At 43.3% G+C, this 288,358-nt stretch overlaps 2 protein-coding genes across 3 annotated transcripts; both read left to right on the top strand.

Annotated features, from left to right (window-relative positions):
* Window positions 1-27,890: 27,890 nt before the first annotated feature.
* LOC147464864 (NADP-dependent malic enzyme-like) lies at window positions 27,891-162,803 on the top strand. Of its 2 annotated transcripts, XM_086516928.1 has the most exons (19): window positions 27,891-28,299; window positions 66,682-66,802; window positions 67,686-67,760; window positions 67,850-68,001; window positions 126,758-126,863; window positions 126,956-127,021; window positions 127,773-127,868; window positions 127,955-128,026; window positions 129,376-129,459; window positions 129,540-129,638; window positions 146,014-146,061; window positions 146,165-146,218; window positions 160,689-160,787; window positions 161,213-161,302; window positions 161,408-161,485; window positions 161,597-161,671; window positions 161,806-161,896; window positions 162,105-162,233; window positions 162,341-162,803. In XM_086516928.1, the coding sequence occupies exons 1-19, from the start codon at window positions 28,034-28,036 to the stop codon at window positions 162,427-162,429; spliced, it is 1,890 nt and encodes a 629-aa protein (XP_086373054.1). In that variant the 5' UTR covers window positions 27,891-28,033; the 3' UTR covers window positions 162,430-162,803. The 2 variants fall into 2 exon arrangements, with proteins under 2 accessions (XP_086373054.1, XP_086373059.1); XM_086516933.1 differs by lacking the exons at window positions 146,014-146,061; window positions 146,165-146,218.
* A 90,708-nt stretch (window positions 162,804-253,511) lies between these two features.
* LOC147464865 (glucan endo-1,3-beta-glucosidase-like) lies at window positions 253,512-254,955 on the top strand. Its single transcript, XM_086510296.1, has 2 exons — window positions 253,512-253,858; window positions 253,941-254,955. The coding sequence occupies exons 1-2, from the start codon at window positions 253,777-253,779 to the stop codon at window positions 254,891-254,893; spliced, it is 1,035 nt and encodes a 344-aa protein (XP_086366422.1). The 5' UTR covers window positions 253,512-253,776; the 3' UTR covers window positions 254,894-254,955.
* Window positions 254,956-288,358: the final 33,403 nt, after the last annotated feature.

The raw sequence follows: 288,358 nt of genomic DNA on the forward strand, positions 1-288,358 counted from the left end.
GAAGCCTCTCGGAGCTTGCCTTTGGATTAACCATTATTGTTCTACAAGCAAGCTCAACAGGAACCATAATCAGTCGAGAAATGTTAGACCCTCTCCACTAGTTTTACCAATCAACAGTGTCTAAACCACGGGTGTGGCTACTTTGTTACCATATACATGTGGTAGTGATGTGTGTGAACACATTAGGACCGTCGGGGCATTTTTTTCTCTCTTTAGGAGGTTTTATCCCCCGTGCATTGTATATACGCCCATCACTCTAGGGCTATCTATCTTTCCATTGCACACTAAGTAACACACTCTCTATTGTGTGCCTTGAGCTTCCTTCCTCTTCTCCAAGCTGTGTGTTTCTCTACAACCCTAATTCCAACAATTGGTATCAGAGCAGGTCACGTCCTCCCGGGCTTAGTCGCCAGCTGCTCATTAGGAAAAGTTTGGACTCAAAAATGGGCCTTGTAAGAATTGTTGATGTGGCATAGCTTTCAAAAAGTGGGGATCGGTAAATTTTTTGCAAATAAGATCCAAACTTGTCGGAGGTTGGATATTTAGGATCTACTCTTCAAATGCTATCTATTGATATATAACATGCATGTATCAAACATTGCCTTCATGTAGATCTAGAAAAAGGTGATTTTAGATTACCATAACGGTAACAAAACCTGGCTGATTGAAACAAAATGGCATAACTTTCAAAGAAGTCACCCAAACTTTTTGGACCTTGGCTCTTTAGAATCCATTTTTCAAGAACTTTCCAATGATAGGTCATATCATGGGGTTCTAAGCAATATTTAGAGGGGTCTACCGGGTTGCTTTCTTTTGTACAACTTTGATGATGTGGCACTCTTAAAAGGCCCAAAAATGAGTTCAAAATTTTCCTAATGCCAGCACACGCCTGCTCACTTTCTCCTATTTCAGTGAGCTTTGGCGAGCATTCGCAGGTCGACAAATATTTTGGGAGATCTGGAAGAGCTTGGTCTGCTCAAAATTTTGATTTAAGCTCATTTCGGCCTTCGTTTCCATCGGAATATTCCTTTTTACCAGAATATTATGGCCAAACAACGGCTAGAAAGTGGTCGAAAAACGACCGGTTGGTTGGCCGGTTGGCCAGTGGTCGAAAGTCAATGGCCAGTGGCCGGTGACAAATTTCAATGGCCAGTGGCTGAATTCAAAAGGGGACTTGTCTTCTCAAGGGCGGCCACACATGGGTGGATTGGAGGGTCCGATTTGGCCTCTGTCTACACAAGGGCAGCTACACATGGATGCCTCTCATGAGAGAGGGTAGCCCTTTTGGCCTATAAAAGGAGACCATTTCTACACACATTTCAGAGTGTGAAGTTGATGCAACAAGGTGGGTGGGATATGATGAGATACAAGCAAGGTGGGAGCTCCAAAATGGTATAATCCCTTTGTAACATACTTCTTGTTTTGAAGTACTAAAGCCATTGAGTGGCTACTTTTCCGTGGACGTAGCCCACATTGGGTGAACCACGTATATCGTGTGTACTCTCTCTCTCTCTCTCTACTCTATAATATCTTGTGTGTGAAAATTATCTCTCTCCATTAGATAATCTACTCAATTATCTACTTAGCTACGTCTTATTTCCTAACAAAGTATGCATACAACAATACAGAAGGCAAAAATCTGTTGCTAACAAGCATAGAAGGGCTGCATTAGCATAAGAAAATGTACATGTTTCTTTTAAATGATCAATGTTTTTGTCTTATAAGACTAATTCTCTTTTTATTGTGCACAAATTTAAGTAGTAAGCATGCTTAGAATCATGCTTGTGATGATGTCTCTCAACACCAAGTAGAATTTGTCACTCTACTTGGGAAAATGAAATGGACTAAAGCAGGCATGCTTCGAGCAACTACGTCTCCCAAGCACCAAATGGATTATTCATCCTTCTTGGAATGATGTCATAGGGTAAAAAGGGATCCTCTACCCACTAAGAAATATTGACTAATGACTAATGCTTTTCTCTTCTACCTCATAAGTCGAGGATGACTATGATTTCAAGTTAGAGGTAATGTCATAAAATCTAATATCTAACCAACGCAAATAAATTTATCATATTAAACTAATAATTTAATGTGAGAGAATAAACAAGAACAAGGGTTAGAATATAGACATGTGCTTATGGATCTACCTCAACACGGGGCCAAGGTTAAAAGGGTCCAAATGAGAGAGGGTTTGTCAAAGAACAAGGCTAACTAATGGATCTTAAAGACCTTAGGGTTAGCTTCATTCAACACCTCCAAAGATTAGTGTTAAAAGTCCTTTGACCTTAGGCAAGCTAGGGCTATGCTTGAGGTGGGAACCCGGCCCAAGCTTGAGGTGCTTATCGTGCTTTTGCTGACTAAGGTGCTTGAGGTGCATGATTAATGACTAAGGTGCTAAGGTGCTCCATGACTAAGGTGCTTGAGGGACTTGAGGTGTTCCACAAAGTCAAAGCACATCCCTACACAACGGGAGGTGAGACCTCATTGTAGGAGCTAGAGAGAGAACAAAGACACCCTCAAATAAGTCGCCTTGCCTAATGAAGCAACAAGGACACATGTCAAGTTTCTCTCCATGTTGACCTCATAAGGTGCCTAAAGACTATTGGTTGGCCTCTCAAGGCGTCCAATGATACTTTAGTTAATCTAATTAATTGTGTATATATTTATCAAGTCTTGTCTCTGAAAGGGGAAAGGGAGACACTTGTCCCAAGGTTGTTTATGCTTGCTTGATCTGCACTCTACATGTGATTGGCCAATCTTGAAGGGGTCCAATGAGCTTCCATCATGAGCTAGAAGTGGGGGTCGACCAAGGAAGTTAGGGGCTTGCTTGCAGGGTATACTCTCCCTCATACACACCCACACTCTCTCTCTCATAATTGTGTGAGGTGCAAAGTGAAAGATCTCCATCTACTTCTCCAAGCTTGTAGAGAAGTTGATAGCCTACACCAACACTCTTGGATATGGAATGCAAATCCAACCAAGATCCATGCTCCAATGCTTAAGCTTTCCATCTTGTCCATCTTCAATACTATGCTATTATGTATGCTAATCAAGAAGAGTGATGATAAGTGAGGAACTATTTCTTTCTCCTATGAATGTTTCTTCTTTCTCTTTCCTACCCTCATTCCTTGCTAGCTTTCTCCACCTTTTAAGTTGTTTGAGGGCTTAGGACTGAGCCAGGGGATGGTTAACTCTTTTTCAAAGAGTATGCTATGCTCACGACTCATGAAGCTTTCCTTCTTCAATGCATCACCTAGGTCACAAAGAACACAAAGATTGTATTGTACCAAGTCTCCCTTGATGGGAGAATCTACAATACAAAATCCTATTGGAGGGGTGACCGGCTCCACATACATCCGGTCCTCAACTATTTTCAAGTTCTCTAACTCTCTCTCTTGCAAAATTATTGTTCATGCCAAGTTAATCAAGTATTATGGTTATGTTGCTATCACTAATTAATTTTACCCTCTATGTTCTAAAAGTAGTCTCATAAATATGCTCACTCTAAGTCTCTTGATTCCGCTATTCTCAAAGTTCAATGGCCATTTCCATTACACAGATGAGCATGTGCCGGTGAAGGTAAATATGCCTTATTATGTGTCTAATGATATGATGATTTCCAATGTTCAAGGAGAGGAGGTTGAAGTACCAGAGAAAATGGATGAGGATATGGTGTCAAAGAGGGCATTCAATGCTATGTTGGTGTCCATGCTGATGGGAGTTACAATGACAAGAGTTGTTGCAGTGCACATGGTTTCGAGCTATGCAAAAAAGGGCAAGGTTTCACTTATGGATAGCCAAGTTGGTCTACCAAGTCGACAAGAGGATGATGAAGAAGTAAAACCAAAGGGGTTGGGCATATTTATGATACTCATGATATGATGTACTAACTTGTGGTTCAAGACAATTGGAGAAATCAGGTTGATGATTGGGAGAAGCACTATGGTTAGCTATTGTAGGTGAAAGGGTTGAACCAGATTGCTCTATTCGACCCAGGAGGTGTTGGTGATTATTTGTGTGGTGCAGCCAAACGTTGGGCATTTGATCTAGGCGGTCATGATATGTAGGTGTGGGGCAACCCACTTGAGGTTTGGTAGTAGAAAGTAGATGATGTAGGGCATTGTATTGATGGTAGTGTCTTTTGTTTTGCTAATAGTATCTTTGGGCAATGGTGGTGCAGCCAAAGTGTCTACCCTAGCCGAGGGTACAAGCAAAGATGTGTATGCTGACAGGTGCATGGCGGAGGGCTGGAACATACATAAAGGCCTAGGCACACAAGTGGCAGCAAAGATGTATGCTTTATGTAGTTTTCTGGACTAGATGCGCTCCGTAAAGGCTCTGACAATATGACAGGTGAAGGATGTCCAAAGTGTTGTGTTTTGACATAGATACATAGAGGTTGAAGTACTGAATGAGTTGCTCAAGACGGCTCATCAATTGGAGCTACAAAGTGCAAGATATTTGAGTTTGAATGTGAAGTGCATTGCAAACCTAAGATGAACATGTCAGATAATTATAGGTGGTCAAGGTCGGTTAAAGCATATACATGTATAGAGCTCTTTATGTGGAGCAAGTTGATCTTTTAAGATCGTCCTTTGGAGTCCCGGATGTTGAGGTATTGCCATTAAAGTTTCACCACAACGGAGTCCAATTCTATGCCAGTTCAGTGTGCCATTTGAGGTTTTGGGAGCCTTGCTAGGGTTTTCATGTGAGGAATGCTGCACATGAAGGCCACAGGAAGGGATAGTGTGTCAAATGGATTTCAAATCAGAGAGATATTGCAGGATAAATTTGGTAGGTGGTGACGACTATGAGGAATATGACATTTTTTTGCAGTTTTAGTGTGCATCATTTGTGGCAGTTTTGGAGTCAAATTCCAGAGTGAGAAGGAGAAATTGTAGCCAAAGAATTCGCATTTGAGCCTTTCCTGATAGATTGAGAAATGGAGTCATGACCACCGAGTGGAAAAGGGTCAAAGTTGGGATTAAAAAGAGGCTTTTTGAAATTGCTTAAAGTGTTTTGGGGAGCTTGAAGTCCAATTGCCTCTCACTGTGCCACATGTGAGCGAGTAAGATCCCATATATGGGTTCAAGGCCTCGAGGTGTGGGGTATATAGGCTGTATATGTGCACCTTCATGGGCATTAAAAGGGGAGTGTGAAGCTCCAAAGCTATGGCACTGGCTCATGGTGGCCTTTTGGGCTCTGCTTCATTAGGAAAAGTTTGGACTAAAAAATGGGCCTTGTAAGAATTGTTGATGTGGCATAGCTTTCAAAAAGTGGGGATCGGTAAATTTTTTGCAAATAAGATCCAAACTTGTCGAAGGTTGGATATTTAGAATCTACTCTTCAAATGCTACCTATTGATATATAGCATGCATGTATCGGACATTGCCTTCATGTAGATCTAGAAAAAGGTGATTTTAGATTACCGTAACGGTAACAAAACCTGGCTGATTGAAAAAAATGGCATAACTTTCATAGAAGTCATCCAAACTTTTCAGACCTTGGCTCTTTAGAATCCATTTTTCAAGAACTTTCCAATGATAGTTCATATCATGGGGTTCTAAGCAATATTTAGAGGGGTCTACCGGGTTGCTTTCTTTTGTACAACTTTGATGATGTGGCACTCTTAAAAGGTCCAAAAATGAGTTCACAATTTTCCTAATGCTACCAAATGGGGCTGAGTTGGGTGTCACTTGAGGTGGCACTGGGCATACAAGGGCACTATGCGTGGTGGTTTTCATCATCGTCATGCCATCGTCTGCTAGTGACTACACACTACAATGATGGTGTGGTGGGCTATATGGTGCTTGTCTCATGCGGCCTCTCAAGCCCACCTTTTATTGAGGGAAAGTAGAAAAGGGATGTTATCACTCTGTCGTTGTGAGTGGGATGGAAACACACACAATGCCTCTATAATCACCCGACACAGACTCTTGGGATAACACACACACACAATGGGGAGACCACTCGGCTTACACAACCCACCTGGCCGAGATAGGGAACACACAGATGGAGTGAGAGAAGAGAGACTATCCATTTTCCCACTTAACAAAGAGACACACACACACACACCCAAAAAAATTATCTCAAAAGAGAGAGATTTATTATGTTTAGATACAATTGAGCTTGGACCAACACCAATGGGGCAAATAGCTCACACAATATGGATGAAACATGCCAGATACAATCACAAATTAGAGCAGAGGCTTCGCTCACAGGATAAACTTACACATCCAAAACAATAGGAAGAATTTGGAAAAATGGACAGCACCATTGCATCCAAAATGGCCAAAAACCCCAGTCTACAATATCAAAGTGCTCAAATCCGACCTTGGAAGAGCAACTAATGGCCAAAATAGGCTCCAAAAACAGCAAAAATTGAGTTGCGGCTGTTCCTCCTCTTCTCTCCACGTTTTTTTTTGTTTTTTCTTAGGTTTTTTAGTTTCCACACTTCACTATATCCATTGGGCACTTTTGGACTTTTGATTGACCTCAAACGGACCCCGAACGGGCCAAAAAAAGGCTAGGCATTGCATTTTTGTCACCCTTCTACATCCATCCGTACACCTGGAACTCAACTTTTTCCAATAATGCATCCCGCAATCACGTGAAGTGGCCCCCAAAGACACTTCTTATTTGATGACCATTTTGTATAATCATCACAAGAAAACATTTTCGTTGTGTCCTCACTTATCCACCTGAAAGTATTGACCCCATTTGACCTCCTGACGCCACTGAATGCCACTTGACACAACTGCTTACCTCATGTCGTCGGCCCGCTGATAGCTTCTTGGAGAAGTTTTACGCTCTACCAAATCCTCCTTATTATAGAAAAACACATTGATATTGGTGACGATGAAAATCGATGTACTATGTATACGCTGTCCTACCTATACACATGTGGGTCCCACGTGACCACCTTGCTCTAGAAAATGGGCAATCCTTTATTCGATGCACCATGCATGTCTATGTACATAATAGCAATCACTTATTCCAAAAAACTCCTAACATAATTTTCCCATATTCAAGCCTGCTAGATCATTCATGATCAGCAACAGTAAAAAGAGATATGAGACGGGCCGCGTCACAGGTCTTCTCATCCCTCACATACATTACTTGTTCTGCAGACAGCTCATCTTGCTCCACCATCATTAATCTAGCATGATATAATTTGAGATGTAATCCATTTACCCTTGACTTATGTAGAATCCCATCCAGGTTAGCCAGCTAATATGTACCATTCGGAAAACAATCCACTACCTTGAAAGGGCCTTCCCACTTAATTTGAAACTTCTTTTGGAATGTCTTGTTCAACATACTGTTGTAGCGCAAAACCAGGTCATGTTTCTTGATACCTTTACTTTTGATCTTTTCATTTATCTTTTCTAAAGCCGTATCTTGCATCTGCCCATAATTTTCCAATGCGCTCATCCTATCCAGTTGAGCCTCTTGTGATTGTAAGAGGGTGAAAGCATGAAATGGTGATCAATTTTAAGGGATTTTCTAGGTGGTTTTTGAAGTAGTTCTCAAGTTTTATTTGTTCCCTTCAGATAATTTATCGGGATGGAAAATTGCAAATGGAAAATGTTGCCACTTCAAGAATGCCATCATTTTTTGAACTTTACTGGTAGAGGGTGACTGTGACTTTTGTTGCATGCCATTATACACAGCAGGAAGCTACCCATGTGCTACTCCATCTTCATGCACCCTGCATGAATAGAGCGAGGAAGAACTGTGGATGCCTACCCTCTTTGTGCGACTTCAATCTTCACCGGGTACTGTAATCCCCCCTCCCACTCTCTCTCTCTCTCTCTCTCTCTCTCTCTCTCTCTCTCTCTCTCTCTCTCTTGTAGTTGAGCAATGTGTTTGTTTGAGGTCATTGTGAATCATAGATTGTGTTTTTTTGTTATTACAGTGATATGAAGACTCCACCGCGAAAGTGCACCATGGCAGCAACTGATGGTGGTTCAGCTAGCATGCTTTCATCCAGTAAGCAAGCCTAGGAGCTCCACAACATTGGGCATAAAGTCTGAAAACTATAGGTGACAAAACCATTGGTACATATCAACTCTATCTCTTCAATTGTAGAAATATTCTTTTCAATGTTTGTTTATGTTTGTTTATTATGTCAAATGTAGTTTGCAGCAAGATCTTTTTGGAGGATTCAATACCCCAAGCAAACTCGATTCTGCTACACACTAGAGGAGTTGCATGAGGAGTATGGCTTAAGCATGGAGGGCAAGCTCTGCCAGCACCTTGGTGAGTCTGATGTCACACATCAGGATTGGTTGTGGGTCTTCATGAAGAAAAGAGAGAAGGGCTCTAACATCTTTCTGCATATGATGCAACCTGAGTTTGTAGACGAATGTAGGTTACTATTTCACAAAGTCTACCAAATCATGCCAACCAACAAAGAGATTACACACAAGTTTGAGTGATGCCCAGCTACTCGGCAAGATCCTGCAGGTCAAAAGGTTGCATGGGCTACTTTTGGTGAGCAGGTTCAGGACCATTGCAAGAAGCTTCCGGGTGGCATTGACAAGAAAGTAAAGATCTGGCTGGAGAATAATGAGGGGACATTTCTTTGGCCCCTTCATCTTGACAATGTCGGAGCAAGTCAAAAAAGTGGGCAAAGTGCTCTCTTATCTGGAAGCACTTCTCTAGTTAGTGCCTCCTTTATAAGCCAGCAAGTAAAATCACAGGTGGAGCAGATTCTGGATGCAAAAAGGGATGCATTAAAGGTTTTGAACATAACATTGGATAATGTGAGAGTAGAGCTATAAGATAGGAACCAAAATATGTGGAAGATACAAGGGACATCTTCAGCCGCGGTAGTGCTTCAGGGGCAATTGCAAGAGCTCCAGATATTGCGGTCAGCATGAAGGGAGTTGTCAATAATGACCCTGATTTTTTGGTGATTGAAGGCAAGATGGCTGCTCTAACTAGTGCACTCACAGGTCTTGGGGCCGATGCAAGAAACTCGAACATAAGAGATGAGGTGGATCGTCTCCAGGTATGCGTCGACCAAGTCAAGGTAGGATTTTTGTTTATGTGCTAGTGCCCTAGGTACTTGACATGGTACTCTCTTCTATTTAGGTGGTTTTTTTTGCCAGGCCAGTTATTTTTGTTTATGTGGTAATGCCCTAGGTACTTGACATGGTACTCTTTTTTATTTAGATGGTTGTTTTTGTCATGCCAGTTATTTCTGTTATGGTGCTAAGTGCCCAACCTACCTGACATGGTAGTTTTTTCTATTGTGGGGTTCTATCATGGTAATAGTGCCTAAGGTACTTGGCATGGTAGTTTCTTTTTATATGGCTTTCTTTTTGTTATGGTGACATTGATCAAGTACTTTTCCATGGTGGTTTTTTTTGCTATGAGTGTTTGTTTTTGCATGGAAATTTTTCTATTATTGTGGTACTTGTCATGGTGGTTTTTTCTACCATGAAAGGTGCAGGGGTCATGGCTATTTTTCCAAGTATCATGTAATGGCCAAAATGCCTGTCATGGTGCTTCTTTTGATCATGGTGGTGTTTTTTTCATGGCAGTATTTCCTGCTATGGTACTTTTCTTTTGCTATTGTTATAGTGCTCAAGATACTTTTCTTCTATCCATGGTATATGTCATTACCTTAAAGGTTTTTTGGAAAGCCATCTCTGTTATGGTGGCAGTGCCCAAGGTACTTTTTCATGGTTTTTTCTGCTATGGTTGATTGTTTCTTTAAGGAAGTTTGTTTGCTATGGTGGTTGTGCGCAAGATACTAGTAAAGGTAGTTTTTTCTATTAAGGTGCTTGTACCGTCATTGCTAATTAGTGTCTAGTGTCCAAGAAACCTGTCATTGTACTTTTTTTTTTGTCATGGTGGCTTTTTTATCATGACAATCTTTCTTGTTATGGTAATAGCTTTTGCCTTGATGTTTTTAATGGAATGGCAATTTTTTGTTATGGTGGTAGTGTCCAAGGTACTTTTCTACTTGCCATGGTATTTTTAATTGCCTTGGTGGTTTTTTGGAGTGTCCAAAGCACTTTTTATGGTAGTTTTTTCTGTTAAAGGTACTTGTCATGGTACTTTGGGTTGTAATGGTGCTTCTTATATCTAATCCATGTGGGCCTTTTGTTCTTTATTTGTCATGCAGAAGGAAGTGACTGACTTGGAAGCATCAACGAGTACGTGTGTGCAACAGATCAACTTTTGTGAGAGCATGTTGAAGCAGGTGAGACTGGTGACACAATGTTACTGCTTCCGACAGCTAGCCAGCACTTGAGCCACTTGCAGGCTAAATTCTTTGTTCCAGGACTATGTGTTGCATGTGTTCTTGCATTTATGTCTTCCCATGTGGTTTATGTATACACGCTAGCATGTGTTCATGCATACCATGCTCTGTGTTTTGCTGCCTATCTTGGATCAGAGACGGTATGTGGTGACGCCTCTTGCAAGAGTAGTATTCCAGATTCACTTAAATCAATGCTCCTACATACAGGTTGGTTGCTGTTCCTCCCAATCTCATATAAATCCAAGAATAGTTTAGGTTGCCTTCAAGTATCTGCTAATTGCACAAGCCTGAACTTCACTGATGTGCTTGCAGGTTCTGGCCATATTCCTTGTGTGGCGTCGATACAGAATGACGTTGTGAGCAGGATGGAAACACACACAACGCTTCTATAATGACCCGACACACACTCTTCAGATGATACACACACACACACACACACACACACACACACACACACACACACTATGCGGCACCACTCGACTTACATAACCCACCTGGCCGAGACAGGGAACACACCGATGGAGTGACAGGAGCCCGGGGGATTCACTCTATATATAAAACAGGACGCCACCTGCGAGCAGACAACTTTGTTAAAACCCCTATATACGACTCATATTAGGGAATATGACCCCCCTTTCTACGCTTATACAACAATCAATGTAGAAAACTATCATACCCCTATCTTACATATAAAATTTAGGTCTCACATAATCTAATTGAGTATAACTATTCAAAGAGTGTGTAGCATAGTGACTGGCAGCATACTAAGGAACCACTTCTATTGATAACTAGATGTACCCTCAATGTTCTTAGTTTGACTTTCAAACTATGTGCTCGATCAGCCTGCACTCTGGCTACTCGTCCAATTTTGACCCATCCAAAGCTGGTGTAAATCAACCCTTGACCTGCTCCAAATCAACCCTTATTCTATGAACGACTTGATGAAAAATTTGATGTGTGACCTGATAAAAAACTTCCCCAAAATTCATCCGAGTTCTAGTGCACACCGGTGACCAATCATTGCAAGTTATCAACTTGGGCAAGTTCTCCCCCCCATCTCCCCCCCCCCCCCCCCTCTCCCTTATTTTTAAGCTTGGGAGATAAATTATTGGGGGTTTTCCCCTAACTTATACGCTTATGTAACTTGTAAAAAAAAAACCCTCCCCTGTACTTACGTGGTGCGATAAGTAGGCATGGTAAAATATAGTTGCTGCACCAATCAAATGATGGCAAGATGTGTGCCCGCAATTGGTGCCATAGTGGAAAGTTAGCCGATGACACGGGGTTAGCCACACCGCACTCTAGCTCACCCGGAGACTGCTGATCATGCCCAGCTTTTGGAGCTTGGCTGCGGAAACGGACCCCATTCGGGAAGCATAAAATAAACAAAATAAAATAAATGCCGCCACCCCCACCTTCCCCTTGACCTTCTGCCCACAGTGCCCCCCCCCCCCCCCCCCCCCCCCCCCCCCCCCCCCCACCTGGCACCACTCCCTCTCTCCCCTCCATTATCGCCACCACACTAGTTCCCTCTGCCACCCCCTCTCTCTCTCTCCCTCTCATCCATTATACACACCCCATGAGCACACTCTCTCTCTTTCCCCCCGTTGACTCTCCCTCTCTATGTGTCCGCACCAGCCCATCAAGGCGCAGAAATCTCTCTCTCTCTCTCTCTCTCTCTCTCTCTCTCTCTCTCTCTCTCTCTCTCTCTCTCTCTCTCTCTCTCATTACCCACTCCACCCCCCCCTCGTACCCTCAGCCTCCCACTCTCTCTCCATCTCTCGCTCACACCCTCTGTCTCCCGCCTGTCTTGTGTCGGCAGCCATCAGTGCGCTCTCTCTCTCTCTCTCTCTCTCTCTCTCTCTCTCTCTCTCTCTCTCTCTCTCTCTCTCTCTCTCTCTCTCTCTCTCTCATGTCACCCACCCACATACACACACACACACACACACACACACACACTCACACTTCCCCTCCCTCTTCCCCCATCTCCTGCTCACTATCGCCCTCCCTCGTTCAGACTCTCTCTCTCTCTCTCTCTCTCTCTCTCTCTCTCTCTCTCTCTCTCTCTCTCTCTCTCTCTCTCTCTCTCTCTCTCTCTCTCGTTACACACACATTCACCCTCTCTCACCCTCACCCTCTCCCTCCCTCTCTCCCCTCACCTGTTTCACTCACACTCTCTCTCCGTCTCCCGTTCTGTGTAGTTGGCAAGCCAGCAAAAATAAAAATAAATCTCTCATTCACTCTCATTCCCACACACATACTTGCCGACACACTCACCCACATACACACACACACACACACACACACACACACACACACACAACCCACCCCATAAACATACCCACACACACTCCCTTGGTCTCTCTCACCCATAGACTATAAACACACACACTTACCCGCTAAATGCACCTACTAATTATACGCTCACACACATGCAACCCATACACGTACACACGCATAAGCACATATGCACATACATCTAAAGCAAAGAAGAAAATGAGCGCCACACCATCAACAAAAGGAGAAAGACGATCAAAATCACGAAAAAGCGACATCAAATCAAAAATTGACGCCGAAGGCATGCCTCGGCTGGTCCCGAAAGTGACGAACACATAGGGAGAGAGAGAGAGGAGAACGCGAGTGCTAAGAAGCACAAAATCACCATATCCGTGACATTATGCACACACTACACAAGCATTATGCACACACTACACAAGCATGATAGACAAGTGGTAGTTTTGGGAAGGTTGACACTCTAAGCACATGGAACTAGGAGCACTTGATGCTAGCACCATGGAATGTGGGTTTAGACAAACATTTATCTCATAAGAAATCTTTTTGGTGAGCCTAAGCCCCATCTTGGAGCTCAAAATAGCTTATAACCTTGCCGTCGAACTACATCAATAGAAGGACCTCTTTGCCACCAAGACCTACATACTTTGGTTGTAACATGTGATAGAAGTCAATTTGAGCATCCACCCTCTGGATGGTAGTTTCTTCTCTATGGAAGATATTGGGCCGGTCTGTGTATCCCTTTGGGATTTCTCATAGTATAGAGTGATAAGAAAAGGGTTCTCTCTCTCTCTCTCTCTCTCTCTCTCTCTCTCTCTCTCTCTCTCTCTCTCTCTCTCTCTCTCTCTCTCTCTCTCTCTCTCTCTCTCTCTCTCTCTCTCTCTCTCTCTCTCTCTCGTGCTAGAGTGACAAGTCCGAGGCTATGATACGCGTCCTAGCCGTGCTTATGCCAGGTGGTGCCCCTTTAGAGTTATCGGATAGCATACCTTGGGTGTTACCCCCCTGAGATGATGCTTTGGGATTGCAAGCTATGTGTGGTGTAGTGGCCACCCCACCTGGCACGTCTTTCCAACAATCATTTTCTTGGTGCCCCACCTGAGGATCCTTTCATTAAACCCTTCAGTTTACAAGACAGAAAACCCTTACCTTCTCTGGATGCATGAGTGGTTAGCAGGGTTTGCTAACTGGACGACAGAAGATGAAGAGCTCCAAGCACAACTGGACGAACTTCGCATCTCCATCAAGGCTCGAGTGCCAGGCGTAACGGTGATAGATTTGCAGTGGGAAAGACAACCAGCACGTCAGACTCGGTGGATATACATAGCTCGTGTGCCAAGGAGAAGAAGGAGGAGGTGGAGGTCATGTCCGCAGCCTACGACCAACCCGCAACAAGAAGATGGAGGGAGCTCTGCATAGTAGAGAGTCAACACTATTCTACTTTGAGAATTGGGTAACTCAAGTCACCAAGGTAATTATCACAGTCAGTTTCCATGTTGCACCTGATGCTACAGTATAGATAACGAAAGCATATGCTCACGCTCTCACTAGAGAAACTAGGGATCTACTAAGTCTACTTCAGGAAAGGACACCACTGTCTCCAACAAGTTCTGATAACGACTAAGTACCTTAAGCTTCACATGAGTAAGTACAACCTACCTCAAGGAAGATCACACATTTTGATAATACGAGTACGATCAATCAAGGTAATATTGGATTGGAAGACTCACTATCAGCACATCATCAACACTATGCTGGGAGGGGAGCGCTTCTTTGAGGTTTTGGCATCAGATCAGCAATTTTTCCTACCTTTGGTATAAGGCAATGTACCATTTGATATTTTAATCTATGTTCTAGTATAGAAAGGGTATACATGCCTTCTTGTAAAGAAAAAAAATATTTTGGTTGTAAGCTAAGCAGTGTATCTTTCTAGCTCTCTCTCTCTCTCTCAGTAATCATGGCAAGTGTAGCATTTCCAACATTTAAGGGTAAGAAGGGGAAGGACTAGCAGATTTCTTAGATGAATTTGAAGTAGCATGTGTACTAAGCAACAAAGACACAGAAAAGTCCCGGGTTAGAATCTTTAAGCATCTCATGAAGCTAGAAGCTAGGTTGTGGTACAACGCACTCCCACAAGCAACTAAGGATAACTGGGAGCTCCTAAAAACTGCTTTTAAGAGGCGTTTCGAGGGAGGTACCACTTCAGAGAAGCTGTGGGACAAGTTGAGAGATTTGAATCAGGAGGGTCTTTTAGAGTATGCCCCCTATGAGTCCAAGTTCGTGGATTTGTGGTCGGTGGGTTGAGTCACTGGCAAGAGGAGAAGCTACACCTGATTTCCTCAAAAAGGACCAGTTCATGCATGGCTTATGGCCGCCGCTCAAGGAGAAGGTGAAGGGTAGGTTCCTGGCTACGTATGAGCTATCCGTGGAGATTGCTCGCCTCAAGGACAAGAAGCTGCAGATGAAAGCCAAAGAAACCAAATCAACAGAAGCAAGAACATCGCGTCAACCGCCAGCCATGACAACCACCACTCCACCTCCACCACCACTGGCTCTTGGGGTAAAAAATGACCAACAAGATATGTTGGCCCACATTACTGATCAACTATAAAATTTGTATGTCCACTTGATATAGCAAGGAAGGAATCAGGAGAGAGATCAGGACCCGAGAAGGGCACGACGACAAAACAGGGAGTATTACTTCTACAACTGTGGAGAAGATGGTCACGGTATGTACTACTGTCCTCAACCGCGACAACCCTATAATAGAGGAGGTAGGAGACACCAATTTTCACCCCCTAGAGACAGAGCACCTCCACCCCAAGCACCAGCCCAACCAATATAAATTCTACGTCCACCCCAGGCACCACCAGAAGCACCCATTCCACCTCTTCCACCACCACCACCTGATCGCACTGTAAGCATCATAAGCTTATAGGAGAAAGGAAAGGCTGTAGTAGTGGATCCACCCAGAGTGAAGGAGAAAGGCAAGGGTAAGGTGGAGGCAACCTTTGTAGAACCATTTGAAACCATGACTGTAAAGAGATCTAGGAGGGAGAAAACTACACAAGCTGATGATGAGAGAAGCATGAAGGAAGAGACTAGCAAAAGGCCGTAAAGGCCACAATGAAAAATAGGCATCACTGACTTTCAGTTAGGAGAGAGTTTTAGGCCCTATAATCTAACATTGGATGTGGCAGAGCAAGGACCAAAGATTACATGGCCACAACTCTACATCTCACACCAAAGGTAAGGCAGCAATGATCTAAAATGGTAAGTACAAGGCGCTCCAAAGCAAAGGTAGCCCGAGCAATTTTGGGTTGCAACATGGCTGACATCCTTCCAGTCGTCAGCGTTAACATAAAGGGTAAGAGGGTTGGAAATAAACACCTACATTGATAGTGGCGCACAAATCTATGTGATGAGTGAAGCTATGATGCTTTGGCTAGGGCTCGAGGTTGACTGGCCTTCTCCATGCAAGGCAAAGATGGCAAACAATGCAAAGGTGAAATGTGTGGGCATAGTAAGTGCCGTGAAGGTGAAAGCCTTCAACACTGAAGTAGAAGTAGATATCTTTGTGATGCCAACTAAGAGGGAGGGCTATCCATTGATCTTGGGAAGGCCATGGTTGATGGCCATGAAGGCAAACCAGGATTGCGGCACTAGTCTTCTACACATGATTGGTAAGAAGGGGGAAACAATCTACTACGACATGAGAACCGACAAGCAGAAACAAATGGACCTAGAGACATCAGCAAATGAAACCACTAGTGAGTCTTCCACTTCTGAGGAGGAGACCACTTCCACGATGAGAGCGACAGTTCCATCAATGTGATGGGCATTATCATGAAGGATCTACAAAGGGCAAGCACGATTGGGGATGACCCATCACCAGAAGGTCAAGCAACGGGGAGGAAAATAAATCACCTGGCCTAGGAGAGGGTAGGTTGAAAATTATATTGTCTATGGAATTGACAAGTGAAGAAAATGATAAATTTTTGCAAATATTGATGGGATTCCCTGAATTTTTCATTGAAAACTATGAAAGAATCACACGTATTACAGCGATGGAGCATCATATTAAGTTTAAGGAAGGGGTAAAGCCAGTTGAGCAGAAACTACGATGGCTGGGGGTCATACAAGAAAAGGCACTCCTTACCGAGGTAAGGAATCTATTGGAAGCAGGATTCATTTACCCTGTGGAAAACTCAGAGTGGGTGTCACCCGTAGTGGTGACACCTAGAGGGTCTGCGTCGACTACAAACCACTAAATGGAGCCACAAAGAGGGACCATTTCCCTCTCCCTTTCTTGGATGAAATTCTGAATGAAGCTGTTTTTGAATGCTACACAGTGTGTGACGAGTATTCCGACTATTTTCAAATACGCATAGCCTTTGAAGATCAACTAAAAACCACTTTCATTACACCATGGGATTGTTTTGCTTATAGAGTTATGCCATTTAGTTTCACAAATGCACTTGCCACATTTCAGAGATATGTCACATATGTCTTTCAACCGTTCTTTGGAACATCCATAAGAGTGTCCATTGATGATTTTTGTTTATATAGCCCTCGTATCTCACACTTAGAAAAAGTGACCAAGGGTCTAGCAAGGCTGCAAAGCCCTAGGAGGGCAGTTAAATGTAGAAAAGTGACACATTGGGGAAAGTAGAGTCATTCTCTTAGGCCATGAAATTTCAGCTAAAGGTATCAATGCTCCAAGTAAGGTGTCCACACTCATCGCACTACCCTCACCATCAACCACACGTCAAATAGTCTCTTTTCTACAAAAGGTGAGGTACTTGAGTAGATTCATACATCTACTATCACAACTTGTTCTACCACTACAATAACTCACACCATGATCGACTTTCACATGGGAAGAGGAGAGCGAGCATCACTACAACAAGGTAAAGGAAGTCTTAGCCACCTTACCAACTATCTCATCGCCTAAGTGGGACGAAAAGTTCTATGTCACCTCAAGTGTGGCTAATGACTTTTTGGGGACAATGCTACTCCAAAAGGACACAATGACATCTTTCATGAGGCCAGTCTACTTCTCCAGTCGCATGATGACAGTGGCAGATAAAGGTTTTACCCATGCGGAACACCTAGTCCTAGCTCTTAGATTTGAAACTATAAAGTTTTGATCATATTTGTTTCTTAGGCAATTTTTAATCTTAACCATGGATGAAATGTTTCCCTCTGTGGTACAACACATGGATGTTTCTGCTAGGATTACTAAATGGCTAGTTCGTATGCAAGAGTTTGACTACAGGGTACATGTGGAAAGTACGACAAGGGCAAGCTTGGGGGGACTCATGACCTATAAACACTTTGAGAAAAAGGTAAAGAAATCTAGAGGGGAGGGAATTCAACCACTTCCAGAGCTGCTGGTGATAGAAAGAGCACACTCTCTCTACTTTGATGGGGCCTACAAGCGAGACATTCAACAAAGTAGCTTGCAGGCATAGTGGTCTTTGATGACAAAGGTATCAAGGTATTTTCGCTTGGCCATTTTTTAGAATCACATTCTAACAATGAAGCTGAGTATGTAGCACTGACAAAGGGGTTGCAATGGTGCATCTCACAAGGGGTAAAGTGCCTTAATGTATTTGGGGATGCTCTACTTTTGGTAAGGCAAGTAAATGGAGCATGGACATGTAAGAATCCTAGCTTGAGGACTCACTTAAGTTTTGTAAAAACTTTGTTGGGTAAGTTTGAAGCAGTTCAACTACACCATATCCCAAGGGCTCAAAACCATGAAGCCGCCACCTTAGCAAGCGAAAGACTGCAGGAAATGGTAGTTGGGGCTATAAAGCTAAAGCTCCCTCTATTTCAAGGTAGTCATGCCTTACACGACATAATGCATTTCTTGGAAACAGGGGAATGTCCACCAGATCTGACAAAAGGGCAAAAGCAATGGCTCACGAGGAAGGCCACAAGGTATCGACTTATCAATGACAGTCTGTATTGTAAGGGTAAGCACCAAGTACTCAGGAAGGTCCCTCTCTCTAATGAAATTACTGGGATAATTACCAGTTGTCATGATGGTGTTTTTGGCGGTCACTTTGCCCTAGATATAACAAGCAGGAAAATATTGTAGGCTAGTTTTGTATGGCTTAGCCTCAATCGTGATGTACACCATTGGTGTAAGACATGTAAGTTGTGTCAAAGGGTCGACACCAGATCACTCATGCCTAAACCACAAACACCTATGTTTTCATATGGGCAATTTGAAAAATGGGGTATAGATGCCATAGGACCATTGCCTAGGGCCAACTCAGGGAAGTTCTACATCATTATGGAAGTCGACTATATGACTAGATAGGCGGAAGCTATAGCCACAACTAGGATCACAACTGTAGAGGTAGCCAAGTTCGTCTATGAGCACATCTATTGGTTTGGCACACCATTAGAAATCATCTCTGATAGAGGGCCAGGTTTCAGAGCAGACTTGGTAGGAGAATTAATGCAGAAACTAGGCATTACAAGGAGGCACTCCACACCATATTACCCTCAATGTAATGGCCTAGTTGAAAAAGTGAATGGAATAATTTTTAAAAACATCACCAAGCAGGTTAACAATCATCCTCGGGATTGGGATAAGTATGTACTCCTAGATTTGTGGGCCTCATTTCGAACATCTTTGGGGTTCACCCCATATCATTTGGTATTTGGTAAGGAGGCAATCTTACCTATTGAGGTGCAACTAGCAAGTCTCAGAATAATGGCAAGCCAGTTTCAACGACCCAACATGTATCTGAAAGATCACATCCTTGACTTGGAACAACTACAGCTGGGCAGAGAAGAAGCAATCAATCATTATGCGGCATAGGCAGAACACAAACGGATTAGTTTCAATCAACATCTTCGGCACAAAGCTTTAAAAAAGGGCATCTTGGTGCTCCGCTATGACAATCGCTTCGACACACGCAAGCATAAGAAGTTCCTACTCCAGTGGGAAGGTCATTTCATCATCAGGAAGAAATATACCAATGGGAGTTACCAACTCATGGAAGCGGATGGTAAGCTTCATAAGACGAGAGTGAATGGGTGGAGGCTTAAACCCTATTTTCTACGACTCGATCAAGCTCCACCTATCGACATTTCAGATGAGGATACACCATTAACCTCCACCTCCGATGACATCGACTAAACAAATGAGTTAGAGGCATAAATGCCCTGACCTTTAGGGGGAGGGCTAATGACACGGGGTTAGCCACACCGCACTCTAGCTCACCCGGAGACTGCTGATCATGCCCGGCTTTCGGAGCTTGGCCGCGAGAACTGACCCCATTCGGGGAGCATAAAATAAACAAAACAAAAAAAATGTTATTTTTCTTTTCTTGCATGTTGCTGCCGCCACCCCACCTTCCCCTTGACTTTGCGTCCACAGTGGGACGCCTTGACACCCATGATCACTCTCTCTCTCTTTCCCCCCATTGACTCTCCCTCTCTCTATGTCGGCACTAGCACATCAAGGCGTAGAAATATATCTCTCTCTCTCTCTCTCTCTCTCTCTCTCTCTCTCTCTCTCTCTCTCTCTCTCTCTCTCTCTCTCTCTCTCTCTCTAGTTACCCACCCTTGCCACCTCATTCCCCCTCGTACCCTCAACCTCCCGCTCTCTCTCCATCTCTCGCTCACACCGCTATCTCCCACCTGTCCTGTGTCGACAACCATCAGGGATCTCTCTCTCTCTCTCTCTCTCTCTCTCTCTCTCTCTCTCTCTCTCTCTCATGTCACCCACCCACACACACACACACACATGCACTCTCACACTTCCCCTCCCTCTTCCCCCATCTCCCACTCACTGTCGCCCTCCCCTCGTTCAGACTCCTACTCTCTCTCTCTCTCTTACGTTATAAACACACACACACACACACACACACACTCACTCACTCACTCACACTCTCACTAGTAAGAGAGGTCACCACTCCCAAAATCCTATATAAGGAGGGTGAGCTCTCCACTTAGGGGAGAGATAGAGAGGAGAACGCCAGTGCTGAGAAGCACAACATCACCATAGCCATGACATTATGCACACACTACACAAGCATGATAGACAAGTGGTATTTTTGGGAAGGTTGACACTCTAAGCACATGGAATTGGGAGCACTTGATGCTAGCACCATGGAATATGGGTTTAGACACACATCTAGCTCATAAGAAATCTTTTTGGTCAGCCTAAGCCCCATCTTGAAGCTTGAAATAGCTTGTAACCTTGCCACAGAACTACATCAATAGAAGGACCTCTTCGCCACCAAGAACTGCGTACTTGGGTTGTAACATGTGATAGAAGTCAAGTTGATCATCCACCCTCTGGATGGTAGTTTCTTCTCTATGGAAGCTATTGGGCCGGTCTGTGTATCCCTTTGGGATTTCTCATAGTATGGAGTGATAAGAAAAGGGTAGTCTCTCTCTCTCTCTCTCTCTCTCTCTCTCTCTCTCTCTCTCTCTCTCTCTCTCTCTCTCTCTCTCTCTCTCTCTCTCCCCACACACACACACACACACTCTCTCTCTCAGTCAGGATTTAGAAGAATGTGGTTTGGGTGTGTTGTGCTAGAGTGACAAGTCCGAGGATATGATAAGCGTCCTAGCCGCGCTTATGCTAGGTGGTGCCCTTTTAGAGTTATAGGATAGCAAACCTTAGGTGCTACCCCCCTGAGATGATGCTTGGGGATTTCAGGCTATGTGTGGTGTAGAGGCCACCCCACATGGTCATTTTCGACAATCACCAGCACTACAGATTCGAAGCACATTGAGAGCTCTTACATCCTTTTAGGCAAATAAGGTGGACAAAATTTTGAGTGTTGTTTGTCACAGATAACTCCTAATATCAAATTTTATCGGCCCAAGTAGCTGTTGCCCATCAATCATCCTCCTCTATGCATGCTCAGACTACTCTATTACTAAAATCAATCTCTAATTTAGCCTCACCACTCATACAATCTCATTTGTTCCATTTGCTCTTGGCTCTCAAAACATTACACGAAGCCTATACCATGGCACTCAGGTATATAGTCAGGCTCTCTCAGTGAAATGCAAAGAAAGAAGGGTAGCCCACCAAACCCTGAGCATGACATGCCAATTAACTTGATGGTTATTTCAAAGTGCTCAAGCCATCTATAGGCTTCATGTTATTGGATGAGACGATGCCAAGGGCCATTCTTTGATGTCGGCCCCAAGTGGGTTTGTGGCAGTAAAGCAAGAATATAATAACGATATTGCTCTACATTATGTTTTAAAATTTGTGGTGTTCTTTTACTAGAAAATGTATGTCATGACTCATGATGTTCCCATTTGACTAGCCGATGGACAAAACCTTGACACCAAACTTGAATTGAAAATGCTAGAACGATGGCTACTGCATATTAAAATCACCATCAAGACCCTCTCATCATCAACACCAAAATTGATTAGCATCAAGTAGAATTAAACATACATTTATATTATGGCAGTACTTAAGAGGGCAAGTTTTATGATCGAGCCATGGTGCTCAATTACCAAACCGCTTGCATTAGTCTCACCTTTTACGCTTCTAGGTTGGTCTTCCTACCTTCAATTCTCTTGGTGATTTTCTTTGGTGATCCTAGCATGTTATTGTAGCAAGATTCTCTCTCTCTCCTTCACCCTCACAATATAGATTGTGGTTGTATGATATCACTGTAGGAAAAATTATATATGAGTGAAGTGTGGCGTCTTTGGGGATGGAAATTTGGTGGGTATTTGGTCAAAGAGGATACAAGGTAGATGCAACGGATAGGGTTGGCACATGCACTCCTTTTGTGTCTCTGTCAGCTAAAAAGAAGTTGGGGTCCACCACAGTTTTGTCTGCACACTCACCCATTCTCCATCAACCCGGACATGATGGCATTTTGGGTGTCGAGGTTGGCACATGCACTCCTTTTGTGTCTCTGTCAGCTAAAAAGAAGTAGGGGTCCACCATAGTTTTGTCTGCACACTCACCCATTCTCCATCAACCCGGACATGATGGCATTTTGGGTGTCGAGGTTGCAGACTTCAAATTCTACAACCAACTTGAAGCAATATAGAGTTTAAAGACCACATTTATTCAAAAAAGTAACTGAAAACTATGCATCTCGTGCTGTCTAACCTTTTTTTGTAATCATTTTTTATAATCTTTTGGTGGTGTTCGCTAGCTCTCTCTGGCTCTACATTCTCCTTAGCTTATGGCCTTCACTTTAGTCTTGTGGTACTTTATATCATGCTACAAACGGGAGCGCAAAAAGCCCTGCAAAACACTAAAAACAATATACTGAAGCCATAAAATCGACAAATCTACATACTTGATGAATCTTGTAGTACATAACTAAATCATCCCCTCGTGCAAGAGTGAGCATTTCCCTCTTGTATGTATTTATTTATAGATTCTTCAATGCTAAAAAATGAATTCACATTGGCCGGCCGGGCATAAATGGCCATAGCCCATAATGAGCACCATATGATACAAGTGGTTGTATCTTCATAAGAGCACGACTGTTTTCCACAGTGGAATCCTTCATGCATCCTATTGTTCGTTTGACGATAACACGGTTCAGAAGGAGGTTCAATGAAACCAAGACTAACATCTTGATTTTTCACATTATTGTCCCTTTGCAACCGTCTTTTGTAACCGGTCCATAAACAACATAGTGTGTAAACTGCATTTGGAACCCACATGAGCATGCTAAACGAGTTATCACAACAAAGATGTACTCCAACGAGTACCTCTTTTCACTTTCGATCAAAGTAATTGGCTAACATCACTCATCAGCAAAGTATAAGTCCTTGAATTGTTGTCGTATTGTATCAGTAAACAACCCGACCACAACAAGTGTACAAGGTTGAGAACTTGGCTTTATCATGAAGAGACTAAACCTAGTTGAAAACATGCTTTACCTTATGGTTAGCAAACTCTAACTACAGCAAAACATGCTTTCTAATTGGATTGCTTGGTGCTAATATATGTGCTTCGCATATCCTTTAGCACAAGATTACACTTGTAATATGTCTATCCTCTTTGGATAATTGATAGTAATGAGGTGTGTTTTTGCACGGTTTACAAAAAATCTTCCAAAATGACTGGTAAACAGGGATCACAATGGCGTATAAAATTGCCGAGAAGTCAACAATGTTAAGGATAACCATCTTGGTTTACTGGAAATATCCACAAGTACCCAAACCAAGCCATGACCTCTATTAGTGATTGGTAGATCCAAAAGTAATCTCTTACGGATACTGCACATAGAATGCAAAATGCTTTAAAAGAAACTAATTTCATGAATATGCATGCCGCTCCAAATCAGCCTTTGCTAAACACTAGGGCCCATAACACCTAGTGTGCATGAATTTAGCAAAAACATATTTAAACCTGCATAAACATTTCCATCCTAGCCCTTGGCTTGACATTGGACCACAATGGAATGTGAAAATCAATCACACCTAGGTACCAATGAAACATGTTCATAAAGAGAACAAAGCCTTGCTACATGTATAAATAACCATTCGTTACAATTTTTTAACAATACTTGTACCTTAACAAGTATGACTAGGTATTCGACAATTTCTGGCCACTGAAATTGTTCCTGACACAACGTGCGTAAATGGTATCATAAAAAAATTTGACCAGCACCTAGGGACTTTATCACGACACATAATTTAAATAACGGGTGCCAGTGTTAGCCCTAGAGACTCATATTCTCCACATGTTGAATAAGAATGTCTCCAAGAAGAACATCCTTCAAGTACGAGATGCATATAGAGGTAATTGCAAACACTCTGCGACGTGAGTGAGAGGGACCCTCATTAAAATTGCTCCCCACAGGCTAAACCAAACTCTTTGAGTTCCTAGACCATGTTGTATCCCATGTGCCAAGTCAAACCCTACAAGTGGGTCCATAATTGCATAATGCAGAAATGTATTTTGGACACTATGGTCGAGAATTCTTCGCTCTTACCTGACCTTGTCATCTCTCTGAAGAGAAAAAATGGATGAAAGCATTCAAGCTTATTCATCCGTCTTGAAAAAAATCAAGCAAAGCATATATCAAAAATGGAAATAAACCAAATTATATGCATACCTCAAGGTTTAACATAAGTGATCTTATTCGTAGTTACATGCACTTTGCAAACCTAAAACATACAAATAAAGGTGCCTTACCATAAAACCACCCTTGAAGATGTAGTTATATTAGAGACTCGTTAAACAGTAAAAGAAAGACTAGTGAAAAACAAGCAGTAGGATTCGATAACCTTGGGTGTTGGCTTTGCAATCCAAACCCTTGGTTAGCTTCTGCAGGGTCAAACCGCTTGGTTAGACTTTGCATGACAACTGCTCAAACTAGCACCCAACGGTAATGAACATAGTTCACCGTGGTCAAAAGTGTTTGGAATCAATTAAGAAAGTTGAAATTTTCCACTACTCCTTGGTAGATTGCACTTGAAAGTACAACTATGTTGAGCTCAAATCATGACTCTCAACACCGTGATCGTGTATTAGCAGAGTCATACCCCTTTAAATACCACTCCTTAGAAACATAATCTATCCTGCAACTAAGCAATATATCTTTTGTATTTGGAATCTTATTCACAACTAACATAATATTCTCCCTCTAAGAACCGAAAAGAAAGATTTAAGTACCCACAAAGAAAAATAGTCATACTAGATTTTTTAAGGTGTTTACAGAACCTGCGTGTAGACTCTCTTAATGTATTCATGTCTTCCCATGAATCACTTTTTTGATAGCTAGGTCATGCCTTGCTACCCATAAAAACCGTCAGTGGGATTGATTGCACCTTGTGCATATAGCCAATAATGTAAAGTGCTCACTGCTATATACATATACAACGATCAGAAGCCCATCCATCAGTCTCAAATATTTGTAGACAAAGTAGCTGATGGTATTGTGTAAGCGTATACAAGGGTGGGATGGCTATATTGCCATCATATTCACATTCTATGAATGGATATAAAAAAAATGGATTGGTAAGCCCTTGGCTTCAATAACAGTCTCAACCTTGTGAGCTACTGCAAAACATTCCTTGCATGAATGCAGTTGCATGGATATATCATAGTGCATTGTTGTCAAACTCCAACTGTGAACTTATATCCACGTAGTGCCATTATCTTTGATCTAAAGTCAATTGATAATACCTTGGCACATAAGAGAATCCTTGCTTCACATGAAGTCTAGCAAAGCACTTTGCGTTGCATAGTAAAGAAATATTTTCAAATCAAAGGTTAATGTACTAACCTTGTTGGCTCTTAGAGAGCGGTTGTCGTCGCTTGTAGCTGGCTCGTAGCCGTATATGATGAGAAATGAAGAGCTATAGAATGTACCCCACATGCCATCATGGCTGGATCATACCAAAATCCAAGAGAAAATCAAATAGACAATGTGCTAAGTTTTTGAAGTCCTTATGCTAGTAGCATATTCCAAACTTTGGAAACTTCTATGCAAGATGCCCTGAAGTGAAGCCTTGCTTCGCATAAGTTTATCAGAAAGATGAGATAGAACGCATTGTGAGTGTTCATAGCTAACAGGTGCTCCTGTTGACATACCTATGTCAAAGCAGAAAAGAATCGACCTTGTCAAAATCTTATAGAGAATCGGCCTTGCCGGATTGTGTAGCTTATTGAGAATCATGAGATTACTCAATATTGGTATAGATAACATCTACAACTTAGCTATCAAGTGTCATCAATTGTCAAATACTGCTTGATCGAAGCAACATTTGCTTGACAAGTTGGCATCGTGAAAATTCTTGTAAAAGTGAATAAGTTCAAAAGTGAAAGTTAAAGTTAAGATACTTATCGACTACCCTTGGCATTGTGTGTAGTGGTTGACATTAGATTAAGCTCATAGCTGTGTATGTTAATGTTTTTTCCAATGTGCTTCGTGTACTTATGTGGCCTGCTCCTTGGCAAGCTACAACACCTTTGAAGTGATTATGCATCCAATGCATGGAGCCGTGCTCCTGAAAACCTTGCTTTTCCCACTCCTCTAGGTAGCACAAGGTGGAAATATAAAAAATATAATGGCCGACCTAATACACAAGTCAGTTTTTGAGTGTCGGTATATGGAGTCTTGCTCCAGTAATGTATCTTATGGTAGTGGCAGATTAAACAAAGGTAAAAGAAAAGTAACCTCATCAATGATCGACCTTCTCTCTCAGCTTCCCGACAGAGGCATCTGAATCTCTCTTTCGCTCTCTGGAGTTGTTTTATGGTGGTGGTGTGGTGGATTTCCAGGGCCGTGGCGAAGAGTCTCTCTCTCTCTCTCTCTCTCTCTCTCTCACACACACACACACACACACACACACACACACACACACACACACACACACACACACACACACACACACACACACACACACACATACACACACACGTTGCCGGAGTCTTGCAGACAGAGGCAAGTACCGCCTAGCTTGCTGTAGTGCAAAGGAATGAGCAGTGGTGCACAAAGTTGTCTCGTGAGCATGCCTAGCTTACTGCGATGGCCAGCCTCATCCCCCCCCCCCCCCCTTCTCTCTCGGGGGTTGGATGAGGGCGACTGGGAGAGAGAAAGGAGCCAAAATCCAGCTAGCCGACAGGACGAGCAGCGGAGCTTGTAGAAGAGCGAGGCGAAGGTTGAGGATTGCACCGTGGAGGGTTGGCAGGGAAGGAGGGTAGGCACATAGAGCCAAATATGAGGGTGACGAAGTGGAGCCAATTGGGTGCACACGTGGAATTTGAGGTTTTTTTTTTTTTGGGGGGGGGGGGGGGAGGTAATTCCGTAGAATGTAACGTCTTTTATAAAAAGTGTGCCAATTCATTTTAAATCCCTAATTAAAGGAAGTCTACGTAGATTCCCTGTTGCCACATGTGACTCTCTCTCTCTCTCTCTCTCTCTCTCTCTCTCTCTCTCTCTCTCTCGTTGGGGTTGAATATGCAACCTTTTTCCACCACATGTCTTCCGAGGGAGATGGCAAAAGGCACCGAGGGAGAGACAATGAGGGCAGAGGGGGACCAATTGAGATCGGAGTATGTTGGTTTGAATGTCTTCGGGGGGAGATGGCAAGAGGCGACGAGGGAGAGACAATGAGGGCAAAGGGCACCAATTGAGATCGGAGTATGTAATTGAAAGATTCGAAGGAATTTTTCAAGTAATGGATTTTAGCAGTACCTTGGAATTAATGGATTCCAGCAGTGGGAGTCGAGCCTCAAGGCACTTGGCTTGTTTTGACACTTGGCTTCTCTCTTGAGCTCTCCATCTCCTTTGTTTCTCTAAGACACCGTTACTAGTTAAAATCTGACACTTGGCGTTGAGTCATACACACTCTATTGATGTCGAACTAAAGAGCACGTGGCAAGGATCACTTCAGCACGCGTGTCACCTTGCCAACGTGCATGCAAGCAAGAAAGAGGCACAGAGTCCAGAGTTCTGAAAAGCTCGAAAAGACGGGTTTCTGTTGCGTTTGTACATGTTGTGGAAACCAGGCGGGGTGTATAGTAGCGTTGTGAAAGCAGCCTCTTATCGAGCTACGCCCACAAGGAGAAGAGCGAGGCTCAACAACTTATTGTACAATAACAGCGTCCACCCCATTATGGGTTCCTCTGTCTTGGACAAAGAATACTCCTCTGAGCAAAAGGAGGGTGTTTCTGTTGGCGGTGGCGTGCAGGACACTTTCGGCGAGGACTCTGCCACTGAGGATCAGTTATTCACTCCATGGAACCGCTCTATTGCCAGGTTAATATGCCTTCTCAGTTGTGTATCACCCACACATGCTCTTATTTTGTACTTGGTAACACATTCATAAGCAACTGTAAATGCATCCCAGCTTTCAAACCACTTGCTTCTCGGTCGATGTGAAGGGTTTTGTTGCATCTTAACCATGTACTCCACTATTCTCTTCATACCCATAACCTCAGCGGGAAGTGATTGGGGACTCAAGAAGTAAGAGCATGTATGGTGTTTGTGCTTTGACTTGGACAAAGTTTGTTCGAAAATGCTTTTGGACATTATACGCTCACGCTCATCGAAATAGCATTGTATAGTGGTGTTTGAGTGTGCATACCAGCATATTCATAGTTGAAGATTGGGCTGGGAATGTTCATTTGTCTCCTGCTATGAAAGAGGTAGTGAAACCAGTATGTTTGCGTGCTGTGCTTGGGGTTTGCACCCATTTTTCGGGCCAGTTTTCTCATTTAAGTTAAGCTTCATTGTGTCTTATCAATTTGGTTTCCAAGTCCATCGATGATGGAGGTCATACTTCTCATAACTTTGGTCATTGTTCTTAAAAGATATGTATCTTTTGGCAATGGCATTGATAATTAGCATCAACACATATTTGAGACCTAGACAATAAAGTCAACCATTTACAAAAATTGTTTTCTATGGATGAATGCATTTGTGAAAGATGAGTGGCGTAAAACGTCCTTTATGTTTATCTCAACACTATATTGGACTTTTCTTTTAGTGCATTAGATCATCAAAAGTGTCATTTGTTAGGACATTCATTGGACTTCCTTGAAAGGTATAGCATTGTCTTTATAGTGCTTGCATTTAAGTGTGAAGGCCATACTCTATCTCATTAATTACCTCACAATTATACAATTATGCTTGCGTTTTTAAATTGGCTTGCCATTGAGAAGAAAGAGGGGTCCTAGAGCGCACATCAAAGACACTTTAGATCCCTCTTTTTTTAGAAAAACAGATCCCTCTATTCTTCATCAAATGTCCAAAGGGCTATATAGATGTTTATATGTAAGTTCAGGGGCATTAAGGGACTCTCCCAAGATACAACAAAATCTCATGGGGCATGTCAGTGGTCCTCAAGGCAACCTATCTTCGAGAGGAAGTAGAAAACGGAGGTTATAGTATGAATGCTCTTTACACATCACAATGACATATAGGAAGAATGTAGTATAAACCACCAACAAGGTGTGTAATGACAAGTGATTGGGCCCTTCTCTAGAGTGAAAAATGGTGAAGATATTGCCAATAGTGGAAGAGAGGAGTATCTACACCACCTTGCTTCCCTAGAGAAGCATGTTGAGGTATCCCAATGGATGCGAAGAGGATTGAGCAACTCTGTCCAGACCGCTGTCAAGGTGGTCTATATTAGTGAAGGTTGTGACCCCAAGATGTGAACACAATGAGCCTTAGCAAATAATCCAAAATGCAATGCAATAAATCGTGGTAAAAATTGTATTATATCTAGGAAGATTGAACTAATGGACAATGTGTGGTAACATCTCAAGAGTGTCTCGTCTGCAAGCCAAGTTGTAAGCAAAACGACTTGATTTGTTGGAGAATCCTCAGAGAGAGTGTGCGGCCCTAGAAATCACAAAAGCCATGTAATTGCCCCCCACATCACGAACCCATCATGCATGCCAATTTATCAAACAAACAACATACTTGTTGAAATTAGGGTTGCAAGAAAAAACACAGCTTGGAGAAGACGAAGGAAGTTCTAGGCACACAACAGAGTGTATTACTTAGTGTGCAATTGAAAGATAAGATAGCCCTAGAGTGATGGACGTATATACAATGCACAGGGGAAAAAAATCTGCTAGTGAGGGAAAAAATGCCATGATGATCCTAAGTATGTTTACACACATCACTATCACATGTATATGGTAACAAATTCCCGAAGGATTGATGCGGTGAACGAGAGCTGGCACATAGAGTATAGGGAAGTGCCATGCCTTGAGGACAAGATCAGTCCACAAAGGGGAGTAAGCCCAAATCTTTCCGGAAAGCTTCGAACTTCTCACGAGATAATGCCTTTGTGAAAAGATCTGCAACACAAAAAAGATCTGCAAGGTTGTCATGTGTTAGCACATAAGCCAAGCTGATTTCTATTACTGAGAGCCTCTTCCTAACATAGTCGTAATGCACCTCAATGTGCTTTGTGTGAGCATGAAAAACTGGGTTCCTCGCAACTGCCAATGCGCTCTGAGTGTCAGTGTAGATAGTGTTGGTAGTGTCCTGTCCAACACCCAAATGAGCCATGAGGCGTCTTGAGCCATACACACTCAACCATAGCTGTGAAGACTGCCCTGTACTCAGTCTCACAACTGGAAGTGGCCACAGTAGGTTGCTTCTTGCTTAACCATGAGATACATGAATTGTTGAGCATGAAACAAAAACCACTTGTGGGACACTCGCTGTCAGAACAACCAACCTAATCTGAGTCCGAAAAAGCATGCAAATCGGGGGGCAATGATTTCCCCTTGGGATAAAACAAGCCCAGATGTAAAGTCATGAATCTGCTGACCTATGAGACTGCATACTGAATATCTGGCTTCATGTTGCATACATAAATGAGGCATTCAACAACAGTTTGGTAAAGAGTGACATCGGCAGGATCACTAGCATCATGAAGACTCAATATCAAACCTGTTTCCATGGGAGTGGCAATAGGTTTGGAATCCTGAAGTCCAAACCTACATAGCATTGTCTCTATGTAACTTATCCGACACAGAACAATACCACCATCACACTGCTTAAACTGTATACCCAAGTAATGATGCAACAATCCCAAATATTTCATCTTGAAACTAGCATTCAAATCAGCCTTCAATTCAGCAATATGTCTCTCATTTGGTCCAGTGATTAGCAAACCATCCACATAGAGAACCACAATGAGAAGTACATCACCCTCACGTTTTACATACAATGTGCTTTTTGTTTAACTGTTACGGAAGCCTCGTTTGACCAAATGAGTATCACCTTTTTGATATTAAGCACGAGGAGATTGCTTCAACCCATACAAAGCTTTCTTACATCTGCACACTTTATCCTCTTGTCCTTTCTTGATAAAACCGCGAGGCTATGCTACATAAACATCCTCAAATATGTCACCATTCAAGAAAGCATAACAATGTTTGGCTGATGTACATTCCAACCAAAATGACTTGCCAATACACATAGAAAACGCACAGTAGTCATACGACAAGTAGGAGCAAAAGTCCTTCCTAATCTTGCTGTGCATAACCCTTTGCAACAAGTCGAGCCTTATAGCGATCAATCTCACCATCCAACTTGCGTTTCAACTTGTAAACCCTCTTCGTACCAATGGATTTTTTGCGAGGAGGCAAATCACATAAAGTCCATGTGTCATTTTCTATAAGTGCATCATATTCTGATTACATAGCAGCTATCCAAATTTTTTGGGTTCTTTGCTTCATCAAAAGATAGAGATTCCTCAACCTCACATAAACTAGACATAGCCAAAGCATAACAATCTGATGCATAAGATGCAGGGCGAGAACCTGAACGAGTACGACTAGACAAAGGTGCATCCAATTTACTGTCACACAAAGTATGCACCAGCCATTTAGGCATACCTCTAGTCTGCTCATTCTCAGCCCTTTTCTCATCAAGTACATCATGTACATATGTATCAGTAATAGGCTGATCCGTAACATTTTTTGAAACCCCCATAGGCTGTATATTTGCCTCATTGGAATTTACATTTGAACTTCCACCACTGAAAGAAGGCAACAAAGTGTCCAATGTTTTGTGTGAGCTTACATTACTATCTCTAGTACATGACAGCAAGGGCTGAATACAATCTTCTTCAAACACATCATCTCGTGAAACCAAGGTATGCTTTGTTTGCGGATGATACAACCTTTAACCTTTGCTTTCAGCACTATAACCAACAAAAATACATTTGACAGCCTTATCATCCAATTTTCTGCGTTGCGTTTGTGACACCAAAGCATATGTCAAACAACCAAAAACACGCATGTGCTCATTAAAAGGCTTTCTATCATGTCATGCTTCATAAGGAGTCATAGACTGCAAAGCTTTCATAGGACACCTGATAAGTACATAAGTGGCACACATGATGGACTCAAGCCAAAACGAATGCGGCAAAGCTTGACTTTTGACCATACATCATGCCATTTCCTAAGAGCTTGTTTTTCTCTCAGCAACACCATTTTGCTAAGGTGTATACCGAACTATACATTGGTGTTTTATTTCACGACTAGCCAGAAATGCATTAAGTTCATGAGACGTATACTTTGCCCCTCGAGGTACGGAGGGTGTCCATAGTACATTTCGAAACATTTACAACCATAGCCAGAAATTGTTTGAAGGTCATAAACACTTCGGACTTCGCTTGAAGCGGATACACCCATGCATGCCTGGAGTAATCATCAATGAAATTCACGAAGTAAAGGTAATTTTGCCCAAGGATGGAGTTTGCATGGGCCCACAAACATCGCTATGCACAAGCTGCAACATGCATGTAGCCCTAATTGAACCTTCCTTTAGAAACTTCGAACGTTGCATCTTATCCAAAAGACAGTCTTCAAAAACATGTTTGACAGGTGCTTCAAGAGGCGGCAAAGAAGCAACCATAGCAGATTTCTGCAAACGTAGCAAATTGACAAAATTCAGATGCCTAAACGTGTATGCCAAATTTTTGCATCTGGAATAGCCTTAGAATCCACAATTGTATTTGCAAATTTCTACCCACATACAAAGTGAGCTTATACAGCCCACGGCATAAAATGCCAAATGCAACAATTTCATCACCAAAACTGAGATCATGTACTATACGTTTGTCATCCACAGATTTGACTACAAGACAAAGTATAGCAAGTGCAGATACAGACAAAAGATTGTTCTTGATCCCAGGTACATACAATGCATCAACAAGTGTGAAAGAATTGCCATTTGCAACAATAAGCACAATCTTTCCAACTCGTTGAACCGGATAAGAGGCATTGTTGGCACAAGTGACTAAATTCCTATGAGGAACAGAGTCAAGAGAGGTAAACAAATCACGATGCGAGGTAATGTGGTTTGTAGCACCACTATCAAAAAACCACACATGTGAATCTGCAGCAATTGACATGAATGCATCATGGTCAGTAGGATCATAAGTGCACTTTGCACTAAAAGCCCATTCTGTATTAACATCAGCATCACAATCTCCTTTCGCAAAAGACTCAACAATGGCTGCATTTGTAGTGGAACCAACATTTGTAATGGAGTAACCTCTTTCTTCTCAGCCTCTTTTGGCTTCAACTTAGGACACCGCTTGATCAAGTGATCATTAGCTTTACAATCGGCAACGCATCTTTTTTTTTCCCTTTTCACTAGAATTTGCAGATGAATTACTGCCAACAAAAGCATTAAAAACAAGTGATTTACGAGTCGCAGAAGAACCATGAGAAGTGGCTACATTGCTGTTACTGCCTTTTCCTTGAGCAACAATAAAGGCATGTTTGACTGCTCGCTGTCTAAACCTGTTTTTTCTGGAAAGCGACACTTGCAATAACAATGTGTATAATGCATTAAGCTTGACAACTTCTGGATTTCCTTGGGTCATAAGTCTTGAAGGACTAGAAAAAGTTTGGTAAGAATATGGCAAAGCATCAAGAATAGTTTGCACAAGGGAACTGTCAGAAATGACTTCGACATCAGCAAGGAAAGTGTTCATATTATCTTCCTCATGCATAATCTTCGACTCCAGCTCTTTACGCAGCAAAGCAATTTCTACCTCATTGCGACTTGCATAAAGACCAGCCAGAATATCCCAAGCCTGTTTCGCAGATTTCACTGAATGAATGTGAGGGGTAATAGTGTGCTCCACAGACAACGCAATCAATGCTTGAGCCTTCACATCTTTTACATCCCAACGAGCTTGCTCAGCAATCCTGCCACCAAAACTGTAACATCCTCAACATCGTCTACATCCTCAGAACCAGGACGTACATCAATGCCCTGCACAATATTTTAGACACCCTTTGATACAAGGACATGTTGCATCATATAAGCCCACAGAGGGTAATTGTCCCCATCTATCCTCAGCAACAAAAATCTTGAACACATCTGTGTTGTTGTCAGCCATGGTAAATGCTGCACCTGATGTGAAAACTGCGCGAAAAGAGGAGAAACAAAGCGGGAATAACACGTGCTATATAGCACAAACCGAAGAAGACTGTAAGAGACCTGTTATGCAGAAAACGATACTGACAGAAATTCTGCACAAAATGAGGAAATAGCTTGCGCAATACTTCCTGGAGTGAAAACGCATGCCGAAATGAGCCCGAATAAAAAATATGAGCAGATTGATGCTCTATGAGCTGTCCTAGAATGCCAAAGCTGACAGAAATCGGAGAAAGTGAGCAGGCGTGTGCTGGAGCTGTTGACGACTAAGCTCGAGAGGATGCAACCTGCTCTGATACTAATTGTTGGAATTAGGGTTGCAAGAAAACACACACAGCTTGGAGAAGATGAAGGAAGCTGAAGGCACATAACAGAGTGTATTACTTAGTGTGCAATGAAAAGATAAGATAGTCCTAGAGTGATCGGTGTATTTATAATGCACGGGGAAAAAACCTCCTAGTGAGGGAAAATTCAAAAAATGCCTCAGCAGTCCAAGTGTGTTCACAAACATCACTACCACATGTATATGGTGACAATACCGCTCTCCAAACCGGCTGTCCAAGGGTGCAAGGACTCTTGTTATATGATGGTACATTGTTAACATGTCCGATCATGGGCATGGCTAGTGCGTCCACATGAAAAACCATATCTGGTGTTTGACTTTAAGGCTCCAAATGCATGACCAAGATTGTAGTTGAAAGCAGGGAAGGTGTGCTTGTTAGACCAAATCTTTGATTGACGAAGTCCATTTAAGCACTCAGTTCGCATCGAGCAGCGGATTTTGAAGCAATAGCACTGCCTTGAGCGTCCTCGCTAGTTGAGGCTCTAGTCACAACTTGCATGCTTTTATATTGTAGTTGTAGCCTCAGAATTAGTAGACGGATATCTTTTTATGTGTAGATGATTGCACATGCTGGGCGAGGGCAGCGCGTGCCAACTAAAAGAAGAGATTGAAACACACGTTTTTCACTTTAAACACAACTGGAGAGAGAGAGAGAGAGAGAGAGAGAGAGAGAGAGAGAGAGAGAGAGAGAGAGAGAGAGAGGTGGAGCTTCACCTCAGAGCACTGGCCCTTAAATCTTGGTGTCCCTTCCGGTATTTCTTTTATATTTCTTCACGAAGGTACAATTGCTCGGGCTTTTCTCCGTTTCCACCAACTTGGTATATCAGAAAAAGCCCCCATGTTACATATTTAAAGGTCCCTAGCCTTGAAAATCAACTTCAGTGAAAAGCTTCAGTTTCCAAAAGGTCTCCTCTCCAAAAGTTGGTGCTAATCCTTTGTTGTCGTAAAACACGGCCGTTCGTACAGCCAAGCCACACCAACTATTTTTCTATTATTTATGGGATGGTGCATATAGTTTGTCCATGTCAGCACGACGACTTGTATGATCTCAGTCAATTGTCCACACTTAGGTTTTGAAGGCCCTAAACTCCTAGGGGTGTTGGCACGTCACCAACTTATGACATACCCCCCTCTTGAAAGAAGAGAGATTGTCCGCAATTGAACCTGAAAAAACTCAATCTGATTCTTCAGCCCACGGGGCCTTTATGGATACATGCCAATGGCCATTAGTACCAAACAACACATTCTTTAGCCTGCATAACTAGGAAATCTCATCCAATCTGGAACTATTGATGCATTGGATTCATATGATTCACAAAATACTTTACAAATGACACAGAGTCCCGAGCACATGACATAAAAAAATCAGATTCAACCAAATGCTCCCTTTACCCGAAGTCTAAGTCGTTCAAAGGGTTCCAAATACAACCAAACGCTCCCCAGACCGCAGCTTGTGTTGCTCGGAGGATTCTAGTTACAAGCCTGCGTTGTATAGAGGTTTTCAAACAACATTTAAACATAATCAAATAAACTCAATCGACACCAAGACAAGTTTTAGACAGATAAATTTTACTTCAACAATTTGCAAAAATATTTTCAAACAGTATTTCAAAAAATCTAAATACAAAGCAAAACTAAAATCATTCAAGGTTGGTTTTTGTTAGTCGAACTCGTAAAACGATTGGCTTGCCATCCTGAATCAAAGTGATGATTTTGTTCCGGATCTAGATGCAGTATCATTCTTGTCGTGCCAAGACATGCCCAATAGAGCGTCGCAATGCCCTAAATTCATGATGTGGAAGTCTACCTTGTAGTGATACCCTTGAATGGTGACAAGAAGAGCACCAATAAGTGGTACAACTTGGTATCCCCTATAGCTAACTTGGCCTCAATAGCTTCGGCAAACTGGTCGTACTCAAAAGTCCATCTACTTGAGAAACTCGTGGTGGATGAAATTTCGGTGGCTCTTGGATCGAAGAAGATAAGGTCTTTGTGGCCATAAGTCTTTCCATAGGCTTTGCATAATTCCTTGGAAGCATCAGGTACAAAGATGTTGTGAATATGGAACAAGTCCGATTGTGGTTCCTTCTTTCTTGGCAAAAGGTTGCTTTGTAGTTCTATCACCTTTAGGGGGACAGACGTAGGAGGTGTGTCTTCTGAAAACATTCAAAGCGTTTGTCTTCTTGTTGTAGAGTTCCTCGTTGATGGGTGTCGAACGAGGTCGTGCAGATTGAGTCAAGGTGTCGCAAGAATCGCGAGAATTTGTTACAAATCAGGGTAATTGTACTTGCTCAAATCCTATTACAAAAAGAAATACCGAAAGGGGCGCCAATCTTTGGGGCCAATCTCTCTAGGCACAGAAGTATGCCACGCCGTGTGGACTCAATTGAACTGTGATTAAATCTTGTGAAGTGTTTGAAGTAAATCTCTCTCATGTCGCGATAGCTTCCAGACTTGGGGTGTCCAAGTTTGTTACATAGACACAGACTTCCTCGCGGGAAAGGGTCTGCTTTCTCGGAAAGCACTCAAAAACATCGTATTTTCTATTCAAAGCTTCTGAAAACCCATCTTTATTCATGTGCTTGAATCTTTACGCGTAAGAGTTCGGATTTCATTCTCATACCAAAGAAATATTTCCTATTTGATGCTCCTTGTCACCCATCTTGAGATGCATCAGGAATATCCGTTACCCCATCATATGACACATCGGAGATGTCCGTTCCTGATGACTTTTATCAGTTCTTATAGATCTACAATTCCCAACTTAACAATTGAAGTGCACATATTCAAATATCCTAATTTCATATTAGATAGAAATAACTCGAAAAATAAGAATATAGTCAATCTAGTAACATCCCTCTGGCTTTTAAATAGTTGTCCTCAATTGAAGTGCTTGGTACATATCTTTCTGCAATCTCGGGATAAGGTGCTTTTTCGTTCTTGGTCATCCAGTAAGTGTCACGTGACACATCCAACCCTATGTGTCCGTGGACAAGCTACAGCACGACAAGGGTTTAGTCAGTCCAGTCAGTCTAGATTTAGAAGTGATATGGCACTTTTGTGAGTCTATTTGTAGACCGTGTATTCCTAGTCACTTAGTGTAGATGCATATCCTCTGGTTGCACACAGCATGATCATCAATATTCCCACCAGAATCCATCAGGGGAATTTTCTAGTGCATTTAGCCTATTTTATCTATTTTTGGCATTTTCACTTATTATTTTTAAGTGACTTTCCAACAAAAGTAGGTAGGGCAATTTGAGTAAGTTTGTATATAAGCAAACTAGAGCTAGCACTATTTGGTTGAAGAGGCAACAGGAGCCAAGCTCAGCAGGCAACTTCTCACAAGAACCTTGGTGGACTTTCCCCTCCGAGCAGCAGATTCCCTCACCTAGCGCTTTTGCACAACATGACCAGCCTGGCGTTTTGCCATCAGACCTGCATCGCCAACAGTAACCAGCACCTAGCGTTTTTGCAAGGACCAACAATTGCTAGCGTTTTTGATCATCAGCTACACTAGCGTTTTTGGATTTCAGCAGTAGATAAAGAACCGCAAGAGCAGCCCAAAGAAGTAGCAGATGCAGCCCCGGTAAGACCATCAGTTTTCAGCCTAGAAATACCTCAGTTTTCAGCCATTAAACTACACAGATTTCAGCCGATAGCATTTTTGGACAGCAGATAAAAGATTGCAGATTTCAGCCCTAGTGTCGGCCTCGTCATCCCCGTAGTCGTCGGCAACATAGCCTAGACTTGCATCAGTCTCATGCATACCGTTTGTACCAGTTTGTGCAATCAATAGTAGACCACTCTCGCCAACGAGAGTGGGGCCTTCGGAGGAGGGTTTTACAACCTCTCTGGTGTCGTCTCTCTCTCTCTCTCTCTCTCTCTCTCTCTATCCCTCAGTCTCATTCACTTGCACGCACAGTGTCCATTCATTTTGTTTGTGATCATAGCATTCTCTCATTAAGAACGTAAGGCTCTCCCTTCCATAAGAACAAAAGGAACCTTGAGCACAGTTCGGAGCACTCATCTTGAGCAAAGCGCAAACATTCATTCCGCTGCACCTAACGGTAAGCATCCAAAGTAAATTAGTTCTTGAACTTCACCGAATACTTTTGTGTAATCTTTTCGGACTTTAGTGGCCGCCCTTGATAATGAATGATCTGCTCCAGTTGGAGTATCTTTCAATTTCCTGAACCTTAGGTGGTTCTCAGCAATAGACCGACTTGGAGGGCATCGCACATATTACCGGATTAAAGTTACATGGAAAGCATTACGGATCCTCCAATTAGGCGGTAGCTTTAATCGGAATGTCTCATCGTTCACTTAGTCAATTATCCTAATGGGCCCATAGTAACGGTTAGAAAGTTTTACCACCTTCCCCTTATGAGTTGCTTGTTTCTTTTAGTCTCACCTTCTCAAACTTGAGTAAGTCCAATTGACTGACCATAAAATTTAAATTCCTTTTATGCTTGTCCGCAGCTTTCTTGTGTTTTGCTTGAGAGCCTAGTATTACTCTCTTGACGTGCTCATATGTAGTGTCCATATCTCAGAAAAACTCATTTGCTGCAAATATCTTATCCTTAATTAAAAGCAGTGTTATCGGGGAACGCCACCCCATGGGATGGGAACGTCGGAATGGCATTCCGGAGGGGTTTCATGGCCCGGAACATTCCGGAGAGGCATCTGATATCGGAACGGCCGGCCCAAAACGGTTGGGAATGGGCAGATTTTCAGATTTAGGTGTTTTATCTTATGAGACTCCCCCTTATTAAATGCGCCTCTCTCCACCCCTTACCTTCACAATGCACACAAAATTTCAAGGGCTAATCTACCCTCTCGAGTCTCGAGTCTCTCTTGAGCTTTGAAGTCTAGACTCTAGAGTCTACAAGGCTAAAAGCTCTCTCTCTCTCTCTCTCTCTCTCTCTCTCTCTCTCTCAAGCTCTCAAGTCTGTACGACACACATTTGCCGTAGTAAGGTTGAATGGTCTTCAAATCAAGTTTTTTGTGAGTATTAGAGTCGTGAAAGGACTCTGATACTACTTCTATTCAATCACATAGATCTTAAAATTGCATTATTTTGGTGTTTTTATGCCTCCCGTTCCGTGCCGTTCCAGTTCCGGACCCCTCGCCGGTCCCCCGTTCCACTGGGGACCCAGTTCCGTTCCCATTCTCGTTCCGCGTTCCGGGTCACACTGGTTAAAAAGGATTGATGGAAGCAAAGGCTTTCCATAAAGAATCTCTAAAAGAGCTTTTCCTGTAGACGAATGCACGATATTGTTATACGCGTACTCGACAAGAGACAAGTACTTTTCTAGTCAGATACTCTATCCGACTGTAGCAGGGCTACAATGTCATTGGCACGAGACAGACAATTAGTTATAGTTGTACACACTGGACGGACTCTCGCATGGACGATGACATGTGGCGGAGATACGGGTGGTAGTCTAATACGGGGCCAAATCCCCACCACCACAGTTTGAAGATAGACTTAGCTCGATTGGATATTTTGTGAGCCGTTGGTGGCTCTTTATGGTTGTATATATCCGTAGTTGTTTGGAGTCATTAGGATCATCATCTAATTTGTATGGTCGGGCTTCTTGTGTCTGGAGTCTCGAGTTTATGCACAACACATCTGCACCATCCCTGCACATTTGAGCCTCGACACCCTATTGTACTCGTGAGTTACCCGTGAGTTCTGGGGCATGGAGCTATGTGTGCTGCCATGCCAGAGTCTGTAGTGGTTCATTTGAGTTAGTCGAGTCCCATGCTGTTCAGGTTCTATTGTTGAGTCATTGTGTTTGCTCTGTTATTTATCGTTTTCAGTGTTTTCATTCTGTTGGAGTGAGATTTCACGCACATTGTGCTGAGGAGCACCTATTATAGAGAGCAGGACACATTATCTCCGCTATAGGTGCTCTCCTTTTTGGCACGCCCGGTGGGACCTCAACTGAACTCTCACTCCGTTGTGCCCATAGGTCAAGGAGCTATCTGGTTTAAGCCCTCACTTGTGCTAGTCTAATGGTCTCGGCTAGCGTCGTCAGCTTCAGCTTGGTCTCGTCCAGCTTTCCCTCGAGTAGCTAGTCCTCGACTGACTTGTCTTGTTCCTCGTCCTTGTCTAGTGGAGTCTGGACCAGTGTTGAGTAAGTTGAAGGTCTTCGTGCCCAAAGCTTGGGTGGGCTCCTCCTTACTGCGTGCCACATACACGGCAGTCAAAAGAGCGACAAAGTCCACTACTGAGTCCTTTGAAGTACTACCATTAGAATCGCCAACCCTTTGTGCCTAGTAGAAGTCCATCAGCCCCGTTACCCTTATCTTCCTACGTGGCCACCTTCACTCCTCAACCATTTCCTCCCCTCCCAAGTCATTCTTCCCAGTACAGTTCTCACCCACTCGGTTACCACAACCTCTTGAGCAACAGGCTCAGGAACAAATAACCATGGAGGAGCTGACAAGCGTTCTGGCTAAGGTGAACATCAAGGTTCCGACTTTCAAAGGTCTCTCCACAGAGGATGCAGATGACCATGCTAGGAGATTTGTACCACTTTGCAGGGATAGTGGTCTCAATCGAGAAGACTCCTACCTAGTACTCTTCCCATCAACCTTGGATGCTTAGCAGATAAATAGTACAATCAATTTGCAGAGAACCACTTTACGACTTGGGCCACATTACAAAAGCAGTTCTGTGATGCTTTCAGACCAAGGGACTTCCAAGAGAAGGTTCTGGATGAGTTGGCCAACTTGATGCTCAAGATGAATGAGACCTTTGCAGAACTCATGACCAGAACCAAGTCTCTGGTCGCTAAGATTCCTCAACAATGAGGTGAATTTATGTTGAAGTGGGTGGAGAAGGCTCTTCCCAAAACTTCTCTCTGACCTGACGCCACTCTCGAGGAGTTTGTCGTGGCTCCTACTAGGATAGAAGGGGCTAGGAAGCTGTTCACCAACTCCCCTTAGGTAGAGACCACCTCAATCTTTTGGGAAAGTCCTTCTGATCCTTTGACTTCTTTACGTAGGGAACTCGAAGCCCGGAAGTTACAACGAGCTTAGAGATCATTCTTTCTTCGACAGAAGAAACCCCCACATCAAGAAGCTTTGGACCAGATCAAGCGGGAGTTGGAGGAGCTCAAGGCTCATCAAGAGTCTTAAGGCTATGGTCTGCTGTAGCTCATGCCGTTCTCCCGGGCATCCTCTACAGGGATGCCCGCTTCAAACTTACTGTCTCTTCTGTAAGAGTCTGGCCATGATGACAAGGAGTGCTACTATCTGAAGGGAATGCGGCAATTACAATAGAGCCTTGCCCCTACGCTTCAACAAGGCTTGCCTCGTGCATCCAATATGGTTTCTCCCTATGACCATCCAAACCACATGCCACCTTTGTTGACAACCCCTCCTATGCCTGCTATGCAAGGTATGGAAAGCACCTCTTCATCTCATGTTTTTAAAATAATGCTAGTGCCCCCTCAAGTCCTCAGAGCTTCTACATCTCAGCTTCCAACCCCATGTAGCAAGAGCAGAGACCACCTCGTCCCTTGCCTCGCCCATCCCATTTTATGCTACAGGTGTGGGGAATATGAGCATTACCAAAGCAAGTGTCCCTTGCCCGAAAAGGGTCTCCGCCTTGCCCTCGTTGCCCCGAGGCTAAGGGTCACTATAGTAAATATTGTCGCAAACAACGGGCATCCATGTCTTCAACCCTCAGTCCTAACCAACAAGAGTTCACATTTTTGAAGATCAACGTGATTGCGGTAAGCACTATTCCTCAACCGTCATCTGCTACACATGTGGTTACCCCTAAGCATAGGGTACTACCAAGTGGAGGAACCCACTGGTGTCCTCACTAGGTCACAACAAGCAGCCTTAGGCTTCAGTCTTTCTGAAGGTTCAACTTTTCCATTTCCTCCTCAACAACCTAGTCCATCTGCAACATCTGACAAGCCACCCGCCGGTGCCAATAGCCAACCGACCTTTATGCTATCTGTGATTGATGGGGCCTTCTTGGAAGTAGTACTTGACTTGTAGCAGCTCAAAGTCCCAGGAAGCCTACAACAGAGACTATCATGAAGAACACCTTTCAACAAGTATCCCTTTACGACATGCTAAAGCTGGATGCAAATCTTCAAAGTGACACTCTTACAGTCATTCATTCGCTGTACCCTGGTGCAGGGTCCAATGGCGGGCACCTCCCAGTGCAACCCTCTCAGTCTTACATGATTTCATATCCCTCTACTCTCCTATTGATTACAAGAGTGCTCGTCTAACTATGTCTATTTGGGGGCAAAATGTTTTGTGTGTCATTGTTGATGGGGGATCTGGCATCAACCTCATGCCTGAATTCACTATGTTGGCATTAGGTCTCCAGCCTACTAGGCCCGCCCCATTCACAGTGACTTTGACCGACCAAAGAACCATTTATCCCCTGGGTAGAGTCGACAAGATATGTCATAGGACTTGGGTATCTCAAGCCGAGAATCGGGCACGACACATGAGAGAATTCCTTAAAATACTTCACAAATTTAAAATCACAATTCAATTTGGTCGACACGTTCCGGCCTAGTTCCGTGCCTAGGGAGATTGACCCCAAAGACTGGTGCCCCTTTCGGTATTTCTTTTATATTAATGCTTGATCAAAGTACAACTCCCGCGGGTCTTCGGCTCTGAGACTCTGCGTCCAGATGCTCTGAAGAGTGAGGCCCTTGGGCCCTTTTTATTCTTACAAGGGATGCCAAGAGCAGAGCCCCAAAAGTAGTTAAATTCAAAAGAAATTTTCTCAAAAGCCTCTAACTCAAAAGCAAAGAGTCCCAAAACGCAACTTGCCCTCAAAACATTGCCAAAAAAGAACCAGCACAGTTGATGGAATTGGGTATTGTCCTGTCACGTCAGCAGCCAGTGTGAAAAGAGAGAATTCGTACAATCTTCTACGTCAGCTTGTGATCGCGTTTTACGGGATTCCGTACTGTTGCCACATGGCATTTTGTCGCAGGGTCATTGTGTGTGTGTGTGCAAGCATTGTTGCCACGTCATCATTTTGTGACATTTTATGACATACCCCCCTCTTGAAAGAATTGTAATTGCCCACGATTATGCCTACAAAATCAGACATAAGCCATAAATTAGTTCAGTAGACACTAACTCTAAGTACCGACGCACTAGACAACGAGAGGACAGTCACGTCACACCACATCACATAACAGATTAAATCAATCATAGAAAAATTCATTCCAAATTTCAGATCATGACTGCCAACAATGTATTTAGTTATCCCATCTAGATCCATCCCGGACCTCACTGATGTCGAATTAATTAATCCTGAGATTTTCCACTCAAGCATTATCGTGTGCGAGTAATCATTCGTCTCAAGCACGTGTATGAGTAATCATTTTTGGGGATCCCAATCCATCACTAAGTTCGTACTGAACAGAGTGGTTCAATCATTCAGTTCTAGCTGTGTGGCCATCTCATCTCGTAGGAACTCTTGATGCCCTCACGACAATTGGATTGAATTAGTCGTGATTCAATATTCATGATTCTTTATCGGGTTCATTCAGGAGCTGTCACTTTGCTCCAAAATCATCATCATCTCATTCTTAATCCTATTATTTGTTGTCAGGTTCATCCGGAGCATTCATTGCTCCGATTTCGTCATCCATCGGTTTCACCTATTATCTGCACACAACCAGCAAGTTCTTCTAGAGAACATTAATCTCATACATAAATCATCTTCGGAAATTTCTATTTCAAAGTTCTTCATTCACACACTTAAGTCATACTGAACACAATGTTTCAATCATCTAGTCATCTCCTCTGTCCATAAGTCTTGATGCATCTAGATCCCTGTGTAGCCATCTCATCCTGTAGGAACTCTTGATGCGCTCACCACAATATCCAATCATCTCATTCATATGGGAATCTTGATGCAATAGAATCATTCAACATGCGTCATCATCCATTCATTCAAATTCATCATTCTTGCTAGCCATGGGGTTCCAAACAAGGGGCTGTCTCAGGCGCTCCTTCGTCCGTAGCCGCCCTTAGGAGCGGAGCAGACACAGAGAAATGGTCCTCTAGTCTCTTGCTCCGGCCAACTTTGTGCATCTCTATGAAAATCCATCCGATCGCAGGTCTCCAAGGGCTTCTGGCCTGAGGCACTCTAGCACTAAGCCGCTGAAGAAAAAACTCCTTCCAAGGCTCCTTCCTTGGAAGCAATCCTCTGACAACAAACTTCCCAAGAAGGGCTCTGCTCTGCTATGCTGGGTCTATGATCCCCAACCCCCCCTGAGAACAAGGTAGAGTGGTGACCTGCCAGGCCACTTTTGCCCAGGCTATCTGAGTGTCTCGCAGTGACCAAAGGAAATTCCTGATCAACCTCTCTACCTGGCTGATGCAGGAACTGCAAATGTGATGTACCACAGAGTAGCCAACAACACCTGGTTGGCCACTACCAACTTTGTTTGCCAAAGAAACTCGTGCGGAGCTCCGGTGTAACCAATTCCTCTTGATGGACAAGAGGGGGCAATCTGCTGCTCAAGAGACAAGTCGAAACCAACTTGACAGCCCAAGTATCGAACTGCAGTCCCTGGGGAAATCCATTTGAAACCCTCACACCTGGCAGCCAATCAGGCGTAGGAGCACTACCAACCGAGAAAGCCACTATCTTTCTCCAGTTGATTAGTGCGCCTGATGCACAACAAAAAGTCTCAAGAGCATACTCACACTTGTGAAGGTTGGCCTCCTGGCCCTCCAAGTACAAAGCTTAGTCGTCTGCAATCTCAGCATCCAGTAGCTTGTCGCCCCGAATAGGGAGCGCTAAGCCACGAAGACCAACTTGCTATGAAACCAAAAATCTGCTCATCGCCTCAGTATAGAAGAGAAAGAGGAAGGGGGGAAGAGGGAAGCCGTGTCTGACCGAACGTGTGAACATGAAACGATCACCTCTACCACCTGCCAAGAGTACCTGACTGTGCACCCGTCTGTAAAGAGCTGGCACACCTTTGATCCAGGCATTTGAGAAGCCCATCTTGCGTAGATTGCCCTCCAAAAAGTCCCAATCAACTCTTATTGTAGGCCTTCTCAAAATCGAGAAGTATCACCAGATCCTCACCACGGAGGCGTGTGAGGGCAGATGACTCCCAAAAAGTAAAGATGTTGTCAAGGATACTACGCTCCTTGACAAAACTTGTCTGTGTCCCATGATTGGTCTCTTACTTTTCATGGCATACGGAGATTCAGTCTGTTTGAGTGAGATTGTCATGCACATTGCACTAAGGACCACCCACTGTAGAGAGCACGACACGTTATCCGTGCTACAGGTGCTCTCATTTTGGCGATCACGGTGGGACCTCAAAGGAAGTCTCACTCTTGTGGGGATAGAATAGTGAAGCTAATCGGTTGTTACCTGGATCTGCACACTTGCTTACATTGTGTAGATAGTCTGCAAGTCTGGTCTGGTCCTCTCTCGCCCTGGTCCAGGTCCTGGTCCTCGTCCTGGTTGTCTGTGTCCTATGATTGGTCTCTTACTTTTCATGGCATACGGAAATTCAGTCTGTTTGAGTGAGATTGTCATGCACATTGCACTGAGGAGCACCCACTGTAGAGAGCACGACACGTTATCCGTGCTACAGGTGCTCTCATTTTGGCGATCACGGTGGGACCTCAAAGGAAGTCTCACTCTTGTGGGGATAGAATAGTGAAGCTAATCGGTTGTTACCTGGATCTGCACACTTGCTTACACTGTGTAGATAGTCTGCAAGTCTGGTCTGGTCCTCTCTCGCCCTGGTCCAGGTCCTGGTCCTGGTCCTGGTCCTGGTCCTTGGTCTTGGATCCAGGTCTAGTCCTCGCCCTGGTCCAGCCCTCCTCGTCCTGCTAGGTGGTCTAGTCACTGGTCCTTGACCAGGTGGTCTAGTCATATCCTCACCTGTTCTGTGTTAGACCTGTGCTCTTCACTGTTCACTGCATGACACATACAAGGTGGTCAGCTGAGCGTCAAAGCGCACTACTGAGTCCTCTAAAGCACTATAACAGAAGACGCCCGGTGGTATCTAGTAGAAGTCCATTAACCTCATCAACCTTACCTCCACATACGCCATCCCCCAGTCCTTCATCTCCCATTCCTTCATTCTCCATTCCTTCATCAGGTTCCACATCTTCCAGATCACCTTCTCCAGTAAAGCTCTCTCCTATTCTACTACAACAAGGGGCCATGGAGGCGTTGGCTAGCGTGTTGGCCAAGGTAAACATCAAGTTCCCCACCTTCAAAGGACTCTCCTCGGAAGATGCGGACGACCATGCACGGAGGTTCGTATCTCTTTGTAGAGGACGTGGTCTTAATAGGGAAGAATCTTATCTGGTACTTTTTCCTTCCACCTTGGACGGCTTAGCAGACAAATGGTACGGCCAGTTTGCAGAGAATCATTTTGCAACTTGGGCAGACTTAAGACAACAGTTTTGTGCAGCTTTCAGGCCGGGCGACTACCAAGAGAAAGTGTTGGATGAGTTGGCCAACATGGTGCTCCAACCAAAGGAGACTTTTGCGGAGCTTATGACCAAAACCAAGTCTCTGGTTGCCAAGCTTCCCCAGCAACCTGGTGAATTCATGGTTAAGAAGTGGGTGGAGAAGGCCCTTCCAAAAACCTCTTAGCAAAAACTCCGGGAGAGCCTCCGACCTGACGGCACTATGGAGGAATTCATCGCAGCTGCTACTAGAATAGAGGGGACTAGGAAGCTGTTCAACAACTCTCCTCACATAGATACTCCCTCTGTGTTCTCCGAAGGAAGTCGTGTTGATCCTTTGACTTCCTTGCGCAGGGAACTCGAAGCCCTCAAACTACAACGAGCCCTCCAAGAAGAGAAATCAATCTCTCTAAGACAAGAGAAACCATCGCACCTGGAGGCTTTCGATCAAATCAAAAGAGAACTAGAAGAGCTTCGGTCTCAGCAGGAGACCAAAGCTATGGTATGGTGCAGCTCTTGTCGCTCTCCTGGACATCCTCCACAGGACTGTCCCCTTCGGGCTTATTGCCACTTCTGCGAAAAATCTGGGCACGAAGATAAGGATTGGTACTATATCAAAGGATTGCGGCAAATACAACAAAATCTAGGTCCTTCTCTCCAACAAGGGCTAGCACCTGCATCCAACATGGTCTCACCCTACGGCCATCAAAACCCGTTGCCTCCTCTGCTGACAACACCCCCTATGCAACAAGGTATGCACAACAACTTTGCATCCCACAGTTTTTATCATGCCAGTACTCCCTCAGTTCCCCAAAGTTTCTACACCTCAGTCTCCAGCACCGTGCAACCACAAGAGCAGCGACCACCTCGTCCCCCGTTTCGTCCGTCAAATCGGCCAATCCTATGCTACAGATGTGGTGAATATGGGCATTACCAAAGTAAGTGTCCTTTACCTGAAGGGTCTCCTTCGTGCAGACATTGTCCGGAGTCTAAGGACCACTACAGTAAAGGTTTTCCCAAACAAAGGGCATCCTCATCTTCAGGCCCAAATCAAAATCAACAAGAGTTTACATTCTCGAAAATCAATCTAATCACAGTGAACACCACCCCTCAGCCAACACCTGCTACACATACAGTTCAGCCACAACAAGCAGCAGAGCATACTGGGGTGCTCACTCGAGCACAAAGAGCAGCCCTGGGTTTAAGTTTGCCAACTGGACCATCAGGTCCAACACTTCAGCAACCTGTTCAAAATGTCGCACCCGTAAGAATAGGCCAATCTCTATGCTTTCGGACATTGATGGAGCCTTCCTGGCAGCAGTAGCTGACTTGCAACAGGTCAAAGTTTTCGAGGAGGCCCAGGTTGTAGAAGCTAGGCCTACTGCGGAAGCAATCTTGAAGAACACCTTTCAGCAAGTATCTCTTTATGAGATGCTTCGGCTAGATGCAACTCTTAGAAGTGACACCCTCTCAATAATTCAATCTTTGTACCCTGGTACAGGGCCTAGTGGCGGGCACCTACCTGTGCAGCCCTTGGAGTCCTACATGATTTCATATCCAGCTGCTCCCCTCACCGACTATAAAAGTCCACGTCTTACTGTATCTATTCTTGGGCAGTCATTCTCAGGCGTCATAGTGGATGGTGGGTCTGGAATCAATCTGATGCCTGAATTTACCATGTCAGCCTTAGGTCTGCAGCCTACTCGCCCTGTTCCGTTAACTGTTACATTGGCAGACCAGAGGAGAGTCTATCCTGTGGGCATAGTAGAGAAGGTGCCTTTGAAGGTACAAGACTTCACATTTAGCTTGGATTTTGTGGTGGTCAATCTTCCTCAGGTGGAGGGAGGATTTCCCTTGCTGATTGGTAGACTATGGTTGTGGCATACTAAGGCACTTCATGATTGGGGAAACGACGCCATGTGGATACACACTCCCGGATCCCAAATGCAACCAAGCCGGCTTGAAGGAGGGATGGATCGAGTGGCTCAGCACAGCTCATTGACAGTACAGTCCAACCCCGACCCTAAGCAGCCCATCCCACTTGACGCGTCTGACGAGGACCTGCTACAGTGGTTGGAAGCTACCACTTCGATGCCATGCTACCTGGTGTCTACTCAAAACTTACCTGTGCCGCCAGTAACACTCTCTCTCTTCAAAATCCTCAATAGGACACTGTCCAAAGTTCTACAGCAAACAGTACAACAGTCGAAGAAGTAAGTGTGTCAACCCCAAATTCTCATGCGTCGAATGACCCGTCGATGGAAGCCCTCGGCCTTGGGGAACCTATAAAACATCACCGTAGGGGGAAAAAATCTCCTCTGCATGCACTCACCAAAGATATCCCCCTTCCTGGAGCATCTCCCAAGTCGGACCCCCTTCAAAAGCACTCTCTTCAAAAGCACTCTGTCATGTCGTCTGCATCTGAAGATTTACCCTTCGAGGAGCTCCCACAGGGATGGTTACAAGAAGAGGATGCAGAGTTTCCAATCGATCAAACACCTACACATGATGTCTTGAAGCTCCAAGAGGCAGCTCACCTCTCATCTTTAGAAGCACCCTCTCCAGCTACACCCCCAGACCCGGTCAGAGAAGTTAACCTGGGAGATCCTGACAACCCTCAGCACGTACAGTTAGCAGCTTGGTTATGGGAGCATCCCGCATTACTCAATCAGGTAGTCTCTTTCATCCACTCTTTTAAAGATGTTTTTGCTTGGTCCTACAAGGATTTAGAGGGGATTCCACCAGAATTGGGTGTCCACACTATACCTCTGGTTGAAGGGGCTAAGCCTGTAAGAGGCCGAGCTTACAAGCTCAACCCGAAGTATGCTGAGGCGGTCAAGGCAGAGTTAGAAAAAATGCAAGAGGCAGGGATCATAGTACCTGTGGAGCACTCTGAGTGGTTATCAGCCATGGTGATAACGCCTAAGAAGCAATCCAACAAAATCCGGGTGTGCGTCGATTACCGTGCTATGAATAAGGTAACTATCCCATATGGTTTCCCAACACCTTTCACTGAGCGTGTACTCGAAGATGTAGCAAGGCATGTATTGTACAGTTTCATGGATGGGTTTAGTGGATACAATCAGTTGGGCATCCATCCAGGTGATCAGCTGAAAACGGCATTTGTGACTCCTTGGGGTATTTTTATATACACTCGAATGTCTTTTGGGTTGAAAAATGCTCCACCTTCTTTCAATAGGGCGGTATATCTCATCTTTTGTCCTCTGCTTACGGATCATCTTCGCATCTTCATGGACGATTTTTCGACCTTCTTAGGTGCTCAATGTTCAACCCCAGTGGAAAACCTAGAGGAACACCTCGCTCAGCTCTCTGCTGTCTTCCTCGGGTACAGAGAGGCACGCCTAAAGCTAAATCCTAACAAATGTCATTTTTTGGTTACTGAAGGCACACTTCTAGGCCATGTGGTGTCTGCTAAAGGTTTAGCGCCTGACCCAGAGAAGATTGTGGCAATCTTAAAGTTACCACCTCCCATCAAGCCAAAAGGGGTACAAAGCTTTGTAGGCCACACAGGGTATCATCGTAGGTTTATACGCATGTATGCACAGGTGGCTCAACCCCTGACCCGCCTAACCAGTGCTGCTGTTCCCTTTCAATGGTCAAAGGTAGAGGCTCAAGCTTTTGCATACCTTAAAAAACGACTCACTGAAGCGCCTATCTTAGTAGCTCCCGATTGGTCTCTCACCTTTCATGTGCATACAGATGCCCGTCAACTGGCTATGGGTGCGGTGGTGACTCAACCTAGTAAGGAGTATAACCTGGATCGCCCTGTTCACTATGCAAGTCGCTTACTCACCAAGGCAGAGAGCAACTATAGCACCACAGAAAGGGAAGGTTTAGCTATTGTGTATGCTCTGCAAAAATTTCGGCACTACTTATTAGGGGTCCACTTCACAGTTATGACTGATCACCATGCCCTGCGATATCTGCTCAACAAGCCGCAGGTTGCAGGTAGAGTATGGCGATGGTTACTCTTATTTCAAGAGTTCGATTTCGAAGTGGTACTCAGGCTCGGCAAACATCATGTCCTTGCCGACCACCTTTCTCGCATTCACACTGGTGAAGAAGCAACAGGGCTTGCTAATGACTTTCCTGATAGCAGTCTCTTTAAGGTGGATACCACACCGGAATGGTACGGCGATGTTTTGCATCTGCTTTCTAGTGGCCTCTACCCAGAGAATGCTTCTCCCCTGTAGAAGAGACGCCTGTTGTTGAAGTCTAGGCCTTTCACTCTCATTGAGGGCCAGCTATACAAATCAGGGCAGGATGGTGTTCTGTGGCGGTGTGTCTCCCCTCATGAAGTCGAGTATATTTTAGAGGATGCCCATAGTGGTCCCACTGGTGGCCATTACCCTAGCCATATTATTGCACAAAAGATTCTCCAGTGTGGCTTATGGTGGCCCTATTCTCCAGTGTGGCTTATGGTGGCCCTATATTTTCCGCGATGCAATTGCCTATGTAAAGGTATGTGATGTATGGCAGCGCTGTGGCCCTAAACCAAGCAAACAGTCAAACCGTCCTCTGCAGGTCTCTATGGCATGGAAACCCTTTGAGAGATGGGGCATAGATTTTGTAGGCCCAATTACTCCCTCTGTCCAACCAGGCAATCGGAAGTATCTCTTGGTGGCTGACTACGCAACAAAGTGGGCAGAGGTACTTGCAACAACGGACTGCACTGGTACTACGGTAGCCAAGTTTCTCTACGAAAATATTTTGTGCAGGTTTGGATGTCCCTTGGAAATCACCAGTGACAGGGGTAGTCACTTTGTGAATGAAACAATTTCTACCTTGCTGGCCAACTACAAGATTTTTCACAAAAAATCTTGTTCCTATTACCCTAGAGGAAACGGGCAGGCAGAGAGCACTAATAAGGTTCTGATAGCACTCCTGCGGAAAGCATGTCATCTTAATCCCTCGACTTGGGCTCAAGCTATCCACGGTACACTTTGGACTTATTGAACTTCTTTCAAAGCCACAACCAATCACACCCCATTTCAATTGGCTTTCGGGTTGGAAGCGATAGCACCTTTTGAATTCAACTCAGGATCCCCGCAAGTGGGGAGTCTTCGTGCCAATGGAAATTTGGGGTCGGCATCAGTCTCTCGTCTTTTCCTTTTGGAGGAAAGCCGAGGTTTGGCTTCACTGGCTCTAGAAGCAGAGCAGCTTCGTCGTAAAGCCTGGCATGATCGCCATCTCAGGAAGCCGCAAATAACGCAAGGAGCACTGGTGCTACTTTATCAGGCCAAGTTTCTGAAAAAAGCAAAGAAGTTGGTCCCAGCATGGCAAGGACCATATAAGGTGATGGAGATTCTACCCCACGGCGCTGTACAATTAGCCACTCTCGAAGGAGTTTCTCTGCCTTTAGTCAATGGATCTCGGATCAAATGCTATCATGCTTAAGAAGCCGCTCAAGGGTCTAACTGCGCGCCAATCAAGTGTTGAGCTTCGCTGACTCTGAACCTTTAAATAGCCTCAGAATCACTATCCTCGGAATCACTATCTTCGGCATCTTGCTGTTCCGTTTTATCTTATCTCTTAGACCCTCTCCTTAGACAGCTCTCCTTCTGCACACTCTGTTAAGCTCATAGGTTTGATTCTGGACTTGGATCAACTCTATCCTTCACTCTCTCTGTCTTCAATCCCTGTTAGTCTTGGGCATAAGCAAATCCCCTCAGTCCTCAATCTCGACTCAGTACCTTTTCTCATCTTTTGCCTCTCAAGTGAATCACAGTTCTTTGATATGGATCAATGCCTTTGTATCATTGAGTGGGGTGTTTATGAAAGTACTTCGCGTTCTATCCACTGCTCATTCTTTCTCAGTACCTCGAAATTATCCATGCTTTCTATTAATCAAGTCTGTGTATTGGTTGTCGCTAAATCTTTAAGATCTCTGGGATAGTTCCTACGTGTTAAAACTCCCTCTTTATTTTTCTACCCTCGACTTTGTCTATCCTCTCAACCCTCAGCCCTAATCCTAGCCCTAGTGCTTTCCCTGCCCTAGGCCCTAGGCCCTAGCCTTGACCTTACTCCCGCCCTCGCCCTCGCCCTAGCCTTGGCCTGCTTCGCCCTTGACCTAACTTATCCCTAGCCCCTCGTCCTCACCCCCTATTTGCTCGCCCCTAGCCCCTCACCCCCTATTCCTCGCCCTAGCCTCTCGACCCTGGATCCGCACCCTCTCGCCCTCGTCCCCTAGCCCCTCTTCTCTCGCCCTAGCCCGCCCCTAGCCCCTCGCCCTCGCCTCCTTATCCCTCGCCCCCTAGCCCTCGCCCTCAACCCCTATTCCCTGGCCCCTAGCCCCTCGCCCTCGCCCCTAGACCCTCACCCTCTCGCCCTCGCCCTCGCCCTCGCCCCCTAGCCCCTCGTCCTCAACCACTCCCTCGGCCTTAGCCCCTCGCCTCTCGCCCTAAACCCCCTCACCCTCTCGCCTTGTCCATCCCCTCGTCCCTAGCCCTAGCCCTAGCCCTAGCCCTCCCCTTCACCCTCTCGACCTCTCTCGACCTCGCCCCTAGCCTCTAGTCCTGGTCCTAGACCTAGCCCTTCCTCCCCTCACCCCTCGCCCTCGCCCTCGCCCTCGCCCTCACCCTCACCCTCGCCCTCGCCCTCGCCCTCGCCCTCGCCCTCGCCCCAAAAAAAAAAAAAAAAAAGAAAAAAAAACGCGGATCTGCGAAACGCAATTTGGGCGGTTTCTCACTTCTCACCAAGGGCATATTTTACCTGCGAAAAGCATGCAAAATGCCAACCCCAAAAGCAGAGAGCCTTTATAGCCTTGGTACTCTGTTCAGTCTTCATCCAGTACCGAAGTGGGTCTCGCTCTTTTGCTCCTGCTACAGTGGGACTCATCAATCAGTATAGATTCTTAGGCACACTTGATAAAGATGGTTAGAACTCGCAATAAAGAAAAGCATCTCCAATCTGAGGAAGAGTCCTCGGCCTCTGGGGATAGCTCTGACAGTAAATCAGATTACACTCCTAGTTCAGAGCAGCTTTCAGAGGAAGAGTCGCCCCAGTCAGTCACTGCTGACAGGGTCACCACTCTCCAGGTGCCTCGCCCGTCTGGTGCCCTCTCCAAGGTACCTCTAATAATGATATATCATTTACAGGCTCCGAATCCAGCAGTCAAGGATGTGTTCTCTCAGCAGCAACTGATAGACTTGGGTCTTCAAAATTTGGCTCAGACCGACTTGTCTGCCAATATCTCTACTGCCAAGCTATGTTCCCTCTTGCTAAATTTTCCAAAGCTGAATGATACTGCACTTACAGTGGAGGATATAGGACAGGCTATGGGAATACTCACTGTGCTGGCACCTGTGCCCGCAACAAAAACCTTCTCGAATCTCTCACCAGAAGAAACTGCGAATGCTTGTCAGGAACTTTTGCTGGACTCACATCCAGACTATCACAGGAGTCAGCAACTGTATTCAGTGTTACAGTATTATTTTTTACTGCGAGCACCTGAAAGAACAGGGGTTCCATCTTCTCCAGGTTCTCCAGCAATATGCGATGCTCTTTTTTGTCTCTATCACTGCCTGCCATACCCATTTCACAATTTGCTGTTTAAAGCGCTACAGGACAGGGCAAAGCGTTTTTGGACTCAGCATAAAGGCAAAGCGGAAAGGTTCAATTGCTATGCAGCGCCTATTATGTATTGGGTAGTACAGATTATGCAGCAAAAGATAGGTGCAAAAGCAGTTCTCACCCGTCAAGATGATCCAAAAGAGCAAGAACGTTCCAAAATGGCCAAAGGGAAAGGCATCTTGCGCAAGAGGGCAAAGGTGCAAAAAGATTCATCTGAGCAACTGGCAACACTACCTTTCTCAGAATCACAGGTCAAAATCTCGGACGTCCATACTACAACACCATCAGTGCGTATGTCTACTTCTGTGGCCGCCACCACTTTCACACCACCTCTTGTGAGTAGTGTTGCAGTCACTAAAACACAACCTCCAGTTGTGTCACCAGCACCACGTACTACTCTTACTGCAGGGGCATCTAGCTCTGGGGCGCCTACATCTGACAAGCATGATCTGTATGATACTTTTGCGCCTAAGGCCGACAAACTTTTAGAGGCAGACAGAAGAGCCATTTCGACGATTATCAATGCAACCCTCTCATTGCAAGGTACCAACGGTATGCATCGTGCTTGCTATGACGGTATGACAAGGGAAGTGCAAAACATCTTCAACGAGCGATGGATAGGGACAATTTCATTGCTACAGCTCAAGATCGCATAAGAATCTTAACTCAGCAGGTAGTGGACCTCAAACATATTGTCCACACTCAGCAAAAACAGTTAAAAGAGGCAAATGATATGACCGCAGCAGTTCAGGACCTCTCTCCGGTGGTACATACACTATGTCCTTCTTGCGCAAAATACCAAGCTGTAGCCATTTCACAGGCAGTAACAGCTACAGTTACAACTACAACCCCGGTTTTTTCAGCAAGTTCCTGCTATGGCAACACAGGTACCGACACAGACGGACGTTGCCAAAGCACATTCAGGCGACCCAACAGCAGAGAAAGCAAATCCTACCAAAATGGAGTCTAAACCAATAGGATCGGTCTCATCACACTTTCAGGGTCCCTCTATGGCCTCCCCTCTCCATGTCTCCATCCTTTCCTCAACACTTCTACGCTTCCCGGGATTCCAACAACATGTTCCACCCTCGCAGCCTGCGCAGTCTTTTCCTGGGTTTCCACCAGCTCCACCTACTCACAGTCAACCGTCTCACATGACGCAGCCTGCTGCTCATGGGGTGGCTACTCCATACCCGATTTACCCTCCTCATGGCCACTACCCCTCACCATACACTTGGCCTCCATCTCCTTACCCACCTTACTATCAGCCTCCTCCACCTCCTCCTCCATCATCCGACCACCAACAGTAGATCGTCGATATTTCAGTTCTTCAGTTCCGCTCTCCGGGACGGGCAGCGGTCTTGTGGCGGGCAACCTGTAGCCTGCTACAGTGTCACTTTCACTTTCATATGATAGTAGTTTACAGTTGGGCTTTGGTCAGTTGATCTTTAGTCTGGTCTGTTCACACTTGGGCAGAGACACGTGGCAGGGTGGTCTAGTGGACATCGTGGCCAGGTCACCACCGCCACCCAGTGGGGATAGACTTAGATGTTCTTTATGAGCCGTTGGTGGCTCTTGATGATTGTGCATATGAGTAGTCGTTTTGGGCCAGTGGCATTATCTTTGTACGTAGTAGTCGTCTAGAGTGGGTCTTTACACAGAGCACGTCTGCACCATCCCGGCACATCTGAGCCTCGACACCCCCATTGTACCTGAGAGTCCTGGGCTGGAGCTGAGTGTGCTGCCACGCTAGAGTCTATATCAGTCTTTGAGATAGTCGAGTCATATGTTCTGGTCTGCTGTTGTGTCTTTGAGAGCTCTGTTGACGTCTATTGTTTCCTTTCTGTTCATCTGTTTGAGGGAGATTCAGTCTGCTTGAGTGAGATTGTCATGCACATTGCACTGAGGACCACCCACTGTAGAGAGTACGACACGTTATCCGCGCTACAGTATGAAAATATATTGTGCAGGTTTCGGTGCACTGTGGAGATCACCTGATTGGGGTGAATCACTTCCAGGTTTTTATTCGAACGACCCAAACTTCTCCTCCATTTGGAGCAAGTTACAGAACAGAGAGAATGAATATCCCTATTCCATTCCGGATGGTTACCTCTACCACCCCCAAACAAAGGGAATGTTTGGTTTGGCAAGAAGTGAAGTATAATTGGATTACTCCAACCTTTTCCTATGCCTGGTCAACCCTTGGAGAGTATGGACATGAATTTATTATGGATCTTCCAAAAACTCAGATTGGAAATGATGCGATCTGGATCATTGTGGACAGATTTAGCAAGCAAGCTCACTTCATTCCAGTCAAGAAAATGGTCAAAGTGGATCATATGGCTAGGATTTTTCTAGCACAGATCTTTAAGGATATGGGATGTCCAAGTCTATTGTGAGTGACCAAGATCCTTGCATGACAAGAAATTTTAGGTGTGCCTTTTTTGGTAATCTTCACGTGAAGTTGAATTTTTCTTCTGCATATCATCCTCAATTAGATGGGCAGAGTGCGATCGCCAATTTCACTGTTGGATGAAATCCTGTGTGTTGGACAGGCAGTATGACTGGGAGAAGTATTTGCCCCTTGTTGAGTACGTGTATAATAATACCGTACATTCGTCTATGGCGCCAAGGTTTCGGGCCAGTGCTATCACAAATTGCTGACGTGTCAAGTCACCGAAGAACGGAGCCAACTTGCAGATCCCGGCCGAGGGGCTTAAACCCTAAGAAGCAGCAGCAGAAGAAGTTTTACAAACTTACAAAGTCTTGCCCAATGGCCTATTTCTAACGAAGAGTTCCCACCAACTTATGGGACCCCGTTCGATGGGGCCCAAGTGACCTAGAGAGATCCTTCTTGGTGATACACAAAAGTACTTGCATTCACCCTAGGCTGTCTAGACAATGCGTTTGTAGCCACATTTTACTCCCAATTGTATGAAGGATCTAGAAGTGAAACATGGACAAAAAGTTGGCCCATCTCATTTGCTTCTTAGAAATTTCCGTTGAATGAGAAAATACCGCAAACTTTGATGATCGGTTTTGATCACAAAATCCGCTCCTAGAAGATAATGCTTCCAGGTAGACAAGGCGTGAATCACAGCCATAAGTTCGTTCTCATAAATCAAGGCATTCAATTTTGCATCCTTAGCCTTTTTCTTTCATAAGGCACTGCATGGGATTCTTTGTTAAGCACTGCGCCAATGCAATCACCTGAAGCATCGTAGTGAACTTCGAATGGTTTCCTCAAGTCTGGCACTATCAAAATAGGTCCATGACTTAATCCATACTTTAGCATGTTAAAGGCACCTTGTTGTCTCGGTCCCCTTCTTCCTCATTAGGTCATGGCCAATCCCTTGCATTAGCAAAGATTTTAATGTTCTTGCCCGCATGCTCAAAAGCGAGGGTCTTTTCTACATAATCTGGGACTAGTTGCATATGGTAGTGCCATGGCATACCCAAGATGATATCACATCCCTCGATTGGTGCCATCAAAAATGATTTGTGGTCGTTGTACTCGCCAATCCGAAGATTGAGTTTTCCTTGCACAGAAGTTGCATTGATATTCAACCCCTCGACTACCGATCTTGAAGTGACCAGAGTGCCAAGTTGAGCCGGTGTGAGGCCCAGGTGTTCTTCCATTTCCCATAAGATAAAGTTGTCCATTGATCCGGGATCATAGAGAATCAATACCGGCTGGTTATTCACAGATCCCCAGCCTTTTAGGAGCTGACGCTTCCCTTTTTTTGTTTCCATATTCCCTTGCACATCAACAATTAAATTGGAGCTTGGTGGAGCGGGTTCCTTCTTCAATTGTTTCTCTTCGAAGATGTCGTTGCTACCGAACAGGATAGTCCGTCTTCGTGTGTCTCACCACAATAGAAACACCTTCCTTGCTTGTCGAAGGTTTGTATTTGATTTTGCATCATGAGATACTCGAGCCATTTTCCGGTACCCCCTGTCTTCTTAGGTTGATTTGGGTCCTCAAAACGCTTTTTGCCTTGCTTTTCATGGTCATCCGAAACCGCTCTTTGCCTTGCACGGTATGTGCTACATTCCATCTGTTTGGGGCTACCAGTGGAATCTAGATCCTCGGTAATGATTGCGGACTCCATCATTTGCTGAAGGGTATTGTAGGGATACACCTTCATGCTTTTTCGAAGTGGAGGTTGAAGGCCTGCTTCGAATTTCCGCATCTTTTCTTTGTCGGAGATCTTCATGAAAGGCGTAACTTTCAGAAGAACCGACGAATACTTGTCAATGTAGGTTGTGACTTTTTCATGTTTCTTTTGGGTGAGCCACTCCATTCTTTCCGAATGTTCTTCTCAAAGTTAGGTGGAAGAAATTTTTCTCATCAAATTTAGTTGAATTGGATCCACGTTTTGGCTTGTGTACCTTCCAGAATCTTGGCTAACCACCAGTTGCTTGCGGTCTGTTTGAGATAGATGCCAACATGATGCAACTTGGATTTTTGGGTGAAATTTCCATTGGCATAAGCAACTTCAAACCTTCTGATGAAAGACAGTGCCTTGGAGATGTCTCTCCGTCCCATGTAATTGTCAAACTTGACATCCTTGTCATCGGGTTTGAAAAACCGCATCTTGCGCGGTGAGGCTTGTGGTTATCCTTTTTGAACTTGGGCTTCTCTTTAGTATTGCGTAGGGAAGTGGTAGGAGTCTTCTTCTTGGAAGAAGGTCTAGAGCTCCAGAGACCGTTCTTGATTTTGCTCCTTCTTTGTGACGGAGTACTTGTAAAAGCACAAGCACGGAACAACTTGTAGAGCGTATTAACATTCGGTACCTGTCGCTCCAAGTGCGGAAAAGTGACCTTCACATGCTGGCTTTGCATGCTCGCTTGCAGATTCCCGACAACAGATTCTCCAACAGCCAGCACTGGATAAAGTAGATGTCTGAGAGAGAGGGCTGGCTGAATTCATATGTTAGGTGCAGCAGAATGAATGTTGTTTTTTCTCAAGATTAGTTATCTTTATTGCTCAAGGTTCCTTTTTAGTTCTTAGGGAAAGAGAGAGCTTTCCGTCTGATGGAGAGTGCTATGACCACGAACAAAGTGAGTGGATGTTGTGCGTGCAAGTGAATGAGACTGAGAGGAGGAGAGAGAAGAGATACGACACCGAGAGGTTGTAAAACCCTCCTCCCAAGGCCCCACTCTCGTCGGCGAGAGTGGTCTACTTTGATTGCACAAAGTGTACAATGAGTATGCAATGGACTGATGCAAGTTGGACTATGCCGATGACGACGACGACTTGATGGCTGAAATCTGTAGGCTTCTAATAGCTGAATTCAGGGACTGTTTCGGTGGCTGAAAATGACTGTTTTGGCTGCGTTTTTCGAGGCTAAACTTGGGGAAACATCTGCAACTGTCTAAGGCTGATCTGCTACTGCGTCTATGGCTGAATTCCTGCATTTTGTCACTGCTGAATTTGCAGGTTTCCTAGCGTTAGTAGTTGGGGCTGAAAAGGCTGGAATCTGATGTAGTCGAAGGCTGAAGACAAAAACGCTGGCTGGTTCTGCCTATTGCCAAAAACGTTGGGCTGTTGGAGGTAAAAACGCTAGTGGGCTGAATTAGCAAAACGCTACTGTTGATGAATTCTAGCGATGGATTCACAATTTGCTAACGCTAGGGTGTTGAGGGTGATGGCGAGGGCTGCCAGTGAGGAAAACGCTAGAGATGGGGGTTTTACTGCTGGGAACAGAAAATGCTAGAGGTCTTTGGGGGGTACTGCTGAGAAGTTGCTTGTTGAGTGGGAAGCTCTTGTTGCCTCTTCTGCCAGAAAGTGCTAACTTGGGTTTGCTTATATATTAACTGAGCAAAATTGCCCTACCTACTTTTGTTGGAAAGTCACTTAAAAATAATAAGTGAAAATAACCAATAATAGGAAAATAAACTAAATGCACTCGAAAATTCCCCTAATTGATGCTAATGGATTTGGATGGGAATTCCAATGATCATGTTGTGTGCAACCGGAGGATATGCATCTATGCTAAGTGACTGGGCATGCATGGTCTACGAATAGACTCACAAAAGTGCTAGATCATTGCTAACCTAATTGATTGAACTGACGGGAACCCTGCTATGGTGTAGCTTGTCCACGGACACATAGGGTTGGGATGTGTCACGTGACATCCCCTCCTTTTCAAAGTGAGGTACTGGTACCGAACTGTATGGCGTCGAGGGAGATCGCCAACAGCATCCGGAATCCTGGAAGGAACTCTTCGCCGGCCTACTCTGCTGTGTGGGTCGAGCGGTACTTGAACTTCATAAAGGTCTGCAACGCTTGCTTCTTTGGGCCGCGCCGAAAGCGACACAAAGTCTTCTGAATCTCCTTTCTTGCGTCAACTTCGTTTAGAGAACTTCTTCTTTCGTCTTCAATAATCTCCATGGCTGAAAATTCCTGAAACCATCTCCAACACAAAACCATGAACATAACCATGCCATGTAAAGTGAAGGAAAAAAATCGTGTTTTCTCTAAAGACTGTGTATGCAATGTAGATGAACATAGAGACAGAATGACAACCCGTTCATCAAACACATGCAAACAATGCGATCGAATCTTTTCTGTTTGATCAAAATCAATCAACTGTGGCAAATAACAATGGAAATGCCCATGCTTGGTGCTCATACAATCATGTGCTCTTTCGGAAACTGTGTCATGCCAAGGAAGAGACATGGACTGTGACTTCCTGACATACAAACTTTTTAACTTTTCCTGAACAATCCGCATACATGCGTGCCCATCCATGAGAGAAACGTGCTCAACATACATTATGTCATGCCTAGGAAAAGGGATCACATAACGATGCTGACTAAAATACAGGAAACCTTCACGAATGAAACCGTGGAACAATACGTACGTTTCAATCATGCGAACACATAATACTTCCTGTGAGGGTTCTTTCGACCAAGGCTCGAGAGCCAAGATCGCTTCTTCGGGATCTAGCGAATCTTCTTGTGGGGGATCTGTGGACCTCGACGCGAAAGCCAAGATCGATTCTTGGTGATTGATCGAATCTACAACGAGGTTAGCTTCGCTAGGAACAGCATCAACTAACACATCATCAATCACATCATCTTCGTGCAAGTCATCATGCTTGTCTTTGCCATCCAAATCATCATGCAAATCATTATCATTCAAATCATCATGCTTCTCATAATCATGCAAATCCTGTGTGTCATGCTGTGGAGAAAAAGAGACTGAGAGAGTCTCCTTCTCCTGAATCTTGTCAATCTTGTCCTGCATATTAGCAATGAGAGATGGAGAATGAGCAATGTCCTCTCCATGAATGACAATAGGAGAATCACTTTTGTCATTCAGAGTTATAGTGTTACTCGAAAATCCATGAGAGTGTCATTATCACGAAACCATCGAATGCCCAAAATCATATCACATCCTGAGAGAGGAGAAACAACAAATCTTCTAGTGAAGGCAGTCTGTTTAATTGCAAATAACACATCAAGGAATTCCTCGGTGATGAGAGCGTCCATACCTGGACGAAAGCCAGAGACCTCGATAGGAGATCTCGGACTAACTTCGAGGCAAGAGAGGAATTGATCACATCATGCATACTACCTGGGTCAAACAATATGACAAAACGGTGCCCTGACGTACGACCATAACATTTAATGAGAGAATCATCAATGGGAGGGTCCTGAGAAACTTTGGGCACAAGCGTGTTATCATTCATTGCATTGACAGATGTAGTGGGTACTGTGGGTTCTTTAGATTCATTCGATTCAAGCTTAGGACATGTTCTTTTTATGTGACCCTTAATGTGACAATGAAAACAACGACCTTCTTTAGAATAAGTGCTTTGTTCTTCCGACGTGATGTATCCTCCTACAATTCCTTGTGCTACCTTTTCATCTGCAGTAAGCTTAGGTTTAGCAGTTGTGTTAGCCTTACCCTTAGATTCATTGGAGAATTCTTTGATGAGATACTGTTGGAAGATTGGTTAGAAGAGTTATCATTCTTACCATTCTTACCGTTCTTACCATTCTGCGGGTTCAGAGAAGTCTGCGAGGTACTTGTAGAAGTCTTGTTCTCCTTAGGCTTTCCCTTGTTGTGCTTCATCTCCTGTGCGAGAGCAATCGCTACCGCCTTGTTGAGATCGATTGGATCGAATACCTCGACATCGTACTTGATATACTCGTCCAATCCAAAGAGAAAAGCCTCTTTGCGTTCATCATCCGACATGCGTAATTGGGTACCTAGCTGCAAAACATGATTAGAAAAAGACATAATCGGCATACCATTTTTCTTGAGAGCGCGCCAATCGTCTTTCAACCGTGCGAGGTACTGAGGTTGCATAAACTGCGCCTTGAGCTTGTCTTGGAAATCAGCCCCACTAAAAGAGAGGGACGTGAAATCGTCGGCTGCCTCTAGGTGCGCGGCTAGCTATGCCTCTTGCCATGCGTGGTACCAATTGATGGCATCACCGGCAAGGTACATAGCTGCCGTCAAAACTTTGCTATTTCCCGTCTTCTTAGTTGTCGCAAAATAAGCATTAAATTGATGCAACCAAGAATGAATAATTGTAGCATCCATCTTACCGTCATACTTACTGAAAGTCACTTTTTTGGTGACGGGGTTGTTGGAATCTGCATCGTGGCGCGCACCACGAGAGGAACTCCCATGATCTTTGGGTGGTTCGGTCTTCGAAGCTAGGATGTGGGAAATGAATTCTTGATGATGAATCTCGCTTTGAGCTTCTCGTTCATCGTGCTCACATTCGAAAGCAAGTCAATTTTCTTCTTGTTTTGCGGCAAGAGCAAGGCGATTTGCTTCTTGTCTATCCATCATGGCCATCATCTGCTTGACCACTGCCTCCAGAGGGTTTGGCGTAGATGGCGAAGGGGGAGGGTTAAAGAAATCATCTCCCAGTGGGGACGAGTCTCCATCGCCTCTCTCATGCTCATCACCTGTATGCGAAGTATCCATTCCGCTTCGGGTGACGACCATGCACTATAATCTTGGGGTCTTAAGCTCGCGAGGAACTTGGGTTCTTGAGGGTCTTGAGGTTCTTGAGGTCCTTGATTCGTGAGAATCTTTGATTCTTGAGGTTCTTGAGTCTTGAGGGTCTTGGGTTCTTGGGGTTCTTGAGGTTTTCTTTCGCTTGCAAATCGCGTTGAGAAGGATCTTCTCTTCACCTGAGTTTTACTCTTTTCTGCGGGCGCACCCCTTGGCGGCCTTGCGCTCACACCAAGGTTTCTTTTTCCCACCTCACGTCGATTGACCGGCCGCTAAGTGCACGGTCCGCTCTCAATGAGTGAAAAGAGACACAAGGGGAGGCTGGACAAGCCCTTCTTTCTTGGGATTCCTGTCACTCTTCAACAAAACACGATTAGGAATCGCCACGCCCAAGTAAACTTGGGTTCGTGCGATTGCAACAAGCAAAAAAAAATTCTTGTGGTTCTTTCCTTGAGTAATGCAGAACACTTCCAAAGCTCTGATACCAATGTTAGGTGCAACGGAATGAATGTTGTTTTTTCTCAAGATTAGTGATCTTTATTGCTCAAGGTTCCTTTTTAGTTCTTAGGGAAAGAGAGAGCTTCGAACAAAGTGAGTGGATGTTGTGCGTGCAAGTGAATGAGATTGAGAGAAGGAGAGAGAAGAGATACGACACTGAGAGGTTGTAAAACCCTCCTCCAAAGGCCCCACTCTCGTCGGTGAGAGTGGTCTACTTTGATTGCACAAAGTGTACAATGCGTATCAATGGACTGATGCAAGTTGGACTATGCCGACGACGACGACGGTGATGACGACGACGACTTGATGGCTGAAATCTGTAGGCTTCTAATTGCTGAATTCGGGGACTGTTTCGGTGGCTGAAAATGACTGTTTTGGCTGCGTTTTTTGAGGCTAAACTTGGGGAAACATCTGCAACCGTCTAAGGCTGAGCTGCTACTGCGTCTATGGCTGAATTCCTGCGTTTTTTCACTGCTGAATTTGCAGGTTTCCTAGCGTTAGTAGTTGGGGCTGAAAACGCTGGAATCTGATGTAGTCGAAGGCTGAAGACAAAAATGCTAGCTGGTTCTGCCTATTGGCAAAAACGCTGGGCTGCTGGAGGTAAAAATGCTAATGGGCTGAATTAGCAAAACGCTACTGCTGATGAATTCTGGCGATGGATCCACAATCTTCTAACTCTAGGGTGTTGAGGGTGATGGCGAGGACTGCCAGTGAGGAAAACGCCAGAGATGGGGGTTTTACTGCTGGGAACAAAAAACGCTAAAGATCTTTGGGGGGTACTGCTGAGAAGTTGCCTGTTGAGCGGGGAGCTCCTGCTGCCTCTTCTGCAGAAAGTGCTAACTTGGGTTTTCTTATATATTAACTTAGCAAAATTGCCCTACCTACTTTTGTTGGAAAGTCACTTAAAAATAATAAGTGAAAATAACCAATAAATAGGAAAATATGCTAAATGCACTCGAAAATTTTCCTAACTGATGCTAATGGATTCGGATGGGAATTCGGATGATCATGCTGTGTGCAACCGGAGGATATGCATCTATGCTAAGTAACTGGGCATGCACGGTCTACGAATAGACTCACAAAAGTGTCAGATCATTGCTAATCTAACTGACTGAATTGACGGGAACCTTGCTATGGTGTAGCTTGTCCACGGACACATAGGGTTGGGATGTGTGACGTGACATCATAGGCACCTGGAACCGGCCCGAATAGCCGGTGCGGTGCCGGCAAAGATAGGCAAGGCTAGGGGATAGAGGAGGTTGCTGGCAGATTTCGCTACACAAGGGACAGAGAGATCGTAAGTCATTTTCAGCTGAAAAGACCAGCGCTGGTTTTTTCCTAATAGAAGCGTTGCTTTTATTTTATTCATCGGCTACCCACTTATTAAAACTCGAGGTGAGAACTGATGCCACACAACTCTTTTTAGGCACAGATGCAATGCAAATATGGATTCCTCATGGAAAAAGATTTGCTTTTCCCGGAAATCACCTAAAAATATTCCGCTTTTTAGAAAAAGCTTCTCAAAACCCATCTTTATTCTTGTGTTTGTATCTTTACGCACGTTCCTTTTTCCAGTTCGGATTTCTTGCCAGACCAATGGAATATTCCCTTTCCGATGCTCCCGTCACCCAGCACGTGACGCATCAAGAATATCCCCTTCCCGGTCTCTCCCACCGAACTAACGGTATAACCCCTTCGTGATGCTTAATGTGACCCATCATATGACACATCAAAGTTGTCCGTTCCTGATGGATTTTAATAATTCCAGTAAATCTACAGTACTAAACCTTTACAATTCAAGTGCACACATTTAAATATTCTTATTTCAATAAATAGATATTACGTAAGAAAAATAAGAAAATAGTCCATATAGCAGCATAATGGCCAAGTCTTATCAAACTTCACCAAAATATTATGGCCCTTCTTGAATCCTTGAGGATACTAAGAGGGTGGCCTACAAACTTGAGTTGCCAAAACGATTTAAGTAGTTCATTTCAGCAAGCTGAAAAAGACCACAGATCCTAGAGGATTTGATTGAACAACCAAAGATTCCACATGAACCGAGAAAATTGAAAATTGAAGCGTTAAAATCTTTTAATTTTGAAAAGATGAGATTCAGCCTCCTGACCTCCTTAGTCTCACTGATCAGAAGTTACTTTCACTTGTTTGTTTTGTCATGTATAAAAGAAGCTCAAGTGTAGTTAACCGCGTCAATGAAAAATTTCATTTGCATTTTTCTCCCCGAGAATCTATACATTAGCATAGAGTTCAATCCTTTGAAAGGACTCAAAATTTTCCTAGTATGGCTGCAGTTGTATCTCTAATCATGTCTTTATTTTTCTGTTGGCAGTGGTTTGGAGCTTTTGCGCAATCCGCAATACAACAAAGGATTGGCTTTTTCACAAAGAGAGAGAGAGAATCACTATTTGTTAGGCTTGCTACCTCCGGCGCAACTGACTCAAGAACTTCAGGTAGTTTAAAGATCAAATCCTTTCTGGATAGTGTTCTTGATCATGTGCTTGCATCATGATTGAACCCTTTTGAGTCTTAGGTTTCTGCTTTTATTTTAAAAAGGTTTCTTACCACTATCTTAAGTAGATTAGTTGAAGGGCTTTAGCTGTCTGTGGTAGGTATGATCCACACGTCGGATGTTAGCTGTGAATGCTACCTTCCAAATACATATAGGATAATTTTTTCCCTTCGTTTTCTAAGTTGGATTTTATGAAATGGTTTTTGGCCATACCAGAGAACTCTATGAGAATTCTATGGCAAAGACAATAGCCCAAGTACTTTAGAATTGTTTTGAAGAACTCCTCTTTTTAATTCTGAGGGCCACTTGTATGCAGATGCCTTGGGATCTTCTGTACTTATTTAGTGGTGTTTGTTAGTATTGATGCAAGGAAGGTTAGGAACTTGTAAAGTATATGGTTCTGATCAGTACTAGGTGAAGTTCATTTTTCCTTCTGTTAGTATATTGGAGATCTTTTTTTTTTTTTCCGGGAAAGATTTTGTCCTGAGTGAAACATCCGACTGAGAAGGGGTTTGATTTAATTGAGATATTTTATTCTCATAAGGTTTAAATATATGAGTGGAAGGTATTTCCTGTCTTGTTGTATTGGGTTTAGCTTCACAGTTGATTGTGGGCGTGTGTAAGTTCATGTATCTGTCAAACACGTTATGAGCCCAAATTTTTTCAGACTTTCCAAATTTCTTTGTATTTTAAAAGCTGTTTAACACATTATTTTTACAAAAATTGAGCTTTCAATGCAAACTAGATATGAAGCGCATCCAGGGTAGATCCTTTTAGGGAGTGCTATTGATGACTCAATGTGTGGATACATGGCTGTGATACAGGTTGAGAAAATAATGAATAATATTCGCAGCTATTCGGATGCCATACAGAAGTACATAGCTATAATGGGCTTGCAGGTATTGTCACCCTGGTCTTATGCTTGAAAATGTGATGCTCAAGTTGTCGTGGGTTTTAAGGAAAATGATATTTCTCTATGATCTTTCAGGAACGCAATACAAGATTATTTTTCAGAGTATTGATCGAGAATGTGGAGGAGATGCTTCCAATAGTTTACACACCGACGGTGGGTGAAGCATGCCAAAAATATGGTTCTATTTTCCAGCACCCACATGGCCTCTATATCAGCTTGAAGGAAAGGTGAATGCAATATGTGTTACTTGTTTTAGGCATGCTCTTGCTTCCCATATTCACCTACTGGCTCGATTCTACTTATTTGTTGGCTAGAATCTTCACAGATTCCCAATGAAGATTCCATTCTGCCTTGAAGCTTTGGTAAAAGCCTTTTCTCATTTGCCTGCACCAGCCTGTCCTCGATCTCACCACCTTGGGTTCAGAGGAATAGTTTCATGTGAGCCAGTTAACTACATGTGCTCTCCTGCCGACTGCGGGACGTAAAAAAAAAAACCTTTGCTCCTCCCTTCCCCGTTGCGTGCCGGATCCTCTCCCTCCCTCGGTGCCACATGGCGTGTCTGCCTATCTTGCACGCCTCATGGCTCTTTGCCTCCTTGTGCCACCTGCCGCCGACACCTTGCCCCCCCCCCCCCCCCCCCCCCCCCACCCAAAAAAAAAAAAAAAAAAAACACATACCTATATCACTTGTTTGATGGATGTAACTTGTTGGTCTCATAGGTCATTTTGGCCTTTTGCAGATGTTAAAAGTGTTCTCTCTCTCGCTTACACAAGCCAGAGCCCGAGAGAGAGAGCTACATTACATATGTCATTGCACAATGTACTATGAGATATGGGCCGTTTCCATTGCTTATTCATAGAGGGTTTCGGTCCTTTCTCTAGGGTCATGAGTTATGAGGATCAAAGATGTCTTGGGCTATATCTACTTGAGTTACACAGACATAGAGACACTTTACTGGGGAGAGATAGAGAGAGAGAGTCCCCGAGACAGATTACATATTATTTTCACTAGATATGGGACAGCTAGAGAAGTAGCCATACTGCAGAGCTCGGCCCACACTCATTCTACCACTACCAGTACTCTCATCGACCGAGCACTGGAGCTAAGGAGATCCATACGGCCACGATTGAGGAGAGGGGATACAGAGCATCAACGGAGACTACAACAGAAGATTCGAGCCATACTCTCGACATCTAGAGTGCAGATGAGCATGGATGAAACCGGCCTGTTCAATCCAAAAGGGCGGTAGACTTTACTTCAAACCTTGATTTAGCTTTCACCCATTATTAGTCGTCTATTCTACCTGTACTTTCAAGACACAACACGGGGGAAAGGGATACAGGTTGCTAGAATGCACCTGTATGAGAAGACTGACACCAGATTGGCCCCTAACTTAGGCGCCCCTTTCGGTATTTCTTTATTGTTTAAAAGAGGGAATAAATGTTGTGGTTCCCTACAAGATGCCCTGCACAAACTTGGCTGAATTTCAACTGTTCCGGCTCGATTTCGGCATCATAACTATACTAGGACCCTTCACAGTTAGTATTCCCACGCATTGAAGGACTTTCCCGACGCATACGGGCACTTTGCAAAACCTGGCGAGAATCTGCAGCACGCTGAATTCTCTGTTTTCAGCCCTGAAAATGCGCCAAATCACCTGTACAACAGTCCCCTCGCGTCCCCGAACCTCCTGGGGGTATTAGGGACCGTTTAGGGCCAAAACCCTAAACCTGCAAAAATACACAGCAGGCTGTAATTTACTGTTTCGGGCTCCGTTTTGCGAGCCGTTTGCATACGTAGCAAGTCCTCGAGCTCCCGCACCTGCAGGGCTACTTGCCTTTTGAATCCGACGAGATTTCTGGCGTGAAACCTCTCCGAACTCACCTGTACTTGCGGGGGATTAGCCGCTAGCTAATCCAGTACCTGTGCAAGAGGCTCTTGCCTCGGCAATCGCGCATGAACCCACACAACTGTACATTGGTCAATTGAAAAGCCCACTAGAGGGGCATAACATACTGCCATAGGGGAGAGAGAGGGCAATGCGTAGCGTGCAGGGCATCACTCCTGGCACCGCACTGTACATAGGAGGGAAAGCAAGCACTCCATAGCTCGTAACCTGTGACAAAACTGAAAAATGAGCCTTCTTCCTCCTAAATTCAGCGCCACTTCTTGTTGCATGAGGAAAGTGCACCAGAAGGTGCCACTTGGCACATTTACAAGCATTTTCCCGTTTCGGGGTTGCCGCCTAAAAATCTCCCAACCGGTTGCCTAGTTGACTTCACGGCAGAGTAAGAAAATGTTCCCCTTGTCATTCTGGAGGTAATGACGCAAACACATTTTGAGGTCGCAAAATAGCAGTTCGCTAAATTTTAGGAGATGTTGCCATTGTATCTTTCTAGGTCATCTGACCCCCTTTGTACATTATAGCCACACCCAAAATTGAAATGTAGCCTCTGTAGCAAAGGATTCCACTTTGGCTAGTCAATGACCCCACTTTGGCTAACCATAGTCTTTGTCCAACATTAGTGCTCTCTTGCCCTCAGGCCTGGACTCCCTCTGGACAGTTCCACACTAGCTATGCAATGCAGGGCAGTTAGATTTCCCGAGGGGTGTTTCCAAAAAGTGAAAGTAAATAGATAATAAGAAAGAAATCAACAAAAAGGATAGATAGTAGTCACACGTTGGTGACATACCCCCCTCTTGAAATCTCAAACGTCCTCGTTTGCATCTATCACAGTCAACACTGATGTATTCAACACCGGTCGACACATGTACGACACATACATGCTCATTGTCAACCCTGGTGTATTCAACACCTCGTCGACACATGTATTGCCTGCGTGTGAACCCTGTCCCAATGACATAGTGGTAGCTTCGCACTCTGCCATTGTTTTGAGTCACTAACTTTCCAATGACAAATGATAGCCACACATTTTGCCACTGTCTTATAGTACACGTTGGATCCCGTAACACTTTCGAGCATACACATGTACTCTTTTATAGAAGCAATTACTGTATTCTTGACAAACTGACAAGAAATACTCACTTCTATAGCACTAAGCACACTTTTGGACATTCCATAAGAGCAACTGCCAAACTGACAATCTGTACAACTCTAACATTCATGTAACAGGTATTTCATTTGAGCTCACTTTAAATACCATGTACATCATTTGTTTCAAAAGCCATTGTCACACTGACAATCCATGTAGCTTTCAAACTCAAGGGGCCCAAGGTAGGTTGCACATCGAAGGCTTCAAGGTAAAGTGATAACACAGTTGGTGACTCTGCAAGTTCACCTTCTTCCATCCACTTAGCATCCATTGGTGGATAGTTTCTGAACTTTACCAAGTAACGCCTATTGAACGTAGCAAGAGCATTTGTGAGACCAAAGGGCATCACTAAAAATTCGTAAAGGCCAACCGTTGTTCTAAAAGCAGTCTTGTGCACATCCTCTGATCTAATGCGGATCTGATGGTACCCACTCTTTAGATCTATCTTGCTAAACATAGCTGCTCCTTCTAATTTGTCCAGAATATCATCAATTCTAGGTATAGGGAACCTATTCTTGATGGTATTCTTGTTCAGTGCACGGTAGTCGATGCACATATGCCATGGGCCATCCTTTTTCTGCACCAACAACACTGGAGAATAGAATAGGGATGAACTGGGCTGAATCAGCCCCTTTTCTAACAGCTCCTGTACGTGGCCCATTATCTCTTTTTGCTGAGCCGCACTAACCCTGTACGGAGGCTTATTTGGTGGGCTACTGCCTGGCACTAAATCTATCGCATGGTCCTCGGGTCTCTTTGGCGGTAATTGAGACGGTAATGAATCGGAAAAATAGTCACTATACTGTTGTAAAAACATTGACCTTTCTTTATGTAGCACAGATAAATTTGATTCATCACAATCTGACACTTCACGTGCAAAAACCAAGTACGCAGAAAGATGCTTTTTCATTACAGAAGTAATAGCAGAAGCTGATACAGTGGGAATAGACTCCCCTTTAAGCTTTACATCCAGAATGTGAGTCTTTCCCCTGCTCTGTACAATGATCTTTTTGTTGTAGGCATCCATGATTCCCTGTACACGAAATAACCAAGGAATACCTAACAACACATCACATCCGTCCAGTGGCATGATGTAAAATTCTTCAGGATCTACATAGGACTAGATATGTAGGCGTAACATTCGAATGATGGGTGTCATAGCTTCTTTCCTTTCCTGTCCTCTCTGTCTTCAGAATCAGCTGGCCTTTTCTTTGTAGGACAGTTGTAAGCAATGTGGCGAGGCTGCTCACAGATAAAGCATTTGTTCTCTGACCTCAGGACCTTCTTTTGCTCTTCTGACTTGCGAGGAAAACGTCTTTTCCATTTCTTCGCTGGTCCCTTTTCTGATTCATCCGTAGCGTTTTCTTTCCTTGCGTTGGCTCGCTCTTGAGTCACTTTCAGAGCCTCCTTGGGAACATATTTCTTCGCTGAATTTTTCTTGGCTGATCCTTCCTTGACTCTAGTATTGAATTCACAATCTTCTCCCTTGAGCAAACCATTGCCAGTGTTTGCTACCTCGATGAGTTGCGTCAAAGTAGTGACTTTTGTCTTCGTACAATACTTTCTCAATCCTTTGGGTAGGCCACAACAGTATTTTTCAATCTGTTCTGTCAATGGCACAAACCTATAGGAAGTTACTGGAAGTAGAGCTTTCCAAAACTTCCGATTGTAGTCATCCAGATTCTTGCAAGTAGCAGCATTATGCTGGTGCCATTCTGTCATGACATCTACTTCAAAGTCATCAGATAACCATGTTGCTACAAAAATCTGCTTGAAGTAAATCCATGTGGATGGAGCTTGCCCTTGAAGCAATAAAGTTGTCCACCATTGTCCCGCATTCCCTGTCAAGAAAGTGGCTGCCTTGCGGACCTTTGAAGCCTCTGTAAAGTTTCCCCCTGCATAGGCCTTGTCAAACTGTTGGAGAAATGAGAGAGCCTTCTTCCTGTCATCAAACCCTGTAAAGGTTGTGAATGACACACCTTTGCTACCTTCTTTCTACGGAGTTGGCCTCTCCAGCGGCGTTAAATTGTCATATGGAAGTGACTGAAACATGGGAACACTATTAGGGTTCATCTGTGTTCCTTGGCCGCTATTAACTTGACCTGGAAATGCCATATTTGGCTGCTGATTTGTAATTCCAGCCATACCAAAATTTTCCTGTGGCATCCCAAATTGGCCGTGAGTGCTCTGAAACCCTGGTAGCATGCCCGTGACACCATACATGGGGTTAGGCATCATCGTTTGAGCACCCCCGAACACTGTTCCTGGCGTGTAAAACTGATTTCCAGGTGCATGACCAGCCATGCTCTGGAATACCGATCCACCTCCAAAATAGCCAGGGTGTACTGAAGGTGGTGGGAAGACCTGTTGCATAGCCTGTAGGTTGCTACCCTCCCCATTAGAACCAGCTATAGACTGCTGAAAAGTGGCTGGCTGAACTGGTACAGCTTGAAAGACTGGCATCTCAGCCACCTGTTCTTGCACCTTAGGCACAGGTTGTGGAGACTGCATATTCTCCGTTAAGTGTACATGTGTTTCCATTCACTTTGCAGTATGAATCACCTGTGTTCGAGCCTTAACAGGCTTTTGAATATGATCCAGTGACCCAACTTGCAGAGACGGAACAGGAGGTTGCAAAAAGGGTAAAAACCTCGGGTTCTGTATTACTTGTGTGAACATAGCCACAGCAGTAGCCAACTGGGTCCTGAATATATCATCATCCGTCTGTGGTGGTCTTGAAGACTCACCCACTTCATGTATCTGTTGACCCTGTGAAGAGGAAACCTCTTCAGTCACATCATCTGGTCTGTTAGCCATAATTGCAAATCCCTGTGTTTGGTCTATGATCCCCTGTGTCTTCAAGCCCAACCTGACCAAGGCTCACTTCTATGGGAAAAATTGATTTGATCCCGGGGATGGAACCATGAGACTGGCCTGTTCAATCCAAAAGGGCAGTAGACTTTACTTCAAACCTTGATTTAGCTTTCACCCATTATTAGTCGTCTATTCTACCTGTACTTTCAAGACACAACACGGGGGAAAGGGATACAGGTTGCTAGAATGCACCTGTATGAGAAGACTGACACCAGATTGGCCCATAAGTTAGGTGCCCCTTTCGGTATTTCTTTATTGTTTAAAAGAGGGAATAAATGTTGTGGTTCCTTCATGCTGCCCCGCACAAACTTGGCTGAATTTCAACTGTTCCGGCCCGATTTCGGTAGCATAACTGTACTAGGACCCTTCACAGTCAGTATTCCCACGCATTGAATGACTTTCCCGACGTATACGGGCACTTTGCAAAACCTGGTGAGAATCTGCAGCACGCTGAATCCTCTGTTTTCAGCCCCGAAAATGCGCCAGATCACCTGTACAGCAGTCCCCTCGCATCCCCGAACCTCTTGGGGGTATTAGGGACCGTTTAGGGCCAAAGCCCTAAACCTGCAAAAATACACAGCAGACTGTAATTTACTGTTTCGGGCTCCGTTTCGCGTGCCGGTCGCATACATAGCAAGTCCTCGAGCTCCCGCACCTGCAGGGCTACTTGCCCTTTGAATCGAACGAGATTTTTGGTGTGAAACCTCTCCGAATTCACTTGTACCTGCAGGGGATTAGCCGCTAGCTAATCTAGTACCTGTGCAAGAGGCTCTTTCCTTGGTAATCGCGCATGAACCCACACAACTGTACATTGGTCAATTGAAAATCCCACTAGAGGGGCATAACATACTGCCATAGGGGAGAGAGAGGGCAATGCGTAGCGTGCAGGGCATCACTCTTGGCACCGCACTGTACATAGGAGGGAAAGCAAGCACTCCATAGCTCGTAACCTGTGACAAAACTGAAAAATGAGCCTTCTTCCTCCTAAATTCAGCGCCACTTCTTGTTGAGGAAAGTGCACCAGAAGGTGCCACTTGGCACATTTACAAGCATTTTCCCGTTTCGGGGTTGCCGCCTAAAAATCTCCCAGCCGGTTGCCCAGTTGACTTCACGGTAGAGTAAGAGAATGTTCCCCTTGTCATTCCGGAGGTAATGACGCAAACACATTTTGAGGTCGCAAAATAGCAGTTCCCTAAATTTTAGGAGATGTTGCCATTGTACCTTTCTAGGTCATCTGACCCCCTTTGTACACTGCAGTCACACCCAAAACTGAAATGTAGCCTCTGTAGCAAAGGATTCCACTTTGGCTAGTCAATGACCCCACTTTGGCTAACCATAGCCTTTGTCCAACCTTAGTGCTCTCTTGCCCTTATGTTTGGACTCCCTCTGGACAGTTCCATACTAGCTATGCAATGTAGGGCAGTTAGATTTCCGAGGGGTGTTTCCAAAAAGTGAAAGTAAATAGATAATAAGAAAGAAATCAACAAAAAGGATAGATAGTAGTCACACGTTGGTACTAGTATGAGTGTTTTAGTTTTAGTGTTAGTTCTTTGTAATTTTCGTACTCAAACATGATATCAGATTCACCGATTGTAACTTTTTGGTCTCATATGTCATTTTGGCCTTTCGAAGACGTTAAAAATAACATTTCATGTCATTTCATTCCTCTCTCTCTCTCTCTCTCTCTCTCTCTCTCTCTCATAGGAGCCGTCCCGACAGAGTGCCTACCTTGGAGGATATTGGATCTCTATAGCCTTTTGGATATTGATGTATGTGCACATGATGCCTCTACTGTTAAAGATCTCCATTGTATCAGCTCACCCTTTGTATTCCCTTTGTATCAGCTTTCACCCCACCCCTACCCACTATTTTCTTTGTAGTTCTTTGTTCTTTTTGTACCCAGACGTGGTATTAGATTCATCAGATGTAACCTTTTGGTCTCATAGGTCATTTTGGCCTTTTGAAGACGTTAATATTACATTTCATTTCATTTTTCTCTCATACATTGCAAGATACAGCAACAGTGGCATACCCACACATTGAGCCTGCGCAGAGACGAGGTTCTCGGATCATACCCCAAAATAGTTGGTATGATGAGGAGTGTAGAGAGACGAGAGATTGGCTTCAGAGGGTGGTGCCTTTGGGAGTCATCATTGCTTCTTGGCGCTTAGTGCGACGGAAGATGTGGGCATTTCTAGCTTGAATAAAGCAAAATTTATACGAGTTATTTTTGAGCTAGGACTTAGGCGAGGCATGGCGACTCTTCTATGGGCACTCTCCCCCTCCAGCCATCACCTCTACAGAGGTCTGGGGTCAGTATGCATCGTCCCTATGCACAGTTTTGGGGCAGCCACCTCTACCGCATCCTCCATAGCCATGCCCACACACACGCGTTGTCTTTACTGCCGAGATGGTAAAGAAGGCCATTGATAGGATGAGGACCAGTAGAGCATATGATCATGATGGCCTAGTAGTAGAGCATTTTATACATGCTAGAGATCTCCTTGCAGAGCTTCTAGGAGTGATGTTCAACTGGGCCATGTGTGAGGGCCTACCTGATACTTTGTGTCTGTCTACTATCGTACCCATCTTCAAGTCAAGGGACCGTATGGAGCCGGGGAACTACTGCACTATCATGATTGGACACACATTGGCACGGCTGTACGCATCCATCCTTGAGCAGGAGTTGAATAGCTGGGTAGAGAAACAGGATGTACGAGCAGCAACAGGGAGGTTTTAGTAGGGGTTTCTCTTCTCTTGATCACATTATGACACTCAAGAGCCATTATTGAGGAGGGAAGATCACATGGGAGACTGCTCTGTTGTAGCTTTGTGGGTTTCGGTAAACCTTTTGACACAATGCCCAGAGCTAGAGTGATGCGTAGACCCATGAGATGGGGGTACCCAGTGCCCACACAGTTGATTTGGGGGATCATGGCTCTATACAAGTCAATAGTGGGGCATGTATGCACTCTAGAGGGAATATTTGATTTGGTTCACTCCACTATCAGGGTGAAGCAGGGTTGTTATGTATGTAGATGAGGTATCTAATCACATTGAGAGGGATGGTGATAGAGGAGCACAATTGGTAGGGACATGGATGCCACTTTTGTTATATGATGATGATATGTGTTGATTTCTAGGTCTTCGGAGGGGATGCAATGGCACTTAGATGCTTTACATACATTTGCCCATGATAGTGGATTGTTTGTTAACCTTGGCAAAACCAAGGTTATGGTATTTAACTCCACACCGTAGTGGGTCAAGAGGTCAACACCCACATTCACATATGGTCAGGAGACATTGGAGTATACAGATGCATACACCTATCTTAGGGTAGTCTTCAGTGGACCTGTGTTTTCATTGAGGAGAGTAGTAGAGACTAGACTGACCCGAGCTTATTTAGATTTGGGGGGATTGGAGGAGATGTGTTCGCATGTTCAATTTCAGGAACCTCGAACAAAGATGTCACTTTCTGACACTCTATTGGGTTCAGCTATGCTTTACGTAGTTCGGATATGGGGACCCTCAATGGATCACCATGGTAGATCTGGTAGCACTGTTCGATGGAGATGTATGGAGAATCCTTAAGTCACTATGATTTCTCTGATGATTCGAGGCTTCAGTGCCACATGTATTAGAGCCGAGCTAGCTGCCCTTCCCCTCGTCCTCAAGGCACTTACTAGATCAGTCTCCTTTATGCACAGTTTATGGGATCTCCCCAGAGATGGATATGCTCGGCTAGCCCTGGAGTCCTCCTAATAGCTAGTGCTGCAGGGTGATACAACATATTGGTATGGGCAAATGACATCATGGTTTTAGTTACATGGTCTCAGCATGGACAGATTGCCTCCGTTCCAGTACTCCTTGGATGCACCTCCTCCAAAACACCCCCTTTTTAGTCCCTTTGTACTTGGTTATTGTATCAAATTCACCACTTGTTAATATATCATTTCATTTCTCTCTCTAGCTAATGCTCAAGCTCTCATGCTCACTCTACTTTATTTTTCTAGCTCACTCTCATGCTCATATTGCCCTCACGCTGTCTCTCTTGCACATGGCACACACGAAGGATGGGTGGAACCTTTTCCACAACAAAATTTAGCCGACATTAGATGGCTGGCTTTAATCGCTGCTGCTAAAACATCAAGCAACGGGTGTGCTTGCAATAAGCACAGGGCCTACTTGATTAGCGGAGGGTCTGCGTGTGTGCGTGTGCGTGTGTGTGTGTGGCCAACAAATTGGCTATCACTTGCAACATGCAGCACACGAGCAGTGTGCCAGGTCAAATAAGAGTAGCGCAAGCAATGTGCCAGTCGCAAGTGGGGGTTGACACAAAGCAAAAAAGCTACCATTGCAAGTAGCGTGTGTGTAGAGTAGGCTCAACGGGTGACAATGGCAGGTTCTCGCGACACAATTCATGATGGACCAATCTAACTTACCTGAGATCCAGATGCGTATCAAACCCCGCCTAAAGCAGAGGTTACATTTAGGCATAAAATTCAGGACAACACATTGTCACCCGGTTCTCTCAGAGGAGGGAAACTACTCAAGGTAACGAGACCTAATATTTGAGGAGGTACAGTTGATGATTAAGACTAAGACGGAGTTGAACCTTATGAGGGGAGACATTGAGAAAGAGATTTATGCAAATGTGGAGAATTATAGAAATGCTATGTGTCCATATATGAGGAAAGAGCTGGACAGAGATGCTTGGTAAGGGTGATGAGATGTACATGGCGTAAATCAGGAGAAGCAAGCTATTGCGAGGGCAGAGGTGCAGTTGTTGGAAGGTGTGATGCAAAAAAGGTTAGATGATGAGTCGTGGAAATCAGATATGGAAAGATGCATAAGCGCATAAGATACATTGTTTGAAGAACTTAAGGTAAAACTGACCGCTTGTAAAAGTATTCTTGGAAAGGAGGGAGAAATGCAGCCCTCAGTTATTAAGGAGCTCAAGAAGATCAAAGAACAAGACAAAATTCTTAAAAAAGAGGAAGAGCAGAAGTCGAGAACAACCTCTTCATGGGCAGATGTCACCAAAACACAAAAGAAGGTTGTTGAAGCTGAAGAGTGGATTGAGATTGCAAAGAAGGGAAAGCCAAGAAGGATGAAGCTACACCGACAATCACCGTTATCAATATGACCATTGAGGAAGAGCAAAAAAGGAAGACTAGAGCCCTTCATGTTCGTGTTACAGGCCTCAAGGACATTGGGAATGTGGAAGAAGAAGTGAAACTCTTGAAACGCATGGGCATTACACATAGGTGCATGGAGAGTGGGAGGGAAAGAGCACTCATTTTACGCTTCCCTATTGTGGAAACTAGGAGAGAGTTCTTGAAGAAGAAACCAACTTTTAAACAAATTGGGATTTTTTGGGTGATGACCTCATTTTAGCGCAAATTGCACACATGCAAGAGCCAATGCTAGGAATCAAGGCTACGAGGGAGAAGGGAAAAATTGCTTTTTATTAAGAGTGGGGTGGAGGTGATCTTGGAAAGATGCACTACATGACAGTGCAAGACCTATGGAACCAGCCTTAAAATGGAAGTATGGAATTGTAATGGATCAATGAAGCTAATTGTGGGTGCATTTGAGGATAGCTTCAAGGGAAGAGACATTATTTTCTGCTTTGAGACATCAAACTCCCGGTGTATCACTTTCTAGAGCGATGGGATGACATCGAGAGACCACTTGTAGATAGGAGGTGAGATCAGAGCATGAAGGGCGTGGGTCAAGAGGTGTGACAATTTTATTCAAGGAAGAGTTGCACCCTCTCATTTGTAGAGATGAGCATGCTAGATATATGTGGGTTGGGGTGAGAGCAGAGACGCGGAGGCTATTTTATATTGCAATATGCTATTCCCCCCGAGCATATCTCTCTATGCATTGCCCAAGGGGAAGCCACCATACATGATTTTAGATGAAGACATTTGGGAGTTCTCTAGGGATGAGGATGTTATCCTCCTAGGGGACATCAATGTCAAGGCGGGCCACTCTCAAACAACCTTCTATGATACCTCAGAGAGATGTTAAGAGAGCTGGATGTCAGTGATCTGGGATTGGCCATGTGCTCATTGGATGTGGTGCATAATGAATATGCGAGATATTTAACAGACATGGGGATTGCACATGGACTGGCCATCCTAAGTGGCCTATAGAGATTTTTAGTAGAGGAATGAGCACAGTGGATTGTGTTATGGCTCAACCCAGTTTTATACCATGTATTCGAAATTTCACACTCGACCCCGGGTGAGGTATGTCACGCGTGACGATAGCTGGGTGTGGGTATTGAATGGTGAACCCCCCGAGCCCTCTACGTTGGTGGAAGTTTTTCTTGAGAAGAGGAAACATGTGTGAGCGTATATTGATGGCAGGAGACCCTTCTGGCACGGGGCATTTACACACACACACACACACACACATGAGCATACATCAACACATAGAGCAACGTACTAGGTGGGTAGCAATAGATCACGCCTTCCTCACATTTATAGTTTCATTCCAGTTTAGTACATCGGAGACTGACTTTGTCTAAATGGATAGCATTTACAGGCGCTTCACCACAGAGGAGCCGAGATGCCCATTACATGAGCTTACCCAGATATTGACAAAGACTCTACATGATGCAGTAGTAGAGGCATACCCACACCCCCAACCTGGGCACAAACGACATTCTAGGAGTATGCCCCAGAACATTTGGTTTGTAGAGAGACAAGTGCCACACTCCAGAGAGAGGTGCCATTACTCATACTCAGTCACAGATAGCCTTCCGGCTCCTAGTGCGATGGAAGAAAGCCATTGGCAGGATGAGGACCAATTGAGCATATAATTATGATGGATTGATGGTGAAGCACTTTGCACATGCTAGAGTTATGCTTGCAGGCTTCTTGTAGTAATGTTAAACCGAGCCATGTATGAGGGTTTTCCAGATACTTGGAGCATGTCTACTATTGTGCCTATCGTCAAGGTAGGAAACCCCATGGGAATACCGTACTATCATGATTGGGCACACACTAGATAGGTTGTATGCATCCATTCTTGAGCAGCAACAGAGTAGATGGGCAGAGAGAGCAGGCATTCGGGCATTAGGCTAGACAGTTTTCAAGTTTTCTACTCTTGATCATATATTGACACTCGGAGCTATTATTGAGGAAAGCAAATCACATGGTTGGAGGATTTATTGTACCTTCGTGGGTTTTCACAAAGCATTTGATATGGTTCCCAGAGCTTGACTGATGCAAAGACTACAGGGGATGGGAGTACCCACAGAGCTGATATGATGAGTCATGGCTTTATACAGGGGTGTCGTACGGTAGGTTTGTACTCCCGAGGGGTTATCTGAGCATTCCACTGTTAGAGTGAAACATAGATGCCCACTCTCCCCTACAGTATTTGATTTGCTTGTAGATGAGATTCAAATTACATTGAGAAAGAAGCTGACAGAGGAGCACATCTAGCAGGGGCTTGCATTTCAGTACTATTGTGATATTGTGTTGATCTCAGATCTGCCCGAGGGGATGCAGCGACACTTGTATGCATTGCCCACATTTGCTGGCAATAGTGGCTTGTCAGTGAACCTTGACAAGACCAAAGTTATGGTGTTCAACACCATAGCTCAATGGGTCAGGAGATCTGCACTGACCTTCAGATATGGTCAGCAGATGGTTGAGTAAATATATGCATACGCTTACCTGGGAGTGGTCTTCAAAGGTCCAAGTGTTCTCTTTGAGGAGAGCAATAGAGACCAGACTGAGGAGAGCAATTGCAGCTTTGGGGAAGATGGAGAGGATGTGTTCACAAATTCAGTTTCAGGAACTTCGAACAAAGCTCTGGCTATTTGACTCATATGTTACTTCAGCTGTGCTTCATTGGGTGCAGATATGGAGACCATCAGTAGACCATTATAGGCGAGTTGGCTGTATTGATGGATGGAGATGTATGGAGAGGCCTCTGGTTTCTATGATTTCCCGGATGATTAGGGCCAAGGATTTTGTACCACATGAGTTTTTTCGTGCAGAGCTTGTTGCTTCCCCGCTTGCCATAGAGACACTGACCAGGTCCATCTCTTTCATATACACTATATTGAGATCCTCCTCAAAGATAGTCTTCTCGATAGCTTGCCTCACAGGGAGACGCACCTTGTTGATATGCACAGATGACATCCTAGTTTCAACGACATGGATTTAGTATGGACAGACTACACCCCTTCCAGTACTCGTTGGATGCACCCTCCTTGTCCCTTACATGGACCGAGATTACTTGCCTCATTCGAGAGGATTTGATTCAACTAGAAGGGATATATGATCAGACTTGCCTATATGGACACTCATTTATCCCATGGGATATGCTCTGCTATTGGTCAAATGCGCACATCATCGCAGCAGCTAGAGATTGAGACCGACAGATTTAGGAGAGTACAAGCAAAGGCCAGGATTTTCCAATTGTGTCATGTAGAGCCAAAGAACATTACACACGGCTTATGGAATCAGATTGGCCCTTGAGTCCTCCAGACAGTTGGCTTTATACGGGGAGACAACATGCTGATATTGAAACCGGCCCGTAGGGCGGTAGACGTTAGCTTTCACCTGATCTTGAACACTTGACTTTACAACACAAAGCAATGACTTGAAAGGAACCTGTAATTGTGATTGGAAATTACACTTCTATTGCACTGAATCCATAGATACATGAGAAGTGCTAGCTTCTGGATCCCCCCCCCCCCCCCCCCCCCCCCCCAGCGCAGGTCTCTTTCCTTTTGACCTTTGCTCTTCTTGAGTTGGAGAATAGGTAGGTGGTAAACCAAAGGCTTCAAGGTATAGCTGCAATACATTTGGTGACTCTTAACAGTTCACTCTCTTCCATCCACTTTGCATCCATAGGTGGATAGTTCTTGAACTTCACCAAACATCGCCTTGTAACCTTGCCTTTGACTTTTCTTTCCTTGTGTGCCATGATCTATTCTCAAATATGCCTCTCCAGAATAGACTTGTCATCCGTGGGTCACGGTCATTGACAATCGACTGTGGCATATCATGGTACTTAAAGATATTGTACATAAAGAGACGTGCCATCTGATTTGGTTCTATCTTCTTCCTAATAGGAATGAGTTTGCTTCTAAATCTGCAAATAATGGTCCAGATTCCATCATTCCCTGTTTGTGTTCTTGGAAGATCAAAGATAAAATCCATTGCTATGCTTTCCCATGGTTTATCTGGAATCGGCAATGGCTGTAACAGCCTTGGTGCCTTTTGCCTGTCAAACTTGACCTTTTGGCAAATCACGCATGCTCGCACAAAGGCATCCACATCTCTCCTCAAGGTAGGCCAATAAAAGAATGTCTCAACCGCTTTCACTGTAGCATCTATACCACAATTGCCTGCATACGGTGGGACGTAACTCTCTACCATGACCTTATGTCGCAATGGCCTAATGACACAGAGTCTGCCATGCATCATCATAAAACCATCTCTGAGGAGGTAGTGCTCATGACATTGTCCTTCTTGTAATTGTTCGACGATCCTTGCAAAATCTTCGACACTCGCTGTCACCAGCGTGTGACTACTATCTATCCTTTTTGTTGATTTCTTTCTTATTATTGATTCATTTTCACTTTTTGGAAGCACCCCTCGGGAAATCTAACTGCCCTGCACTGCATAGCTAGTGTGGAACTGTTCAGAGGGAGTCCAGGCCTGAGGGCAAGAGAGCACTATGGTTGGACAAGGACTATGGTTAGCCAAAGTGGGGTCATTGACTAGCCAAAGTGGAATCCTTCGCTACAGAGGCTACATTTCAGTTCTGGGTGTGCTTGCAGTGTACAAAGGGGGTCAGATGACCTAGAAAGATACAATGGCAGCATCTCCTAAAATTTAGGGAACTGCTATTTTGGGACCTGAAAATGTGTCCGCGTCATTACCTCCGCTATGACTAGGGGAACATTTTATTACTCTGTCGCGAAGTCAAATGGCCAACCGGTCAGGATATTTTTAAGCGGCGAACCCGAAACGGGAAAATGCTTGTAAATGCGCCAAGTGGCACATTTTTGTGCACTTGCCTCCTCAAGGAAGAAGTGGCGCTGAATTTGAAGCTGGGAGAGGCTCATTTGCAGATTTTGTCACAGGTTAAGAGCTATGGAGTGCTTCCTTTCCCTGCTATGTACAGAGCGGTGCCAGGAGTGATGCCCTGCACGCTACGCACTGCCCTCTCTCTCCCCTATGGCAGTATGTTATGCCCCTTTAGTGGGCTTTTCAATTGACCAATGTACAGTTGTGTGGGTTCATGCGCGATTGCCGAGGCAAGAGCCTCTTGCACAGGTACTGGATTAGCTAGCGGCTAATCCCCCGCAGGTACAGGTGAATTCGGAGAGGTTTCACGCCAGAAATCTCGTCCGATTCAAAGGGCAAGTAGCCCTACAGGTGCGGGAGCTCGAGGACTTGCTACGGATACGACCGGCACGCGAAACGGGGCCCGAAACAGTAAATTACAGCCTGCTGTGTATTTTTGCAAGTTTAGGGTTTTGGCCCTAAACGGTCCCTAATACCCCGAGGAGGTTTGGGGATGCGAGGCGACCGTTGTACACGTGATCTGGCGCATTTTCGGGGCTGAAAACAGAGAATTCAGCGTGCTGCAGATTCTCGCCAGGTTTTGCAAAGTGCCCGCATGCGTTGGGAAAGTCAGTCAATGCGTGGGAATATTGACTGTGAAGTGTCCTAGTACAGTTATGCTGCGGAAATCGGGCCGGAACAGTTCAAACTCAGCCAAGCTTGTGTGGGGCAGCTTGAAGGGAACCACAACGTTTATTCCCTCTTTTAAACAATAAAGAAATTCCGAAAGGGACGCCTAAGTTAGGGGCCAATCTGTTGTCGGTCTTCTCATACAGGTGCATTCTAGAAGCCTGTATCCCTTTCCCCTTTGTTGTGATTTGAAAGTACAGGTAAAGTGGGCGACAAATTAAATGGGTGAAAGTAAATAAGGTTTAAGTTTAAACTCTACTGCTCTTTTTGAAATTACAGGCCGGTTTCATGGTTCCATCGCCGGGATTAAATTACTTTTTCCTATAGAAGTGAGCCTTGGTCAGTTTGGGCTTGAAGACACAGGGGCATCATAGACAAGAGACAGGGAATATTGCAATTATGGCTGATAGACCAGATAATGTGACTAAAGAGGTTTCCTCTTCACAGGGTCAACAGACACATGAAGTGGGTGAGTCTTCAAGACCACCACAGACGGATGATGATATATTCAGGACCCAGTTGGCTATTGCTGTGGCTATGTTCACACAAGTAATGCAGAACATGAGGTTTTTAGCTTTTCTGCAACCTCCTCTTCCGTCTCAGCAAGTTGGGTCACTGGATCATATTCAAAAGCCTGTTAAGGCTCGAGCACAGGTGATTCATACTGCACAGTCAATGGAAACACTTGTACACTTGACGGAGAACATGCAGTCTCCACAACCTGTGACTAAGGTGCAAGAACAGGTGGCTGAGATGCCAGTCTTTCAAGCTGTACCAGTTCAGCCAGCCACTTTTCAGCAGCCTATAGCAAGTTCTAATGGGGAGGGAAGCAACCTACAGGCTATGCAACAGGTCTTCCCACCACCTTAAGTACACCCTGGCAATTTTGGAGGTGGATCGATATTCCAGAGCATGGCTGGTCATGCACCTGGAAATCAATTTTACACGCCAGGAACAGTGTTCGGGGGTGCTCAAACGATGATGCGTAACCCCATGTATGGTGTCACGGGCATGCTACCAGGGTTTCAAAGCACTCAAGGCCAATTTGGGATGCCATCGGCAAATTTTGGTATGGCTGGAATTACAAATCAGCAGCCAAATATGGCATTTGCAGGTCAACTTAATTGCGGTCAGGGAACACAATTGAACCCTAACAGTGTTCCCACGTTTCAGTCACTTCCATATGCCAACTTAACGCCATTGGAGAGGCCAACTCCATACAAAGAAGGTGGCAAAGGTGTGACATTCACGACCTTTACAGGGTTTGATGACACGAAGAAGGCTCTCTCATTCCTCTAGCAGTTTGACAAGGCCTATGCTATGCTGGGGGAAACTTTACAGAGGCTTCAAAGGTCCGCAAGGCAGCCACTTTCATGACAGGGAATGCGGGACAATGGTGGACAACTTTATTGCTTCAAGGGCAAGCTCCGTCCACATGGATTTACTTCAAGCAGATTTTTGCAGCAACATGGTTATTTGATGACTTTGAAGCAGATGTCATGACAGAATGGCACCAGCTTAATGCTGCCACTTGCAAGAATCTCGATGACTACAATCGGAAGTTTTGGAAAGCTCTACTTCCAGTAACTTCCTATAGGTTTGTGCCATTGACAGAACAGATTGAAAACTACTGTTGTGGCCTACCCAAAGGATTGAGAAAGTATTGTACAAAGACCGAAGTCACTACTTTGACGCAGCTCATCGAGATAGCAAACACTGACAATGGTTTGCTCAAGGGAGAAGGTTGTGAATTTAATACTGGCGTCAAGGAAGGATCAGCCAAGAAAAATTCAGCGAAGAAGTATGTTCCCAAGGAGGTTCCTAAAGTGACTCAGGAGTCAGCCAACACAGGGAAAGACAAAGCTACGGCTGAATCAGAACAGGGACCAGCGAAGAAATGGAAAAGATGTTTTCCTCGCAAGTTGGAAGAGAAAAAGAAGGTCCTGAGGTCAGAGAACAAATGCTTCATCTGTGAGCAGCCTTGCCACATTGCTTACAATTTCCTACAAAGAAAAGGCCAGCTGATTTTGAAGACAAGGAGGACAGGAAAGGAAAGAAGCCCAAGGCTGGTCTAGTGCCAGATATGGTGGGCGATAAGCCAAATTCAGATGCAACTGAGCTTTGCAGAGCATGGGGAAAGGTCAGGGATCAAACAGTTCTTATCTTCTTTGATCGAGGTGCCAAAGCCAACTTCATTTCCCCAGAATTGGCTTCAAAGTTGGGAATCAGACCTGAAGAGATGGGGTATACAACTGAGGCAGCTTTGGCATGTCCTGGCCATACAGAGGCTATGACACCCATCATCGGAAAGTTGCGCCTACATATCCAGTCCTATGTAGATGCTGAGGAATTTTACATCATGCCACTGGACGGATGTGATGTGTTGTTAGTATTCCTTGGTTATTTCGTGTACAGGGAATCATGGATACCTATAACAAAAAGATCACTGTGCACAGCAGGGGAAAGACTCACATTCTGGATGTAAAGCTTAAAGGGGAGTCCATTCCCACTGTATCAGCTTCTGCTATTACTTCTGTAATGAAAAAGCATCTTTCTGCGTACTTGGTTTTTGCACGTGAAGTGTCAGATTGTGATGAATCAAATTTATTTGTGCTAGATAAAGAAAGGTCAATGTTTTTACAACAGTATAGTGACTGTTTTTCCGATTCATTACCGTCTCAATTACCGCCAGAGAGACCCGAGGACCATGCGATAGATTTGGTGCTAGGCAGTAGCCCACCAAATAAGCCTCCGTACAGGTTTAGTGCGGCTCAGCAGAAAGAGATAATGGGCCAAGTACAGGAGCTGTTAGAAAACGGGCTGATTCAGCCCAGTTCATGCCCATTCTGTTCTCCAGTGTTGTTGGTGCAGAAAAAGGATGACTCATGGTGTATGTGCATCGACTACCGTGCACTGAACAAGAATACCATCAAGAATAAGTTCTCTATACCTAGAATTTATAATATTCTGGACAAATTAGAAGGAGCATCTATGTTTAGCAGGATAGATCTTAAGAGTGGGTACCATCAGATTCGCATTAGATCAGAGGATGTGCACAAGACTGCTTTTAGAACGACGTTTGGCCTTTACGAATTTTTAGTGATGCCCTTTGGTCTCACAAATGCTCCTGCTACATTCAATAGGATGATGGACAGAATTTTCCGTCCACACCAGCAGTTTGTTGGTACATTCTTTGATGACATGATAGTCTACTCAAAGAATGAAGAGGAGTATACGCATCACTTGGCCATTGTGTTCGAAGAGCTACGCAGTCATAGGTTGCTCATCAATGCAAAGAAAAGTGAATTTTTTCAAGAAGAGATCCACTTTCTGGGACACATTGTCTCAAAGGATGGGGTCAGAATGGATCCCGCAAAAGTTGAAGCGATCAAGTCATGCCCAGATTTGAAGACGGTGCACGATGTTCGAAGTTTCTTAGGACTATGCTCCTATTACAGAAGGTTTCTCCGAAATTTCGCTGAGATTGCTTCACCTTTACATGCTCTTCAAAAGAAGGCAGTCACCTTTAGATAGACACAGAAAGAGATTTCAGCTTTTGATCTCTTAGAGAAAAAGATGACTTCAGATCTTGTCATTGTGTTGCCAGATCTTAGGAAGTCATTTGTGGTCCAGTGTGACGCCTGTGGTAGTAGCATTGGTGCATTGCTAATGCAAGATGGTAGGGTAGTAGCCTATGAGAGTAGAATTTTGCAAGGGCTAGAGATGACCATGCAGGTCTATGAGAAAGAGTTACTGGCTGTGACTCATGCGCTCTTAAGTTGGAAACACTACCTGCTAGGTGTAAATTTCATTGTCCAAACTGACCATCAGACCTTGCGATACTTCTTGACACAGACAAAGTTATCTGAGAAGCATATGCGATGGGCGAATATCTTGTCCATGTTCCATTTTCAGATTGTGCATGTAGAAGGCAAGAAGAACGTTGTGGCTGATGCGTTGTCAAGGAAGCCACAAATTTCAGCTGTGTCAATTCATTATCATCATGAACTTGATGATATGAGAGAATAGTATGCGAATGATGAAGATTTTGCAAGGGTCTTCGAGCAGCTAATGGATGGACAACGTCATGAACACTATCTTCTCAAAGATGGGTTCATGATGATGCATGGCAGATTGTGTCACAAAGCCATTGCGACGCAAAGTTATGGAAGAGAGTCATGTCCCACTGTATGCAGGGCATCGTGGAATCGATGCTACAGTTAAAGCGGTTGAGACATTCTTCTATTGGCCTACATTGAGAAGAGATGTGGATGCCTTTGTGCGAGAATGCCTAATTTGCCAGAAGGTCAAATTTGACAGGCAAAAGGCACAAGGGTTATTGCAACCACTACCTATTCCAGATAAACCATGGGAAAGTATTGCTATGGATTGAATGTTGAAGGGATCAGAGAGCGCTCGCAATTGCTGCTCGCCCCTGCCCCCCCCCCCCTTGCTGCCTCCCGTCCCCCGCCTGCCGTTGCGCGCTTCTGCCCGGCCCAGTCCGCCCGCCCGCGTGCATCAGCCCTGCCCGCTTAGCCTGCCCTTGCGCGCAGCAGCCCACTGCCCTCACCTCACGTTTGCCCCGTAGCCAGTCCGCTGCCCCCTTCTCAGGCCGCCATCTCCCCCCCCCCCCCTGCGCACTGCCCCTTGACTTCTCGCTCACTTGCGTATCCTACCTCCCCTCCCCGTCTTCGTCATTCACGAAGGTTCCTGCAATTGGTTCTGCAACACTGTTTCTTCGGACAGTGCTCGGCGTGCTCGGTTGCAGAGTCTCTTCACCGTCCGCTTCTTCGCCACAGCAGTAGACACAGATGGAGGCTCGAGCTCCGCCACAGAGGGACTCATCGGAAACCCCCTCGCCCGATCCTGCTGAGCCCACCATTCGACTTGCTCTATCGCCGACAGAGCAAGCGAGCCTAGCCGCTGAGGTTGAGCGTTTGCAGGCGACTTCGGTCATCTGCAAAATTCTCGGCACCCGTCCTAGCAGAGGAGGGCTGCGAGACCTTCTCCGGTCCCGCCTTCTCGTAGAGGTGGGCAAGATCTTGGATGTCCAGATTCTCGGATGGGGGTACTACCAGATCGAGTTCGAGACCTCCGAGATGGCTTCCAAGGTCATAGCTATGAGTCCATTGGCCATCCGAGCATCACGCGCCCACTTTCGGCAGTGGCGACATGGTTTTGACCCGACTTCGGATGTGCTAGTAGAGGAGGCAGACATCCCCATCTCAGTCTGCTTTCCGGGTTTACGGAGGGAGTACCTACCACTTCTCTCCAGGATTGGCTCCGCCATCGGGACTATCGTGGAGTCACCTCGTACGGCAGCATCAGTAGCTGCCAAGGCGGCTGGCATCCCCTCAGTTCGAGTTTTGGTCAGAGATACCACACGCTCCCGAAGGTCATCCTTCAGCCTCGGGTGAGTGGGGTTGGTTTAGACAGAGTGTGGAGTACTCGGGTCTCCCGAACCAGTGCTTCATTTGCAGGCAGATGGGCCACCTAGCGAAGGCTTGTCCACGGAGGAGGCCACGACTTGCACCTCAGCCTCAGCCTCAGCCCTAGCTTGCCAAGGCTGGGCCGCAGCCACAGCTACAGCCAGCGGCACAGCGCATAGATTCAGAGCCACCCTCTGAGCCTTGGGCTCCAGCGGAGGAGGGGTGGCAGCAGTCCCGTGGCCGTCGACACTAGGGGCCACAGCGCCAGCCTGGCACTCAGAGTGGCCCTCGCGTGCCTACTCAGCAGCAGTGGGTTCCCAAGGGGAACCGCTTTGGTCCTCTTGAGCAGGAGGAGCCCCCTTTGCCAGCCTCCACCTCCGCTTCACCCTCGCCAATTGCCCCCCGTTCAGAGTTCCCCTCCTCCTTCTCATCCTCCCCCCCGCCCTCTGCTCCCGTCCACTCCCCACCTCGCCCCTTTACCTCTGTCGCCCCTCTCCACTTTTCCTCCCCTCCGCCCCCCCCCCCCCCCCCCCCCCCCCCCCCCCCCCCCCCCCTCCCCCCCAGCTCCTTCTCCCCCCCCTCCTGCTCCAGTTCCATAGTCGACTCAGGAGACTGGTCCCTCGCCGGGGGCTAGGAGATCTCTTGGCAGCATCTTTGCCACGAGTCGCCTAGCGAGAGAGGGTCAGCCCTTCTTGCGCTCCCCTCTCCAGATTTAGACATCTTCCCTTGCAGCTATCCCTCGTGGTTTGACGAGCATTGACCTCCGACGCCGCTGGGATTTCTTCGACTATGGGTTCACTCGCTTTCTCGACGATTCCGCAGCAGACCACGAGGCAGCGTGCTTCAGGGTCCATGCTTTGTTCCTCGCCGGTAGGGGGACAGAGGCCTTGGACTCAGCAGTTGGTTTCTACTTCCCCCTCTGTGGTAGGACCGAGACAGAGTGGTCCCTCGACTTAGTGGTGGGATGGTTGCATACATAGGTTCTCGAGTTCTCTCACCACATGGGAGAACTTGGAGTTACAGATTAGCTGCAGACTTTGTGGCCGCTGGCGAAGTTTGCGGTGACACCCCCAGACTCAGCGGGATGTAGGCACATTGTGGTGTACTTTTTTGCTAATACGCAATCTTTGCCTTGCTATGTATACATTCATGAGGACTCCTGGACAGAGGAGGTTGCTTTACACACGGCTCGCTCTGCTTGGGCTTGGGCTAGGCACTCATTGTAGTCTCGCCTATCTAGAGGACGCTCGGATGCGAATTACTCCCCATCCAAGCCAGCCTCGAAGATAGCCCGTCTTGCTGCTGTGGCAGCATCTGTTCTCTCTCGCTCCCCATGAGGATCGTCTCGTGGAACGTGCAGGGACTAGGTGGGCCCCAGTTTCAGCGACAGCGGGGCCGATTGCGTCAGGAGCTTCAGCGTTGCGTTGTGGGAGGAGAGATTGATCTCCTTATGCTTCAGGAGCACCATCTGTTTGAGAGCCGCATTCGGTGATGTGGTCAGATTTTGCGTGGACGATATGATACCTTTTGGTCAGCTGCTTTTGGACCTGGAGGCATCCAGGGTGGGGTATGTATGACTATTGCGGACTCATTGCAGCAGGCCATTGTGGGCAGAGGGATTATTGTGCGAGGCAGGGCTCAGTGGACTACTATGCAGGTTCAGGGTGGCCTTGTGGGCTTCCTGAACATCTATGCGCCCAATGTGGCGAGTGCTCGTGCAGAGTTTTGGTCACAAATTGTTGAGTCTTTGCCACATGCTAACCATTGGTGTGTAGGAGGGGACTTCAACATGTTGGAGGACCCTTCTGACAGGATTGGAGGCAGCCATGCTACTGTGCATGGAGTCGAGTTAACAGCTTGGGAGAGGTTGTGTTTGACTGAGGGTCTCGGATACATGGCAGCACTCTGGCTTTGTGAGGCCTCCAGAGAGTCTTGCCTTCTCTAGATCGGACCGCAGAGTGGGAGGAGTGACTCTATCGCGGATAGATCGCTTCTACACTAGTGACCACTTCAGTGACTTGGGGGGATCAGTGGGCATCGTGGCAGGGACATCCTTCTCGGACCATGCACCAGTGATCCTCACAGTGGCAGACAGGCAGAGGAGTGGGAGCACGATGCTTCGCATCTCAGAGCGGGTCTTGTTGGACTCAGCACTCAGAGAGAGGGTAGAGGCTCTCTGGACAGAGGACATGGACAGCCAGGCTCCACCTGCAGATAGAGTGGCCTTAGGCCTAGCTCAGCTTAGCCACTTTTTTCTCCAGGAGTCTCTGGCTCGACGGGCTGCAGCGATAAAGGAGGAGCAGCGTCTCAGACGAGGCATTGCTTCACTACAGAGGATGCAGGAGCAGCATCCAGACAGGCCATGGTTGGAGGAGCAGTTACAGCAGGCTCGACAGGAGCTTGCTTGCACAGAGGAGAGGCGTCATGAGTTTGCATTTCACCGACAGGCATCTCAGTGGACTCAGGTGGGTGACAGAGTCACTGGTGCTTTTTTTGAGACAGTGGGACCTCGGCACTCTCATGCCAAGGTCAATCAGTTGAGGAGACCCGATGGATCAGCTGTTTCTGAGCCCGAGGATATGCGTGCAGTTGCTACTGACTTTTACCATGAGTTACTGTCGGCTGAGCCCTAGTCAGAGTGGCACGATGCATTGTCTTGTGACTGAGGAGATGCGCCAGAGGCTAGAGATGCCTCTTCATCTTGAGGAGTTGCACACGGCTCTTAGGGCCCTCCCTCGTGGTAGTTGTCCAGGTGAGGATGGACTGACTCCCAGCTTCTTCTTGGAGTACTGGGACCTGCTTGGCCCATATCTTTGTAGTGCCTTTCAGTACATTCTGCACACAGGAGTGTGCCGGATAGCATGAGTGAGGGCCTGATTTACCTCATCCCAAAGGAGGGTGGCTCCTTGGATGAGATTCGACAGTGGCGCCCCATCACCATCCTCAACTCAGCCTACAAAATTCTTGCCAAGGCTCTGAGTTTGAGGATTCAGCCACTTTTGGAGAGCCTTATACATGGGACTCAGACAGGTTTTGTCAAGGAACACAGTATCCTTCACAACATCTTCACTTTCTGGGAGGCTTCTGCCCTGGCACGGCTCCATGGGGAGGACCTTGTGATTCTTCTTCTCGATTTTGAGAAGGCATACGACAGAGTTGATTGGGACTTTCTAGAGGGAACTCTACGCAGGATGGGCTTCTCAGATGCTTGGATTAGAGGGATGTCAGCTTTGTACAGACAGGCTCATAGTCGGGTGCTTTTGGCAGGAGGTAGAGGTGAGCGCTTCATGCTCACACGATCAGTTAGGCAGGGTTGTCCTCTTGCCCCCTTTCTCTTTCTGTTCTATGCGGAGGCGATGAGCAGATTTTTGGTGTCAGAGCAGGTTGGTCTGAGGGGCTTAGCACTCCCTATACGGGGAGATGAGCTTCTGGACGTTGAGTTTGCCGACGACTCAGCCTTGTAGTTAGAGGGCCAGGAGGCCAATCTACACAGATGTGAGCAGGCTTTGGAGACCTTCTGCTGTGCATCGGGCGCACTGATCAACTGGAGAAAGATAGTGGCTTTCTCGGTTGGCAGTGCTCCTGTGCCAGATTGGATGCCAAGAGAGGGTTTTAGGTGGATTCCCCCAGGGACTGCAGTTCGGTACTTGGGTTGTCAGGTTGGTTTGGACTTGTCCCCCTAGCAGCAGATTGCTCCTCTTCTCCTTTCCATCAGGAGAAAGCTGTTACATTGGAGCTCAGCACGACTTTCGCTGGCTGGTAGAGTAGTAGTTGCCAACCAGGTGTTGTTGGCGACTATGTGGTACATCACTTCTTGCTGGGTCTTCTCGAGTTCTTGTATCAGCCAGGTAGAGAGGTTGATCAGGAACTTCCTTTGGTCAGGCCGTGACTTTTAGATTGCCCGAGCCAAGGTCGCTTGGTCGGTCATCACACTTCCTTGTTCTCAGGGAGGGCTTGGGATCATTGATCCAGCACAGCAGAGGAGAGCCCTTCTTGGGAAGTTGGTCGTCAGATGACTTCTTCCAGGCGAGGAGCCCTGGAAGGAGTTCTTGCTGCAGAGGCTTCGTGCCAGGGTGCCTTAGTCAGGAGGCCCTGGGCAACCTTCGACCAGATGGATCTTTACAGAGTTGCGCCGAGTTGGTTTGAGTAGGAGACTGGAGGACCGCTTGTCTCTGAGTTTGCTTCGATCTTGGGATCTCTTATGGCGTGGCCTAGAGCAGAGACAGCCGACGTGCACGGAGGGGCGCCTACGGCAGCCCCTCGTCTAGAACCCCATGGTTAGCACGCAGAGAGGCCACTTGGTTGGGAGTCGGCTTCATGTTTCTTGGGGTCGCATGGCAGCAGGTCCAACGCGCTCTCTAGGTGGCTGGCTAGAGTTCACAGGTTTGTCAGAGGAGGTGCAGGTTTCTATCTACAGGGCATGAGAGGGGTGCAGGGCATGAGAGGGGTGCAGAGCATGTGTCAGGACATCTCAGAGTCAGTTCCAGCTGAGTGCCTCACGCCTCTTGAGCCAGTAGCACCTCGGTGGATGGGAGCCTTCATACGACTGGAGGTTCTCATTTCAGTTAGGGCCTGCTCAGAGACTGTCCCAGCCTTGTTCTTCGAGCTTTAGGGTGGGGGACGATTACAGCGAGTTGCAGTAGAGGCCCCGCAGGTAGCAGAGTGCTGTTTCCAGAGGAATCGAGTTGTGGGCATCTGTGGGAGGACTTGCGTCATAGACCCTGACCCAGCAGCTCTTGAGACTGGACACTGGAGGCTATGGGCTTGGGAGTGTTGTCCACTGGCACAAGTACAGTGGGTTCCTAGTCAGTGGCTATGGAGGGACCCCTTCTCTTTTGCAGACTGCCCAGGAGTCCCCTTCTTTCAGTACACTGTTCGGCTTGGACGTCATATACTTGCAGCACAGAGAGAGGCCCGCCCCGCTGCAGCACGTCATTGGCAGGAGGAGGGCCTCACAATCGAGTTCTTGGCAGCCTTTTGGCAGAGGCTGTGGGACTCCAGACAGCCGAGGCTCGTCACTTTGTTTCAGTGGTTGGTTGCACACAGAGCCACAGCAGTAGGGAGCTGGCTTGTGCATAGTGGTCTCTCGGCCGCATGTGCAGCCTGTGACCAGTTGGTGGAGAGTCAGCGTCATTGTCTTTGGGACTGTCCTTCGGCCCAGCCGGTGTGGCTACGAGTTCTTTGGCTGATGCCTGCCTTCTCCACGGCTCGACAGTACACTTGGGGGGCAGCGGCTTGGTCCACCCTCACGGGCCCGACACTTCAGTTTGAGCTATCTTCCACCAGCAGGATGATAGTGATGCAGGGAGGGCGACCTACACTCCAGCCTGCTACAGAGCTTACTCCATAGGAGTGGTGCAGTGAGAGAGGAGTGTTGGGCGCTCATCAGTGGCTTGACACTTTGGTTCATCTGGCGGGCCCGCTGTTTCCACATCTTTGAGGCTCGTCCTGTGCCACCAGCAGAGATGGTTCGTGACTTTTGGCTAGAGCTGATCCGTACTCTGAGAGGACAGCTTGAGGGACTACAGGGTAGCTCCGACCGCATGCGGGAGCGCCACGAGGCTTTCCTTCGACTCTGGCGCCCTGGGCCTTTCTACACCATAGTCCAGGGGGTGCTCAGATGGCACTACTGTCCACCTGTGTGGCTCTTCCCTTCTCCCATCTCTTGATTTAGCCTCATTGTATAGATGCTGTTTTTTGATTGGGAGAGTCTCCCAATCATGCTTGTTGTAGCCCTCTCTTGCAGAGGTGGATGTAGCCCTATGGGCAGTTTTCATTAACTAATAGAAGGATCTTTTTTTTGGAAAAAAAAAAAAGTATTGCTATGGATTTTATCTTTGATCTTTCGAGAACGCAGACAGCAAAAGATGGTATTTGGACCATTATTTGCAGATTCAGCAAACAGGCTCATTTTATTCCTGTCAGGAAGAAGATAAAGCCAGATCAGATGGCACGCTTGTTTATGAGCAATATTTTCAAGTATCATGGCATGCCACAGTCGATTGTTAGCGACCGTGATCCACTCATGACAAGTTTGTTCTGGAGAGGTTTGTTTGAGAATATGGGCACAACGCTCAAATTCTCTTCGATTTCATCCTCAAACAGATGGGCAGTCAGAACAGGAAAATTCTACTGTCCTAAATCTATTGAAGTGCTATGTGTCAGAGCATAAAGGAAAGTGGGAGCAATATTTGCCATTGGTGGAGTATGCATACAATAATACAATGCATTCATCAACTGGCAAGGCACCTTTTGAGATAGTTGAAGGTGGCAAGAAAGTTCCTCCCATACTGCAAACGAAGGACAAGATATTTGAAGCAGATAAGTATGTTCAGGACATGGATGAAATGTACAAGAAGGTCAAAGTGGCCTTGGAAAAGACTCAGGCAAAGCAAAAGAAAGCAGCTGATCGTCACCGTCGTGAAGTGGTATTTTCACTTGGTGATTGGGTGCTTCTACGCTTTGAAAAGGCAAGGTTAAAGAAGATGAAGGGCAAGGAAAGACTGTTTCCAAAGCTCAACATGCGTTACTATGGGCCTTTTCAAGTATGCGACATAATCAGTGATGTTGCATATAGGCTGAAATTGCCTGACAGCTGGAAGATTCACAATGCGTTTCATGCGAGTCTTCTCAGACCCTATGTGGGTGATGTGCGAGAGGATATCCCAGCTGAAGATCAGCCGGAAGTCGAGGAACTTGACGAGATCTTGGTCCCGGAACAGATTTTGGCACATAAAGAAAGAAAAGTGACAGGCAAGGTTGCTAGGCGTTACTTGGTAAAGTTCAGAAACTATCCACCAATGGATGCTAAGTGGATGGAAGAAGGTGAACTTGCAGAGTCACCAACTGTGTTATCACTTTACCTTGAAGCCTTTGATTTGCAACCTACCTTGACCCCTTGAGTTTCAAAGCTGCATGGATTGTCAGTGTGACAATGGCTTTTGAAACAAATGATGTACATGGTATTTAAAGTGAGCTCAAATGAAATACCTGTTACATGAATGTTAGAGCTGTACGGATTGTCAGTTTGGCAATTGCTCTTATGGAATGTCCAAAAGTTTGGTTAGTGCTATAGAAGTGAGTATTTCTTGTCAGTTTGTCAAGGATACAGTAATTGCTTCTTTTAAAGGGTACATCTGGAACTGCATTCTTAAACTGTCGGTTTGGGTATGCTCGAAAGTGTTACTGGGCCCAACGTGTACTATAAGACAGTGGCAAAATGGGTAGCTACTATTTTGTCATTGGAAAGTTAGTGACTCAAAGCAATGGCAAAGTGCGAAGCTACAATTATGTCATTGGGACAGGGTTCACACGTAGGCAATACATGTGTCGACGAGGTGTTGAATACACCGGGGTTGACAATGAGCATGTATGTGTCGTATATGTGTCGACGGGTGTTGAATACATCAGTGTTGACTATGAGCATGTACGACATAGATGCAAACGAGGACGTTTGAGATTTCAAGAGGGGGGTATGTCACCAGCATGTGACTACTATCTATCCTTTTTGTTGATTTCTTTCTTATTATTGATTCATTTTCACTTTTTCGAAGCACCCCTCGGGAAATCTAACTGCCTTGCATTGCATAGCTAGTGTGGAACTGTTCAGAGGGAGTCCAAGCCTGAGGGCAATAGAGCACTAAGGTTGGACAAGGACTATGGTTAGGCAAAGTGGGGTCATTGACTAGCCAAAGTGGATTCCTTTGCTACAGAGGCTACATTTCAGTTTTGGGTGTGGCTGCAGTGTACAAAGGGGGTCAGATGACGTAGAAAGATACAATGGCAGCATCTCCTAAAATTTAGGGAACTGCTATTTTGGGACCTGAAAATGTGTCCGCGTCATTACCTCCGGTATGACTAGGGGAACATTTTATTACTCTACCGCGAAGTCAAATGGCCAACCGGTTAGGATATTTTTAAGCGGCGAACCCGAAACGGGAAAATGCTTGTAAATGCGCTAAGTGGCACATTTCTGTGCACTTGCCTCCTTAAGGAAGAAGTGGCGCTGAATTTGAAGCTGGGAGAGGATCATTTGCAGATTTTGTCACAGGTTAAGAGCTATGGAGTGCTTCCTTTCCCTTCTATGTACAGTGCGGTGCTAGGAGTGATGCCCTGCACGCTACGCACTGCCCTCTCTCTCCCCTATGGTAGTATGTTATGCCCGTCTAGTGGGCCTTTCAATTGACCAATGCATAGTTGTGTGGGTTCATGCGCGATTGCCGAGGCAAGAGCCTCTTGCATAGGTACTGGATTAGCTAGCAGCTAATCCCCCACAGGTACAGGTGAATTCGGAGAGGTTTCACACCAGAAATCTCGTCCGATTCAAAGGGCAAGTAGCCCTACAGGTGCGGGAGCTCGAGGACTTGCTACGGATGCGACCGGCACGCGAAACGGAGCCCGAAACAGTAAATTACAGCCTGCTGTGTATTTTTGCAGGTTTAGGGTTTTGGCCCTAAACGGTCCCTAATACCCCCAGGACGTTCGGGGACACGAGGGGACTGCTGTACAGGTGATCTGGCGCATTTTCGGGGCTGAAAACAGAGATTCAGCGTGCTGCAGATTCTCGCCAGGTTTTGCAATGTGCCCATATGCGTCGGGAAAGTGAGTCAATGTGTGGGAATACTGACTGTGAAGTGTCCTAGTACAGTTATGCTGCCGAAATCGGGCCGGAACAGTTGAAATTCAGCGAAGCTTGTGTGGGGCAGCTTGTAGGGAACCACAACGTTTATTCCCTCTTTTAAACAATAAAGAAATACCGAAAGGGGCGCCTAAGTTAGGGGCCAATCTGGTGTCGGTCTTCTCATACAGGTGCATTCTAGCAGCCTGTATCCCTTTCCCCTTTGTTGTGACTTGAAAGTACAGGTAAAGTGCACGACAAATGAAATGGGTGAAAGCAAATAAGGTTTAAGTTTAAAGTCTACCGCCCTTTTTGAAATTAGAGGCCGGTTTCACTCGCATATTGTTCCTTCATGTCATCAAGCTCATGATGATAGGGAATTGACACAGCTGAAATTTGTGGCTTTCGTGATAACGCATCAGCCACAACATTCTTTTTTCCTTCCACATGCACAATCTGGAAGTGCAACATGGAGAGAATGTTTGCCCATCGTATATGATTTTTGGATAGCTTTGACTGTGTCAGAAAGTATCGCAATGTCTGATGTTCCGTTTGGACAACAAAATCAGCACCTAGCCGGTAGTGTTTCGAACTTAAGAGCGCATGAATCACAGGCAGTAACTCTTTTTCATAGACCTGCATGGTCATTTCTGGCCCTTGCAAGATTCTTCTCTCATAGGCTACTACCCTGCCATCTTGCATTAGCATTGCACCATGCTATTGCCACAAGTTTTACACTGGACTACAAATGACTTCCTAAGATATGGCAAAACAATGATTGGATCTGAATTCATTTTTTCCTTTAAGAGATTTAAAGCTGGGTCCATTTGAAAGTCACCGTTTTCTTTTGCAAAGCATGTAAAGGTGAAGCAATCTCTGCAAAGTTGCGAATGAATCTATTGTAGTAAGAACATAGCCCTAAGAAGCTACGGACATTGTGCACAGTCCTTAAAGCTGGCCATGTCTTGATTGCTTATACCTTCGCAGGATCCATTCAGACACCATCCTTTGACACAATGTGTCCGAGAAAGTGGATCTCTTCCAAAAAGAACTCGCTTTTCTTGCCACCGATCAGCAATCTGTTCCTGTGCAACTCTTTTTTTCGAACACAATGGTCAAGTGATGTCTATGCTTCTCTGCATTCTTTGAGTAGACTATCATGTCATCAAAGAATGTGCCAACAAAGTTTTGATATGGACGGAAGATCCTCACCATCATCCTATTGAACGTAGCAGGAGCATTCGTAAGACCAAATGGAATCACTAAGAACTCGTAGAGACCAAATGTCGTTCTAAACGTAGTCTTGTGCACATCCTCAGGCCTAAATCTGATGGTACCCACTTTTAAGGTCGATCCTGCTGAAAATCGCCGCACCCTCTAGGCGGTCAAGAATATCATCAATCCTTGTAATAGGAAACCTATTCTTGATGGTATTCTTATTCAACACACGGTAGTCAACACACATGCTCCACGAGCCATCCTTTTTCTGTACTAAGAGCACTAGAGAGCAATAGGGTGATGAGCTAGGCTGAATCAGCCCTTTCTCTAAGAGCTCCTCCACTTGGCTCATAATCTCTTTCCGTTGTGCCTCACTAACCCTATACGGTGGCCTATTTGGTGGGCTACAACCTGGCACCAAATCAATCGCATGATCCTCGGGCCTCTCCGGTGGTAGTTGGGACGGTAATGAATCAGAAAAACAGCCATTGAACTTTTGCAAAAATGCTAACTTGTCTTTATCTAACACAGATTAATTTGACTGCCAACTTTCTGAAACATCATGTGCAAAAACCAAGTACGCAGAGAGATGATTCTTTATTACTGAAGTGATAGCAGAAGCACATACAATAGGGACTGACTCTCCTTTTAGCTTTACATCCAAGATGCGAGTTTTGCCCCTATGCTGTACAATGATCTTTTTGTTGTAGGTATCCAAGACTCCATGCACTCGGAACATCCACGGGATCCCCAACAAGACATCACATCCTTCTAGCGGCATGATGTAGAACTCTTTTGTGTCCACATATGACTGAATATGCAGACGCAGCTTTCCAATGATGGGAGTAACACACTCTGAGTGGCCAGGACATGCCAATCTTGCCTCTGCGGTGTACCCCATCTCTTCAGCTCTGATGCCCAGCTTCATAGCTAATTTTTTTTATTTTTTTATTTTTTCCGAGAAAAAGATCCTTCTATTAGTTAATGAAAGTTGCCCATAGGGCTACATCGACCTCTGCAAGAGAGGGCTACAACAAACATGATGGGGAGACTCTCCCAATGAAAAAACAGCATATATACAATGGGGCTAAATCAAGAGATGGGAGAAGGGAAAAGCCACACAGGTGGACAGTAGTGCCATCTGAGCACCCCCTGGACCATGGAGTAAAACGGCCAAGGGCGCCAGAGAGGAAGGAAAGCCTCGCGGCCAAAAGTCACGAACAGTCTCTGCTGGTGGTACAAGGCAAGCCTCAAAGATGCGGAAACAACGGGCCCGCCAGATGAACCAGAGAGCTAGGCCGCTGATGAGCTCCCAACACTCCGCTCTCTCACTGCTCCACTCCTGTGGAGTAAGGTCTGTAGCAGGCTGGAGTGTAGGTCGACCTCCCTGTATCACTATCATCCTGCTGTTGGAAGATAGCTCAAACTGAAGTGCCGGGCCCGTGAGGGTGGACAAAGCCGCCGTCCCCCAAGTGTACTGTCGAGCCGTGGAGAGGGCAGGCATCAGCCGAAGAACTCGTAGCCACACCTGCTGGGCCGAGGGACAGTCCCAAAGACAGTGTCACTGACTCTCCACCAACTGGTCACAGGCTGTACATGCGGCCGAGAGACCACTATGTACAAGCCAGCTCCCTACTGTTGTGGCTCTGTGTGCAACCAACCACTGGAACAAGGTGACGCGCCTGGGCTGTCTGGAGTCCCACAGTCTCTGCCAAAAAGCTGCCAAGAACTCAACTGTGAGACCCTCCTCCTGCCAATGACGTGTTGCAGCGGGGCGGGCCTCTCTCTGTGCTGCAAGTATATGACGTCCAAGCCGAACAGTGTACTGAAAGAAAGGGACTCCTGGGCGGTCTGCAGAAGAGAATGGGTCCCTCCACAGCCACTCACCAGGATCCCACTGTACTCGTGCCAGTGGACAGCACTCCCAAGCCCATAGCCTCCAGTGTCCTGTCTCAAGAGCTGCTGGGTCAGGGTCTATGACGCAAGTCCTCCCACAGATGCCCACAACTCGGATCCTCTGGAAACAACACTCTGCTACCTGCGGGGCCTCTACTGCAACTCTCTGTAATCGTCCCCCACCCTGAAGCTCGAAGAACAGGGCTGGGACAGTCTCTGAGCAAGCCCTGACTGAAATGAGAACCTCCAGTCGTGTGAAGGCTCCCATCCACCGTGGTGCTACTGGCTTGAGAGGCGTGAGCCAATCAGCTGGAACTGACTCTGAGATGTCCTGACACATGCTCTGAACCCCTCTCATGCCCTGTAGCTGGACAACCTGCACCTCCTCTGACAAACCTGTGAACTCTAGCAAGTCACCTAGAGAGCGCGATAGACCTGCTGCCATGGGACCCCAAGAAACATGAGGCCTACTCCCAACCAAGTGGCCTCTCTGAGTGCTAACCATGGGGTTCCAGACGAGGGGCTGCCGTAGGCGCTCCTCCGTGCACGTCGGCTGTCGCTGCTCTAGGCCACGCCGCAATAGCTCCCAAGACCGAAGCAAACTCACAACGAATCGGTCCTCCAGTCTCCTGCTCAAACCAGCTCGGCGCAACTCTGTAAAGATCCATCTGCTCGAAGGTTGCCAAGGGCCTCCTGCCTGAGGCACCCTGGCACGAAGCCTCTGCAACAAGAACTCCTTCTAGGGCTCCTCGCCTGGAAGAAGTCCTCTGACGACGAACTTCCCAAGAAGGGCTCTGCTCTGCAGTGCTGGATCAATTATCCCAAGCCCTCCCTGAGAACAAGGAAGTGTGATGACCGACCAAGCCACCTTGGCTCGGGCAATCTGAGTGTCGCGACCAGACCAAAGGAAGTTCCTGATCAGTCTCTCTACCTGGCTGATGCAAGAACTCGAGAAGATCCAGCAAGAAGTGATGTACCACATAGTCGCCAACAACACCTGGTTGGCAACTACTACTCTACCAGCCAGCGAAAGTCGTGCTGAGCTCCAATGTAACGGCTTTCTCCTGATGGACAGGAGAAGAGGAGCAATCTGCTGCTCGGGGGACAAATCCAAACCAACCTGACAACCCAAGTACCGAACTGCAGTCCCTGGAGGAATCCACCTGAAACCCTCTCCTGGCATCCAATCTGGCACAGGAGCACTACCAACTGAGAAAGCCACTGTCTTTCTCCAGTTGATCAGTGCGCCCGATGCACAGCAGAAGGTCTCCAAAGCCTACCCACATCTGTGTAAATTGGCCTCCTGGCCCTCTAAGTACAAGGCTGAGTCGTCGGCAAACTCAGCGTCCAGAAGCTCATCTCCCCGTATAGGGAGTGCTAAGCCCCTCAAACCAACCTGCTGTGACACCAAAAATCTGCTCATCGCCTCCGCATAGAACAGAAAGGGAAAGGGGGCAAGAGGACAACCCTCTCTGACCGATCGTGTGAGCATGAAGCGCTCACCTCTACCTCCTGCCAAAAGCACCTGACTATGGGCCTGTCTGTACAAAGCTGACACCCCTCTGATCCAAGCCTTTGAGAATCCCATCATGCGTAGCGTGCCCTCTAGAAAGTCCCAGTCAACTCTGTCGTATGCCTTCTCAAATCGAGAAGAAGAATCACAAGGTTCTCCCCACGGAGCCGTGCAAGGGCAGAAGCCTCCCAAAAAGTGAAGATGTTGTCAAGGATACTGCGTTCCTTGACAAAACCTGTCTGAGTCCCATGTATAAGGCTCTCCAAAAGTGGCTGAATCCTCAAACTCAGAGCCTTGGCAAGAATTTTGTAGGCTGAGTTGAGAATGGTGATGGGACGCCACTGTCGAATCTCATCCAAGGAGCCACCCTCCTTTGGAATGAGGTAAATCAGGCCCTCACTCATGCTATCCGGCATCACTCCTGTGTGCAGAATGTACTGAAAGGCACTACAAAGATCTGGGCCAAGCAGGTCCCACTACTCCAAGAAGAAGCTGAAAGTCAGCCCATCCTCACCTGGACAGCTACCACGAGGGAGGGCCCTAAGAGCCGTGTGCAACTCCTCAAGCTGAAGAGGTAACTCAAGCCTCTGCCGCATCTCCTCAGTCACAAGACAAGGCATCTGTGCCCAAACCTGCTCCCTGCATGCATCCTGTCTCTCTGACTCGGGCTCAGCCGACAGTAGCTCACGGTAAAAGTCAGTAGCAACTGCACGCATATCCTCTGGCTCACAAACAACTGACCCATCGGGTCTCCTCAACTGATTGACCTTGGCATGCGAGTGCCGAGGTCCCACTATCTCAAAATAAACACCTGTCACTCTATCACCCACCTGAGTCCACTGAGATGCCTGTCGGTGGAAGGCAAACTCATGGCGCCTCTCCTCTGTGCAAGCAAGCTCCTGTCGAGCCTGTTGTAGCTGCTCCTCCAACCATGGACTGTCTGGATGCTGCTCCTGCATCCTCTGTAGTGAAGCAATGCCTCGTCTGAGACGCTGCTCCTCCTCTCTCGCTGCAGCCTGTCGAGCCAAAGACTCCTGGAGAAAGAAGTGGCTAAGCTGAGCTAGGCCTGAGGCCACTCTGTCTGCAGGTGGAGCCTGGCTGTCCATGCCCTCTGTCCATAGAGCCTCGACCCTCTCTCTGAGTGCTGAGTCCAACAAGACCCGCTCTGGGATGCGAAGCATCGTGCTCCCACTCCTATGCCTGTCTGCCACTGTGAGGATCACTGGTGCATGGTCCGAGAAGGATGTCCCTGCCAGGATGCCCACTGATCCCCCCAAGTCACTGAAGTGGTCACTAGTGTAGAAGCGATCTATGTGCGATAGATTCACTCCTCCCACTTTGCGGTCCGATCTAGAGAAGGCAAGACTCTCTGGAGGCCTCACAAAGCCAGAATGCTGCCATGTATCCGAGACCCTCAACGTCATACAAAACCTCTCCCAAGCTGCTAACTCGACTCCATGCAAAGTAGCATGGCTGCCTCCGATCCTGTCATAAGGGTCCTCCAACATGTTGAAGTCCCCTCCTCCTACACACCACTGGTCAACCTGTGGCAAAGACTCAACAATCTGTGACCAAAACTCTGCACGAGCACTCGCCACATTGGGCGCATAGATGTTCAGGAAACCCACAAGGCTACCCTGAACCTGCATAGTAATCCACTGAGCCCTGCCTGGCACAATAATCCCTCTGCCCACAATGGCCTGCTGTAATGAGTCCGCAATAGTCATACATACCCCACCCTGGATGCCTCCAGGTCCAAAAGCAGCTGACCAAAAGGTATCATAGCGTCCACGCAAAATCTGACCACATCGCAGAATGCGGCTCTCAGACAAATGGTGCTCCTGAAGCATAAGGAGATCAATCTCTCCTCCCACAAGGCAACGCTGAAGCTCTTGACGCAACCGGCCCCGCTGTCGCTGAAACTGGGGCCCACCTAGTCCCTGCACGTTCCACGAGACGATCCTCATGGGGAGCGAGAGAGAACAGATGCTGCCGCAGCAGCAAGACGAGCTATCTTCGAAGCAGGCTTGGATGGGGAGTAATCCGCATCCGAGCGTCCTCTAGATAGGCGAGACTGCAGTGAGTGCCTGGTCCAAGCCCAAGTAGAGCGAGCCGTGCATAAAGCAACCTCCTCTGTCCAGCAGTCCTCATGAATGAATACATAGCAAGGCAAACACTGCGTATCAGAAAAAAAGTACACCACAATGTGTGTACATCCTGCTGAATCTGGGGGTGTCACCGCAAACTTGGCCAGTGGCCACAAAGTCTGCAGCAAATCTGTAACGCCAAGTTCTCCCATGTGGTGAGAGAACTCGAGAACCTGTGTATGCAACCATCCCACCACTGAGTCGAGGGACCACTTTGTCTCAGTCCTGCCACAGAGGGGGAAGGAGAAACCAACTGCTGAGTCCAAGGCCTCTGTCCCCCTAGCGGCGAGGAACAAAGCGTGGACTCTGAAGCAGGCTGCCGCGTGGTCTACTGCGGAATCGCCAAGAAAACGAGTAAACCCGTAATCGAAGAAATCCCAGCGGCGTCGGAGGTCAAAGCTCGTCAAACCACGAGGGATAGCTGCAAGAGGAGATGTCTGAATCTGCAGTGGGGGCCGCATGAAGGGCTGACTCTCGCTAGGCGACTCGTGGCGAAGGCGCTGCCAAGAGATCTCCTGGCCGCCGGCAAGGGTCCAGTCTCCTGAGCCGAATGTGGTACTGAAGCAGGAGGAGGGGGAGAAGGGGCCGGGGGGGGCGGGGGAGAGGAGAAGCGGGGTGGGGCGGCAGAGACATGGGGGGGGGGGCGAGGTGGGGAGTGAGCGGTAGCAGAGGGCGGGGGAGGGCATGAAGAGGAGGAGGGGAGATCGGAAGGCGGAGCGGCTGGAGAGGGTGAAGCGGAGGTGGAGGCTGGCGTAGGGGGCTCCTCCTGCTCAAGAGGACCAAAGCGGTTCCCCGTGGGAACCCACTGCTGCTGAGTAGGCACCTGGAGGCCATTCTGAGTGCCAGGCTGTCGCTGTGGCCCCTGGCGTCGACGGCCACGGGCCTGCTGCCACCCCTCCTCTGCTGGAGCCCCAGGCTCGGAGGGTGGCGCTGAATCTGTGCTCTGTGTCGCTGGCTGTGGCTGCGGCCCAGCCTTGGCAGGCTGGGGCTGAGGCTGGGGTGCGGGTCGTGGTCTCCTCCGTGGACAGGCCTTCGCTAGGTGGCCCATCTGTCTGCAAATGAAGCACTGGTTCGAGAGACCCGAGTACTCCACACTCTGTCTAAACCAACCCCCACTCACCCGAGGCAGAAGGATGACCTTCGGGAGCGTGTGGGTATCTCTGACCAAAACTCGAACTGAAGGGATGCCAGCCGCCTTGGCAGCTACTGATGCTGCCGTACGAGGTGTCTCCAGGACAGTTCCGATGGCGGAGCCAATCCTGGAGAGAAGTGGAAGGTACTCCCTCCGTAAACCCGGAAAGCAGATTGAGATGGGGATGTCCGCCTCCTCTACTAGCACATCCGAAGACGGGTCAAAACCATGTCGCCACTGTCGAAAGTGGGCGCGTGATGCTCGGATGGCCAATGGACTCATAGCTATGACCTTGGAGGCCATCTCGGAAGTCTCGAACTCAATCTGGTAGTACCCCCGTCCGAGAATCTGGACATCCAAGATCTTGCCCACCTCTGCGAGGAGGCGGGCCTGGAGAAGGTCTCGCAGCTCTCCTCTGCTGGGACGAGTGCTGAGAACCTTGCAGATGACAGAAGTCGCCTGCAAGCGATCTACCTCTGTGGCAAGGCTCGCTTGCTCTGCCGGCGTAAGAGCAAGTCGAATGGTGGGCTCAGCGGGGTCGGGCGAGGGGGCTTCAGGCGAGTCCCTCTGAGGTGAAGCTGGAGCCTCCATCTGTGTCTAGTGCTCAGTCGAAGAAGCGGGCGGCGAAGAAGAAACCTGCAAACAAGTCAGCCAGGCACTTTTCCGAAGAGAAAGTGCTGCCGAGCCAGGTGCAGAGGGCCTTCGGGAGCGAAGAGGATGGGGGGGGGGGGGGTGATGAGGAGACAGCGAGGGCGAAGAGGGCAGCTGTGCAATGTGCGGGTGCACAAGCAGCAACGAGCGGGGGGGATGGAGCGGGGAAGGCAGAGCGAGAGGAGGGCAGCAGGCTGCGGCAGCCAAAGGGCAGCGCGCAAAAGGGGGGGGGGCCAGCGGGCTGCGGCAGCTAATGGGGCAGCGCGCGCAGATAGGGGGGGGCAGCGGGTGGGTTGAGAGGCAGTGGGGTTGAGAGGCAGTGCGTAGGGGCTGAAGGGGGTGGGGTGGCAGCGAAGGGGTAGCGGGGGGAGGGAGGGGGGGGGAGGAGAGCGATGGCGCAACAGCGAAGGGGGGGGGGGGGGGGGGGGCGAGCAGCAGTAACGAGCAGTCCCGAGGTACGCTTCATAGCTAATTTTGGCGTGATAAAGTTCGCTTTGGCACTGGATCAAAGAAGATAAGTGTCGTCTAGTCTCTTACTTTACCCCACGCTCTGCATAACTCACTGGCATCTGTATTAGGCTCGTCGCCCAACATGTCTGGCACTAAACCTGCTGAGGGCATAGGCTTCTTTCCTTTCCTGTCCTCTTTGTCATCTGAGTCAGCTGGCCTTTTCTTTTGTGGACAGTTCACTGCAATATGACCAGTCTGCTTGCATATAAAGCACTTGTTTGCAGCCATTAAGACCTTCTTTTCCTCGGGCGTCTTACGCATAAAAGGCTTCCTTTTCTGCTTCTTTGCCTGCGCTCTAGAAGTCTCGGCTGAACCCTTGCCTTTATTGAACTTCGTTGGCCCCTGGGACGCTTCAGGAGCCGCTTTCGTAAAGGGCTGCTTTGCTGAATTTTTCTTTTGCTACCCTCCTTTCTCATTGCTCGAAAAACCCATTGTCTTCTCCTTTTAACAAGGCAAGACCAGGGTTAGCAACTTCCATAAGCTGAGTGAGGGTAGCCACTCTGTTCTTAGTACAGTAATCACGAAGCCCTTTCGGCAGCCCACAACAATACTTCTCTATTTGCTCTGTCAATGGCACAAATATGTAGGAGGTCACTGAGAGTAACGCTTTACAAAACCTCCTATTGTACTCCAGCAAGCTCTTGCATGTAGCCGAAGTAAGCTGGTGCCAATTTGTCATGACGTCGCCTTCAAATTCATTTGACAGCCAAGCAGATGCAAACATTTGCTTGAAGAAAACCCAAGTGGCGGGTGCCCGTCCTTGCGTTAACAATGTCGTCGACCATGTGAGCGCATTGTTCTTCAAGAAAGTGGCAGCTTTCCTTACTTTAGAGACCTTTGTAAGATTCCCTCGTGCATAAGCTGTATCAAACTGTTGGAGGAAAGTGAGTGCCTCTCCTTTATCCTTGAAACCACTAAAGGTGCTGAACTTCACAGTTGCACCACCTTCTTTGTATGGTTTTGGCTTCTCTATTGGCCCCAAATTGTCATAGAGAAGTTTCTGCAGCATGGGCACTGTAGTAGGGACCATTTGTGCCCCTTGGTCATTGAGATTCTACATCAAAGGTGCCATATCTGGCTGCTGTCCAGAAAAACCAGCCATGCCAAAATTGACCTGTGGCACCCCAAACTGGCCCTGATTGCTCTGAAAGCCTTGCTTCATGCCAGTGTTACCATACATGGGGTTTGGCGTCATGCCATGCATACCCCCAAACACTGTTCCAGGCATGTACTACTACTGGTTTCCAGGGGCATAACAGCCATACTTTGGAACATTGATTCACCCCCGAAATACCCAGGATGTACCGTGGGTGGTGGAAAAACCTGCTGCATTGCCTGGAGACTGGTTCCCTGTCCATTCAATGCAACATTTTGACCCTGAAAGGTGGCGGGCTGAGCTGGCAAAACCTGTGGTGTAGGGATCCTCGCCACCCTTCATGGACAGAAGAGACCTGTTTAGGAGCTTGACGTGACTCCACAACATGTGAATGCTCCCCGTCCTCCTGAGACGCATGGGGAACCTGGGCTTGAGTCTCAACGGGCTAACGCTGAGGGCGTTCCCTTGCCTGCTGTGACTTCAATGGTGCTTGCAAATAATCCATAAACCTGGGATTCTACACCAACTGAGTGAAGACATTCACAGCAGCAACTAATTGTGTCCTAAACGCATCCTCTTCAAAGTGCCCAGTCATGAACCCTTGAATCTGTTCTCGCTGTGCATTCACATGAACAAAAGGCGTAGACAATGGCGGTCGTGAACTCTTGCCAACTTCATGCTTTAAAGGAATAGCCTATCTACCTTGGGAAGAGGAACCCTCTTCTCTAGCATCGTCTGTCTTGTCAGCCATAGTGTATTTCTAGGTTCCTGTGCTTTGTTTCTTCATCACAAACCAACCAAGGCACACTTCTTGAGGAAAAGTGATCTTGTCCCGGCGACGGAACCATGAAACCCGCCCATAGGGCGGTAGACGTTAGCTTTCACCCGATCTTTAACACTTGACTTACGACACAAAGCAATGACTTAAAAGGAACCTGTAACTGTGACTGGAAATTACACTTTAAAACAAAAGCACGGCGAGGAAGCTAGAATGCTCCCAAGCAGACAATGACACCTGTAGGCCCCAAAGGCTGGCGCCCCTTTCGGTATTTCTTTATTCTTTTAACATAGGGAATAAAACCTGTGATTCCCTACAAGCTGCCCCGCATAATCCGGGCTGAATTCCATCTGTTCTGGACTGATTTTGGCAGCATAAATGTACTAGGACACTTCACAGTCAGTATCCCCACGCAATAGATGACTTTCATGGTGCATACGGACACTTCGCAAAACCTGGCGAGAATCTGCGGCACGCTGAATTCTCTGTTTTCTGCCCCGAAAATGCACCAGATCACCTCTACAGTGGTCCCCTTGCGTTCCCGAACCTCCTGGGGGTATTAGGGACTGTTTAGGGCCGAAACCCTAAACCTGAAAAAATACACAGCAGGCTGTAATTCCCTGTTTTGGGCTCTGTTTCATGTGTCGGTCGCATCCGTAGCAAGTACTCAAGCTCCCGCACCTGTAGGGCTACTTGCCCTATGAATCGGAGGAGATTTCTCACCTGAAACCTCTTCGAATTCACGTGTACCTGCGGGGGATTAGCCGCTAGCTAATCCAGTACCTGTGCAAGAGGCTCTTGCCTCGGCAATCCCGCATGAACCCACATAGCTGTACATTGGTCAAATGAAAATCCCACTTGAGGGGCATAACATAACTGCTCGTAGGGGAGAGAGAGAGCAGTGCGTAGCGTGCAGGGCATCACTCCTAGCACCGCACTGTACATAAGAGGGAAAGGAAGCACTCCATAGCTCTTAACCTGTGATAGGAAACTTGCAAATGAGCCTCCCAGATATAAATTCAGCGCCACTTCTTCTTGCATGAGGAAAGTGCACAGAAATGTGGCTCTTGGCACGTTTACAAGCCATTTCCGGTTTCGGGGTTGCCGCCTAAAAATCTCCCGACCGGTTGCCCAGTTGACTTCGCGGCAGAGTAATAAAATGTTCCCCTTGTCATACCGGAGGTAATGACGCGAACACATTTTCAGGTCCAAAATAGGAGTTTCCTAAATTTTAGGAGATGCTCCCATGGCACTCACTCTGGTCATCTGACCATCAATCATCACTGGAACCACATCGAAAAATGCAATGTCGGCCAGCTATCAAGTGATTTACACTCATAGCCCCACCGTGGCTAACCTTAGTCCATTTGCCCGACTTCAGTGCTCACTGGCCGTCCAGCCTAGACTCTCATTGTCCGCCTCACACCATGTAGCTCGGGCATTGGCATTTCCAGGGGTGCTTTAAAACAAGTCAAATAAATTTCCCCCAAAAAGAAATCAACAAGTAAAATTGCCACAGACTCATGACAGATATGCTCAGATGTCATCATGGTTGTAGATACATGGCTCCAGCATGGACAGCTTGCCTCCCTTCCAATCCGTGCATGTATACTCTTCCGCCGTCTTATATTGCGAAAGAAGAGAGCTTTCTTAGCTCAGCTTGAGAGAGAGATTTATCAGATACGCTTGAGCCAAGACTCTAGGGAAGCTTGGTGACTCTTTAGAGAGAACTCACCCTCTCTAGTCATTACTTCTACAAAGACATGGACATAATATTTATCCTCTCTATACACAGTAGTAGAGCAATTACCATTGCTAGACCTGTCAGAGCCGATGTCCTCCCACTTGTAGTTTTTTCATAGCAGAGATAATGAGGCGAGCCATCGACAAATTGCACACAGGGAGGGCATAGAATCATGATAGTATAGTGGCAGAGCATTTCATACATGCTAGAGGTCATATTGATGGTTTGTTGGCCTTCATGTTCAACAATGCCATGTGTGAGGGTTTCCGGACACTTGGAGTACATCTACAATTGTGCCACTACTCAAGTCTTGAGGTCCAACTTTGCAAACTAACTATCACACTATCATGATTGGCCACTCGTTGGCCAAGCTATATTCATCTATACTTGAGCATGAGTTGAGCAGATGGGTAGAGAGAGAGGTGTACGAGCTTCAGGGAAGGAGGGGATTCTTTACACTTGATCATATCTTCATGCTTAGAGCGATCATTGAGGAGGGCAAAGCACATGAGAGAAGGATTTATTATAGCTTTGTGGATTTCCGCAAAGCCTTTGACAAAGTCCCGAGAGCTAGTTTGGTACAACGACCATGACTTGGGAGTCCCACTGGAGCTTATATGGGGTATCATGGCAGTGCATGTGACAGTTATAGGGAGAGTACGGGCAACAGAGGGTCTTCCAAATGGTGTTCACTCTACTATTGGGGTGAAGGAAGGATCCCCAATTTTTCCGACTTTGTTTGGATTTTATATTGATGAGATTTTTGACTATATTGAGATTTAGGAGCACAACTGTCAGGTACATAGATACCTCTGTTGCTTTATGCCGATGATATTGTGCTTATTTTAGACTCTCCAGAGGGTATGCAGAGACATCTAGATGCATTAAATTCTTATGTACATGACAGTGGGCTCTCTATCAACTTTGGCAAAACCAAGGTGATGGTATAATACTGGTATTTAATACTACAACGCAATGGGTCAAGAGATCAACACCTATTTTTACATATGGACAGGAGATAATGGAGTATTTAAGCTCTTATACATATCTTGGTGTTGTATTCAATCTAACCACTTTCTCTATGAGAGATGTTGCTGAGGCGAGATTGAATAGGGGATACGCAACATTAGGAGGACTAGAGAGGATATTTTCACAGGTGCAATTATAAGAGCCACTCACTAAGCTATGGGTATTTGACACATCGGTCACTTCCACCATGCTTTAGGAGTGTAGATATGGGGGCCTAGCCATCATAGTAGAGCAGGGTGCACATATGATGGATGGAGATCCATGGAGAGACCACTTGTATCCATGATCTCGAGGCTGATCCGGGTGAAAGCCTCAATGCCACATGAGATTATCAGAGCTGAGATGAGTGCACCACCAATTTAGTGGAGGCTCTTCCTAGATCAGTGTCTTTCATTCATAGCACATGGGAGCTACCACGCGACAACTGGCCAGTGAGAGTGATACTTCATGTTGGTGTGCATAGTACATGGATCTAGTATGGACAGACTGCCCCCTTTTCAGTATAACTTAGATGCACCATCCCTCACCCTCACACATTAAGAAATTAACAGGATTATCAGATATGATCCTAGGACTTGGCTGTCTCCATCACATGAGTTGGGGACAAAGGTGGGTTTTAATTGAGACCATCTTCTCCTCACGAGAGACGATGGGTTTATCTCACGCTCAATGTATATGGGCACCTACCTATATCATGGCATTAGATGTGTTATTGGTCAGCTATGCATCTCATCTCACCAGTTGAAGATAGAGTGGCTGATACAGAGGTATACCCTAGAGGAGAGATGTCACCAGCGTGTGACTACTATCTATCCTTTTTGTTGATTTCTTTCTTATTATCTATTTACTTTCACTTTTTGGAAACACCCCTCGGGAAATCTAACTGCCTTGCATTGCATAGCTAGTGTGGAACTGCTAAGAGGGAGTCCAGGCCTGAGGGCAAGAGAGCACTAAGGTTGGACAAGGACTATGGTTAGCCAAGTGGGGTCATTGACTAGCCAAAGTGGAATCCTTTGCTACAGAGGCTACATTTTAGTTCTGGATGTGGCCGTAGTGTACAAAGAGGGTCGGATGACCTAGAAAGATACAATGGCAGCATCTCCTAAAATTTAGGGCACTGCTATTTTTGGGACCTGAAAATGTGTTGGCGTCATTACCTCCGGAATGACAAGGGGAACATTTTCTTACTCTGCCGTGAAGTCAACTAGGCAACCGGTTGGGAGATTTTTAGGCGGCAACCCCGAAACGGGAAAATGCTTGTAAATGTGCCAAGTGGCACATTCTGGTGCAGTTTCTAATGCAAGAGAGTTGGCGCTGAATTTGAAGAGAGGAGGGGCTGTTTTGCAGAAATTGTCAGAGGTTAAGAGCTATGGAGTGCTTGCTTTCCCTCTTATGCACATTGCGGTGCCAAGAGTGATGCCCTACACGCTACGCACTGCCCTCTCTCTCCCCTTTGGCAGTATGTTATGCCCCTCTAGTGGGCTCTTCATTTGACCAATGTACAGTTGTGTGGGTTCATGCGCGATTGCCGAGGCAAGAGCCTCTTGCACAGGTACTGGATTAGCTAGTGGCTAATCCCCCCGCAGGTACAGGTGAATTCGGAGAGGTTTCACGCCAGAAATCTCGTCCGATTCAAAGGGCAAGTAGCCCTACAGGTGCGGGAGCTCGAGGACTTGCTACGGATGCGACCGGCATGCGAAACGGAGCCCAAAACAGTAAATTACAGCCTGCTGTGTATTTTTGCAGGTTTAGGGTTTTGGCCCTAAACGGACCCTAATACCCCCAGGAGGTTCGGGGACGCAAGGGGACCGCTGTACAGGTGATCTGGCGCATTTTCGGGGCTGAAAACAGAGAATTCAGCGTGCTGCAGATTCTCGCCAGGTTTTGCAAAGTGCCCGTATACGTCGGGAAAGTCATTCAATGCGTGGGAATACTGACTGTGAAGGGTCCTAGTACAGTTATGCTACCGAAATCGGGCCGGAACAGTTGAAATTCAGCCAAGTTTGTGCGGGGCAGCTTGGAAAGAACCACAGCGTATATTCCCTCTTTTAAACAATAAAGAAATACTTAAAGGGGCGCCTAAATTAGGGGCCAATCTGGTGTCGGTCTTCTCATACAGGTGCATTCTAGCATCTATATCCCATTCCCCTCTCTTGTGTCACTATAGCGCAGGTATAATAGACAACTAATAATGGGTGAAAGCTAAATCAAGGTTTGAAGTAAAGTCTACCGCCCTTTTTGGGTTGAACAGGCTGGTTACATGGTTCCATCGACGGGATTAAATCACTTTTTCCCATACAAGTGAGCCTTGGTCAATTTTGGACTTGAAGACACAGGGGATCATAGACCAGACACAGGGAATTGCAATTATGGCTGACAGACCAGATGATGTGACTGAAGAGGTTTCCTCTTCACAGGGTCAACAGACACATGAAGTGGGTGAGTCCTCAAGACCACCACAGATGGATGATGATATATTCAGGACCCAGTTGGCTACTGCTGTGGCTATGTTCACACAAGTAATGCAGAACCCGAGGTTTTTATCCTTTCTGCAACCTCCTGTTCCGTCTCAGCAAGTTGGGTCACTGGATCATATTCAAAAGCCTGTTAAGGCTCGAGCACATGTGATTCATACCGCACAGTCAATGGAAACACCTGTACACTTGACATAGAACATGCAGTCTCCACAACCTGTGCCTAAGGTGCAAGAACAGGTGGCTGAGATGCCAGTCTTTCAAGCTGTACCAGTTCAGCCCGCCACCTTTCAGCAGCCTATAGTTGGTTCTAATGGGGTGGGAAGCAACCTACAGGCTATGCAACAGGTCTTCCCACCACCTTCAGTACACCCTGGCTATTTTGGAGGTGGATCGGTATTCCAGAGCATGGCTGGTCATGCACCTGGAAATCAGTTTTACACGCCAGGAACAGTGTTCGGGGGTGCTCAAACGATGATGCCTAACCCCATGTATGGTTTCACGGGCATGCTACCAGGGTTTCAGAGCACTCACGGCCAATTTGGGATGCCACAGGAAAATTTTGGTATGGCTGGAATTACAAATCAGCAGCCAAATATGGCATTTCCAGGTCAAGTTAATAGCGGCCAAGGAACACAGATGAACCCTAATAGTGTTCCCATGTTTCAGTCACTTCCATATGACAATTTAACGCCGCTGGAGAGGCCAACTCCGTAGAAAGAAGGTGGCAAAGGTGTGTCATTCACGACCTTTACAGGGTTTGATGACAGGAAGAAGGCTCTCTCATTCCTCCAACAGTTTGACAAGGCCTATGCAGGGGGAAACTTTACAGAGGCTTCAAAGGTCCGCAAGGCAGCCACTTTCTTGACAGGGAATGCGGGACAATGGTGGACAACTTTATTGCTTCAAGGGCAAGCTCCGTCTACATGGATTTACTTCAAGCAAATTTTTGTAGCAACATGGTTATCTGATGACTTTGAAGCAGATGTCATGACAGAATGGCACCAGCTTAATGCTGCTACTTGCAAGAATCTGGATGATTACAATCGGAAGTTTTGGAAAGCTCTACTTCCAGTAACTTCCTATAGGTTTGTGCCATTGACAGAACAGATTGAAAAATACTGTTGTGGCCTACCTAAAGGATTGAGAAAGTACTGTACGAAGACAAAAGTCACTACTTTGACGCAACTCATCGAGGTAGCAAACACTGGCAATGGTTTGCTCAAGGGAGAAGATTGTGAATTCAATACTAGAGTCAAGGAAGGATCAGCCAAGAAAAATTCAGCGAAGAAGTATGTTCCCAAGGGGGCTCCGAAAGTGACTCAAGAGCGAGCCAACGCAAGGAAAGAAAACGCTACGGCTGAATCAGAAAAGGGACCAGCGAAGAAATGGAAAAGACGTTTTCCTCGCAAGTCAGAAGAGCAAAAGAAGGTCCTGAGGTCAGAGAACAAATGCTTTATCTGTGAGCAGCCTCGCCACATTGCTTACAACTGTCCTACAAAGAAAAGACCCCAGCTGATTCTGATGACAAGGAAGACAAGAAAGGAAAGAAGCCCATGGCTGGTCTAGTGCCAGATATGGTGGGCGACCAGCCAAATTCAGATGCAAGTGAGCTTTGCAGAGCATGGGGAAAGGTCAGGGATCAAACAATGCTTATCTTCTTTGATCCAGGTGCCAAAGCCAACTTCATTTCCTCAGAATTGGCTTCAAAGTTGGGAATCAGACTTGAAGAGATGGGGTATACAGTAGAGGCAGGTTTGGCATGTCCTGGCCATACAGAGGCTGTGACACCCATCATTGGAAAGTTGCGTCTACATATCCAGTCCTCTGTAGATGCTGAAGAATTTTACATCATGCCACTGGACGGTTGTGATGTGTTGTTAGGTATTCCTTGGTTGTTTCGTGTACAGGGAAAATCCTGGATCCCTACAACAAAAAGATCACTGTACAGAGCAGGGGAAAGACTCACATTCTGGATGTAAAGCTTAAAGGGGAGTCTATTCCCATTGTATCAGCTTCTGCTATTACTTCTGTAATGAAAAAGCATCTTTCTGCGTACTTGGTTTTTGCACCTGAAGTGTCAGATTGTGATGAATCAAATTTATCTATGTTAGATAAAGAAAGGTCAATGTTTTTACAACAGTATAGTGACTGTTTCTCTGATTCATTACCGTCTCAATTACCGCCAGAGAGACGCGAGGACCATGCGATAGATTTGGTGCCAGGCAGTAGCCCACCAAATAAGCCTCCGTACAGGGTTAGTGCGGCTCAGCAGAAAGAGATAATGGGCCAAGTACAGGAGTTGTTAGAAAAGGGGTTGATTCAGCCCTGTTCATCTCCATTCTGTTCTCCAGTGTTGTTGGTGCAGAAAAAGGATGGCTCATGGCGTATGTGCATCGACTACCGTGCACTGAACAAGAATATCATCAAGAAGAGGTTCCCTATACCTAGAATTGATGATATTATGGACAAATTAGAAGGAGCAACTATGTTTAGCAGGATAGATCTAAAGAGTGGGTACCATCAGATCCGCATTAGATCAGAGGATGTGCACAAGACTGCTTTTAGAACGACGTTTGGCCTTTGGTCTCACAAATGCTCCTACTACGTTCAATAGGATGATGGACATAATTTTCCGTCCACACCAGCAGTTTGTTGGTACATTCTTTGATGACATGATAGTCTACTCAAAGAATGAAGAGGAGCATAGGCATCACTTGGCCATTGTGTTCAAAGAGCTACGCAGTCATAGGTTGCTCATCAATGCAAAGAAAAGTGAGTTTTTTTTGGAAGAGATCCACTTTCTGGGACACATTGTCTCAAAGGATGGTGTCAGAATGGATCCTGCAAAAGTTGAAGCGATTAAGTCATGGCCAGATTTGAAGACGGTGCATGATGTCCGAAGTTTCTTGGGACTATGCTCCTATTACAGAAGGTTTATCCGAAATTTCGCTGAGATTGCTTCACCTTTACACGCTCTTCAAAAGAAGGTAGCCACCTTTAGACGGACACAGAAAGAGATTTCAGCTTTTAATCTCTTAAAGGAAAAGATGACTTCAGATCCAGTCATTGTGTTGCCAGATCTTAGGAAGTCATTTGTGGTCTAGTGTGACGCCTGCGGTAGTAGCATTGGTGCAGTGCTAATGCAAGATGGCAGGGTAGTAGCCTATGAGAGCAGAATTTTGCATGGGCCAGAGATGACCATGCAGGTCTATGAGAAAGAGTTAGTGGCTGTGATTCATGCGCTCTTAAGTTGGAAACACTACCTGCTAGGTGCAGACTTTGTTGTCCAAAAGGACCATCAGACCTTGCGGTACTTCTTGACACAAACAAAGTTATCTGAGAAGCATATGCGATGGGCAAATATCTTGTCCATGTTCCATTTTCAGATTGTGCATGTGGAAGGCAAGAAGAACGTTTTGGCTGATGCCTTGTCTAGGAAGCCACAAATTTGAGCTGTGTCAATTCCCTATCATCATGAACTTGATGATATGAGAGAACAGTATGAAAATGATGAAGATTTTGCAAGGGTCTTCGAGCAGCTAATGCAAGGACAACGTCATGAACACTATCTTCTCAAAGATGGGTTCATGATGATGCATGGCAGATTGTGTGTCACAAAGCCATTGCGACGCAAAGTGATGGAAGAGAGTCATGTCCCACCGTATGCAGGGCATCGTGGTATCGATGCTACAGTTAAAGCGGTTGAGACATTCTTCTATTGGCCTACATTGAGAAGAGATGTGGATGCGTTTGTGCGAGAATGCCTAATATGCCAAAAGGTCAAGTTTGAGAGGCAAAAGGCACCAGGGTTATTGCAACCACTACCTATTCCAGATAAACCATGGGAAAGTATTGCTATGGATTTTATCTTTGATCTTCCGAGAACGCAGACAGGAAACGATGGTATTTGGACCATCATTTGCAGATTCAGCAAACAGGCTCATTTTATTCCTGTCACGAAGAAGATAAAGCCAGATCAGATGGCACGCTTGTTTATGAGCAATATTTTCAAGTATCATGGCATGCCACAGTCGATTGTTAGCGACCGTGATCCACGCATGACAAGTTTGTTCTGGAGAGGCTTGTTTGAGAATATGGGCACCACGCTCAAATTCTCTTCGTCATTTCATCCTCAAACAGATGGGCAGTCAGAAGAGGCAAATTCTACTGTCCTAGATCTGTTGAAGTGCTATGTGTCAGAGCATAAAGGAAAGTGCGAGGAGTATTTGCCATTCGTGGAGTATGCATACAATAATACAGTGCATTTATCAACTGGCAAGGCACCTTTTGAGATAGTTGAAGGTGGCAAGAAAGTTCCTCCCATACTGCATACAAAGGACAAGATATTTGAAGCAGATAAGTATGTTCAGGACATGGATTAAATGTACAAGAAGGTCAAAGTGGCCTTAGAAAAGACTCAGGCAAAGCAAAAGAAAGCAGCTGATCGTCACCGTCGTGAAGTGGTATATTCACTTGGTGATTGGGTGCTTTTACGCTTTGAAAAGGCAAGGTTAAAGAAGATGAAGGGCAAGGAAAGATTGTTTCCAAAGCTCAGCATGCGTTAGTATGGGCCTTTTCAAGTGTGCGACATAATCAGTGATGTTGCATATAGGCTGAAATTTCCTGACAGTTGGAAGATTCACAATGCGTTTCATGTGAGTCTTCTTAGACCCTATGTGGGTGATGTGCCAGAAGATATGCCAGCTGAAGATCAGTCGGAAGTCGAGGAACTTGACGAGATCTTGGTCCCGGAACAGATTTTGGCACACAAAGAAAGGAAAGTGAAAGGCAAGGTTGCTAGGCGATACTTGGTAAAGTTCAGAAACTCTCCACCAATGGATGCTAAGTGGATGGAAGAAGGTGAACTTGCAGAGTCACCAACTGTGTTATCACTTTACCTTGAAGCCTTCGATTTGCAACCTACCTTGACCCCTTGAGTTTCAAAGCTACATGGATTGTCAGTGTGACAATGGCTTCTGAAACAAATGATGTACATGGTATTTAAAGTGAGCTCAAATGAAATACCTGTTACATGAATGTTAGAGCTGTACAGATTGTCAGTTTGGCAATTGCTCTTATGGAATGTCCAAAAGTTTGGTTAGTGCTATAGAAGTGAGTATTTCTTGTCAGTTTGTCAAGGATACAGTAGTTGCTTCTATTAAAGAGTACATGTGTAACTGCATTCTTAAACTGTCGGTTTGGGTATGCTCGAAAGTGTTACGGGATCCAACGTGTACTATAAGACAGTGGCAAAATGTGCAGCTACCATTTTGTCATTGGAAAGTTAGTGACTCAAAGCAATGGCACAGTGCGCAGCTACCACTATGTCATTGGGACAGGGTTCACACGCAGACAATACATGTGTCGACGAGGTGTTGAATACACCAGGGTTGACAATGAGCATGTATGTGTCGTACATGTGTCGAAAGGTGTTGAATACATCAGTGTTGACTGTGAGCATGTACGACATAGATGCAAACGAGGACGTTTGAGATTTCAAGAGGGGGGTATGTCACCAGCGTGTGACTACTATCTATCCTTTTTGTTGATTTCTTTCTTATTATCTATTTACTTTCACTTTTTGGAAACACCCCTCGGGAAATCTAACTGCCCTGCATTGCATAGCTAGTGTGGAACTGTTCAGAGGGAGTCCATGCTTGAGGGCAATAGAGCACTAAGGTTGGACAAGGACTATGGTTAGCCAAGTGGGGTCATTGACTAGCCAAAGTGGAATCCTTTGCTACAGAGGCTACATTTCAGTTCTGGATGTGGCCGTAGTGTACAAAGAGGGTCGAATGACCTAGAAAGATACAATGGCAGTATCTCCTAAAATTTAGGGAACTGCTATTTTGGGACCTGAAAATGTGTTGGCGTCATTACCTCCGGAATGACAAGGGGAACATTTTCTTACTCTGTCGTGAAGTCAACTGGGCAACCGGTTGGGAGATTTTTAGGCGGCAACCCCGAAACGGGAAAATGCTTGTAAATGTGCCAAGTGGCACATTCTAGTGCAGTTTCTAATGCAAGAGAGAGTTGGCGCTGAATTTGAAGAGAGGAGGGGCTGTTTTGCAGAAATTGTCACAGGTTAAGAGCTATGGAGTGCTTGGTTTCCCTCTTATGCACAGTGCGGTGCCAGGAGTGATGCCCTGCACGCTACGCACTGCCCTCTCTCTCCCCTTTGGCAGTATGTTATGCCCCTCTAGTGGGCTCTTCATTTGACCAATGTACAGTTGTGTGGGTTCATGCGCGATTGCCGAGGCAAGAGCCTCTTGCACAGGTACTGGATTAGCTAGCGGCTAACCCCCCCGCAAGTACAGGTGAATTCGGAGAGGTTTCACGCCAGAAATTTCGTCCGATTCAAAGGGCAAGTAGCCCTATAGGTGCGGGAGCTCGAGGACTTGCTACGGATGCGACCGGCACGCGAAACGGAGCCCAAAACAGTAAATTACAGCCTGCTGTGTATTTTTGCAGGTTTAGGGTTTTGGCCCTAAACGGACCCTAATACCCCCAGGAGGTTCGGGGACGCAAGGGGACCGCTGTACAGGTGATCTGGCGCATTTTCGGGGCTGAAAACAGAGAATTCAGCGTGCTGCAGATTCTCGCCAGGTTTTGCAAAGTGCATGTATGCGTCGGGAAAGTCGGCCAATGCGTGGGAATACTGATTGTGAAGGGTTCTAGTACAGTTATGCTACCGAAATCAAGCCAGAGCAGTCAAAATTCAGCCAAGGTTGTGCGGGGCAGCTTGGAAAGAACCACAGCGTATATTCCCTCTTTTAAACAATAAAGACATACTTAAAGGGGCGCCTAAATTAGGGGCCAATCTGGTGTCGGTTTTCTCATACAGGTGCATTCTAGCATCTGTATCCCATTCCCCTCTCTTGTGTCACTATAGCGCAGGTATAATAGACGACTAATAATGGGTGAAAGCTAAATCAAGGTTTGAAGTAAAGTCTACCGCCCTTTTTGGATTGAACAGGCCGGTTACAAGAGATTATGCCAGGTTTATGAGAGAGAGCCAGAGATAGAGGAGCACTATATTTGCCAATGCATAGCATACTATGAGATCTGTGCGCGTTCTCATTGCTCCTTCAGAGAAGGCTTTGGACCTTTATCCCGCATCATGGATTACTATGATCAAAGGTGCCTAGGTCTCTCACCTCTAGGTCTCTTCTTGATGAAGATCCATAAACTCAAAGAGACTATTGTTAGGAGCAAAGGACCTACACATACAGGTAGATCACTACTTTTTACAGAGGGACTTCTCAAGATGGCCCACCACAGGTCACCCAATCACACCCTCATTGCCACTCACGGCCCCCAAGGATGCGAGGATCTTCACACCATAGACGAGGTCTACATTAGAGGTTATGGAGCATCATTGAGCAACATCCCCCCCCAAAAAAAAGGGAAAAAAAAAAGAACTGACCATGGAGGACATTGAGGCCTTAGTGTAGAGAGTCATGAGAGAGATCACCATTGCCTACTTTCCCTATCGTGCACCTCATTAGCCCTCATGTGATGTGATTGTACCCCTTCCCATATGTTTTGAGCTAATGTAATATGTGATGAGGATGTCGACGATGATGAGGATGTAAGTTAAGCTTACATACCTACCCTCTCTAGGTACCCTCAATTATTCTTTTTTTAATCTTTATGTTCTCTTGACATTGTAATAGAGTGACGCATGGATGTAACGTTTTGGTCTCATAGGTCACAACCGTCCTGCCAGAGTTCTCACTATGGAAGAGATTGATGTTATCCGCCGTCTTCCGATGAGAGATGTCTTTGGATACTAATTTATATGATGCCTACCTCTACTGTGAGAGCCCCCCCCCCCCCCCCAAAAAAAAAAAAAAAAAAGAAACCCTTATTGCCCTTCCATTTTAGGTAGATGTGTAGTTGTGTTTCAGCTTACACAAACATTGTATTGGATTCACCAAACATTGTAAACTTTTGGTCGCATGGGTCATTGTGGCCTTTTTGAAGACGTTAATACATCATTTCAGTTCATTTTCAGGTCAGATTGAGGTTGCCAAGAAAGGGAAAAGTAAGGAAACAACATCCACACCCACCATTATCAACCTGACACTAGAAGAGGAGCAAAGAAGACGTGTACACTCTCTACATGTGAGAATTTGCGGCCTTAAAGACAAAGATAATGTAGACAAAAAGGTAAAAGAACTCATGGATTCAATCGGAGTTCATGAGCCGATGCACTCAAGAGCTTGGAGAATGGGCAACAAGAAAAGTGGGAGCAAGGAGGAAACCTCAAAAGAAAGGGCACTTATCCTTCGTTTCCCCCATGGAAGCGAAGAAGGACTTTTTGAAGAAGAGACCAACTCTCAAGAAGACCGGCATCTTTCTTGGGAATGACCTCTCTCTGACAGGTCGCCCATATGCAAGAGATAATGCCAGAGATTAGAGTGGCAAGGGAAAAAGGTAAGATTGCGTTTTACCAAGATGGAAGAGTGGTGATATTGGAGCCACGCTCCACATGACACTGTGAGACCTATGGGACCACACTCAAAGTTGCTACCTCGAATTGTAATGGATCTACGCATCTTGATGTAGGTGCTTTTGAGGAGAGTTTTAGTGGGAGAGACATCATCTTTTACTCTGAGACACATCAGGCCCCTAGGCAGTCTATGCGTCACATTATTGGATGGGAGACGGCTTGTAGACAGGAGGAACGATCAGAGCACAGAGGGCGGGGCTCAGGAGGAGTGAGTGTGTTTTTTCAAGGAAAAGTTGCAGCCATTGATACATATAGCTCGTAGGGGTGAGTAAAGCTAGGTAGATGTGGGTGAGATTGAGAGTAGAGATTGGTAGATATCTTTACATTGCTATTTGCTACTTCCCCCCGAGTACATCAGTATATGCACCTCTAGAGGACAGTCCCCCTTCTCTATTTTGGACGATGACATATGGGAATTCTCTAGAGATGGCGACATTATCATTCTAGGGGACTTCAATGCTAGGACTGCCCATCTTAGACAGTATTTTATGATACTTCAGAGGAGATGCTGAGAGAGCTGGATGTTGTAGAGACGGGCCTATCTAGACTATCACAGGATGGGGAACATACTGAGTATGGACGACACTTGATAGACATGGGGACTACACATGGATTGGCCATCTTGAATCGCCTACACAGATTTCCCGCTGCGGGAGGTTTCACATGCTTTCCACACAGACATGGAGCCAGCACGTTATAATCCATGGCACAACCAAGCCTCATCTCTAGTATCCAGGATCTCATAGTTGGGCCAGACCTATTGGGGTGGTAGTGGATTATGCTATTGTGTCGTTGACCATCTCTTTCCAATTCAGTGTAGCACACAGTCCACGGGTAGCAGCCCCTACTCGCTACACCTTCACGCGGGAGATGGATTCTCTATACATAAACGGGTTTTATAGATGCCTATGCACTGAGGAGCCAGGACGACCTCTGGAGGAGCTTACTACTATACTGACACAAACATTACATGATGCAGCAGCAGAGGCATACCCACACACCCAGCTTGAGCATAGACGCCGTTGTGGGAGCAAGCCTCAGAACAGTTGGTATGATGAGAAATGCCGCCATACTAGAGCTAGACTTCAGAGGGAAGTGCTTTTGGGGGACATCACTCACAGACACCTAGTGCGGCGGAAGAATAGGGCATTTTTGGCTCGACTAGAGCAGGATCTCTACCAACTATTCTCGAGTCACGACTCGTGTGAGGCATGGCGGCTCTTTCATGAGCTGTCCCCCCTCCTTTCCATTACCTCTACAGAGACTTGGGATCAGTTCGCATCATCTTTGTACACAGTTTCTGGACAGCCGTCCCTTCTCCACCCCCCGATCCATGCCCCCACACGTTTTTTCAACCCGCTGAGATGGTGAAGAAGGCCATTGACAGGATGAGGACTGAGAGAGCATATGATCATGATGGCGTGGTGGCTAAGCATTTCATGCATGCTAGAGATCTATTAGCAGAGCTTCTAGTAGTCATGTTTAACCGTGCCATGTGTGAGGGCTTGTCTGATGCTTCGAGCCTATGTACGATTGTACCTATCTTCAAATTAGGAGACCCTATGGAGCTTGGGAGTTATCGCACATCTTCACACCAGCTGCAGATTGAGACTTGGAGATACATCGGAGTACCAACAGAGGCCAAGACATGTCCCCTGTGTGACATGGAGCCTGAGGTAGAGTTACACTACACATGCCACTGCCCCGTCTACGACGAGATACGAGTCCGTTTGCACTGCTTGTTCAGAGAGGGCTTTGGACCACTCTCCAAAGTCATGAGGTATGAGGATCGAAGATGTCTAGGTTTGTTTCTGCTCGAGTGCACAGACCGAGAGAGAGCCTGATGAGAGGAGAGGCCAGCCAGTCTTAGAGATACATCACAGACTACTTTAGAGTAGACATTGGACACCCTGAGGAGCTACTCCCACAGCAGATCTTGTCGCCTCACACCAGAGGCACACTGATCGACCGAGCGACTGAGTTGGGGAGAACCAGACGCTCACGACTCCGGAGGACTACACAACATCGACGGAGGTTACATCAGAGGATTCGGATCACTTTGGCCTGACATGCACGACGCCCGGTCAGACTGCTTACCATGGAGGAGATTGATGAGATCCGCCTGCGACCAATGTTGGATCTCTTGTGACTTGTGATTTGGCTATCCCGGCTAGCTGCCTAGTTCACACCTACCAGTTTAGAATTTCATAGTATTTATATTTTATCATTTTGTCTTTTCATTTTGTTACTCTGACTTTGTATCAGATCCACCGCATTGTAACACTCTGGTCTCATAGGTCCTTTTGGCCTTTTGAAGACTGTGCACGGATGGTGCAGACGTGCTGTGTATAACTGAAGATAATGGACCTATTGCTGCATTCTGCATTGGTGTACCTGATCTAGTCCACCCACACTCCATACCCATCATCGTAGGCTGGGTAGCCCTATTTTCATGTAGAAGTATTTCCCTAAGTCCTTGTATATGAGCTTGAAGGTCATTAATCATTTGGGACTTTAACTTCAAGGCTTGCTGTAATACGAATATTGTAGCATCTCGATCGGCGATGGCGCTCTCAGCTACTCATAGTCTGTGCATGGATTGTGCAGACGTGCTGTGTATAACTGAAGATAATGGACCCTAGACGACGAACCACACAAAAGGAGATAATCCATAAACCTAAAAAACTACGGATATATACAACATAAAGAGCCACCAACGGCTCACCAATATCTAATCCAACTAAGCATATCTCTGAACTGTGGTGGTGGTGTGCTAGCCACGGTGTCGACTGGACCACCACTCGTATCCCTGCCACGTGTCATTGACCCGGTAAGAGAGTCCGTCTAGTGTGGAACAAGCCAACTGTGACTAACTGCCTATCCGACGGCCAGTGACACTGTAGCCCTGCTACACAGACCCCTCATGCTATGTCCAATCCAATGGCAATAACCGACATATAGCCCTCGTAGACTATGTTATTGCTAGTGCTTTCTATTTGTGGAAAGTGTACCATATCACATGAGTGAACTGCAGGGTTTTACCATATCACATGAGTTTACCACGGGATTAATTTACACTCCAAAAATAAAGATTTATTAAAGTATACATTAGGAAACGTTTGATGAAGATTGCCGGGTATTTGGGTCAGCATGATGTACCAATGATTTGAGTCATGAAGATTAAAAAGAGAAAAAAGTGCGGATGGAACAAAGTAAGGGAAAATAATAGGCTGTTTCCGAATGCTTCTTAGGATAATGAGTGTAAGCGGTTGAATTTTGATTTTTGCTAATTCTATAGCTCTCTACAGCTGAATCAACCTTGAAGAAAATCCAAACTCAATATAGTAATGAAGCTTGTTTCTATCCACATCTGGCCCTTTGTTCTGATATCTTTGTCATGTTTCCATCATTGTAGACTTGCCCTCATCTCATTTACAAACAACTGTTTAAGTAAATTATCCATCTGAAGTGATTGTTGCTCAAACTTCAGCTCATGATGGGTGTAAAAAAGCACTTTACAATCAAGTTGAATTTCTCTTTGTATGTGTCTGACCCAAGAATTGTTCATCAGGAGCAAAGTTTTGGATGTTCTGAAAAATTGGCCAGAAAAGCTTGTAAGTGTGATTGTAGTCACGGATGGTGAACGAATTTTAGGGCTGGGAGACCTTGGATGTCAGGTATGCTTCCTAACTTCACCTTGGTACCATCTGCTGGTTTAAGTGAATTTTCAATTTGGTCCTAATCTGATATTTTTGGCTATTGGTGGCAGGGAATGGGCATACCGGTTGGGAAACTTGCTCTTTACACTGCAATTGGTGGGGTCAGAGATTCAGCGGTACAAATTTATCTCATTCGAGTTATTTACAAATTTCTTGTTGTAATAGACCTTTTCAATCAACTCCTACCCTTAGGGGGAGCAGATCTCTGTGTCGATCCTATATATAGAATTTTGGTTCTGACATGCTCAGGTGGTAAAACTTGTCCAATACTACGTGTCATTCATGGTTTTCTAAATATGTGCAAGAAATTGATTGAGATTGGTGTATGGAGAACTTGCACAGGCTGATCTTTCCAAGTTTGATGTCAAGTTAAGAGGGTCTGTTCTGACTATGTCAATGACATACAAAGATTTGTCATTATCTCCACTGCTCATAGAAAAGTACACATCGGCTCTATGCTATTTGTGGTGCTGAATGTGCAAGCTTGTGTACAGCTCTAGCTCTAAATTCAACCATGATCATTATCTAGACATCAATCCCTGATTCAAATCTGCTTTTGTCTTGCTTGAATACATCAGGAGCAATCTTGTCCTTTCCTAGTGACTGCAGGCAATGGAGTTAACGCTGAAATCTCACGTTCTACTGACCTTTTCTCTTTTTGTACAGATTTTGATCTGCTTTATTTTGCTTAGTTTCCATACACATGCACAGAAATGGAGAGTGACTGAATGCTCCTATGAGCTTCTTTGTGTGGACTTCTCCATGAAATCATGCACAGATCCCACAAAACATACGAGTTCGAGTTCTTTAGTGAAAAAAAATAGCTTGTCCATGATTCCCCTAATAGGAATTCTTTTATTGTTGCAGTGTTTACCCATAACTCTTGATGTGGGAACAAATAATGAGGACTTACTGAAAGATAAGTTCTATACTGGCCTTCGACAGAAGCGAGCAACTGGAAAGGTTTGCACCTCTTCATGTTGATGGCTTGTTTGAAGTGCACTTGCTGGGATATCATCATTTATTAATTTTTTATGATTTGGATGTAGGAGTACGATGATTTTCTCAATGAGTTCATGTGGGCAGTCAAACAAGCATATGGAGAGAAAGTTCTTGTGCAGGTCAGGAAAAAGCATTTTTGCAACAGCAGGTCCTCCCAGCAGTTTGCTGCGGGTGTCTCCCCATTTATTTTTGTTATTTCTTTTCATCATTACATACAAATGTACATGTAAAATCACACTTATCCAAAGAAAAGAGATCAACATACAACTCATGAAAAATGGAAGTGGAGATGGAAAGTTGGTCGAGCCCCCTTTCACAGATCAGGATTCCCGGTCCTCGTCCCTCAAAAGATTGGATTGTGAATCAGTATCAATAAAGTACTCCACAGACTAAGAATCATTTTCCATCATTGGCATTAAGCTTTCCGCACAGAATTGTTACAACTTAGAATGTGGTCTCGCAGGCGCCAATTATCAGTATAATGTAACTGGTTCAACCACACCGAAATTGTCTTAGTTGCAAAAGACTTTCTTAGTTAGTTATGACAAATAGCTGATCCACATATGACCGTGCAAGAGGTCAAAGTAACTGATAATTGTGCTTCGCATGACCACTGTGTACATGGTCTTACACCATTTCATGTCCATACAGAATGATAGCATTGGATACAATTTTGTTCCAATGCCAGTTAGCCTTCAGTACACATGATTGCAGTCCTTCTATCCCCTCCTTTTTTCCTTCTGGTCGTAAGCAAGAACTTCTCATTAAACCGGTTGCTTGTCAGCATGGTTTGCACTCATTAAATAAAAAGGAATGGGAACGAATCTGTTTATTACAATTAAAACAATAGCATTTAGGGGTGACATTAAGTGTGTGCTTGTGCCTTGTTTACTCTGTTTTCACAAGGTTTGATACCTGACGAAAGACGAGTTCAAGAAGTCTTCATTATCTAGCGCTTTCATCAGAGCCTTTGCAGGTTAACATATTATACCAGACCAAACATCTTTTGGCATGTAACGTCAACCTCTTCCTTGTAGTAGCATCGTCATAACTTCTCTATTGCAAAGTAATCTACCAAAAGGACCATGATTCAAACGTTAATTGGCATAAAGATACATTATCTGAAGTTTAAAACAACTCTTCATGGTTTGGTGGTAGTACTCGGAGCCTACACGACACTTTTGTGTCCTTTAAGTGCCTTTCAGAATCTTCAATAGATGTTTGTGAGAGAAAAAAAAGATTGCAAGATGTAAAGGAAATAAGGGATCCTGAGACACTTTTTATCAATTTTTCTTCCAATGCTCCAGTTGTAAGGTTGTTATCTTTGAAGAGTTATGCTCCAGTATCCTATGTCCAGATTTTACATATTGTCAAAAGTATCTTAAGGTTGTTCATTGAAGGTACAAATTTCTTTCTTGCCTCTGCTGTTATAACTATTTGGCTAACTAAGCTTTTTTCTGAACTTCAGTTTGAGGATTTTGCAAACCATAATGCATTCAAGCTTCTTGAAAGATATCAAAAGACTCATCTTGTTTTCAATGATGATATCCAAGTAAGTTAATCACTGTGCATGTGCTTGTGTGGGTGTGTATTGTTACCTTGCTAAACTGCTGGACAATATACAAAAAGCAGGGCACTTCTGTTGTGATACTTGGAGGCATTCTTGCTGCTTTGAAGTCAACGGGAGAAAACATTAGAGATCAGACGTTCCTTTTCTTCGGTGCAGGCGAGGTATGCTATGTATCTTTCCAATAAAATCTTCAACGCATTAAACATGATTGCTCTCTGTCACATCGTCAAGTTAAACTTGAGCAGAATGGCTAGCTCAATAAGACCAGCTTGAGCTGGGTTTGCCAAGTGAATATTTCTGAGCTTAGCAGCTATATGTAACAATGATATGGGTACCAGTAAGACCGTCCCATGGAGGAATCATGCCAGGCGTCTAACTTATCAAATGAATTGCTGTTGCAAGGTGCTCGATGGGGCTGTAATGAGCCCAGCATCCTCAGCATGTGGGTAATGAATACGATCAAATTGAAACTCTTGACAAGGTTTCATGCTGGCTCCTCAGCCCATGAGTCTGAATGAGCACAGTACTACCTCTTTGAGTAGTGTTAATCACTGCACATGCCCTTTGTGGCATATCACTGCCTATTATGTCCAAATATATGTCACAAGATTTTCTCTTGGAATCCAATTTATATGCGACCTCCTTGTAAGTGTGGCCTGTAGCACAATATTTAGGTGCTTTGCGACAACCATGAAGCAGAAGAAATCCTTTTCCCTTGTGCTAGCCTCTCTTTAGTGCACCTTCAGAGGGCAAGTATATGGTGCACATAAAAAGAAAGATATATTTGTGTCCCCCAAAGACCAAAATAGCCCATGAAACCCAACAAGGTACAACTAATTATGATATCTTTCAGTATAAATAGGCACAAGAGTGAAGCATCATCCTAACCAAATCCTTGCTAGAATAGAGAAGAATCTTCTCAATAGCTCTAAGGATGAGTGCTATCATCCTTAGACATCAGGCTCAGTTTCTTAATGCCGATGTGTCCACCAATGAGTGTGAACCTTTAAGTTAGGGCAGTTAAAGGAGTTCAATAAATACACCCTTAGGTTAGGGAAGTTAAGAAGTTATATAACGAGGACCCTTAGCTTATTTTTTTTCTACCTTGCGTGATCACCACATTTTGACTGCAACATTTGGTAGTGCCAGGACACTCTAACTACGGCTAGGGTCTGAACTCGTGGTGTGGGATGCCAGTGTTTGAAGGGGCTCTAGGCCAGAATAGCTGGAGGATTCCATTCTTAGGGGTGAGAAAGTGAGGTTGTAGGGGAGGGCAGGAGGTGTGGATGGCTACTAACTCCTTATTTGTATGTCTGAATGGTTCTTTTGTCCTGGCATGTGCGCAAGAGGTGCAAAAAGGATTCTATGGGAGCACTTACAGAATCTTCTTACTCTTTTGTACATGGCATGGATAATTAAGCCCATGCAGGAGAATTGGATATGGGGGCCAGCATGCAAGCTAGTGGTGGGAGTCTTTTGTGTGTCGTTTTCTTTTTCTTGTTTTAATGAATTCTAGTGGGTTGTGGTTAATGTTGAAAGAGTAAATGGAGAATGGAGCCTGGTTGTAGGCGCCATGACGTAGTTTGTTTTCTTGTTTGGTGGGTCCTTAGTGTTTGGCTCTATGGGTGTGGGTATGATGGGTGGTCTATTAGCCTCGTCATAAGCTCTGCGCCCCTCCTTGGTGATGTTTCACTGGTTGAAGTGCTACATAGCCTTGTTGATTGCCGCCATGGATCCGTGGAGTTTTGATGCAGAGTGGATGTGCGGTGGTGATGCCTCTTCTGTTGGTGTCACCCTTCGGCCTTGGAGATTTGGAGTCTTATTGACTCTTAGGTGGAGTTTTCGGCGTTCGTCCTAAGTCTGGGTGGCATGTTTCTTTGTTACAGCCGTCTTTCACTCCTTTGGCCCTAGCCTTTGATGTATCACCCACCTTTTTTTGTAACTCTATATGGCTGGTGGTTTTTCTCCTTCGGTTTGTTGTCATTGTTATGTTTCACTACTAGTTCCACATATCATGTGAGACCTTTAAGCTCATGTAATGCCTACGGGCCTTGGAACTTGTTTACGTGATACAAAAGGGTATAAGCCCTCCTTTGAAATGAAATGAAATGTTATATTAACGTCTTCAAAAGGACAAAATAACCTATGAGACCAAAGTGATACAATCTTGGTGGATCTAAAATCCAATGTCTTGGTACAAAAATAAAATGAAGTAAAGTGAAAAACTAAAATCTTAACTGCTAGATGTGAACTAATCATTAGTTGGAATTGTGTAGGATATGAGTAGGGGGGTGAAAGTAGTGACTGGGGGCTAATACAGCATAATGTGGGTGTGCGTGTGGGAATATAATGGGTGAGAGCTGATACAAAGGCTGATACAAGATGAGCAGGGTGTACAATCCTCAAAAGAGCTATATCGTAGGAGATCCATCATCAGTCGTTGGCGGATCTCCTCAAATCTTCTCCATGGTCAATAGTCTGACTGGGCGTCGTGCATGTTGGGCCAAAGTGATCCAAATCCTCTGATGCAGGCTTCGTCGATGCTGTGTAGTCCTCTGTAGTCGTGGGCGTCTAGATCTCCCTAGCTCTGTTGCTTGATCGATCAACGTGCCTCTGGTGTGAGGAGAATGTGAGCTATGCTGTGGTAGCTGCTCCTCGGGCTGCCAAGTGTTCACTCTAAAGAAGTCTGTGATCCGTCTCTTTCTCTGTGTCTGCGCAGCTCGAGCAAAAATAGACCCAGACATCTTTGGTCCTCATACCCATCACTCTAGAGAGTGGTCCAAAGTCCTCTTTGAACAGGAAGTGAAAGCAGCCTCGTATTTATAGTAAGGTTAGTGGCATGTGTAGTGCAACTCAGTATCAGTCTCCATGTGACATAGGGGACATGTCCTGGCCTTTGCTAGTACTCCGTTGTATCTACTAGTCTCGATCCGAAGCTGGTGTGAAGATGTGCGTATTTGCCAATAGCACAGCGTATTCCATGAGATAAGTGGGTGTCCATGTATCTGGGCCTCGTCACAAAACCATCCTCAGTAAATTGGAGAAGATGCTTTGTATAGAAAGCCATCTTCGTGCCCAACTCGTGTGCCGGTTGTATCCAATTCGTCCTAGTATTTAGGTGAGTCGGGTCTTGGTGGATGAGCCTGGTGATCTTGGACTGTGTAAGAGTCAGAGTTGGTGCATCCAATGATTACTGGAAGGGGGGCAATTTGTCCATGCTGAACCTATGTACATGAAACCATGATGTCATCTCCCCATACCAGCATGTTGTGTCTCCCTGCAAAGCTAACTGTAGAAAGGTCTCAAGTGCTAGACAGGCATATCTATCTTTGGGGAGGTCCCACAAGTGGTGTAAAAAGGAGATTGACCTAGTAAGCGCCTCAACCACTAGTGGGGGGGTAGCTAGCTCTACTCAAATAATGTCATGTGGTACCGAAGCCTTGGCTCTAATAAGCCACAAGATCATAGAGACTAGAGGCTTCTCCATATCTCCCCATCCATCAGTGCGATCCAACCTCCCGTGATGGTCCAACAAAGGCCCCCATATTTAAACTCCATAGATCACACATGTGAAGAAGCAACAGGGGTTGCAGATGACTTTCCAGATAGCAGTCTCTTAGAGGTGGATATCACTCCGGAATGGTACGGTGATGTATTGCATTTGCTATCTACTAGCACGTAACCTGATAATGCATCTCCATTGCAAAAGAGAAGATTTCTTTTGAAGTCGAGGCCATTCACTCTAATTGGGGGCTAGCTCTACAAATCCAGACTAGATGGTGCTCTGAGACGGTGTGTCTCCCCTCATGAAGTTGAGAATATTCTGGAGGATGCCCACAGTGGTCTCACTGGTGGCCATTACCCTGGTCACATAACCGCCCAAAAGATTCGACAGAGTGGTCTATGGTGGCTCTACGTTTTCAGGGATGCAATTGCCTATGTGAAAGTATGTGATGTGTGTTAGCGCTGTGGACCTAAACCAAGCAAGCAGTCCAACTATCCTCTGCATGTCTCTATGGCATGGCTACCCTTTGAGAGATGGGGCATAGATTTTGTGGGTCCAATTACTCCCCCGGCCCAACGAGGTATCCGGAAGTATCTGCTAGTGGCTACATATTATACAATCAATTGGGCGAAGGTACTGGCAACAACTGATTGCATTGGCAATACTGTAGCTAAGTTTCCATATGAAAATATTTTGTGCAGGTTTGGATGTCCCCTGGAGATCACCTGTGGTAGGGGCAGTCACTTTGTTAATAAAATGATTTCAACCTTGCTCGCTAACTACAAGATTTTTCACCGTAAGTCTTGTTCCTATTACCCTAGAGAAAATGGGCAGGCCAAGAGCACCAATAAGGTTCTAATAGCCCTTCTGCGGAAAGCATGTCATTTACATCCGGCGTATTGGACTCCAGCTATCCACGGTACTCTTTGGGCTTACCGCACTTCTTCCAAAGCCACGACCAACCACACCCCATTTCTGTTAGCCTTCGGTTTGGAAGCAATAGCACCCTTTGAATTCAACTCTGGATCTCCACGGGTAGGCTGTCTGTGCGCCAATGGGAGTTTGGGGTCTGCCTCTGTTTCTCGTCTCGCCCTATTGGAAGAAAGCCGCCGTTTGGCTTCTCAGGCTCTTGAATTCGAGCAGCTTCGTCGCAAGGCATGGCATGATCGCCATCTCAGAAAGCCAAAAGTTATGCAAGGATCATTGGTGCTACTGCATCAAGCTAGATATCAGAAAAAAGCAAAGAAGTTGGTCCCAGCTTGGCAAGGTCCATTCATGGCACACGAAATTTTGCCACAAGGACCGATCCAGCTTGTAACTTTGGAGGGTGTTCCCTTGCCGCTGGTAAATGGCTCTAGAATCAAGTGTTATTATCCCTTTGGTAAACACCCTGCAGCCGTTTCGCCACCTGTAATTGTTATGCCTATAAGTATAGGGTCCTGAATCTCCCATCTCTTTTCTTTCCATTACCTTTCCACTACAGCCGATGTTATGTTAATGTCTCTGCACACTCTTAGTCTCTCCTATGCGTGTAGGAGTCTCCACATTTCCTCCTAAGGTATACTTTCTCTACACATTGTGTAAGTGGGGTACTTGTTTCGTCTTGAACTTCTTGTAATCCAATCATTCTTTCCATAATGCTTTCTATGGGTCTCTCTAGTTGAACTCCTTGGCTAGATCTGTATTGTCTCCTGTGATAGTTTCCTATGAAGTAAAACTCTCTTCATCTTTCTCTTCTTCTAGTGTAACACACTTGGGGCATTGGGAGACTTTTCTAAGTTCCCATTCTTCTTTTAAGTTCCCATTCTTCTTTTAGTAGCACAAATTGTCTGTCTCCAGTCTCCTAATTGCCTTGCAGTTCTTACATAAACCTTCACTGCCCCAAACCTCCCTACTTCCTCCTAGGCCTAATTGCCCTCGCCCCCTCTCTATCTCCCTCTCGCTCCTATCCTCATCCCCTCGCCCCTATCTTCCCTCCTTTCGTCCCTGGAGCATTGAGGGTTGCACACGACTCCATATATACACTGTGAAATTATCCAAGCACCACAATAGGAAGTGAAGGACTCTAGGATAAATAAAAACGCGTTGGCCATACTCATATGGAACCTCCATCATCCTCTCTGTGTGTGGCAAGATCGCCTCACTTGCCCTGAAATGTAACACTAGCACTCCATTCAAGTCAAGATTAAGAACCCTTGGATCCTTTTCTATGGGAGGGGGTGCTTGATTTAAGTCTGGCTCATTAACTGACAAGGGTGGTGGCATACAATCAATGATTATTTCCTCTACTGGGAGGACTACTCGCTTTTGATGCAGCATTTTCTTTTTCTTTGGTGATGGTGGCCATGCAAACATACCAATCCCCCGACAAACTTTCATTTAGCCATAACTAGCCCATTCCAACTCTGATTCCTAGCTGGTTGCTGCGAGTTCTCTCCGTCGTTCCCAGCATGTGGTGCATCAATTAGGTGGCCATGGTGATGCCTACGTGTGGCTCTTGCCCGATGGTACGCATGGTGTGTCGAAAAAAAAAAACTTTCATTTAGCCATAACTTGCCCATTCCAACTCTGATTGGAAATCCGAGAAGACCGGCATGCTCCACAACATGAGCACTTCAATCCTATTCACTGACACTAGCTCTAACCATTTTTCCCCACTTGCCCTATTCATCGGGAATCTGCAATGCATTCCAAATTTGGACCGCTATATCTTTCACACCGTGGCTCCGTTTGAGAAGCAGTCTATACCGGCTCCTAGAGAATCTCGGACACTAACTTCTAGGGCACATTCCCACACTTTAACACTAGTCTTGTAATTCGACACTCAAGTGTCCTAAGACACTAGAGCGTCCTGTTTTCCTATCAAGTTTTGGGCAATTTATTTTTCCACATAGAAAGAAGTTTTTACACCTTGCTTCTACCATAGGTTGATTATGAGAGAAAGAAAAGATTAGATCTTTTCTATGTCAAAATACAAGCCCTATGAAGAGAACTGTTGTAGTAAAATTTCAAGCTGTTTTACGAGAAAATATCAATAAAATTCTTATATCTTTTTATAGAGATGACCTTTTTTATGTTTGTAAAATCCAAGTGTTGGTACTCGGTGTTATAAAATTTTTCCACATAGAAAGAATTTTTTACACCTTTCTTCTATCATAGGTTGATTATGAGAGAAAGAAAAGATTAGATTTTTTCTATGTCAAAATACAAAATCTATGAAGAGAATTGTTGTAGTAAAATTTCAAGCTGTTTTGCCAAAAAATATCATAAAATTCTTATGTCTTTTTATAGAGATGACCTTTTTTATGTTTGTAAATGCCAAGTGTTAGTACTCAGTGTTAGAAACAATGGAATGACCTTCAAATAATAGTTTCCAAGTCACTTGCAAGTTATAGACAGAATTTTATACTCGAGTACAAACTGACTAAGAGCATAATTTTGGTCTCTCAAATGTCCCTCATGGAATTGGGGCTATTCTAGTGCAATTGCAGTCTTACAATCTTTTAACAGTTTCAATTGTTTCTCTCACCGAGACGGTGAGCGGTCGTGTGGCGGGCAACTTGTAGCAGGCTACAGTGTCACTTTCAGGACACACAGTTAGTACAGTTAATCTAGCCTGCTTCACACTGGACGGACTCTCTAGGCTGGGCAATGACACTTGGCATGGATACGGACGGTGGTCTAGTGGATATTGTGGCCAGGCCACCACCACCACCACCACCAATTTGGGGATAGACTTAGATGGCTAGCATTTATGAGCCGTTGGTGGCTCTTTATGATTGTACATGTGAGTAGTAGTTGATGGGTCAGGATTATCATCTTCTTCATATATGGTCCAGCGTCGTGTAGAGTAGCGAGTCTATACACACAGCACGTCTGCACCATCCCCTGCACATCTGAGCCTCGACACCCCCATTGTACCCGTGAGTTCTGGGCTCGTGCTGAGTGTGCTGCTACGCTAGAGTCTGTATCGGTTCTTTGAGATAGTCAAGTCCATATGTTCTGGTCTGCTATTGTGTCTCTGCGTTGATCATCTGTTAGTTATTGTTTCCTTTGTTTTCATTCTGTTTTGAGTGAGATGTTACGCACGTTGCACTGAGGAGCACCCACTGTAGAGAGCACGACACACTATCCGCTCTACACCAGAAAATGAGCCCATGGCACAAATTTAAAGGCCCTTAGCCTCTTAAAAGGAGTTTTATGCAAAGCGTCAAACTCAAAGAATCTGGTCTCAAAAACTGGTGTGAAAAGCTGCCAGCACAAATTTTAGAAATCCGTACAGGTGCCATGTGTAACAGACTTGGACACTCCAAGTCAAGAATCAACCGCGACGACACCAAATAACCACTTCAAAACAATTCACAGATCACAATAGATTTGCACTGGCCCGGCGGAGTTCCGTGCCTAGAGATATTGGCCCCAAAGACTGGCGTCCCTTTCGGTATTTCTTTTTGTATTAATCAATCATCAAAGTACAAGAGAGCGGTTAGGGTTTCACTCTCAGACTCTGCGTCCAGATGCCCTGAGAAGTGAGGCCCTCACCACTAATTTAAAGATTACAAGGGATGCCGAAAAGCAGAGCCCCAAAAGCTTTTAAAATAGAAAGCATCAGTTCTCTCTCTCTCTTAGAGAGTCTTTTCTCTTTTTTTATTAAAAAAAAGCAAAATTCGCGTCGCTCATCATTTTCCAAAAGCCTTTGCGATTTTCGAAAATCAGGGTTTCTGGCAGAAATTAGGATTTTCAGGAATTTTAGGGTTTTTGGCAGAAATTAGGGTTTCTGCTGTCCGCCACGTCATCACTTTGTGACATACCCCCCTCTTGAAAGCATTGTAATCGACCGCGATTACGCATGCAAAACCGACAAAAGCCATAAACCGTCTTAGCAGACACTGACTGTTAGTACCTATGTACTAGGAACACACATCTAGCATATGTACAAAATTGACGGTCACATCACACGACATCACAGGACATCACCAGACATCACAGGACATCACATGACATTCAACATTCATTCGGATCTTAGAGCATGATTTATCGGCAATGTAGCTAGCAATCACATCCAGGTCCAATCGGGACCTCATCGATGTCCGATTGACTAACCCCTATTGCAACCATGTATATTCAAGATCAATTAGACCAAAATGCTGCAGTCATTTCGTCTATCAGTTCCTGCACTCACAAGAAGTCAAGAACAAATCAGTATCATAATCAGGAATTCCATTTCATAAAGTCATCTAGCAGAATACTGTCAGCTCTCAGTATCCCTGAAGCTCAAAGAGACATCAGTGACTTTAGTATCAAAATCGAGGCATCTGTTGACAAAGGAGCGGAGTAACTCCCCTCTTGTGCATCCCACTGCACCAGATCTTCGGCCAAGCTGAGTTTCAGGGTTCCGTTTGGAGTAGACTATGCTAAACCAAAACATCGAGGTAAAGTTTCACAATCCGAGGAGTATCTGCTAGGTCCTCCTCCATCGACTTCGCATCAAATGAAGGAAAGTTCTTGAACTTAACCAAGAACCGCCTTCAGACTTTACCTTTCTTCGTATCATTATGTGCCAAAATCTTCTCAGGAACAAGGATCTCCTCGTTTTCTTCCACTTCGGGTTGCTCATCAAGCTCCCCATCATCAAGCACATCACCTTTAACAGGGTTCAAGAGACTCACATGCAATGCATTATGAATCCTCCAAGTATCTGGCAGTTTCAATCGGAAGGAGACATCATTTATCTTTTCAGTAATCTGGAAAGGTCCGTAGTATCACATACTAAGCTTTGGAAAAAGCCTCTCCTTTCCCTTTTTCTTTCGTAGGCGTGCCTTCTCAAAAGTAAGAGCACCCAATCATCCTCCTTCAATTTCAAGTCGCGACGATGGCGATCCGCTGCCTTTTTCTGTCGTTCTTGAGACTCCTGCAAAGTCTCGCGAACCTTGGCAAAAGCCGTATCCAAACCTCGCGAATATTCATCCACTTCAAATTTCTAATCTTTCGTGCTTGGGAAGGATGGAACCTTCGCAGCACTTTCAACAATCACACATGGCGTCTTCCCCGTCGAAGAGTGTATCGTGTTATTGTAGGCAAATTCCACCAAAGGTAAGTTCTTTTTCCATTGAGTCTTCTTATCCGAGATACAAGACTTCAATAAATCTAAAATCAGTGAATTGGCAATCTCAAATTGCCCGTCAGTCTGCAAGTGGAACGATGACGAGAACTGCAACTGCGTGCCAATGTTCTCCCAAATTGCCTTCCAAAACAAACTCATAAATCTGGGGTCTCTCTCGGAGACAATCGTCTCAGACGTGCCATGTAATCGGAAAATCATCGTGATCGTTCTGTGTTCTCGGGAGATCAAAAATGAAATCCATTGCAATACTTTCCCAGGGGTGGGTGGGTGGGTATGGGTAAAGGCTGTAACAATCCCTGTGCCTTATGCATGTCAAACTTGACCTTCTGGCATACCAAGCAACTGCGCACAAACTCTTCCACATCCTTTTTGAGTCTCGGCCCAAAGAAGTATCTCTCTACCCCTTTCATGGTGGTAGCAATGCCGCGGTGACCCGTAAAAGGTGGATAGTGGCATTCAATCATAACCTTTTCCCTCAATGGCTGTGTAACGCACAACGTAGTCTTTTTCATCAAGTAGCCTTCCCGAAGGGAGTATCCAGCTACTGTCTCCCCATCCCGTATCCGTGTGAAAATATCTGCAAAGTCTGTATCTGTGGCATACTGATCGACCATATCCTCGAAGCTCCTATGATGTATCGCGGAAACAGCTAGAACCAACGGTTTCCGAGACAAAGCATCTGCCACCACATTCTTCTGTCCCTGCACATGGACAATCTCGAAGTGGAACTGTGACAAGATGTTCACCCACCGCATCTGCTTTTCCGAAAGCTGCTTCTGTGACAAGAAGTAGCGCAAACTCTGATGGTCTGTAAAGACAGTAAAATCCGCTCCGAGTAGGTAATGCCGCCACTGAGTAAGAGCATGGATAACCGCCAAAATCTCTTTCTCATAGATCTGTGCTCTCATCTCCGGCCTAGAGAACAAACGGCTCTCGTAAGCTATGACATGGCCTTCTTGCATCAAGACCGCACCCAGACTACGACCACAAGCATCACAATACACTTCAAATGACTTCTGCAAGTTCGGCAAAGTCAAAACAGGTCCCGTAGTCAATTTCTCTTTCAATGTCCGAAAGGTAGTCACCTCTGTGGGTCCCCACGAAAAAGGTACTCCTTTCTGTGTCAAGGTATGCAAAGGGGAAGCAACCTCTGCAAACTTTCGTATGAACCGCCTGTAGTACGAACACAGTCCCAAGAAGCTTCTAACTTCATGGACATTCCTCAAATCGGGCCAATCATGGATAGTCTCTATCTTGGCTGGGTCCATTTGCACTCCTGTTGTTGCTGACACAATGTGTCCCAAAAAGTGTATCTCTGGTAGGAAAAAATCACTTTTCTTTGCATTAATCACTAACGTGTGATCTCGTAATGCCTGAAAGATTTGAAGCAGATGATCTCTGTGTTCTGCCTCATTCTTGGAGAAAACAATGATGTCGTCAAAGAAAGTGCCAACAAATAGCTTGTACTCTCGAAAAATCCTGTCCATCATCCGGTTAAATGTCGCACGAGCATTGGTTAAGCCAAAAGGCATCACCAAAAACTCAAATAACCCAAAAGTTGTCCGAAAAGTTGTCTTGTAGACATCTCCTGGCGCTATCCTGATCTGATGATATCCACTCTTCAAGTCAATCCTGCTAAAGCACGAGGATCCCTATAACCTGTTGAGTATATCATCGATCCTAGGAATCGGAAATCTGTTCTTGATGGTGATTTCGTTGAGAGTGCTATAATCGATGCACATTCTCCAAGATCCGTCTTTCTTCAAAAATCCTGTCCATCATCCGGTTAAATGTCGCACGAGCATTGGTTAAGCCAAAAGGCATCACCAAAAACTCAAATAACCCAAAAGTTGTCCGAAAAGTTGTCTTGTAGACATCTCCTGGCGCTATCCTGATCTGATGATATCCACTCTTCAAGTCAATCCTGCTAAAGCACGAGGATCCCTATAACTTGTCGAGTATATCATCGATCCTAGGAATCGGAAATCTGTTCTTGATGGTGATTTCGTTGAGAGTGCTATAATCGATGCACATTCTCCAAGATCCGTCTTTCTTCAAAACCAACAACACTGGAGAGCAATATGGTGAAGTACTAGGCTGGACAAGACCCTTTTCCAAGAGGTCTTTCACTTGGTTCATAATCTTTTCATTCTGTACTCAGCTCACACGGTAAGGTGGCCGATTCGGTTGCGTGCTTCCAAGTATAAGATCAATGGTTTGATCTTCAGGCCCTCTGAAAAGCAATCGGCATGAGTGTGGAGAAAAATCTTGGCGTTCTTTTGATCAGGTCAAAACATATTCAACCTTTATCCAGTGTTCAGTTCTCTGCCAAAAAAATGAGTAAGAAACTGAAGTTCATCAAGTACAATCTCTAAGCCCTTCATTTATCAAAGTCGCTTTCTCGGCCCGGTAGTCAACCACGGCGTAGTTCTTGTGGTACCAAGGGATCCCGAGTAGAACGTCACTCGCGTGCCCTGAACACCCCTTTCATTGCAAACGAAGTTTGCCAATGCTCGGTGTAATGGCAACATCCAATCGAGTGCCAGTCGAACTACCTCCGCCTATGGCGTCAGTCTGTCGGGCTTAATTCCAAATCAAGCCGCCAATTCCAAGTGAAAAGAACTTGGCCTTGGCTCCTTCAAAAGAGCTTCCTGATCCTTCACTTTGCCCCAAAAAAAGCGGCAAAGTTTGTACTTTAATTCATTTGATTCGGTGCAAGTCCCACACCATGTGGTACCAGTTCTGCTTTTCTATCTGCCTTTTCTGCCACATTCCTCAGCTGCTCTCAAACTCTTAGGCCTGTCGTCGTCTTTATCATTCTGTTCTTTCTGTGCCTTTTTAGGGTACTTCGAGGAGATATGTCCATGTTCCCCGCATCCAAATCACTTCCCCTCTCTGATGAAGCGAGCTCTCTCCTCATGAGTAAGCTTGGGTCGTGCATCGTTTTTCTCTGGGTTGCTCTTTTTCTTTCTACTTTCACTCCCAGAAGTCTGTTCGGCTCGTTGTGTCATGGCCTCATCTGTGGGGTAGGTCAAACTGCCAGAGTGAATGGCAAAGCCCCGCTTCGCATGACTCATCAACTCCTGAATAGAAGCTGACTTCTATTTCAAGCAGTGATCTCGGATCTCTGTAGGTAGACCCAAGGTAAGCCGCTCAATCTGTTCTCTGAACGAGATCTTCTTGAATGAAGAGGCGGGTAGAAAAGAGCTCCAGAATCTTTCACCATAAGCATTGATTGTATCTTTCTTGGTCATCCGAAGATGGTTCCAAGCAGCTCGTATATCTTGTTCATATTCTTGCGTCAACCAAGAAGAAATAAAAAGCTTCTTAAATTTCAGCCATTTAACTGGCGCACTCTTGTTAAAAGAAGCGTGGACCACCAAGTACAAGCATTCCCCTTAAGGTAAGAGGTAGCTCTCTGAATCTTGGAGTGCTCTGAATAGCGTCCTCTCGCGAAAGCGATGTCAAACTGCTGTATAAAAAACAAAGCCTTCGAAGCATCTGAGTATCCTGAAAAGTATCAAACTTGATCGAGTGGCCACCTTCCTTAAACTCTCGGACTTTCTTGCTTTCATCTTCGAGAAAGTCATACTGGTTGGCTTTGTAAAAATTCTTCTTGTTCGCATAAAAGTTTCCATGATCAGAATTTGAGTTGTCTATAGACAAGTCCTCAGTAGAACTGTCAGTCTCTGGGCGAGATGTAGCCTTCTTTGCCTTTTTTCTTGCCCTTTCCGAAGCTTTGTTTCTTGCTTCACTTTTTACCTTTTCTGTCTTCTTCGCTCGAATCTGAGGAGCTAGAAGAACTATCAGAAGAAGAAGAAGAAGAACTGGGTAGGTCTTCAAATCGAACACGCTTCTTCTGTTTCTTTGCCTTGTCAAAAGTCGACTGACGACCCAAATATCCCGGGAAGTTAGTGCCTTTCTTCTTCTTTTTGCCGTGCTTTTTGGCTTTCTTTTGCACGTCGAAAAGCTGAGCAATCCGTGCATCAACCACATTCTCTAGTTCCTTCTCCGTATATTTCTTGGAGGGAGTAGATTTCTTGAGAGCGGGTTTCGGGAGTGGTGTTGTGGTTCTCTGCCACTCCATTTGTACGTCTTCCAAAGAGGTCTGGTTCATATATTTTTCCATCTTCGGGTCCTTGGCAAAATTGAGCATCATCTTTGTTGCATCGCCGATCAATTGACGACGCTCCATCTCTTGCTGCTCCGCCTGAGTAGCCCAAGGCGGGCCATACTCTCTGTCTGAATCTTCGTTGTGATCCCAGCCCGCATCTCCAGATGCAAAGGGAGTCAACTGATCATTGCCTGAAGCCATAGGTGCTGCGGAAAAAAAAATTCGGGGATCAGATTTCCCATAGAAGAGAAATCGGCCGTGCTCTGATACCACTGTAACAGACTTGGACACTCCAAGTCAAGAATCAACCGCGACAGCACCAAATAACCACTTCAAAACAATTCACAGATCACAATAGATTTGCATTGGCCCGGCGGAGTTCCGTGCCTAGAGATATTGGCCCCAAAGACTGGGGCCCCTTTCGGTATTTCTTTTTTGTATTAATCAATCATCAAAGTACAAAAGAGCGGTTAGGGTTTCACTCTCAGACTCTGCATCCAGATGCCCTGAGAAGTGAGGCCCTCACCACTAATTTAAAGATTACAAGGGATGCCCAAAAGTAGAGCCCCAAAAGCTTTTAAAATAAAAAGCATCAGTTCTCTCTCTCTCTTAGAGAGTCTCTTCTCTTTTTTTATTAAAAAAAAGCAAAATTCGCGTCGCTCATTATTTTCCCAAAAAAAAAGTAAAATAAAAAAAAATAGCCTTCGCGATTTCCGGAAATCAGGGTTTCTGGCAGAAATTAGGGTTTGCAGGAATTTTAGGGTTTTTGGCAGAAATTAGGGTTTCTGCTACCCGCCACGTCATCACTTTGTGACACCATGTCATCAGCGTAAAACGCGAAAATGTGTACAAGTGCTAGGTAGCATGTCAGCATGTTTTGCGGGCTGTCCGTAGCTGCCACATCATCATTTTCTACGCTTTTACGGGCCCCATCAGACGGGGTCCCATAAGTTGGTAGGACTTCTTCCTTTTAGGGTTTAGGCCCCTCGGCCGGGATCTACAGGTTGGCTCCGTTCTTCAGTGGCTTGACACTTCAGCAGTTTGTGAGACGTGTGATGGCCTTCATCTACTGTCTAATCTCACTCTCCGTGATCTCTCCCAATGCTTGGTGAGCCGGTAGATGTTGGTATAGGTCTCTGCACTCCCCATTGTACCATCGGATGGGACATCGTCCCAGGAGGAGGTGGTCAGCCGCTATGAATGGTGTGGGGGAAGCACTTGAGGGTTGAAGTGTGTAGGAGAGCGGAGAGCTGGTTAGTGAGTATGGCTAGTGGTGTCTCTGGATCGAGTGTATATCCCCTCTTATATGTGTGGTGTGTATATAGGTGGTGGTGGTGGTATGGTGAAGTATGTGAGCAAGTGGGCTGCCTCGCGAAAGCCGATGATGTAATTCACTGTACTGCTGCCTCTTGGTATTGATGGTGACATGCATTGCAAGCCCTCGGGTGATGGCTATTGCGCCATCCCGTTATAAATAACAAGACGGTGCTGTGATCCTAAACGGATCAGGTGTCGTTCGTATGGTGTGGGTGTAGTGGTATTTGTGGAGGTTCTCTCTCTGCCCCTGTGAGCTCCATGGTGGAAAGTAGCTCTGGGTTGTCAAAGTCAAATGTCACACTGTCCGCTCTGTATCCTGGCGTTAAAGTCTCCCATAAGAAAGACTTCCCCCAATCTGGACAACTCCATGATCTCCTCCTAGAGGCATGCATGTGGTGAGTGCGTGTCATCTTCCTCTACCCCAGCATGTGTGTGAGACTCCTTTGTCTCTCCTCCTCCTGTTTGTGCAAATCTGGATCCACTGGGTGCAAAGTAACAAATGGCAATATAGAGGATGTGCTACTCAGATAGCTCAAGCCGCATCCACATGGAATGTGCGTCTGGGTCGCGTGCTAGTATATGTATCGTGCTGTGGAGTGAGCGACGATAGAGGGCTGCTACTCCATCAAAGCCTCTGGACGTGTTGTGCTGTGTACACTTCCTATGTAGAGACTCCCACTGGTAGTCCTCTACTCTAGGTAGACCTCTCTTTCGGCTCTTGTGTGTGTGAGTAGCATGGGGTGGTCTCGCGTCTCCCGGGATGTGTCCACAAGGAACCATTACAGTTCTATACCGCCATGTGTATCTCTGCATGAGGTGTCTCGTAGGTTGTGAGTCTTTAGTCAGTGGCCTTGCCATCAATGATGACCCGGCCATCGCTGTAAATGGCCCTTTCCCTCTTTGCTGGCCTGTAGTATTCGGGGCATACATGCCCAACCCTGCTCAAATTGCATGCGTGTGAGATCATCGTGAAGGTATATGGGTGGCCCCTGTAGTACACGCAATGCCACCTCTTCCTTATGAAGGTAGTCCTCTCTACCTCATTGGGAAATTGGAGGATGAGAGCTCTCTTTTTGGTGGTGTCCTTCCCCACTCCATGTCTTGGCAAACAGGAGTCGTCCTTTTTTTATCCTAGCTTGAAGGAAATCTCTTTGGCATTTTCTTCGGGGGTAGAGGTGGGTGTCTCCATGATGCTTGTCACTCGCACATTGAGATGAAGTGCTTGTCTCATCTTCTCCTCCTCTATTGCGGTTTGTATAAGGAGGTGCTCACCTATTTGGGTTTCCTCTGACTTCTTTGCTTAGGTTTTTGCGTACTACCTCCACCCATCCCTTCTTCTTGGCTTCCATCTTCTGTTCTATGGAGTAGGCTGTGTGTGTGTGTGTGTGTGTGTGTGTGTGTGTGTGTGTGTGTGTGTGTGTGTGAGAGAGAGAGAGAGAGAGAGAGAGAGAGAGAGAGAGATTCTTCATTTGACAGGCTGGTACAGGGATTGCAGAGCTGATAGCATTAGAAATGACTAAGCAGGTGAAAGAAATCATTTTGGCTGGTTACAAGTTACAACTACATTTTGCAGTTGTACTTTCAATCGAGAGTTTGTTTATAACAAATCATTTGTGGCACTTTACAGAGTAATACCTCTTTTGAAGAGGCTAAGAAAAACATCTGGATGGTGGACTCCAAGGTCCTCTCTCTCTCTCTCTCTCTCTCTCTCTCTCTCTCTCTCTCTCTCTCACGCAGCCCTCCCCCTGCCTTCACGCAGCCCCAGCCTCCTCTCTCTCGCAGCCCCCCTCCAGCCTCCCCCTCACGCAGCCCCTCCCTCCCCCTCACGCAGCCCCTCCTCGCTCCCCATCACGCAGCCATCTCTCTCTCTCTCTCTCTCTCTCTCTCTCTCTCTCTCTCTCTCTCTCTCTCTCTCTCTCTCTCTCTCTCTCTCTCTCTCTCTCTGTGCCGCCCCTTGCTGCCCTGCGTGTCCGCGCGCTGTCCACCCCCAGCTGTAGCAGTTCGCGGCACAGCCGCTGCTGCAGCCCCACCTGCCATTGCCGCCCCTGCCGCCCTGCCGCCGCTGCCATTCGCTGCCGACTCCCCCTGTTGCGTCGCTCCCGCCATTGCCCCCGCCTGCTGTTGCCGCCTGCTGCTGAACTCCCCCCCCCCCAGCCTCCCCCTCACGCAGCCCCTCCTCTCTCCCGATCACACAGCCATCTCTCTCTCTCTCTCTCTCTCTCTCTCTCTCTCTCTCTCTCTCACACACACACACACACACACACACACGGATACATACCCACACACACACTACACACATACACGCATACATACACGTACTCCCCTTCTCCCCTCTTCTTCACAATATGAAGAGAGGGTAGCTCCGAATACAACTATGTCTTCCCCCATCATCAAGACGCCGAAATCGAAAATGAAGACAACCTTCATGCTCACGAACAAGAGGCTTGCACAATTGGAGAAGGACATGAAAGAATGGTGGATGGAGAGAGAGATATGGAGGGAGGAGAAAGCCACCTTCATCAAGCTATGGAACGAAGAAAAAGAGGACATGAGAGCAGAAATCCAAAACCTCAAAGAGGAGAAGGAGAGAAGGGCACGGGAGAACGAGAAGGAGAGGGAGAGATGGAGGAAAGAGCAAGAAGAGATGAAGGCACAAATCGACCTCCTTCATGCTTCCATCATATCCCTCAACCCCGAGGAAGGAGAGATTAAAGAGGAGGCTAAGGAAGCCCTCAAGGAGGAGATCACCAAAGCCCTCACCGCAAGCATTGAGGACAAATTAGAAGCCACCAAAGAAGGATGGGTCGAAGTGGTCAAAAAGAATATCAAGAAGGTAGCAAGAGAGGAAGCCCAAAAAGATGAGGTACTCATCGTACACACAACCATCGAGGAGGAGAAAATGCGACAAGCTCGCCGTCTCAATGTGCGAGTGACCGGCATCAAAGAAGAAGAAGGGTCCACACCCGAGAGCGATGGGAAAGCTTTATGCAAGAAAGTGGGATACAAGGAAGAAGAGATCCCTTTCTCCAAAGTTTGGAGAGCCGGCAAAGATCCAAAGAAGAGAGCTCTCATCCTCCAATTCGCCTCCGAGGAGTCTCGAACTTCTTTCCTCCGAAAGAGGGTCATCTTGAGAGGGCTAGAAGGCCCCCCGATTTATCTTGATGATGACCTCACAAAGATGCAACAAGATCACCGCCGCACGTGCATGCCTAGAGTCCACCAGGCCCGCAAAGAAGGGAAGAAGGCAGTATATCGAGATGGTAGGGTTATCATTGATGGCAAGACCATCGCATAGGGACTCGCGGCCTGTGGGACACACGAGGAGATTCATGTCACGGTTTGGAATTGCAATGGAGACCTATGGACACACCCAGAGAGACTTGAGGAGGTGATGAGAGGTCGAGACATCATTCTACTTACAGAGACACAGGAGAGCCCAGAGAGAGGGTTACCACGGATACATGGTTTCCAATGGGAGTCTGTACATCGGGGATGTATGCGCCAGCACACCACTCGCGGCTCAGGAGGAGTGGCTATACTTTTTAGACAGGGGCTTCACAGCAGACTACAGATTGTTGCCCGGGACCCACAGGCCCGATACATGTGGATTCGCCTCGAGCTCTCACGAGACAGGATCGTCTACATTGCCCTTTGCTACTTTGCTCCCACAGGCTCCAGATTCGCGCCTATTGAGCAGGAGTCACCGTACGCATGCCTCACGGAGGAGATTATGGAGTACTCCACACTGGGTGAAGTCTTCCTTATGGGAGACTTCAATGCTCGTACGCGCAGTGAGCAGTGTGAGACATATGACCACGAGGACCCAGAGGCACTACACACTCTAGATGAGGAGGCTACTATGAGAGATACAGCAGACAGAGCTCCAGTCACAGCCTACGGACGACACCTACTTCGACTTGGCTCCCAGCACCGTCTCGTTATTTATAACGGGATGGCCCAGTGGCCCACCTCAGGGGGCCTGACTTGTATGCCACATGGAGTTACAGAGGGAGGGGGGAGTACAGTCGACTATATTCTGGGACCCAGGGAGGCTACACACCTTATCACATCCTTCACCATTCCACCCATACCCATCGGAGCCGACCACACATACCTCTCTTTCTCCATCACCGGAGATACCATCCCACAGAGCTCCACAGCACACACTCCACACACCACCATCCATTTCACACATGAGCTAGCCTCTCTTTACTCGGCCGAGGTCGAGCATGGCCTATGCCTCCTCCACCCATCCACACCACTCTCAGTTCTCACATCACATATCTCTTCCGTTCTCCACACTTCACCTATTAGCTCTTTTCCACACACCACTCACACAGGACGCACTCCCCCCCCCGGGACTATGCCTCAGAACCGCTGGTATGATGATGAGTGCAGAGAGTTATACCGACGCCTCCGTGCACGGCGAGCCTTAGGAGAGATCACAGAGAGAGAGGCCAGACGAGATATGAAGACGCTGACACGCCAAAAGCGGCGAGCATTCGAAGAGGCACAGGAGCTTGAGCTATACCGCCTCTTCATGAGCATAGATAGCGCGACGGCATGGCGCACCCTGCGCGAGCCACGTCCGACCACAGCTATTGAGGATCCACAGATATGGCATGATTATGCAGAGCGCCTCTATGAGGTGCCAGGGCAGCCTCCTATCCCACAGCCACATGAGCCACGCCCCACGTGCTCCTCCTTCTTTACAGCAGAGATGGTAGAGAGGGCCATACGCCGCATGCAGCACAGACGATCAGCTGACCACACTGGATTACAGAGTGAGCACATCATTTATGCGGCCTCCACTATAGCCCCGTTGATTGCACATGTCTTCAACCGGGCTATAGGGGAGGGCTTCCCAGAGGAGTGGACACAGCACACCATAGTGCCTATCCACAAATCTGGCGACACCCTGGACCCAGGGAACTACAGGACTATCATGATTGGCCACACGATGGCCAAACTATATGGAGCAGTACTTGAGGCACAGCTTAGCTGCTACGCAGAGACCGAGGGTTTACGAGCTCCAGGCCAGGCAGGTTTCAGACGAGCTTTCTCCACCATTGACCACATCTTCGTTCTGCGCTGCCTCATTGATGGGGCAAAGGCGCGGAAGAAGAGGCTTTACTGCTGCTTTGTGGATTTCCGCAAGGCCTTTGACACAGTCCCACGCGAGAGACTCTTCCAGCGCCTTCACAGCATTGGGGTACCGACAGAGATGATTTGGGCCATATATACTCTCTACGAGAGGGTGACGGGTCGAGTTCGTTGCCCAGGCGGCTTTTCAGAGACCATTGCTAGCACCATTGGTGTTAAGCAAGGATGCCCACTCTCCCCGACACTCTTTGGGCTCTACATCGACGAGATCTCCGACTACATACTACGAGCAGGGGGAGAGGGGAGCGACTTGGCAGGTACTCCGGTCCACATCATGTTATATGCTGATGATATTGTGTTGATTTCAGAGTCACCCGAGGGCTTGCAACGCCATCTTGAGGCCTTGGACGAATTCAGCACACACAAGGGGTTGACTGTGAACCTTGGCAAAACCAAGGTCATGATCTTTCACACATCCAGTGCAGTGAGGAGCGCTGCCACCTTCAGAGCAGCAGGAGGACAGGTTGATGTAGTCACCTCCTATGTCTATCTTGGCATCACATTCACCAGTCTACGAGGACCCTTCACTATGAGGCAGGCTGTTGCTGACAGGCTCACCCGAGGATATGCAGCTCTGACCATGCTAGAGCGGAGATGCCACCAGGCACACTTTCAGGAGCCCCGCACGAAGGGCTGGCTTTTTGACACCTTAGTCACCCCGGCCCTGATGTACTCGGCGGCAGTATGGGCACCAGGATTGACAGATGACCAGTGGACACAGCTTGAGAGACCACAGGTATGTATGATCTCACGCTTGCTCCGCAGCAAGAAGACAGTGCCACATGACATTATTAGAGCCGAGCTCGCCACACCACCTATGGTTGTAGAGGCATTATTCCAGACAGTCTGCTTCATCCAGAGGATGAGAGAGCTACCTCCTGACAGACTTACTCGTAGAGCATTTGAGGCAGCTATACAGCTATCAGAGAGTGGGCATGCGAGAGCTTGGTACTCACAGGTCAAAGCATGGTTTGAGGGACACGGTCTTGACATGGAGAGCCTACCACCATTCCAGTACGACCCCCACTCACCATCTGTTCACCTCTCTCGCAGTGAGAGAAACTTGGTATTGAGACAGGATCTGTGGCAGCTATACACTAGGAGAGTCTGGGAGTCACCTGGCTTGGGGACGAGGATGTCAGATTACAGAGACCAGTTTCTCACCATATTGTCTGGGGGGTTCATACAGAGACCACGCTATATGGACACATATATGCCACATAGCTCACGGGTGGCGATTGGTCAGCTGAGAGTGGCTTCACACAGGTTAGAGATTGAGATCGGGAGACATACTGGTGTTCCCAGGGAGGAGCGAGTCTGCAGAGCCTGCACAGAGGAGGTGGAGAGTGAGGAGCACTTTGTATGTAGATGCAGAGCATACACTGAGATCAGAGGCAGGTATGAGGCCTTATTCAGAGGACAGCCCACTCTCCGAGAGATCATGGACTCTCGAGATCAGAGACAGCTCGGACGTTTCTTACTAGAGATACAGAGCCATCGGGACACTACTACAGCCACGCACAGCTACACAGACAGAAGGGAGACAGTCGCAGCTCACAGACTTCTTTCAGAGGATTGCCACCCCTACCTCACCAGATACTCAGAGAGGAGTGACACTCCCACAGGCGGAGGTGAACCGAGCTAGACGACGACCACGAGTCACAGGCTACAGGGGCGTGAGCTCCCACCACCGACAGATCGAGGAGATCCGAGCCCGGGAGCGCCGTGCCACTGAGGAGCGAGTAGCTCAGATGAGGGCCGACCCGACAGCTTTCATCCGGGTAGCCTTGGCACCAGCCCCGCCCATGTACCACATCTTACATCCCCCCATTTGTACAGGATGGAGCTAGAGAGCTTGATGCATTCTCATGATTGTACTACCTTGAGCATATAGACATGCATATACCCCTAGAGATAGAGCCCCATCCCTCCTCAGATACTCCATTACCTACATTCAGTTCAGTTTTGTATCAGTTTTGTTTCATTTGTCTTTCCGATAGACGGATGACATACACGCCATGTACATTTGATTTGTCTCATAGGCCGATTTCGGCCTAACATAGACGTTAAAAATCTTTCTTTCTTTCTTTCTTTTCTCTCTCTCTCTCTCTCTCTCTCACACACGGATACATACCCACACACACATTACACACATACACGCATACACACACGTACTCCCTCTCTTCCCCTTCTCCCCTCTTCTTCACAATATGAAGAGAGGGTAGTTACGAAGACAACCATGTCTTCCCCCATCATCAAGACGCCGACATCGACAATGAAGACAACCTTCATGCTCACGAACAAGAGGCTTGCACAATTGGAGAAGGACATGAAAGAATGGCGGATGGAGAGAGAGATATGGAGGGAGGAGAAAGCCACCTTCATCAAGCTATGGAACGAAGAGAAGGAGGACATGAGAGCGGAAATCCAAAATCTCAAAGAGGAGAAGGAGAGAAGGGAACGGGAGAACGAGAAGGAGAGGGAGAGATGGAGGAAAGAGCAAGAAGAGATGAAGGCACAAATCGATCTCCTTCATGCTTCCATCACATCCCTCACCCCCGAGGAAGGAGAGATTAAAGAGGAGGCTAAGGAAGCCCTCAAGGAGGAGATCACCAAAGCCCTCACCGCAAGCATTGAGGAAAAATTAGAGGCCACCAAAGAAGGATGGGTCGAAGTGGTCAAAAAGAACATCAAGAAGGTAGCAAGAGAGGAAGCCCAAAAAGATGAGGTACTCATCGTACACCCAACCATCGAGGAGGAGAAGATGCGACAAGCTCGCCGTCTCAATGTGCAAGTGACCGGCATCAAAGAAGAAGAAGGGTCTACACCCGAGAGCGATGGGAAAGCTTTATGCAAGAAAGTGGGATACAAGGAAGAAGAGATCCCTTTCTCCAAAGTTTGGAGAGCTGGCAAAGATCCAAAGAAAAGAGCTCTCATCCTCCAATTCGCCTCTGAGGAGTCTCGAACTTCTTTCCTCCAAAAGAGGGTCATCTTGAGAGGGCTAGAAGGCCCCCCGATTTATCTTGATGATGACCTCACAAAGATGCAACAAGATCACCGTCGCGCGTGCATGCCTAGAGTCCACCAAGCCCGCAAAGAAGGGAAGAAGGCAGTATATCGAGATGGTAGGATTATCATTGATGGCAAGACCATCGCATAGGGACTCGCGGCCTGTGGGACACACGAGGAGATTCATGTCACGGTTTGGAATTGCAATGGAGACCTATGGACACACCCAGAGAGACTTGAGGAGGTGATGAGAGGTCGAGACATCATTCTACTTACAGAGACACACGAGAGCCCAGAGAGAGGGTTACCATGGATACATGGATTCCAGTGGGAGTCTCTACATCGGGGATGTATGTGCCAGCACACCACTCGCGGCTCAAGAGGAGTGGCCATACTCTTTAGACAGGGGCTTCACAGCAGACTACAGATTGTTGCCCGGGACCCACAGGCCCGCTACATGTGGATTCGCCTCGAGCTCTCACGAGACAGGATCGTCTACATTGCCCTTTGCTACTTTGCTCCCACAGGCTCCAGATTCGCCCCTATTGAGCAGGAGTCATCGTACGCATGCCTCACGGAGGAGATTATGGAGTACTCCACACTGGGTGAAGTCTTCCTTATGGGAGACTTCAATGCTCGTACGCGCAGTGAGGAGTGTGAGGCATATGACCACGAGGACCCAGAGGCACTACACACTCTAGATGAGGAGGCTACTATGAGAGATACAACAGACAGAGCTCCAGTCACAGCCTACGGACGACATCTACTTCGACTTGGCTCCCAGCACCGTCTCGTTATTTATAACGGGATGGTCCAGTGGCCCACCTCAGGGGGCCTGACTTGTATGCCACATGGAGTTGCAGAGGGAGGGGGGAGTACAGTCGACTATATTCTGGGACCCAGGGAGGCTACACACCTTATCACATCCTTCACCATTCCACCCATACCCATCGGAGCCGACCACACATACCTCTCTTTCTCCATCACCGGAGATACCATCCCACACAGCTCCACAGCACACACTCCACACACCACCATCCATTTCACACATGAGCTAGCCTCTCTTTACTCGGCCGAGGTCGAGCATGGCCTATGCCTCCTCCACCCATCCACACCACTCTCAGTTCTCACATCACATATCTCTTCCGTTCTCCACACTTCAGCTATTAGCTCTTTTCCACACACCACTCACACAGGACGCACTCCCCCCCCCCGGGACTATGCCTCAGAACCGCTGGTATGATGAGTGCAGAGAGCTATACCGACGCCTCCATGCACGGCGAGCCTTAGGAGAGATCACAGAGAGAGAGGCCAGACGGCATATGAAGACGTTGACACGCCAAAAGCGGCGAGCATTCGAAGAGGCACAGGAGCTTGAGCTATACCGCCTATTCATGAGCATGGATAGCGCGACGGCATGGCGCACCCTGCGCGAGCCACGTCCGACTACAGCTATTGAGGATCCACAGATATGGCATGATTATGCAGAGCGACTTTATGAGGTGCCAGGGCAGCCTCCTATCCCACAGCCACACGAGCCACGCCCCACGTGCTCCTCCTTCTTTACAGCAGAGATGGTAGAGAGGGCCATACGCCGCATGCAGCCTACCACCATTCCAGTACGACCCCCACTCACCATATGTTCACCTCTCTCGCAGTGAGAGGAACTTGGTACTGAGACAGGATCTGTGGCAGCTATACACTGGGAGAGTCTGGGAGTCACCTGGCTTGGGGACGAGGATGTCAGATTACAGAGACCAGTTTCTCACCATATTGTCCGGGGGGTTCATACAAAGACCACACTACATGGACACATATATGCCACATAGCTCACGGGTGGCGATTGGTCAGCTGAGAGTGGCTTCACACAGGTTAGAGATTGAGATCGGGAGACATACTGGTGTTCCCAGGGAGGAGCGCGTCTGCAGAGCCTGCACAGAGGAGGTGGAGAGTGAGGAGCACTTTGTATGTAGATGCAGAGCATACACTGAGATCAGAGGCAGGTATGAGGCCCTATTCAGAGGACAGCCCACTCTCCGAGAGATCATGGACTCTCGAGATCAGAGACAGCTCGGACGGTTCTTACTAGAGATACAGAGCCATCGGGACACACTACTACAGCCACACACAGAGGGGAGACAGTCGCAGCTCACAGACTTCTTTCAGAGGATTACCGCCCCTCCCCCACCAGACACTCAGAGGGGAGTGACACTCCTACAGGCGGAGGTGAGCCGAGCTAGACGACGACCACGAGTCACAGGCTACAGGGGCGCGAGCTCCCACCACCGACAGATCGAGGAGATCCGAGCCCGGGAGCGCTGTGCCACTGAGGAGCGAGTGGCCCGGATGAGGGCCGACCCGACAGCTTTCATCCGGGCAGCCTTGGCACCGACCCACCCATGTACCACATCTTACATCCCCCCATTAGTACAGGATGGAGCTAGATAGCTTGATGCATTCTCATGATTGTACTACCTTGAGCATATAGACATGCATATACCCCTAGAGATAGAGCTCCATCCCTCCTCAGATACCCCACTACCTACACTCAGTTCAGTTTTGTATCAGTTTTTGTTTCATTTGTCTTTTCGATAGACGGATGACATACACACCATGTACATTTGATTTGTCTCATAGGCCGATTTCGGCCTGACATAGACGTTAAAAATCTTTCTTTCTTTCTTTCTTTCTTTTCTCTCTCTCTCTCTCTCTCTCTCTCTCTCTCTCTCTCTCTCTCTCTCTCTCTCTCTCTCTCTGTTTTTACCTCGTAGACAGCAGTTCACTCTTTTCATCATAACTTCTTCATTCGAACTCCGATTTGGGTGATCTATACAACGCCCTCTACGCGTTGGTGTAAAAATTAGAAATTTTCAGAGTTATGGAGGGCTTTTTCTGCAGCAGCATTTTGAAGTGAACAGGTTCAGGAAAGTTGAATCTCATCTCTTATTTCACATACAATGTCTTACGGCACTCGGAAGGGTTCTTCTTCAACAAGGTCCATAACCATCGTAGAAAATAATCCAAAATTGTGGAGATACTTGGCAAGACTTTGCAAGTTGGTAAAACTTCTTCTCTGCTGCTTCTTCTTCTGCTGCTGTTCTTAGGGTTTAGGCCCCTCGGTCAGGAACTGCAGGTTGGCTCGTTCTTTCAGTAACGGCTTGGAGAGAGCACCTGATGGTTGAGGCACCTAGATGGTTGCAATCTTTTCAGTGAGGGCTTATGTCAAATAGGGCGAATCCTCTTCTGAATATTCTTCATTTGACAACTTCTCCGAATTACGCTGTAGTTGGACATGTTGTCACTGTTGAGAAGCTTCTAACGTTTCCTACTCAAATAGGAGCTGTTGCTCTTTATTATGAGTGAGCACCATTATAAAGGAATATTATGCAAAGATCAATCACAAAAACTACCACAGTTTCCCAAACTTCTCATTTGGCTCGCGGAAGGAGGGGGAGAGGTGAAGCGCAACAGGGCTTTACTAGTGGCTCGTCGCGGAACAAGCTAACTAAGTCACAACCACCACAGTATCGAGCTACAATCAGCAAAAACAGCAGATGGATAATTTTACAGTTGCATACATCTGTTGATCAATCCAGCGTTGTATGCATTTGCTGCTTTACATGCCAGAATTACCACAACCATTCATTCAAAATCAGCATAGAATTTTTCTCGGACCCACGGTCTGGCAGGGATCTCCTCGTATTGCATGTACTGTGGGTCGGCGTCAGTAGAGAGACCAGAGACTCGAGATTGGAGAGAGCCTCTGGGTGGAGGTGAGAGCACACTGCATTGGGAGTGGGTGGAAGTCACAACTCTTGTTGGAGGTTGCGTGCGCAGAATTTTGTCCTTACTGATCCTCTTGGCATTAGGGCAATGTTGGTGAGGAGACCATTCGGGAAGAGGACATTTACTTTGGTGGTGCCCATATTCTCCGCATTTGTAGCATAGAGAGAGACAAACCTCCTCACATGGTCGTCATCATCCTCCATGGAGAGCCCCTTGGGCATATGTTTACCTTGGCCAAAATGCTTGTGGACTCTTCCATTTGTGCCCTTCTCAGGAGATGGTTGTAACACAATTGGTGGAAAGTGTACTTGGGGAGATGACAGGGGTGATGAGGAGTTGGTTGAGGTAGATGTCACAGTGTTACGTCCCCAGACATCACAATGAGCGCCTGTCACAAGCTGCTGACATATCAAGCCATTGAAAGGATGTTTTCTCAGTTGCAGCAGCTGATTCACCTTGGTCTTCAGCATCTGGCACAAGCAAATCTAGCTAGCCATGTCTCAGAAGCCAAACTGTGTGCGCTACTACTCACTTTTCCCAAGCTAAACGGTGTGACTCTCACACTAGATGATATTGGGAAAGGTATGGGTACGATGAATGCGCATGTGCCTTTGCCTATCACAAAGACGGTTTTGAATCTCTTTGTAGAGGATACTTCTAGTGCCTACAAAGAGCTCTTGAAGCTATCTCAAGCAGACAACAGCTCTACTCAATCTTACAATATTACTTGTTGCGTTCACCCGACAAGGCAGTCACCCCATAATCTGCTACAGTTTGTGATGCGGTTTTTTTATCTTTGCCATTGTTTGCAATTCCCCTTTCACCAACTGGTCTTGAAGGCGATGCAACATAGGGCAAAGCGGTTCAGGACACAGAGAAAGAAAAGATAGAGAAGTTAAGTTGCTCTGCAACTCCAATCACGAATTGGGCGGTTTAGAGTATGCCATAGGCACAATGTGCCCCAGCTTCCACTTAAACACAGAAATGATGAAAATGATGGGCAGGGTACATCCAAGAGGCCACAGCAGAAACTTGAAAGGCAACTCTCGCAAAAGAGCTAAAGTAATCAAAGACTCACCTGAGGACCAATCGACATTGTCATTCTCCGAGTCCCAGGTCAGGATTTCAGAGGTCCCAATCCTCTCTACCACTCCTCCCGTTCCATGGCCACCTCTACCTTTACCATACCCATTGTTGTCACTGTCCCTAAAAGTGTACTAATGTGGCAGTCCCTTCACAGACATTAATAGATGAAGCGTCGAAGGCCGATGCGTCTAGTGAGATCCACAAAATTGGCCTAAAGGGGAACCCAAGAGGGGAAGTAATTATTAGTTTTCCATGGTATAGGAGAGCCGGTGACTACTGGGTCTCAACATCCCACTTTAGCTTCCTCTCAATTTGGGGGACCATCTGTCAGCTCGTTCTCACAATCACCCTCGTCACATTATACTTTGCCTTACAATGCTTTTTCAAGCTATAAGCCACTCTTGTCACATTATGCTTCGCCTTGCAGTGGTTTTCCAGGCTATTAGTTACCCGCTTCCACTGCCCCCCACATTGCTTCCCCTCCACCTGCTACTCATGGGGCGGGCGTGCCATATCATATGTACCCTCGTCCATGGTATGGCCACTCTCCCATATGCACGGCCCCCATCCCCATACCTGCTTTTCTAGCCGCTACTACCATCATCGGAGCATCATTAGTTCAACGGTTTCTTCACCATTCTCTAGTGTACATATCACCAATGTTCTTGCAGAGTAAGTAGTTAGCTACACCACCACTCTCCAGGACAGTGATTGATCCTGTGGTGGGCAAACTCTAGTAGGCTACAGTGTCGTAGGACATGGAAAATGGTTACAGTTAGCCTTGGGTTTACACTAGGTGGACTTTCACGATGGCAATGACGTGTGACAAAAAAAGGGAATGGTGGGGTAGAGGACGTTGTGGCTAGTTCTCCTGCCACCACAATTCGAAGAAAGGCGTAGCTGGATTGCTAGAGACGTTAGTCATTGACTGGCCTTTATGGTTGTATATATGCTCAGTTGGTTTTAGGCACCATAAGGCACCATAGGAGTCGTATGAATCATTGAGTTTAGAGTCTTGAGTTTCAGTCTAGTACTTGCACATGTGCACTCTCCCTGAACAGTTGGAGCCTCGACACCACCATTGTACCCGTGAGTCCTGGGCTTGGAGCTGTGTGCTGCCAGCTAGAGTTTGTATTGGTCTATGAGTTAGTCGCTTCCATCGGGCTTGGAGTCTATTGTTGTGTCATTTGAGTACAGTGTTGCTTTATTCCATTCCTCTACGGTGTTTGTTTCTATGTTTGGAGTAAGATTTCTTGCATATCGCACCGAGGAGCATCCACAATAGAGAGCACGACATACATTCCCTGCTACAGTGTCTTCTTAGTTTCAGCTTCATGTCTTTAGCATTGGTAAGTTACCCCCCTTCATATGCTCTTTGGATGCACCATCTCTTACTTAGAGTCACTCAAAGATTAATTAGGGAGGATCTTACTCAGCTGGATATCAAGATGACATGTCTTACACCTTGACACGAGTTGGGGACGAAGATGGCGATTTGTAGAGCCCCCTTTCTTTGTACTATAGACGATGCCTTCATCAGGCAACCAGGATACATGGATACCCACCATTCACATGGATTGGAATATTCCATTGAGCTAGAGATAGAGGCTGGAAAATTTAGAGATACACCTCCAGAGTACCATTGGCCAGATATATCAGATTAGTCGAAAGGAGCTTGAGACAGAGGAGCATTACATATGCCGCTGCCCAACTTAAAATGAGATCCGGGAATGATTTCACTCTCTATTTAGAGAGGGGTTTGGACCACTGGATTGTTCGACGACATGATGAGAGATGTTTTGGGCTCTTTCTACTAGAGATATGCCTGCTCAGAGAGAGTATCTTAAGGAGCAGAAGATTAACCCAGAAAGAGCCGGTGCAAAAACAGCTTACACGTTTCTTCACCACCATCACACATGCGACTTCCAAGTGACACCACGAGATACCTCCTTGACAGGGTGTATTACTTGTTCGACCAATTCAACTTCACCATTTAAAAAACCCGAGGCCTCGGACATCTATGCATAGACGACACATGCACAAGAGAATTCAGGGTACTTGAGACCGTGTGAGGCCTCCCAAGCTATCTACTATAAGGAGATTGATGCTATCTTGCAGCCACCTATGCCAGTTCTCATGGGATAACTGATTCCTTAACTCCCCTTCATTACCTTCATTTGTAAGCAGATTTTTTGTAGCATCTAGAAATTTTCGTTACGATGATGTTTTCCCAAATGGTTCCATCACAACTCATATGGTTGCAACTTTGGTCTCATAGGTCATTTTGGATTTTTGCAGAACATTGCATTTCATTTCTCTGTCTCTGTGGTCAGATTCGCACATCCTCACACCAGCTGGAGATTGAGACGGGTAGATTCAGAGGGACACCACCGGAGTCTAGGATATGCCAACTATGCGATAGAGAGCCAGAGACAAAGCTACACTACATATGCCACTGCACTGTGTATTATGAGATACGAGGGCGCTTCCATTGCTTATTCAGGGAGGGTTTTGGACCCCTAGATAGAGTCATGAGATATCAAGATCAGAGATGCCTTGGCTTATGTCTACTTGAGCTACACCGACATAGAGATAGTCTGCTGAGGAGACATGGAGTACGACAGTCACAGAGACAGATCACAGACTTATTTGGATTGAGGGAGCCAGGAGACCAACCACCAGCACAGGGTTGTACCCACATTCATACCAGAGGCACCCTCATCGACAGGGCGACTGAGCTCGGGAGATCAAGACGACCACGACCGAGACACAGGAGCACACTCCATCGACGGAGACTCCAGTAGAGGATCAGAGACATTTTAGCACGACACGCAAAGTGTCATTGAGGGCCTATTCTACATTTCCACATTTCACATTTCACATTCCACGCTTCATTTTCAGTTTTCAGTTTTTTACATTCAGTACTTTTTTGTACTTGTACTTCAGACATTGTATTAGATTCACCACTTTGTATCTGATGGTCTCATAGGTCATTTTGGCCTTTTCAAGACGTTAATATATCATTTCATTTCTGGTTTTCAATGCAGGAGTGCAGGGACTGCCTGTCAGGAAGGATGTCTCTAATCTTTCCCTGTTTGAATTAATAGGGACTTGTCGTAAAATCTAGGTTAGAGTCTCTGCAGCCTTTCAAGAAAAGCTTTGCGCATGAGCATGAAGAATGCCACGACTTGCTAAGCGCAATCGAGGTAAGCATACTTTGTGTAGCTATTCCTGCAATTTAATGTGGTTAGGAAATGTTCATTTTGAGTGCACAAGTAAAATTATAAGCTGGTCCTAGCAAAGCAAACTTGATGTGCTCATTTGTGGAGATTGAAAACTTGATAATCATAATGTCGTTTGAATGCATTTGATTATTAATACACATGTTCATCTTATGTCGTTAGAAAATGTTCATTTTGAGTGCACAAATAAAATTATAAGTTGGTCCTAGCAAAGCACACTTGATGTGTTCATTTGTGGAGATTGAATACTTGATAATCATCTTTAGCTCAGGCTTCGAATGCATTTCATTATTAATACACATGTTCATTTCAAGTGCACGAGTAAGCAAAGCAAACTTGGATGTGTTCATTTGTGGAGATTTAAAACTTAATAAATATCGTTTGCTCAGGCTTTGAGACCAACAATTCTGATCGGTACATCGGGCCATGGCAGCACATTTACAAAGGAGGTCATCGAAACCATGGCATCATACAACAAGGTGGATTTGTTGATAACACAAATTTTTGAATATCAAGTGCACCTCTGGTCTTGCTGTTTATGGTTATGGTATTGTCTCAATTGTTTGTTTGCTTGTGACCTTCAGAGACCAATCATAATGGCACTTTCAAATCCAACGTCGAAATCTGAATGCACTGCGGAAGAAGCTTACAGATGGTCTGAGGTGTGTGCAAGGACATTCTCTCTTTTTCTGAAAAACAAGACCTTTCTTAAACTTTGTTTGCAATGTTGTCCATAATTGATGTGGTTTTGGTTTTTCGGCTTTTGAATATAGGGGAGAGCCTTATTTGCAAGTGGGAGTCCGTTTGCTCCGGTAACATTAAGTGGGAAGACGTTCATTCCTGGCCAGGTATTTGCACATGAATCATTTTGTTGGGGATTATAGGAGAAGAACCAGCTCTATGTAGTCTAGAGTTCCTTTCATTTGTATACAAGTTTCACTTTTATTTAAAATAAGTTGCATCGTGCCTCGGTTTTTGACAGGGAAACAATGCTTATATTTTTCCTGGAATTGGGCACGGGGTGGTAATATGTGGCGCGATTCGTATGCATAACGATATGTTGTTAGCAGCTGGTAAACCTCTCTCTCTCTCTCTCTCTCTCTCTCTCTCTCTCTCTTTGTTTTGTATTGTTGTTATTTTGTTACTCTGACTTCACTTTGGCCTTTTGAAGACGTTAATATAACATTTCATTTCATTTTCTACTGATTTATAGTTGTTTAGTGGCTTTTTAAGTCAATTGGGCATAACTGTAAATGAACTTGTTTGTTTGTTTCCAAACAGCGGAGGGTCTAGCAGGACAGGTAACTCAAGAGCATCTAGATGAAGGGCTGATTTATCCGCCTTTTAAGAAAATCCGGAAGGTATCAGCGAACATATCAGCAGCTGTTGCAGAAAAGGCCTACGAACTAGGTAGACGAACACATGCACTTGCATGCAGGCAGACACTGACTCATCGTGTGCACGCAGGGATGCAGTCATATTTCACACAAGTTAATGAATTTTAACATTGATTGCAGGACTTGCAACAAGGCTACCAAAACCGAAGAATTTACTAACATATGCGGAGAGCTGCATGTACAGCCCTCTGTACAGGCAATACCGTTAAGACCATATGCACACACGCACACGTGTGTGTGTGTGTGTGTGAGAGAGAGAGAGAGAGAGAGAGAGAGCAGATATTTCATACAAGGGCTGTGACACATTATAGATTTCTTTTTGTATCATGTTGCTCACAAACACTCTGGTGCTATTTGTGAAGGCTTTGATGCAAGCCATGCAATTTTTGCCATCTTGTACATGCACATGTATTTGTACTGTAATGGACAATCGATGCAATAGTATTAAACATGCAAGATTCCACATGGTCTTCATGGATTTAATTTTGGGAAGTCCGGCTACTTATTCATATCGAAACTTGTATAGGTAATCGACAAGATTTGAAGGCATTTACACCATGACTTGCCAATGGCTAAGGCCTCAGTTTGGTTGTGTTTTTAAAGCCTTTGAGATGAGAACATGGTTTTCGGTCGTGAGTCGATTGTCATGATCTTATTGATGGCAAAATCTTGTGTTTGGTTGTGTTTTTTAGCTTTGGGTAAGATAAGGATGGTTTGTAAGTGATGGTCTTTGAAGGAAATTTTTTTAATGCTCGACCTTGAACTTGAGAAGAAAAACTTGATTATTAACCCTTGCAATGGCTTAAAGAATTTTCTTAATAATTCACAATGCCTCTCTCGATGCTTTTTCAAAGAGGACATTACCTAAATTTAAGCTTCTTTTTTTCGATGCACCGAAGGGCCCACAGGGGAGGTGCTTATCCCTTCTAGGAAGGACGGTAGCCAATCAGCTAGGCCTTGGGTGACCCACCCCAAGAGGAGGATGTACTCGCGTGTCCAAGGGCAAGCGCCCTAGCAATGTGAAAATACCTGTGCTCCAATCTTATGCGTAATACGCTCCTAAATGGCATTATTCAATCTTAAGAGGCATAATTGAATTTGCCACTTTTATTGAACATGGCTTGCTCTCATCCACCCACCCCTTAGATATACAATCAGATGTTTTCTTTGTTCCTCATGTAGGTATCTTAAATCCTTTTACTTCCTTAAGCTTATTACCCTTGAAATAATTATTCCTCCAATGGCACTACACTCTTTTTCTTAACTCATCCATGTATGCACAAGTAGACAATAGATGTACTAGTCTCCTCTCTCTCTCTCTCTCTCTCTCTCTCTCTCTCTCTCTCTCTCTCTCTCTCTCTCTCTCTCTCTCTCACACACACACACACACACACACACACACGTGCGTTTGGTGTGGTTAATTGAAGCCGTGGATGTGTGGTGTGTGTTCAAGTTCTCTTCAGGTGTGCGTGTGCAGGGTTAGACGGTGTCGGAGGTTTTTGTGGAGAAAATTGTGTGGTTTTCAAGGTAAATTTGAGTATTGTACCTGCCGCTATAGAGGCATTTGTGTCTATTACCGGGTATATTCCCATTGCCCCTCTCCAACGGTACCAAACACCAAATATATTGGCCCATGCTATTCATGCTTGCAATATTCGTCGTATACTCGTTCTTGTATTCATAATATGATCAGTACTTTTCGGTGGATTGATTTTGTAGGCAATGTTCTTTCCATTGCAATTAGAAAATTAACACACACATTTTCTTTTGCTTCAAGCACGAACTTCTATTGGCCAAGTAAGAGCACACAAGAAAGAAAAACTCTCAATTCTGTGTTTTCTTATATAAGTACAACTAGATTAGAAAGCAAAAACTTGTCGCAGGGGGGTTACATTCCCTCACAATTCTATGTTCTTATCGTGGTAGTGATCCTTGATTTGTTGGATAAGTAGAGTTAGATTAGAAAGCAAAAGCTTGTCTAGGGGGGTTAGATTCCCTCACAATTTTGTGTTCTTATCGTGGTAGTGATCCTTGATCCGTTGGATGTGCGAGGTGATATCGGACTTTCTTGCAATATATGTCATAAACTCCTTGTATTCATAATATGATCAATACTTTTTGGTGGATTGATTTTGTAGGCAATGTTCTTCTTTCCATTGCAATTAGAAAATTAAGCAAGAAACACGCGTGCACACACACATTTCTTTTGCTTCAAGCACGAACTTATATTGGCCAAGTAAGAGCACACAAGAAAGAAAAACTCTCAATTATGTGTTTTCCTATATAAGTATAGCTAGATTAGAAAGCAAAAACTTGTCTCAGGGGGCTTAGATTCCCTCACATTCTATGTTCTTATTGTGGTAGTGATCCTTGATCCGTTGGATGCACGAGGTGATATTGGAATTTATCTTCTTGGAGGGAATTGGGGAGGTACTGACCTTGAGGCGGAATTATAATTGTCCATGTCTTGAAGTTGTTGGCACTTGATTCAATTTTCTTTTTATTTGTAGAGGCAGCTAGATTGCAATCAATTATTTTCCATTCCACTGAGCTTGCAACCATAGTATGCTCAAAAAGGCTATACAGTGAGCACCTCAAGAGGGTAGATTTATTAGCCATCCTCAGTAATGGCTAGCTTCAATAGAATCGAGTCATTATTTATACGAGTACATGGAGAGTTATTGAGAGGCATTGACATGTTGTGGTACCCATCACACGTAGTTCAAGATTGTAGCTCACGTAAAGCAAGAATATTGGCAGCCATAAAGATCACCATTCTACATGGATACAAAGAATGACATGATCCCAAAGATCCTGTTGAAAGATAAATCGTCTCTTACAGGACATGGGATTTGGAAGAGTCTTCATCAAGTACGTCCAACTGCTATTGGATAACTCGACAACTAAGATCTCAGTGAACGGATCCTTCATAAAATCCATCTTCCTTAAGTGGTCTAATTGGTAGGGATGTATCCCCCCTCCTCTTTGCTTTTGTTTTAGATACTTTGGTTGATGGATAATAAGCTCTTCCATGGAACAAAAGCACATCAAAGGCATCAATGTCCCTACAGCCCCAAAGTGATATATGCCTCCAACAATTTGCAAACAACACCAATGCATTATTGATTAATGAGCAAGAATCAGTCACAATTTTTAAGAAATACCTATATTTATTCTGCCTTGCTAGTGGATCTGTCATCAACCCTGAGAAAACCGAGTTTAAAGGCTACAGTAATGAAGTCCCCCAAATAATATAGAAAGCTGGCTAAAAAGCCATACAAAACGGAGCATTTTTTTTTGGTTCCTAGGCATCCCAATGGGCTTCCAAGTTATCATGCAACAAAAATGGGACTGTTGTTTATTTAAGTCAAAGGGGCAAGTTTGATTTGTGGGCTAAATATGAAACCCTTCTTATCTGCCAGAGCATTTGTACTCAACCATTACTTTTTCCCTCATCTATCTTCTTCATCGCCTGCTGGAAACCATCAAAAACCTAACTCAATTCCCTCTTCTCCCTAGTAAGACACTTTCTCTTGTGGCAACCTTCAAGCTAAATGAGCTAAATGAATCCCAAAGGTGGCCCTCCGTGCGTGCACCCTACCAAAAAAACAGGGAGATCTGGGCCTTATTAACATAAATGCCCTAGCAAAAAAGCTAGCTACTAATTGGATAGCAAAGAGTATCTATTTAGAGATGACTACTAGGCTTCTTTGCTAAGAAAAAATATCAACAATCTTACTTTGAGGGAGATGAGGGAATAACCAAATTTCAACATGTAGGAATTCATCTTCCCTAAGATACAAGTCAAGCCCAAAGGTTCAACACCCACTCATCTGCAGAATATGGGATGGCTAGATGAAGTATAAAAAGAAGTTGCAATTCATGGAATTCTCCAAATCGGAACTTCTTAATGCCTTGTAGGATTCCATTTGGTTTGGCCATCTTACACTTACCTTAAACAACAAACAACTGGTTAAATTTCACAAGCTCTTTAAAGAACTCGTGTTTGGGGAGATTTATGTTACTTAAGGGATTGGTTGTCAAAGGAATAGCTACAGGACAAACTTGGTTTTTCTCAATCTTGTATCAATCTAATGGATCATAGAATCAATCTTGTGGCTAAAGCACCCACAGAAACTTTCTTTCAAGGGCTTGAAGTTTCTGTCTAAAGCCTTTAGATGGGAATACCAAAGGTCCCTCAATCTAAACAGCAGTAATGCTAACTAAACTAGTGCCTTTCCTCAGCAAGGAATGGGACCTTAAATGGAATTCCAAATAGTGGAGATACGAATTCCCGACTTGCCACACATGTATAGTATATGCTAAAATCGCTCTATCTTGTTGTGGTTGACACTACACAATGCAATATGGACAGGAGGAAAGGCGTCCAAAATATAGGACTAGGCAATTGTGTCTGTCCGAGATGTTAGGCAAAAGAGGAATCACTAGGACACTTATTCTTTGATTGTTCAGCCAATAAAGCTTATTTGCAGATACCATATGAAGGATGTAAATCGATGCATAATAGTGCGTTCTCGAAGAAAGAAATTCTCCTTGGAGAATGCAAGGGACTAGAAAAAACCACTTGGCACACGATGAGAGGTCTTCTTCTCTAGCACATCTGGAAGCACAGGAATGCCACCCCCTTTCAGGAAAAGCCCAAAAACCTAATTTTTCCCTTTGCCCATCAGTCTTGTTACCTTTATCAAACAAATTAAACAAGAGGGCAACAATGCAAGGGAGTTAGAAAAACCTATTCAAGTACAACACCTTAGATGGCAAAAATGGAGAAGTATCCAATTGAAATTCAAAGATCCATGAAGAGATTCAATGGTCAAGAAGTTATCAAGCTCCTCCCTTCTCTAGAAGATTCTTAACAATGGAACACAAGCTAAATCTTCGTTAAGATAATAGTCTTGTCCCCCTCCAGAGGCTTCAGGAATTCTGAGTGATGTTCACCTCCTTCCCATAGAATGAAGAACGTATTTGACCATTTTCTTTCTCCAAAGGAGTACCACTTCCTTTGGAGTAAAGAACAAGGCCCATTTAAGACACAACCACATTTCTTATCTTTCAACCACCCCTCAACCCCCTCTTTCTTGTATGAAACAACCCCTCAAGCCCTCTCATAGATACTTACATGGCTTAACCTAATCTCCATCACAAGAAGTTTTGGACAGATTCTCACAATAATTCCCACATTATGACTTAAAGCAACATCATGAGCTTCTGTGAGGGAGGCACGACATACCTAGCTAGGTATGATTGGGGGCAGGGGACCGTCGGCCCGGTGGGGGGGCCGGGGGTCCCTTGCCCCCAATCGTACCTAGCTAGGTATGTGGTGCCTCCCGAGCAGAAGCTCATGATGTTATGCATTGTATGAAAAACACAGAAAAAGTCTCCCTTTTCCTACATGAGAAAATTTATAAATCTTCTTGTGCATCTCTTGGGTCTCATTGCTCAATTGTCTGGTTCTAGACATTCCTTAGCGTAACATTCTTTTTCAGTAATTAAAGAGTTTTGATTTCTTTCACACACACACACACACACACACACACACATATCATGGATTGGGTAGTGCATAAATATGATGTGTGGAATAGATGATGAAACATAGACAAAGCATTTTTTTTTCCATATGAAATCTATTAATGATTGCTCCATTCTTTGTAACTTCTTTACATCAAGTGGCAAGATTAGGACGAGTGCATATTTTGGGGAGAAAATATTTAACTTTTTTTTTTGAAGAAACTAGGAAATTGGTTAAAAAAAGGAAAGGTTTTACATACCCCGAGTTTGGTTCGAGGCAAGCCTTGCAAAAATCACCCTCTCCTTTATGAGGGGTTATTGAGAGAGATGCACTTTTTACATATAAATTTACATTAAAGACGGGTGAGGCTTTAGAATTCCACAAAAGAAACACCCTTACTTTTTTCCATTTCCTATCTCTTCACCTACATGTGCACTTGTTGTTGCCCTCGAATCAAGCTGTCCTATCCTACCATACATCACCCCAGTTTCTTAGCCCCCTATTGAGCAACGTGTGTCCCTTGAAATATTCTCTTCTATCAATATGTTCAGCCGAATGCCCAAACCAAAAGAAGTCGGTGTTATTGTACAATGGCTAGAACCATGTGGAACAAAAGTGGCTTAATTGAGGAGGATGACCTCCGTACTAAAGCTTCCCATGCTCTATAATGTTGCAAGTAAAAGTTAGGAATATTTTCCTTCCCAAAAGTCCTAAAAGGAAAACTCCTATAAATCCATTTAGCTCCCATTCTATTGGAAAGTTCCTCTAGGTCTAGAAGTTCCAATTCTCCATTTTCCTTCATAAGGGTGCAAAAATAATAAGAGACTTTAGGGATCTTGTTTATAGTTGATGTGCCTCCCCATGAAACTGCCTATACACCTTGAAAAGAGCTTGCAATAGGTTTTTGGTGGGTGTCCAACATATGAGGTAGAAGATTGCAGATGGTAGTAGATAATGATTTACAAATCATTGAGCTAACAGGGAGGATTGATATCCCAACCATCTCTCAAAATTTTTGAGAAGCTTGTCCATTACCCATGTCCATCTCTATTGTGCTGAGAGTTGGAATCCTATAGGTATCCCAAACACTGAAAACCCATCCATTTGAATGGGTTTGCAACATGCCTCAAGGATGCAAAAGAGGGTGTCTTCCCTTGAAATTCTATAGCTTATTTCTTTGCGGATGATGACAAACCACTGGTTTCACAAAAAGATTTTTAGCAAGCCCAAGATTACTCCACAGATCTTGCATTGTTTTTCATTAAAGCATTAGTGTCATCTGTGTATTGTTGAAGACAAAATTTTCTATCCATATTGGGGATGTATATCCCTTCTAGCAAGCCCTCTCTCATAGTTTTTTAAACCAGCTAGCCAAAAGCATCTAAAGAGATATTATATAGCAAAGAGGATAGAGGAAATCCCTGACTTATAGACCTCTTCAAGGGAAAGGGGCTAGTAAAAGAACCATTAAGAGCAACTTTGGCATAGGCATTACCTATGAGAGCATGCACAAACTTGATGAATCTTTTACCATACCCCGTGTCTTGCAAAGATTGAAGGACAAGGTTATTCATTTTTATCATAAGCCTTGTCAAAATATATTTTAAAAAAGACATAGACCTGTTTTGAATCCTCTGCATAGTTCACCACTTCCCACAAAGTTATGATGGAATCTAGAATATTCCATTTTTTAATCCTTTCTGTTCACGTAAAATGGAATAGTTCACTAATAGGCTAAGTCTCCTAGCTAGGACAAGGGAAAAGATTCTGTAGAGTGAAGTCAAACATGTAATGGGTCTCTAGTTATGAATACCTTCCCTATGCCCTCTCTTATTATCAATATTAGTTAAGATAGGAAGAGCCCCTTTTCTCATAGCGTCTATTCAGACAAGCACAATATAGGGGACTATGAAGTCTTGGTATTCTCTAAATAATTCATTAGAAATATCATCCACTCTAGGGTTATACCCTTCTTCATATGTTGAATAGACTAAATAACCTCCTATGTAGAAAAGGGGTCGTTTAATTATCTAGACAATGTAGCAGTCACAATGGGATTTCTATAAAGAAAACTTTTAACTCTAGCTTGAACTTGTTCCTTAGTTCTTATGGAGGGGGCTTGAGGAAATATTAGCATAGGAGGAGCTGTTGAAAATCCTGATGAAATGGATTTATTAATGCTCAACCACCTGCAACATATCATAGGCTCGCTCCCCTGCGATATATGACTCTAGATCAACTCTCCTTGGGAGAGTCAAAAAATGGTATTCCACTCTGAAGCCAACCTCTTGGAGAAGGCATTCACCGAGGATGAATGCTCCCTTGCACTTCATTCTTTGGGCAAAGAAAGGTCCCCTGGATGGACTGACTATTGAGTTCTTCTTGGAATTTTGGGATGATCTTAAGTCTCCCATCATGAGAATGGTTAATTGAGCCCTTGGTGATGGAGTCATGGAAATAAGCATCAAAAGAGGCATCATTAAGCCTTTTCCCAAACAAGCCAACTAAAGCATTGTTTCCCCATAATGATGATGTCTGTTGCATATACAATTATCACCAAAACTGTTTCCCTTAGGCTCTCCCCTCCTCGACAAAGTCCTCACCCCCCACCAAGCATGGATTCATCAAGGGAAGGTCAATCTATGATAACATTTTGGCATCAATGGTCGGCATCGAATATGCCGCTTTCACTAAACAAGAGTGTATCTTGCTTTAGCTGGATCTTGATAAATCTTACAACATAATAACATGGTCGTTCATTGAAGATGTCATGAAGTTATTAGGCTTTGGGCCACGGATGTGTCGCCTGGTCAGCACCCTCGGTGCTGGTAACCAATCAGAGCTCCTTTTCAATGAGAGAATTGTGGATGCTTTTGAAATTAAAAGATCAATAAAATAGGGGTGTCCACTTTCCCCTCTATATTATTCGCTAATGGATCCCACCCTCTAGTTACACTCCTAGAAGACAATGCTGCTAAAGGAGAGATTCAACTATTGGCTCTACCTAATAACGACCAACTATTGGCAAAGCTTTTTGCATATGATTCCATGTTTTTTCTTAAGGCTTTCCCTGAGGTTATCAAGAAATCTTTGGAAATGGTGCAAAATTTTTCCTTAGCCTCAAGGTCAAAGTGTAGTATTGAAAAATCGAGATTGATCTCTCTCTCCGAGAACGACTCGTTTGACCCACCTATGTGGGCCGGGGAGATTGTGTCAAAAGGGAAGATATTTTGGTACCTGGGAGCCCCTTTGGGGTGGATGCTAATCATAAGTAGAGACTCTTGTGGGTTATGAAGAAAGTCAAGATCAAGATGTGAAGGTGGGAGTATGTGCTTCTCCCCTTTGCAAGCAGAGTGAAGGTTATCATTTCTTTGTTTCCCTATATAGCCTTCAATGGTCCACTGCTTAAGCTAGATAAATGCAACTAGAAAGATTTCTTGAAACCAGTAATAAGTTTTTTGTGTAAGAATGACACTAAAGATGTAGCACCCCGATAGTGGGCGAAATGGGAGATGGTTGCAAGACCTATGGAGCAAGGCGGGCTTGAGATCCTTAACCCTAGCACTCACACACAGGCTCAATGTGCCAAGTTTGTGGTAGCCCTTGCTAAGCATGCTAAGCCAGAGGTTGGGCAATTATGGAGAAGGATATGATGGATAGCTCCATAATATGCTTGCAAGGCTAGTGAAAAGGACTCGAGACTCACGAGAAGCTGTCGACCCCGCAATGGGCTATCCTTGAACTTGGGGGTATGACAGGAGCTTACTCAAAAATGCAACAAAGAAACAGAGTCTGAGAGCTATCAAGGTACTTCCACAACTCTATATCTCAATGGTCCCCTTGGCTCTCTAAGGCTGGAGGCATCTTTTTGACCCATTTCTGGAGCTCTCTAAGGTTGGAGGCATCCTTTTGACCCATTTCAGGAGGGAAGTTGCCAGAAAGGTTAATAAAAAAGGTATTAGACATATAGGAAAATTGTGGGACTACATCATAGGCTTTTGGGAAGGAACAAAACAATTGGCCTCCAAGTTTAGCCTCGGTATGTCAGAAAGATTGCTGATCGTCAGTAGAGTGCTAGAAACGACTTAATAGGTGGTATTTGTTGGAGTGTGAATCCAAGTTTGAGTGGAAAGCTTGGCATTGGCTTGTGACTAGAAATTTCCTAAAATCACAAACTAAGGATGTGTATCTCACCCTTATGGCATCTCAGGATTGGTTCCCCCCACTCAACAACAGTGGGATACACATTGGCTAGGGTCAAGGTGGGAGACAATCGTGAAGAAAATATGGCGTTATCTATGGCCGCATGGGATGGAGGTTTTCTTATGGAAGGTGCTATGGGGAGAACTATCAACTGCAGTGAACTTCCTTGCCAAGGGAATTGTCCACATAGATGCTTGCAATGCAGAACGGCGTATGAAGACCTCTCTCATCTATTCAACAAGATCTGCAAATGGGTCCAAATAGGATTCTTCAAGAACGATCTCTTCTTGGAAGGGAAGACATTTAAGAGCCATACACTGCTCATTGCTACACAAATTGTGAGGTATTGCTACTTCAAACACATTTTGAAGGCAAGGAATTGTCAGATCTGTGAGAACTCCTTGGAAGTAGCTAAGTTCACAGAGATAGTTCAAGAAAGCAATGTAACAATCATCGTCATTGGAAAGCAAAGCAAACAGAGTAGTGGAACAAAACCATAGGTGCCGCAATAACGGACGTGCAAAGGTGAAAGTATGTGTTCATCCATAGTCATGGGATGGCTCCCCCATCGGTCGATGTATCTATGATCAGTTGAAATGATCCTGACTTGTCACGAGCATGGCAGAAATATATAATTTTTTTGGATCTATCAATATAATCCACTTGCCATTGTGAGTTTTACAAAAAAAAGGAAGGGTTGTGCAAGTAGCCTAGGATTGATACACGTAAGGAGATGCACACTTGATGTATTAACTCTTTGAATCTAAAGGTCCAAAATTATGGCAATAGATAACTACCATTATTGTAGGAGATGATACCAATATTGCATGCATTGGGAAAGAGAGAAACAAGCGGAGTAGCAATTTTTTTTCCTATATGCTCTCTATGTTTTATCAAGAACAAGAAGAAGAAAAGGATTTTTAGCGTCCTAGTAAACAAAAACCAAGAGGCCTTCATGGTTTGTTAAAGTTTCTATGAATGCAAAATAATCAAGGTACACTAATATATAGGGAATTTTAGAAATTAGGTTCATCAAAAGCTTTTAAGGAGGGGAACAAGAAAAAAGGGTAAGGATAGGTGACATTTTTTCTCTCTGGTTGTGGGAAGAAACCCCAAGAGAGCAAAAACTAATAACAATATTAACAAAAAATGAACTCAATATAAGTGATCTCTACCATCAAATTGTCAGTGAGCTTGAGCTTTAGCAGAGACTTGCACGTGATTGATCATATGACCATTAGGAATGCCCAATGCACACTTGACAAAGCAACAAAAACTTTGAGCTGCTTACAAGCAATGACAAATTTTGCAGGCCCAAGAATGACCATCACTACCATTCGACACACAGAATGACAAAAATACCAAGCAATTGTTAGAGTTTTGGCATCTCAAGTGAACTGACCAAAGTGACCCTATTATTTATTTTGGATTTTAGGTATTTATTTTACTTATTTGTCAAAATCTAGGCAGGGCAATTTACTAAGGTGGTATATATGTGACCCCTAGCCCCCATTGTACATGTATCAGTTATTCATTGCTAAGGTTGGTTGGTTCAGGAGACTCTCTCTCTCTCTCTCTCTCTCTCTCTCTCTCTCTCGTGCTTTCTCCCCTTGGTCTCTATGATTTCTCATCGTCGACCTTGGATGAGCAAGCTGGCTCAGAGAGGAGATTCACCGTGAGAAGACCCTATGAAGATCCCCCCCCCCCCCCCCCCTCCCCCCAAATCGGCGAGCCTTTGCCCCTAGCATTTCAAAACGTTGGGTGAAGGCAGACATTTTTAATGTGGCGAGGTTGGCACCGGCATCAAGCATCTCAACAAGCAGCATAGCAGATCCCCGTTAACCTTGCACACTATGAGCGTTTCAAAACGCTGTCGACTGGAGAGCCGTTGACATCACCTACTGCAGACATGGCATGGCATTGCATGCCGCTCTCCATGTCTCCTCCCCTTGGTGCCCGTTGACTAGCAAACTGCTAGCGTTTTAAAATGCTACAGACTTTTGTACTGTCGACGGGACTTGTGTACAAGTGAGTCCCCCACTCTCCCGCTCCAACGTGCGTCCTGAAACACTAGCAACGCTGCTGCGTTTTAAAACGTTGTATCCACAATATTCCTTGTCGATGGCCTCACTGCTCTCCAGTGGCCCAGACATCTTTTGGGATAGCGTTTTGAAAATGCTGTTTGTAGATTTTGAGGGCACCTTAGGGCATTGGAGGAGACCTTTCCTCCACGAGATGGATTGACTTGGGAACTTTGAAGTGGAAATTTACGGAGTTGAGATCATCTTTCTTGGGTACTCTTTTGTAGAAGTTTCGAGAGCTTTTGGAGCGGCTTGGAAGAGACGAGGAGATTGGAGACTATAGAGAGCCTTAATTTGGCATCGCTTGAGTACGAGTTTGGAAAACTGCTTAGAGATTATTGTGCAGCTTGGAGGAGTTGTATGGAGGAACTCACAAATAAACAAAGATAAAGGCTGGCTGGATAGAGGTTACGGTAATAAAGATTTGACAAAGGAGATCGATATTTCACACGTGGTCGTGACCACATGGACACAACACCAGATTTCTAGTCAAAGGGCAGTTGCCACCACTAGCTTCAACCAGAGAGACACTTGTGAGTGGCAAAGAGGGGCAAGAAGTGCTCTATATAATTAGCTTGGATCCTAGTGTTGGAATTCAAGTTATCGGTGTTTGAATCCATGGGTCGAAGTTTAATGCACACACATCTAGCACGTCTAAAAGACTATGGATGAGTGCACCTATCCATTGTTATTGGTCGGATCATGGATAGGATGTGTTCCACAGTTCATTATCTTGGAGTATTTTGGACGTGATGTATTCACAATTCATGAATGGGGATTTTTGGATGTAGTGTGGTCTACAATTCAAATTTCTAAAAGGCAACCGACGCTCAAGATGGCATTCTTCCAAGGAACAAAGTTGAAGGTAGCAAATTCGAGGTGTATCTAGTGGAGTTCACATCAGCTGCTGGGGTGTCCATGGTAGCTTTTTCATCGACTTGATCTCACTATTTATGTCCACTATGAGGTGCAGAAAGCATGTCAATTTTGGCATCTCAAGTAAACTGCCCAAATTGATCCCATTATTTATTTTGACTTTTAGGTATTTATTTTACTTATTTATCAAAGTCTAAGTAAGGCAATTTACTAAGGTGGGTATATATGTGACCCCTTGCCCCCCCATTGTACATGCGTACATGTCTAGGTAGGGCAATTTACTATGGTGGATGTGACCCCTTTCCCCCTCATTGTAAATGTATTTGATATTCTTTGCCAAGGTTGGTTGGGTCAGGAAATTCTCTCTCTCTCTCTCTCTCTCTCTCTCTCTCTCTCTCTCTCTCTCTCTCTCTCTCTCCTTGGTCTCTACGCTTTCGCATCGTCGACTTTGACAGCAACAACAACATGTGGGCTTGGCCTGCTTAACACATGACAATAGCAGGTGGGCAAGAACCAACTTTCGCTAGGCTAACACAATTACCATTGCCATGCAGCATAAGGCCCGTGCATTGAACGCATGGGCAGAAGCCTGGGCTCTTTGTTTACCCTCCCAACTGTGCATGGCAGTTCACTCCCACATGTTGTGACATTCACCACCAACTGTACACTCCTTGGGTGCCTACTATACATCACATCAATTTATTTATTTAATTTCTTTTTTTAATGGGCAGGTGGAAAGCCATGCATAAAGAGTGCACCGCAAATCTCACTCTTGTCTATCAACAGCAGGCCTGGCACAAGAAATTTTGGACAAGTTCTCACAATAATTCCCACATTGTGACTTACCTCAACATCATTAGCTTCTATGAGAGAGGCACTGCATACCTAGCTAGGTACGATTGGGGTAGGGGATCGCTGGCCCCGGTGGGGTATGAAAAACATTGAAAAAGACTCCGTTTTCCTACATGAGAAAATGTTCTTGTGGTACATGCCACATCGCTAGTTAGAGCATTTAGAGAGATATCAACACTGCCATCAAACAAACACCAACTCTCGACATGCGGACAATAGCTTACGGGAGTCAGTTCATGCACATCCACCCCTATTGGTTGTCCATCAACATTACTGCATGCAGAGTGGCTCACTTATCTTGTAGCATTTGACGCCCTTGCGCATGCCGAGTAACCTGCATTTTTCCCACTAACCTGTACTTTTCCATGCAATCAACCCCCAACTACTCGAACACTAGTTTCCATACAACTAGGGTGGTAGTTTCCATACAACTACCACCCCAGGATCAACATGCACAACACCACCGTTGTTTTTAGCTAATTCTCCTCCACCCCACCTCTTCCCCCAAACCACTAGACACTGCCCTTTTTTATCTCCCTAATACGCACTGACAAGACCTCCCATTTTCTATCAATTGGTTGGCATAGGTCCTTTGAGGGGTGCTGATAGATATGGCAGTAGTGGAAGAAAGTTCAATCAAATTGTCAAGGTTTTGGATGTCTACGACGACCGCATGGGAAGAGCTCCATGCCTTGATGGTGAGTTCTTCAGTCTTGCTAACTTGGTGCATATGCCTTTAACTCATTATCTCATGAATCTGTCCAAGGTGGCACCAACCTTTCATGCTTGAAAGAATGTGATGGCCTGGCGGATAAAATCTTAGCTCGGCCAGCATGGAAAAAAGTCATTGTCATGTCATCTTTTGAAATTGAAAACATGTGCTTTGATCATATATTTTGATTGCGCTCGGAGATGCAAATAGTGTAGTTACCTCCATCAAAACATGACTAATGTCCCAATATATTGTCAGTGTTGTTGTGAATCACTAGTTTTTATTACTATTCTCCTACATCCACTTGGAGAAATACATGTTATAGTATTATAATAAACATAATAATTAAATAAATGTGTCCATTTCTTTTTCTCCCTAAGGCGATAGGTGAGGGTGTGGATGCCTGGTTACAACGGCGTTAACGCCTCATTGTAACCACCTATGCTAATATCAAGGCTAATATAAGGCATGCTAAGGCAGGCTATTTTGAGTTTAATCTTGCCTGTGACACACATGTCACGGTATCACCGTGATTATTTTTCCACAAGTACGCATCACCACATTGACAAATATTTTGCTACATTTAACAACCTTACTAGCAATATCATTGAAGATTGGTTAATCCATTTAATTACGACAAGAATAGAGTTCTATCTGACCTGCAAACACCCCTACTGTAAGCTTGGTATGTGACCACTTTTTGACCTTAGATAAGCTCTCTCCTCGTTTTACTTTCTTTCTTTTTTGTAAAGTCAATTAGAAAACTCCGATCATAGTACACTAACAAATAAAATATTCAAATTTATGGTAACTTCTTCCCTTATTACACGATCAAATATCCAGACTAATTGTAATGTATAGTACTGAGTTCATTCAACATACTAAATTTTCTATGCATGACCATGCTACCATTCTAAAACGCATCTATTGATTGCATGTAAGTACACAGACTCAACTTAGGCAGCTTGCTTATAAGAGAACCTCTAGGTACATATTTTTTCAATATATTCCATTAATATATATCCATAGGTTCAAATGCTTAATGATTCTTCTTTTTTCTTCTTTTCCACATTACACACCACCAGGGATTTCATTAACGTAATCACGATTGTGTGATTACGTCAATAACTCTAGTATTTACACAAGAAAATCATGTGATCACGTTAATTGTTAATGTGACTTTGATTATGACCTAACAAAACCCATAGAGCCGGTTAGCCCTCCGGGGTTTATATTTTTCCTGGCAGGGCCCGTCGGGATTTTTCATTTTTCCAGCGGGCCCATCGGGCTTCTGTAGATACCCGGCGGGCCCGCCGAGAAAATGAAAAAGTTCGGCGAGAGTAATTATATATAAGCAAATCCTTGGGGAGTGTATCGAGTGCCAAGTATAGTCATCTCCTTGTGAATTGACCTAAGGTTACAGAGTCACAAATCCTTTTTTTGGGCTGAACGTGATTCTTATTTCGGTAACCACTTCTAAATTTTTTTAATTCATTTACCGACATAAAGGTACAGAACCAAAACAACTGAAAACTTGGAGAGTCATGCTCATTGCGAAGAAGCCATTGATCCAAATGAGTGTTGTAATTGGTTTTAGAAGATGAGCATATGTAAATGACGAGTCGATAGTCAAGGGTCGGATGTCCTGTATTAGTGTACTGGGCATATAAAGATCTTGAAGTCTTGCATTTTTTACCATCATAGATTTGAGTTGATTTACACTTGTCACTCCACAATATAAGAGATATAATCCTTGATTGGGTTAAAATAGCTTTTATATATTAAATTGGTTGCCTAGGGGGGCTACAATCCTTCACTGGGTACAAGTAGTCCTCCATTGAATGATTATACTGAAGATTTATTTGCGTTAGTTTATGCATTGGTTTATACAGAGAGTGCATTATGTATTATGATAGATTATTAGTGCATGAAATGACCAATCATATATTTTATTGCTTTTGTTTGTTTTTTTGCAGAAATTGAAATTAGACGTGTCTTATAGTTTGCAAATCAAAGTGGACATATAAGTAATCATTATAACAATAATTGCACTGAGAAATTCATAGCATTGTTGTAGTTAATATGCCGTGTATAGACTATATTGCAATGTGTATGTTTGCTTACAATGCAGGTGATCGATATGTGGATTGACTAGCGTGCATTGAAGATCTCATATTGTGCATCATGGTTACTTTCATATTGAATGGTTTTTAACTTTTAATATATTTTGAAAATAAGAAAAATGTTTCAAAAACTGAACATCTGGTTCTGTTGTCTTCAGTTTTAATTTAAAAGCAATGGAGCAAAATGTAGGCACAAGTGGTACAAAGAAGCCAAAGAATAAAAAAGCTCCTAGCAAAGAGTGGGATTATGCTCACAACATATGCGGCCGATATATGGAGTGGCAATCTAAATTTTGTCACACAATAAAATCAGGCGGTGCACCATGTATTAGGGATCATTTTCTAGCTAGCATTAAAAAGAGTTGTAAGAAATGTGAACATCCTCAGGCATCTGCAGTTGCAAAGCGCTTGAGAGAAGAGCTCGCCAAAAAGGGTGGCAAGAGACAACAGATATATAGCTCTGAGGCTTTGAGTTAAGAGTTCTCATAGCCAAATATTAACTCCGCAAATCCTGTAGTGATTCCAACTAACCTTGGAGAACAACCTACACAGGGAGAGGAAATTCTAGGCAGTGTTCCTTTAAAACTTCACAGTGAAGGTGGACTTAGTCAAATACGTCAAAAATCATTACATCAAAGCTTTCCAGTGCAATCTCTAGAAGAAGCACAAACTGCACTTGCCAAAGAAATATTCTTTACTGGAAGTGCTTTGGTCATGGTAGACAGCAATCATTGGAAGGTTTCTTGGAAGAAAATCGGTGAGTTTGGCCCAGGATTTTCAGCTCCTTCTTATCACATGATACGAAATGTTTTCTTGAACAAATGTTACATCAAAGTCAAAGAGCGTGTTGGCAAAATAATACTTGGGAATATTTCACTTTCAGGATGTACAATTGTGAGTGATGGCTTGTCAAATGTTGAAACAAAACTGATGATCAATGTAATGTTGGTTTGTCCAAGGGAAGAAACGTTTATAAAGGTGATTGATAGTTTTGGTGCAATTAAAAGTGACAAATACATTTTTGAGGTCTTGATTAATGTAATTAAAGAAATTGGTACTGAACATGTCGTTCAAGTAGTCATGGATAACGCAAAGAATTGTAAAACCTCCAGTAAAATTAATAAAAAAGTGCTTTCCATGCATTTTTGCCAATGGTTGTAATACGCACAGTTTAAGCTTGCTGGGCTTGCTTGAATTTATACTCATTTTTCATGTCAAACATAATATATATTCCTCAAGAAATATCTTGTGAACAGATTGCACATTGGCTACTATTTTGCATTAAACGAATAAGACAAACAAAGTGATAATAATGACCGCATTAATGTATAATATCCACTCCATCCACCAAAATTCTTGTAGAAAACTGGACACTGGGAAGAAGAGAATGCATCTGAAGTAGACGAGGGAACCAAATTTGGATGCAGGACAAGGTGGTTGATGTGTGTCCCTTCTATAGGTGTTGGATTCACTCACTGTGTCAGATTTTGAACGTCTTGGCTTAAGTGGTGAATGCTTTTCTCCATCCGGACTTGTGAGGGTTGGGGTGTCTGGGTGGCTATAGAAAGCCGTGTTATTTCTACATCTTTCTCTGCCAATTGTGTCGTGTAAATATCCTTCTCTCTCTTTAACTGTAGATTGGTGCCTTCCACTATCAATGCCAGCTCATCTCTAGTGAAAGTGACACAACTCTCCCTTATATCATGAGTGGCGACAGTTGTCTCCTTTGACGAAAAGTCTACTAGTCACTGTTGCACAAAGTGAACATATAACATTTTTACAAAATATAATGCACAATTTGCATGTGCATGGGATGTCCATAAACTTCCAAGTAAATCCTCTTAGCATTTTCTTTGATCGCATCATGGTTGCACTTCAAAACCTTCCACCTTTCTTTCTTGATCTCTGCGTCCTCACATGGCCATATTGTCTTGATCATGTCCTTCTTCATTTCTTTAGTGATCTCTTTCCATTGCATATGGTTTGGATTTGCCCATTTTGAGAGTCGTCGAGTAGTGTGCATTGCTTGTTGTGCCGACATACCGTGTGCTAGAGATTTCATGCGCTTGTTATTGAACATCGGACACTGATGATGTGCCAATATCTTGTTCTTCATCGGTCATTTTCTCTTGGACCTGCAATCAAAATATAGACAAATATTCAATATCATTGGCAAATATATATTCTCACGCTTGAACAGTCTCACAGATGCACAAGATAGCAACTTCTCGTCCACTACATTAGACATCACAAGCCACTAAATCAAACCACAACTAATGCGACTAATTGAACTATAAGGCAAATTTAAAATATCAACACTCAACACGACAAATTTTAAATGACTAAAGATAATTGACTCAATAAGGTGAACCACTTCAAACCAGATAATACACTTCAATAAAAAATAGAAAACACTGGACAAGACATGTAGCTCATAAAAATGTTTAGATCGGATAAAATGATGGTGCAAGTTCAACAAGGGGATGGTGGACAGGGTTAGGTTCTATCTTTAATTGTTCTTTGAAAAATATCAACAGTTCAGAAGCATTTCTTCTTTGCTCCCGCTCTTTTAACTTCATCCAAAAATCTACTTTAATCCTAACATCTTTGTCTGGGTGGTGAAAAACTTCTTTTGGAAAATAAACTTTTTTGCCTGCACTCCAAAAATCTGTTAGCATGTCGAATAGATAGCCCAATGCATAAATATCGCTCGCTTTTGTGTATGCATCTATGCACCGTGGATCGTATAGTTTTGGAGCAATCCACAGTCGCTTAGCCATCTCGACATCCCCTTCTCTCTATGCTTGCAAAACTGTAGAGTCCGATTGTGCGCTTGGATATAGATAATTAATTGTTTCACGCTTAGCTGAAGTTCTAAGCATCATCCCCCAATCAATGATGTCGACGTGGGGTTTATCGGCGTGAGTAAAGTTCAACATTATGTTGAATGGGTGCAGGTCACTGTGCACTATCCTGGCCGAGTGGGCAGCCGCAACACCATCAATTAAGGCGTGACAAATGGCTGGCAACTACTTGATCACTGCTTTGATCCATGCCGTGTCTATCTCTTGTACAGGAAGATTTGCTCTGCAGGCGATGACCTCCAGCCGTGTTGTAGCCTGTGCATGTGTCGTCTAAACAATCTGTGAGCAAATGGTAAGAGGCACATCATGTCGCCCACGGTACCTCCATTGTAGTATCGGAATATTGTGATCCAAAGAGCTTCGATAGTAAAGCGAATGCACCTTACAATGGAGTGGTGAAGCGTTTTCATTCCTTGCTCTGTCTGAAAGCTGTCAAATTTTTCCTCACTCTCTCCCTTGTAACATTTCCCCACATATGTAATGTGGTCTGGAAAAAGAGATGCCTTTGATGGTGTACAATATGCACACACCAAAGGACCCTGCTCCAACCCTCATAGCTTCTACCAAGGCTTTGTGAGGGATGCCGACAAGATCAGCGCACTTGGCTTTCAAAGCCGTGCACATGATTGTGCGCGGTGCCGCTGGCATCGGATCAACCTCCCAAAGCTTCTTGCGCATCTTGGGCCATCTTCAATCTCTTGGGTAAGGCTGCTTGGTCCTGCGCTCTCACATGCTTCATCTTTACCGTCTGTTCTTTCCAAAATTTATCCTAGAGCTCTAATTTTGACATGTCGCAAGAAGGTGGAATATCTTCCTTTAAGTCTCTGCAACATACTTTCATATTGCCCAACATTGTCCTAACCTTGTGGTGGGGATCAAATTCTCGAATCCTTGTTGGAATCAAGAACTCATATTGGCCTTCATCTCACAACCTACGCTCTATGTTCTCCCATATAGCTCTAGTGAGGTATTTGATGAAGATATCGCTTTCACTAATCTGCTGTATGCAACCATCTACACATGATGAGATTGCCAAAATACATTCTTTAAGAATGGCACGCATAATAATTTTCTTTTGATCTGGCGTCATATTTGCATTTGACAATAAAAAACAACATATCAAATAGTCATTCATGATTGTGAATGACACTAGCACTCTCACACTATTTCAAGCAAACCCTTAACCACGACTTGTAGACTTTAAAAAATGTGCAAGGAAATATTGATAAAAAATTGAAAACGATCTTTTCTTAAAACTGCAATCTGTTACACCTGTAAAATGCAGATCAAACAAATGGTTTATAAGAACTTAATTCAGATCAAAAAATACATAATAACAGTCTGGCACATTTCAACATATATTTAATTTTTAACTTATATTTTTCTTTGTGAACACATGCTAGTTCAAACAGAGCACACACCGACTTAAAGACTTTAAAAACATTTAAAAAATTGGAAGTATACAAATTGGACTAGAAAATTGCAAAGAATGTTTTGCTCTTTAAAAGATAGAAATAAATATTTAACATGCAAATTGTGTTCACACAATTTTTTACATAGAATTTATGTAAATGTAGCATTCAAAATAGCGATGATAATTGAGGCTCTTTAAAAAGATACAAAAGAATATTTAGCATACAAATTGTGTGTAAATTCATTTTTACAAAGAATTTATGTAAATGAAGCATTTAAAATAGCGATGATGCTTGAGGTCCTTTAAAAAGATTAAAAAGAATATTTAACATGCAAACACTTTTTTGCATATAATTTATAAAGAATTCTTTTGAATATGATTAGTTGGTATATAATTTCATATGGACAGTTAAAAACAACAAAATCAAACAATTCAAACATTTTTATATGAAATACTCTTCACAGCCGCGTTACCGACCAAGTTTTTCATATACATACTTAAAAAATTAACTAGTACATGCACATACAAATTATATGACGTTCGTACGGCCGGGTTAATGACTTGAATGCCACATTTATGCAAAAATAGATGCTTCTAGCAAACAACACTCTATTAGCCGCGTTACCGATCGAGTGTCGCCTGAATCTAAGGAGAAATAATGGCTTGCATACGAACATCATATGGCCGCGTTACCGACCGATGCCCATACATTTTTTGGAAAAGGGGAAGGGAAGTTGACTTACCATAAGGATACTAGATTCGTGTGTTACCGACGTAGTATCCAGACAATAAGCCAATACTTACCACGAGGACACCATCTTCCTCACGTCACCGAGGTGATGCCCCTGTGGTAAGCACAGTTTCGTAGAACAGCTTATGCACACACTCCCATTGTGTGGTAAGGTACCTTATGACTACCGTGCAATACGACAAAAGGCATGCTACCACACAACGCATACACACACATAACACATATCCGGATCGTGTGGTCAGTCACTCCGCTACTACCGCGCACTGCAATGCAGATTCCCCCACATGACCCCCTCTCTACAAAAGGCATGCTACCACACAACGCATACACACACATAACACATACCCGGATCGTGTGGTCAATCACTCCGCTACTGTCGCACACTGCGAATGTAGAGCATGCTCCCACATGAACCCCTCTCTCCCTCTCTCCTCTCTCCTCTGTCCTCTCTGCTCTCGACATACCTGCAAAGGCGGTCGACTCTCTCTCTCTCTCTCTCTCTCTCTCTCTCTCTCTCTCTTTCTCTCTCTCTCTCTGAGAAGATGAAGCAATGAAATAACACCCAACGGGCCCCATCGGTCCTGTATATATATAATTATGTGGGCCCGCCGAGCTTTTCAGTATTTTCGGCGGGCCCATAGGAAAAATGGAAAAGCTCGGCGGGCCCGCCGGGAATAATGAAAGTCCGACGGGATTTTAGTGGGTTTCCAGGTTGCCCTTAACCGGATTCTTTGTGATCATGTTCAGTGTAATCATGTAAATGTGTCAATAAGACCTTGTGATCACACACAATTTATCGTAATTACGTAAATATTAAATCCCTGCACACCACCTCTAATTACAACATCTTTTACGTATGTGTGTGTGAAATTATGCATAGCTTCAATTATGTTCTCGTGTGATTTTTCAATTGTAAGGTGTGAGCTTTGTCCTAGATTCACTACAATATGATTCAAGGAGGAAAAAATTGGAATTATCCCACATGTATTGGTGCAAGGCTATAGAGTTATTTAAAGCTCATTTCATGAATAAACAAACCTATTTCATTTTGCATTACATCTCTCTTGTTTATGGTGATCTTGTGATGGCTTAGCAACTACTAAAGATCATGTTTATGAGTCCAAGTTAATTGATCTTGGAATCTAATCCACTTGAATGATATGTAAGAAATGCGGAATACAATAAGGATCTAGTAGCAAGGAGAATAGAGAGAGATATGATCCAAAGTAGATTAGTGAAAATAAAAAACTTTAGATTACCACACTATTACAAAGTGATGGTGTTATCCACCCATGCGCTCTCAAGGTAGAGCTTAGATGGCGGTTTAGACAATTAGAGCAAGTAGGAATACAAGGGACTAACAATCTTTGAACAAGAATGTGTTGTGTGCGTCAAGTGTGCACACCATTCTAATAAACTCTTCATGAGAAGGCCTCCTTATATAGATGTAAGGGAGCCTCTAAATGATCATGTGCAATCGTCCTTAGATAGCTAAGTCCAAGTAGGACTCTCCCATGCGCCTATGTTGTAGCCGCTTTTGGGTAGAGGACATATTTTGGGTAGACAAGTCCTCCTAGAACTCGGCCATCGGCCAAGGAAATCCGGACATCGACCGAAGACCACCGGTCATCGACCACCGACCAAAGACCACGGACAACCGACCACTGGCCACCAAACGGCCATTTTTCGGTTGTCTTTTGGCCACCATCCGGCCAAAATATTACAGCCCCATATGAGGAGAAGCCAATGGTGCACACATATTTGGTGGATTTGAGCTTTGTACGCTGATGAGATCTCTATTTGTGATCGTGGATGGTACATAGAAAATTGAGGGCCAACTTTGGGGGCCTCGAGGATAGAATCCTTGATACTTTTTATTCCTTTCGTCGAAATATTCCTTCTTGCCAGAATATTTGGCCGATTTAGGATCGGAATACAATCAAAAAATGGCCATCTGGTGGCCGGTTGTCCGTGGTCTTTGGCCGATGGTCGGCGGCCCGTGGTCTTTGGCCGGTGGCCGGATTTCCTTGGCTATCTAAGGGTGGATGCACATGGACGCATGGGAGAGTCCTACTTGTTCTAGGAGGACTTTTCTACCCAAAAGCAGCCGCATGGGAGAGTCCTACTTGGACTTGGCTATCTAAGGGTGGATGCAGATGGGCGTTTAAAGGCTCCCTTACATCTATATAAAGAGGCCTTCTCATGAGTAATTTAGTAGAATGGTGTGCACACTTGATGCACACAGCATATCCTTGTTGAAGCATTGTTATTCTCTTGTATTCCTTCTTGCTCTAGTTGTCTAAACCGCCATCTAAGCTCTACCTTGAGAGCGCATGGGTGGATGACTCCGTCACTTTGTTACAGTGTGATAATCTAAAGTTTTTGATTTTCCACTGATCTACTTTGCATTGTATCTCTCTCTACTCTCCTTGCTTCTCGATCCTTATTGTATTCCGCATTTCTTACATGATAATCTAGCCATCACTCACTCACTTGTGTGCACGATGTTTGTCTTTCATCCACCCTAGCTAGCACAATCCCATTCCCATCAAGTGGTATCAAAGCACCAAGATTTGCTAGCTAGGTTTCCCATTATGCATTTTTGTGATTAGCTTTTCCTAATCTCTATTTACAATAGCTTAATAATTTCAATCCCTAATCAACACTTGGACAAGAGCTTGCTCCATTATCCTTTGGTAATCAGTTGAAGGAGAACCCAAATTTTTGCATTGTTTGTGTGTGTAATTGCTCAATTAGTGTGCATTTCGTGCTCATTTTGAGCCTACTTTGTGTTAACATAATTCTTATCATAATCATTATCGCTTCGTGCAATTTGTGTATCTGCAAAGTCTTTTACAACACTATTTTGTAAAGCTATTGAATGTCAATTTTTCTTGAAGTTTGATCTTTCAATTTTTTGAGTGAAATCTCCGTGTTTTCAGCTTCTAATCGACTTCTTGATCACTCAATTTGGAGGACATCAGCCCCTAATTATCTCCCCCCCAGGCACATAATAGGTGTGTGTCTTTGACTCTATGTACATGTGTGTGAATCCCTGCATAGGAAATATTATGTTAACTATTATTAGGTCCCTTCACAAGGAAATCCATAAGGCACGTTGGTCTAGCACATCAAAGGTAGTTTGTTGACCAGGAGGTCATAGGCTCAAAGGATCTGGCGTTACTTTAGCCAACCTGGGTGGACGTATGTTGCGTCGTAAATCCCAATTTTTTTAGCTCATCGGGTCCGCAAGGGTCGACTCCCACGTAGTGGCATCTTGCGGCTTGCGGTCGGACGTGAGCTAGCAGCATTAAATCCAGTCAAGCCCCTTTTCGGGTTTGTTAACGGGCCATACCATGGGCAAAGGCTCCCCAAGTCCCTTCAAAACTATATTGTCAACCCAACCTGCCTGGCTTTGCAGGACCCATTTCCCACGTTGTCAAGCACTCCCTTGATCCTCATCCAAGGGGGACAGTTCCCATGGAGTCCACTATGAAAACATTGCATATAACACGTGAAAACAAAAGGTATTTAGATTATCCCTTACATGTATGTTTTCAAGTATTATATGCGCCGCTTATGTATGCATTTTTATAAAACCTAGCCCTTATGTATGAAAATTTTCACTTTCTCAATTCAAAAACCTTTTATGTAAGTACATTTTTATGAAAATGTACCTAATTATAAATCCCTTATTTGTTCACACATGCTATCTTACATATTTTCTAGTGGTTGGACGCTCCAAGGGGTTGTCCCACGGCACTGCAAACAAAAGCTTTGTACCTACCAAGAAGCATTCAAAAGCACACCTAAGCATAAAAAAAAGCTTTCTCAAGAAAGAAATAAAAGTAAGTTAAAACAACCAAAGATCAAAGTTGTGAAGCGTGACTCCACTCACACGTGAAGAGGTGCTTCAGAACAAAAGGCACACCAAACAAGAGAAGTGTCCCATTGCACAGAATTGAGTGGAATCAAAGAAGGTTTACAAGATTTGACAAAAGAATTCTCTCTCTCTCTCTCTCTCTCTCTCTCTCTCTCTCGTGCAAATTAGACTCTTGGATAAAATCTTTCAACCAAGCACAACATCTTTTGCAATGTATATCGTAATCTACATTTATGGAGATGATTTTCTAGTTGTACTCATGCACGGGTTTAGACACGGCCTATACATTATGTATATGGTGCAAACTATCTCTCACTCACTTGCCTCGAGCACATACATGGAGCCCATAAACATGAAATCTAAAGATCATGAAGACCATCAACATGAAGACAAAGCATTAGACGAAGAAGACCTGGACAAAGTAGAAGACAAAGACCATGAAGCAGTTGAAATCAAAGCATTGAAGAAGATGAAGGTGCTCTTGGATTAGAGTGAAGTAGACATTTTTCAAGGTTTTGCTCTTGGATTAGAGCGTTGTTTTTGATCTTGGATTGGAGTGTTATGTTGTTTGTCTCCTAGATTGGGGATGTATGTTGTTTATGCTCCTAGATTGGAGTGTTTTCTTCCTTCATCAAGTTGTGGCCCAAAGTTCCAGGGGAGGATTCCACTTTTATTTTCATCTTGTGTGGATACCGTGTGCCACCCTTAGTGGATAAAGAACCTTCATTGTATTGCCCTAGTCCAAACCTCATGGGGGGGATTGTAAGGTGTGAGCTTTGTCCTAGAGTCAGCAGAGTATGAGTCAAAGAGGAAAAAGATAGAATTATCCCACATGTATTGGTGCAAGGCTGTAGAGATACTTAAAGCTCATTTCATGAATAAACAAACCTATTCCATTTTATATTATATCTCTCTTGTTTATGGTGAGCTTGTGATGGCTTAACAACTACTCAAAATTGTGTTTATGAGTCGAAGTTTATTGATGTTGGAACCTAATTTGTTTGAGTGATAATATAGACAACACACACTCACTTGTGTGCATGATATTTCCCTTTCATCCACCCTAGCTAGCACAATCCCATTCCCATCACTAGTTATGTGGATTTGTTGATTTTCTCATCGGCAGTGTGCTATTTGTGTATTTTCTAGGGACACCTTATCCCATTTGTAACACTTGATGATTGGGGGATATGCTTAACATGAAGAAGGAGAGGAACACTGAAGCACTAAAATATCTTTCAGAGGATGCAAGGAGAGGGAGTCCCTCTGAATGGGGTCACATTCGTTGGCATCTTGAAGGCTTGTGGTAGCATGGAGGCAGCTCAAAAAGGTCAAGAAGTACAAGTCAAGGGTATGGAGGACGGCCTACTTGAAAAGGAAACTATAGCCTCCTAACAAAGCACAGGAAGTGTTTGCCATACACAATCTGGTTGCTTGGATTACACTTATTGTAGGATACATACAGTATTTCTATGGAGAGCTTATTTTCTATTTGTATAGCAGGATGGTTAGAGGAGGCCAACAGTTGGATCTGGCAACAATTATTGTTCTGCTTACCACATGAAATCATAATGGTCTTTTGGAGAAGGGTCAAGTTTGTTTGGAGAAGATGAGCTCAAGCTATGGCTTGTCCCCCATGGTTGAACATCACACATGTATGGTGGACCTCTTTGCCCGTGTAAGCTTCTTAGAGCAGGAAATGATACTGATCCATGAGTTACCCAACCTTGCCAATCTTTCAATGTGACATAGTGTTTTGGGTGCATGCAAGAAATGAGGACATAAACACCTTGCAATGTTAGCCTTTCATGAATCAAGGAGACTAGATCTAAATGATGGTGAAGATTATGTTTGTTTTAGCAATGTATATGCAACAACTTATGGGGACAAGGATAGTGGCTAGAAGGCATGGAAGATGAGTGCATGCGTGCACACACACACACACACACACACACACACACACACACACACACACACACACACACACACACACACACACACACACACACACACACACACACACACACACACACACACACAGACTCTCTAGTAGTACTTCATATAATTCGTGTGAAACATTAGTGTGAGTGAAGACCTAGTAATGGTTACCCAATCCAAGACAACATTCAGTAACAATGAAAGGGAGACAATTGTTAACGATTACTAACCTGACAATGTACACAAGAAGTATTAGAAAAATTCTCAGTATAATTCCCAATTGCAAGTTAGATAATATCATGATTTGTTGCACGGGAGGGAGCCCATGATAGCTAGGATGTGGTTGGGAGTAGGCAAGTACCTGTCCCACCCGCACCCTAGCTAGGCATGTGCTCCTTCCGGAGCAACAACTTATGATGTTGAATATTATAGTGAAAGGAATGGTAAAAGAGTTTCTTTCTCACATTGGAAAATTGTGCTATTGATCAATGATTTCCCTAAATACTAGTATCATGATGGTTTTGAGTTCAACAAGTATAAAACCAAATTTAGCAGCTGCATCAAGGCTTCTTGGTTTACATTGAAGGAACTTCTATGCAACTAGAACTTGATTGAAACATAATCATACACAATTGCCATTGCATTTGAGCGAGTACCAACCATACACAAACAACAAAATTACAGAGGAAGTAAAGGCCATAGTCGTGACATTTTGGACTAGAAATACACGCATATCACCCAACAAGAAGGATGTGTGTCAAAAGCGTATTGCAGGGAAAGTGTGCCCAATGAAACTTCTTGAGAAACCTCAGGTTTGTTTTGACTTCTTGAGAAACAAGAATTTTATTTTCATTGTTACAAAACCACTTTGAAAATTAAGTTGAATCTCAACTTTTTAGGGTTTGTATAGAAGCTATGTAGTGTATAAAGACCATAGAAATGGCCACTCATCAATTGGAGCCATGGTTACCAAGTTATGAAGTCAAATGTAGATGCTAGAGAAGCAATGCCAAATGATTTTTACGTTCTTTTGGACTAACAGTTGGAGGTCTTGAGAGAGTCAAAATGCGACGAGGTCAAGGAGGGTTGAAGTCCGCAATACGAGCTCCTATGATGGCTTTACAATGTGAGTATCAAGTTTTGGAGCAGTAAGTGGAGTTGCAAAGGAAGTTGGGGGGAAAAAACAAAGTTTTTTGGAAATTTTGCGACTTTGTGGGGGGCTTAAGAGGCTAGGGCAACTTGAGGGTGCCATGTGGCAGGCTTGTCCCGTATGCGGGGCCATCGACCAGAGTTATGGGGTATAAGAGCCGAAAAGTGGATCATTTGAAAGCATCAAAGGGAGAGCTCCATTGGGGGAGTGAGCTATGGCGATGCCATTGCGGTGTTGCATGTGGTGGCTCTCCGTAGATGGACAACGAGGTGGCTCACAAAGCAGATGATGGTGGTAGGGCGTGGTTCTTGAACCCATGGGGCCATAATCATATTTAAAGGCAAAAGTGGGAGCATCGATGGCATTGTCGGGGCTCCAAGTAAGGGTATGTACATGCACAACGTGGGGATCAAGTAAATCGAGGTATAGAAGGAGGTTTTTCATGCAAAAAAAGCAAGCTAAAAAAGAAATTAGACAAAAAAAGATGGAACTCACATGCCCATAAGGGCGACCTTTTTGGGGTAGATGGTTTTTTTTGGGAGAATAGAGGAGGGAGGCTTCTCGAGTTCTCACAACAAGGAGAGCAAGGAGGAGAGTTCCACACCATGGAGGCACCAACGAGGGATTCCAATGTGTTCTTTGTGCTTGTCGAGGCCGTGCCAATGGAGCCAAGTTCTATAGTGTTTTTAGATGATGTTTTTGTCAAAATTGAAGCAAACCATAGCCAATTTCTGTGCTACTTCTTCCCCCTTCTTGTCCTTGCTCTGCTCCAAGGTGTATGGTTCCAGTGTGGGAGTGGTGTGTGTCCCCCAGGCCGTTTGTGTGTGAGAGATAGATGTGTGTGTTGTGAGATAGCTAGAAACATGTAAAATTGGAGGGATATGATGTTTGTAGATTGTACAAAGTGTGTATGTTGGCATGAATACAAATGGTAATATGCTTGCAAAAAAGTGTAGTTTTGATGGTGATTTCTAGTGGACAGAGGTGTTGTGAGTACCTTAGGCTATAGAGAGGCGTCTGTGGTGTGCTTTTGGGTGTGTTCCCATTCCCCCTCTTCAACGTACACTTCAAAAAAGTCTTCTTCATAATTGTTACTTCCTACAATCTCCACCTTATGGTAAGCTCAACCTATGTAGTCATGACAAATATTAAGGAATTAAGGACACTACCTCAAGTTACATATGGGTACAACATGACAATGGTAGCTATCAAGATAGCACTGAGAGCTACCGATACTATGCAGGTAGCTACTAATACTATCCTGGAAGCTATCAATCATATCCTGATATAATAGCTGGATGAATGAGCTATCTAGTTTGGTTGCTACCAGGTTGATAGTGGTAGTTAACATAATTAGAGTCTAGCAGTAACCTTTCCAAGGAGTAGCATGCTAGTTAACACTAGAATGGTAATATGACACTTTTATGTCCTTGGACACTTTTGTGTCCTGTCAAGTAACCATTTTGATTGAATTATTTGAAGAGTATGAAAATGAATTTCTAGGTGCTATATATCCACAAAGTTGCCTTATGAGCTGAAAAAAACTTAGCATTTTATTTTGAGTATCGATCTCACCATTAACCTTACTCTTGCACAACATTTTTGAACCTAAACTGTGTGAAAAAACGGGTCGTGTTTTTGGTTTTTTTTCAATTTTTGGCAACTATACCACTCTAAACTTCATGTTTGTGAGGTTTAGATGGCTAGAGGTTAGGCCTTTATAATTCTCAACATGTTTTGATGCTTGTAGGGAGAGCTAAGTGTTAAAATTGAAAGTTATGACCAATTTACAAGAATTGCATAATTCTGTTTTTTGGCCAAAATTAGCACTTTTATGATTTTTTTGGTGGCTTTCTTGATATCCAAATTCAATTTTGATTGTGTAAGTGTAATGTATAACATAAAGCTAATCTTCCTTGAGTTTTGGGGGACCTAATATGCTATATAGCATAGTATATGATGATGGTTGAGTTTTTTGATTGCTGAAGAATACGATACATTTTAGAGTAGCAAGTATAACTTTCTCAATATTGCTAGTTTCTTAGGCCAATTGTGTGTATTTTGTAGGTAGTAACCATATCTAATCATAGACTACAAACTTGGCTAGATATTGAGTAGTTTCTATGGGTTTCTAGAGGTCATAATGCTAAACCCAGTTTTTTCATGTTTGCTGTATTTAGCACTTTATCGTTGCCCCCAAGGTTCCAATTGTAAGAGATCCATTATCCTTTTGACATGCTCCATGGCTCCCTTTGAATCCAGAGGCCCAAAGGGAACTAAGAAAACATGTATATAGTATCTGTATTGAGCGTGACTATAGAAACTTTGATGAGAGGTCCGCAGAATGGCAAAAATGCAACTTTTTTGTACCTATTTTTTTTGCCCAGAAAAAAACTTAGTGAGGTAGAAGCAACCATATGTTTTGGTCACCAACCCATTGAAGTTAACGGGGCATTTTATCTCATGTCCTACAAAAATATCCACTCTTATTTATATGCAATCAACCGTAAGAAATTGCTGTATTGGGCAAACTGCACTGATCCATCAACTTTGGAGGCTTGTAGTGACCAAGGGATGAGAAAAATTACAAGTTTCTCATTTTTTCCATATGTGGTAGTTATTGAACTATAAGCTCATGAAAGGATTTTTCAAAATGAGTGGATCTACTATGGTTTTGGAAATTTTTTCCAAAACCCTGAAAGGACACTTTGATGTCATGTTAGGTTACCATTCTAGTGTTAATTGTATAAATGTGGATACTAGGCTAGAAGTGGTTGTAACTACCCCACCAAGGCAGCCATGGCAGCTTGGTAGCTACCTTGATCAAGACACGCCTGGGAGCTATACAACTATGAGAGTGGTAGCTACCACTATCAGCTTGAAATCTCCCAGTATAATCGTGGTTACAAATACTATAAGGGTACCTACCAGTACCATAAGGGTAGCTATCACTACTACATTGGTAGCTAACTCTTTGACAGTGGTAAATACCTTGCTATCACCACGATTTCCATGGGAGAATGGTAGCTACCACCTTTTATGCAAGGTATGCATATCAATTTTCCATTTAAGAGCTTTTATCATGTTAATGCTCCCTCAACTCCTTAGAGCTTCTACACCTCAGCCTCCACTTCCATGCAGTAGGAGCAAGGAACATCTCACCTTTTGACTTGCCCATCCAATTGGCCTATTTTGTGCTACAGATGTAGGGAATATGGGCACTACCAAAGCAAATGCCTGCTTCCAGAAGGGTCTCTTCCTTTGCCATCATTTCTCTAAGGTCAAGGATCACTTCAGTAGTAGGCATTGTCCCGAACATCACACATACACATCTTTGAGCCCCAGTCACAGCAAACCTAAATTCACCTTTCCTAAGATCAGTTTGATAGTAGTTAGTACCATCCCTCAACCGCCATATTTTGGTAGAGGATTTCATTGGCGTCCTCACTCGGGCCCAGAGGGAATCCCTCAATCTTAGCATTCTAGCAAGTTTAACTTTCCCACACATGATCTCACTAGTGAATACCTATCTTCCCAAGGTTGACAAGCCATCCCCTAGTGCCAAGAGAGGATCTTCAACTCAGCTCTCTTATATTGATGAGGCTTTCTTAGAAGCAATTGTTGACCTACAATAGATCAACAAAACAAACAAGGCAATGATGCAAAGAGAAAAAACCTACAACAAAACTTAGTGATAGTGGATGGTGGATCTAGCATCAACCTGATTCCCAAGTTCACAATGTTGGAATTAGGTTTACAACCTACCTGATCCACCCCTTCACACTCACTTTGGCTGCCTAGAGGGTAGTCTATCCACTAGGCATAGTGGATAAGGTGCCTCTACAACTACTTTGGCCATGACTAGAGGACAATCTACCCACTAGGAATAATGGCCAAGGTGCCTCTACAAGTACAAGAGTTCACCTTAACTTGGATTTTGTTGTGGTTTGTCTCCCTAGGTTGAGGGAGGATTTCCTTTTCTCATTGGTAGACCATGGCTATGGCACACTAAAGCACTCCATGATTGGGAAAACGATGCAATGTAGATACATGCTCCTAGATCCCTAGTGAAACCCATTTGACTTGAAGGAGGCATGAATCTAGTAGTGCATCATAGTTCTTTATCGTTGGAGTCCAACCCCAACCTCAAACAACCTACCCCACCACAAACAAGAGGAGGACCTGGTTGAGTGGTTGGAAGTTACCAAGTCTTTGCCTTGTTATCGGTCTATATTAAATCTTTTTTGGAGGATATCCCATTTTCCAATATCCTTATAGTAGCTTGCCCTAGTGTGTCATCTAGCCTAGATGCAAGGGGGTCGGGGTCAGAGAGTTTGATGCTTCATATGATCCAGCCTTTGGGATTTGGGAGTGTATAAACCAAAGAAGAGGAAATAAATCTCCTTGGTATGAGTTCTCCCAACTCTCAACCTCCTTTGTGTTTTACTATCCACCCAAGGAAAAGCTCACCTATGTGTCTCATGAAGTACCCTTTGATGAGCTTCCCCAAGGATTACTACAAGAAGAATATGAAAAATTCAATATTGATCAACCACCAACTTCTGTTGTCTCTAAACACCAAAAAATAGCACCCTCTTCACCTATCAAAACCGTTAGGAGATAGGATGTATCTAAAAGATATTAGAGTAGTTTACTTAATGGAGAGAGATAATTTTCACACACTAGAGGTTATGGAGTAGAGAGAGAGAGAGAGAGAGAGAGAGAGAGAGAGAGAGAGAGAGACATTAGGTGAAATTTGGACTCACAAAGGGGCCCTTTAAAGAGTTTGACTTTACCTCTCTCTACCAAAATGGACGCATGGATAAATTTTTGCAAACAAACTCCGAAGTTGGCGGAGGTTTGACAGTTAGAATGTATTCTTCAAGCTCTATTTATTGATATATAGCACGCCATGAGATTCCTCATATTTTAGAAGATTCTTTTTTTTTATTCACCTATGATGTGACAACTCTGTCGGAATCTAAGTGAATCAAAAAAAGAATCTTCTAAAATATGAGGAATCTCATGGCGTGCTATGTATCAGTAGATAGAGCTTGAAGCGGACATTCTAGCTGTCAAACCTTCGCCAACTTTGGAGTTTGTTTGCAAAAATTTATCCATGTGCCCGTTTTGGTAGAGACAGAGAGAGGTAAAGTCAAACTCCTTAAAGGGCCCCTTTGAGTCCAAATTTTACCTAATGGAGAGAGAGAGAGAGAGAGAGAGAGAGAGAGAGAGAGAGAGCATGCATGATATGTGGTTCACCCAATGTGGGCTATGTCCACCCACAGAAAAGAAGCCACTCAATGGATTTAGTACTTCAAACTAGAAACAGGTCACAAAGGGATTCTACCCTTGATAGAGCTCTTACCTTGCTTCACTCTCACCACCTCACACCCACCTTGTTGCATCAACAATACATCACAATTCCACATTTTTCATGTAGAAGAGGCCTCCTTTTATAGGCCAAAAGGGCTACCCTCTCTCATGAGATGTAGCCGTGTGTGGCCGTCCTTGCGTAGACAATTCCAAGTTGGCTCTCCAATGCACCCATGTGTGGCCGCTGGCCGCCCTTGAGAAGACAAGTCCTCCTTGAAATAAGCCATTGGCCATTGTCCATCGATTATTGACTTTTGGCCACCCACCATTGACTACCGGCCAACCGATCGTCTGTTTTTTGACCACTTTTAGACCGCCGTCTGGCCATAATATTCACGGTCGATACTGGGCATGAATTTTTGGTTTTTTAGAGAGTGATTTTTCTTCACGCATGATGTATTGTCCTCATAATGGTGACCTGACAAATGTGCATTTTTAATACTAAAAATTACTAGAGGTAAATCAAGATCCATACTTGAAAATCTCCCACGTGAAGACTGGTCTCCACACCAAACCTGTGATGGCTTTCCATCCTCATTTCTTATCCTTGAATGCCAATTGAAGATGAGAAAAATCTTAACTTCTACCTTTGTAAACATGTCTACAGGATTTTCACTTGTGTGCACCTTTCCTAGAATTAGTTGTCCCTCTTCCAAAAGAGTACGTATGTAGGGATATCTCACCTCAATGTGCTTGTCCTTGAGTGAAAGGTTGAATTCTTTGCAAGACAAATGGCGCTTTGACTGTCACTGTACAAGACACAATTGTGAAGCCACATAATTTATTTTAATTTCTCCATTATTGCTACATACTTTGATTTCGTGGTAGAAAGTGAGACCATTTTGTGCATCTTTGAAGCCCAACTTATTGTTGTGCCTCCAACTATGAAGACATAGCCAGTAGTGCTCCTTTGAGTATCTTTGTCACTTGCCATATCTGAATCACATACCCTTGCAAGAAAATATCAGTGTCTCCAAAATACAAAACATTCATAGTTGTCCTCTTTTTAGATACCTAAATATCCACCACATCTTGCCAATGATTTTTATTTGTATTATCCATGAACCTACTTACAACTCACACTGCATGTGCAATATGTGGCCTTGTTTAAACCATAGCATACATCTATCGCAACAACATATGGAACTTTAGACATATAGGCTATCTCCTCTTGTGTCTTTGGACACATATCTTTTGTTAGTTTAAAGTGACTAGCCAAAGGTATAGAAACCAATTTTTCATCTTGCATTGCAAACCTTTCTAGTACCTTCTTGATGTAATCCTTTTGAAATAGATTTACTATCTTCTTTGTTTTGTCCCTTGATATCTTCATGCCAAGTATCGACTTTGCATCATCTAAATCTTTCATTGAAAAAAAATTATATGGCTCCTCTTTTAGGTCTTTGATTTCCTACATGTTAGCACTAGTAATTAGCATGTCATCAACATACAACATTAGGATGATGAACTTTCCATCTCCCAAATTCTTCATGTAGATGCAATGATCTCAGTTGCATCTTCTAAATCCGTGATCCAACATCCATTGATTGAACTTCAAGTCCACTGTCTTGATGCTAGCTTTAGACCATACAAGATTTTCTTTATTATCTCCTTACCCTTTACTTCATACCCCTTTGATTGAAGCACGTAAATTCCTTCTCTTAGTCACTGTGAGAGAACACCGTATTAATATCTATTTGATCAAGTTTTAAGTCATGAGAAACCACAAGGCTTAAGACAAGCCTAATTGAGCTCATTTTTACAACAGGTAAAAATATTCATTAAAATTAGTACCTTTCTTTTGAGAAAACCCTTTTACCACAAGACTTGACTTGTACCTTTTCTTCCCACCTACTTCTTTCTTCAGCTTGTACACCCATTTGTTCTGCAGTGCCCAATTACCTTTAGGCAACTCAATCAACTCCCATGTTTGGTTGCGATATGTAATGAGTCCATCTCCACTTGCATGCTCTTCATCCATTCTCCTTTGGATTTTTGTTGCTTGCATAGCTTCTTCATATGATTTTGGATCTCCAAAATCTAAGATCAAGAGATGGTTGTAAGGAAGAACCAAACCTTTCCGGAGGTCTACTTGCTCTTATAGATCTTTGGGGCATAGGTTGAGGCTCCTCATTTGGTTTACGTTGTTGCACATTGTCACCTCTTGCACTCCTTGAGTCTTTACAATCCTCAAGCTCCATCTACTCATCACCTGTATGTTTTGTTTGTTTTCTTTCCAAATAATATTTTTTGTTCGTTGAAAATTACATCCTTGCTTCTAAATATTTTACCATCTTCAGGATTCTATAGGCAATACCCAAAATCAACTTCTCCATAGACAATGAAGAAACACTTTTTGGAATCTGCATCTAGCTTTGACCTCAGACTTCTATCTATGTGCATAAAATCCTCACACTAAAACACTTTGAGAAATGAATAATTCACCAGTTTGTATGTCCATTCCTCTTTTGGAACTCCCCTATCCAATGCTATTGAGGGTGACCGGTTGATTAAGTACACAGACGTACTTACTGCTTCTGCCCAAAGATCAAGCAGGCCTGCATGTAGCCGAATTCTTCGTGCTTGATCCATGATTGTTCTGCTCATTCTCATTGAAATTCCATTTTGTTGAGATGTCCTTGGGGTTGTCCTTTGCCTCGAATATCATTTCTAGCACAAAAGCTTTCAAAATCTTGGTTGCAATATTTGCCTTCATTGTTGGATCTGAGGCATTTAAGCTTAGTACCTGCTTCATTCTCCACAAAGGCTTTTCACCTTTGAAATATAAAAAACACATTGGACTCATTTCTTTATTACATAAAACCATGTTTTCCTAGTCGCATCATCTATGAATGTTACATAGCATAATGAGCCAGCAAGTGATAGTGTACTTGTACGACCCCAAACATAAGAATGAACCTATTCAAGTTTTTTAAATTTTTTCATTCCCTAATTTTTGAAATTTTACCCTCTTTTGTTTACCGTAAACACAATCTTCACGAAACTCTAAGTCCACTTCTTTAAAACCTAGTAGAAGCTTATTTGATTAAAGGATTTGTGTTTCTTTGGCACTCATATGCCCAAGCTGATGGTGCCACATTGCACTGTCAACTTTTGCTATTGCACTCGTTGAAGATTGTGTGCTGACAATACACAAAAGTAAAGTGTACCAACCTTTTCTCCTTTGGCAACGACCGAAGATCCCTAAGATCTTCCACCATTTGTTTCCAAATACAATGTTGTGACCTTCATTGTCCAATTGTCTTGTAAAGATTAAATTTTTGTGAAGAGAAGGACCATACCTAACATCTTTAAGCTTCCATTCATTCCATTAGCAATTTTGACACAAACTGTACCTTTGATAACAATTTCACAAGGTTCATCATCTCCCAATTATACATACCTAAAATTACCTTTGGTGTAATTTTGGAAATGTTGCTTGTGTAGTGTCGCATGAAATGAAGCCCTAGAAACTACTATCCAGGATTTAGACACATTGTATAATGAGAGAATTAGAGAATCTTGCTCTACTTTACCTTCCACATTGGCCTCCAATGTTGGTTTGTTGTCTTGAGACTCCGACTCCTTCTCCTTCTCCTTCTTGGACCAGAAATACTTCTTGATGTGGCCCTTCTTACCGCAATTCTAACATTCAAGAACTGACTTGGTGCATGATTTTCTCCGCCTTGAGTGATCACGACCCTTTTGGCTTTTGAACCTCTCCTTCAATCTTCCCATCGGTTTTGCTGACAGTGCAACACTTGATGATTCACATATGCTTCTCCTTCACATTTCCTCGCTTAGGATAATGCCCACAACATCATCAAAATTAAGAGTCTTTGTATTAGATTAAGAGTTACTTACATCCATCACAAGGCTGTCCCAACTATCGGATAGAGACGAGTATAAGGAGGGCTCGCACTTCATTGTCAAAATTAACCTTCACCAACCGAGTTGACTTATGTTGGTGTTAAAGTCATATATGTGTGCAACTAAAGCATTCTCTGTCATTTTTACATTGAGCAAGCGTTTCATGAGAAATACCTTATTGGATGTCTATGGTTTCTCGTAGAGCCCGTCAAGTGACTCCATCAAGTCCTCCATGCTCTTCATCTCCGAAATGTTGAAGGTCACTGTTGACTCCAAGGTTAGCCGAATTGTCCATAATGCCTTCAGTGAAGGAAAATCCATGATTCATCTGCCATTTTTGTGGGCTTCTTTGCAAGACCGCCTAGTGGAAAATAAAGGTCCTTCTGGTAGAGGTAGTCTTTGAACTGCATCTTCCAGTGTTGATAGCTTTTTCCATGGAACTTCTGGATCTTGATCTTACCTTCCTTTTCCATTACTCCCACTCAATTCAAAGTATCCTTTACTTGAGATACTTTATCTACGAGCACACCTTGCTCTGATACTAGTTGTTAGGAAATAGGATGTAGCTATTATAGTAGTTTACTTAATGGAGAGAGATATTTTTCACACACGAGAGATTGTAGAGTAGAGTAGAGAGAGAGAGAGAGAGAGAGAGAGAGAGAGAGAGAGAGAGAGAGAGAGCAAACATGATATATGTGGCTCACCCTATGCAGGCTACATCCACGGGAAAGCAGCCACTCAGTGGCTTTAATACTTCAATTACAAAGGGATTATACCCTTAATAGAGCTCCCACCTTGCTTCACTCTCACCACCTCACACCCACCACCCTGTCACATCAACTTCACAATGCATCACAATGCCACATTTTGTGTGTAGAAGAGGCCTCCCTTTATAGGTCAAAAGGGTTGCCATCTCTCATGAGAGGTAGTCGTGTGTAGCCGATCTTGTGTAGACAAGTCCAAGTTGGACTCTCCAATGCACCCATGTGTGGCCGCCCTTGAGAAGAAAAGTACTCCTTGAAATTAGCCATCAGCCATTGAATTTGACCACCGGACATCGGCCATTGACTTCCAACCACCGGACACCGGCCAAGTGGCCGACCGTTTTCTGACCACTTTCTGGCCGCTGTTCTGCCATAATACTCCAGCGATAAGGAAGAGACTCGGTATGAATTTTTGTTTTTTCGTCAAGTGATTTTTCTTAACGCACGACGTTTTCTCCTCATAACGGGGGCCTTACAAATGTGCATTTTTAATACTAAAAACGAAAAGGGGTAAATCAGACTCTATACTTAACAAAAACATCTTGAGCCGTGTCCTCTCTCGACCTAGTACATGAAGTCAACACCTAGTCCATTCTTTGTTGATCTCGCAACGGAAGTCTATGGCTTCTCAGATAGACATGGTGAGGAGTGTGAGCAGAGAAGAGGAGAGGGAGAGAGAGAGAGAGAGAGAGAGAGAGAGAGAGAGAGAGAGAGAGAGAGAGAGAGAGAGAGAGAGAGGATAAGGGAGATAAGGTACACATCAGTAGCATAAAGTAAAGAGAGATTTACCATTGAGTTTTGGGCCTTATATAGGCTAATACAATGTGTTCACATGGACACCCAAGTTCGGCTTATCCCCAAGAAACGCCCCTTTAAGACAAATTTGGCATAATCACGCGTCCCTTGAACAAAGCTCTTCACTCTCATGAAACAACAAGTTTTTGGTATACTCGCGAACTATGAGTTTTAGGTTTTCTCTCAACGTGATGCTACTACTGAGCTACCATCATGCGGGGGTTTTGGTTTACACCCAAACCTCGGATCTAGATTTATCCATTAACCTCATGAGAGTGGGTTACAAAACAATCTGGGGCCTTTATAATTCGTGAGGAAAGGTCTTACCATTGGCTTTCTTTTCTTTTTCCAAGGCAGTGCCTAATCCCATATATATGTTGATAAATAGATAATCACTTATGGGGGTTTTGTGATCAAATCTTCATTTGACACGCTTGTCATAACACACATAGTGTGGGGAGTTGCACATATATAATAGCTTCTTGTTGATAGACACTACGAAGAATATGGCTCGTGGAATAACTCTCGTGAAGAGGCATAAAGAAAGAAGGACCATAGTGGGCTCATCATGAGAGCCAGCAAAGTAGCTCTAGCTTGAGTCATTAAACCTATGAATGGTGGCAAGATGAAACCTTGATTTCTTATGGTGCAGTGGGAACCATTTCTTATACACAAAAAAAAAGGTTTATGTGACCATGCACATATGAAATCAAATCTCGATACTACCACATTGCCCAAAAATTTGATCATTGACCTCTTCTTTTTCAGTAGTTAATTTTGAGGCACTTTTCAGTAATTAATTTTGAGGCACTGCAATCTCATCAAGTTCTCCATCCTCCAAATCTAGCTTGCTGCTCGGCATTAATCTAGGTTTACTCTCTGCAAGCTCTGATTCATAATGGTCACCATTGGTATTTATACGCATACCGAGAGGTATTCCAGAGGTGCCATTTGCATCTATCCGAATTCTTGCTATCTCCATATTCCTACTCCCATAGTCGGACTTCCCTTGAACATGTCATAGCTTGAAGTAACCTATTGAGGATGCTCACAATGGAAAAGGGCCATAATTGATGCAAACACCCCTTTTGCTATTTTGGCCTTGGTGACATGTAACTTATACTCACGTCTTTGTGATGATACTACTCCATCAAGCACTTCGTTTTGAGGAGGCTCTACACTTCTAAAACCTCACACCATATACTCAAATTTGCTATTGAATAGGGTTATCTCCTATGCTTGTCGTAGTCGTTTCCTGAGGATGCATACAACTCCTCCGACTCTACAGGTGGTATTTCAAAATTTTGTGCTCAAATGTGTGTAATCAACACTTACATACATCTCCTCCTCTGATGCATTCTTCTCTTGCAACAACACAAGCTTCTTGATCCTCTCAATCTTGAAGGGTTTATTGATACTAGCTTGGAGGAGATAAACTCAATGCCTGGAGTGTTCCTATCATGAGTCCTTCCTAGCTCTATCCAAATTCTCGCTAAAGCTCAAGCCTTTAAGACCTTGCACCAAGGCTCTAATACCACCTGTTGAGCTCGCAACAGAAGTCTATGGCTTCTCGGATAGACATGGCGAGGAGTGTGAGCAGAGAAGACAAGAGCGAGAGGATAAGGGAGATTAGTTGCACAACATTAGAAAAAAGTAAAGAGAGATTTATTGTTAACTTTTGGGACTTATATAGGCTAATACAATCCGTTCACATGGACACCAAAGTTTGGCTTATCCCCAACATCCTTTTGGTTCCAGGGATGTGGGATCACTCGGTGCTAGTAGACATTGGTTGGGTTTGTAGGCTGTTAATCACAATTTTGAGTAGCTTCACTGTGCGACCTGATGGACATGGCATGTGTTTCCACACTTTCATCCCCTACCCACCCTATCTAGCCTACCTCTACCCACCACCACCCCTCTCTCCAATCGCACGTTCCCACTTATAGTCCCTCTCCACTTGCCTCTACCCACCCCCTCTCTCTCTCCATTCCCCCCTACCTACCCCTAGTCCACTCACCCCCTTGTTCTTACCCACTCTCTCTCTCTCTCTCTCTCTCTCTCTCTCTCTCTCTCTCTCTCTCTCTCTCACACACACACACACACACACACACACACACACACACACACACACACACACACACACACACACACACACACACACACCTACCCACTCCACTAGCCCACTCATCCCTATCCATCCCTAGTCTCTCCCCAATTTCCCCTACCCCCCCCCCCCTCCCCCCCTTGCACACCCCTCCTCCTCTCTCTCTTTCTCCTCTCCCCCTACCCAACCCTACCCTCTCTCTCTCCTCTCTCTCCTCTCTCTCTTCCTCCCTCCTCTCCTCTCCTTGCTCCCTACCCCCCCCCCCCCCCCCCCCCCCCCCCCCCCCCCCCCCCCCCCCCCCCCCCCCCCCCCCCCCCCCCCCCCCCCCCCCCCCCCCCCCCCCCCCCCCCCCCCCCCCTACCACCCCCTAGCCCATAGCCAACCCTTCCCCTACGCACCCTACCCTCCTCGTTACCCACCCCCCTAGCCCATACCCTCTACCCCCTCACCCCTACCCACCCCTATAGCCCTTCTTGCCCCTACCCACCCCACCCTAGCCCCTTGCTTCCACCCACCCCTAGACTCTCTAGATTATCTTTCATGATTTAGCTCTATTTTTTATAGCTTTCCAAGCAGATTTTCTCCCTCTCCCCTTTCTTTCAACCATATGTTCTGAGTTTTGACCGGGTGGAGAGGGAATGGGGGAACACACCTAGCACACAACACAATGCATCTCTATAGATAAGGAATTCACAACACCCCTGTCCTCTCAAAAAACACCTTCAAAAGATTCAACTCACACTAGCTCACTCCCTTACACAAAACATCGCCGGTTTGGGGGGTACACACATCCAAAATGACACCACAATACACCAGAAGAGGAGGAGAAAGAGAAGGAGGGAAGGGGAAACGGCACAAAAATTGGGCAACAATAGCTTGAGCTGGCTTAAAAAGAGATCTTACAATGCTTACCATGCCATCACAAAGGTTGGACTCATGGATAAACATTAAAGGTCTTGATCACTTTGCTTGCTTCTAAACGGCTCAAAAAGCCCTTAAAATAACTTAAGAAATCCCTTCTAGAAGGGGGCTTTGAAAACTTTAGAGATCACTTTCTGATTGGTCCATTTGGCACCCCATTTTGGCATTTTATTTTCAAGGTTGGTGCCCTCTAGCTTGCCCTCTCTCTCCATTTTCTCTCTTTCACCTTGAGTGGGGGTGCAATAGCAATGTTGCTAGTGCCCCTTGGTACACTAGCAATTTCATTCTCTCTCTCTCTCTCTCTCTCTCTCTCTCTCTCTCTCTCTCACACACACACACACACACACACACACACAGCCTCTCCCTCCCTAGGCACTAGCAAGGTTGGTAGTGGGGTGGGAGGCTTCCCCTCCTTTCCTTCAAAGATTTTAGGCCTTGAAGGCTGTAGGACAGGCCCCTTCTAGGCATGCTATATCATCAACTTCTCTACACTATCATCAGACAACTGACACCACTAGCGCTGCCTATCTCTGCCAAAACCACCCTTTACTACCCACCAATGCCACATGCAAAATGCCGCGAGGCCTCCATCATATCCACCACGCTAGAGAGATCTCTCTCTCCTTCTTGTTCTCTACAAACTCTCTACAAAGGGCTCACGGCCAACTATATATACCATAGCCACTAATTCCCAGGCACCACGTATGGGTTTATTCTCATTTGCCATGTGGCACCACCATGGTGATTTGGCCCCATGGTCTTCAAAAAGCCTTCACTCAATGTGTTTTTCCCCTTTTAAAAAAAAACTCCTTGTACCACCTTTGAACATTCTGCCATCTCCTACCCCGGGACCGGATCTCCAAGCAGTGAAGCTCCCTTTCAACTTTGAGTTCCTTCATCCTTGCCACGTTTCCTCTCTCTTGAAACCGCTATATTGAGGCTGTCAAAATGGGAAAAAATCATCTGGCACATCCCCTCGGGCAACTGCATTCAAATTTGATGAGTCATATCTTATTGTACGTGACTCCAATCATCAAGCGATCGAATTCGACCATCTCCACACAGTGTATACTACCTTTTGGAACTTTGGCAAGACTAAAAAAACAGCCAGATGGAACACCTACCAAGACAGCCAAATTGCCACACAATTAGCCTCCGACAAATCTTCAATTGGCCATAATTTTTCATCTGAGCTTTGATTGACAATCCGAAAATATTTGCATGCTCCACAACTTGATTACTTTGCATCTATCCAATGACATCATCTCTAACCATCCGTCTCCACGTCCCTTGTCCGTCGGGGATCTGCAAAGCCTTCCAAATTTGAACGGCCATAACTTCCACATTGTAGCTTTGTTTGAGGAGCTGTCTAGACCAACTTGCACAACATTTTGAGCGCCACATTCCCAAGCACAACTATAGCATTTTAGATACCTTTACGGACAACATGATTGACCTATTTTGGAACCTTCTTGGCCTAAAAAAAACCACTTCAAACATACACCTCAACAACATTTTGCATGCCGAGTGTCTTCACGCCTGCTTAAACACTTTGTCCTACACTTGTAGGCACCTATAACACTACTTGACACCACTTTTAGCCTCAACCAACTTTGGCTGGACCATCATTACTCAACCCCCTTGTTGGAACCTTTATGCTCAACCAAAAACATACTTATAGAACTTAAAAACTATGCATATTAAAATCGCAACCAAGCACATTGGAAAACCCCTACCAAATGTACAAGTTATGCACAAAACTTCGTCTCCTCTACACACTGTTTCTTTTAGGTGGGTTTCCCACCCTCCTTGACTACAATTGGATGCACATCAAGCATTAGACTCTTGTCAAAATATAGCTTGAGCCGCACACCGTTCAACTTGTGCCTAAGAAGCTTACCATCGTTTGCTCACACCCTGCTAATAGGTCCCATTAGGAAAGGACTTTTGCACCTTGTATGAGCCTGTCCACTTCTTCTTGAACTTCTTCTAGAATGTAAAATCCAAGTAGCTTTCATAATTTATCATTAGGTCTCCTTCTTGTACCTTTTTGCCTGGTAGGTTTTGATTAAACTTTGTTATGGCATATACATGTGGTAGGGATGTGTGTGAACACACTAGGACCACCGAGGCATTTTTTCCCTCTTTAGGAGGTTTTTTCCCCCGTGCATTGTATATACGCCCATCACTCTAGGGCTATCTATCTTTCCATTGCACATTAAGTAACATACTCTCAGTTGTGTTCCTTGAGATTCCTTTGTCTTCTCCAAGCTGTGTGCATTTCTCTACAACCCTAATTCCAAAAATTGGTATCAGAGTAGGTTGCATCCTCCCAGGCTTAGTCGCCAACAGCTCCAATACACGCATGCTCACTTTCTTTGATTTTTGTGAGCTTTGGCGAGCTTTCGCAGGTTGACAAAATTTTTGGGCAAGCTCGTAGATCTTAGTCTGCTCAGATTTTTGATTCAGGCCCATTTTGACCTTTGTTTCCACTACAGCCAGGTCTGCACAGGCAATTTCATCATTTTGTGTAGAATTTTTGTCAATTGCCAATTATTGCATAACAGATCCCATACAGTCTGTTGCGAATTGTGCTATAAAGCATGTGTTGGTCTCGCTCAGTTTCTCCTTATTTTGGGTAGTTCTCACATCAAGTGCATGCATTTTCAATGGCTGACAACAACATAGATGTGTTCAAGATGTTTGCTGCTGAGAACAGACTGGATGGGGACATTTACCCTATGTGGGCTTACATGATGCAACATTTTTTGATAACATTTATTGTTTCATGCAACTTTTATTGCTTCTCAAAGAAAGGGTGGTAACAGCAATGCAGCCACTTCTTATGGTTCTGCTACGAGTGGCAAAACTTCTGTTCCTAATGCTTCTGCTAGCAGCAATTTGTCTAGAAATTCTAGTGATAAGGGAAAAAAGAAGATGCGTTGCCATTATGGTGAAGCTAATGATCACTTGATCAAGCACTATCCTAAGTTGGAGGCCAAAGAGGCTAAGAAGAAAGAGGGTGGTTCCACTGCAAATGCTGGTTCCACTACAAATGCAGTCATAGCTGAGTCTTCTGTGAAAGGAGACTGTGATGCTGATGTTAATGCAGAATGAGCTTAGCACTTACAATCCTGTTGTCCATGATATATGCATGTCAGTTGCTACAGATTCACATATGTGGTATTTTGACAGTGGTGCTACAAAGCACATTACCTCACATCGTGAATTGTTCACCTCTCTTGACTTTGTCCCTCATGGGAATTTAGTCACTTGTGCCAACAATGCCTCTTATCCAGTTCAGGGGGTTGGAAAGATTGTGCTTACTGCTGCAAATGGCAGTTCTTTCACACTTGTTGATGCACTTTATGTACCTGGGATCAAGAATAATTTTTTGTCTGTATCTGCACTTGCTAGACTTGGACTTGTAGTCAAATGTGTGGATGACGAATGTACAATTCATGATCTCAGTTTTGGTGATGAAATTGTTGCATCTGGCCTTTTGTGCCGTGGGCTGTATAAGCTCACTTTGTATGACAAGTGTGGACAAAATTTTGCAAATGCAGTTGCAGATTCAAGGGCTGTTTCATATGAAAAACTGTGGCATGCACGTTTTGTGCATCTAAATTTTGCCAGTTTTTTGCGTTTGCAAAAATCTAACATGGTTGCTTCTTTGCCACCTCTTGAAGCACCTGTCAAACATGTTTGTGACGCTTGTATTTTGGGTAAGATGGAGCACTGGAAGTTTCCAAAGGATGGTTCAGTTAGGGCCACATGCAGGTTGCAGCTTGTGCAAAGTGATATTTGTGGGCCAATGCAAATTCCGTCCTTGGGAAATTACCTTTACTTCGTGACTTTCATTGATGATTACTCCAGGCATGCATGGATATTTTCGCTTAAAGCAAAGCTCAAAGTTTATATGTGCTTCAAACAATTTCTGGCTATGGTTCTGATCGAGGGAGGGACCCTCCGTTCTGATCGAGGGAGGTAGTATATGTCTCATGAATTTAATGCATTTCTGGCTAGTCGTGAGATAAAACACCAATGTACATTGCCTTATACACCTCAGCAAAATGGTGTTGTTGAGAGGAAAAAATAGGTCACTTACGGAAATGGCATGATGTAAGGTCAAAAGTCAAGCTTTGCTGCATTTATTTTGGCTTGAGGCCATCATGTGTGCCACTTATGTACTAAACAGGTGTCCAAAATCTTTGCAGTCTATTACTTGATATGAAGCATGGCATGATAGAAAGCCTTCTATTGAGCACATGCGTGTTTTTGGTTGTTTGGCATATGCTTTGGTGCCACAAACACAACGTAAGAAATTGGATGATAAGGTTGTTAGATGTATTTGTGTTGGTTATAGTGCTGAAAGCAAAGGTTACAAGTTGTATCATCTGCAAACAAAGCGTATTCTGGTTTCACGGGATGTAGTGTTTGTGGAAGATTCTATTCAGCCCTTGTTGTCATGTACCAGAGAAAATAATGTAAGCTCATGCGACATTTATGACACTTTGTTGCCTCTTTTCAGTGGTGGAAGTTTGAATGTAAATTCCAATGGGACAAATGTATAGCCTATGGGGGTTTTTGAAAATGTAACAGATCAACCTATTACTGATGCAGATGTACATGATGTACTCGATCAGGAAAGGGCTGAAAATGAGCAGTCTAGAGGTATGCCAAAATGGATGGTGCATACATTGCGTGACAGTAAATTGGATGCACCTTTGTCTAGTCGTACTCGTTCAGACTCTGGCCATGCATCAGATTATTATGCTTTGGCTGTGTCTAGCTTACATGATGTTGAGGAACCTTTGTCTTTTGATGAAGCACAAAATCTAGAAAATTGGATGGCTTCCATGCAATCAGAATATGATGCACTTATAGAAATGACACATGGATTTTATGTGATTTGCCTCCTGGCAAAAAGGCCATTGGTATGAAGTGGGTTTACAACTTGAAACACAAGCTGGATGGTGAGATAGATCGCCATAAGGCTCGACTTGTTGCAAAGGGTTATGCACAACAAAAAGGCATAGATTATGAAGAGACATTTGCTCCCACTTTTCGTATGACTACTGTGCGTTTTCTATGTGCATTGGGTAGCTCATTTTGGTTGGGATGTACATCAATCAGACATTGTAACTACTTTTTTAAATGGAGACATATTTGAGGAAGTTTATGTAACGCAGCCTTGCGGTTTTGTCAAGAAAAGACAAGAGGACAAAGTGTGTAGATGTAAGAAGGCTTTGTATGGGTTGAAGAAATCTCCTTGCACTTGGTACGAGAAACCTGACACTCATTTGGTCAAACAAGGCTTCCGTAATAGTCCAACAAAAAGGACATTGTATGTAAAGAGTGATGGTGATATACTTCTCTTGTGGTTCTTTATGTAGATGATTTGTTGATCATTGGACCAAATGAGAGACATATTTCTGGATTTAAGGCCGATTTGAATGCTACTTTCAAGATGAAAGATTTGGGGTTGTTGCATCATTACTTGGGTATACAATTTAAGCAGTGTGATGGTGGTATTGCCTTGTGTCAGAAAAGTTACATAGAGACATTGCTATGTAAGTTTGGACTTGAGGATTGCAAACCTATTGCCACTCCCATGGAAACATGTTTGAAGTTGAGTCTACATGATGTTGATGATCCTGCTGATGCCACTCTTTACCAAAATGTTGTTGGTTGTCTCATTTATGTACGCAATACAAGGCCGGATATTCAGTTTGCAGTCTCACAGGTTAGCAAATTTATGCATAGCCCAAGGTCTAAGCATTGGCAGGCTGTCAAGAGGATTTTTCGCTACCTTAGTGGAATTTTACATCTTGGCTTGTTTTATCTCAAGGGGGGATTATTGCTGCCAGACTTACATGCTTTTTTGGACTCAGATTGGGCTGGTTGTTTTGACACGCAAGTGTCCACAAGTGGTTTTGTTTCATGCTTGGCAGTTCATGTATATCATGGTTGAGCAAGAAGGAACCTTGTTAACTGAGTGAACGTCAGTTGATAGTAGAAGCTGCTAAGACCGAAGACGTACGACTGCACATCGCAAATCAACATGAAGAAGCATTAAAGATTGGAATTAACATTTTCCACATTTTTCCAAAATGGTCACGTATTGTAAATTCCCGATTTATTTCAAGACATTGTAATATTTAATGTGTTACGGGCTCAATGGGAGTTCCAAGCTATAAAGAACAGGTCAATTAGTGGAGCCCTAAAGACATTGGGCGGCCGGGCATTGCATATTTTTACCCTAGGTATATAAGGCAGTGTGTAAAAGAAATTAGGATTCTCAAGCTCATTTGTTGAGAGCACTCTTTAATGAGAACTCTTGAGGTGTGTGGCTATGGAGTCCTTGAACTTCTCCTTGCTCATGTGACTTGATTAACACTAATCAATGTTTAATTCTCTTTCACTATGCCTCTCTCATGCTTCTTGTGATTGCTAATGATGCTTTGATTAGCTAGATAGTAGCTAATTGGTGGTTAATCCCTCTCTAATCTTGTGTGATTGCCCTCTTTTGCTCGTGTATGCATGTAGGTTTGATTGGAGTGTGGTGCTCGATAGATCTATGTGTGTGTGCTTGTGATTAGTGTGTTGCATGATAGGATTAGTGTTGTGTGCGTCTTGCAATTGTCTGTGTGTGTGATTGGGTTGATTAGAGGTGAAGGGAAGTGGATGTGGAGATGGCCAACCTCTCTCTCTGATTATTTACATCCTCTTTCTTTCCCCTCACTCTCTCTCCGATTATTAACATCCTCTCTCTCCCTTTTTGTCTTTTTCAACACACACACACACACACCCGTCCCCAACCCTTTGTCGTGTACCCTCCCTCCCTCCCTCCCTCTCTCTCTCTCTCTCTCTCTCTCTCTCTCTCTCTCTCTCTCTCTCTCTCTCTCCTCTGTCAAGTACCGCTTTTTGCCTTGTTTTGCGCACACCCCCCCCACACACATAGTCTCACTTTCTCTCTTCTCTCTAGTGTGCGCGTGCGCCTTGCCGCGTTCAACGCTGACAACCCTGCTGCGGGCCTTCAACCTCGTTAGTCAGCCCCATTGTCCCCGCAGTCCATGTTGACCCATAACCCCACACTCACACACACGTACACGCTCCAGAGTCCAGCCTCGTATCCTCTATCGCCATCGGCGCTGACCTACCCTCGTCCCCGCGTCCACGTGCTCGTAGCATCTTCCCTCCTCTACCCGCCACTAACAGCTGCTGCCCAAATCCGCCATCCCGCCAAGTAAGCAGGTAAGAATTTTTTAAAATTATTTGTTTTGCATTAAAAGAGAAAAAATTTAAAAAATCATTTGTTTTGTGTAGTGTGTTTGAAATAGAACAATCGCTCTAGACCAAAGAGTGTTGTGCGTTTCGGCAAAAGGGCAGTCACTTTTGTGTTTTGCATTTCAATCATTTTTTTATAATTAAAAATCATAAAAACAATAACTAATTTACTAAAAAATAAAAAAGTAAAAATATTTTTACAAAAATCACAAAAAATCTTTTAAAAACATAATTTTTTTTTAAAAAATATAAAAATTCAATAAAAATTCAAAAAGGAGATTAGAAAATCACAAAAAATAGAAAAACTCATAAAAATTTCACAAAAAAATAAAAAGCTAATAGAAAATTATTAAAAAAATAAAAAATTCACACGATAAAAATATAAAGTTCTAAAAAAACTCATAAAACCTCAAAACAAATCCATAAAAAATCAAAAAATGGTGGAAAAAATCATACTAAATCATAAAAAAATTTATAAAACCTTTAAAAATTCTAAAATTCACAAACAAAAAGTAAATTCACAAAAAAGAAAATCAAAACTTTTCCAAAAACATTGTAAAATTATTAATTTCTAAAAGAAAATTCCAAATTTCACAAGAAATTAATAAAAATAAAAGCAAAGTCATCGAAAGAGCCAGAAAGACCCAAAAAAGTAGAAAATGCACCGTCGGAGAATCACACCGAACAAACCGAAAAAAAAAAAGGCCAGAAGAGCAATAAATCGAGAAAACGGTGCAAAAGCGAATAAGTAAAAAAAGAAAAGTCGGGAAAACTACGCACCGCAATACGACCCAGACCAGCCAAAAAATGGCCGAAAAAAGCGAGCAAAAAGACCAACTCGAAGCCGTGAGCGGTAGAATTTTTTTAAAGTTGTCAAAATCAAGCATGAAAATTAGCTTCCAATTCGTTGAATAGGAGCACAACTCAAATGTGATTGCAGATTATGCTGGTACAAGCATCAAAAATTCTGCTAATCGATACCAAAATCTGCTAGGAGAGTTTTTGCAAAACCAACTGAGAGTTCAAGTACAGCAGAGCAAGCTAGTAGCAGTGACAGCACAGGTACAAGTGCAACAGAGCAGATTTTATAGCTGTATGGCTACAATGGAGAGAAAGTTTTATATGCAGATTCAAAAGGCCATAGATACTTGACGAGCAATAAAAGCAGCACAGGAGCCAAGATCCTATTGATCAGAGTAAAGCCAAATTCAGATAACTCCCAGATGTTCACAGACTATATTGAAGCCAGGTATTGCAAGCTCAAAGATGAAGTGCAGATAGAAGTGCAAAAAATTGACCAAAGTGGTTATCCAAAAATCTACGCAAGTCAACAAAACATACAGTTGGTGCATATGCAATCAAGGTCATTGTACATGGATTATAGTGGTCACATCTATAGTCAAGAACCAGAAATGGAAGATTCAACAGATCAACCAATAGAAGCCAGTCTAATTGAAGAACCAAGCCAAAGACGGTACAAAGGTCAAGGTGGAGCAGTCCATAGCTTGATGCTGAGTGTTTTAAAAGAAGATGCCAAAAACTTGGCAAGCATAGAAGCAGAAGCTTCTTAGCTAGAGCTTGACATGACAGAACCAAATGAAATACCACCAGTCATGGCATATTGCTCAGATTGTGGATGAAAAGGTGGACATTTTTTTGAAGATTGTCCAAGAAATCCAGACAACAAGGACACATCAACTGTCAAGCAAGGTAGAGAGCAAATTGGAAATGAGAATCTCAATGTAAGTGCATCTTAACTCGTGAATTTTAATGCAGTTGGATGATTCTCCATTACCATTAGAAGCACCGGTAAAAGCACTCCAAGTTCAAAATCAGCATAAAGATGCACAAGCACCTGAAAAGCTTAGAATTAATTCTTTGAACATTAAATTCCTGCATGAATTTGGTAAAGGTGTTTAGATATCACCGAATGTTGAAAAGACCGTTAGGCTTGCAAATGATTCTGCATCCACTACGACAAGTGTGCAATCATTCAGGACACATAAGACAAAATTATGTTATCATTGTATGGTACACATAATTCATATGCACACTATGTAGACCAAAAAGGAAAATTGTACAAAAAGGATCAACCAGTAATGAAGATTAGAAAGGATAATTCATTTCAGAGGAAATAATCTATCATAGCCCATTATATCTAGAATTGAAGGATATTACCCGAGTGAACCCAGAAATTTGTTCAAAGCCAAACTCTCCTCCATCGAAAATCAAGCTTCAATGTTGTAACCAAACGAGCATATACTTTGACTAAAACAATCGTAGATATAGACGAGAGTCTAGCATCTATGATGCCTTCGGTCTTGAAACCAAACAAGCTCATATTAGAGGAGACCCATGGGATAGACAATATCAGGGCAAAAATAATGCTATCTATAGCTTGACTTGGGGAATAATTTGTCATGTATACATAGGAAACTATGTAGAAGGTTTACAGATGCTAAGCATCAACAGTGCTACCCAAAGTGTTCCTTCACACTCCCAAAAGGTGAAACTAAACCAGAGCCAACCAATTTTGAACACTTACAATGAAGTAGGCTATAGTGATCACCCTAGGAAGGGGGGAGCTGTAAATCCATCAAGCTCAGCTTATGTACCGGGAAATGCTACACAAGTTAGAATCCTAAGAGCCTTTAACCAACATACCCCTCCAAAGCAAAAACCATGGAAAGATCATATGGTTGCTGGAAGTTTCCAATTGATTCACATTCCATCAGAGTCTACAGATAAATGCCTCTATGAAGATCATCAAGGACAGAAGTTTCAACTGATCTCGACAAGTCAGAGTCAAAAGTCAACAAATTTAATCGTGTTCAAATAGCTACATATGACCTAGCTCACATATGCATATCAAGATGCACATGGTAAAAAATATTAGCAAAATCAAGACCTTGTACAAACCCATATGGATGGTACGATTGAAGTCAAAGACTATCTAAAGATGATGCAAAGCCTCAAGCTGCCAGAACAAGTGACAGAAAAGTCAAAGTCAATGAAAACTAAAGTCCAGAAGGATATACAAAGGTCACCACCAAAATCTCCTCCAAAGAGACAGATTCTGCCAGAAAGTACAATGGATCTTTTAAGATCAAAGGTTACTCAGATGCAGGCAGATAATGCTCATCAATTGCAAACAAAAAGTGCATTATCACAGTCATACAAGTTGACATCAATGGAAGTAGGTGGTCAAAGCAAAGAAAATGCAGATAAAGCTCAACCAAAGGACACTGCCACAACAAAAGAAATCAATTCAGACACAAATCTTGAGTCGATCAAGTGTAACATTACCAGTGAAAAAAAAGAAAAGCTCTCAAGTGAAGTAAAGCTAGATTTTCAACTAGACAAGAACCTTATGTCCTTTCTCACTTGGAAAAGATGTGGCCAACCACAGCTAGAAGATGCTCCTGAATTTGTGAGCATATCTGGAGACAAACGAGAATAATTCTCGGGAATCATCTCCACCACCATTGAAGTACGTTCAACAAAAGATATGCCAGATGGCATCATAATGGGAATGCAAATGGCCCAGAAAATGTTATAGATACAAAATGCAAACATGACGGAGTCATCAAAGAAAACAAAGACTGAAGACCAACATTGGTCACTCACGGATGACAGCACAAAGTCCTCAAGCACAGTTCAAATGGAGACTGATGCCAAAGCAAGGTTATTGAAGATGATTCATCTCCATAGAACATAACCTTAGAAGAGCTTAAAGAAAATTAGGCCAGTGGAGATCAAACAGAGCAAAGAGCAACCACGATAGGTAGAGAATTCCACCAAGACAAGAAGTAAAGAAGTTCAAAATTACAAAAAACCAGGAAGAAATAGGAAGTCCAAAGATCAATCACTCATTTCCAGTTAAATCAGTTGATGAAATTCAGATTGGAAAGCAAAGTATCAAGCCACCCTCCATAGAGACACAACTAGATCAAGATGAGACCTTGACAAAAGCAGGACAAAGATCTTCAATAGAACCAACAATGAGAATAGCTATAGTTCTCAGCAGTACAAAAGGAGCAAGTGTCAGATGCAATTCTCTACTGGATAAAGAAGCAAAATGCAATATGGTTGCAGACAACATTCAGAGTATTCTAGATCTTACTCTAGGCAAGCCAGATAATAGAGAAATTATGGGTAAGGCTTCAAGTAAAAAAGAAATGGTTGTTACCCTTCGCATCCAACAACATGAAGAGCAAGTAATTTTTCAGGTGAAGCCTTCAAAGGAAATGGCTGCATATGTAGTCCTTGGACATCAATGGTTAGATCAACACAAGGCCTACAAAGAAGATACAATGCTAATACTCTCTTAACAAAGAGGTATCCAACAACATTTACAGGTACCATTAATGCTAGATTCAGAGTTGCAAAAGTCACAAGAATCGAAGACAAACCTTGCAGACAAAGGTAAAGCTAAAGTGGAACTTCCACTGACTAGCAAAGAAGGTGTGACAGCATATGCCTCTACATCAAAGAACCCTCATGGATCAGCTTCTTCAAGAAATTCAGGAGTTCAAAATTTCACTTCAATTGCTTACACAACTGAAACCTCTAAGGAGACACTTAGAAAAGCAAAGGTATATTAGCCAAAGTACTCAAGAAAGCGAAGGAAAGTCAAGCAAGTGTTTGTTCCAAGCAATTAAGTCTAAGTCAATGATCCGGTTTGGATTAAAAACAAGAAATGAACACGAAAAGACAAACACATGGGATGGATAGCATCACAGTGGAGCTTAAAAGAATAGGAGGACTATGGAGGTAACAGACAAAAATGGGTACCAAAACTGCAGGTTAGAGAATATGAAGTGAAATCAAGATCCTCCCAAGAAAGAAGGCCCACCAGGTATCAACTTCAACAATATCCTAGGATACCTAAGAAGCAGGTATACAACAGAACAACATCAAAAAATGTTAAAGTCAACCACAACTCTCAAGAGGATAAATAACAAAGATGGATCTCAAGGAATCTTCCTTTTAGACAAGGATTCTACACAAGGTATACAAAGATTTGGCTAGCCATCAATCACAAGCCAATTGCAACTACACTAGACCGGCATGAAGATCTCAACAGCTCAACAAGACCTAGAGCGAAGCAAAGTCAACAAAGGAGTGACTGAAATCACCAAAGGCCAATCACTCATCGCCAAACAAATCACATCCGTTACAGCATCAAATGACATCCAAACGTAATGAAACTTCTAAGACAAGTTTATAAGACCTAAGCACACATGCTTATGGTCTCAAATCTCACTTTAGGTCAAGTGAAAAAATCGCAATTATTAACAACAGTGGATTTTTGACCTAGTCATTTTTGACCCAGAATGCATCTAAATGCTTAGCAATGATGCCGCAATACCCCGCCTATGCTTAGTTTTTTATTTTGAAGCGTAAATTCCTACTTATGATGAAATTAGACCGCGGGTCAATGATGCCAACAATTGTGAAATGCGTAGAGCTCTTAGTTGTGGTTGCAACGCAACAAACACGAATGCAATGTGACAACCGAAGAGGGAGTAGGAAGTGCGAGAAGGAGAGAAGTGACCACTGTTAGCTCACGCTGTGTATTTCATTATCCAAAAACTTTTAAATAACTTACAAAAATTGGCTTCTATACCTTAGCCAAGGTTTTTGGTGGTCAAAACTAATAATCCGGGAGATCTGACTAAAGATGGGTAAAGACAGGTTGATACAATCTGGAAGCTTGTAGCCCCGGCCGGCTCATCAATTACAAGGATTTATCTGGAAAATAGGAGTTACAATACTCCCGATTTATCAAAATAATAATTGTTTTTACAACAAGAGCTCCAAAAAATGGTATCCGAGTTAGCTTGCTGCTAACATCATGTATATGGTAACAAATCCCCCTTGGGAGTGATGCGGTGAATAAGAGCTGGCACAAGTGAATAGGGAAGCTCCATGCCATGAATGCATGGACAATCCACAAAGGGAAGTAAGCCCAAAGCTTTGCGAAAAGCTTCAAACTTCAGATACAAAGGTCCTTGAGAGATTTGGATTCCTAGGTCATATAAGGCTCTAGTCAAAAGCCAAATGTTGACAGGGAGAAAGGCCTACAACAACATCAAAGACTCCTGTCAATGTGTCCAATTGGAGAATCAAACAGATAATGGAGTCTTCACAGTCAAAGAAGGACAACCCAACCAACGTGAATGCAGATTTGAAGATGATAAAACAAGTATGGCAAAAGAAACCTTCAATGCCAACTTGGTCCTTCACTAACCCTGTTTTTGAGGATTTCTGCTTACTTTTACTTGAGGAAATGTTTGTAGTAAGCACAATCATGTAAAAAGCCAAGTTGCCAGGGTGCGAAAAACACTCTTTGGCATAGTCAGAGTCGGGCTGCTGAGCCATAAAATGAGCGAAGCATTAGTCCCAAAGCTTCAAGTCATATTAAACTCTGGGCTAAGAGTCGTAGTTATTAGGCTTACACTCAAGCTGGAAGAGTTGAGTATATCTAAGTCGTGTTGCTCATGCTGGATGAGATGAGCATAAGAGTCGAAGTCTATTAACTTACAATTGGTGGATTGTCGTAGAGTCCAACACTCATGCACAGTGCACAGTAAGATGAGAGCACATATCCTCGACAACAAGAACCATTCTTAAAGGGGTGCCAGCTTGCAAAGCCATGTCATATTCTTTTATAGCTACACCATCTTCTTGAAGAACCCCCCAAAATCCTTCTTGCATAGCATATTGTTTTCCATGCATTTCTGTATATGCATAAATAGGATGTCCCACCATATTGCACATATGCATTAGACACTCTTTTTTGCTTCCACCTATGCATCTTGAATGGACTACAACAAGCAAACCCACATTCCATCATGCTACCCTCTCCTATTTGCTTCTTTTTAATTCCATATCTATTAGCAAATAATCCCTTGAATACTTTATTAATATTTCCAATGCTAATAAGTACTCCAATAATGCACGTAGCCCAAAGACACTTTTTTCCTTGGGTATTTTCCCTTCAGTCATCCAGGTATTAGACCCTAATTTAGAACCTCATCATTCTACTTCCTTGTACATACTTTTTATAAATAAATAGAAGCCTCATCATTATGCTATTACAACAGACCAATGCAACATCATCTCTCACATCAGACATATTCGGACCAATCAAGATGCTACAGCAAATTGAGCCTCATCAACAAATTCAACAACAAATGAAGACAATCAGCCCATCAACAACCAATCAAGATGTATGAATGCACCTTGAAGATCAACATGACGAAGCAGTAAATATTGGAATTACACATTTTACATTTTTTTCCAAAATGGTAACGTATTGTAAATTCCCAATTTATTTCAAGCCATTGTAATATTTTAATGTGTTACGGGCTCAATGGGAGTTCCAAGCTGTATAGAACAGGTCAGTTAGTGTGTCTAGGTAGCAGATTTAGTAAGTGGTGGATCCCTAAAGGCCTTCGATGCTCGGACATTGCATATATTTACCCTAGGTATATGAGGCAGTGTGTAAAAGAAATTAGGGTTCTCAAGCTCATTTGTGTGAGAGAACTCTTTGGTGAGAGCTCTTGGGGTGTGTGGCTATGGAGTCCTTGAGCTTCTCCTTGCTCATGTGACTTGATTAACATTAATCAATGCTTACTTCTCTTTCTCTATGCCTCTCTCATTCTTCTTGTGATTGCTAATGATGCTTTGATTAGCTATATCGTAACTAATTAGTGGTTAATCCCTCTCTAATCTTTTGTGATTTTCCTCTCTTTCTTGTGTATGCATGTAGGTTTGATTGGAGTGTGGTGCTTGATAGATCTATGTGTGTGTGCTTGTGATTAGTGTGTTGCATGATAGGATTAGTGTTGTGTGTGTCTTACAAACGTTAGTGTGTGTGATTGGGTTGATAGGAGGTGAAGGGAAGTGGATGTGGAGATGGCCAACCATTGTGGCTTAGCTCCTCCATAGGCCGAGAAGCTCACCTCGTAGAGTCACCATTCGTGTTGCCATTATTAGCTCACTAATCATGTGAGTGTTTCCATGCCCTAGCCAGGGACCTCATCCCTTTGGATTGATAATTTTGTTGGCATTGGAGCTATGCAATGATGGAACCCCCAACAAACCTACTGTGGCCACTTCTAGTTTTGAGGTTGAGTACAAGGCAGTCTTCATAGCTATGGTTGAGTGTGTATGGCTCAAACACCTTATGACTGATTTGGGTGTTGGACACTGCCAACTCTATCTACACTAACAGTTAGAGCGCATTGGCAGTTGCAAGGAACCTAGTTTTTCATGCTTGCACAAAGCACATTGAGGTGCATTACCACTTTTTCAGAGAGAGGCTCTCAACAGGAGAGATCAGCTTGGCCTATGTGCCAACACAAGACAACCTCGCATATATTTTCACAAAGGCATTGTCTCGTGTGAAGCTCAAAGCTTTCTGCAAAGATTTAGGCTTAGTCCCCTTTGTGGATTGATCATGTCCTCAGGGCATGACACTTCCCTTTAATCATGTACTAGCTCTTGTTCACTGCATCACTGCAGGGGGGATTTTTTACCATATACATTTGGTAGTGATGTGTGAACACACTAGGACCACCAAAGTATTTTTTTCCCTCTTTAGGAGGATTTTTCCCCGTGCATTGTATATACTCCCATCACTCTAGGGCTATCTATATTTCCATTGCACACTAAGTAACATACTCTTGGTTGTGTGCCTTGAGCTTCCTTTGTCTTGTCCAAGCTATGTGCGTTTCTTTGCAACCCTAATTCCAACAAACTTTGCAACCCAATTCTCCCGCTGCTTCACATAATAGTCCACTCTTCCTCTTTGTCCATCTTCAAGGCCTCAAGACTAGCAATTTGATCTTGTAAGGCCTCCAATTAAGTGGCATTGACTTGCCACACACCCTTCAAAGCACCTAGTTGTGCATGCACTGGCAGCATTACCTCCTCATCGCTATAAACCAACTCAAATATAATGAAGTTGGTAGCCACCTTGTAGGATGTCCTATACACCCATAAACGCTTCTCCAGTTTTTCCTCCCACTATGTCTCCTGCTTATATACATACTTTGTCAACATCTTAATAATATTCATATTGGCACTCTCCACTAGACCATTGCATTGGGGATGATAGGGCAGAGAAAACCGATGCTAAATGCCTAATTTCTCAACCAATACATGCATTATCTTGCTTCTAAACCCCTGGCCTCTATAAAAAATGAGCACCCAAGGCACTCCAATATGGAGAATATGTGTATTTGCAAGCTTTTGATTTTGAGATTGTGCAATCAAAACCATTTTTGCCAGCTTTTTGACTTTAGTTTTAGAGCCTTTCTAATGACACAAAAAATGTTAACCCAAAAAAAGAGACACTACTATACGCTACACACCAAAAAATATGTATAAGTTTGCAAAAACATGACTTTAGATTTAGAACATTTCTAATGACACAAAAAGTGCTCACCAAAAAAGAGACATTACTATAGGGTGCACACCAAAGCCCATGTATTGCAATAGCTTGACTTCAGAATTTGAGCCTTCTTTAACGACATAAAAAATGCTAAGCAAAAAAGACACATCATTCATACGATACACACCAAAAAATATGTTTAAGTTTCCAAAAGTCCTAATCTTGAGCTTGTACATTTGGCAAGATATGAAAACCATACCTCTATAACTAGATGAGATTCAAAAACATAATAACTCCCTAGCTTATACATAAGAGATGACTCCCTTGATGCATAGCTTTAGAAGACTTTCTTTAAGGTTCAGGTTTAATACACCATAGGGTTATCTTATGGGTTTGTACTAATACAAATGCAAGGTCTATGGGAGTTAGTGTAGGCTAATGAATGACCATGTGCTCTTTTTGTTGAAGCCCAGTATGCACACATACACATAGTACATGTGCATACATGCTAAAAAGGCTTTATATGTGGATTATCTCTTTTGAAAATCGGGGCAAGTGCACCTAGGTTCTAACAAATCTCTATCAAAGTTCAAAAAACTATGTGCTGTCCACTTTCCAGTTTCTCTTCCAAGAATGTTGCAACGATGTCCACTTTCCAGTTTCTCTTCCAAGAATGTTGCAACCATACCTGTAAGCTGACTTCAATCTCTTTTGTGCATCTTTGGAAATACCACGTTTCCACTTGTGCTTCTTGCTATTGGACCCCCCCTATGTAAGACCAGCAAACATATTGTTGGTGTTTTGTAGTGGTGTTGCAAAATCTGCAAATTGAACCTTCCTTTAACAATTTGGTTCCAATATCCACTCACTAGAATGTAGGAATGATAGGTAATAATTTAACTTGTCTCTGTACTTTTTGTGTGTGGCTCAAATCATGATTGCAAAACCATATCCACTGTGAAATTGTCTTGTTTACAAAAGTTCTCTCATACCAAAAACATGGTGCAACCAGTCCCACCTGACGGCTCTGTATTTTTTTACCACAATTTTTCCTCCCTTCCATGACAAAACATTTCCTCACACAATTGGTTGGCATCCTGCTTAAATCCCACTCTTCACATGCAAATTTTCAATATACCTTGCTGAATCCTCTCCTTGCTTTGGTAGAATGCTCTCTCCTGCTTCATTGTCACTAACATGTATCTCTTCATTATCCTCTCTGTCAAATTGTATACTTCATGGTCTCCCTCTGGCTTTGTGTTCCCTTGCTTCCATTACATATCCAAGTTTATGGGAACTTGTATCTATTGCACTTGCTTTCTTCTTCCATTGTATTGTCTCTTTGTCACCTTCCATCATAGGCTCCTCATACAAAGGATTGCTAGCAGCCAAGCCTTTCAATGTACCAGATATGAGAGGTGGACGGTTTGCTTCTTGCTTAACCATGATATGCATGAGCTGTCAAGCATGAAAAAAAACCACTTATGGACACTTGTTTGTCAAAACAACCAGCCCAATCTAAGTCCAAAAAAGCATGTAAGTCTGGCGCCAATGATCCGCCCTTGGGATAAAACAAGCAAAGATGTAAAGTTCCACTCAAGTAGCAATAAATATCTTGATAGCCAATGCTTAGACCCAGGTCTATGCATGAATCTGCTGACCTATGAGACTCCAAACTAAATATTTGGCCTCGTGTTGCATACATAAATGGCAGCCAACAACAGTCTGGTAAAGAGTGACATTGACAGGATCACCAACATCATGAAGACTCAATTTAGAACCCGTTTCCATGGGAGTGGCAAAAGGTTTTCAATCCTCAAGTCCAAACTTACAAAGCAATGTCTCTATGTAACTTTTCTGCGACAAAGAAATACCACCATCACGCTGCTTAAACTGTATACCCAAGTAATGATGCAACAACCCCAAATCTTTTATCTTGAAAGTAGAATTGAAATCAATCTTAAATTCAGCAATATGTCTCTCATTTGGTCTAGTGATCATCAAATCATCTACATAGAGAACTACAATGAGAGTACGTCACCCTCATTCTTTACATACAATGTGCTTTCTGTTGGACTGTTACAAAAGCCTCGTTTGACCAGATGAATGTCAACCTTCTCATACAAGCACAAGGAGATTGCTTCAACCCATTCAAAGCTTTCTTACATTTGCACACTTTATCCTTTTGTCCTTTCTTGACAAAACCGCGAGGCTGCGTTACATAAACTGGCTCAAATATGTCACCATTCAAGAAAGCAGTAACAATGTCTGATTGATGTACATCCCAACCAAAACGAGATGAAAATACACATATAAAACACACAATAGTCATACAACAAGTGGAAGCAAGAGTCTCTTCATAATCTATGCCTTTCTGTTGTGCATAACCTTTTGCAACAAGTCGAGCCTTATAGCGATCAATCTCACCATCCAGCTTGTGTTTCAACTTGTAAACCCACTTTGTACCAATGGCCTTTTTGCAAGGAGGCAAATCACAAAAAGTCCATGTGTCATTTTCTATAAGTTCATTATATGCAGATTGCATGGCAGCCATCCAATTTTTTGAATTTTGTGCTTCATCAAAAGATAGAGGTTCTCCAACATCATGTAAGATAGACACAACCAAAGCATAATAATCTGATGCATAAGAATCTTCCACAAATACTACATCCTGTGAGACCAAGATACCTTTGTTTGTGGATGATACAACCTGTAACCTTTGCTTTCAGCACTATAACCAACAAAAATACATTTGACAACCTTATCATCCAATTTCTTGTGTTGCACCAAAGCATATGTCAAACAACCAAAAACACGCATGTGCTCAATAGAAGAATTTCTATCATGCCATGCTTCATATGGAGTTATAGACTGCAAAGCTTTTGTAGGATACCTGTTGTATATAAGTGTTACACATGATGACCTCAAGCCAAAACAAATGTGACAAAGCTTGACTTTTGATCATACATCGTGCCATTTCCAAAAGTGACCTATTTTTTCTCTCAGCAACACCATTTTGTTGATGCATATAGGGCACTGTACATTGGTGTTTTATCCAACGACTAGCCAAAAATGCATTAAATTCATGAGATATATACTCCCCCCTTTGATCGGAATGGAGGGTGCCCATAGTACACTTGGAGACATTTTCCGCCATAGCCAAAAATTGCTTTAAGCACAAAAACTCTTTGGACTTAGCTTTAAGTGGATAATTTGCTAAGGATGGAGTTTGCATCTACCCACAAACATCACTATGCACAAGCTACAACCTGCATGTGTCCCTAACTGAACCATCCTTTGGAAACTTTGAATGTTGCATCTTACCCAAAATACAGCCTTCAAAAACATGTTTGATAGGTGCTTCAAGAGGCGGCAAAGAAGCAACCATACCAGATTTCTGTCAACGTAGCAAACTGACAAAATTTAGATGCTTAAAACGTGCATGCCAAAGTATCCACATCTGTATTTTCAAAATTTTGCCCACACTTGTCATATAAAGTGAGCTTATCCAACAAGAAAATTTTCCATGTCATCTTCCTCATGCATAATCTACGACTCCAGCTCTTTATGTAACAATGCAATTTTTGCCTCATTGCGACTTGCATAAAGACCAGTTAGAATATTCCAAGCATGTTTTGTAGATTTCACTAAACAAATGTGAGGAGTAATAGTGTGCTTCACAGACAACACAATCAATGCATATGCCTGCACATCTTTTACATCCCAACGCGCTTGCTCATCCCAACGGGCTTGCTCATCTATAGGTAAAATAGCTCTGGCAGCAGCAACCCTACCACCAAAACCAACAAAATCCTCAACATCGCCTACATCCTCAAAACTAGGACGTACATCAATGCCCTACACAATTTTCCAAACGCCCTTTAACACAAGGACATGTTGCATCATGTAAGCCCACAAAGGGTAATTGTCCCCATCCAACCTATCTTTAGCATCAAACATCTTGAACACATTTGTGTTGTTGTTAGCCATGGAAAATGTTGCACCTAATGTGAAAACTGCCCGAAAAGTGGAGAAACTGAGTGGTAACAACACGTGCTATATAGCAAAAACTGTAGAAGACCGTACGGGACCTGTTATGCAAAAAACGACATTGAATTTTTTTTTGCACAAAATGACAAAATAGCCTGCACAATACTGCTTGTAGTGAAAACGAAGGCCAAAATGAGCCCAAATAAACAATCTAACCCATAGCTCACAGAAATCGGAGAAAGTGAGTAGGCCTGTATTAGAGCTGCTGTGGATACTAAGCCCGAGAGGAAACAACCTGCTCTAGTACCAATTGTTAGAATTATGGTTGCAGAAAAACACACACGACCTGGAGAAGACGAAGGAAGCTCAAGGCACATCACAAAGAGTTTATTACTTAGGGTGCAATTGAAAGATAGATAGCCCTAGAGTGATGGGCATTTATACAATGTATGCAGAAAAATCCTCCTAGTGAGGGAAAAAATGCCTCGATGGTCCTAACTGTGTTCACACACATCAATACCACATGTGTATGTATGGTAACATTAGTTTTTGCTCAACAAACAGTCACAGGGTATATGGATCGCAATCCATGTTCTTGCACCAAATGGATTAAAACTTTCCAGGTTGACTCCTTTTGGTTTGGTTATTCTCTTTTTGCACTTATTTTGGGTTTAGATCAGCTTTTGAGTTTTGACCATCAAATTTTCAAATTTTTAGAGTTATGGCCTCACTTACCAAAATATGACTTTTGCAGTTTTTCCCCTAAATTTCTTAGCCCAATTTGATGGTTTTGGTAGTTACCTAACCTACTCCTTAGCACTAAAATGGATCCTAGGAAAAGAAAAACAAATAATACAAAATTGAAAATAAAATGGATGATGGAATAGTACTTTCAAAGCATCGAGAAAAATGCAGAATGAAATTCTTTTCATATCTCACTCACAACTCCCTATGCCTCTGAAGAGTACATCTAGCAAGTTCCCAACTTCTAGCCTCTAAGCACTAAAACAAGTGTCTAGCTACTTCACTACTAAGGTCTAAACGGGATGGAAATCAAAATTTAAGGTCTCAAAAGTAAAAGCTATGACTAGGTCACTCACCACCTTAGGATAACCATCCTCGACAACACCGCCGATGTTAGTGGGTCGCCACAATCGAACGTATGTAGCATAGCTATCTAGAACTAACATAATTTCAATACTCAAGTAAGCAGCTTAGATGGAGCACGGATACTCTTTGAGGGTGTCAACCGCAAGAATTGAACCTATAGAAGGAATCCATCTCTAGCACTAGCAAATCTATCACTCTTTAGTCAGGCAATTTGCTTATGTCCTATCTCGTCGCTCTCGGTATTCATGCCATTTTGGCACTGAAACAAAGTCAAAATGCAACAAAATTTTAGGAGGAGGTCTAAAACATCTAGGGGTACTATCCTACCAAGTCTAGTTGCAATCCGGCAAGGTACCAAAATCATGATCCATCATGATCAAGGTCCCGATAGATATAACAAACAGTCTAAAAAGGTTTCCATATGGCATAGGAGCACTTCTTATTGTCAAAACGTCAAAAAACAAGCATTTATGCACTCAAAACAGCAAATTTAGCTCGTTAATGCATAGTCATGGACCACAATGAAATTGAGGATGGTTACACTTAACTTAAAAAGCACAAGATAAGGAACACAATGCAACTTTTGGATACGAATTTAAATTACCAAATCTCAAGAAAAGTCAATTACAAGTCACGTGAGAGTAGCGCTCTCGGTCGTGCGCTTCAAAACTTAAAAAACCTTTGATAATGATAAGTGTTGTGTTCAAACATACAAAATTGGGCTTTATACCTAGGGCTTCTTTTGGCTAGTGGTCTATTACAAAGCTCAAACTCAGAATCAATCATTACAACTTATCTTTTACAAAATTTGGGCTCAATGATCACTCGACTAAAAGTTGGAAAAATAATGGAAGTGCAAAATTGGCAACTTATGACGAGGTGATCGATTAGGAGGGTGCCCATATGGTCCATTTGCTAATAGAGAGGCTACAAGATTTGTGTGCAAAAAACCTTCCATTATGCCATTATGTCTTAACGAATGCCAATTTTTATAACCTTCCCTAATGCTTGCTTAACGCAAGAATAAAAAGTGCTTAGCATTTTCCCTCAATTTCTATTGCTTGTTGAATAAGTGTAGTGCATGCCAAAGATAGTTGTGCTTCCATAAAAGAGAAGAAAGAAATTGGATGTTTCTCCTAGGACTGTATGTTTATTTTGGTGGTCATCAAAGAAGAGGTGGTTTTGGACTCTAGGTCTTGATGATATTCTCTTATTTCATGTTTACTAAACATCATGGAATCCACACAATTGTAAGCCTTTCAAGTGCCCCTTTTTGTTTGTTGGTGGTTTGGTTGAACTTTTGTATGTGTAGCCTTAGCCTCAAAAGCCATTGTAAGAGGATTGCAAGGTGGAGATGACTCCCTTGGCCCTAAGACAATGCCAGGGGATGTGGCTAAATTTGAGGGTGTGCTTTTTTGCTGATATCAAATGGGACTTGAAATTCTAACTCCTGTATTTCCAACTTTATTTAGTCTTTGTGTGTTGTGGTTTATTTAGTTAAGGTGCTCATATGGCTTTATCAATTTTCTTGAAGCTTTGAGTATGTGTGATTGAAGTTCATCAAGGCAGTTTTTAGAAAGTGTGGAATCTATCTCCCACTCACTCTCTCAGTGTGTCGTGGTGTCATTCTCCCTCTCACTCTCTCATTGTGAAGTAGAAGATGCACTCATTTTTGGGTCATAACATCTTTGATTTGCAATGTGATATAGTCTCTCTCTTTCTCTCTCACCCCACTTCACTCATGTCCTAGTTTTGCAACTCAAGAAACTAGGTGGTGCCCCTATATTTTTCAGATTTTGTGTGTGGTATTTGGGTGTGTTGTTGTTGTTTGGGGTTTGTGTGTTGTGTCAATGTTAGGCCCCTAACCCTATGAACAACATAGGAGCCTTTAGAAGTGTCTAGAGACCACTTCTTTTTACTTGAGTCAATTTTAGTTAACAGGAGCTGCTAAAGACTAAAGATGTACAGATGCACATCGAGGATGAATACAAAGAAGCAGTAAAGATTGGGGTTACACATTTTCCATGTTTTCCCAAAATGGTCACGTATTGTAAATTCTCGATTTATTTCAAGCCATTGTAATATTTTGATGTGGTACAGGCTCAATGGGAGTTCCAAGATGTAAAGAACATGCTAGTTAGTGTGCCTAGGTAGCAGATTCAATAAGTGGTGGAGCCCTAAAGACCTTGGGCGCTCGGACATTGCATATTTTTACCTTAGGTATATAAGGCAGTGTGTAAAAGAAATTAGGGTTCTCAAGATCATTTGTTGAGAGCACTCTCAGGGTGAGAGCTCTTGAGGTGTGTGTCTACGTAATCCTTGAGCTTCTCCTTGCTCATGAGACTTGGTTAACACTAATCAATGATTCATTCTCTTTCACTATGCCTCTCTCATGCTTCTTATGATTGCCTGTGATGCTTAGATTAGTTAGATCTTAACTAATTAGTGGTTAATCCCTCTCTAATCTTGTGTGATTTCGCTCGTTTGCTTGTGTGTGCATGTAGGTTTGATTGGAGTGTGGTGCTTGATGAATCTATGTGTGTGTGCTTGCGATTAGTGTGTTGCATGATAGGATTAGTGTTGTGTGCATCTTGCAATCGTAGTGTGTGTGGTTGGGTTGATTGAAGGTGAAGAGAAGTGAATGTGGAGATTTCCCTTCATTGTGGCTTAGCTCTTCCATAGGTTGAGAAGATCACCTCGTAGAGTTAACCATTTGTGTTGCCATTATTAGCTCACTAACCGTGTGAGTGTTTCCATGCCCTAGGCGGGTAGCTCATCCCTCCGGATTGATAATTTGATTGGTCATTGGAGCTATTGCAACGATGGAACCCCCAACATCTGGCACCACTGCTAGGGATGATGGCCTACGCTAGTGTAATTGTGGCATAATCGAATGCGTTCCCTCACTACTTTCACTATTAATTTCACTTGTGTGTTTATGTTTTTGTGGATTTTGGATGTGTGTGCATGAAGCAATGTGTTCATAATTCCGTAATGTGTCACCGTATCTTGCCAATTGTGTGTTTACACACTCTAATTTCACACCAACCCCTTGCTAATTTGACTAATTTTTGCTAACTTACTAATTTGCTATGAAGGATTGGAGCATTTTCCATTCAATTGATCTTCAATGGAAAGGTAATCAATGTGGTATTGTCAACCTCCCTAGAATCGAAGGATGTGTAGAATTGTGTAGAAATCCCACCATGATGCAATGTAATGTTAATGCAATGCTATGTTGAATTGAAAATTTGTCGATTGTTCATTTTCATGCCGTCGTAATGTCGAAATTTTTGAGATTTGGTGGCGTATGAATTTGACAAGTTTCAATTGCTAATTGGTGAATGTGTGTTGCTAATTGGGTGCCTAATTGAGTTAATTGCATGCTTGGATGGTCAATTCCAAGTGTGTGTGTGCACTAAAATAAAGTGTGCGTGCATTCTAATTGAGTGTGTATATGCTTAATTTTAGGTGTGTGTGCACTATTTTGCCCATGTTTGTGCACTTAAAAATCAATGTGTGCTTAATGATTTTTCAATTGTGATGATTGATTTGTGTTGTGGTCATTCACAACTAATGATTTGTGAAGTCACATTGCAATTTCGACAAGTTTAACTATTTTGTGTGCGCACCTAAAGATTGGCAAAAACTACCAATTATTAGAGTGTGTGTGTGTGTGTGTGTGTGTGCGCGCGCGCCTAAAAAGTGCATGATTAATTCAATTTTTGATTGCATGTTTGGTGTGTGTAATGGTTAATTGCTGCATTTTTGTGCTCAAAACAGGGATTTACACACTACAATTGCGTCAATTTTGACCTAATTTTGTCGTTAATTTGGTCGATTTAATTGCTTAGTCTTGATTTTATTGATGAAATTAATTGGCAATTGAATTGGTGTGATTTGTGTGATTTTATTTGGCTGCACTATTCCCCTATGTGTTGAGAACTTTTAGAAAATTTTTGGGTAATTTTTTGCATAATTTTTACAAAATTTTGGCCATTTTTTGTATTAATTTCGGTTAATTCCATAAAAATTTGATATTTTGCGATCTTTACAAGCTATTTTTTTGTGTGCGTATTTATGAAAACATTTTGTTCACATCTGTACCCTCCGTGGTTGAGTTTTGAGCGTTTTACTATTTTCGGCGATGCGGTTGACGATTGTGTTGTAAGTTACATTTTCGGTAAAATGTGCTATTTTTGGTGTGCTTTTGCGTGTCAAAAATGCTCGTTTGTGATTGCATATGAGTTTCAAAGATTCCTAAAATTTCTTGGACTTTTTTGGCAATTTTTGAGATTATTTGGTCGATTTTTACGAGTTTCGGCTAATTTTCAACCTATTTTTGGCATTTTCGGACGGGTGAAAATCAAATAACAAGAAAAAATTATTTTCGAGCTTCGATACCGTGCCTTGCGGCGCATCAAATTATCAAGTTGGATAAAATTTTACGGTCTGTAGAGTTATCTTTCGTTGTCGACATTAAAATTCTCTTCTTTTTCGTTTCGCTCCACTCCGTGTGAACCCACCCCACACCCTCACTCTCTCTCTCTTCTGTTACTCTCTCTCCCCGCGATTTCTTGTAGCAACACACACACACCTACTCCCTTTTCTTGCCTCTAACTGGTGCTGACAGACCCCGTCTCTCTCTCTCTCTCTCTCTCTCTCTCTCTCTCTCTCTCTCTCTCTCTCTCTCTCTCTCTCTCTAACTTACCCACTCTCTCTCTTCCCACGTTTTGCCTTTCGACGCTTGGGTTGAGCTCATTTGTACTACGCGCCAACACCGCCGGGTCCCTCCTTGCATCTCAGCGGCTGCCACTTCAGCGCTGGACGGGTGCTGGTCATGCCCCTCATCTCTCTCGCCTTCATGTGAGCAGCCCGGTTGTAGGGAACCTTGTTTTGTGCGCCATTCCAATCTCATCTCTCTCTCTACTGCTCCTACACGCGCGTTGACCGCTGCCCCGCCACTTTCTCTCTCTTTACTCTCCCACACTCGCCCCTGCCGCCACCGCTGTCGGTGCAGCCCGCGTCCTGGCCTTCAAATCTACTAGTCAACTCCAGTGAGGTAAGCAAGGTAAAAGACCGTTTCTCTTTATTTTATTCTCTGTTTTTATTTATTTTAGAACAACAAAAACAAAACAAAAAAAATAATAATTTAAAAATTAACAAAAAATAAAATAAATCACAAAAAAGAGTTTAAAAATAAAAAATTCCAATAAAATTTTTAAAAGAAGATTAGAAAAAAAAACTCATCAAAAATTTTTATAAAAAGAGGGATTAAAAGAAAATAAAAATAAAAATTGAATTGAGTTTAAAAAATTACCAAAAAAAAACTCATAAAAATTCACAGAAAAGCACATAAAAAATCATTTTTAAAAAATCACAAAAAATCATTAAAAAATCAATAAGTGACACAAATAAATTCATAAAAACTCAAAAAATCCATTGAAAATCTTCAAAGTAAAAACCATAAAAATCATAAAATCTTCAAAGAAAGCACAAAAAATTTAAAAAATTACCAAAAAATTTTATAAAAATCAAAACTTTTTGAAAAAAATCATAAAAAGACTAAAAAAATACAAAACAAATAATTAGGAAGAAAAAAAAGAAAGTCGCCGAAAGAGGTAGAAAGAGCTAGAACGAGGCGGAAAAGCAAAAATAGCACAGCCGGAAAAAATCACACACGAACAAAAATCAAAAGTAAAAGGCAAAGCAAAGGCAAATCACACATCGAGCAAACACCGCAAATCGAGCACACCGCGCAAAGTGAAGCAGAAAAACAGTCGAAAAAAAGCGAGAAATTGACCAACTCAAAGCTGTTTGAGGGGCAAATAAAATTCAAAACCTAGTGAGTGCAAGTAATTGCGCTGCAAATTAGCTTCCAATTGGAGGAACAGACATAAATCACGGTGGATTGCAGATTAGGCTATTCAAGGCCCAGATTTTCATCATTTCAAAGGCCCAAATCAATTCTGAAACTTTCAAGCTAGAGTTAGTCAACTCTTGTGAGTCTGAAGAGCAGTCAATTGCAAAAGTGCTTTGGCTAAAGCAGTTTAATCAAAACCGAGCAGCAGAAATTCTGCTAATCAACACCAAAGTCTACTAGGAGAGAGTTTTTATAGAACAGTCAACATGGACTCAAATCGAGCCGAGAGTTGAAGTACAGCAGAGCAAGCTAGTAGCTGTAACAACACAAGTACAACTGCAATAGAGAAAATTTTACAGCTATATGGCTACAATGGAGATAAAGTCTTATATGCAGATTCAAAAGGCCATAGATACTTAAGGAGCAGCAAAAGTAGCACAGGAGCCAAGATCCTGTTGATCAGAGTGAAGCCAGATTCAAAAAACTCCCAGATGTTCACAGACTTCAGTGGAGCCAGGTATTGCAAGCTCAAAGATGAAGTGCATATAGAAGTTCAGAAAATCAACCCAAGTGTTTATCTAGAAACCTGCACAAGTCCACAAAGCATCCAGTTAGTTCATATGCAATCAAAATCATTGTACATGGACTATAGTGGTCAGATCTATAATCAAGAACTAGAATTGCAAGTTCCATCAGATCAACCAATAGAAGAACGTCTAATTGGAGAACCGAGCCAAAGATGGTACAAAGGTCAAGATGGAGCATTCTACAACTTGATGCTCAGTGTTTTGAAAGAAAATGCCGACAACTTGGTCAGCATAGAAGCTGAAACTTCTCAGCTAGAGCTTGACATGATAGAGCCAGTTGAAATACCACAAGTCATGGTGTATTGCTCAGATTGTGGACGAAAAGGTGGACATTTTTTTGAAGATTTTCCAAGAAATCTAGACAACAAGGATACATCAATTGCCAAGCAAGGTACAGAGAAAATTGGAAATGCAAATCTTGATGTAAGTGCATTTAACTTGTCACTTTTAGTGCAATCGGCTGATTCTGCATTACCATTAGAAGCACAATTCAAAACATTGCAAGTTCAAAATCAGCATAAAGATGCACAGGCACGTGAAAAGCTTAAAATTGATTCTTTGAACAACAAATTCTTGCATGAATTTCGTAAAGGTGTCCAGATATCACTGATTGTTGACAGACTGTTAGGTTTGCAAATGATTTTGCATCCACTACCGCAAGTGTGCAATCATTCACGAGTCTAAGGGACACATCAAATAGAATGATGTTAGCTTTGTATGGCACCCATAATTCATATGCACACTATGTAGATAAAAAAGGGAAACTGTACAAAAAGGATCAACCAGTGTTTGAACGACCAACATACCAGCTCATAGAAGTGCGTCCAGTGATAGATCAAAAAGGATGGTTCATTTTAGAGGAAAGAATCTATTATAGTCCATCCTCTCTAGAGCTGAAGGATATTATTCGAGTGAACCCAAAAATCTGTTCAAAGCCAAAATCTGTTCAGAGCCAAACCCTCCTCCATCGGAAATAAAGCTTTGATGTTGTGACCAAACAATGAAGCGGGCTATATTGATCACCCTAGGAAGGGGGGAGCTGTAAATCCATCAAGTTGAGTTTATGTACCGGGAAATTCTACACCAGCCAGAAGCCCTAGAGCCTCTAGCCAACAGACTTCTTCAAGGCAAAAAGCATTGAAAGATCATATGGTTGTTGAAAGTTTCCAATTGACCCAGATTCCAATTTGTGGAAAATTGCTTATATGAAGATCATCAAGGACACAAGTTTTAGCTAATCTCCACAAGTCAAAGTCAAAAACCGACAAATCCAATAGTGCTCAAACAGTTACATGTGATCAAGCTTACATATGCATATCGAGATGCAATGGTAACGAATATCAGCAAGATCATGATCTTGTACAAACCCCTACGGATGGCTGGACTAAAGTCAAAGACTATCTAATGATGATGCAAAGCCTCAAGCTGCTAGAGCAGGTGACAAAAAAGTCAAAGTCAATGGGAGCTAAAGTCCAGAAAGCTACACAAAGGTCACCACCAAAATCTCCTTCGAAGAGACAGATTCTGCCAAAAAGTACGATGGATCTTCTAAGATCAAGAGTTACTCAGATGCAAGTGGACAATGCTCAAAAATTGAAAAAAAGTGTAGCATCACAGTCATACGAGTCAACATCAACGGAAGCAGGTGGTCAAAGAAAAGAAAATGTAGATAATAGTCCAACCAAAGGATGTTGCCATAGCAAAAGAATTCAATACAGAAACAAGTCCTGAGACGATCAAGTGCAACATTGTTGGTGAGAACGAAGAAAAGCTATCAAGAGAAGTAAATCTTGATTTTCAGTTAGACAAGAACCTCATGCCTTTTTGCACTTGGAAAATATGCGGCCAACCACAGTTGGAAGATGCTCCTGAATTTGTGAGCATATCTGGAGACAAACGAGCAGAATGCTGGGGAATCATCTCCACCACCATTGAAGTAAGTTCACAGATCATCATAGCTCAATTCCACGTGATCACAACCAAAAATATGCCAGACAACATCATAATGGGAATGAAAATGGCCCAAAAGATGTTAGAGATACAGAGGTCAATGAAGATGTAGTCTTCAGAGACAACCAAGAATGAAGAACAAAACTAGTCACCCATGGACGACAGCACAAAGTCCTCAAGTACAGTTAAAAGGGAGACTGATATCAAAGAAAATCTTATTGAAGATGATTCATCTCTATCGAATAGAACTTCAGTCGAGCTTAAAGAAAATCAGGTAACAGCAAGTGCAGATCAAACAGAACAAAAAGCAGCCATGAAAGCTATTGAGCAGAGAATGCCACCACAGCCAGAAGTTAAGAAGAACAAGGTTGCAGACAGTCAGGAAGCAATAGGAAGTCCAAAGATCCAGAAATTTCCAGCTGAATCAGCCGATGCAAGTCAGAGGGGAACACAAAGTCTCAAGCTACTCCGCAAAGAGACACAATCAGATCAAGATGAGACCATGGAGAAAGCAAAACAAAGATCTTCAATATAATTAGCAACGGGAATAGCTATAGTTCTCAACAGTACAAAAGGAGCAAGTGTCAGATGCAATGCTCTACTGGTATAACGAAGAAAAGTGCAATACAATTTCAAAAAACATCTAGAGCATTCTAGAGATTACTTAGGACAAGCCAAATAATAGAGAAATCATAGGTAAGACTACAAGTCAAGAAGAGATAGTTGCTACCCTTAGCATCCAAAATCATGAAGAGCAGGTAAAGTTTCAGGTAAAGTCTTCAAAGGAAATGCTTGCATATGTCATCCTTCGACATCAGTGGTTAGACCAACACAAGGCCTAGGGTTCCTCACAACTGCCAATGTGCTCTAACTATCAGTGTAGATAGTGTTGGCAGTGTCCTGTCCAACACCCAAATCAGCCATAAGGCGTCTGAGCCATTCACATGAAACCATAGATGTGAAGACTGCCCTGTACTTAGCCTCACAAATCAAAGTGGCCACAATAGGTTTCTTCTTGCTCAACCATGATATACATGAATTGCCAAGCACGAAACAAAAACCACTTGTGGACACTCACATTGCAAAATAACCAGCCCACTCTAAGTCTGAAAAATCATGTAAGATTGGCAGCAATGATCCCCCCTTGGGATAAAACAAGACAAGATGTAAAGTGCCACTAAGGTAGCTAAAAATCCTCTTGATAGCCTACCAATGCTTAGACCCTGGGATATGCATAAATTTGCTGACCTATGAGACTGCAAACTGAATATCTTGCCTTGTGTTGCATACATCAATGAGGCATCCAACAACAGTTTGGTAAAGAGTGACATCAGCAGGATCACCAGCGTCATGAAGAATCAATTTCAAACCTATTTCCATGGGAGTGGCGATAGGTTTTAAATCCTCAAGTCCAAACTTACATAGCAATGTCTCTATATAACTTTTCTGACACAAGGCAATACTACCATCACACTGCTTAAATTGTATACCCAAGTAATGATGCAACAGCCCCAAATATTTCATCTTGAAGGTAGCATTTAAATCATCCTTAAATTTAGCAATATGTCTCTCATCTGGTCGAGTGATCAGCAAATCATCTACATAAAGAACCGCGATGAGAAGTACGTCACCCTCACGCTTTACATACAATGTGCTTTTTGTTGGACTGTTTCAAAAGCCTTGTTTGACCAAATGAGTGTCAGCTTTCTCATACCAAGCACGAGGAGATTGCTTCAACCATACAAAGCCTTCTTACATCTGCACACTTTGTCCTCTTGTCCTTTCTTGACAAAACCGTGAGGCTGTGTTACATAAACGTCCTCAAATATGTCACCATTCAAGAAAGCACTAACAATGTCTGATTGATGTACATCCCAACCAAAATGACTTGGCAATGCACATAGAAAACGCACAGTAGTCATTCAACAAGTGGGAGAAAAAGTCTCTTCATAATCTATGCTTTTTGTTGTGCATAACCCTTTTCAACAAGTCGAGCCTTATGGCCATTAATCCAACCATCCGGTTTGCATTTCAACTTGTAAACCCACTTCATACCAATGGCCTTTTTTCCAAGAGGCAAATCACATAAATTCCATGTGTCATTTTCTATAAGTGCATCATATTCTGATTGCATGGCAGCCATCCAAGTTTTTTGAATTCTGTGCTTCATCAAAAGACAGAGGTTCCTCAACATCATGTAAGCTAGACACAGCCAAAGAATAACAATTTGATGCATAAGATGCATTACGAGAGCCTGAACGAGTACGACTATACAAAGGTGCATCCAATTTACTGTCATGTAATGTATGCGCCAGCCATTTTGGCATACCTCTAGCGTGCTCATTTTCAGCCCTTTCCTCATCAAGTACATCATGTACATCTGCATTAGTAATAGGCTGATCTGTAACATTTTCAAAAACCCCCATAGGCTGTACATTTGCCTCATTGGAATTTACATGTGCATTTCCTCCACTGAAAAGAGGCAACAAAGTGTCATAAATGTCCTGTGAGCTTATATTACTATCTCTAGTACATGACAGCATGGGCTAAACAAAATCTTCCACAAACACTACAACCTGTGAAACCAGAATACGCTTTGTTTGCGGATGATACAACCTGTAACCTTTGCTTTCAACACTATAACCAACAAAAATACATTTGACAGCATTATCATCCATTTTTTTTGCACTGTGTTTGTGGCACCAAAGCATATGCCAAACAACCAAAAACACGCATGTGCTCAATAGAAGTTTTTCTATCATGCCATGCTCATAGGGAGTAATAGACTGCAAAGCTTTTGTAGGACACATGTTTAGTATATAAGTGGCACACATGATGACCTCAAACCAAAAAGAATGCGGAAAAGCTTGAAGTTTGACCATACATCATGCCATTTCCATAAGTGACCTGTTTTTCCTCTCAACAACACCATTTTGCTGAGGTATATAAGGCACTGTACATTGGTGTTTATTCCACGACTAACCATAAATGCATTAAATTCATGAGACATATACTCCCCCCCTCGATCGGAATGGAGGGTGCCCATAGTACATTTCGAGGCATTTTCAACCATAGCCAAAAATTATTTGAAGTAGATAAAAACTTTGGACCGCTTTACGCAAAAATACCCATGCATGCCTGAAGTAATCATCAATGAAAGTCACAAAGTAAAGGTAATTGTCCAAGGACGGAGTTTGCATGGGCCCACAAACATCACTATGCACAAGCTGCAACCTGCATGTGGCCCTAACTGAACCATCCTTTGGAAACTTCAAACGCTGCATCTTACCCAAAGTATAGCCTTCACAAACATGTTTGAGAGGTGGCAAAGAAGTAACCATATCAAATTTCTACAAACACAGCAAACTGGCAAAATTCAGATGATCAAAACGTGCATGCCATGGTTTTGCATCTGAAATAGCCCTTGAATCTTCAACTGCATTTACAAATTTTTTTCCACACTTGTCATACAAAGTGAGCTTATATAGCCCACGACACAAAAGGCCAGATGCAACAATTTCATCACCAAAATTGAGATCATGAATTGTACATCTGTCATCCACAAATTTGACTACAAGTCCAAGTCTAGCAAGTGCAAATATCGACAAAAGATTCTTCTTGATCCCAGGTACATAAAGTGCATCAACAAATGTGAAAGAACTGCCATTTGCAGCAGTAAGAACAATCTTTCCAAGTCTCTGAACCGGATAAGAGGCATTGTTGGCACAAGTGACTAAACCCCCATGAGGGATTGAATTGAGAGAGGTGAACAATTCACGATGTGAGGTAATGTGCTTTGTAGCACCGCTATCAAAATAACACACATGTGGATCTGCAGCAACTAGCATGCATGCATCATGGACAACAGGATTGTAAGTGCACTCTGCACTAAAATCCCATTCTGCATCAGCATTAGCATCACAATCTCTCTTTCACAGAAGACTCAACAATGACTGCATTTGTAGTAGAACCAGGCATTTGCAGTGGAACCACCCTCTTTCTTCTTAGCTTCTTTGGCCTTCAACTTAGGACACTGCTTGATCAAGTGATCATTAGATTTACAATAATGGCAATGCATCTTCTTTTTTCCCTTATCACCAGAATTGCTAGACAAAGTGCTGCCAGTAGAAGCATTGGGAACATAAGTTTTGCTACTCGCAGCAGAACCATAAGAAGTGGTTGCATTAGTGTTACCACCCTTTCTTTGAGAAGCAATAAAAGACTATTAAACTGCATGCTGTCTAGTCCTGTTTTTTTCTAGAAAGTGACTCTTGAAACAGCAATGTGCATAATGCATCAAACTTGACAACTTCAGGATTTCCTTGGGTCATAATTCTCCAAGTACTAGCAAAAGTCTGGTAAGAATCTGGTAAGGCATCAAGAACAGTCACACAAGGGAACTGTCTGAAATGACTTCACCTGCAGAAATAAGTTTCTCATTGATATCCTTGACACCAGCAAGGAAAGTGTCCATATCATCTTCCTCATGCATAATCTTCGACTCCAGCTCTTTACGCAGCAAAGCAATTTTAGGCTCATTGCGACTTGCATAAAGACCATCCAAAATATCCCAAGCTTGTTTTGCAAATTTTGTTGAACGAATGTGAGGAAAAATGGTGCCTTCATAGACAACACAATCAATGCATGAGCCTGCACATCCTTTACATCCCAATGAGATTGTTTTGCCGTAGGAAAAACAACTCTAATAGCAACAATCCTTGCAGCAAGACCTGCCACATCCTCAACATCGCCTACATCCTGAGAAACAGGACGTACATCAATTCCCTACACAATATTCTAGATGCCCTTTAACACAAGGAAATGTTGCATCATGTAAGCCCACATAGGGTAATTGTCCCCATCCAATCTGTCCTCAGCAGCAAACATCTTGAACACATCTGTGTTGTTGTCAACCATGGTAAATGTTGCACCTGATGTGAAAACTGCCCAAAAAGAGGATAAACAAAGCGTGAACAACACGTGCTATATAGCAAAAACCATAGAAGACTGTAAGGCACCTATGATGCAAAAAACGGTACTGACAGAAATTTTGCACAAAATGACAAAATAGACTGTGCAGTACTGCCTGTAGTGGAAACGGAGGCCGAAATGATCTCGGATCAAAAATCTGAGCAGACTAAGTTGTACGAGCTTGCTCGAGATTTTCATCAACCTGCGAACACTCACCAAAGCTCACTGAAATCAAAGAAAATGAGCAGGTGTGTGCTGGAGCTGCTGGTGACTAAGCCCGAGAGGACGCAACCTGCTCAGATACCCATTGTTGGAATTAGGGTTGCAGAGAAATGCACACAACTTGGAGAAGATGAAGGAAGATCAAGGCACACAATAGAGTGTGTGTTACTTCGTGTGAAATGGAAAGATAGATAGCCCTAGAGTGATGGGCGTATATACAATGCACGGGGGGAAAATCCACCTAAAGAGGGAAAAAATGCCCCGGCGGTCCTAGTGTGTTTACACACATCACTACCACATGTATATGTTAATAGAAGCATTGCCCATCATTGTGGAGACCCCAGTTCCTAGCCCATGCATGCTCAGACCATAATGTGCTTCAACCCAAAATGTGCTTGATTGTAGAGAATACATGTTCTTGTTTGAGCATGAACATGCTGAGTACCGAAGGAAAAATTCAAAAAATTCTAATTGTTAGAGAACGGATAGGATTAATAACCTGCAATAGCATGCTACCATTAATGTCGCTTGGCCTTAGTGAGGGTGTCCACCACCTCACTAAGAGTGAAATTTTCCTCATGAGCTTTTTGGTTTTTAAGTTGTTGCTTGTCCTTGATTGTCTCTTCCATCTCCTCCCCTCCTTAGAAACCACCACCCTCCTTTTGTTGACTTCTCAACCACCAATAGCTCTTCCACCCTACTATCATGACCACAAGCTCTACCCTTGCTCCTCCATCTTGCCACCAGTTAGTCCTTTGTTCATGAGATTCTATAGCCAACCCTCTCTCCAATCACTAGAATGGTCTATTTGTCAAAAAGAGCATTGTCATTTGCACTAATTTTCTAAAAGTAGTACGAAATTAGCGTATGGATGAATTGGTGGTAACCTTCTCTGATGTATCATCTTCGCAAATGATGTTTAAGGCATCCTTTATACATGTGGAGATTGTTGGGGACGCAAATCATCTAGAATTAGATCTGCACTTTCGACAATCCTTCCCCCCCCCCCGAAAAACTCACAATAGTGAGTGAATTGAATTAGCAAAAAAAAAAAAAAACATGACAAACCCTACTCATCAATCCGAGCCACGGCTACAAACTTACATCCATCATAACATACAGTAGCAACAAAACAGTCTAGTTCCACACTCGGCCTTTACAGGGGGCCTTACCCATACAAAAAGAAACTGACACAGCAACCCAAGTCTCAACAGGAAAAAGATTACCTTTGGTATCCACAAAAGAACCCTCATCTACCACATGCGCTCTTCCCTCGAAGTAAAGCTACCAATAGAATTTGTAGAATGGATGGGGCCTGAGGTCCCCATCACTGGCCCGAGCGGGCCATAGATCCACCACTTCTAGCATCCAAGAACAAAGCCATCAACGTAACATGGGATAGGCTATTCGGTCAAGCCAAGAAACCTCATAACTCTTGCAAAGTGGCCAAAGGTTTCCATTAGAAGAGTGAATGTTTCCACCACTGCACCCTCCCCCCTTTGGCCCCAAGTAGTGCCATCTCCAAGAAAAGTCCAAAACCCACCCTTGCCACACAAGGTTGCAACGTAGCAATCAGGCCATCCTGCAACCCACAATCACCATAAAGCAACAACCATCTCCTCCCCAAAGCGCTCAACAAAGCCAACAATTCAGCTTCTAACATAAGAAGGTTTCCGGTACACCCATCTTGCTCACAAATAGGTGCATTGCAACACCACCATGCATAGGCAGAGGGGGAGAGGGTAATCGAGCGTCCCCCTCTCGGAACATCCCTTATCGATCTGACAAAATGAAACCCGCACTATTTTCCAAGTGATAGGATGCATGTTGTCCTCCTCCCATAGGCCGAATACAGTCCCTAGATTGCCCTCCTCAAGGGGCCCCCACCCAATGAGGGACAACTAGAGTTACCTAGAGTTGAACTGTGTTAGGACATGGAAGCCCTCCTCATAGGTGACACTCACAAGATTTTTTATTTACCACACTCTTTTTTATCATAAGATTTTACTCATTTTGTTTTAGTAAAGTATTGTCATATTATATGGCTAATGAAGGATATTGAGAATGACTCTCTTGATGATTTTTATCTTGAGAGCTATCCTTAGAAGTAATTATTATGGATCGTTTCTAAAAATGAGATTCCAATGGGTCTTGGACAAGGTGCCAAGATGGGAGTATGTGTTGCTTCCATTCCCAAGCAGGGTAAAATTGATCAATTCGTTTATGGTCCCTTACATAGCCTTCACTAGTCCACTTCTCAAGCTAGCCAAGTCCAATTGGAAGGATTTCTTAAAACCATTGAAAAGATTCTTATTGAAAAATAACATAAAAATGCGATGTCTTAGCAGTGGGCCCGATGGAAATCTATTGCGAGACCAATGGAGCAAGGAGGCATAGGGATTCTCAAGCCTGTTATCCATGCGCAAGACCAATATATCAAATTTCTAATAGAAATCTCTAAGCAATACCAGGCATGGGCTATTATGACAAAGCACATGATTGGCAAGGCAAAAATATTCTCTCAAGGTGGCTAGTGGAAAGGCGTTGAGGTGCATGACAAGATTCTCAGTGGTCCAAACTTAGAATTGGAGGAACAACGGACAAGCTAGTATGGAAGTGTACTAGAGCTTTAGAGGCAATGTAGTGGGGAGAGCTAACTAGGTATTTTTGAAACTCTATTAATCATTGGTCCCCTTAGCTCTCTAAAGCAAGAAACACACCTCTGAACCCACCCTTTTTGGAGAGATACAACCAAAAAGATGAACAATAAAGGACTCAAACATCTGGCCCATTTCTATGATAGCCATAACATGAGATGGAAAGTGATAGGCCTACTAGTTTCCCAATCCATCAGAGTTTGGGAAGGGCTAGAAAACTATTGTATGCCCGTGTGTGAGTCCAAATTCAAGTGGAAATCTAGCGTTGGACCACGAGAAAGCACTTTTGTAAATTGAAAACCAAGGATGTCTACCTCACTCTTATGGCCTTGTCAGGTTGGTTCTCCCCCCTTAACAAGCAATGGGGTAAACAATGGCTAGAGGCACAAAGGGTGGCGATTGCAAATAACATCTGGTTTCCACAATTGCCACAATTAATGAAGTTCTGTATATGAAAGGTATTATGGGGCTTCCAATACGAGTAAAGATTCATACTTAAGAGATTGGCTCAAATAGATGTTCATGCTACATAATGTCTTGTGAGGATATCCCTCACTTGCTCAAGGAGTGCCCCAGTCTTGCAAGGAAAATTTGCCAGTGGGTTCAAAGGACCTGGAGAATAGGGTTCTTCAAGAATGACATGCTCATCAGAGGGATGGTGATGAAAAGCCAAGTTCTTCTTGGATGCACACAAATTGTTGGATTCTGCTTTTTTAAGAAAATATGGAAGTCCAAAAACTGTAGGGTGTTTGAGAATGCTCTTTCAACTGCTACCTTCATGGAGATCATCCAAGAAAGGAAGGAATTGATTGTCTCCATTGATAAAAGGAATGACTTGGTGATAAGTGGTATAGGGCCATCAATGCCATTCTAATGGGCTAGATCTGATCAAAAGACGGGGGTTGTTGGTTTGGAATGACTTGGTGATGAGTGGTATAGGGCCATCAATGCCATTCTAATGGGCTAGATCTTATCAAAAGACGGGGGCCTGGTAGCGTATTATTGTAATATGATATTACTCAAGGCTCGACATGAGCTTGAGCTTGCTCTATACATTCATTTTGGAGAATATAAAACATCCACTCACTATTGTGATTTTTTGCGCGAGGGGGGGGGGGGGGGGGGGGTAGTTATCATGATTATGAATCTAGAAAAGAGATTTTCAAGTTTTAATTTCAAGCATTAATTAAAACATAATCCAAGACTTATTGTTGCTTTATGATTATGTGTCCTTCCCTATAGTTATATTTCAAACACACCATTGCACGACTTAACACGACGAGAGTAAAGATAATTTGAAATTAAAAGAAAGCTTTGACTAGCATATATATATATATATATATATATATATATATATATATATATATATATATATAAAGGATATTGACAAACAAGGGAAGGAGGCACTAAGGCTTGTTAAGTTAAAGAGGGATGAGACATTTAGACTTATAGAGAGTAAGTTTAAATGAGTGCTTACAATCACATGGAATTTTTGTTGTGTTTTAATATAAAATTATATTATTCATAATACATACATAGTCACAAGTGGTTTATATATAAGGAAAAGCCCCACTTAAATAATAAGGTGAAAGGTGTACATTGCAGATTTGAAAAATAATTGAAATAAAAATATACATGATATTATTCATTATATATACATTAATCATGAATGATATATATATTAGAAAATGTTTCACTTAAATAATAAGGTGAAAGGTGCACATTGTACATTCTCATTTGAAAATAAAATAAAATAAAAATAATAAAATAAAAAATGTAAAAAAATAAAACAAAAAAATAGTATAATGCCTTCATAAAAAAGATAGATTTAATCATTATAGAGAATAATAAAAAAATTTAAGAAAATCAATCTTTTGTAAAGCCCTTAAATAAAAGGACTCTATGTAAATTAGAATATAGAAAACGTATTATTGAACCACTACTTTATATCATGGATCAAGCTTCTATGAATATAATCTTTACTCCTTTGTTCTCTAAAGGTTTTCTTAGTATGCTAAATAATTAAATGCATCTTTGGAAAATAGCATTTGAAAGGATATGACAGTTTATTGTTCCCAAAAAATCAATTTCACAAACATATAAAATTCCCTTTATGGTAGATTCAAAGAGGAAATTTTGCAAAATAATTGATATTTTTTTCAATTTAACTCTATTTTCTTAAATTTTCTAAGCGGATTTTCTCCCTCCCCCCCTCCCTTCAAGCGGTTGATTTGTTTTTCAATCGGCTCAAGGCTAAGCTGAGACACAATTTTTGGCTTTCTAAAAGAAACCTTAGTGTTGTGTTGGGTTAGGGAGATTTTCATTGTTTTCAGTGTCGTGATGGAGACTTACCTTTCATTTCACATCCTGACATATCTTTACTTTTCTTGCATTCTATTGTTTCAGAATGCTAAAGTGAAGCTTCACCTTGCATAATTTTAGTAAATTTTACACATACACATATATATATATTTTTCATTATTTTATTTTAGAATGCTAAAGTGAAGGTTCACCTTGCATAATTCTAATAAATTCTATACACACACATATATTAATTAGTTCTTTTTATTTCACCTTTCATTTCACAACTTCACATGGCTTTACATTTCTTGCATTCTATAGCTTAATTCCAGTCAGTGTTAACGTTCCAGAAAGTCTCTTTTATTAAGTGGCTGCTGGTCGAGTTTCCTTCTCACAAAGAAGAAAACTGGAAATACTAGTAGAAATTTTGAGATTTGCAAAATTTTTGAACGACTTTCTCACATATTTCATTGGTTTTTCTGTCGTTTACCATGGTTTGCTGCTAGCTAGTCTTGATTTTGATTCGGCTCAAGTCTAAGCTGAGGAAATCCTTTCCCGAACACTGATACCAATTTAATTTAACCTAACAATTTTATCACTTTCTTATTGTTTTTGAAAGCCGGCGTGACCCTTTCACTTGTTTGAAACACTAACATGACTTCTTTCTGTTTAAAACTTTTGAAGCTCTTTTAAGGGACACATGTCAAACACTTAGAATTGAACGACCTTCACCCATATGGATACTAAAGCCTTTAGCATGCCAAAAAGCAATGGCAAATGGAGGGTATGTACGAAAGTGACATAAATTTTTAATAAATTATGCAAATATTCATAAATTATATTATGAATTTACATTATGTTATTAAGTGCAAGTATTCATAAATATTATTATGAGTTTACATTATGTTAATAAGTGACAAGTATTAAAAAATCATATTAATAAATAAAAGGACTAGGTAGTCCCCCAATCTCACAAAAATAAAAATCCCTTCAAAAAATCTCATATGCATAAGTGAAGGGTGGCTTTTCAAAATGGAAAGCCCAATGGAATTGAAAAGTCAAAAGACTTCATTTGTCAAGGAGTTGGAAGAGTCATAGCCTATGAGTTCAAAGGTGGTGTGTTCAACACCCCTTGACTACCTGGAGTCATGTTCTAGCCCTTAGGGGCATTTTCCATGTGGTTTGGCTAACCTTGTCTTGTCGGGAAGACTCACTTTAAGAGTCGGAAATCCTCCACCTATGAGGGTTAGGGGTGTGTGTGTGTGTGTGTGTGTGTGTGTGTGTGTTGTTATTTCAAAGTTGTACGTACTTCTCCAAAAAAAAAAAGTGGTTCAATAATTATTTGTTCTTCCTTTCTTGCCTTTTCCTTTTCTTTAGCTTTTAGTTTCATTGCACTATGTTAGTGTAAGGTGAATTGAGGAGAAAGTTGAAGTGGAATGGCATATGTCCGACGAGATGACGGGCAGAGCAGGATGCTCAAGCAGAGGTAGACAGGTGAGGGCGAGGTGACGGACAGAGGAAGGGCGATGGGTAAAAGAGGGGGGAATGCTCAGGTGGAAGCAAACTTCAATTATTTTTTTAATTAGATGGCTGGATAGAACAACGTGACATGACTGGTGGAGTGGTTACGGGAGCACCTTTTAGGTCAACCTTGTAAAGTTGAGGGTTCAAATCTTGGGGGGGGGTTCACATCTTAGACATGTAAGTTACCACATGAGTTCAAATGAATGGGTTTTTTAATTTCCAAAATTTTAAAATTTTTACAGGATTATATTGATAGAAAGGGGTTTTTAATTGATTTTAGAGAAAAACCCCTAAGTTTTTGAAGAAAAAGGGGTCATTTTATTATCTTAAGCATGTAAGTAAAAGGGGTTTTTTAAATACCCTTTGAACGTACATTATATGAATAGTTTCTTAAGGTGCATCCCCCAAGGTTCAAATCCAAGGCTACCTTTTGTGAGGGTGGTGAATCCTTTAAAGGACAGTAAGACAATCTCGCAGAATCTCAACATGAATTGAATAAACTATGAAAGCTGCAGCAGCAGGGAGTAAACAATAGGAGCCAGTATGTCTTGACGATTTAGGAAAAAATTTTAAAGACCAAGAATCATGCAAAGTTCAAAGAGGATAATCTCCATAGATTCTTCTCTCTCTCTCTCTGCATAGTTTTTTAAAGGTGCATCCCTCGAGGTTCAAATCCAAGGCTACCTTTTGTGAGGGTGGTGAATCCTTTAAAGGACAGTAAGACAATCTCCCAGAATCTCAACATGAATTGAATAAACTATGAAAGTTGCAGCAGCAGGGAGTAAACATTAGGAGCCAGTATGTCTTGACGATTTAGGAAAAATCTTTAAAGACCAAGAATCATGCAAAGTTCGAAGAGGATAATCTCCATAGATTCTTCTCTCTCTCTCTCTCTCTCTCTCTCTCTCTCTCTCTCTCTCTCTCTCTCTCTCTCTCTCATGCATGGCACTGACAGCAGCACTCCATGTGCCTTTTCAAAAATTTGGTGGTTGAAAAATATCATGTAAGCATCATTGCATTTTTGTCCATAGAGCGGTGGCTCTCTCTCTCTCTCTCTCTCTCTCTCTATATATATATATATATATATATATATATATATATATATATATATATATATATATATATATATATATATATATATATATATATATATATATATATATGTGTGTGTGTGTGTGTGTGTATGTGTGTGTGCGTGCGCGTGCGCACGGTGATGTAAGGAATCTATCCTCAAGGCGTTGATATGGGTGTTCAACAGAGGGTTTGTCTCTATGCTGTAAAGAATGAGGATGCAAGAGAGCTACACAAGACAAGCACAAAGCACACAGAGATGGAAAGCTTCTTCTTCTTCTTCTTGACAGAAAAGAGAGTACAAAATGACTAAGTGCTAAAGCTGAAAAGTAGCACATATGTACATGCGGTCACTAAGTGTGAACTCGCTAGAAGCGTACTAGGCTGGCACTATAAGTGTAGTCCAGCTGTAGAATCACTGGCAGAGATCCTCCATGTCGGTCACCTAATGCGCCAGTGAGTAAATGCCGTAAGCGGCCAAGACCCGTAGTGGATGCCAGCTCAAGGTGTAGAGCTCGACATCTCAACACTCCCCCTCGAGCTTTGCATGTCGCAGAGTCCAAGCATAGTCCGGAAACGTCGAAGCTTCTCAGCTCCAAGGGCCTTGGTAAAGATATCCGCTATCTGCTCCTCTGTGCTGACGTAGACCAAGTCGATGTCGCCCGCCAACACTCGCTCTAGAACGTAGTGGTAATGGACCTCTATGTGTTTGGTCCTGGCATGGAACACTGGGTTCCTAGCCAATTGCATGCTGCTGAGGTTGTCACAATGGATGAAAATCTGCTGGTCCACCTGCACTCCCAAGTCCTCAAGTAATGTGCGTAGCCAAGCTACCTCGCACGCCGCAACTGCTGCACCTCTGTACTCGGCCTCTGTGCTCGATAAAGCAACCGTAGGCTGCTTTTTGCTGCTCCAAGTAACAGCAGCACTCCCAAAAGAGAACATGAAGCCACTCGTAGATCTCCTATCAACAATGCTACGTGCCCAATCTGCATCTGTATACCCATACAATGCTAATGGTGCATCTGCTGCATAGAACAATGCGTAGTCAAGAGTACCTTGCACATACCTAAGTGTGCGTCGTACTCCATCCAAATGTGGCTTCCTCGGAAGCTGCATGAACTGACTCTCCAAGCCTACTGTGTAGCTCAAGTCTGGCCTTGTGATAGTCAAGTAGATTAGACTACCCACAATCTTCCTGTACATGTTGACATCCTTAACAACATCACCCTTCTCTGCACTCAGCTTTGCATTCACATCCAAGGGAATAGAAATTGGCTTACAATCAGCCATACCATACTTTGACAACATGTCCAAAGCATATTGTCTCTGTGATAGACATACACCCTCTGGAGTCCTGATCACCTCAATGCCAAGAAAGTAGCGCAACTCGCCTAAATCTTTCATTTCAAACTCCTGTTTGAGAAGACCCTTCACATGGTCAATCTCCATAGCATTGTCACCAACAATAATAAGGTCATCTACATATATGGTAATGACCACAATCCCCACATCACTCTCACGTACATAGAGTGAATGATCAGCATGAGCTCTCCTAAAACCAATACTGACAAGATACTTGGCAATCCTGTCATACCATGCTCTAGAGCCCTGCTTCAAACCATACAAAGCTTTGAGAAGTCTGCATACATAATCTGGGTAACCTGGATCGACATAACCAGGTGGCTGATCCATATACACTTCCTCTTGCAACTCACCATTCAAGAAGGCATTCTTTACATCCATTTGATGCATAATCCATCCTCTAGATGCAGCCATTGCTATGACAGCTCTCACAGTCGTCATCTTTGCCACTGGAGCAAAGGTCTCCTCATAGTCTATGCCATACGTCTGTGCATAACCCTTTGCGACCAGCCCTGCCTTGTGACGCTCAATGTTACCATCAGCCTTATGCTTGGTTTTATACACCCATTTGCAACCAATAGCTTTCTTGCCACTTGGCAATGGCACCAACTCCCATGTGTCATTTGCTTCCAATGCAGCCATCTCTTCATTCATTGCATCATCCCAATGCACATTTCCAACTACATCCTCAAAACATGTGGGCTCCACATCCTGTATCACCTTAGCCATGTAGGCTTGGTGATGCGCTAGATACCCATCATAAGTCAATTTCTGAACTGGATTTCTGACTCTATTAGATCTGCGCGGTCCTGGGTCACTCCTTTGCCCTCTAGCATCTTCTTGTACTTTCCTTACACCAGGTGTCCTGACAGCCGGAATTCCAAATTCCTCATCAAGACTTTGTTCAGAACCATCTGAATCCATGTCTACATGTGAAAAACCTGATGATGCATCAGCCATAAAGGGAGGTTCATCAACCTTTTCCTTTCCTTTTCGTGATACATTCCCTGTACCTGTTGGTGGAGTAACCTGCGTACGTAGTCTACCATTCCATGGTTTCTCAACAGAGCCACGAGAAGAGGACTCTTGTGGTCCACTCAAAACCTGTGACTATGGCCTCACATTTTGTACAACCACATCATCTTTTACATCAGCCCCAATAGTGCCATGTGCATTACTGTACCAACTGCTCATCTCATCAAAGACTATATCTCTGCTCACTCGTAATTCTCGTGTAGTAGGATTGTAGCACCTGTACCCCTTTTGTTCAAGGGAATATCCCACAAGAATACATTTCCCTGCTTTAGGATCTAATTTCCTACGCAACTCATCTGGTACATGCACGTAAGCTATGCAGCCAAACACTTTCAAGTGTGCCAAATTAGGCTTTGTACCTGTAAACTTTTCCTCAGGTGTTACATCATGCACCGCAGCTGTAGGTGTTCTGTTCATAATGTACACAGCTGTATTTACAGCTTCAGCCCAGAAATGATGAGGCATGTTCTTCTCATTCATCAATGCACGTGCAACCTCTGCAATGTGCCTGTTTTTCCTTTCTGCGACCCCATTCTGCTGTGGAGTATATCTGCATGTAAACTGCCTATGTCTACCATGCATTCACAGAAAATCTGAAAAATCATTGGAGAAGTACTCTCCCCCTCCATCTGACCTCAATGTCTTGATTTGCATATCTGTCTCCTTCTCAATCATGACTTTGAAGTCTTGAAAGTGACCAAACACTTCACTTTTGTTACGCATGAAGTAAACCCATACTTTCCTTGTATGGTCATCAATGAAAGAGACATAATACCTGCAACCATGTATACTTGCAGTATCGGTTGGACCCCAAACATCTGTGTGCACCACCTCAAGTGGCTTTTTACATACATTGCGCTCATGTGGAAATGAGCCCTTTGACTGTTTTCCAAACTGGCATGCTGCACACACTTTATGCATACCATCCACCTTGAATTTGGGCAAACCTTTTACAATCTGTTTTGATTGCATGCTGCGCAATCTCTGCTCATTGACATGGCCAATGCGTTTGTGCCAAATGTCAACATCAGCCACAACACCTGTGCCCTGTGCAAATAATGCAGCTTTTACCTCAGGCATGTTTACATTCAGCGTAAACATTCTGCCCACACATTTGCCCTCTGTGATCAGCTTACAGCCATTTCGGAAATCTTCTACATAACAGCCATTTGGATTGAAGCGAACCTGCAAACCCTGCTCAACCATTTGTCCAATAGAAACAAGATTCTTTGTAATGTTTGGGACATGAAGTACATCTGCTAAGTACTTTGATTTTCCACTCTTCGTATTTAGAGGTATGTCCCCTACATGAGCAATGGGGTGAGCTGTGTCATCTCCTGTCTGCACATAGCCTGACACATCTGGTTTGCGCATATCTTTAAACCACTCTCCACGAGACATCATGTGATTAGAGGCACCTGAATCCACATACCAAACATCATCTTGGGTGGAATTCTCTGCAGTCATTGTATTCATTACATGCTGCAAAACAAACATGCGCTCGTTTTTGCTGTCATCTGCATCTCTGCTAGTAGATGAATAGTTGCCCTGTTCTCTCTTTCTACTTGCTTTTCCCTTAGGACAGTCACGTGACATGTGACCTCTTTCACCACAAGTCCAACATTCTCTACTATCTGGAGTATGTTGATGCCTGCTTGATCCTGCACCACGACCTCTTTGACTCCCCCTGCCTTGAAACTGGTTTCCCCTGCCACCTGTATTGTTTTGATTTGATTGACCTTCCAGAAATTGGCCCCTGCAACCCCTTGGGCCTCGACCACGACCTCTACCTCTACCTCTGTTGGAGTTAGAATAGAAGGCCTGTTCAGAATTATTTCTGCCATGAGAAGAAGATGTGTCAAGGTTCTTCTCCTCAAGAATAAGCATAGAAATCAAATCTTGGAACACGGGGATGTCGTCTCTTGTATTCATGGAAGACCTAAAATGTACATACTCATCTCCTAGACCATCCAAGCATGCACGGACAATGTCATCGTCTTCCACTGAGACTTTAATAGATCCAAGAGCCTCAATGATACTCTTGATCTTCAAAGCATAATCATTGATGGAGAGGTTGTTCCTCTTAACCTGATTTAGCTCTGACTTTAGTTGAAGCTTCCTGGCCTTGGTGTTCACCTTGAACACTCTGCCTAAGTTTTTCCATGCAATGGCGGGGGTTTCAGCATCTTGTAGATAGCCCATCATGCCATCTGTGATGCTCATAGAAAGCCAATACATCACTTTGCTCTGGCCTTGTTGCCAGTCCCTCAAAGCTTTCCTTTGTTCTGCTGTAGCATTTGCTTCGGGAATCTCTGGTTCCTTTTCATTGTCTCCTTCTACATAGTCCCAATAACCTTTTCCTATTAGAAAATTTGTTATTCTGAACTTCCATGCAGGGTAGTTATTTTTCTCAAGCTTCTCAGTAACAATCTGACTGAAACCGTCAGACATCTTGAAGCACCAAGACAAAATAGCTGCAATCTGCAAAAACCTGCAAATCTGCTGAACCTGCTATCGTGGTTCCTGTAACGCTTTCTACACTCAACGAGTGTCCACAATCAAGCGTTTCACAACCGCTGTACTTGTACAGTAAATCTCTGTATACTGCACTTTGGAGACCTGTTCAGAAACTTGTGCGAAAAACCTGTTCAGAAACTGCATCTGGTCGTGGATTGCGAACGAAGGGATTGTGATGCTCTTGCTCTCTTAGCCTCTCTTGCCTGCACCAGGCTCTGATACCATGTAAAGAATGAGGATGCAAGAGAGCTACACAAGACAAGCACAAAGCACACAGAGATGGAAAGCTTCTTCTTCTTCTTCTTGACAGAAAAGAGAGTACAAAATGACTAAGTGCTAAAGCTGAAAAGTAGCACATATGTACATGCGGTCACTAAGTGTGAACTCGCTAGAAGCGTACTAGGCTGGCACTATAAGTGTAGTCCAGCTGTAGAATCACTGGCAGAGATCCTCCGTGTCGGTCACCTAACGCGCCAGTGAGTAAATGCTGTAAGCGGCCAAGACCCATAGTGGATGCCAGCTCAAGGTGTAGAGCTCGACATCTCAACATATGCAAGGTGTTGACATGGGAGGGAGGGACTCCCGAGTACATGACCAACGCTTTTATGGGTGAGTGAGGTTGCCATGGCCATGGAGCCTGGAGGAGACCATGCTTGAAAGTGTCTGTATAAGTCGGACCGCTAGGAAGTGTTGCCATGCCTTCACCCTTTGGGAACCCTTATAGGCAGAGAAGCCGGGTTTGCATGACACCCATCAACCAGGTTTGCATGATTGGTAGAGAAATGGGGGAGAATTCACGTTCAGACTGCTAGGCAAGGGGTGGACAAGGAGGGGAGGTGGAATGCAAGAGAGAGTGCTCGCCAAGGGCTGTTGTAGATGGTCTGAGCAACAGGCAGTGCAGGGCGATGGAAGAGTTTGAGGAGGGGCCTCACAGTAGGGGAGGGAATCTACCAATTTAATAGGTTTTCTCAAAGATATGCCAGTATGTTCTACCCATTTTATATTAATAAATGAAAGGACTAATTAACTAGTCCTGTGTTTTTGAGTTGCAATTGAAATTTAGAAAGGATGATGTTGGGAATCGAACCTCTACTTTCATACACCAACAGAGCCAGCTTATTACTTAACGAGTAGATACGAGTCATACAACCTCATTGGCCGGCAAGTCTTCTTTCATCGTCCCTCAGCAAATAATTGAACCCAAGAGGTTGAAGGGAGGTGGACTTTTTGTACAGTCTTTTCTTTTCTGTGAGGAAGGTAAACCTTTGAAATGAACCACATGACTTTTCTGGTAGCGCGGTCGTACGACAAGAAAACGAAGATTAGAGGCGTGCGGTCCTTGAACACCGCTATGTATAGGCGGCGCACCTTCCCACCTATATAGGCACCCTAGGCCAAAGGCCTATCAGGTTACGGCTTACACCGGCGCTCCGCTGCCATTTTTCAACCCACTCCGCCGGAGATAGCAGCGCCCACCACCACCACCACCCATGGAGCCACTTCGACACGCCCCTACCTGCTTCATGCTCGTGGCTCTCCTCCTTCTCCTGCGACAACAACAGCTAGCTTCAGGTATCGCCCAGATTTCATCTACATTGTTATGATCTGATGACTAACGTCGTTACCTTTCTGAGTGGTGGTTTGTATTTGGCAGGGTCTACCGTTGGAGTGGCATATGGCCGAAATGGCAACAACTTGCCATCGCCAAGCGAGGTGGTGAGCCTGCTCAAGTCCAAGTCCATCAACAACGTGCGAATCTACGACGCAAGTTCTGATGTGCTGAGCGCCTTCCAAAACTCGGGCGTCTCTCTCATCGTGGGCGTCCCCAACCCAGACCTCCAGAGCGTGTCCACCTCCTCGGGAGCCAGCTCCTGGGTTCAAACCAACATCATCCCTTACGCGTCAGCCTCCTCCATCTCGGGCATCGCCGTGGGAAACGAGGTTCTCACTCGAGACACCCAATACACGCAATACCTCTACCCGGCCATGACCAATATCTACGATGCTCTCAAGTCCAACAACCTAGACACTAGCATCTTTGTGTCCACCACACATGCCTTTGACGTCATCGACTCTCAACATCCTTATCCCCCTTCCTCTGGCCAATTTGCCCCTTCACTGCAATCGGAGATGAGCTCCATCCTAGCATTCCTCTCTCAGCATGGGGGCCCATTTCTAGCTCATGTCTATCCTTATTTTGCATATACCTCTGGGGGTGGCACAATTCCCTTATCCTATGCTCTCTTCCAACCTGGAACTGATAATGTTGATAGTGGTAGTGGGTTGCACTACACCAATCTCTTTGATGCACAAGTCGATACTCTTATTGCAGCCATGGGTGCTATGGGATACAATAATATTCAATTGGTAGTTACTGAGAGTGGGTGGCCTCACCAAGGAGATACTGCTGCAACAATTAGCAATGCCCAAACTTATAATACCAACCTTGTGGCCCATGTCCCTAATGGCACCCCTAAGCACCCGAACACACTTGTGTCCACCTACATATTCTCTCTTTTTGATGAGAACGAGAAATCTTCAGGCATTGAACAACACTTTGGTGTGTTCAATCCTGATCAATCCATGGTTTATGACCTAACCTTCTAAGAGGTGATCAATACCACACAATAATACAAAGCATAGACCTTGATCTATGAGCTTGTAAAGCATCCTCATGCCACTTTCTATGATCTAGGGACCGTTCTTGTGCAAAGGGGAATAAAGTGTGGCAAACATATTTATAATTTGACCAGGATGATCCGAAGTGCAAATTCAAAGCATGTGTAGTAGTATTTTTATATGTCAAGGTCAGAATACATCATGCTCATTTTATTTGAACCTATCTACACGTGAGCGAGGTCTAAAATATCATATTCATCGCCATACACAAACCTCGGCTTTTGACACATTCTAGAGTTTGAAAAACTAATCCAAAATAAAATTCATTCTTGTTAAATTGTAGTAATTTTGCAAGCTTAAGAAAGAAAGAAAATCTACTCTACAAACAAAAAATATTTGCAATATAGAATTTGTATAGTAAAGAAATAGGATGGGGAAACATAGTTCTATAATGTACCATTGCTTTTGCTATCTACTCCACATTGACAGAAGGTTATGCAGAGCAGCAAACTCTACTACTTGGCCACTTTCATACTGTCTCTAAAGCTAATGGCTTCCTAGACACTAACTTGGTAGCATTTCAAAGTAAGTTTCCACAAGCCATCAGAAGTTCAAACTCGATGTTTTTGTATTGAATATTTGAACCACAAGGAACGCCAATTTGTATCCTACGAGGAGCAAAAATTGCATCAGATAACTCGTAACTCCTTGAGCAACTTCCTTTATATATTAATATTCTTTTAATACTATGCATTGTCCATATGTGAGCTTGCTTCCCATTTATATGGCACTTTTTGGGTCATGATATGCATGGCCAATACTTTGATAGAGGGTTTTCAAGTCAAGACAACATTAACAAGTAAGTCATCTCACAATTCTCTACAATACTTTCTTAGTTCTAATATGTTTCTTTATTAGGTGTTTCATCCAAAGAGTTAGACATTAAACTGAGAAAAATCAAAATGTAGCACCAAAAAAACCTATGTAGAAGGCATAGAAGGGAAGATGACTTGAAACATAGACACAAGTGAGGTAAATCACTTAATGAATAGAAAATTGCTATCTCGCATTCACCCTTATCTGTGCCATACACCTTGACACAAAAATGCCATCCATTCTCTTCCCTCCCCCCCTCTCTCTCTCTCTCTCTCTCTCTTTCTCTCTTTCTCTTTGTGCAATGTTCAAAAATGGGTCCCTTATACGTCTCCATTGTGCATGCATCATATATCATTTATGATCAAGAACATGCCCCTTGTTAATTGTATATAGTCAAAATTGCATAATGTTTGATGATGTATGTTATTAGAACATGAAACCCTCACTAGCACATATCCAAGCAATGTTATTACATAAGTAACAAACTTATTATCATGGTGATGATCATCATCTTCATTGTTTATCTCTACTTTCTTGTGGGCAAATTTGTTGAAAAATGCAAACCAAAGTTGTTGGGGTGCTATTAAAGGGCCTAAAGCTTGTGTTAGCCTCCACCGGCCACCACCTTCACACACTAAAGAGTTATACTTTGTTCTTTATCCTAAAGACGTTAGAGCTTATATCATATGCAAACATATATGATAAATTGACTAGATATCTATCATATAAAAACCTATATGATCAATGAGCAGATGTATACTCTTTTAAACCATGAGATTTAAATTAAAAAGATCAAATTACTTGTATGGAATTCATGAAATGACCATGCACAAACATTGACATGCATGGAAAGATTCTTACATAACATCTCCTTGTCAAGAACACTATGTGTGTGTGGATGTGTGGGTCCACACACATAGTATCTTTTTTTATACTCTTTTCTCTAGATTACATTTTTACAAGTGGTGCATGATTTTGAGAATCTCATTGTTCTCCTTATCCTTATTGAAGGCTACAGCATCCTCTAGCATCTTAGTCTTAATCATTTTCCAAAGCAACCGAGTTTTGTAGTATACATGCCCTTGAAAGGCCATTGTGTTCCTCATAGACTAGATAGGGGCATTAGACAAAACAACATGTCTAATTTAGAGACCTCGAATATGCTAGAAGTGATAGAATATTTACTTAGTCACCTTGATGTTGCATGCCTTAGACCAAGCATACACTACCCACCTCCACTATTACTGTGATCAACAAGATCACAATACCAAAGAAGGGTTTTTAATGTCTTGGTATGTTTACATCTTGTGCATTGTGTAGTCGCCACATTTTCCTTACACAACAGTTCTATTGTAGATAGCAGAGCAGCAATCGCTCTCCAAAGAAACACCTCGTGTTTGTATGAGCACTACAGAGTCCAAATAGTTGTAGTCTATTGCACCGCCATCTTTTATATAGTCCTTGTAATCTTCCTTATCCTTGCACAATCAAAATTTGGTACCAGTAGACTGTAAAACTTCCTAGTGGGAGATGTCTACCAATTTTCATACGTAGAGGTAGTGCCCAATCACAAAACCCGTCTTGCACATTTTGATGATCTGGAGCCTGCATATTGGTGCACATGAGCACATCGAAGATGCTGGGATATCCTTAACACTAGTTTGGTACTTGGACACTGAAATGTCCTGTGAACATTATAATGTCCTAAAACTTAGGAAAAATCATAGTTCATTTCGATGCTCCAAGCAATGTCAAATGGATTTTTCTAGGAAAGCTACCAATGGAGAAAATCTAAATATGCAAGAACAAGCCACTTTCAATAAATGAAAAAAAAAACAATATAAATAGACACATCAATGTCCCCTTTTTTTGCTTGTTTTTGTCCTACCCACTCAAATTGAATGATTTCTTTCCTAGGTCAAATGAATTTGTTTTTCTAGATACTTTATGTGCCACTTTATATACTTACAAAAACCACATATTCATGTAATTCAGAGCCAATGGATTTCTTTAATATGATCTATGTTCCACATACTTGAATACACACACACTTTTGTAGACGTGGTGTTAAAGAACATTTCTTCAAGTAAATACTGATTCTCAAAACAATTTTGTAGTGCTTTTCTTATGTGGTATACCATGGGGCAAGTCATACACTATGTAACTTGGTAGAGATTCATTATAATTTTGCCTTGGTATTTTCTACAAAATTATCCATAAAGGACACTATAATGTCTGGTTGTAGCACCAAACTAGTGTTAAGCCCAAACCTCACCTTGAAGTATTGTTTAGCCAATGAACCTTCAAGGGAGCTATTGAAAATAGTTTATCCCAAGCACTCAAGGGTCAAGAACATAGATGTAGACAAAAAAGCCTTCCACCAACTTCCACATTATCAAAGGTCACAATGTGTCAAAATGCAACATGTACTTAATAAGTGTTTCTCTTTTGGCATGAATGTGAAAGTTCGAGGTGAGCACCCCTAGACCTCCCATGTGGATGGGCATCGTATGGGGCCCCTTGAGATTTTTGGCCTGTAGAAGGCCATAGTGGGGTAGGTGGATTTTTGGTGCAAATTGTGGACCATGGATGCAAATCAATCGGATGGAGGACACGTGTACACTCTGCTTGTTTTTTAATATTTTTTCCAGGTTTTTGTGAAAGGTGTTGACATTTGTGTACCTATTTCTTTAAAGAGGACCATTGAAAATTGGGTCACACACAATCTTTTTCGTCCTCTTCCACCTTTTTTTGTTATTTATATTTGTAAAAATATCCTTTCATTTAAGAGCATGGACTCCATTTCATAAAAAAATTAATACGCCAATCGATTGAATCGTTTTTTATATTTTAGTTTGATAAAACAACCTTTCATTTAAGAGCTTCACATGAGTCCATTTAATTAAATTGTTTTAGTATACCAATGTGACCCTTCACCTTGTTAGTTTTAATGGATTCCTTCATTTGAGAACCTAATGACTTTTTTTGCAACGTTTTTATTTAAAACATATTTTTTGGTTGTAAATTTTTCTTTCATTTGAACACAATTTACAACTAAAAAATTTACAAATTGTCTTCAAATGAAAAAATTTATTCACAAATAAAACTGAAAGAGTTATAAATTGTAAAGAAATTGTGAATTTTCTTCTTAAAAATTAAAAATTATCATTAAATAAAAGAATTTCTTCACAATTGAGGGATTTTTTTTCAACTTTTGGTTTTAATGGACACATGTATCATTATTAGGGATTGAGTTTAGACATTCCTAATGTTGATAAAATAACTTTCAAAGGAGAAACTCATATATACATATCACATGTAACACTTGATTAAGAGAATTTTGCAAGATGAAAAATGTTATTAATTAGTGTCATCTTCATGAAATATTATTATTGTTAACTTAAATTTTCACACAAAATTACTTAAGTGTGAATATCAACTCTAAAATCCCAACTTAGATTGAAATATTCATATTGGTTTCTTTACATAGTTCACTACAACATTTATCTAAAAAAACAACAAACTAAACTTCTAAGCTGGGCCAAATTTGGTCAAAAAGTAACTTCTCCATATTTATCACTGAAACAACTTGACCTACACCTACTAGTCACCTTTTGCCATATTATTCCTCACTTTCTAATATACTCTCTCTACAACCTTTAAAAATATTTGTTGTGAAAAAATAAATCCTACAAACACAACTCTCATCTACTTTCTTGAGAATATTACCATACAAAGAGATTGAAGATCTAGAAATGGTAGCTAAATTTTGAGCTCTTTTTCCAAAAACAACATAAAATGCTTATATCTTCATAAATAAATTGTTGTTTTTATGTTTGTAATTTGAAAATGGTCAAACACCCTATGAGAAAATAAAGAGCCAAGTCTTAAGTTCTAGATTGTAGGCCCAATTGGAGTTACAAACAAAATATCATTATTTGAAAAATGTTGAGAAAGAGGTAAATTTTGATCTTCAATGCCCTTTCCAAGAATATGACAATGATTTTGTAAAATTTAATGATCACATGTAATATTTAGGTCCAAATCAGGATATTAGATATTTTTTGGGGCTCCAAGATTTCACAAATTTTAGATATTAGACCCCATTTCTTAGAAGTCTAGAGTCATTGTGAATGAACCATGAAAGGAGGATTATTGTCTCCTTACATGTGTTCATCTCAAGAAGGTAGGTCTATTTCAAAATTATCCACAAGAAGTTTTGACTTTTATATTCATTTTATAACTAAAATCTTGATAATAAGAAAAGAGAATCTATAATGTGCGGAACTTGAAATTATAAGACCTACATTATAGATTCTCTTTCAAATATAGAATCTAGAATATTTTTTAAGCATGTTAATGATTGCATAAATATTGATACTATGGCTCTACCTAAAAGGAATGCTATGAGTCTTAATACCACAAGGTCAAGTTTGAACTCAACAATACATGGGTCTCTTTATTTAATTTTCTACACCTCAATTCTTTATGGCGTACATTGTGTTGGCCAAAGTATTTGGGATGCATATGCATATTGACTATCTATAAAGTCCTTCTTTGTTATTGACTGCAACATGTGCTACATGCTGGCATTATAGTTTTTATAGTATCCTCTCTAGTTGGATTTGTACCTATATTGTGTAGTAAACTTGAGCATGGCATTTATGGTGGGAAAATAACCAACTATGATGCAACCTAGATGCTCATAGATAGTGTATTCACCGTGAAATGATATTTTCATCAATCATAGATTAGTGATTGTATGCACATGCTATCCTTTACAACCTACAAGGCTTGTGGTTCATCTATGCTATCTTGTGTAAATATGAGCGTATAATTGTGTTTCTCATCACTCAAGGATTTTTGCTATGGAATTTATTTGGAATTTGGTACTGATTTTAGGTGATTAGAATTTAATTATGTGCTTAGTCTCCATGGGTAATTAGAAATTTCAAGATCTTTTCACTGACGCTTGGTTTTGGTATTTTGGGTGACATGTTGGCTATTGCGGCTATTGAATACATGGTGTTGAGGATATTTTGAAAAGACAAGAGAAAGAAAAAAGAATGTTACACCAAGCTTGTTACTAAAACTTGGTTTCAGTATATTGGGTAACAAGTTGGCCATTGTAGCTACTAAACATATGGTTGCTGAGGATACTGATAGCCGTTTTTCGGCTCTTTGTAATTGCCACAGTGAGTTACCTCACCCTACCAAAATCACCCAAACACTGTGGCTATCCCTACCATTTCACTGTACATAGGCGTGTGTGAGTCACGGGACTTTTCCCATATCTTCTTAAAAAAACCCTCAATTAGCTAGTCATTGGGCTAGTTGAGCCAAAAAAATAAAAAAAATAAAAAATATAAGTATATTATGGCCCATGCGTATGTAAATATTTCTTTGTATATAGGGCCTAAATAAAAGATTTTTTCATAATTATTTTGGTATTTATTTAAATATTTCTACCTAGGTGTGTGTTCTTTATGCTCTGTACATTGCCTCACCATTACCACAATTTTTCTTACCATTTTTCATACTCTTTATTCCATATAGAAATATTTTCATGTAAGCTTCTCTTATATTTGGTGTAACTCCACCCCAACAAAAATCCAAAAAAACTAGTTTTATTTATGTGTATATTTTTTCACTATTGTGATTTTTCCCTTCCTACATCTATTTTGTTTTTTTTCCTAAAAAATTAGAACACCAAAAATATTTATCTTTTTATGGTAGCCTCATAATGAGAGAGATTTCTTTTGACCCCTTTATATTTTTTCCACTTATATTATTTATATTTGACATGTACATATTTTTTAGACCCTTCAATATTTGATTTTCTTAGTTGTACTATTCACTTATATCATAATCTCAACAATATATTCAATTATAGACCTACCAAATAAAGTCAAGGGTAGGTGGCATGCATACATGCACTATGGAGGGCTCACTCTTGGAGGTATTCAAAAGAATCATCCAAAGAAGGACCCCACAAGGACCTTGTGCAGTGGAAAAAAACGGTCGGCTTTGCTGAATTTTTAAAGTTCACTTGCTCTCAGAATTTGAAAAGGTGATACAAACAAAAGTTGTAGCTCGTGGACTGAACTTTTGCCTCAAATTTTTTCATATGTTTTTGAGCTACGATCTGTGAGCTATGATTTTATTAGTGGACCCTAGTTTTCCCATGCTATGCAGCCACACTCTCTCTTCCACTTTATCCTTTTCCTCTTTCACACACATTTCTCCACTCATCATCCCCACCTCTCTCACCACTCCTCTCTGCACCCTACTCACCTTCTCCTCAACCTTGAAGAATAAGAGAAACCATGGTGAACTCATACCTCCCACACACAATTCCATTCCAAAATTGACCACCTAGTCTCATTTTTCCTTCTCCAAATTACCCATATCTATCAAAAAAACCACAAAATTCAGCCTCTTCTCTTAAAAGACAGCATCATGGTGGTTGATTACTCAGCTTCAATTACCTTGTCTCTCAAGGAAGGTCAAGAGTGGAGAAAAAATGTACCGTCAAAGCTAGTGGACCGTCAACAAGCGTCAAAATTGGCCCTACTCAAGACACTTGAAGCATCAACCTTGTAAGAAATCCACCTTTTCTTACCTCTTAAGAGTTTTTCTCCTCATTTGTATCCTACATGGATACTCCCATTGTAAATATCCAATTCCATTTGTAAATTAATACTAACTCTACTAACACTAACCCACTATGAAAAGTCCTATCACCTCCATTTCTCTCCTCTCTCTTTCCCCACCAACTTCTTGATAATTCCAAGCAAAAGAAATTAGATAAATTGTTGAAAATCTAACCCAACCATGGTTAGAGGAGTAGCCCTAGCCTTCAAAATTGCTATAAAAGGATGGTGTAGCTAGCACAAAAGGAGGGGGAGCCATAAGCAAGAGCACTATGCTATAGCTTGAGAAGCCAAGCTCAACCTCTCTAGAAGGAGCTCTTGAGTGGAAGCTCATTGTCTTATGCATGTGCATTTGTTGTAATAGGGGATTAGCAAGGGAACTCTATGCCATTGTAAGAGAGAGAGTGATCATTCAATTGAGAGTAGGAAATCTATCATTTCTCCTACTAGTGTAAGCCCAACATTTGCTGAATCAAGGAGGGTGGATTTGGACTAAGCTTGGATATTTTGTCTCCCTTCCAACGTGAAGTAATGGACAACAATGATGCGTAAATGTCTTGGTGTTTTTTGTTAAGTTCTTGATAGCTTGTCTCTGGTGTTGTCATCAATCTAGCCATAAATCCCACATACTGTAAGAGGGCGACAGGGTGGAGAGGACTCCCCTGGCTTTAAGACAGTGATTGGGGTGGCTTTTCTTGTGATGTGTTGTGGTGAAATTTATGCAAGCTATGTTGAACAAATACTAATTTCACTTTGATTTGTCATGAGAGATTTGTAAGAAGGTATTAAAGCAACAAGCACCCCCTCCCCCTTTCTCTCTCTTTCTTAAATATATAGTTGTGTTTGCTTGATCATTGCCGATACGTTTCAAAGCAGCCCGAGCACTATCTCTCTCCCTCTCTCTCTCTCTCTCTCTCTCTCTCTCTCTCTCTCTCTCTCCTGTTTTAGTGTGTGAGAGTGTTCCATTGGTGTTAGGGTTAGTGTAAATTCCTTGCTTGTTTGTGGGTTGCTCTAACGATTCTCCTCTTTTGCGTCCTAGTTCACTCTTAAACTAGGTGGTGCCCCTTGTGTAGTTGGGATTTGGCTGTGGGTTTGTTGTTTTGGTTTGTGTTGTGTTGTGCCCCAGCCCCATTGAGCAGCACGGGAGCCTTGAAGGGTGTCTAGAGGTTGCTCTTCTTGTTGCCCGCCCCGGACTGCCTCAATACTTATATGGAAATATCAGAAGTGTTGTATTGGGTGACAAGTTGGCTATTGTAGCTACTAAACATATGGTTGCTGAAGATACTTATATGGAAATATAAGAGGAACGAGGAATGTTACACCAAGCTTGTCACTAAAACTTGGTTTTGGTATATTGGGTGACAAGTTGGCTATTATAGCTACTAAACATATGGTTGTTGAGGATAATTGTATGGACATATGAGAGGAAAGAGGAATGTGACACCAACACCCAACTCAATATAAAAGTGTATGAAGAAATCGAAAACTTTATTCAATTCAATAATGTTTTTATTATAGGATACATACTTTAAATTTCTTAAGCTAGTATGTTGGACTGCTAGACAAGTATTAAGATCGTACCTATAAAATAGAAAATAGGTAGTTTCTAGAGATACTAATTGGTTGATTGTTATGTTTCCAAACATCAAGGATGGATGCTTGTGGCATATGGCTTTCTAATGTGAGTTGGTCAAGTCTTGAGAGTGATTCTATAAATAGGACTCATTGGCTCATAAAGAATTCATTGTGTGATCACCCACAACTAGACTCAAGGCCCATCACGGTCCTACCCACTCACCTAGGGTGGTGTGAGCTAGCAGTATGGGATGTCAAATCTTGAGGTAGGGACTTAGCCACCAAGATGTAGGATCCTAGGCTTGAGGGAGAGTCTATATTGGCTTTATGGCTGGCATGTTTATTTGATGTATTTCCTTATGATTGTTCAGTGTATGCATGTATAGATTTATGTGTAAGAGGTTTGCCTAATGTATTTCCTTGTGATTGTTTAGTGTAGCATGTATAGATTGTGTCTTGTCATATGAGTAGGATAAAATCTAGAAGGGGACTAACATTAGTATTAGAGATTATTCTTGATTCATGTGACCTTGTGACATGTTAAAATACACTAGATCTCATGGGACCAGGACGGTTCAACCTAATAGGCTTTCCCCACTCCTCACATAGTGTAGAATTCTCTTCACTTCAAATTCATGAACTCTTTACATGCATATATAGGCTTCAAAAAACTAGTTCTAAAAATAGCCTTGTGCACAGTACTTGATTATACTCTAAAATACCCCTATCAAGTGTTATGCACTCTTTAGTTTGGCTTCTGGATTCATATCCACCTTTGTTGATGTGCTTGTTGCTTGTTTAGGTGATTTTAGGTTTTCAACCTTTATGGATTATACCCTCCTTGTGATTTTTGTTTGCTAGAAGCTTGTCCTTCTACTAAAGGCTTATCTTGGTTTTGTAGATTAAAAAATAGGAGTACTTTATGATTTACTTATGCAACTATGTATGTGCCATGTTGTGAAGGGGGTCTTAACTCATCATGGAGTCAGTGTCTACCCTTTTACAAAATGAATTTTGCAACAAAAACTTTCCAATTTCTATAAGAAGAAAAAAACCTTTAAAAAAATGAACCTCAATATGTTGAAGTTTCATAGAGCATCAAAGCTTGCATCTTGTTCTTTGCCTTCTTCATATGTTCACATATTCTTTTGCCTCCTTCAACCACATGGTTGTTGCAAATAATCCCACATAGAAGTTTCTAGAAGTATCTCTAAGGTAAATGAACAAAGTATTTCCCTTACTCCACTCAAAAGGAAGTAGGAAATGGGCTCCTTCAACCAAGAAAGAGCTCTCAAGAGACATTGGTGTATGTAGATAATTTTCTGTCTCTTTAAAAAATTATAAAGTAAAAAACTTCAAGACCCAAAAAAAAACCATTTTGATCCATTGCTCAAAGCAAGATCTTGAGGGCACAAGCTCCTCCAAAAGGGGGGTAAAATCCTAGGTCTCTTGATCAATATTATTTTGGATCTCTTGATGAAGCTATAGCTCTTTTGGTTCCAAAAATTTTCTATCAAATGTGTGCATACGAGCAGGAAAACAAAAAAACACTCACAATTTTGTCACTGGTCTTTTATCCAATTGTCAAATTCTCTATGCTCAAAAGTCATGAACTCTTTACATATGTATATAGGATTAAAAGCCATGGTTTTCTTAAAGCCTAAATTTGAAAATAACCCTTATGTATATCACTTGATTATCCTCTACACATAGAGCAATATCGAATATCACTAGTGGGAAGGACAGTAAGGAGGCACATTCAAGCCAGTGATCAAGATTTTACTTGACAAGATCCTTATTCTTTTGGACAATGCAATGATGGAGATACTATTTTTATAAGAGTTTGTTCCATTGCTCTTATAATTCTCCATTTTCTTTGCTTGATAATTGTCCAATTTGGTGATATTCTTGTTACTATCTATTGGGGACATGGAACTGCATGTACTTGCTTGTCGGCTTATCTAGAACACAGACCATATGGGAGATACACATAGTTGAATACACCTTCTCTACTCACAGAGAGAGAGAGAGAGAGAGAGAGAGAGAGAGAGAGAGAGAGAGAGAGAGAGAGAGAGAGAGGTTTGAGGTGGTGCCACGCACTTTACATGATAAAAAATGAGAGAAGTCTTATTCCCACCCCACAATTTTTTGTGTGTTTCAAACTAAAATAAAAATAACAAGGTAAAAATGGAGAGAATATACAAAAAGATAGAAGGTGGTTACCTCATGAAGATGTAACTTCCTCCTCAAGCCTTCCACCCCCTATAAATTCAAGTTCCCCATCTTTCATCCCCCATTCTCATTATGTTGCTTCTCTCAAGTTTATCACTCTCTCATGTGTCCTTGCTCACAATGGCCTCTTTTGAGTCTCACCACTTTTAGTCAGGAAACGCACGACAATGGAGGATACTCTTATGAATCCTCCCAACTCTGGACACTTGCATGGATGCCATATTGAGAACTCTATTTTTATATCTCCTACTTTTAATATGTCACTTGTAGTCATGCTTCATGCATAGCTTCAAGATTTGCAATGCGATCTCTGAAAGATGAAATAATCGATGCATGACCAACCTAAACTCATGGTTGGCAAGGTAGATATATTTGTACAAATACAATGATGTTTAATGTATTGGGGAAATAGAAATCATTTGGCAAGAAAAGGTGTATTTGTGGTGAGTTGGACTACATTTGGAAAAATTTCCAATCTATTGATAGCCGTTTTTCGGCTTTCCATAATTGCCATAGTAAGCTACCTCACCCTATCAAATCACTCAAACATTTTGGTTATCCCTACCATTTCACTGTACATAGGCGTGTGTGAGTTAGGGACTTTCTCCATATTTTCTTAAAAACCCTCAATTAGCTAGTCACTGGGCTAGTTGAGCCAAAAAAAATTAAAAAAATATAAAAATATTATGGCCCATTTGTGTGTAAATATTTCATTGTATATAGGGCCTAAATAAAAGTATTTTTCATAATTATTTTGGTATTTATTTAAATATTTATACTTAGGTGTGTGTTATTTATGCTATGTACATTGACTCACCATTACCATATTTTTTCTTACCATTTTTTATACTCTTTATTCCATAAAAAAATAATTTCATGCAAGCTTCTCTTATTTTTGGTGTAACTCTTATTTTTGGTGTAACTCTATGCCAACAAAAATCCAAAAAAACTAGTTCTATTTATGTGTATATTTTTTCACTATTGTGATTTTTTCCTTCCTACATCTATTCTCTATTACTCTCATAAATTAGACCACCAAAAATATTCATCTTTTTATGGTAGACTTATAATGAGAGATTTATTCTGACCCCTTTATATTTTTTCCACCTATATTATTTATATTTGACATATACATATTTTTTTAGACCCCTAAATAATTGATTTTTCTTAGTTGTACTATTCACTTATATGATGATCTCAACAATATCTTCAATGATAGACCTACCAAATAAGGTCAAGGATATGTGGCATGCATGCATGCACCATGGGGAGCTCACTTTTGGAGGTATTCAAAAGAATTATCCAAAGAAGGATCTCACAAGGACTTTGTGCAGTGGAAAAAACAGTCGATTTCGCTGAATTTTTAAAGATCACATTCTCTCCGAATTTGAAAAGGTGATACAAACAAAAGTTGTAGCTCGTAAGCTAAACTTTTACCTCAAAGTTTTTCATATTTTTTTGAGCTACGAGCTGTGAGCTATGATTTTATTGGTGGACCCCACTTTGCCCATGCTATGCAGCCACACTCCCTCTTCCACTTTATCATTTTCCTCTTTCACACACACTTCTCCACTCATCATCTCTACCTCTCTCACCACTCCTCTTTGCACCCTACTCACCTTCTTCTCAACCTTGAAGAAGAAGAGAAACCATGGTGAACTCGTGTCTCCTACACACACTTCCATTCCAAAATTGACCACCTAGTCTCATTTTTTCTCATCCATATTACCCATATCTATAAAAAAAACCACAAAATTCAGCCTCTTCTCTTGAAAGACAGCATCATGGTGATTGATTACTCACGTTCACTTACCTTGGCCTTCAAGGAAGGTCAAGAGTGGAGAAAAAATGTACCGTCAAAGCTAGTGGACCGTCAACAAGCGTCAAAATTGACTCTACTCAAGACACTTGGAGCATCAACATTGTAAGAAATCCATGTTTTCTTACCTATTAAGAGCTTTTCTTCGTTATTTGTATCTTACATGGATACTCCCATTGTAAATATCCAATTCCATTTGTAAATCAATAAAAATACTAACTCTACTAATTTACTAACACTAACCTACTATGAAAAGTCCTATCACCTCCACTTCGCTCCTCTCTCTCTTCTTCATCTATCCACACCAACTTCTTGATAATTCCAAGAAAAAGAAATTAGATAAGTGCTGAAAATCTAACCCAACCATGGTTAGAGGAGTAACCCTAGCCTTCAAAATTGCTATAAAAGGAGGGTGTAACTAGCACAAAAAGGGAGAGCCATAAGCAAGAGCACTATGCTATAGCTTGAGAAGCCAAACTCAAGCTCTCTAGAAGGAGCTCTTGAGTGGAAGCTCATTGTCTTATGCATATGCATGTGTTGTATTAGGGGTGATTAGCAAGGGAACTCTATGCCATTGTAAGAGAGAGAGTGATCATTCAATTGAGAGTTGGAAATCATTCATTTCTCCTACTAGTGTAAGCCCAACATTTGCTGAATCAAGGAAGGTGGATTTTGACTAAGCTTGGATACTTTGTCTCTCTTCCAACGTGAAGTAATGGACAACAATGATGTGTAAGTGTGTTGGTGTTTTTTTTAAAAAGTTCTTGATAGCTTGTGTCTGGGTGTTGTCATCAATTTAGCCATAAATCCCACATACTGTAAGAGGGCCACAGGGTGGAGAGGACTCCCCTAGCCTTAAGACAGTGATTGGGGTGGCTTTTCTTGTGATGTGTTGTGGTGTAATTTACTCAAGATATGTTGAACAAATACTAATCTCACTTTGATTGGTCATGACAGATTTGTAAGAAGGTATTAATGCAACAAGCATCCCCTCCCCCTTTCTCTCTCTTTCTTACATATATATTTGTGTTTGCTTGATCATTGCCGATACATTTCAAAGCAGCCCAAGCACTCACTCTCTCTCTCTCTCTCTCTCTCTCTCTCTCTCTCTCTCTCTCTCTCTCTCTCTCTCTCTCTCTCTCTTTACTCGTCCTAGTTCGCATCCAAAACTAGGTGGTACCCCAAATTTGTGTGGGGTTAGGTTGCGGGTTTGTGTGTGTGTTTGTTTTTTTTGCCAATCCCAACCCAATTGAGCAACATGGGAGCCTAGAAGAGTGCTTAGAGGCCACTCTTCTTGTTGCCCGCCCCGGACCGCCTCAAATTGGTGCCCCCACGGAGGACGGCTTGTGTATGTTTTGTGTAGGCTCAACCTTTAGCATAATCAAGTAGCTTGCATGAATCACGAGAATTTGTATGATACCTTCATTCCCATTGCAAGGCAAAAGGTACACATAATTGTTAGTACTAAGTTGCAATTTCAACGTGTAATTCGTAGAATTTTAGGTCCTCTTAGGTTGGTAGAGATAAACGCATCAGTAAATCCTTTTATTTTGCCTCTCATTAGGCACGACCTTAGTTTGGACGTCTATATTTTTTTTTTGTTTTAAGAATTAGGTCATGCATAGACCATGGATAATGGCCCAAGAATAGAGGTTTTTCCCTTTCATTTCACTCCACACATTAGACTAAACATTGCAATTAGTAGAAAAATCCACTTTCAACAACGTATGGTGTTCATGTTTGGTGCCCAAAGAGTAGGAGAAATTCTCGCGTCACCAAACCCTGTCATTCTACCTCTTATTGATTATCATAGATCATTTGATGTGAATATTTTTATTTTGTTGTAGAATTGATTGCAATTTAGAAAATATTATTGTGTAAATCTTTTAAAGAAATAAAAAACAAAAACGCGTCACTTTGAAATCAATTCAATGGAGAGCCAACGCCAAATGTCTGGATATCCTTTTTTCTTTGGAGAGCACTAGGAGAAAGATAAAAGAGAGTGTTCCTGTTGTAAAAATTGCACATGCTGAAATGAATGAGGATATTACACTTGTGCTAGATTGTTACATCAAAGGAAGATTGGTTAGGAAAGGTCTAGTGGATGGGGGTGCACAAATTTGCATCATGACAGAAGGACTCATGCAAAGAGTAGGCATGCACATCCATGAGACACCTGAAATTAAAGTCAAAATGGCAAACAATAGCAAGGCTAGGTGCGTAGGCATTTGTAAAAATGTCTTTGTGGAGGCCTTTGGCATTAAGAAGGAAGTGGATTTCTATGTCATGTCTACCAAAGGAAATGGTTACCCATTTATCCTAGGAAGACCATGGCTAATGAAAATGCGAGCTTTGCATGATTGGGAGAGTGGAAAGCTAATTTGCAGGAATGAAAATCATAAGAAGGTTGTCTTTGACATGAAGGAGCAACGCCAAGAGGAGCCCCATGAAGAATCATCTCAAAGTGAGACGGAGGAAGGCTAGACCGATAGCACTTCAGAAGGAGAAAGTAGCGGCAGCATTACTGAAGAGGAGTCTTCCATCGAAGTCATGGGGGTAAGGTTTAATCCAAACAACCAAGAGACCTCTTGCCTAGGTTTGGAAGAGGTACGTTCCCAAGAGAACCAAAATATGCAAGATGAAGGAATGTTAGAAGGTATGTTGTCTACAACACTTACAAAGGACAAAAGAGAGGAGTTCAAATGTGTGCTAAGGAAATTTCCTGGGCTTTTTGGTAAAGACTACACCGATGTGCGTGGAGTAGATGCTGTTCAACACAAAATTGAGTTGAAGCCAGAGGCCACACCTAAGGCTCAGAAGCTACGAAGGCTAGGAGTCATCAAGGAGCAGGCTTTACTCAAGGAGGTAAGAAATCTTCTAGCAGCAGGTTTCATTTATCCATTGGAGAATTCAGAGTGGGTCTCTCCCGTTGTTGTCACTCCTAAGAAAAACGGCAAGTGGAGGGTGTGTGTGGATTACCGTCCACTCAATGAGGCAACAAAAAGAGATCACTTTCCCCTTCCATTTCAGGATGAGATACTAAATGAGGTAGATGGTCATGAGAAGTACACTGTGTGTGATGGCTACTCAGGTTACTTTCAAATAGGTATCGCATTGGAAGATCAGTTAAAAACAACCTTCATCAGTCCTTAGGGTTGTTATGCTTTTAGAGTCATGCCATTTGGACTGACAAATGCTCCTGCAACTTTCCAACGCTTCATGAACATGGTGTTTCAAGCATTCTTTGGAAAGTCCATTAGGGTTTTTATTGATGAGTTTTGTATTTATAGCTCAAAATCATTGCATCTACAAAGGGTAGAAGAAGGTTTAACGAAGCTCTACGACATGGGAGGTCAACTCAACCCCGACAAGTGTCACATAGGTGAGGATGAAGTGATCTTGCTTGGTCACAAGGTTTCCTATAAAGGCATTGAGGTGGATCCTTCAAAGGCAAAGGCTCTTATTGAGCTCCCATCACCCAAGAATCTCAAAGAGGTCATCTCATTCATTCAAAAGGTGAAGTATATGTCACGCTTTATTCACTTAGCTTCGGAGTTGCTTCATCCTTTGCAAAAGTTTACACAACAAGTAGAATTTGCATGGTCTTATGAGCTTGAGGAGTACTTTTGTAACATTAAAGTCATTTTGTCAGATCTACCAATACTCATCCCTCCTTGTTGGGAGTACACATTCTTTGTTAGCTCTAGTGTTGGGGAGGAAACAATTGGTGCGGTTTTATTACAACAAGATCCCCACAGTACCAGGATGCGACCCATCTACTTTGCTAGTAGGGTCATGAATGCTTTGGAGAGAGGCTAAATGGAGGCAGAACTCATGATGCTTTCTCTCATTTGCGGTGAGAAAGTTTAGATCCTACTTGCTACCAAAACCTTTTGTAATTCTCACTGCAGAAAATTTGTTTCCTTGGGTGTCATCTCAAATGAATCTTAGCACTAGGATCTCAAAGTGGATTATGGAATTGCAAGAGTTCCAATACTCTTTCAAGGTAGAAGATAGTGTGTGTGCACAATTGGCAGGGATCCTTACTTATAGGGTACATGAGAAGGAGATTAAGGTGCCTAAAGTAAAGACCCTACCATTGCCACCACCTAAAAGTATTCCTAATGCTTTTACCTTGTTCTTTGATGGATCTTTTCTACGAGCCACAGGAAAAGCAAGGGGAGGGCTAGTGTTGCTCAACCCAAGTGGAGAGGTGGTCATGAAAGAGAAGGTCAACCTACTAGGTTCAACTAGCAAGAATGAAGTAGAATATGACACACTACTTCATGGTTTAAAGATATGCATTGGACAAGGTATACAACATCTCATGGTAAAAGGGGATGCACTTCTCATTGTGAAGAAAATTTTAGGCATTTGGGCATGCAAGAATGAAAACCTAAGGACAAAAGTTCATGCTATTCGTAGGCTGTTTAATCAGTTTGAAGAAGTACAACTATATCATATTCCTAGGAAACAGAATGAAGATGCCGATTTACTTGCACAACAAGTAGTTACATGTATTGAGAAAGAAGTGCAAGTCATCATGGTGGCAGCAACTGTCAAGCAACCGAGATACCAGGGATTGGAGTCATTGACTCCCATTATTAGCTACATTTTGGAGGGTGAGTTTCCACAAGACTTCACGAAGGCTCAGAAGAGGAGACTCATGAAAAAGGCAAGCGCGTATCTCTTTCTAGAAGGATCCCTCTATCAAAGAGGGAAGGATCAAGTGTGCAGAAGAGTACCAAATATCAAGGAAATTCCAGCCATTCTAAAAGGTTTGCATGAAGAGGCATGTGGTGGTCATTTTGCCCAAGAGTTAACTGTGAAGAAGATTTTGCTTGCGGGGTATGTTTGGCCAAGTCTGCATGTGGATGTCCAACATTGGTGTAAAAGTTGTCACAATTGTTAGGTAAATGGGAATAGAAGATTGGTTTATGGTCCAAGGCAAATCGTGCTTGCAAATGGACCCTTTGAAAAGTGGGGCATTGATGCTATGGGTCCTCTCCCTAGGACAAAAAATGGTAAACTCTACTTTCTAGTGGATGTAGACTATATGACTAGGTGGGTGGAAGCACAACGTGTGGCAAAGGTAAATGAGAGGACGGTGAGCAAATTTGTCTACACTTACATTTGTTGTAGATTTGGCACACCTTTGGAGATTGTTTTTGATAATGGTCCAGGGTTTAGAAAGGGCTTGCTCATAGTAGTCTGTGAAGAACTTCACATTCTACATCGTCATAGTACACCATACTACCCATAGTACACCATACTACCCACAGTCTGGTAGAACAAGCTAATGGTGTCATTGCAGGCATCATTAGAAAGATGGTGAGAAACAAGATAAAGTTGTGGGATGACTTCTTGGATGGTGCCTTGTGGGCGTATCGAACCACATATAGGGAAGCCACGGAGTTTACACCATTTCACTTGGTCTATGGTCAAGAGGCTTTACAACCAATTGAGCTCAAAATTCCAACAATGCGAATTCATGGCAAAGCAGCACAAGATGATCAAGAAGCATGGATGGATCGACTTCTTACCTTAGCTGAGCTTGAGTGGAAAAGAGAAGCAGCATACGAGTGCTACAAGAGGAAAGCTACGCAGGCGAAGGAGAAGCTTGACAAGAAACTAAAGGACAAAGGCATCAATGAAGGAGATCTTGTGCTAAGGTATGACAATCGACTCAATAATCGTTTTGATGCCAAATTTGAAACTAGCTGGCAGGGGCCATACATAGTTAAGAAGGCTTTCAATTCAAGTTACTATCAACTTATGGACTTGAATGGGAAAGAGCACTCTAGGAAGGTAAACAGGTATCGCTTGAAGCCTTATTTGAGTCGCCTTCTACCAAATGATCTACCAAAGATCTGTCAAAAGGCAGCTATCTCATGTAGGTATTGTTCCATGAAGCATAAGTGTAACTCAAACCAAAATTCTGAGGGGCCAAACAATGAAGATCTCGTCAAGGACTCTGAAGCACTCTCTTTGGAAAGATGCTCTATGATGGTACATGAATATACCATCATCCTGGGGGAGGGCTAATGATAGCCGTTTTTTGGCTTTCCCTAATTGCCATAATAAGCTACCTCACCCTATCAAATCACTCAGACATTTTGGTTATCCCTACCATTTCATTGTACATAGGTGTGTGTGAGTTAGGGTCTTTCTCCATACTTTCTTAAAAACCCTCAATTAGCTAGTCACTAGGCTAGTTGAGCCAAAAAAAATTAAAAAAATATAAAAATATTATGGCCCATTTGTGTGTAAATATTTCATTGTATATAGGGCCTAAATAAAAGGATTTTTCATAATTATTTTGGTGTTTATTTAAATATTTATACTTAGGTGTGTGTTATATATGCTATGTACATTGACTCACCATTACCATATTTTTTCTTACCATTTTGCAAACTCTTTATTCCATAAAAAAATAATTTCATGCAAGCCTCTTTTATTTTTGGTGTAACTCCATCCCAACAAAAATCCAAAAAAACTAGTTCTATTTATGTGTATATTTTTTCACTATTGTGATTTTTTCCTTCCTACATCTATTCTCTATTACTCTCATAAATTAGACCACCAAAAATATTCATCTTTTTATGGTAGACTGACAATGAGAGAGATTTATTTTGACCCCTTTATATTTTTTCCACCTATATTATTTATATTTGACATATACATATTTTTTTAGACCCCTCAATATTTGATTTTCTTAGTTGTACTATTCACTTATATCATGATCTCAACAATATCTTCAATGATAGACCTACCAAATAAGGTCAAGGGTATGTGGCATGCATGCATGCACCATGGGGAGCTCACTCTTGGAGGTATTCAAAAGAATCATCCAAAGAAGGACCTCACAAGGACTTTGTGCAGTGGAAAAAACAGTCGGTTTTGCTAAATTTTTAAAGATCACATGCTCCTCGAATTTGAAAAGGTGATACAAACAAAAATTGTAGCTCGTGAGCTGAACTTTTACCTCAAGTTTTTCCATATTTTTTTGAGCTACGAGCTGTGAGCTATGATTTTATTGGTGGACCCCAGTTTGCCCATGCTATACAACCACACTCCCTCTTCCACTTTATCATTTTCCTCTTTCACACACACTTTTCCACTCATCATCCCTAACTCTCTCACCACTTCTCTCTGCACCCTACTCACCTTCTTCTCAACCTTGAAGAATAAGAGAAACCATGGTGAACTCATGTCTCCTACACACACTTCCATTCCAAAATTGACCACCTAGTCTCATTTTTCCTCATCCATATGACCCATATCTATCAAAAAAACCACAAAATTTAGCCTCTTCTTTTGAAAGACATCATCATGGTGATTAATTACTCATGTTCACTTACCTTGGCTCTCAAGGAAGGTCAAGAGTGGAGAAAAAACGTACCGTCAAAGCTCGTGGACAGTCAACAAGCGTCAAAATTGACTCTACTCAAGACACTTGGAGCATCAACATTGTACGAAATCCATGTTTTGTTACCTATTAAGAGTTTTTTCTTCCTTATTTGTATCCTACATGGATACTCCCATTGTAAATATCCAATTCCATTTGTAAATCAATAAAAATACTAACTCTACTAATTTACTAACACTAACCTACTATGAAAAGTCCTATCACCTCCACTTCCCTCCTCTCTCTCTTCTTCATCTATCCACACCAACTTTTTGATAATTCCAAGCAAAATAAATTAGGTGAGTGCTGAAAATCTAACCCAACCATGGTTAGAGGAGTAACCCTAGCCTTCAAAATTGCTATAAAAGGAGGGTGTAGTTAGCACAAAAAGGGGGAGCCATAAGCAAGAGCACTATGCTATAGATTGAGAAGCCAAGCTCAACCTCTCTAGAAGGAGCTCTTGAGTGGAAGCTCATTGTCTTATGCATATGCATGTGTTGTATTAGGGGTGATTAGCAAGGGAACTCTATGCCATTGTAAGAGAGAGAGTGATCATTCAATTGAGAGTTGGAAATCATTCATTTCTCCTACTAGTGTAAGCCCAACATTTGCTGAATCAAGGAGGGTGGATTTGGACTAAGCTTGGATACTTTGTCTCTCTTCCAATGTGAAGTAAGGGACAACAATGATGTGTAAGTGTGTTGGTGTTTTTTTTAGAAAGTTCTTGATAGCTTGTCTCTGGGTGTTGTCATCAATTTAGCCATAAATCCCACATACTGTAAGAGGGCCACAGGGTGGAGAGGACTCCCTTGGCCTTAAGATAGTGATTGGGGTGGCTTTTCTTGTGATGTGTTGTGATGTAATTTACTCAAGCTATGTTGAACAAATACTTATCTCACTTTGATTGGTCATGATAGATTTGTAAGAAGGTATTAATGCAACAAGCATCCCCTTCCCCTTTCTCTCTCTTTCTTACATATATAATTGTGCTTGCTTGATCATTGTCGATACATTTCAAAGCAGCCCGAGCACTCTCTCTCTCTCTCTCTCTCTCTCTCTCTCTCTCTCTCTCTCTCTCTCTCTCTCTCTCTCTCTCTCTCTTTTTACACGTCCTAGTTCGCATTCAAAACTAGGCGGTGCCCCAAATTTGTGTAGGGTTGGGTTGCGAGTTTGTGTGTGTGTTTGTTTTTTTTTCCAACCCCAACCCAATTGAGCAGCACGGGAGCCTAGAAGAGTGCTTAGAGGCCACTCTTCTTGTTGCCCGCCCCGGACCGCCTCACTATCTTTCATGCACTGTGTAGGTCAACATGATTTAGTGTGTTGTAGAAAATTATTCAATTTGGAGATGGGTAAGCAAATTTTTCATGTGTACTCACAAGAATTCAAGGACCTTCCCATTAAAAAGGGGAAATTCTTTATATTTTACATACTGAGGTAATCGTCAGACTACCAAAGTGTGGTATTGAAAAACCCTGTGATTTCTTTGGAGGACATCAACAAGGATGGAAATAATTACAATAACACTCTAGTGATGACTCAAGGCATGACTCAAGGCAACCAAAAAGTGTGGGAATCCCCACAAGAAAAAGAGAACCTCCATACTAGCTTTCCATTAGTCCAACCAGCCTTTGTGGAAGAGGAAGAAGAAAGAGGATTATGAGAAGCATCAAAATTCTTGTTATGAGGAAAACAAGAAGAATCATTGCTTTGATTGTCACTAGACCAACTAGTTCTATGGAGACAAAGATTGTGCGTGCCAAACATAGAAGCCCAAAATCTTCATGCCCAAGTCATTAATCATTAATATCAAGGCTTCATGTACTTTTTTCCTATTTTTCCTTAGAGTTTTTTTCATTTATTTCTTGCTGGGTAAAGGCCCTGTGCTTGGCCACCCAGACACTCCCTACACTCATTAACTTACTAATCGTGTACTCCTTCCATATACATAAAAAGAAAAAAGGATACACATACAATGGCTTGATGGTGTGTTCCCCCCAAACTTGCCTCCTTTGATCCTCTCTTTCCCCCTTCCTGCACACACTTGAGAACGGGGATCCATCCCCTCAATTGGTATTAGGGTCAGCTTCCCATTCCCCACCCCACATGTGTAGGTACTCCAAGTTGGATGTTGGCTTGGAGGTGAGTATCTACAAAAATGGAGTAGCTTAGCATCAAGCAAACAGAGCAAAGCTTGAGCAGCCAAATCGGGCAAATGTAGGGAATTGAGCTTGCAAGAAAAGAACCAAGAAATCTTGGGAGAACTAAAACCAAAGGTAAATGAGCAGCAAGCAGAGATCCAAAGTAGAGGGAGAACTGGAATCTAGAGAAGAATCAAATCTCTGCAAGGAATGGGGCCTTAGTATCTCTGCAAAAATTGAGTAATTCTTGAATGTTGAGATATCTTTGGTGATATAGGTTGCTAGAGTTTCCTATTATAATACCCTCACCATAGGTTATGTATCTGATCGGATATTTTTCTTGATGCCACATATAGTAGTCGTTTGTCTGTGACAATTGATAGTTTATGCATAGACTTACTCTCTTAAGTTGGTTTGATGGGTCACTCCCCAAACACTTTTGGTCTTATCTCGATAATGCTCAAATCTTACAAAAATGGTCTCTTTTACTGAGAAAGACATTTATAATATCCAAGATCTACTGACCCAAAAAGGTCAATTAGAGTCGATCTTTGAGTGTGCAAAGGGATATGGCTATATATAAGCGTAGTGAAAGGTGCTTGACGCAAAATCCATGTCCATTATTTTCTTACACTTAGCCAAGCGTATATACTTTACCGTAGTTGGTGAAGCTATTGCCAAATCCTTGTGAGATAAGTTATGCAACACATATGAGAGAAAAAGTGCAAGTAACAAAGTCTACTTGATGAAGAAGATTATCAAACTTCACATGAAAGAAGGTGAAACAGTTTCCAAGAACTTGAATGTGTTCAATGTACTTTTCAGTAAATTGACATCACGAGGAATGGAAACTGACAATGAAGTGTGGTCCATCTTATTATTGTGCTCTCTAGCCTCTTCATGGGACATATTGTGCATAGGAATTAGCAACATTGTGCTTGAGGGAAAGTTGGCCTACAATTTTGTAGCTTCCAATCTACTTAGTAAGGAGATACTCAAGAACTCAATGGAGCATGCAAAGTAAGGTGATGCATATGCTGCCACTAGCAAAGGTCAAAGAGGTACCACCCACAACCACGCCAAAATTATTGATTATGGAAACTCTCAAAGATAATTCAGAGGTTTTTTGCAAAGTTTCAAGTGCTACCATTTCTGTGAGAAAGGACACTTGAAAGGTTTTTGCACATGGTGAGAGCGGATTTTTTGAGATGGGGCTCAACTCAAGGCTCCCACCAGACAACCACTCCGTGAGACCCTACACACGCATATTTCTTAGGGGCACCACCCTCTTTTATGGAGAAAGAAGAAAACCAAAACAAACCGCGCGCACACACACACACACACACACACACACACACTCACACCTTCCTTATGTGCTTCAACACAAAATGCCCTTCAACCATTCAACACACACTCCTTAAGCAATCCCTTTGAACGCTGCACAAACTCACATGCAAAGATTGACCTTCACCATATTAGTGCTCATATACTTCTAAGAAAAGCAATCACAAAACCTCAAAACTCAAAACACCACAATGCACAAATACTTGACAACTCCTTTCCTTTCCCAAAAGAAGAGACTACTTACGCACATAAGGCGGCATGTATAGAGAGCTCTTCTCCATCTATGAAGCCCCAAGACATCCTTACACACAACATAAAGAGAGAAGCCAAGCAAATAGACACCATGGTGCACAAAAACTTTCTCAACAAACAAGCAACCCAATGAGCACAAAATATGAGAAGCTGCCAAGATAGGCTTACCAATTTTACATGCGTTTAGAGCAAAAGTGTGACGACGACACCCCAATTGCAACAATTTGTTGATCAAACTATGAGATAGATCATTGAACTTTATATCCTTGCTCTCATATAGAATCTACAATCCTTATTTAGGGATGAGTATGGTAAGAGAAATGTTTGCAAGAGAATGGTAGCAATAGCATATTGATGCTCTCTCTATGGTGCCGCTTATGATAGCGAGCTTAGGAAATGGATAGGGAGACAAGAGGAGAGAGAGATTAGGGCTTCCCTAACCTTAGAGGAGCTTATTTGCATCAATGTAGTAGGTGTGTGTATTTTTGTGCTTGCCAAAGGGCCTTTTTATAGCTGTACAAGACCTTGGGTTAGGTTAAACTTGACTAGGGTAGGTAATTAACCATAGTTAGGTTCCCTTTTGACCATTCCTTCAATTATGCAAATAAGGGACTTATTTTTTCATTAAAAATAGCCTTATAGGTCGTGGAGTCTCCATAAGGGTTGATAATGTATGTGGGCCCCACCATGATGTCCCTCCAGTGGCTCCTGCAGAGTGTCCCCATCCTGTTTATTGTGTCTTTGGAACCATCTTGAGCCGACCCCTCCACATGCAAGTGGTTTTTAACTCCCCATTGGTATTTTAGAATGTTGAAGAAGTCAAGAAAACTTTTCACCTTTGTGGTTTACCTCATTGTAACTTTGACCTGCAGTAACAGTGTCCGCAGCACCTTGTTTTCACCATAACTTTCAGCCTGTAACTCAGAATTGGGTGCTGTAAAAGGCAAAGTTGACCTTCTCAAAGTGTTTAAGCTGATTTTGGAGTGTTCCACAAGTATACCCATGAGATAAGGAGTTCAAGATGCATCCAAAACACCTTTTGAACCAAGTCTCCTTGTAGGGGGCCCTTTAGCATGCATCCAAGGTGTAGCATGCTTTTTTCAAAAGGGAATCCACCTTAAACAAATGAGGTAGGCTCCAATAAAGTTTGATTTATTGGGGATATACATTATATTTAGATTTGTTGACCAACACAAGTAAATGATCCAAGACTTGGGTCACATAGTGGTGGGGAAGGGAAGGCCTACAAGGTTAACCCTACCCTTGAGAGAAGATGGGTAAGATAAGTGCCCATAAATTATTTATTTACAAATTATGGGATGTAGATAGCTATTTAAATTAGTAAAGGTAATTAGTTAAAAGAATATGCAGTAAAAACTAGGAGAGTAGAATTAAGTTTACTATTTACATTCAGCATGAAGAGAGAAATATGATGTAAATGCATAAAGATCTAATAAGGGTAAGGTGTTTGTATGGAAAAAGGCTATTAGGAAAGAGAGAATGAACACTAGGTTAAAACTTTGAAAAAATATATATACATTTGAGTAGAAATGTAGTTCAAATGCAAGGTTACCATTTAACGCTACTCATATTAGCCCTCCCCCTTCATCTAGGATCATTCATGCTCCTAGATGAAACAAAAGAGTTTTTTCCTTTTTCTTTTTCTTTTCTTTCTTTTTTTTTTTTTATTTTTTCTAAAAACAGGAGGAGTGATATACACTCTTTTACTCCATTAAACCTGCTTTTCATTACCTTAATCCCATAAATCGGAGATGGGAGGGTTGCCTTGGGTATGTTGAGATTCCAAGGCTGGTTCTTCTTTGCACATCAAAGCTTTAAAAATAGGTGGAGCATTTGCCAAGCCGAAGGGAGCCATGCCAATTTGGAGCTTAGACGATGTAGGTAGATGAATTCCTATCAACGGATTGATACGTTGAAAGTAGGGCTTTAATCTCCATCCATTGACTCTGGTCTTGTGGAGTTTTCCTGATAAATCTGATAATCTGTAACTTCCATTCCCAAACTTTGTTTTTATCATGAAAGGTCCCTCCCATCTTTGCAAAAACTTTTTGTCAAGTCGAGTATCAAGTCGGTTATCATAGCGAAGAACCAACATACCTTCCTTCAATCCTTTCCCCTTGAGCTTCTTGTTGATTTTGTCCCTTTGGCTTGTGGCTTGGGCAATGTAATAGTCGATGGACTCTTCTCTATCAAGATCAAGTCGTTGAAGATCTAAAATTCTTTCCTGCAAAGCTTCTTTTGGCCTCTTTTCTCCCCGTGAGAGAATGCGTAGGCTTGCAATCTCCACCTCAATAGGAAGGAGTGCCTCCTGTCCATATACCAAATGAAAAGGAGTGAATTGAGTGGATACCTTGAAAGATGTTCTATATGCCCATAGAGCTGCGGTCAAATGATGATCCCAGTTGTTTGGTCGATCTGCAACCTGCTTAGAAATGATCTTACATATCATTCCATTCACCTTTTCAACCAACCCATTGCACTGAGGGTAGTAAGGTGTAGAATGCAAATGTTTGACTTTTAACTTTGCCAAAAGATTATCTAGGAGCTCTGCTCTAAACCCTGGACCACGATCTGACAAAATCTCTAATGGTGTGCCGAATCTACTGCATATGTGATCAAAGATAAATTTTGATACCTCCTCGGCTGTAATTCGTGTTGTACTTGCTGCCTCCGCCCATCGTGTCATGTAATCTACTCCCACAATGATGAAGACCTTCCCGGTAGATGTGCGAGGTAAGGGGCCTATTGCATCCACACACCACTTCTCAAAAGGACCATACGAAATTATTGGAACTCGAGGCTCGTAAGTGAGTCGTCGATCTCCAGCAATCTGACAACCTTTGCATGACTTACACCAATGCTGGACATCACGATGTAGACTTGGCCAAACAAAACCTGCTTGCAAAATCTTCCTGTTTGTAATATCATGAGAAAAATGACCCCCACAGACATCATCATGGCATGAAAAGAGGATTCTCTCTATTTCTTGAACATAGGGCACCCTTCTTAGCACCAAATCTTTCCCTTTATGATACAGATCATCTCCTATGAGTTGGTAAGGAGTTGCCTTTTTTACCAACCTATGCCTTTGCACTTTATCCAAGTGTTTAGGGCACTCACCAGTGTGGAGGAAAAATATGATGTCCTTCCATTCCTCTTGGCCTTGGTACTTTGGTTCGTAGAGCTTCACACCTCCCACCATGATCTGAAGTTTCTCATTGGCCAGATAATCTGCTTCCTTGTTGAGGGTTCTCACAACATGCTGTACCTGTGTAGCTTCAAAGTTCTTTATCAAAGCCTTCACCTGTCTAAGCCACTCCACTAGAGTAGGGTTCTTGCACTTCCATATCCCTTGGATTTGCCTAATAACTAGTAACGAATCACCTCTTATTATATGTCTTTCGATGCCAAGTTTTCTGCATTCTTCAAGCCCCAACTTTAAGGTGACATACTCAGCCTCATTATTAGAATGAACATTTTCCAAGGTGATACCTTTTTTAACAAGAACTTCCCTTTGTGGACTTAGAATAAGAACCCCCCCTGCTGCCTGATCGTGTTGTCGTCGGTAAGCTCCATCAAAGCACAAAATGTGTGCATTGTCCATCTCCTCCTCATTATTTTGTGGTGTAGCTTTGTCTCCTGCCTTTGGTGACTCTTTCCTTTCTCTCACTTTGTATGTGAGAATGTCTGCAAGACCTGCCCTTGTGCTATCTTCCACAAGAAAAGTGTATTCGAACTCTTGAAGTTCTAGAACCCATTTGGCTATCCTAGATGAGAGGCTCATGTGTTGCACAACATATGGTAAATTGTTTTCCATGGTGAGAATGACAAATGGTGCAGGTAAGAGATATGATCGGAACTTTCTTACTGCAAACATAATTGTGAATACCACCTTCTCCATATCGGTGTAGCCCTTCTCTGCAGCGGTCATGACTTTGCTTGCAAAGTATACTGGCCTCATGTAGCATGTTTTTGGGTCTTTTTGCATGAGAACTACACCAATGGCCTCCATTCCTACACTTGGCGTGATGTAATATGTATCCTTTGGATTTGGTGGCATTATTGTTGGAAGAGAGTTGAGAATACCCTTTACTTCAGTAAAGCATAATTCGTGTTCCTCTCTCCATTCAAATGTGGGTTTGTTTGCTAGCTTGTGCAAAGGTGCAATAGCTTCCGCTAGAAGGTGAATGAAACGAGACATGTACCTTACTTTGTGGTTGAAAGTCATGAGCTCCTTGGTTGTCGTTGGTGGTTGTAGTGACAAGAGAGCATTTACTTTTGATGGATCCACTTGAATTCCTTGCAAAGAAACCACATGACCTAGCAATACCACTTGTGACTCTACAATGTGACACTTCTCAGGGTTAAGCTGTCCCCCAAATTGATGAAGCCTCCTAAGTCCCTCCTCAACTTTTTAGCACTGAAGTCTTTGGCTACTATAGATACAGAAGTCATCCATAAAAACCCTAATTGACTTTCCAAAGAAGGGCTGAAAGACAAGCGTTGTAAACCTTATAAAGGTACTAGGAGCATTTGTGAGCCCAAATGGCATCACTCTATACGCAAAGCAACCCCAAGGTGTGATGAAAGTGGTTTTTAACTAATCTTCTTCTGCTATTCTGATTTGAAAATACCCTGAATACCCATCACACACTGTGTAACATTCATAACTGGCTACTTCGTTTAAGATTTCATCTTGGAAAGGAAGAGGAAAATGATCCCTCTTTGTTGCAGCGTTGAGCGGTTTGTAGTCAACACAGACCCTCCATTTTCTGTTCTTTTTAGGGGTTACTACAATTGGGGATACCCACTCAGAGTTAGACACAGGGTAAATGAAACCAGCTTTGAGGAGTCGGTTAACCTCTGTCAAAAGTGCCTCTTGTTGTATTTTTCCTAGGCGCCTTAGCTTTTGAGCCACAGGTTTAGTACCTGGTTTTAATTCTATGCCATGCTCTATAACATCCACACCTCTAATTTGTGAGTAATCAGTGATAAAAAAATTGGGATACCTCTTGAGCATATCGATGTAGGACCGCTTCTCCTCAGGGGTAAGATCTTTTGCAAGCATCCTCTCAAAGTCTTCAAAGTGCTTGTGGTCACCTTTGTCATCCTTTGTTTGCTTCTTTGTTGGGTCAACCTCTATTGATGGAGTTTTTAATGTATTGAAGATGATTCCCATTACCTCCAAAGACGATTCTTCTTCGCTATTGGATGTAGTGGTTGAACTTTCCTCGTCGCTTGAGCCAAAACTCTCTTCACTTTCTTCATCAGCCGTGGTCTCATAGTTGATGTCGAGCTGCTTTCATTCATGCCAATCGTATACTACATGTTGCCCCTTTTTGAGAATCAATTGTCCTCGTCCCCATTTTTGATCTGCATTCACATCAATGAGCCAAGGCCTCCCTAGAATGATGGGATAGCCCTCCCCCTTGGCTGGCATAACATACATGTCCACACGTGCATCTATATTACATATAGAAACTTTTACATTCTCGATGATCCCTAGGCACTTCACACTTGCATTGTTGGCCAGCCTAGCTTGACAATTAGAGGATTTAGTGATTTCAAGCCCTAGTCTATTCATGGCTCTTTCCGTGATCACACACATTTGTGCTCCACCATCAACATACACATTGGATACCTTCCTACCCCTTACATAAGCATCTACAATAGGTTCCACATCTTGTTGTGGCTTTTTAGTCAATGCCTTTACTGTCACCTTTTCTTTCTTTCTTGGGAGTCTTGTGCTTACAAGTTTGGACCAGTGCTTTCTCACCTTGGGTGATAGATGTAGGAGTTGAGGCCAAGAAATATTGGGCTTTTGAGTTTGCAAATCTTCTAAGATGTTGTAGGGTTCTATATTCTTTCCTAATGGAAAATCGTTGATGTCGATCTCCCTTCGCCTTGACCTCTGCTTCTTGCCTCCTTCCTCCTTCTTTGACTTTTTCTTCCTCTCCTTCCTTGCAGGTTCTGACTCTTCATTCCTTGTGTCTTCATCCTTGTTGTGTGCTCTTGTGCACTTTTCTGCTGGCATAACATCAAAATGTATAGGGCTCACCTCTATCTCCTCTTCCAGCTTTATGACATTTACTCCCCTCTCTTCCTCCACTGGTGGGACAGGAGGGATGTTTGCCACTGGAGGTGGTGGTGGTCGACAAAGAATTTGCGGGGCTTGAGAATGCTCTTGCTGCACCATGAGCGGAGGGGGTCTAGGAGGGTATATGTCCCCTGGAAGCCTTCGAGGGTGAGGAAAATTATACATGCCATGAACAACTTCGTTGCAATTCCAGCATCTCAACTCTTGTGCCTGACGTCGTTGACTGCGATTCCCTTCTCTTGGTTGTTGTTGTTGGGGTATGCCCTGTACTAGATTCAAGGTGAGACTCTCTAGTTGTTGAGTTAATCTTTGCAAGATCTCTTGTTGTGATCCTTCCCCTATTTGTGAAGTTTGGGCAAGAGAGCCCCTAACTTGTGCTCCCATGCTTGGTGAAGAATCCCTCTCAATGACTTCATTTAGGTCCCTTGTTCTATGTGCTTGAAAATTTAACTTCTTGAATTTGACCATGGCCACCTCACGTGCTTCCTCAAATGTTGATGGGAATTTTAACTCTACCTTGGTCTTCAAAATTGGATACAAGCTAGCCATGAACCTATCTTTCTTTGGAAAGTTTGGTGCACCACCTTGTTTTTGTAAGGTAGCCTCCCATCTATCCCATAGGTTAAGGAAAACGGCCTCATAAGATGGGTAGTCTTCAAGGAATACCTGTTTATGTTGAAGTAGACAATTCCAAAGACCCTCTGGAGTATCTCCTTGCCCAAATTTGGAAAGAAAAATTGCACGTAGCCTCTCCCAATTGGTTTTGTTTTGAGGTTGCAAGGCCTCGTACCATGCCTTAGCCTCCCCTTTGAGAACGAGTGGAAAAGCACGTAGCTTTACTTCTTCTTGATCTCTCCCAGAGTGAGGTGTGCCATCTCCAAATTATCCAGAAATTCTTGTGCATCCTCCCCATTTTTAGAATGAAAGGTAGGAAAAGTGCTTGACATTTTTACAATACAAGGAGGTTTGTGTACCACAAAGTTTTGACTACGATGAGTGATCACATCAAAATGAAAATATATACATCAAGTGTTAGTTCATAATTTATCATAGGCAAAATAAAAGGGTTGATTGAGGCATTAATTTCATTAAGGCGAGTGGGTCCAAAAATTCTCCTAATGGTTGCTTGAAATCTAAATTTTGTAGCAATTATGATGTGAACAGATTGACGAGCTATGGGTGTAAAAGGAGAAGGAGCTCCAGGTTGGTTCATGTGACAATGTGTTCTCCTTTTTCTTTCTCTTGAAGAAAGTTTCCTTTGAGTGGATCGCTATCTAAGCGCCTCTTGTCCCTGCCTCAAAACAAAATAAAAACATGGACATCAAATGAATCATCATAATTAATGAATGGAAGAATGATGGGATTTGGAGATGCCAAGATTTCACCAAGTCTTTCTGCTCCAAACATAAAAGAAATGCGTTGTTGGTAAAAAAAATCTTGCGATCTACACAAATGTTAATTCTGATGCGTTGTGAAAGATGAAAAGCATATGGTGCAACTCTATTGTTCATGAGGAGAATAGAAGGCAATTAGGAAAGTTCCTCAGTGGGGGCACCACTTTTATGAGAGCAGATTTTTTGAGATGGGGCTCAACTCAAGGCTCCCACCAGACAACCACTCCGTGAGACCCTACACACGCATATTTCTTAGGGGCACCACCCTCTTTTATGGAGAAAGAAGGAAACCAAAACAAACCGCACGCACACACACACACTCACACCTTCCTTATGTGCTTCAACACAAAATGCCCTTCAACCATTCAACACACACTCCTTAAGCAATCCCTTTGAACGCTGTACAAACTCACATGCAAAGATTGACCTTCACCATATTAGTGCTCATATACTTCTAAGAAAAGCAATCACAAAACCTCAAAACTCAAAACACCACAATGCTCAAATACTTGACAACTCCTTTCCTTTCCCAAAAGAAGAGACTACTTACACACATAAGGCGGCATGCATAGAGAGCTCTTCTCCATCTATGAAGCCCCAAGACTTACTTACACAAAACATAAGGAGAGAAGCCAAGCAAATAGACACCATGGTGCACAAAAACTTTCTCAACAAACAAGCAACCCAATGAGCACAAAATATGAGAAGCTGCCAAGATAGGCTTACCAATTTTACATGCGTTTAGAGCAAAAGTGTGACGACGACACCCCAATTGCAACAATTTGTTGATCAAACCATGAGATAGATCATTGAACTTTATATCCTTGCTCTCATATAGAATCTACAATCCTTATTTAGGGATGAGTATGGTAAGAGAAATGTTTGCAAGAGAATGGTAGCAATAGCATATTGATGCTCTCTCTATGGTGCCGCTTATGATAGCGAGCTTAGGAAATGGATAGGGAGACAAGAGGAGAGAGAGATTAGGGCTTCCCTAACCTTAGAGGAGCTTATTTGCAGCAATGGAGTAGGTGTGTGTGTTTTTGTGCTTGCCAAAGGGCCTTTTTATAGCTGTACAAGACCTTGGGTTAGGTTAAACTTGACTAGGGTAGGTAATTAAACTTGACTAGGTTAGGTTAAACTTGACTAGGGTAGGTAATTAACCATAGTTAGCTTCCCTTTTGACCATTCCTTCAATTATGCAAATAAGGGACTTATTTTTTCATTAAAAATAGCCTTTTAGGTCGTGGAGGCTCCATAAGGGTTGATAATGTATGTGGGCCCCACCATGATGTCCCTCCAGTGGCTCCTGCAGAGTGTCCCCATCCTGTTTGTTGTGTCTCTGGAAGCATCTTGAGCCGACCCCTCCACATGCAAGTGGTTTTTAACTCCCCATTGGTATTTTAGAATGTTGAAGAAGTCAAGAAAACTTTTCACCTTTGTGGTTTACCTGATTGTAACTTTGACCTGTAGTAACAGTGTCCGCAACACCTTGTTTTCACCATAACTTTCAGCCTGTAACTCAGAATTGGGTGCTGTAAAAGAAAAAGTTGACCTTCTCAAAGTGTTTAAGCTGATTTTGGAGTGTTCCTCAAGTATACCCACGAGATAAGGCGTTCAAGATGCATCCAAAACACCTTTTGA

Source organism: Adiantum capillus-veneris, chromosome 1 (genome assembly GCF_014529385.1).
Source record: "Adiantum capillus-veneris isolate H3 chromosome 1, ASM1452938v2, whole genome shotgun sequence".
In the NCBI taxonomy this organism is placed as follows: Eukaryota; Viridiplantae; Streptophyta; class Polypodiopsida; order Polypodiales; family Pteridaceae; genus Adiantum; species Adiantum capillus-veneris.

What these genes read in the sequence shown, in the direction of transcription:
- LOC147464864 (XM_086516928.1), top strand. Translation starts at nt 28,034, where the DNA reads ATGTTGTGGAAACCAGGCGGGGTGTATAGTAGCGTTGTGAAAGCAGCC. An exon ending in AAGCTTACAGATGGTCTGAG is followed by an intron (nt 161,486 to 161,596) that starts GTGTGTGCAAGG and finishes TTTTGAATATAG; the next exon opens with GGGAGAGCCTTATTTGCAAG. An exon ending in AGACGTTCATTCCTGGCCAG is followed by an intron (nt 161,672 to 161,805) that starts GTATTTGCACAT and finishes GGTTTTTGACAG; the next exon opens with GGAAACAATGCTTATATTTT.
- LOC147464865 (XM_086510296.1), top strand. Translation starts at nt 253,777, where the DNA reads ATGGAGCCACTTCGACACGCCCCTACCTGCTTCATGCTCGTGGCTCTC. An exon ending in ACAACAACAGCTAGCTTCAG is followed by an intron (nt 253,859 to 253,940) that starts GTATCGCCCAGA and finishes TGTATTTGGCAG; the next exon opens with GGTCTACCGTTGGAGTGGCA.